The following is a 244,250-nucleotide window of genomic DNA, read 5'->3' as shown; positions in this document are numbered from 1 at the left end:
TTTTTTTTTTTTTTTCATTAAATAGTTCTAAAAGGAAATGAGGCTCGCCGGCTCGAGTGCTAGCACCTTTTTCTCCTCCCCAAAGCCAGAGTCTGGAGTTCGGCCTAAATCCTTTAAGTATTTCACCAAGGTTCGGTCTTTTCTTTTTCCCCCTTGACTTGCGAGAAAACCTACCCCCAATCGCACAACAAGGGTAGCTGGCGGAACGACTGGAACCAGCCCCCTTTCCAAAGTGTCTCAAAGGTGCCTTGCCTTACTTTCGTACTACCGTAATTCTTTGGTAAAGAGGCATAGTCCGTCTTACTCGAACTGACTCTTTCGGCTCTCTATTGCTTCTTAGCCCGGGGGGGGAACTGGCAGGGTCGTATAAGTGGTTCGTAAGGCCGACTAGCCTCACTTGCTTTTAAAATTGTTCTAGAAACTAGAACTGATTGAGCCCTAGTAACCAAGTTGGGTGAGACTATGGTCGAGTTACAAAACAAAAGTGATCGGGAATTGAATTTTGGGCACAAAAAAATAATAATAAAAGTGATGGCGAGTGCCGACGTGGGAACGGATAGGAGACAATGTGACAAAATACCGTACTGTGGAACCCACACCCACGTACTCTCTCCTTCGTCCCGGCAACGTGGCCTGGTAAAATATTAAATATTTCGTTTGTGCTCGGCACAAGAGAGTGACCATACCCAAGTCCAAGGGAACCATGGCACGGTTTACAGAGTAATATCATTGTCAGGGATGTTTACTATTATATGGCTATTATATTTGGTATTATCAACCTTGGCAACCTTTGGCGATGGGTCGTCTCCAGTTCCAGCTTCCTTCTGAGGCGATTTTATTTCCCTCTCGGTTTTGCTATTTTATTTGTGAGGCAATTCTTTTTTGGGTAAAGTCTTTTAACTGTCAAGTCCCACCAGTCCTGAGCAATTATTAAGGGGGAGAATGATTGTGATGAAGAAGAATGACTTTCGTTTATTTTACGGTGAACCAGGCTTTTTTGTCTTTTTGTATCCTGCTTTTATGCTTGCTTCCGAAATGATGGGCTGTTTCACCTTGAGCATCTCCCGGCAGACCGGCCAAGGCCCTGAAAGTGTGCCAAATCCGTTCCCCGCACCGTCTTTCCCGGAGAATAGGTACGGTACAGAAAGTACTGCAAGGTGAGAGAAAGGGCGTGTAGTACCTACCGGTGAATTCATACAGCCCGAACAGCAAACAAAAAAAAAGGGACTCTGGCGGCTTGGTGGAGCAGGAAAGGGCCATGTTAGGTTGTGTCAAGTATATGATTGATCGCCTCAGAGATGCAATTTCGTTTATTCGACCCAATGTTACAAGGCTAGTGGCGTACCCAAATGGTACTACGGTACAGTATACAATGTCTGCTGCATACATACCTACCTACTTTACCTACCTTAGGTAAGGTCCATCCATATTTGCATACTACAAAGCATCTACCGTTTTCATGTTATAGTGTACCACATATAGAGCTGAACCAACCCATCAGCAAACCTAATCAAATGAATCGCTAGATAACGAAGTAAGCCACGTGCACTTACTGATTGATACTCGATTGCTGTGTACGTACTACGTCGCAACGTCACACTTGATTGAAGAAAAAGAAAAAAAAAGAAAAGAAAAAAAGAACGCAAGGTTGGAACATGGGATGAGATTCATTAACCCTTGCTTCATATCCAAGGGACAAGGGTTTTACTACCCAGGGTAGTTAATGATTATACTACCTAACATACTACCTAACAGCAACTTGCTTTTTAAATATCACGTCTCATTCGTCTTCGCTTCTTTTTGCGGCACTTGCCACTGAGCGGTTTGGTCCGGAAATGATTGCCACCTCGGAACGGATTTTGCTACCGTGGCATGTAGTAGTGAGTTGAGAGGGTGTTTCAATGACGCAAAAAAGGAGCGTAATGCTATAGTGACATTGATCCAAGATTTTTTTTCTAAAAACGAACATCGATTTTTTGAGCTTTGGATGTTGGATTTGCAATTGATGACGAATCGCACAATAACAGTCGCTGCTGTAGTCCAATGGCGCTAGCTTTCGGGCCATTAAATATGTATGATATAGGTCGACTATAGTGACGGGAACGATATTGACTGGCCACCACTTCGTTTTCTTGTATGAAGAGTCGGAGAATATATAGTAATTACCCAGCTTCCCCCGTTAATTGGGTTGGTATTAGTAAAGCGGGCACTACGTTATGAAATGTCATACTCATTCACCTGCCTTGATCATCTTTATTCTAAGGCAAAATGAAAGGGGAATTTATTTTAACCCAGACTCAAATTGCCATTACCACTCCGTTCAAAATGGTGCGCCAATGGTTACCTAGTCGTTCCAAGCTGCAAATCAATAGATTCGTCCTCCGCCTCTCGCCTTTCGGGCCTTCCGCAAGGCACCATTGCGATCTTACTGATGACCATTGTAATTGATCAACTCGCGGGTCGCTTACTGCTGTGTGTCAACGTGCCACAGCATGACCACTAAAACAGACACAACAACCAACCAACCAACCCAACTTGACGAAATCATGGCTGTTACAAGAGGGGAAAATAAATAAATAAAGCATTAATTGGGTAACGTCTCTATCGCGTCCTCGCGGACAATTATCTATGCGTCTAACAACAATGAAAAAAAAAAAAAAAAATCATGTACCCTCTATGCCATGCGGCCCAGCTCTAGTTGGTGTTCCCGTAGACCCCCCAGCATTGATTGCTTCAACAGCCCACCTCGGTCAGGCCGGCCTGAACGGCTCCCCCCCCCTTTTTCCCGTACCCTTTTTCCCCCTCCCGCAGTTGCCGAAGGAGGGGGAGGAAGGAAGGATTGGTGCCGTATCGAGCTGGAGCTGAGGGCAAATGATCACCAGAAGGACAACGGCCGCCTGCAGCGAGTATCAGATGATGTGTACTTGGCCGCGGTTTTTTTTCCCCATGAGCACAGCGCATAACGCTTCTATGCCGGCACCCGCCCTCAGCCAGTCGTTTTCGTTGGCTTTTTGCCCGAAGCTGACGAATGGGGACGCCGAGAGAAGACGACAAAAAGAGGCAATCGTTGGGGTCTGGCTTATTCAAGCGGGCATTTTGTTGCGCCTTTTTTTTTTTTTTTTTTGCTTCCGACGTTGTGGAAGGTTTGGACCGCAAATATACCCCTGGTTACACCCCCTTTCCTTTCTCGAGGCTCAAAAAGCTGGTGCTGCCTCTTTCTTGATGTGTAGAGGCCACAGAGAGTATGGAGGTTAGACAGACCACCGAGTCCAGCTCGAATGGGATCGATCATTCTCGGTTCTTGAATCACGGCGTCGGCGTCCGGCCTCCCAAGCTCCGAAACGGGTGAAACGAGTCCTTCCTCTCGTCGGGCCTGCCCCTCTGGCTGCAGGATGTGCATCGCGTGTCGACGCTTCGTGCGCCTTGGGCGTCGCGGTATGGGCAGCTATTTTTTTTTTTTAAAAAAAGGTTACTCAACGGTTAGCATATTCTCTTCCTGGCGCTTGGAGGGGAAGGGTTGTTCTAGACCTTTTTTCCCTTTGGGCTTTGTACTCCCAGAAGAGTGACGTTGCCTTTCAGGGTCCCGAGTAAAAAAAAAAAAAACTTACTGGATCCAGCCACCGTACGACGCCGCTCGTTGGCATTCGTATCGCACCTCTTGGGAGTACGCCCCGCAGCACCGGTGCTGAAGGTTCTCGAGGCCGCACATATCTCTCTCTAGTTCCCTCGGCCTGTGCTCTTGTGTGTCGTGTACCACTAAGGGGGTGTGGGATGTGCGGATTCGGGTATGATAGGCCTCGGAATGGCCAGACAAGCAGACTGGCTACGGCTAATCCGGCAACAGCAAGGCTGTAAATCCGCCTCGCTCTCAGAGCAAGGAAGGGAAAAAAGTGAAGGTATGTATGGCGGTTGAGGAGACAAGCTAGATGACGTTGAATGTAGCTTGTGTCTGGGGACGTCGAAGTGAAGGGTTTGTCTAATCGTTTATTAAGAATATGTGTATTCCTCACAGGCCGGCCGTGAACTGAAGATGGAGTAAGAACATTCTCCCAGGTTCCCGCCATCCGAGGCAGCAGGATGCTTCTTTGCCTTTATATCGAGGAGTACAGTTTGAGGTTTCCTGGTCTTTTTTTTTGTCTTTGGTGACCACTTTCAACAACGGCATTGGCGAAATCACATCTCTGAAAAAAAGAACAAAAAGAAGAGAGAGAAAAAAAAAACAAAGAGTATAAGGAGGTTAATTTCGGTGACAGCGCGCGCAGTAGAAACATGAACAAGCCCCTAGGCAACACCACGCCAACAATTTTTCAAGGGCCCAGTGTAAGCCTACCCAGAGACCCGGAAATCCAGGGTTGTTGTGCCACCCCCAAGAGATTCCCTCAGGGCGGTCTTGGCCGCGTGGTTGTTCATTGTTCATCTTCTTTGTCTCTGATGGATTTTTGCCCGAGAAAGCAACAAGCTATTGTTTGACAAGGGGGTTAACATACATCACATCTCAGTTGTCACAAGCTTTGGTATTTAACTTCTATTTTAGATTTACCACTGTCTCTCTCACGAACTTGCACAGAACGTGGCATTTCTTTTTTACCCTTATCTTCCTTTGTTGCACCCGGTATTACTCTCCACTCCTCATCTCGAAGGGAAATAGAAAAAAAAAGGCTCAAGACAGACAAAACAACTGATATGAACAACATCTTTGTTTGGTTCGCGCAACAAGTAACAAGGTTCTTTTTGGATGTTACCTCGTCGGTGAGGGCGACTGGTCAAACAAGGAAACACCCCAAGTTCTCATTGTCTCACATGTACATTATCAATCAGAGAGTACAGCCTTGTCCGCGTGGTTCTCGACGCTACTCGTGGCTTGGTGGGACAAGAAAGAATCACACCTTGTGCTCTGGAAGGGTCCTGGTCAAAGTCAAATCGACAAGAACAGAGAGTATGAGACAAAGGAGTGACCCTCAGTTACCATTGGGATCCCCAGTGGCTTGGTTATGTTTCGACCAGAGACAGTTTACTAAATATGCAGTAACAAAGGGCCCCGGGCCAGCCTTAGCTCCAGCCTAGTACATTGTTCGAGTTGGGCTAAGCAGAGTTATGCCCAACTCTATTCAAACAGCGACAAAACAGGGGGTAAGCTTTGAATTTTTAGCACAGTGAAGCAGATACTCCCAAGCCCCTTCTAGAACACGAGTGGTAGATTCTACAGAGAAAAAAAAAGCATGGGGGCAAAAGATGGCCAGAAGCCTGCTGAAGATCAGTCTTACCCCTATCATCACGGCAAAAGCCACACGGCCAAAATGGTTAAGCATCAGAGTTTATAATTACTATCAAACTCTAAGAATTAGTAGACCCGGTCCCCATATGTGCTTTTGTTTGTTGACTAGCGTCCCGGCCCCAAGAGAGAGTATCGTCTTTAAATCCCCGAGAGAAGAGGAAGATAAAACCATCAACAAGGAAAGAAAAAGAAAAAAAAAAAAAAAACTACCAAAAAACCAAGACTCCCTGCTAAACCATGAATGCACCAAAGCCCCCCTTTATCGAAAGGGATGATATAAGGGGGAAAGGAATGAGTGGCTAGAGTAAATAGTAAAGAGCGTAAAGCCATAAATATACGGCACAAGTGAGCGGAACGCCATGTGAGTGAGGGTTGATCAGACCCAGAGAAGGCTTTTGGATATTGTTAAGGAGAGGAAGGGGGATTTTAAGTGGACCCTGAAAGTTTTTCTCCCATCGTGCAGATGGTTGATCCTTTTAGGGGAGACTTTTCTTTAGCTGGTGTAGAAAAAAAGTCTCAAGGGTTATTAAGTAGTTATTGACACCTGTTGAAAGGAATGTCGGGTGTCTGGATTTGGTTGATGCATTGCAGATGGGTAGGTATGGACGTTGAGACTTTTTTTTTTCTTCTCTTTAACCCCCTGTTCCTTGGATCCGGTTCCGAGTCCGAAACAAGTATTTTGTCGATGACAACTTTTAGGATATCGATGTGGAAAGGAAAAGAAACTAAGAAAAAAAGGTTGGAGTTGACTCCAAGCAGAGTCCTGGTACTAATCAATCCTCCCATTCCACACTACCCTCCATACCCAGCGCAAGAAGTAACAAGGGTATTGTGGATGAAGGTGCTAGATCGGCCTGCTGCCACTTGGTCGAGTGGCACCTTTAGCTACAAAGAAGACAAAATATGAAAAGTCAGCATCTAGCTTTTATACACCCCCCGCATTAAGCGACATAGCAATACCATGGACCATGGACCCCCCCGACTCACTTCTGCTTTCCATAGTCATCATCATCATAGTCATGACCATCGTAGTCGTGATCATCGTAGTCATCATCGTGGTGATGATGGTGGTGACCACCGTGGTGGTGACCCCAATGGGCGGTGACGGTGACGGTGGGGATGGGGGTCTCCGACACGGTCTGGGTGGAGGTGACGGTGACGGTGGTGGTCTCCGGGGTGGCGGTGGCAAAGACCGTGGTGGAGACGGCGATGACCTGGTTGGCGGCAGTGGCCGTGGTCGAGATGGTCGCGATGGCAGTGGCAGTCACGGGCGTGGCCTGCGCGTTGTTCTGTCTGGCCGTGATGATGGGCTTGGAGACCTTGTGCTGGGGCGAGGCCGCTACGAGGCTCGCGGCGGCCAGGGCGAGGATGGCTGTAGTCTTCATTGTGAAGGTGATTTGGAGGGGAGAAGTTGTAAAGAGTGGGGGAAAGCTCCAAAAAGAAACGACCGTCTTGACTGTTAATGCTGCAATGAAGATTGCCTTATGGTAAGGGATCACAGAAGACCATTCCTTTAGGATCCAAGGAGATCTTGCCCTGCTCTTATAGCCGTCCATACCGGCAGGCTAGCCATCAAGAAGCTGCTGTCGACACATGCCCTCACATTGTTTCCAGTGCCACCATGATCAGTTCTTTAAACTAACTGCAGGATATAACGCTAGTTTCTGCAGCCTCAAAGTAGATTAAGTAGACGACACTTCTCTAGCACTTCCCTAGGTTAATTGCAAATATTGTTGGTAACCCCTGAAGGGTGCGGCATATTGCTATAATCAAGGCCGGGCTCAACAATAGCTCTCAAGCTGCCAGCCTTATAACCTTTAAGGTGTAATTAAAGCTCCAATGGCACGCTTGTGGCGGCAGCCGTCTATATAGACAGGTGAAAATTCTTCACCTAGAGTATTCTCTCGTCATTCTATGAGGAAAAAACAAGATGGATTGAGTGCGTTGAATGACCTAGAACAGAGCAGGCACTGCTCAAGCTCAAAGCCAAACGCGCAAAGTGCTTGATAAACTCAACTAAATCAGGCTATTCCACCATTGCTACTGATCAGACGGGGTCCGACCGCAGCCATGCGCTGTGAGAACCTCGACTTTCTGTGAGCTCACTTGGGCGTGAGTGGGCGTTTATGGTTCGAAGTCATAGAATTAGCAGCACCAAATCCCTCCATCCTCAACAAAATGCCCGCCCCGACACAAAAATTGGTGATCGGCGATCCAGTTGTCATCCTCCATCATTGATCCTCCGGCGGCCCAGAAAACAAGCCAACCCTCATGCGGTGGCTCTGTATACGAAATTTCAAGTTAGCCAATGCCAAGAAACTCCCCGTGGCGCAAATACAACCACAGATGAGGCATCCGCTTCGACCGGACAGAAATACGGATAGGGAATCACTGATATCATGCTTACAAAAGGCAGCTTTGGAATGACGACACCCAACACGGCCAGGAAGTTGATGGTGAAGTACGTCAAATCGTAATGGGTGTAATGTGTGCTCAGCAGGAAAAGCACAATAGGTACACTGAGTAGGAACTTTTTGGCAGGAGTGTACTGTGCGCCATCGTCTATCTGCTCCCACATGTTGAGGTTGTCGTATGCGCCGGCGTTGAATTCAAAAGGGACGCCCCTGACGTAATGAAACATGATATAGGAGCCTAACATATACGAAATGTTGACCAGAGTCCATGAAGTCTCTTGTGACACGCCGGGAATCACATCGTAGAGAATCTTGAGGGCAATGATGAGGACAATGTGGATGCCCCAAGCGCCTAGAGGGAGCACAGAAAACACGTTAGCTTCGGTTTAGAATTTATCACGCCATACCAAGCTCCAGCCAGCCAAGCCATCAACTCCAAGGTTCAGCCCACGCGACGCTTCACAAACCTCATCGCAAACGAAGAAGGGCTTCGGTGAGGTGAAATTAGGCGAGTTGCCTATGCAGAAACGAAGCGGAACCAAATAGAAAAGCTCACCCTTGGCGTTCACCCAGTTCGCATTCAGGTTGGGCAGCGCGGACTGGTCGCTAAGCTGATCGATGGGCTCTTGCGGCTCATGATAGACTTGGAGGATGCTGCTAGACCTCCTCCGGCGGCCAGTCTTGTTATCGGTAACCATCGGATTCGTACTGTACGCACCACCTCGGCGGGGGACGTTGGTGCCCGCGTCGTACGAGACGATCCGAGGGATGAGGATCGGGGAAGACAGCTTGACGGTGTGGCGGCGGGAAGCCGTCTAACAAGGTGGAGTGAGCAGGTGGATGATCTCGAACTTGTCGAGATCCTGGGGTTTGGCTTTGTGTTTCCTCGTGCCGTCAAGGTGAGTGCTATGCGTGTGTGTATGTGTTTCGCCCCTTATTGTCGCAGCTGAGAAGCTTGTGACAAAGGCAGAATATGACTTTTTGCGCTGCAGCCAGGCAAAGCCAGAAAAAGTCAAAATCCAGACGAGGCTGGAGGCAAAAACAAGCAGCGTATGTGTTTTTGGCGATATCAAATCGACTTTGTATATTAAGGAAGGACCTCGACGGCTAGCGCTTTCGTGTGGGTGCGCAAAAGGTGGTTGAGCAAAAGGTTGCGAAAGGAGGCAGACAAACAAAGCCGAGATGGGAAGCGTTGGACGGGAAAGAACGTGGCGCGGGGGGATCGCGGGCGAGTGGTAGAGACTGTAGGGTGGTTGAAGTTTGAAAGTTAGTTTACTTGTGCTTTTTGTTGATTTTCTAGGTTGTCCTTGGGACAGATACAGATGACGTTTGGCAGCAGCAGCTAGAAACTCAGCCAATGTGACCTCTTTTTGAGGGTTCAACGATGCATGGGAAACATGGGATGTATGGGATGTGAAGGAACAAGCACCTAAGATGGTCCACCGCCTAATACTAAATCAATAGGTTGGTAGGTACCTTGTGTGTAGCTTACTTACTTATTATTTCTACTGTAGTTGTGTAGATTGCACTGATCAAATAAATGATTGCAAGACACTTCGGTGCGTGCTTGTCGTAAATAGAGTGTTGAGCGTCCGTTGTTGTTGTTATTGTTGTTGTTGTAGCTTGTTTGGTCCGGGGCCAACTGACTGTGTCTCTCCTCGATTCAAAACCCACTACACATGTAACCTTTTGTCGTGCACATTCAAAGGGTCGTCCCCTTCCAGCTCCTTTCCAAAGCCTACCTCCTTAGGTTAGGTACTGTTGGGGCCTGCAACCGAACCAGTGGATACCCCTCCTTGGCTTGGGTGCTCTAAATGATGAAATTCTCCACAACCCCAGCTGTCGATCCAATCAAATTCCGAATGATGATGGGGCGATATTGAAATTGGATTGTCGATGCAGCGAATTCCCACGCAATCGACACGTCGCGCAATGCCGGAAGAGACAGAAGAAAAAAAGAAGAAGAAAAAATCCACTGGCCAACTAAATCCCCTTAACAGTGGTTCTCAAAAAAATCCCTGGCTTGCTGATACAAAAAAAAAAAAAAACCCAGTGGTACCTTGCCATTTCGCGAGACCTATAATACGAGCCTGACCAGGAAGTCTCCCCCATTTTTGTTTGCTCCTGTGGGCAAACGGGACAGTGTGCTCCGGTTTTGTGTCAGCTGTTTTTGTTTTGTTCAAGGGAGCAACACAAAAAAAAAAAAACAGTGCATCGTCATCTACTTTATTTTCTTTTTTTTCGAATACGTTATACGCTCTTGTTTCTATTTTTTACTTTGGCTTGGCTTGGCGCGGCGCGTGCACGCAAAACCTTTAGCTCCAAATCGCATGCCAAAGCGCGTCTTGACCATAACCGCAATTCCCCTTTGGTGATATCGGGAATATTTTCGGCACAACCTTGGCTGCGTTGCGTTGCCTGCAGTGATGGCCGAACACGCCCAGGACTCGACCATGCCCACGAGCATCCAACCAGAGCCTCCAATCCAAGACCAGGTACAACCTGAGGTTACTCCTGCATCAGCTGGACAGAAGCGCTCCCTTGATGAGGCTTCTGAAGATGAACCTATGATGGATCAACAAAATGCACCCGCGTCTTCAAGTCATGCATCACCAGCTCAAAAGAAAATAAGGCTGAGCGACCCGGGAATTGGCGATTCTGGGGATGAGAATGAGGATGCCATACCTGCATCGCCCGGCTCACCTGACCCTGAGCCAACCGAAACATCCAATAAGGATATCGGCGGTGATAATGATGATGATGATGATGATGATGACGAGGACGAGGACGATGATGAGGATGCTAATGATGAGGATGATAAAGAGGGCAAGGTCGAAGAACCTACACAGGACGACGATGAAGCAGAAATCACTGCTGGCCCCCGCGATTGGAACAGCGCCTCTCACAAAGTTGTCAGGACCTCGTTTGGGGCCGCATTGCCAATCCTCAAAACACGCGGTGTCTTGAACCGTAAACCCGCAGGCTCAGCGGATACAAAGAGCCCAAAAGACGCCGAGACCAAGACCGATGCTGCTTCAAATGACAAGGCGGGCGTCGAGTCTACCGCTATCAGTGGTGATCCTGGGACTACCGGCAAATCCAGGTCTAGGTCAAAGTCCAAGTCTAGGTCTAGGTCTGGCAGTGAGGCGCCGGACCGATCCACAATGCGCCGCAAAAGCATTGATTGGAAGCTGCCGGAACTTCAGTTGGACGTCAAGGGCGGCCGAAAGAAGCAGTTCCTTGCCTGGTGCGAAGAGTTCTGCTCAGATAATGCCCCGAACGTGGCAAAGGTGGATGCTAGGCTGCTGCGCCGCGGTTACCTGATCCGTCTGGAAGCTACTTCGATACCTGAGCAGGTTCGTAAGGAAAGCAAGAAGGCCGCCAGGAATACGGATTCCTCGCAGATGGACAAGATAATCTCTCGCTTTGTTGGTAATGGCAAGGAATCCTCTGATCTGTCCGAGGGAGAGATAATGTCTGAATCGGAACCAGAAGATAAGCCAGAGAACAAGCCGTCCAACCTCGTAGAAAAACAGCTCCAACAACTACCAGGATCTGGCGGGAGTGGCAAAATACAACTATCTCGGGAGGAAGAGCTTGAGCAGCTCCGCCTCTACTTCCCCCGTGCATCTCAGACGAATTTCTGCGTCATCTGCGCCAAAAACGGTCACCGTGCAAACGACTGCCCGCCCCCGACGTGCAGACACTGTCAGGACCAAGGCGGCCACACCTCGGCCCAGTGCCCGACGAGGGTACGCTGTACCAAGTGTCAACGCCTAGGCCATATCAAAAAGTCCTGCCTCGAGAAGCTCGCCTCGGCCCCCGGCGAGGCAGAGCTGGAGTGTGCCGTCTGCTGCGCCACCGACCACCTCGAGGACGACTGCGAATCCCTGTGGTGTACTTACTACCCGGACCCGGAGAACATCATCAAGGTCCAGTCCATCCCGGCCTTTTGCTACTCGTGCGGCGCAGACAACCACTTTGGCGGCGACTGCGGGCTATACAACAACATCTCGACCCACTCCAAGGACGACACCTGGACCGTCGCGCACCGTGATCTGTACGTCGACCCGGACACCGATGTCCTGGCCGTGTCCTGGGTCCCTCCACCACCTCCCGACCCCGAAAGGCCCGACTTTGGCGGCAGGAGCATCGTGCCGCAGCGGAACCACGTCTACTTTGAGAGCGACGACGAGGAGGAGGGCGAGTTCATCCAACCCCCCGTCCGGAACCGTGCACCGCCTCCCGGCCGCCAGCAGATCAGGATCAACGGCCAGGCCGGCACGTCAGCTGCCAACGGGACGGGTAGCGGCGCCAGACAACGTGACTCTAGGAACCAGAGGAGGAACGAAAGTGGTGGCGGCGGAGGACGAAGCGGTCGGAACCCGCCCCTCCCTCCCGGACCGCCACCGTCTTCTTTACCAGCCAGGCCGCCCGGAGGGTCGTCGGGTGGGAGTAGCTCCCGAGGCGGCGGCGCCGGGGGCGGACGGAGGGGCAGGGGAGGGTTCAGCCGGGTGAGGGGTGGTCATAGATAGGTTAGAGAAAACAAAAATGAAGGGCTCGATCTTTTATGGACGATCATGTTGTTACAATGCGGCGTCATAGTGACATATGCATTCAAATAAGAGTCGACGTAACTTGGAAACAATGAGTACCTAGTTAATTAAGAGCTCTGCTGCAAAGTTCTACTACGCATTACTAACCTGGCATTTTAATCTCCAAATCGTCCAACTGATGAAGGAAAGCGATAACGAGGGGGGAAATACATATCGGGAAGATGTGCCAACAAGTAGACCATGTGCCGGAGAAATCCATTGTTACAACTCGTTGATCACCTCATCTCACATCCTTCCAATCCTGGCTTTGACAGCCTGGAAATTGTAGAAGACTGGTACATACTATCAGGAGAAAACATGGCCAGGTATCAGCCGTCAATCGAAATCTAGAATATAAAATATCTATGGAAGGGTTCCTGTGAGTCCAGTCTTGGCTGAAACGGGTATAAATTGACAAACCTCCGGTTTTCTATGCCTAGATAGTTGAAAGAAGAATAAAAAGAAAAAGAAAAAAAAAAAGACAGCTTGTGGTACAAGAACGATCGATGTCTTTCATGTCGTCATTCTGCTTGGCCCACCGAGATGATCCGGGGGAAAATCCAACTACAAGAAGGGTATATAAATTAAAGTGACAAAGGAAATATAAAAAATCTTTGTATGTGGTCATGGTGTCCTCGAAAGAAACACGCACGCCTCATCCATCCTTCCGAGCTGGTATGATTATAGTGCAGATGACAAAGAACCACCTGAAAGAAAGAACAGAAGAAAAAAAAGCAACGATATACCATCCTAAAGTCATAAGCCTCATTAGTCTAAGAGTAGGGGTTTTTTTATCTTGCCACATAAGCAAAAAAAAAGGGAATATAATATCACGAGGCCCTCAACGACCACCACCATGAGAAAAGTCGTCGCCCTCATCCTCCCTGTTCGGGTCTCGAACGTGACGGGGTAACGGGCTTGCCGCCCCGCTGGCGCTGGCGCTTGAAGCAACGTAGCTCTGGTCAATTCTAAAGATCCAGTCCAGCTTGTCGCGCTCGCTGCGAGCTGCAAAAAGCCATGTGTTGTCCGTTCCGTAGATGGCAAACACGCCGGCTTGGAGCCGTTCGCTGAGTCCAGCGAGGCCTCCACCGTTGCCATTTGTCCGCGATCCCCCGCTGAAGCCCGTCCAGATCGACGAGATCAAGCGGCCCGATGATGTCCGCCGATGTGCGGACGTCTGACGAGGCCTGGGGGCCGGAGAAGGAATCTCGTCGTGCGCCTGTTCCGGCGACTGCGGCTGTCCATCGTCACTGGGATCGTAACCGTGCCCGCCCGCTTCCATGAGCCCCAGGATACCAGGCGAGCTGTCGACCCTCGAGTTCCGAAGACTGACAATGCCAACCTCTTCACCATCCGTCACGCTGTGTATATGTAGATAAGGCCGGCGAAGCTCAACAAAACGTTTGATCCAACGTGTTGAGTCACTGCTTGGCACAAGCAGATAACCCCCTTTCATGAGCTTTGGGTTACGGGTCGCCTTGACGATCGTCGTAATCAAGCGCGGCGCCTCCTCTGGGGCTTCCGTCACCCCGTTTGCTGGAGGCGAGGTATTGAGCGGGCTGAGGATAGCTTGCAGTGGATCCGGGTGCGGCTTCAGCAATTCAAAGCACTTTGTTAAAAGGGCTGATTCGCGCTCGTCATACTCGGGTTTCGCGGTGGCCAAATCGGATATGGTAAGCGTAGCGTCTTCGGGCTCGGGCTCGGCCTCTGTCCCGGCATCCCCTGCTTCCTCTTCGCTACCGGCATCTGTTGGCGTCTTGGGCTCAGCCTCGCCATTGGTGTCGGCGGGGGGTGAGAGAACCTGAGAAACATCCGGCGTGTCCTGAAGCAGCTCATTGATAGATTCGATATCATCAGGGAGCTTTGGTGGTGGAATGTCTTCGTCGAGAGCATCGTCGTCCGCAAGTGGCTGTACCCTGGGCAGGGGGTATCCAATCTTCCTGACGAAGTTCTGCACAGCCCCGACCTCTGCAATCCGTCTGCGCTTCTTCTTGGAAGCTATGAAATCACTGATGAGCGAAACGCCGCGCGGGGTCCAGCTTGTCAGGGTCTCCTCGCCCTTGACGTAATCATGCTGGCTGTTGAGCCGCCAAATATCCCCCACACGCTTGATAGGCGCAGGCCGCATGGACATGGTGAAGATTCCCGTCGTCGACTTGACGATTCGAACACTCTGCCACAATGATGACAGTAGCGACGACTGACGCACAAAGTTGCGCGACATTATCTGGCAAAAGACGTTCATAGAGAACTTCATTGGCTCGGCCAACTTTTCCGATGCGACCTCCCACGAGATGCTCATCTGAACCTTGTACTTGTCTGCAGTGACGCGGTCGAGCAGCAGCGAGCCGTGCAGCGATGAGTCCCATTGGCCAATCATGGTCACACTGCGGGTGCCATTTGCGTTGTGGCGGAAGACGGGCTTAGACGCAAGCTTCATTGGGATGTCTGGTGTGATGTTGCCCATGTCAGGCGTCTTGCCAGTATGATCGACGAGCTGGATCTTGCCAACTCTAACAGACGTAACATCGTCCCAGGGAAGGGCATCCCCAGAGCTGTGGCTCAGGTTGATCGCAATGCGCCTTTGCAGACCCTGGTGAAGCTGGAACGTCCCCGCATCGAGTTCGCTCGTCTGAGTGACCTCGACGGGAACGTACTCGCCGTTCTCATCCATTTCCATAATCTGAACTCTCGCAAGCAGATCGTGCTTTTCTTCTGTGTAAAAGTGGCTCTCGGATATCCTAGCCGCTTTTTGTTTCCCCCTGGACACTGGAACCGCATCCCTCATGTCGTCCCAGCTAAGAAGCTTGTCGAGATGCATGGTCGAAACCTTGGCGAAGATGGCTATCCGGAGGCTGATGCCCTGTGATCCAAACAAAGGCACGCTCATGCTATGAACACTCTCAAATCTGATGGGGCCCTCGTCAAAGTCGCTGATCATCTGCGTCGTCGTGACGCCATCTTCTTCCGACACGCCCGGAATGAAGAGCTGGGCATGCACTTCTGTGCCCTCGCGCTCGGCGAAACCGACCATCTCGCTCATGACCACGTTGAACTTGAGGGTGTTGGACGGCGCCCTAGCGCTCGAAGGCTCCAATGAGAGCTTGATGATACCGATGACGTGAGATGTGTGCGGCGACAGGACATCCAGGGTGAAGTCTTGAACGCGGCTCTCAAACACGGCGCGCAGAGGCACATCTGTCTCACCGACCAGGGTATACTGGGGCATGCAATTCTCAACAAAGGGGTTATCAAAGCTGAGGTGCTGTGAGTACTCGGGCTCGTCGAGGTATTGATACATCTGCCGCATCTGTCGCACGCGATCATGAAGCTTTTCCAAGCTCCAAAGCCGAACAGAGCTATCTCTGTAATCGATGACTCGAACACCAATGCACGGCTTGGGCGCCTCTTCAAGCGCAACATCGTCACCCTCACCCGGCAGGCCATTGAGAACCATGTCGTACGACGAGCACAGAACATGGCCGACATCCACAACTGTGAATTGGAAGGAAACGTGTTCTTCCAGTTCCTGGCTCATCACCTGCGCTTCCTTCAAGATGGATGCGTTTTGCAGCAGAGTCTCGGCCATGTGAACATATCGCCGGTTCTTCCAGTGCTTCACCACGTCCTTTGCACACTTTATCTCGGCTTCGGATAGCTTGGGATTCGCCTTTGGTCGCTTCAGCGGGTCTAGCCTTTCAATCTTGTCCTCAAAAGTCTTGCGCTGAACCTCGAGCTGTTTCTGCATTTCTGCCTTGAGCGACACAAGCTCATCCTCCATCCGTGCCTTCTCCTTCCTGATCTCCTCGACCTCAACATTTGCCGCCTCGGCGGTTTTGAGCTGGCCCTGGAATTCCTCTTTTCGCTTCTCTAGCTGCGACTGCATCTCCTCCCGAGTTTCGCGCAGCTTGTCGTCCCCATCACCTTGCCTGGGGGTCGAGGGAATCGTCAGGGCCGTGTCAAGTGAGAAGTTGTCGATAGTGCCAGTCGAAAGATACTTTTCGCGCACGGGGTACGAAGACATGGACTCTGTCTCATCTTCTCCATCACGACCATTTACTCGTTCTTCTCGTTCCTTGAGGAGCTTTTCAAACAACCCATTCAGCTCCTCGTCGGTCAGATTTGTAATGTTTTGGTCGGAGCCAAGAATAGCCGGCGCTGCCTCTCGCCGCGCAAAAGACCAATCCGTCTCCCGCCCATCCCGCTGAAACGGCCCCGGCGAGTCGGGCCGGCTGTCAGCCCCAAATTCAGACCCTGCCTTGCTAACGCTCCTGGCATGTCCATATTTGGCTGACATGGGTGATGTGACCTTGTCAAGATTTTGCAGCTGGCTGGCAGTGAGTGACTGCCGTAGGAGACTCTGTTCCGTTCGCTCCGCTCTTGCCTCCATGGGGTGGTTGAATCTAAAGATGTGAAAGTCACCAAGAATCACTCGGTATCCGGAATGCAGCTGCTTGGGCTCGGCGATGCGTTTGCCATTAACCATGACGGCTGCTCCGGGTTGCGGTATCAGAGTAACGGTTCCATCCTGCGCATTGTCGAAAATGCAGTGTTCATGCAAAATGCCAGAGCCATTCAGGCGGATGTTTGCCTGGTGTTCTCCATTCGACTCGACGTTTCCGACAATTGTTGTTCCGGGTTTGAGGTTGTAAACAAGACATTCAGCCAATAGCGGGTCGTCCGACAGGTTGACCAAATGCGGAATCTTCTTGGGTGTGCTCAATCCAATGAAACCCTTTTCGATGCTGATTCCCAATTCTTCCAACGCAGCCTCACGTTCTTTGTGAATCTCCTCAGTTTTCTGCAATTTTTCTTCCCAAGTCTGGTTGAGGTCCGTCAACAGCTTCTCGCTTTGACTCAACTGTTCGGCAATTTCAGCTTTGGAAACCTTTTTGACCGTTCCGTCCGCTGCTGTGATGCTGACGATCTGCTGTTCCAAAGGTGTACCCTCGGCGTATATCTCGTCCGGAGGTACGGCCGAGCCGTTTCCACCACCACCGCCGCCACCCCCTCCTCCGAGCTTGGTCTTGAGCATGGCCAACTCCTCCTTTAGTTCTCTGATCATGCGTGCATTGGCGTCTTCGTTGACAACCGCGTGGTTCTTGATACGTTTAGCCGAGTCGGCGTACCGAAGTGTACTGAGCGTCTCGTCAAAGTTGATGTCTGCTGGACTGATGGCTGCTATCATGGCGGTCATACTGTTTCCTCCTAGCGAGTCCTTCAGTAGCCATGTGAGCACTGAATCACGATATGGCACCTGGCCAGTGGCACCACCCTTCTTCTTCTTGCCGGTCGACAGGTCGGCTAACGCTGCAATAACACGTCCCAGTGTAGAGAGTGATCGGTTGATTTCAGCACCTTCCTTGAGACGTGCGCCGGTAGCCCCCGTGGATGTTGCCCTCTCGGAACCTGCCAAATCCACCAGGCTAATCTTTGCAACTTTTTCCATTGCCATTTTGGTCTCGACATCAAACTTCTTCTGGGTCAGCATCAGGGTGAACACTGCGTGACTTCGACTTGATGTTTCGTTCATGTTGGTGGCAGCGACCGTTCTTGCTTTATTTCCTTCGTCCATAAGATGCTCAATCTCCTGGAAACTGCTGACGGCCAGCTTGGCCAAGTCTTCGACGTAGGGTCCTGTCGACGGGTGCTCTCGGACCTTGAGGTTGCCCTTGGTGCTCGGGTTGAGCAGATCGCGAACGCGCTCGTTGTAGATTTCGAGATATGAGACCTCGACAGTGCACTTGAGGTTTGAGTCTGCCTGCATCTTGTTGATCCGTTCAAACATGTCCTGGCAAATCATGGGAATGATACCATGCTCTTTTCCATACCCCATCATGGAGTAGGACTTTCCAGAACCTGTTTGACCGTATGCGAAAATACAGTTGTTGTATCCCTGGAATGCATTATCCAGTAGCGGTATTCCCAAGTCTGTATGTAGATTTGACTGGCCGGCATAGTTCGGTGCTTCCTTGTCGAAAGACCAATATGATCTGTCAAAGGCGAAGACCTTTTGTCCCTGGTCCTTTTTGTTTGCGCCTTCTGGTGCCGTAAGAACGGTCTGGTTGTCTCGCATTTCGACGATACATTTTGCTCCGCGATCCTTTTCTACAAGAGTCCATAGCTGTGAGCTTTTCTCGCGCTTTCATAATCGGGCACGCAGGCACACGTCCTCCATGGCAACAACAAATAACCTACCTCGGGAGTTGAACGGCCGACACCGAACAACCACCTTGATATTTCCACCCGCCATCTTGTCGGTTTATGAGGGGGCTCCGCCAGCGGCGAGGTCGGCGTGCCCCTTTTTCGAACGTCGTCGCGAGCGGTCTGCGAACTTGGAGCTAGATCGTTTTTTCAAGGGGGGGTTATTGGCGTGGTTGGTCGAGAATAGTCAAAATAGAAGCGCGCGTGTCTTCCCAGCACTGCACTTGTTCGTAATCGCAAAGGAGCATCCTCCGCGTGGGGTAAATTGTCTTAACGGTCGGACGCGGAGTTGTCGAGCGAGGGAGTGGTTGAGAGACGGTTTAGCGACAGACTACTCTGACCAACGTGGTGGTGGACTTTTCGAGTTTAGTTGAGTGGAGACATTCGAGTCTGGGGCCTGTTCAACTCTTTGAGACAAATACCTAATCAACCGAACTGAATAAATCTTTGTCGTCGGGCCGATGAGGGACATGGGAACATCGTCTGTTCCAAAATGCACTGAGCAAGAATTCAAAAATCGAACGAAAAAGAAAAAAAATCAATCAAACGCCTGCAGTCAATTTCCTGAATGAATCTGCAAGTCATGCCTGACCGCAGTAAGTTGCATGTCTATATTGACTAAGTAAATCCGTGTCAACAAACCTACTTCCCAGTCCGACGCGGACGCGAAGCTCCTTCTCATTGGCTGGCAGTTTGTTCGTCATAGGGAGGAAATTAAGGTTCATTCACGTGTCAGCCCGTACAGGTTGAGACCCTGGCGCCACAGCAATGCCAGATCTATCATCTGCACCAGGTTTGCATGTCTAAGGTATGCCAAAGACTACTTTTTACGTTAAAACAATGTTTTGAAATACATCCTATCCGGCCTCAACTTCGGACGGGCTTTAGAATTCTGTACGGAAAGGTTCGGGGAAAAGGCTCGGGACGACGGCAAAAGTTGACCGTAGATATGATGATATTGGCAAAGCGCATTTCGCCGCTTTGCATTCACATAATTAAATCTGGGGCATTTGGAATATGCTGCGGGTATCTTGCATAGGGGCGTAATTTGCGCTAATTTGGCTTAGCGTGTCTGTCAAGACCGCCCTTGGATTGCGACGTGAACCCTGGTTTGCCCCGCGAAATTCTGCCACCCTGTCCCCGCCTAAATTTCTTGACTGAGACTTGACCCCTCCAACTTTTTTTTATGTGTGCAGCGCGCGATACTGTTGATTGTGCGATCGGTTGGTATTAGCGCAGCATCTTTCGGCCTAACACCGACATTCTTATTTTTTTTTATCAAACTTACTGAAGGGACGTCATATAATAAGACCCCCGTCATGACCTCCTCAGTAGCACTCCCCGAGGTACAGGCCGATGCGTCTGCAGAGAACCCACCCAAGGCGGAGGCCCCTCCATCTACCCTCGACACAGTTGCTGCTACATCCACGACAACGCCGCCAACAAAACCTATCCACACCCTTGTACTTGACACAGGGCCACTGATCAAAGGCGATCCGGCTGTCAGCACCTTGATCGCCCGCGCGGAAGAATTATACACCATCCCAGCCGTTCTCGAGGAGATACGAGACGAAGCGACCCGGACACGCATCAACAACACCCTCTTACCATTTTTGAAGTTGAGGAGTCCGAAGCCTGAGAGCATCAAGTTTGTATCAGACTTTGCGCGTCGCACAGGAGATCTCGAGGTGCTCAGCAGGCCGGATATTGCGTTAATAGCCCTGACGTACGAGTTGGAGATCGAGAGGAACAACGGTGACTGGAGGTTAAGGAATACCCCTAACCAACAAAGGGTCAACGGAAGCCCACCAAAGAAAGAAGATGCTCAGGTTAATCAGGAGACCGCGAAGGAGCCGTCAACAGAGTCAACAGAGACAACAGGGCAGACTTCAGATGTAGCGACCGATGTCCCTGCAGCAACAGAGCAAGCCGGCACCACTGAGGATGTACCCCCCGTTGCCAGCACAGAAGAGTCTTCGAGGGAACCTGCCGCACCAGTCGAAGAGCTCAAGAACTTAAACTTGGATGCTTCAACCGCTGAGCCAGATAGCGTTACCGAAGTAGTCGATGAAGAAGACTCGGCCAGCGATGACGGCGACGGCGAATGGATCACTCCGTCAAACATTAAGAAGCACAAGGCAAAGGACAACCCCACGCGCGCGCCAGAGCAACCAATCCAGCGCGTCCTCCAGGCTGCCCTTCTCACCTCTGATTTTGCCATGCAAAACGTATCCCTGCGCATCAACCTCAACGTGGTCTCGCCTACCCTCGCGCGCATCACGCACCTCAAATCTTGGGTTCTGCGCTGCCACGGCTGTTTCGCCGTGACGCGGCAGATGGAGAAGCAGTTCTGTCCCAAGTGCGGCCAGCCGACGCTGACGCGGACAAGCTGCTCCACTGACACCAACGGCAACTTCAAGGTGCACCTGAAGCGCAACTTTCAATGGAACAACAGGGGCAATGTTTTTAGCATCCCCAAGCCGGTCCATGGTACCGCGAGCGGGAAAAAGACTGTGAGTGGTGGTGGTAAGAACGGATGGGGCAAGGACTTGCTGCTTGCCGAAGATCAAAAGGAGTATCAGCGCAAGGTGGATGACGAGCGCCGCGCGAGAGTTAGAGATCTCATGGACGAGGACTATCTGCCTGGCATCCTGACTGGTGAGAGGGCAGGCGGAAACGGTCGGATCAAGGTCGGCGCAGGGCGTAACGTGAATGGGAAGAAACGGAGGTGATTGCTTGTTGTGTGATGCCATTTCCTTGCAAAAAGAATACCAGCTTAAAGATACACCGATACACGGATTGATAGACAAAAGCATCATGACCAAAATATAGACCTGATACGAGTGATGACCACCACATGCAGGACTTTTCTCTCCGTAATCCCAAGGCATACCACAGATGAAGCAGTCTCAGCAAGAGATAGCCCTTGCTTACTTATTTCTGTTGGACTCGTCACAACAAACATGCAGGATTCCAACACCTTTTTGGTCGCCACCCCTTCCATCATTAAGCCAGATGTTGCGCCAAGAACGCCTCTCCCTTGACCAGGTAGAAATTTATCATTTGGATAAGAAATATGAATAACCCGAATTATACCGCTCAGAACAAACAAGAAGAACACAAGAAACAGCTCATGACGACTGGAGCGCCTTGAGGTCCTCTGCAGCAAAAAACACACAATATCTCTGATCAGCAAATAGAATCTTTCAAAAGCAGCCCACAGTGGTCACAACAAAAAGAAGAACTCACTCTTCTCTGTCTGCAGCAGCCCAAACCTCTTCTTGAGGGTTATGCGGTGGCGCGACCACTTGTCGTCGGGCGAGAAGCGCGCCGGGTGCGCAGACTTGGTAACCTTGCCCTCGAGCACCTTCTTGAGGGTGTAGGCACGCTTGCCCGAGGCGTCGACGTTGCACATGAGATGCATTTTTGGCTTTTTTGGGTTTTTTTTTTTTTGTTATTTGATCTTGGTTTCGGGGAGATGAATGGAGGGGTTCGCTTTGTCGTCGTCGGCGTCGTCTGTTTGGTGGCGTTTGTGCTTGCTCTTCTTTTGGGTCGGATGCGCTTCACGGTTTGAGGCTGAGAAATTTTTGGGCGGGTTGCCGGCAGAATCGCTCACCGCTGGGGTGGTAGCTTCGGGATTGTGGTGGAGCGGCTAGTGTTCAATTATCCAATCATAGCAGCGGGAGCATCGGGTGGGGCCGTCGACAAGAATCGAGTCTTCCATTGTTAGCCTCGCAATAGGTATAGTATGAACTTGGAGGCTTGGCCAAAGAAGTTTTCAATTGATTGGAACAAGCCGCCGCTGCCTATATTGGCTCTGAGCACAGCGGCATACGTGCAAATAATGTGGATCAATTTATTCGAAGATGTATTATTCATTAACTATCCTCCGTGTATCCAGGAACAAAAGCTATTCTGTACTCGTCCTTGAGTATTTCTTCGCCAGCTTCGTGAGGATGAACAGCCAGGAACTCAAATCGTTTTTTTATGCTCTTCGCTGTGGCGACGTTTCAGTGTTGTCGAAGTCAAATAAAGAGGCTCTTGGCCCGGTTGACCCAACGGCGGCGGTAGGTGCCATAATTGGCAGGGCTCGATGGGGTTTTGGTGTACGTGCCATAGCGTCCGCTTCTGCCGCCCTGCCACCTGCTACCCTGCCACCTGCCGCCTCTGATTCCGGCTCCAGCATTGGCCCCGGCGTCGGCCCCGGTGGTCGTTCCAGTGGTCGTTCCGGTAGTCGATCCAGTGATTGCTCCGGCAGTCGATCCAGTGATTGCTCCGGCAGTCGATCCAGTCATTGCTCCGGCAGTCGATCCAGTCATTGCTCCGGCAGTCGATCCAGTCATTGCTCCGGCAGTCGCTCCGGCGGCGTTGTAGTCGCCATAGTTAATGTCGGTGTTGGTATCTGTGATAGTAGCAGTACCCAATGTGTCGGTGTCTATGGGGGCTGCAACTGTCCCCGTGATGGCGAGTGCGCCGATGATCAAAACAGGAGAGAACTTCATATTGGATGTGAAGGGTTGAAGGAGAACAAGGCTATGTTGGTATGGCAGAATGGCTATGCTTTCGAGGCCTTTGGTTCGATTGTGTCTGTTTTACCGACATCCGGATGTTCGAGCTCAACGCAAAGACTGGAGGGGTTTTTATGGTCTTTTTAGGATCATCAGACTGAGGCTTTCTGTTTGTGTCGTGTAACCTTGCACTAACAGAAGCTCCTATACGTTAAGAATTCAGAAATCCCCACAAGGCTGGCTCTATGACGACTGACCTGGCCAGCCGAGTCTGGGCAACTATCCCGCGAGGCAGCTGGAGTCTAATACAGTCAGCATAATCTGTGGATGGTAGTCTTCTGGGCCGATGCAACCACAGCAGATGGCTCCCCGGGCGTACCGGTATGCACAGCTTGACAGCTTCCAAGATCGGCAACACGCACGACGACGTGGTTACCGTGCGGCTCAAACCAGAGCTCCGATTGCTGGTAGACTCGGTGGCTGCTCTGCCACCCGGAGCTTTAGTCGACGCCATAATCCGATGAATCTGCTAGTTTCCATGTTTTTCTTATCTCCTGGAATAACTCCTGATTCAGAATTTAGGGGAAATATGGCTATTATACTTTGCGACTTGACGATCAAGGACCCTAATATTGAGCTAGTGGCGCACGCATCTTGGCTGCACTTAGTATATAGCAGCCATGGTCGTCATATTATTATGACGTGAGTATACATGAAGCTTACATTCAACACTTGGTGATACCGAAGATAGGGGGCGACCTCTGTGCTGAAATTGTGCTACCTGCTAATGACGCTGGCCAGTCTTATGCCTTTGTCCTCTCTTTTTGTTGCTGGACAATTCTCTGTCAGCACTTTGGCTGTCCCCTGATGTCTTACGTGGTGGTCTTAGACATCTTCAGATGAAAGACATGAAAGTGTCAACTGGCCTCAGCCGTAGGTGTCTTGGCTAAAGTCTTCTTGCAGCCCTACGCGTAAGCAATTATACGTACCACGAAGCTGAGACTCTGCTTCCCCTAGAAGTTATCAGCAGTATTTTTAAGCAAGGCGGGATATTTCAATCAAATCACAGAGAGATATCTTCTGCCACGTTGGGAACGTAAGGATGTGAAGGAATGCACTTGAGCCTAAGCGGCCAATGCAAGGCTGGAAAGAGTGATAATTCAGGCAGCACACGAGGGCCGCTAGCCGGTAATCTCCGTACAAGCGACGTTGGGGAGTATCACTTGAGAGCGCAGCCCGGGGGTATTTTTTTCAGGCTTGAAAGGCTTTGTGAGGCTACAATCACGGTCGGGTTCAAATACTGGACATACCTACTCTAGGAGTCTTGCTTCCCTTGGGATAGTAGCCGGTAATTACATGCTGCAGCTGTTGTTTCCTAAAATGGAACCTAAGGCTAAATGCCAGTTGTGGTAGGTACCTATGTAGGCAACTACCTAGGTAGTGTGGGTACCTAGTACCTACCCTATGTATCTGTATCTTGTTTGTGCCTAAAGCCCTTTGGTATATCGCAATAGGCAGGGCCAAACAGCCACCTGCTGCCTCATTGCAGTACTAGAGGGGGCGCGGTCTATAGTTTTGCTTTCAAGGACCGTCACAACATGAGATCTACACTCACTCCTACAACAAATTTCGCCAAGTGTCACATCATTGGAGGCGTAACAACTTTTCTAACTCTTGACAGCAGTCTTCAGCTGCAGCAAGCGCACGCTTCTAATCGACACAAAAATGGAGATCCCCAAAAGTCCCAGAAAAGAAGTCTATCATCCTTTGACTGGGCACTCCGATGATCGGCGGTCCAGCGTCGAAAATGAACTCTTTGACTACCAGGATCACACAGACTCGCAATCACAGCGTAGATATCATCATCGTCGGAATTACATTCTTTGGGCACTCTATATGACATCCAATGTCATATCTTTTGTTGTTGGTGGCTATTTCGGCACCAAGATACACGACAACAGCCTCGACCGGGAGTGTTCAATGCACACATCGGCATATTGTGAGTATATCGGGCAAACGCTAAATTTCTCATGAAAGTATCTTGCTAAAAAGAATTACCATAGCGCCGCTAATCCAAGATGTTGGTATTAAATATGCATATACCAAATTCAATGGATCATTCCTCCAAGAAACGATCTACAGGAAGGATGCGTCCCCTGATGTCGATGCAGCCTGGGAGGCATTGGGCGCAGAATGTGAGCCTGAACCATAATGCGCGTCTCCCAGAATGACTGAAGGCTAATCAGTCAATCTCTAGACCGTCCTGGTGTTGTTTCGCTCAAGCAAGGATCTGCGAGTGGCCTTGAAGAGCGACATGTACAGCGCTCGGAGAAGTATGGCGCAGGATACTTTGTGAACGTTGAGGGAATGCACCACTTGCACTGCCTGGTAAGGCTGTCCATACACTGGCTCCTCTTGGTTGTGGAGAAGAAAATTTGACTACAGTTGTGCTCTATGTTCTGCCATGGTACTAACAGTCTGATAGAATCTTGTCAGAAAGTCATTGTACTTCAACTATGCCTACTACAAAGGCCTGGGCATGCACGCCTTCAAGAATGATGATCGCATTTTGAAGCTCCATATCAGTATGTCACTCTCATTTCCAGTTTACCATTATTGATAAGCTGTAGATCTGCTGACGGGTGACTTTCTGCTCTGCAGCTCACTGCCTCGACACTGTCCGTCAGGTGCTCATGTGCAACGTTGACACGGGTCTTCTCGGTAGGCTCATACCAAAGGCTTCTCGTCAAGCTCATACACAATGCGATTTTGAAGATGCTGATACCTAGATACAGGTCAAGTCTGGTATGATGCTCAGAAGCCGGCGGCTTTCCCCGACTTCAATACGCGGCACAAGTGCAAGAACTTTGATGCAGTCAGGCAGTGGGCAGAAACTTTGCAGGTCAGTCTGCTGTTCCGACCCTGGTTACTCGTCCGTTGGTGACTAACACTCACAACAGGCCCCTCCGGCGGATCAAATACCTATGGATTACATGAAGCCAGCGGATCCTCGATATGTTCTGCCAAGCACTCCCTAATGCTCCAGATAAATCAAGAGATGGGGATGCAGTAGTGTAGACAAACTTGGACTCGGCAATTGCACCACAGGAAGACCATGAATTACACGTCATGCAGCTCTCACAGAAGTTGCAACATCATAGTCTTGCCATAGCACATCGTGGCCACTTTTCTTGTCCCCGCCAGTAGATATGGAAAGCCTATCAAATTACTTACATAGTACACCCAAATCATATTAATTCAAGGATTAGATAGATTGGGTTTGATGGATTTATCAGTGCATCTACCATGTAACCTGTGCTGGTAGTTTCATGCAATAATTAGCATGCGCAAGTTCCATTGCTAAGCTATTGTATAAGGAATAAATATTCACAGGAGCTTAGCCACTGAGGCCCTGGAATTAACAGATGTAGCATTACAACAAACATGTAGTATCGGGAGAGGACCGTAAGGATATTCATGCAAAAAAGAAAATCAAGTTATGAGTCAAAGAAGGACAATTTGCAATTTAGCAACGGTCTTTGTGACGGTGATATTGGCCTGGCTGATAAGTATAGATCCAGGGACTAGAACTAGCATTAGAGTAGAACAGAAGGTAAGAACCCAGCTTACTCCTTTAGGCCCCATTACTTTGAACTAACACAAACAAAAGCCGAAATGAGTGGTGAATACTATACGAATCAATGTTACATACATGATAGTTCTACCTGGTAGGTTTAATGTTACAGTTGGTTACTAGGAAGTATTAGAACTAGGTTTCTAGGTGACATGGAGACGGATGTCACCATTACAACCTGACAAGACCCCAGCAACGGTAAAGAGATGCAGGATGTTTGAAAGGAGATGATGGATAGGCTTCACAGAGTTGTAATATTCGAGCTGCTAACATACCAAAACCAGAAGTCAAAGCCGGTCGATCAATACCAGCAAAGACGCGGAGGCCTCTTCTCGACGCCGTCGATATCGATTGAGCCCCCCCTGCCCAGACTCTCGTGTTGGATGCAAAACCGAATGATGCCAACCCCTTCCCAACTCTCGTTCCACCCCTTTGACCAAGGTATTCAACTTGGCATAAAAAAAAGGTGACGTCCGTAAAACCCCCTTCAACGGGCCCCGCTCAAGCGATTCGGGGAGCCGGACCAATGGTTTTTTGTTTGCACAGCCTTCCAGTACAAACCCCCCCCCCCCCCCCCCCCCCCCCNCCCCCCCCCGGCGTGGCGTCAACGGTTTGATGCGGATTGACGGGGAGGCGGCGCGGCGCAGGCTATTGTTCGGCTTTTCCACCCAGATCGATGGGGGTGGAGTTGGTTGGGCGGGTTAGTTTTTTTGTTTTTCCCACCCAAGCCACCTTGGAAAATGAAGTTAAAGGAGAGAAAGAGAGGAGGCAAAAAAAGGGGGGGTTTCCTAAGCTTTTCTGACTCAGCTCTTAGTCTTTTCTACCAACAAAAAAAAAAAAAAAAAAGACCGCAATTCAAACTCCACACGAAAACAAAAGCTGCCCTGGCCGTGGCGGGATTTTTCTTCCCTGGCAAGTCCGGATTGTGGGATTCTCGGAGGGTTCCAAGCTTTTGCTCGTTCGTTCGGTACAAAGACTCCAGACCTAGGAACAAAACCGCCCTTGCCGATACCCATCTTTTTTGGATTATATTGCGTTAGGGTTATGATGTTCATGCACTCGATAGTTTTCGCTTCCGATTGGGAGGGTTCCGTGCGTACCTTGCATGGACCGGTAAGAGGGCGCGGGCGGACCAAGGCAGGGAGGGGGCAAGATCCGCAGTGAGCTTCCGGATTGTGAGAATTGTGCCAACTTTTTCTCCTTGCTGGTATTTCCTTTGTTCAACATGCTATTTGATCCAATCGCGATGGCAAAATAATAGATACACGACCGAACAATTAAATCGCTCACCGACTGGAGAATACAGATTCGCCTGCTCGGTGAATTATCATTGCAGGAAGAAGCAACTGCTCATGAGAGGAGAGGGAAAAAAAGACCTCATTCAAAAAAAATATACCCACGTCTCCGCTTTGCCAATCTAGACAATACTCCGTACCGCGGTTGACGTCGTCTAACCAATTCACTCCAACCACGTCAGAAGAACAAAGGAGAGCAGAAACACCCTGGCGGCGGACGTGGCGGCTTGTGGGCCCATTCTAGAGCTTCTACTCGATCCAATTTTTTCTTGGCTGGTAACGGGGTCAAAGAGTGATTTTTTGTGTCTGGTCCTTTTTTCCCCCTTTGGCTTACGTGGTAACCTTTTCTTTTCTCCTCTTGCCAAGCTTTTTTTGACGCTCATCCGCTTGCCTTGGCCGGATCGTCAGGGCGATTTTTTATTTTTTATTTATTTTGACAGGTCTGGATCCTCTTGGATCAGCAAACTTGTTGATCGACAACATGTGATGTAATGGAATTGGCTTTTCTTTTGACTGGCAATTGTCTCTCGTTGTTTGTCTTGCATCTTTCGTCGCCCTGTTGATGTCAGGGAAACATACCGCTCGGTACTAATTACTTCACTGCTGCAGATGGCCGATCTGTCTATTCGCGTAAGAATTGGTTGACTCTGGCTGGCTGCGGGCTTGGTGGACCTTGTGGCAAAGGGTAGTAAGTACCTAGTCTTACTCACAATCTGACAAGGGCATCATCGCACACTTTTTTTTGACTGTCTGTTGTATGTCCAATATGTCCAACATGCCGTTCAAAATTGTGCCTCTCCATTGTGTAGCACGTGCGCTGTCAAAACAACCTTGATGTAACAGAGTACCAAGGACCAGGGCAAACCCAGAAAATATGAAATTCTCGCGGCTACCTGCTGGGTAGGACAGCAGATGCCAATGCTGTGAGTGGTCACACAAGCTGAACTTTTAAACTACTGAGACATGCATAATCATCACCAGAGTACAAACACAAGCACGAGCAACGTTAAAGATCAAGAGGATTTCCAGAAATAGATTTTGAACTCAAAAACATTAGACTGCTAAACCTGAACTGAAATAGATGATGGCCAAAGATATTTTGTCCAGACCACAAAGCTCAATGGGAAAAGAAATAGTCTAGACGATGGCTCTCGCCAGACGTTTAACGAAAGTATAGAAGACAAAGTAAAAAAAAAGATCGCCTATCAGACATCTCGACACAGTCAAGGCGGGATAGTCATCGGGGTTGTAGAATATTGCCAAAGTTGGCAAACACCATACAGGAAACAAGACTCAGATTTAACCGCTGAAGGCAACCTGGACTTCCAACTGGACCTTGCCAGGGGGAATGTTCAAGCCGATGCCGTCAGCATCCTCCAGGCCGCCAGTGTAAGCGTTGTCGGCCTTGCCACCGGGGTAGATGGTCGAGCATTTGCCGTTGAAGCAAACCTTGGCGCCGTCAACCTGCATCTTGTTGTTATCGGCGACAATTGACGAGATGTCAGCGCCCGACCAGCCATTGTTGACCGAGGAACCGAAGTCGCTCTCGATCCAGGTGCCGGCAAACTGGCCGTTCGAGGTCTTGCGCAGGCTGTTACCTGCGTTGCAAACACAGCCTCCCTGCGAGTTGCTGTCGAATGCGACGTACTGGGTGGCACGTCCTTGCATGGTCCAAGTAATGCCCTCGTGGAAGAAGCCGTCGATCTTTCCATCGGGGCCAATCTTGTTGAAGCACGTGCAGATCTGCTTGTCGTTTGAGTCGTTGGTAATCTTCATGGTGTAGTTGTACTGGTCGGCCGTCTGGGCGTCGGCAACGAGCATCATGTTGCATCCCCAATTTGAAGAGGTGCCCGTGTTACCAACGTAGGCAATGTTTGCGACGGTGGCACGCTTGGACTTGGAAGACTGCCCGTTGCAGAACGAGGTGTAAGAGGTAATACCAGAGCCGGATCCAGAGCTAGAGCCAGAGCTGCTTGACGAGCTGCTGGCCGGAGTCGCGGTGGGGGCCGAAGACGACGTAGCGGCAGCCGTTGGGGGGCTGGAGGTTGTTGTCGGGGAGGCAGACGGCTCCGCAGCGGCGCTCTGAGCGCCTGCTGGCTGGTCGTGCTTGATGAAAGGTGAGCCGTCATAGGTGTTGGTCCAGGTGACAACCTTGCCCATCATGGTGGCAGTAACAATATCTCCAACAGCGGGATCAGGCTTGGGCTCAGGGTTACGCCTATCGTGAGCGCGACGGTGGAGGTGGGCATGGCCCGAAGGGTGAGCGGACGCGCCAACGGCGGCCAAAACAAGGAGTGGTGCGAAATGCATTGTGAAAGTCTATTTCAAGTCTCTCTATTCAGAGTCGTTCGTTACGATGTCGTCAAGTCGTAATCTCAAGGGTGAGTTTGGATTGGATTTCCTGTGTCGCGAAACGCCAATACCCAGGATTGATTCAGAGCCAGGTCTGAATACTCAGGAGTGGATTTGGGAGGGAAGAGACGAGGTTTGATGGTTATTTTTTTTTTTGTTTCTTCTTCGGCGTGGAATGTAAAAGAATGTGGTGACCCGATCGTCAAAAGGAGTGACTGGTGCTTCGTGAGAAACAACTAAAAATGAACGGATATCGACAAGTAGGACGCTGTCCAAGCGAGGTGGTGGTAGAAAAGGGAAGAGAAAGAAAGTTCCGAGCGTCAATGTCGAGAGATTAAACAGATTAAAGAACAAAGGAATGGGAGCAAGGGTAGGCGCTGTTGCTGCTGTCGAGGTGGGCCCTTGTCCAATCAAAGTTAGTCTACCGAGGGCAGAAAGCAACCCTCTCAGACGGATGCGAGGGGAGTGGGCGAGAAGTAACTTTTGAACAGGGGTATTTCTGGGCGAATTTCCCAGATTTGCCAAGTATCACCTTATTCGAAGGGGAAGCCACTCGCGGCGGCACTTCCCTGCACCATCCACACTGCTGGTGAAGTTGGCCCCATTGTGGAGGACAACAAGAGTACATAGTAGGGGGACGCGGCGCTTGGGGCTACTGCTCCGTAACCACACTTGCCACGCCCCCAATCACTGGTTCAGGGTCAGGTTCTGGTTCAGGTTCGGCGGCAGGTTACCACAGGTCCACTCGTTGCCCAAGCCAGGCTAATTGGCCAAATAAAAGGCGCCCTGGGAGGGACCTTGGCAGGGACATCTGGTCCTAGCGTCATTTCTCTCTCCCTTATCTCCAGTTGACATTCCAGGATTCCTTACAGAGCACCATTCTTGGCGCCTCGGGTGACATGGGGAAAGATTCCAGCCCATCTCTGGGTATTGATTAATCAAAGCAGTTGAGGGTATCCCAGGGTAACTCGTTGTACTAATATCGACACTGAATGGGTTTGATTGATGCATTCATCTCGACTTTCGTAACATGACTCAATTAAACAATTCCCATCCAAGGAAATCAAAGAACGCCAGGACTGTGATGAAGGCTGAGCGGTTACTAGCCAGCATCAAATGTAATTAAATGGTAAGGTAAGGTACCTAGGTAGGTAGTGGTTGGTACATTAGGGTTCCAATTGAGCGGGAACTGCAGGAGGTCTTGTTGTTGGGGGTCTAGGCCCGAGTCTGTGCCTCTGTACCTGAAGATCCTTCCTTTCTTGTTTGTTGCTATGCGGTACTTACTTTTTGTACATTATTTTGCTCCACATCAACTCCGTTGTACTACGTACCTACCTCTGGACCTCGTTCGCTTCGCCACTCAGAGTGTGCAGCGTTGATGGGGTTGGAATGGATGGATGGATGGATTTCTTTTGGAAATCAGGAAATAACTCGGTTGGTAATTGTTTGGAAACATCACACTACCACTGCAGACGCAATTGGATAGGTACCTATGTTTAGGCCGATACGAGTCAATTTCTTGTCACTTTATGCAGGTACAACTCATTGCAGGCAACGGCCGGGCACGTGGATCTCCCGACTGAAGAGTGTTTTGAAACGGAACGACCAAAGTTCATGGATGTGTTGTCAAAGACACTCGGAGAACCGTATTTACATTTATTTGATCATAGTGATTGGAAAAAAGTGCTTACGGAAATATTTCTTACGTCCTCGATGCATGTAATACTTTAATTTAGAATCAAAGTCAGACGGCAATTAAAATCTGCTTACTGCTTACTTATCCCCATGATTTGTTGCTGAATGGGGGTTGTGAGGTTGGTTGGTACGGTACATATTTGCCTTTTATACAACAAATAAATCGATTGAAACGCTTGAATTAGATGGAATGACCCTGCACCAATCCAATGGCTGAGTATTAAGATTCATAGCAGGAAGGCGTTTCTAAAACCAAATTTTGAAGAATGCAGATTGTTGTTGCACTGTGCGACGACCTCCACGACCAAATTGGCGCCTCTAGTTCTAATCTGTGTTTGTGGTTTTTAGTGATTTTATTGATGACAGCAGAAAAATCAGAAAATTCGAACAATTTCAATCTTAATCTTTGCCGCGCGCCTCGGCTCATCTCCAACACCAACCAGGCAGGCCGCCGCACATGCCGAAAAATTACACCGCCATGAGAAACCGTTCGTCCGACGAGCTAATGGACCCACGGGGCGAAAGGCAACGACATTCATGATGACAGCAAATGCGGGGGTTATTTATGAAGTCTCTGGGAAGATATAGGTTGTTCATGATCATCATTGAATGTCCACAAAGAGTTTGTGCACTCGATCAACTCTAGATACCTGCATTTAGCTGGTATTACGTGGATAATTTCGGTACGTGGGAGACGCTCAAACACAAGGACAACCCCGCTGTGCCCTAGCGTAACGTACTTTGTACTACTGTAGGGTGCTCGCTCGACAGATCATCAACCCAAAACAAAGCAAACAGGGCTTTTCCCACATGGAAATTAATTTGACAAGCACATCCTCCTCTTTCATCGCAGGATCGTCAAAAATCGAAATCTATTTCGGAAACTATAATTAGTGTATTTGGGGGTTTTTTTTTCTCCAGATCGATTTTCAACAGAAGCAGCAGAGTTATAGTTGGTCTGCCAGCATGTTCCACAGAAGCCTTAGCTGCCGCCTGTTGCTGCGGTCTCAAATTCGGTTGCCCTACGCAAGGAGCCGTGTGGCTGTCGTCCCGCCCGCCCCCGCATCCCGGTTTATTGCGCAACCTAGCGCCACTGGTAATTACGGCTGGAGCAGGTCTTATTCGCAGCCTGCTGCACAGCCGCGCTCGGCAGCTACTGCTACCCCTGAGCACCACAACGATATCGCATCTGGGCCTCTGGCTGCAGCGTGGGACAGCGGCTCGCGCACGCTGGCCGTTCGCTTCAACGACGGGTTGGAAACGCCCTTGTCCAAGTTGTGGCTGCGCGACTCGTGCCGCTGCAGCGCCTGCGTTGATTCGTCGTCTGGCCAGAAGAACTTTGAGACGTGCGACGTGCCTTCGTCGCTGAGGGTCCGCAAGGTCGGCGTCGCGGCGGATGGGGAGAGCGTCCAGGTGGTCTGGGCAGACGACTTCTTGACGGGAGGGCAGCAGAGCCACACGTCGGTATACCCGGCTTCTTTCATCCAGTCGGCCCTCGACAGGCCAAAGCCAAAGGATGACGTGGTGCAGCATACCACGTGGGACAAGGCGTCTTTTGAGAAACAGGTGCGCTTCATCCCCTACTCCGAATGGATCAAGGGAGACGGCGAGGTCTTTTGGCGTGGGTTCCTCGACCTGGCAAGGCTAGGTCTTGTGTTTATCAAGGACGTCCCCGAGTCCGAAACCGCGGTTGAGGAGATGGCTTGCGCTGTCGGTCATGCCCAAACTACATTTTACGGAAAGACGTGGGATGTGGTATCCAAGCCGCAAGCTGAAAACGTTGCCTACACGAATGTATTTTTGTGCCTGCACCAGGATCTGTTGTATATGCAAGACCCTCCACGACTGCAGTTGCTTCATTGTTTAGCCAACAGCTGCGAGGGTGGAGAGTCACTTTTCAGTGATGGAATTAGAGCGGCCGAGCAGGTCCGCAATCAAAACCCCAAACAATTTGAGCTGCTGAAGAACAAGCCTGTGTATTACCACTACGATAAGCACGGTCACTGGTATGAATATAACCGACCAGTCGTGACGCTCAGCAAGGACGGCAGCGGAGCCATCGACTCGATCGGCTGGTCGCCTCCATTCCAGAACAACTTCCCAGCGCCTCAGGGCCTGTCAGCCTCCATCAACAGCCAGGACGCACTCGAGGAGTGGCGCGCGGCAGCCCGGAGCTTCCGGGACTCGTCGACAGCGCCAGAGAATATGTTTGAATACAAGATGAAGCCGGGCGAGTGCGCCATCTTTGACAACATGAGGATCCTGCACGGGAGGCGGCAGTTTCACCTGACGTCGGGCAAGCGGTGGCTCAAGGGAACGTATGTAGGTGAGCAGGTCCTGCGGAGCAAACTGGCGCAAACGCCGGCGCACCTGCGGCCTGTGTGATTTCACATTGCTTGTTGTTGTTTTTTATCTTTTTTTCTGTAGTGGGTTAAACGCGGCAAGGGTCCGTTTGAATCGCGGGTAATTTATTTGCAACGACCTTTCTCTAGCGCTGGCTTTGATGTAATGGGTGGCTGTTTGTGTTTTTGCACTTGGGTTTCTAACCCCAAGATTTATTCAGCGTTCATTTTTTGCAGACCATGAACCGCAAGCGTAGCAAGCCATATATGCTGGTAGGTAGTTGGATGCAGTTGTTTTTCTGTTTCACTTTTAGCATTGCTTTTTGCATATACTCGCCCTTTTTTTTGCATGAACAGCATGCCCCCCCTATTCTTGGGCCCAAGATGTACAGGATGGATAAATGGGATTAGCAGGTTGTTGACTTTGACACTTGTTTTCATACCGCAATCCAGAACAAGAGGCTCGAGTCCCTCTAGACAAGGAAACACATCGCCAGCCGCGACTGTCACTGTCTCTCTCCCTCTGCCGAATCTAACAACTACGTAGCTCCGATCTGTCTAGGCGTTTGCAGATTTAATTGACAGCGAAATCGCGATGCTATAGATTCTCCGAATCCTCCGCTCAAAACCCCCTGGTCGGGTAAAGAAAGTTAGTAACGCCGCTAGTCCAGCTGTGGCGTGGCGGGAATGGTCCCTGGCTTGCCTGGGTGTAGGCAAAACATCTCCCCCTGACGCCACAGTCCAATATTTTGTCGTCGTGATTACTTTGTATTATGAAGTAATTTACGGTTGACAGAACTTTTTTCAGCCGCCTTTCCTTCCATGGCAACTATATGTCGCGGGTTGTTTTTTCAAGCATGCAAAAATTACGCTGCTATATCATTGACGATGGGTTGTGATTAGGTGGGCAATGTAGATGTGCGCTGTATGGCTGGCCGGTTCTCGCGAGTGTCTATTAAATCTGCCGTTGAAGTCTGTAACGGAAGGTTTTTTTTTTTTTTTTGTTATTCAACAAGACTTTGATCTTCTGCTTGACAAGGCTTTTTTGGGCCAGAACAACAAAAAGGGAAAACTAGAATGATGACTTATCGGCCAAGACCTGATTGCCCGGCTCTGGGTTACTTCGCGCAACCATTCGGAACCAATGGGTGGTGCGTTGGAAGTAGGACGCTGATTAAGGTCTCTTGCTCATCTCATCAGTTCATCAAAATGTTCATGTTTGCTCATTTCCTATCAGCGCCCTCCGAATGCGGAGAAGATGAGAGGGGCTTTGCTGACATATTTCGGATTTTACCCCATCTTGGTAATTTTGTATCTTTGCTGGCTTCAACTGTTGAGATAATCGCAGGATTTTATCCCTGCTTTTGTATGATTCAGGATTGCCTCTGCTTGTGTTGGAATATTAATGTGGTCAAGTTGGGCTTCAGCAAACCTTTAGTTAACAGCAAAACAGGTAGGTACCTACCTACTTAGCCGAGGAAAAGAAGAAATTCGTTTGGCCTCTTAGTGGTCTTATCGAATTCCAACACTGCCCGCTATGGCGACCAAAAAAGTTGCCCCTTATGGCAAGTGGGAGAGTGCCATCAGTATTGAAGATGCCACGGCGGGAGCCAAGATATTGTCGTCACCAAGGGCTTGTGTAAGTCAATCAACCCACCATTGGATGTTCTTGTCTGCAACCCAGGCCTAGACTGACAGTCACAGCCTCTTTCGGGAAGAACGTTCTTCCTAGAAAGCCTACCCGATGGTCCCAACACCATCATGGAGGCAACCCGAGCCAGTGACGGTTCTGTGCAGGTCAAATCCGTCCTACCAGAGCCGCACACATGCAGCACCGACGTCTACGAGTACGGCGGCCTGCCATACGCTCTCATGTCCAACAAGGGCAGCCCCCTGAGCATCATATTCTCCGACGCAAAGCACAACGCCCTCAAACTGCTGACCATCGACTCGGGCAAGGTCGAAACCATTCTGCACTCGTCCGTCCTGCGCTTCGCCGACTTTGACCCGCACCCACAGCAGCCCTCGCCGTGGATCCTCTGCGTCGAGGAGGACCACACTAACCCGGCCCCGGACTATGTGCGCAACTACGTCTCGGCCATCAACCTGGATTCCAAGACGGTCACCCGCATCGCGGACACTGCGGATTTCTACTCGTACCCACGCTTCAGCCCCGATGGAGCCTGGGTCGCCTGGCGCGAGTGGAACCACCCGGGCTTGCCGTTCAAGGACGTCAAGCTGTGCTGGGCGCGCTGGATGGGGGATCAGGGGAGGCTGCTTGGTGACGTTGAGGTCGTTGCGGGTGAGGATGGGCAGCTCGTGGGGGAGATGCACTGGGCGCCTGATGGGACGCTGTTTTTCACACACGAGCAGACGGGCATGGAGTTTCGACAGCTTTTCACCGTCAAGCCTGAAGAGGGAAAAGGAAGTGCGAGGCATTTCAAGCTGCAGGGTCTGGAAGGGGTTGAGTTTGGGGACGTCAGCTGGTTTCCCGGCTTGTAAGTCTGGACCATTTCCCCATTTTCTACTAACCAGAACGACTTGTGCTCGACTTGTTGAACCTTGACGAGACAAGACAAAGCTAATGGAAACACCCCGATAGCCAAACATTCACGTTCCTCTCTGCCACAAAAATGCTGGCGGTCTACACCAAGTTTGCAACCAGCCATCTGATCCACGTCGACATCACTTCTCAGGAATGGACTCCCCTTGACGTTTCACTTCACGACATGCGACTCGATCCCCTCTGCACCATAACAGAATCTTCCTTCCTGGTCCTGGGAAGCGGCCACACCACCCCTCCGGCCGTCTACAGCGTGACCCTGACACCCGAGGCCAAGATCAAGGACAAGACCCTCCTGCACCGATCAACCACCACCACCTTCCCCGAGTCGATATTCTCTACGCCGCAGCACATCCAACTCGAGTCCAAAACCTCCAAGCCAACCCGGCCCATCCACGGCTTCCTCTGGCCGCCGACCAACCCAAACTTCACCGGGCCGGAGGGAACCCCGCCGCCCCTCATCGTCGGCACCCACGGCGGACCGACGGGCCACTGCACGCCGGGGCTGGACATGCACAAGCAGTTCTGGACGTCGCGGGGCTACGCCGTCTTCTACATCAACTACACGGGGTCGACAGCGCACGGCCGCCCGTACCGCGAGCGCCTGTTTGGGAACTGGGGCATCCTGGACCGCGACGACGTGCCCGAGGCCGTGGACCACCTGGCGTCGCGCGGGCTGGTGGACCGGGACCGCGTGGGAATCGAGGGGGGCAGCGCAGGCGGCTACCACGTGCTGCAGTCGCTGGTCTGGCATCCTGACGTCTTTGCCGGCGGCATCTGCTACTGCGGCGTCTCGGACGTCTCGGCGCTGGACGAGGAGACTCACAAGCTTGAGTCGAGGTACATGGAGCTGCTCGTGCTGCAGCCGGGCATGACGGAGGAAGACAAGAAGGCGAGGTTCAGGGAGCGCAGTCCGCTTTTTCATGCCGAGCGCATCACGGCGCCACTGCTGCTGGTTCACGGTGACAAGGATACCATCGTGCCCATCAGTCAGTCGGTCGAAATTAGAGACCGGGTCAGGGATAAAGGGGGTGATGTCAAGCTTGTGGTTCTACCGGGGGATGGGCACGACTTTAAAAAGGTGAATAATTTGAAGCTTTGGATTGAGGAGGAGGTAAAGTGGTGGGAGAAGACGCTGGTGAGGTGAGGAAAGGTTGAAAAGACTAGGTAGGGATAGGTGGTAGTGATGTTGAGATGCTGTAAGGGGTAACCAAGAGAAACGTTGAACATGTTGAGCTTTTTGTTCTCTTTTTTGCCCATTCAGCAATTCTTTTTTTTTTTTTTTTTGCAACGATAGATATCTATGTAAATCTCGGAGGAGCCGATGCACGAGACACCCGTCTAACCTACGAAACGCTTGGTTGAAGAAGTTCATGAAGATCCCAATGGCCACGCCAAGGGACGATTGCGTAGAGCATTCATTATCTTTAGTATTCGGTCCTTCTTTTTGCAACAAGAAAATGCCCTTAGGAGCAAAAGCGCTTTGATTTATCAGATACCCTGGATCCATAGTCTCTGTGTCATTGATCCTGCATTTGTTGACGTTTTAGACTTGTTTAACTGTTTGACAGACAGACATGTGTCCGGGTTGTCAATTTGTCTTTGGTTGTTGCTCTCTAGAATAGTTCTAGTATGGAGATCTACGGTAAATAATAATCCCATGTCAAAAAACACAAACACAAACCTCCCTATGCGCAGGACTCCTTTCTCTAAACGCCGCTTCGTCATTATTCCATCCGTCTAAAATAACATAAAACTCAATCAAGTACAGTTTCTGCATGCTGCATTTTGTGTGTAGTAGTGGAAGTTGCCGGAGCTTCCATTTTGTTGCTGATCATCATCAGAATCCCCTGACGCCGTTCCCCGGTGGAAACCTTCCAATCGTCCTCAGTCTGTCTGAAGGTTAAGCTAGTCCAGCCATCGTCATGTCTTGAAATTGACACCAAGAACCACGCCGTCTTATCCACTGCTAGCCATCTGCAGTGGCTTCCCGGGCGCTAGTTTAGTTTTACTTTCCTAGTTCACTTCCACGTTGTTTTGGTTTCTTTTTGGGTACTCCCCCAATCATTTTCATCCTGTATACCCGTCTCCCAGATAGAATTGTTATCAAGATAACATGCTGTACATAGGGGGGAAACAAAGTTGAAGCTTAGTATCTACCCTGAAGACTGAGAAGGGGAGACTGAGATCTGCACGCTAAACAAGCTCCCCCGGTGAGCTCCGTCCGAGCCGCTAGAGCGTCCGAGCCAGGGAGAACCACCGCCAGTGGGGAATTGTGATCCGTCTGCCGGCCTTCACGGAAAAGGGACCTTGGGCCTTCGAGATCTGCATCACCGTTTGTTGTTGGACGTTCCATCATCGACATGGGCTGGAGTCCTCCGTGTTGTGTTGCGTATTCCATGACAGACTCACCGGACCTGTAACTATCTTTTTCTTATCATCATCACGGCTATAAAGCTCAAACAACTTCCCACCCAGAAGACCATTTTTGTTTTCTGATCATCATCAGCATCTACAACCACATTCTCTGACTACCACTCTCACTCCAACAACAAAACAATTCACTCATTCGCTCTTACAGCAAACAACCAAAGCACTTCTCTTTACCTTCAACTTCCTTTTTTTTCAAACCAAAAAAACCTCAAACCCCAACTCAAACCAAAAATGTTCCGCACCATCGTCCTCCTGACCCTCACCGGCTTCGCCGCCGCCGCCATCTCGGTCGACGGTTCCTGCGGCGGAGCCAACAACGCCACCTGCCTCGGCAGCGAGTTTGGCAACTGCTGCTCCATGTACGGATACTGCGGCTCGACCGTCCCCTACTGCGGCCAGGGCTGCAACACCAAGTTCGGCACCTGCGGCGGCAACGTCACCGGCACCGCCCTCCCCAGCGCCGAGGCCCCCGCCAAGGCCAACAGCCAGGCCAGGCGCAGCAACAGGCCCGTCGTGGTCCGCCGCTCCCTGTAAATGGGACGAGGAGTTTAAAACCAACAAAAACGGCAAACCCGGTCCTTTCTTTTGTTAGGCCAGACACCGTGATATACAAGGCCGGGGCTTCTCCATCATCGAAAGGGCGTGGCATCTTCGGAAATCGGTGTCCTCGCTCGGTTCTGAGTCTGTCATGATCCTCGATGGGGTTTGATCCGACCTGCTTTGACAATTCAAAGTTCTGCAACATTGCTGTTTATTGCATGGGTGGGAGAAAAAAAAAACAGCCATACTCGCTGCTTAAGCTCGAGTTTGGCTCTCATTGTCTTGGTCCGGTGGTTTCTTGGTCTCCTTTTTTTTCCTTTTCTTCCTACTGCCAATTTCTTACCTGCCATACGCATACCAGAATAGCTTTGCGCACCTGCTCACCGCGGGTGATTCAGTAAAGCTGTAACAGGAAGAAGAGCTTGTCGAGAATGCTCAGGGTTATAGAGGCTGCAGCTCGGTGTACCTTATATACAATGTCCCTTTAGAGTATGAGAAGCTGCAATACAAGACTTGGCTTGAAAACTTTTGGAAGATCCAGCTGTGAAGTGACCCGTAATATAGATTTCGAACCTTCTACATCAGATTTAGCTCAGTCAAGGCGAATAACACAGTATCCAGCACAGGTTCAAGCAAAATCAGGATTAATAGTCTTGTCAGCCAATGGGACGAGATATCCCGTATTCAGCAGTGACGCTGAGGATAAGATCAATAATAAGATATCAGATAAGCTCCTACACCCACTCATGACCATTTGGCATGGTATTCTGTCTCGTTCCATCGGGCCCTTGTCTTTGATCCTCCGAGGGCTCCCGTTGCTCGACCGTAGTTGATGGCTCTTGGGCTTCCTTTGACATCTTCTTGTCTTTGCGCGACTTCTTCTCGCGGGGCGGCAACTCGGCAACCTTGTGCAGTCGCCAGCCTCCCGATTGGGATTCTTGCAAATCCCGTGCGAGCTTGAACTTGAGCAAAGACGCCCTCTCTTCCATATCTGCAACCCTGAGGCTCTTGGCTGCTCCCATATCTCTATCGTTCAATGGCGCATTGAAGAGGAGTGGCAGCGATGACGACTTCCAGTCCCCGCCCCATTCGGACCTGCGACCTCGCTCGATGGTCGCCAGTAGTAACATAATTTCGAGTAGCATCAACGACGCCGGGAAACTGATCCACTGCCACCGCACACCAATGCACGTGTCATTCTCCCATGCCACGCCTGTAGCCGGTGGGGTGAAAAACCCGGCAGATACATTCTCGGAACGCATCTGGGCCGACATGGCTAGTGTCAGGCCGGTAAACATTGTGTCAAATGTCACAACACTGCCATTGCCATTGTCGAATGCCCTGCGGAACCAAGGCTCGGCGTCTGAGAGAAGGAGTCCGATCTTGGGCTCTGCTATCTTTTCGGACAGGAAGGAGTGAAAACCGACATGAGTTTTCTCTGACACACCCCATATGCACTCTGGCTCGTACCACTGTTGAGGCTGTGGTAGTGCACTCGAGTTATATCGAGAATCTGCTATGGCCTGTGAATCCGCCAACACTAGTGTATGAGTCGACGTTCTAGTGTCAGATGGTTTGCACTTTTTTCGGGTACCATCTTGCAATGGATCAATGACAGTTGCAAATTTGATAATGGGGGGTTTATCGTCGTGATAAACCTCTTTTCCAGGCTGTAGTATCTCTGTTGACAAGACCGTCTCCTTGTATTGAGAGTTCCGAAAGCTGACTGAATACGTCTTCACGCATGGATTCAGCGTACAGCCAATGGCGAATGGAGTAAAGTTTCCCAGCGCATATTCGTTCCTCATAATGCATTCGAGATTGAAAAGTGGCTTGCTCGGTCCAAAATCGAGTTCAGTCGCGCAAGAAAGCAGCACATCAGCGGTTGTAACGGCTCCGGATGGCAAACTGTGTTGCGAACTGTTGTCTGCAATAATACTATACGATATATCTCGGCATGAATGACAAATCGATAAAGTTTTGAAAACAGCTCCGGTGTCGTCAGCTTTGAAGGTGCAGTTTCCAGTCGAGCAGAATGTCTCTACCGCCACAGAACTGTTCTCTGGAGGCTTCACAAGGCCCATGTACATCGATGCTTGCATGGAATCTCGTAGGTTTCCTTCGGTGGAAACCATTTCCGGGATAAACATTTCGTTAGTATTATCCGTGCGCATTGCGCCCGTGTAAGAGTTGATGCGCGGTATGAATGCTGTGGCTGATGAGACTGGCTGCTCGCATCTGTACAGTGAAATCAACGACTGCGAAAATGGATCCAGGGCGACCGCCGCGATCGTTATTATCGCACCAAGAGTAGCGAAGTATCTGTCAGAAAGTCGTGTTAAAATAAACCCTGGGCAAGGACTGTCGACAATTCTAGTATCGGAGGCATCAATGCTTACGATCGGGTAGGCCGGAACAGCTGCCCAACAAGGAGTGTGAGACAACCCCAAGGCCCGCGAGTTGCCAAGTCAAAATGAACCAGCTCATTCAACGATCGGACGTCGCTAGAGAACCGTAGCCATTTTATTTGTCCGATGGCTATATATGTAAAAGTTAGTTCGATGACCTCTAGGGGGCGAGTAAAAAAAAAAAAAAAAAACCCCAGAGGAGAGTACGGACATTCAGCCACTGGAAATACCAAACATGCTTTCATGATGGATGTGAATATAGCTACCATTGAGTTGATTGTGATTGGCAAAGCCCATTTTGTAGCTGAAAGGTTCTCGAATCTCTTGAGCACAATTATAATGGCGCCAAGGCAAATCATGGATATTATAGAGCTGGCAATTTCCTGCCACCAATTGCGCAGCCATGTTCTCTCTCGGGATACTCGTGGCTTTTGTAAATAGTCGCCGTCTGCCTCGACCTGGATCGTTTCTTCACTGGCAGTGTTGTGTAAGGCCTTCTTGGCTTTGGTAGAGGCAGTCGCATCTCGCATGGATGTGTACTGCCGTAGAGGGTGCACAAATGTTGTTGCTCGACTCAATGCCGACGTGGTGGGAGAGATTCCTTGTAACGTGTCATGGCGTAAAGGTTGTGCGAATGTAGTTGTTCGACTCAATGATGGCGTGGCCGGTGACATTTCCTGTACTGGGCACTGGGGCGAAGAGGTCTCTGTGTTGACTGTTCTCGAAGGAGGCATAGTTGTTGCCGGTGTGTCTGCCAGTCCCGTATGCGGAAGTGCGGGTTGAAATTCGTGCATGACGGGGCTTGACGATGTCAGCGGGGATACAGACATCTCTTCGTGTACTGTATCAAGCAGTACAGGATACACATATGGCCGTGCGTCGGTCGTGAAGTTCGAAGCAGCATGCGAACCATGATCCTGAGTAGGAGCCTCAGCCCAGGGAGGTGATGTGCCTCTAATCCCCGCGGCTGACTCTGCGGCTGTCGCTCCGTTCATGGTTCAAGTAAGGTTCGGCTCAAGATCCTGCCCGCTTGTTGATGGGACCCCAATAAAGTCAAGCAGATTTACCTAAAGTTTGAGTCCGGAAGTTGAGGCATCTTTATACAAGAGTAACAGCCTGAGCACCATGCCCTTTTGGGGGTCCATTACCAGGTACGTAAGTATACTGGGCGGCCTTGATAAAGCACCCACCGCGGGTCTGCGCGCTTAAGGCCTGCTGGGTCTGTTGAAGATATTCCCGGATTTTACAATGGCCCAATCGCCTCGTGAGGAACTATGGACCTCCCCAGAGCCTTGGCGATAGCCTTGCAAATAGGCACAGATTCTCCAATCATATTTCGCTGTTGGTCTTCAATAAGCGCCGTCGCGCTCTTGGCTGCAGACTTGATCGTAAGAATTCCAGCTCAGTGCTCCACATTACCCATGCTTCCATACCCCAAATTAGACTCGTCTGGCCTCTAGAGCGGCCAACATACCGGATGCTTCCTTTCCGCTCCAGGGCCATTGTTAGTCTCTAAATGATCTTGAGTAGAATATTCTGTCCAGAAGTTTAAGAGGCGGCTGTTATATACATGTGTATAGTTCACATGGGTGAATTTCAGTCGATGCTGCAAATGATCATTCGCATTGATCGCTGCCTCTAGCGGCTAGGCTCATTGATAGCAGAACCTAGCTAGCTTCATCAGGTATATTATGGAGTGAAGTTAGGTATGTTAGGGTCTGAACGACCAGAAGGCTTTGACAGAGACGGAGAGATGGAGATATAGAGAGGCGGGCACCTCGGTAGGCTTGGTATTAGGCTATGTGAACCGTTCCCAAAACACTTTGGCGGAAATGACTGATGGACAATGGGGTTGGGGTTGGGGATCGCGACTCGTGGTGGCTTGGGATTGTGGCTGGGCACAACCGAATTGGGGCTTCGGGAATCGTGATTTCTCCTAACCCTGATAAAAAAAAACCCCCCCTTGCAACCGTGCGGTACAGGACCCTCAAACTTCTCAAACTTACAGGCTCCACTAAATCCAGCCCAGAAACAAAATCGTCCTGCCAAGCCAGCGACTTGTGGCGTTCGTGTTTTGATTCTGCAGCTCACCTGCCAAGTCTGTCGACATACCCAAGGTCACTCTCCATTCAATCCCACCGCAAAGACTTTCTACTTATACAGGTAGAGGAGAGACGATCTGTACTTTATTTGTACTTCACTCTATTTTACTGTAGCCACGAATGGAAGTTGAACAGAGCCAATTTGCCACGTCCGGGCACCTACCTGCTTATATTAATTTCATTCCATGTTCTGCCAAGTTGCGCACGTGGGAATCGGGTGCAAAGGCGTTCGGAAAATTGATAGAGACATACCATGTGGCGTGTAGGTACCTGTATTCCATGCCCCTGTTTCTGGGCACATTTCGTGCGTGTGACGAACGGAAATCCCCCGCAGGTACAAACAAACACACGGAACCCTTGCAGCAGCATAGAAGAATCTTGGAACCACCGAACCTCCCTGTTCGACTTTTCTGCATTATGCCACAAGCTTGAAGCAAGGTGATCAACGGATTGCCAATTTGCATCAAGAGCGAAACATATCAGCGCTCAGCCGTCTGCCCGAGCTTCACTCGATATGGTGTAATCTCAAAACTGCATGCCCATTATATATATATGTTCAGGTTCTTTCAAGGGTAGTCCAGGCTATCTTCCGGTGCCATACAAATTGTAGTTAATTGCATTCATCACCCATGAATGCTTTTGTTGGATTATGGTACATCAGTAAAGAGCCCAGAAAATCCCGATTTGAATCATGCCATAATGATAACATGTTGATCTGACCATAGTCGCGTTACTATGATTGAGTATGTGACAGTATCCTGAGAGATAACCCCTTGCCCCACAATAACGGGTAAGCCAAGCTCCAAGCTACTGCCGGTAGAACCACTTGGAAACTTGACATTTTGCACGCACACTGGAGCAAGTGGACAACTACGAACATACATACATGACCCTGAGTCTGTACGTGATGCCCAGTCTCGACAGTAGGAGTCACATAGAGCAATGAACAATTTTAGGAGTTGGTTGAATGATCTCTAATATGTAGTACGAGGCGACATGTGCGCGGGAAATATATGTACATGTAAAATGAGATCGCTTCTAGAAACTGCGATGGGCGCTCCAAGACCGGCAGATGCCCCTGCCAGGTAGACAGTCCCATTAAAGACAGATTATAGCCTCGACTCCGCAATGCAAGCAAATGAAGACGGGTATGAAGAACAAAACAAAAAAAAAAACTGTTACCCTGTGTCTGTCTCTGATTTGAAGATGCGCTCATTTATGTTCTACCTCACCAATCAAGGTGATGGTTCTTCTATTGTTGCCTCTGCCTTTGCTGGCTTTTGGATGATGCAACCCTTTGGGATGATGCAAGCCTCTGGGTCTTTTTCTTCTGGCGGGAGGTAGAGTTGCCATTGCCAGCAGCGTTGTCAACAGCGTTGGCAGTGCCGTTACCGGCACCGCTGGTCTTGCCATTGTTGGCGATCAGAGTTGTGGTCGAGGCACCAGGGTTGCTAACCTTAGCACCCATAGCTGTAGCCAGCTGCTTGATGCGAGCGTCGACCTTGGTCGCAGCAGTCTCAACGCCATCACCTGCAGTGAGAGTAGGGTCAAGAGCCATCAGGTAGGCGGCGAGACCAGCGACGTGAGGCGAGGCCATCGAGGTACCCGAAAGCATCTTAGATCCCGTGTCACTCTTAGCGTCAACAGACAGTACGTTGACACCAGGTGCGAAGACGTCGACAACCGCACCGAAGTTGGAGAAGGAAGCCCTTTTGTCGGTCTTCTGGTCGATAGCACCGACAGTAATGGCACCAGTAGCGGAAGCCGGGCTAGAGTTGGCTGCGTCAACGTTCTCATTGCCAGCGGCAACAACGGGCACAACGCCGGCCTTGATCATAGAGTTGATGGCCTCGTTGACCGCGGTAGACTTGCTGCCACCAAGAGACATGTTCATGACGGCCTTGCGAGAAAGGTTCTTCTTGGTGACATCTTCAGCAACGAACGACATGCCCTGAATGACTCCACGGTTAGAACCACCGCCGTCGGCACCGAGAACCTTGACACCAACGAGGGTAGCCTTCTTTGCAACACCGAAAGTCTTGCCACCAATGGTTCCGGCACAGTGCGATCCGTGGCCGTTTTGGTCGGTGTCCTGATCGTCGAAATAATGGTTAGGTGTCTGAAAGTTTAACCAGACGTCAAAGATGAGCAAACTTACCACTTTGTCGATGAAGTTGGCAGCAAAGGAGGCACGGTTTTCGAACTCGGTGTGAGTGGTGCGGATACCGGTGTCGACAATGTAGACGGTGATGCCCTCGCCAGCGGAGTCGTCAAACCTGTACGTGCCCGAAGTACCAGGGTTGGGCTCTGACTGACTGAGACGTGCAAGACCATTGGGAGCTCCGGTCTCCGTCGCCTCTGCGCGCCTGGCAAGCGCTTTCATCCTCGTGAGTGCGGCTGGGGGAGGCTGCTCGGCAGCCCTCTCAACGACAGTGATTTGCATCGCTGCGTCGGCCTCGACATAGCGGACTGCCGGGTCCGCCATGATCTCCTGGATAGTGTCATCATCGGCATCAAGCATCAAGCCCCTCCAGGTTCCGATTTGGCACTTCGTTGCTGTTGTTGACAGGTCACGGCCGTCAAGTGACCTCTTGCCCAAGTTGCGCTTGGCAACCTTGGCCATGGCCGTGGCTTGGCTGTCATCGATGATCTTAGAGTCGAAGCTGCTGTTGTAAACAACGATATAGCTCTGCGGGATGATGTTCGCGGCGTTGATGTTTGAAACCTGAAAGCCGGTAGACTTGCCAGAGTCAGAGAAGCCCGTGCTGGGCAGAGCGGCGACCAACCCAGCGAGGGCGGCGAAGGGGGCGAGTATCGAGGAGATAGGAGCCATCTTGTCGGTTTAAAGGGTTGCTGCTGAGTGAACCTTTTTCGGAAGAGCGGGCGGCAAAGCTTAGATTGATATAACAAAATAGACTGTCACAGATTAAAAAAAGGCCTGTCTAGCTCTACTAGGAGAGGCCTGAAAAGTTGTTGTACAGTAAAGTCGAATATAAATACTCCCAGAGCACAGTAATGAAGGCGAACAGATGCTACACACGCGGCGCGTCGGCGGGCTGTCGTGTAGTAGGCGTAAGCTCTAATGCAAGAACAAGAACGCTATGGGTGCGGGAGTGTCCGGTATAAGCAGGACAAAGAAGCTGATCTCCCAAGCGGAAGTGAAGAACGTAAGATGAGAAAGGGAACAAAGGGGGGTAAGGGAAAAGAAAGACTGTCTAAACTTGCTGCGCCTGCTGCATGCTCCAACGAGAGAAACAAAAGAAGTTGAGGCTCCGAGCTGAGGGGAGGCGGAAGCTCAAGTAATAAAGGAGCTGTGGCAACTTGATTAAGATCAATGCCGATATATGGCAACCCCCTTGACCTGTGGAGTGACACCCCCCGAGTGACTAGACAGGGCTTCTGCCCAGGTCCCCAGGAAGGCGTCCACGGTATGGGAGGCCCGTCGTCTGAGGATGCGGGCATGATTGTGAGGATGGGGCGGATATTGGGACAGAGAGGGTCCCTGAATCATCAACATGCCGTACGTGGTTATCTGCAAGGGTGTATCAGAGGATTGGCAAGTGGAAGAGAACAGGGGCGTGTGCTTGTAAACTGGGTACGTGGTTTACGGTCATGATGGTTTTTGCTTTTGCGTGGCAGTCGTTGCAGAAGCGTTGTGTTTTGGCAGACTGGACTAATTAGGTAAGTACAGTGTACATAATCGGGTTTTCCCCTTCTGTCCTTTTTTGGCCGTGTCGTCAGAAAAAAAAAAAAAAAAAAAGACGTCTTGGTGCTTTGCTAACCCCTGCACTAAAACTAGGAACACCCCCTGCGCTGCAGCGGACCATCTTTGGAGCTAGGGGTAGGTGCGTGGTACAACATTAATGCGGGGCTACTTTGTACAAGAATCCCACCCAAGACAAGAGGCTCTGGAGCAGGCTGGGCTTGTGGCGTCGCTCTTGCAGGGGAAGTATTTCCGGTCAGACTCCAGCGTGGTGCGGGTACAATGACGGGTGAAACACCAAGCGACGGGGCACAACTGTCGGTCTAGGCTGAAATAGGGATTGGATCCCTGTGCCCCTTCCTCGGCCGAGACCCCAGCAAAAGATGGGGCTCCACCGATACAACGGTATTTTTATCCTCGTCAAACCTCTAATAACCTACTACCACAGGAAGCAAAAGCCCCTTTATATTAGGCAAGGTGGAAAACACGCTTCGGAGCACCCCGTTTGGTCAAAGGCCGTATTAGAAGGATAACGGGGGAGGGGGGGAGACCGAAACCGTGACCGAGCCGTGGCAGCTGGGCGTCTGCGGTCCATTGGAAAAGGCGAGATTGCAAACAAATAGGCATTGTTTCGAGCTGACCAGATTCGAGACTCAGTTGAGTTGGCATAGCATGGATGGGATCGGTATAGGAAATGGCTGGTCTGTTCCGTCTGATGGCCTTTTTGCCAGCACGGGACTGACACGACACTCGCAAATTTTAAGACAAGAGCCATTTAGCCAGTGATTAACTGAAAACTGAAAAGAAAACCACAGGGGCTTTCCACGGTAAGTCAACGTTCGCATGACAGATCGGGTTTCGTCAACCACCTAGTTTGGCGTGCGGACACCAGCACAACTACTCCGTACTGTACAAAGACAAGCCGAAATTAATCGGGGAAGCAACCTAACCGCCACCAGCGGGCCGCGGTGTGCCACGTCGGTGTCGTAGAGAATAAAAAACGCCTCAATATTAATATCAATGCACAACAACCGACAGTCCCAATTGAGATCGGTTTGCCCGACTGATGGAAAAACAGAACAATAGACAAGCAGTCAAACTACAGCCAAGAATCCCACATCCCTTGACACGCCAAGACATTTCGATGATGCAGTCTCCTTGCTGTAAATAGTACAGACTACCGCAGAATTTTGACTTTCAGCCAAGGTCGTTCGCGGCGGCTCGTGCTGAAGAGGCCAGCATGAATGGAGCTCCGAGGTTAACCTGTCACAAGACTCACAGCCTCCCTGAGGAACGTTTCTTAAGATCCTCTTCCTTAATGGGATTTTCGTGCCACAATTCCCAGTTCGAAAAGGGCCAGTCTCATTGGTTATGCATTTCATGTCCGTATGGCTTTCCATCTTTTTTAATTATTTTATCTTCGCAGCACCGTTTGATCAGACACCCGGTGTCATAATGTAAGATGTCAAGTAAGCCTCCTGCCTGTCGCAGGAACGTGCCAAGACTTCAGCTTACCTCTAGAACTAGTCTCTAGACCTAGAGTAAAGTGAAAGCTGCAGCGGCAAATGTCAGTCATTACCTACAGTAGCCAGAGTCAGGCAGGTACCGTACCTTAGTTAATCGCCGTATGCAAAGTACCCCGCCAATGCATAGCACCCGGAACGGCATAGCTACCTAAACAAGCAGCGTCCTCATACTCCGCGTGGCCTGCTTTGTCTGAACATACTTGCCAAGCTTGACTGAACTCATCCTCAAGATCTGACGAACAACTGCTACAATCACCCGAGAGATTAAAGTTCGGCCCATCGGTGGTTGGGTAAGTTGCTGCTGTCTATGTACTCTTTTTTTCTTATCTTTTTATTTATCTATTAATTTGAGACAGACACGTCGGTTTTCGGTACTTTGGGATTGGCTGTAATTTTCTTATTCGTTCCACAGGGCTGATCAATTACCCACGAAAGGTAGGCCAAAAACGGCGGCCGCATTTACTAAACCCGACCAACGGACAACGCACCCACCCAAAATAAATCCCAAGTCCATGGTGCTTGGAATGGACAGGGTGCATTGCGGTCTCTGAAAAGCGCCAACGACCAAAGTTTAAAAAGTCTATTCCAACCAGCGCCTGTTGCAACACCGATGCATGCCTCCAGCCTGCAAAAGATCGCCATTTCGTTCGCCAGCCTTCCTCGGGGTGGCTTGGTTGGTAAAATAGAAAGTGCACCCGATGCTGTTGGTAGACGTTTTACATATTTAAAAACGCCACTGACCTTTTTTTGGCAAGCGGTTCTTTTTTTGTGAGACAACACTTTCGCCGTTCGTCAGCGTTCGTCAGCGTTCGTCAGCGACACGTAAAGACGTATGTCTACCTAGTGATCCAAAAAGGGACTGGTGAGACTTGTAATGCATACTTGATTGGAGGCAATTCAACTTTTTTTTTTTTTTTTTTTTTTTTTTTTTTTTTGTCACGGCAAACTGGGCCTTAGCTCCCAAGGTTTCCTAGCAGCCGCTTGCAAGGGCTTGCCTTTGCTAGACCGGTCCATATTGGTTTGGCATTAACTGGTTGCTGTGGTTCGACCTCTATGCACATTTCGCGGGGCCATTGTGACGCTATCGCCCTGAATTGCATCCACTGGGGTTCCTTTGACATTTAATTTGACAGGATAGTGCCTGCTAAACACGGCTACCGTTTGCCGTACTAAAACTGTAGCTGTGGCTTTCTTTCTTGCATGCGGGCTGTTTACATAGTACTCCATCACGTGTGTATGCACGTCTTTTGTTTTAAGAGCAATTGCTTTTCTTGCCATTGACAAATGTTGCACAGCATCCTGCAATCTTTCCCCAAGTATTCTGTAGATTGCCCAGTGCGACCACCCCTAACCAATAATTCCTTCAGCGGTGCCACCTGCATGGGGGTAAACGAAATTTCAATCCGCTAGTTGACGACAGGCGAGGATTTGAGAGGAGCTATGCGATGGGTAGCGTGTTGCATCAATGCAGGGCTGGAATATTTTGATGTTTCCCAATTGGGTAGTTTTGCACAAAATCGCTTCGAGGGAAAGTGCACCAGCCAAATTGCGTTCGTTAAGTAGAGGTTCCAGCAAACCTCAGGGGTCAGTTTCAGTGGTGCAAAGAAGGGCCCAGAGGTACTACTATATTGTGGGGTACCTATCTTTCGCCGCCAAGATCTCGTCCCTGGACAAGACAAGGTCCAGCCCATGCAACCACCATGGCTTGCATGGGTAGGCATGCGACGTGGCGATTGGTTTTTGGACGCACTCCATTCCATTCTTTCCTTTTTTCCCTTCAGGGGCTGACTGCCAAGACTGCTTACTACTTCGTATTTATTTCCATGGTTCCAGATGCCATTTGATAAGCTCCAAACAATGGTATGTGATATCGCCGCTGCGGAATGTGGGAGAGGTTCGGGATGAAAGCAAAAGGACGATACACATCGCGAGGAGGGTGAGATGATCATGGACAATAGACATGGACAAGTGTTACGGAGAGATTAAGATAAGTGGAGTTTACTTACCTAGTATTGGTTCACTGAAAGGTATCGAGATATTATCCATACCAGTAGAGTTATTTGCGGCAGTGAACCGATTTGCGACCTTTTTGTTTCGTACAAGGGCCTACCTACTCTAAAGTTAGGTACCTACCGCACTGTCCTGGCAAGCCTGGGCTACTAATTACATACTTCTACCCCTCAATTCGAAGCTCATAGTGGAGGTGGGATGACAGGCTCAGATGACAAGAGCGCAAAATAAGTGAGCATTAGTGAGAAAGCTAACCAGCTTGGAATCCAATGGTAATTGGTGGCCTCAGGCCTCAGGCTTACTACACCTTTGCCATCCATGGTGATCCTGAAACACTTGAACCCATGGTATGGTATGTTCGGCCAATTTTACGATGACATTGTTTAATGTCCACCGATGTTCTTCTGCTTTGGGGATCTGCCAAGACCTTCGAGACGCGAATGGGAATTGGCCCACAATGTCGTCGATCATATCTCGGTTCTTACTGCTAATTATGGGGTTTTCTTTTGCAACTCTTTGTTTTTCCCTCCACTAGAAATATGCATTTTTGCCAAGCCAAACCTGTCTGTTACAGCTGCAAGGCGGGAGAACAAAACAACAAAACATTCTCAAGCCAGCCTGGGGAAGGGGGCGAAAAGAAAGAAAAAAAGGGATGGCAGCTCGCCAATCCGCATCTGCCTGCCCTCAAACGAGAGCCTGCCTGTATTGGATCGGAAAAGAGGCGCCAAGAGCAGATTGCCGCCCACATGTTTAATGTATGTTCAGCCGACCAGGAATAACGGCCTGTCACTCTCTCTCAATTTGTATATGACAGGCTTTGTTATTTTTCGATGACGACGACTCTCGAGGAGGGGCTTGTTTGTTGTTTTTCTGTCTCGACTAAATAAGTTATTTAATTCGATGGTAGGTTCCACGAAGCGCCGGCATCACAATCAAATCAACACACACAACACACAGACAACGCTCTCCGACGTATGACATGTTGATCCTGTTCCTGATAAGCCTACACCCTCATTCAGATAGAAGGATCTGAGATCTGCCAATCCCTTTTTCAAAGTCGTTCGCTCCTACATGGTAACCTGGCGCGGGCATGGTCCGTAAGCATTCATCGGCATGTAAGCATGCTGCTCTACGTTAAAGTCAAGGCAAACCCGCAATGGATTATTCAATGTTCAGACCACCATTCAAGGTATGGTAGCAAGGTAGATGCCCTTCGCTTAGAAGGATGAGAGTGGATGAAGCTGGTCTGTGTTCTATAGACTTCTCCATCCGCGCCGTCCAGCCGGTTCGGTCATCCTTTCGTTTTCGTTACCCTGTCTTGCCTGTTCATGCCGCTTCTGCCCCTCCTGTTGCCTGCCTTGAGCTGCAACTTCGTCTGATATGCCTCAGCGCGTCAAAATCCTTATTTAGTCATTGCCTCTGGTATCTCGGTACGATGGGTTGTATGCACGGACAGGTGCCCATGGAGCCCTGTTGTTATGCCGGTATGTGTAGATACCTTTTAAAAAGAATATGCCTCTAAATAACTTTCCAAATTTGTACAAACCCAGAAACTTTCTGATGGGGGCATTATGTCTGACACAAGCTTCTGACAGTGAGTTTCTACAGCGGGTCTTTTCCCATCTCCATACTGTTACACGTGCATACTCTGAAGCTTAGGGCTAAGTTGGGATTCCAGCTATCGGCTTCCGCCGCTATAACTCATTTGGGGTAATGGTAGTAAACTACACAAATTGAGATAAAGAATAAATAGAAACGTCATGGAATTTTAACTTGCCAATTAGAACTATACTAGGTCTAGATAGTACGTATTCGCTCTCTGTAGTACGCATTAGGGCTTGGGTGCAGTTGCAGCATAGTGTATCGGGCGTCCTTCCGTCATGTCCGGCTATCCGCCTGTCTGGCAGCAATGGAACCGTTTGAGCCGTTGTAGATCTTTTATGTCTAAAGGCGTATTCGGTGTTTCTGCCATGTAATGTGCGGTAAGCTGCCTGCATAGCTGCCAGGTTTTGTTTTTTTTACAATATTGTCTCCGGATCTGACACTCGGACACTGTTGCTCTTCGTGTGCAAAAAGGCCGACCGTCCAATAACAACTGGAAGATGTGCACCGTCTGGTCATCCACGATATGTTTTCAACTTGATCACCGTTGAAAGTCACCGCAAATCACCAAAGAATGGGCCGCGGCTTTTCCCACTTACCACGGGACAAAAACCTGATTTATTACCTGCTTGCCTTGGGTGTGTCAACGGATGACTACGGACACGTCTCACAAACCTCAAACAAGACGATGCTCTGCCACATTCAACACGCTTCGCATATATTTCCACCAAGCCACGAAATGGTTGTACGTGAGACCCCTCTACTAGCCCATCACTTCAACATGTTGACATCAACTTGATATCCCAATGTCCCTATTTATCAAGTCCTTGGAGATGTTACTCTAAACACTCGACTCACTTCACGTATCAGCACTTTCGATTATTACACGTACTACCCAAATGGGAGTCATTTGTTTTTCCCACACTTGTCATTTCAATAGGGAAACATATCAAAGCCTGACTTGGGAGACCACTTACTGACTGACTCGACACAACCATCCGGACTCGTGGATAATGATAAATAGCACACGAGCACACACAGACTTACCGTCAGGTCATGAAGCCTGACACACCGACACTCTTCTGTGCAAAGTCAGTCGTGCGCTCTGCTCAACGTCGACGAGTTGGGTTTGTGCAGCGTCGTGCGCATTCTTGCATTAGGTCGGCAGGCAACACTGTACAGGTAGGACCGATCGATTCGGGTCCAATGCTAGCTGACAGAAGAAGAAACAGAGAAACAGAGAAACCAAACAAGGAGGGAAAGGGAAAAAAAAAGAAAAAAAGAAACATTTTCCTTTGCATTCATGACTTGCAAGTCAAGAAAGCCCTCAAACATGCGCACGGCTGAGCCGATCTGGTCAGGTCTAGGTTGCCAACAACCTTGAAGAATTTTTTTTGGGGGAAAATTAAAGGTAAAATAGGTTATCTTTGTTTGACCATGTCCGATTTCCCCGTGCCGAAGGAAGATATTACGGAGTAAGGTGCTGATGATGAAATGGAAAGGGAAAAGGCTCGCCATACATTGTTGCCCGATCACGGATCCAACTGCCGGACCCCGACAGACAGGGGCGGGAGTATATTCCGATCGTCTTGTCCAATCACCCGATGAGAACCCGCAAGTTTTGCTAGATCCAACCAATCGTTGTGCCACAACACAGCGTCGCATCGGGTGCACCTCCACTCGCCCACCTGCGATGGCCCCGGTTTGTCTAGTGGACTGTGTGTGGCTCATGGGCCATGCAATCAATCTACGCGGTTTCGCGTTTGTCCTATTTGTAGATGCATGTGTACGAAATTGGTGTTAAATAAGGAACTAGACAGAATGGAGCACATGCTCGCCAATCTCTCAATACAAAATATTCAAAATTTCTCAGCGATTCCATCGGCAACTGAACCAGTGGAATGACTGTCTTGGTGTGCATTGTCGGTGAAATTCCCCTCAGCTCCGACGAATGAAAAAATTTGAGACTTAAGCCAGCCGAGAGGGGCGGAGAGTGAGGGATGGATCAGGCTTGAATTGGGAGTCAATGCGTCTCGACTTGTGGCCAGCCTGCAATCAAACTATTCGACGTTAGGTTAGAAAGAAAACATGCGAGTTTCTGCCTACACCAAAGCTTCTCTTTTGCACCTCGTGACCAGAAGAGAGTCAGGGAAGAAAATTTCAACTCATTCGTAGACCACTGAAGCAAGCCGTACAACTGACCTTACCAACCTATCTATCCTATCCCTTCACTCGAAGCAACAAGCACATTTCAACCAACTTCCATCACGCAACAACTGCAACACCTAATCCCAGCGCTTGGTGATTCAGAACGAGTGCACTGCTGCGCCCCCACACAGTCAGTTTTGGGCACAAGCCGGCCAATCTCTGTCGACCTTGGTCTCACGCGACCGTCTAGGCCTATCCTATCTTCACTCTAATTTGTCTGCTGCATTGTACCAGCAATCGGCCCCAGCGAAACCGAACCGGACCCGAGGAAGAGCCTGGAACAAGAAAAAAAAAAAAAAACAATCCATTGCTGCCATCAGAAATAAACTGGACGTCATTCAATCAGCGTACCTACTGACAGTAAACAACCAAATCGCCTAACAGCTGTCACGTAGCGTCTTGGTGCCTGTCGTCGTTGGGGCCGACGAACACTACTACCAAACCCCACCGAGCAGAGCGAGCGAAACAACAACATCAGCGTATCCGTCGTCGTATCTCGGGATTTCGCTACGACGAGAGAACCACCCCACTCTCATACCGCGTACTGACCAACAATATCGCACCATACCGTACTTTACCATCCATCTGTCGATTCTTTTGCATCCATCCCATCGTCCATCTATCTCTTCTTGACCTTGGACACGCTGCCGACAAGATTGATTCCTCCCGGCATTACTGCTCCCCTTGTCGGGGAATCATCTTCCTGGTCCTTACGCGTGCCCTGCAGGCCATGACGCCCAGAGGGCCTGGCTGAAACCCCCCGTTCCTATCTGTTCAGATCAAAGATGGAAACCACGACTCTGTCTCGCCGGCAGTCACTCGTGTCCCCCACAGAAGAAGCCCACCTCCCAACCTCGACGGTGGACGACATCCGCATCGAACCCCGATCGGCAAGAACCTCGAGCGACCGTCCGCCGTCACTGCACGCGGCCGCAGATGACGGCAGCAAGGTTGCAGCCACCGCCGAGCTGGCCTCGATTATGACCATCGTGTCCAACCCCGTTTCCCCCGGTCCCTCCAGTCCTCCACTCAACGAAGGTGTGCGGCCCCAAGACTTTATCCCGCCCGCCCGGCCAAGCAGCACACCTTTCCCTCAACCAGAGCCCCGAAACGCAGAGATAAAATGCACGAGCTGTCCGGCCGGCGCCGCACCGCACGATGCACACATGCAGGACATGGACGCCTGGGACGATCCGTCTCTGCTGTTGCAGCAGCAGCCGGCGGTCCGGGCAGGCCTTCATTTCCATGACCTACCGCCCGAGATACACGAGTGCATTCTTGATCACCTGTTTGGGTATCGCGTTTCGGCGACTTCAAAAAGTTCGGTGGGCATGCACTCTGTCACCAAGAGCTGGAGCACTGCGCTTCGGCATTCGAGGAGAAGGGAACTTTCAGAACTGGCCCTCGTTAGCAGTGTTTGGCGTGCCCTGATTCAAGAGCGTCTGTATCGGCATATCAAGATAAAGGCTACCGTGGGGTCAGTAAATGGCGCCCTTGTTTGGTTCGCCCAAAGACCGCATCTGCGACCATACGTGAGGCATGTCGAAGTCTGGTTTCCCGTGTTCCAACCCAAGCCTGGTTCACCAGCAACCATGGTGCTACAGGCCACTTCTACTCTGCCTACCGTTACTGTTGATGGCCTATCGGCTTCTTCCTATGTTCTACCTGTCGATAACTGCTCTCTAGACGAGACCTTTTATTTTGTCGGCACAACGTTCCCAGAAGTTACAGTGTTGACGTTGGAGGGTGGGGAGCGGAAGAAAGCGCCTAAGGTCACCCACTTTGTGTATGGCGACTCCACACGGCGGGCACAGGAAGCGTCATCGCAATACTCTCCGTTCTGGGAATCGACCGTTTCCGAAAATGTGGAAAGGATCATGCCGAAGGTCCCATCCGTGAGGACTTTGGTATGCAAGGGCCAGTGGAACCTGATACGAAGCGAGGAGGACTTCCAGCACATCATGTCTGCCCTGCCAAATCTACAAGAGTGGCATGGGACGTACAATAAGCCCAAGTCAAAGAGCTATCTGACCATGGCCGAGATTCTGCCGCGCCTGCCGCCACAGCTAAAGCAGCTGCACCTGTATCTGGAGGCCGACTACCGGCGCGAGCTTTCTTTCCCGGCTTACTTCGTCAAGGTCACAAACCGACTGCATTTCTGTCAGCGGCTGGGTCTTGCAGCACTTGGGAAGCCTGGAAGCCCTAGTATTGAGCACCTGTCGTACACTGGGCGCGTGTGCCGGACCTTTTTCGACGTGTTGGCGCAGTCGGCTGACCCCCGATCAACGAGACTTAAGAGCATCGACTTGACCGTGAAGAACTGCTGCCGACAGGTGCAGATTTGGAATGAGACAGGGTCGGGGATCATGGATGTCAAATTCATCGCCGCGTTCGAGGCGTTGGTTTTGGCTGGAATCAAGGCACTCAAGAGGCTCAGGGCACTTGAGTACTTGCGGATCAGATATGTTGATCTCGGTATGATTTTTTCCACTTCTCCTCGCAGTTTTACCTCTAATATACTGACATCAGCCATGTGGTTTCTCAGACTCTCCGATCCCCGCCTTGAACCCTTATTTCATCCTCCGTCGTGATGGCTGGTGCGAGGGTGTCTGGAGTGACAAGATAGTTCGGGCACTGCAGGCTTCAAGGCCCGAGGCCCGCTTCCGTGACCTTTCAGACATTCCAAGCTTCATAGGTTTCGGCAAGGACGGCCGGGTCGTCATCAGTGCCGAAAGCATGGGCAAGGTTACATCTTTCAAGCTCGACAACTACCGCTACCTCAGCGCCGGTGGCGGGTTTGTTGTGGCGGCTTGAGCTCTACAAAATCAAGGGGTGAAGCCCACGAAGCAATCTCTACATTTTTTTTCTCCTTTGTTGCAGCAAGAGCAGCTCCCCTCGAAACTGGGGAGGCCATCGTCCCCATCCCCTCTCCGTGTGGTCTACGGATCTGGATTAATCATGTCGTCTTTTTTTTTCTTTACCTCTCCCCCTTTGTTGACTGGGTCACACATTGCATATCGGATCTCTATCTCTCTCTTTTTTTTTTCTGTTTCTCTTTTTGCTGCTTTGAAATGGCATTTTGCTCGAGGAAATCATGGTGTTAAATAATAGGAGCAATTCGAAACAAGGAGCCATGGTGGGATGTGTGTTATTTTGTCGAAAAGGATCACTGCACTACTGGTTGCTCTTTACTTTCTTTTTTCTTGGACAGTGGCGGATAGTACTGGGATGGGTGAAACTCATAGATGGCGATAAATAGCTGACAATTTTCCATTATCTTGATTTTTGCTGTGACTCTGGTGAGAACCTGGAAGTTGCAAGTTAGAGGATGACATCCGTGGATGTGAAAGTAGGGTTACAACGACACCCTTGGATTGCTTCTGCTGAGTGTTAAAAGCCAGCATCCATATGTTTGTGCGTGGATGCTGCAAACGTGAAATATTTGATTGGGAAATAGAGGGACTGCACTCCCAATGAAACGAACCAAAACCCGGCTACACTGACCCCTACACAGGTAAATATATATATATATTTTTCGCTCTATATCTAAGCTAGTTCTTGACCGAACCAAGTTGTACAGGAACATAAACTACGTCGGACACGATGACGCCCAGTATCCAACAGTTGACGAGGAAGAAACCCAACGACGCGACCCAGAGCCCCGGCAAAAAGGTGCTCTGGCCCAAGAACTCGAGCAGGTAGCCCTGCTGCAGCCAGGCGGCCTGGCCGACCACCCAGAGCAGTAGCGCGACTAGGCCGAGGCGGCCGCTGCGCAAGAAGGACGAGTGTGGGAGGTACAGCGGGAGCAAGACCATGTACCACAGGAAGTACTTTTTTTTGGGGGGTGGTCAGTTTAAGTTAGGGTTTTGGAAGATGGTTCAGGGGCAAAGCGTGGGGGCTGTATAGAAACTCACTTGGCTGGTGCAGACCTTGTTAAAGGTGACAAAAGCAAACGTCTGCGCCAACATGCTGGTAGGCAGATGGCGCTTGGCGAGGACCAGGGGGATGAGGACGGTCGACAGCAGCAGCTGGGGCAGGAACGCGACGGATTCGATCCTGAAGGGGGACGACGCCGAGGCGGGAGAGGCCGAGTTGAGGTACAGCAGGGTGTTGTAGGGGCTAAAGTTGTGGCGGTGGTCGATGCGGCTGACGTGGTGGAGGTACGTGTGCACGACGAACTCGGTGCCGTACAGGGCGTACATGGCGTAGTTCAACCCCATGAAGGTCGCCAGGCTGACCGCGGCCAGGGCGACCCTCTCCCTGGTGACGAAGCGCATGATGGCTTCTGCGGCAGAGGTAGGTGATGACGAAGAGGAGGCAGTGGCGGCGGCGCCAGGCGGCTGCATCCGCTCCCGGTCCATCCACCACACAATGGCCGGGGCGTAGATGAAGGGATAGATCTTGAAGTGGACGCCCAGGCCGAGGATGACGCCGGCGAGGACCACGCGACGCTCCAGCACGGCCCACAGCAGGGCGGTGACCAGCACGCCCAACAGACCCTCGCTGCTGCCGCGGGTGCTGATGGCGGCGACCATGGGGTTCAGCAGCCAGACGGCGGCGTAGCGCCTGGCGGTGCCGCCGTCCACGCCCCCGCGGCGGACCAGGACGGAGACGATCAGGTGCCCGGCGGCGAGGTCGGCGGCGGCGAACAGCACCTTGCCGAACTCGAACCAGGCGGTCGTGGGCACGAGCATCCAGGCCAGCAGAGGCGTGTAGCGGTACGTCTCGCGGTCGTAGGGCGAGCCGCCGTCGGCGACGAAGCGGGCCGCGTCCGTGAAGACGAGGTAGTCGATGTCGGTGTACTTCACGGGCGAGACGGCGTCCTGCCACAGGCCGTAGAGGAGCATGCCAAGCCGCAGGAGGGTCGCTGCCGTGTAGACTGCTGACGGGGAGTTGAAGAAGGCGTCGATGGTCCGGGCCGGCCCGGATCGGGAGGTCCCTGGGGGTTTTTGGGACGACATTGTCGACTTTTCTTTTGATGAGGGAGGGGAGAGGGGTTGGTGGTGTTTGTATAAGTGAGTGTATGTGGATGGACTTGAGGTCTCTGGGGTGTAAATGTACACCTTGAGGGGGACACGTGCCGAGTATCCACATGGAGTGGACCTTGTCAGGTGATATGAGAAATGTAGAGCATCCTGATGGTTCAGCGGCCGAGTATATACGCCTGGATGAGGTAATGAGAATAAGAAAAAAAAGTGTATCTTAGAGCAGTGGGGTATGGTGTTTTTTTTTTTTTTTTTTTTTTTGCATGACTACATGCTTATGCTCAGCGGATCATAGAAGACATGCAACAGAGGGAATAGACCCGATTTGTATGGACTGCGACTGATGTCAAGGCGAGGGTTAGGGTATCTACTGGCAATTCACATTTGAGCATGCGCAGATGTCCATTTCTCAAATCGGGTTATGCTTTGCTTTGAGAATATTATTTTGATTTTTACTTTGAATAAGAGACAATACAAGCAGTATTGACACTGAATTATGGTAGTTGTCCAGATTCACTTGGCCTGGATGGCAGCTTGGGCAGCTACAGTAGCACCAGATCAAGTCTACTCCGTAGATCTAGTCTAGTCTCCACTTGTAGCCCTGTGGCACAGTGCAGATATTCGCCAAAAGATTCAGTTCTCAGTGGAGGCCAATCACCATTCATTCATCGCGGGGTCTAGTCAAACTCAACGGAACAGATTTCTCTGAATATAATACTGCAATATTTTGTTTTGCGGCCGGCAGCGTTGATCACAATAAAAGCTTGCCCCAAATTGAGCGCGTGTCTTCTACAAACAACAACTTCGTACAACAGCCAACGACTCCCCCTTCACAGACCGCCAAAAATGCCCCCTAAGCGGGATCGTCAAGGCGACTTCAAGGGAGGCCCGCGGGGTGGATCGAGGCAGCAACAGCCAAAAGAAGTTGTGCGCAATGCCTACACGCCCATGTTTGAGCAGTTCCGTGACGAGCTGGATAGGCATCATGATCGTCGGGAGCGCATCGTCAAGGCGTCGAGGGATATTACCGCGCTGAGCAAGAAGATGTGCGTGCTTTAATGTTTGATTGTTTTTCGTCAGCAGGCACCACATATTGCCCGCTCATATGAGTGAATAAATAAAACACATATAAAATACGAAATATCAAGCTGACAGGAAGAATTCCTTTCACAGCATATTTTCCTTGCAAAGGTGAGCCATGGACTTTTGTGATTTTCTAGACTCGAGAATACCGATGGTGGTGAAGTGATACTGAACAATCGCAGAGTTCGCAAGATCCACGCCGACCTGCCGCCAGACGTCGACAGGGAGGTACAGAGCCGCCTGGCAGAGATTGCGCGCCTGTTCGACTCCATCGTCGGCGACGTGCAGGGCATGAACAGATACCGATACTCGCGGCAGATGGCGTGCGTCGAGGAGCTGGTCGAGGCCCTCACCTTTGCTTACTACCTGCGCAACCAGCGATTGATGAGCCACAACGAGGTACTCGAGTCCGTCGGGGGCCTGTGCAGATCCGCCGTCGAGGAGAAGAAGCGCATCGCCGAGGAAGGTGGCGACACGGCCATGACGGACGCTTCTGCCTCTGCTGGTGCTGGCGACGAGCAGAAAATTGCAGGAGAGCCATTGGTGGTGGACGTGACGCAGGACGACTTTATCGGCGGCGTCTTTGATCTCTCGGGCGAGATGATGCGGTTCGCAACCACGACGGCAGCCATCAACGGAGAGCTGGCCGCCGCAGCTGTGCCGCCTCCCGATGATGGAGGCGACGCGCCAAGATACCCGCGTACAATCCTGACGGATATGCAGGAGCTCGGGACCATGTTTGAGTTGCTACCTCAGCAGCACGGAAAGTCATACCAAATGAAGCTCGAGACGATCAGGCAGAGCGTGCTCAAGGTGGAAAAGCTCGGATATGGACTCAGGGTGCGTGGGAGTGAGAGGCCGAAGGGCTGGATGCCAGACATGGCGGATGATGCTGGAGCAGGCGAGGAAGATTGAAGGGTCTAGGTTAGGAGTGTGTTTGAGAGGTAATCTACGACTGTAGGTTCTGGGAGGTATCATTGGAGGGTGCCGGGACTGTGTCGAGTCTTGTTCTAGTGACAAGATGTTTTGGGAGCAGGTATCAAGTGTGTACTAACATTGACTTGAAAAAAGCCCAATGCGCAGAGTTCTTTCTTGACATATTGGCATGACCGAGGTGAAATTACACAAACGCAAAAGCGCTGTTTTAATGGAATATCTGCAAAGGCTCGACTGACTATCTGACAGATACTAACCTTCTAACACCAACAGTTTTCGCTACACTCTTTCCTGTTACAGCGTTTAACAGTCAATACATCTTCTCACGTTTATTCCGGGGAAGCAACTTGCAGAGATAAGACTACAACCCGGTATAGTGTATTGACGGATTCCTTCCAACCAAGTTCATCTGTAGCGAGTCACAATAAACGTCAGTGCCTAGGCGACAAGCTTCTGCTTGGTCCACAGGTTATGATAATAACCCTCTTTGGCCAACAGCTCGGCCTGCGTCCCGCTCTCGACAATCTTTCCATCCTTGATGGCCAGGATCAGATCAGCCTGGGCCACGGTGGCCAAGCGGTGCGCGACAATGACGACGGTGCGACCGCGACACCACTCGCGCAGGTGCGTCTGGATCTTCCACTCGGTCTCGCTGTCCAGACTGCTCATAGCCTCGTCAAAGACGACGATCTTGGCGTCGCGCACCAGCGCCCTCGCGATGGCCAGCCGCTGCGCCTCGCCGCCCGACAGCTGTGTCGAGCCCCTGGCGCCGACTTTTTCGCCGTAGCCGTCGGAGAAGGCCGACGTGATCTTGTGGTGCAGGTGCGCCGCCTTGCACGCCTCCTCGACCTGCTCCTCGGTCGCCGACGGGCACCCGTACCGCACGTTGTCGAGCACCGTGGCCCCCAGAACGCCCGCCAGCTGCGGCACGACGGCGATGCGGCTCAGCAGCGACGCCCGCCGCACCTCGCGCACGTCCTGCCCGTCGATCAGCACGCTGCCCGAGGTGGTGTCGTGCGTCCGGCACAGCAGCTTGAGCAGCGTGGATTTCCCGCCGCCCGTCTCGCCCACGATGGCGACCGTCTGCCCGCCCTCGACGGAAAAGGACACGCCGTCCAGCGCGGGCCGCTTGGCGTCCGGGTAGGAGAAGACGACGTCGCGGAACTCGACGCGGCCGGTGCGAAACTCAAACTCGGGCGCGTCGGCGCCGTCTCTCACGGCCGGCTTGCGCTCCAGCACGTCGACGACCTGCATCAGGCGGTCGAGCTCGCGGCCGGCGGTGCGTAAGCTCCAGAAGATCTGGTTGAGGGGCGCAATCAGGTCGCGGTAGTACTGGGTCAGCATGATGAAGTCGCCGACGCTGCGCGTGCCCCGGTCGATCTGCCAGCCCGACATGAGGCTGAGGATGAGCAGGCCGGCCATCTCGACGACCCGGTCGAAACCCCAACGCGACCCGAACCCGAGCTCCCTGTCCTCGAGCCGGTGCTCGATCTCGCTCAGGTGCCGGTAGCGGTCGACCTCGTGATCGCTCGTACCAAACAGCTCCACCGTCTGCCAGTGGATCAGGCGGTCCGACACGCTGCTCATGACGTCGTAGCGGGCCTCGCTCAGCTCCGTCCTGCGGCTGGCGTCCCGGCCAATGATCTCGGCCACCGACGTGGCGACGAAGAGCACCAGCAGCGTCGCCATGGTCGCGGCCATGGCGCCGCCGCCGACGGTCCAAAAGGCGCCGAGCCCGACGAAGAGATCGACGAGGCCCGGGGCCGACGAGAAGACCCACTGAGAGGCCCAGATCGCGCCGTAGGGGGCGGAGAACAAGACGATGTGCGAGGGGACCTCGGTGGAGGGCCCGTCGCTGTTGCCGCTCTTCTTGTCCTCCTTTTCCTTCTTCTTCTTGGCCCGCAGCTCGTTCTCGTGGTAGTCGGCGCCAAACGAAAGGAGTTGGCGGTAGGCGGCGACGGAGATGCGGTTGGCCGCCTCGCGCCGGACCAGCTTGGTGCAACGGTACTCGTGGTGGTTGACGAAGCGGGGCAAGACGTGCCGGACGATGATGTAGGCGACCATTTGCGGCCAGGGGAAGGTTGGAACCGGGAGTGCGGAGGCGGCCGCGCCGTCGATGTTGCCACCGCTGCCGCCTGGCGATTGTGCCGCTGCAGCATTCAGGTCACGGCGCTGCTGCTGGCCCCTGGCGAGGTTGTCGACAATGTTGCGCAGCAGCAGCGGGCACACAAGGTGGATGACCCTACCGACGCCGATGCAGACGCCGACGCCGGCGAGGTTGGCAAACAGGGTCCTGGCTGCGGCGCGGTCGGGCGGGAGGAAGAAGGGGTGCAGGACGTGGTAGATGCGGACGACCTTGTGCCATTGTTTGGCTAACTCCTTGAGGTGGACTTCCTTGCAGAAGTGGAGTACCACGGGGACGGAGAAGAGGACGGGTAGGAGGATGAGGATGGAGGTGGAGATGAAGGTGTGAGAGAGGGCCGAGGTGGAGGATTCGACCCAGTCCGGAAGTGCTGGTGGTGAGGGGATGAGCTGGACGACGGAGAATTCCATTTGTGTTTTGTTCTTCTTCTTTTTTCTTTATGGTATGTATTTGATGAAGCAAAGGGGGTAAACAATATACGCCAAAGCAACAGACACGATGCTTGTTTTCTTTTCTTTTTTTCTTTCCTCTTTTCTCTTTTACAGTCACAGATCCGGAAATAGTATATTTATACCTAACCCAGGCTACTCACTACGCTTCCTACAATACCACACCAATCTCGTAAGCTCACGCGTGTCAAACGTCGTACCCCTCCAGGAAACAATCCAGCCTTCCCGTGCCCCTGATAACGAAGAATCAGCAATCCAAGCGGTTAGACCGCCTCATCGGACGGGGGATAGGCCAGCAATGATTCGTAGCCTCAACGGATTATTATTCTTGTTATTCTTGGATCAAAGAATGACTCAACTTTTTTTGGGGGTGCGGGTTGCACAAAAAAAGGATAGAAAAAAAAAAACAGTTTGCATCCCCGCTACCATTCCGATTTGGTAAAGAAAAGGTAGGCATCCAGGTCAGCAACGCGGGCAAATCACAAGTAGAATAATGGAACATCACTGGAATCACTACTTAACTACACACCAACTGTGCATGCAGGTGAATTGTTTGTGAGGGGTTGATTGTCGGGTGGTTTGTCTATGTAGAGAGACGGGTATCTGTGGGTCGTGGCAAGGCTGGCTACCTACATACCTTACCTATGTTATGTTGTGCTTACATCGTAGTGGTCACATGGCAATGCAGGGAGACAATACCTTGGGTATATGGGGCGGAACATACCTAAGGTAGTTAAACTTGGTTGGGTGGTATGTGTAAAACAGAATATGCAATGCACCGTGTGGTTATCGGTATTAGGCCCATGTTGATTCGCCCAAATGCATTTATATCCTAAACATAGCAGCAACCTTTCCTTTTCTGTATCCAGCCTAATAACTCACTGAAGCGAGATTTCTCCGAAAACAAGTCTAAATAAATAAGCACTTTTATCTCTCTCCAAAACCCCCAAAAAAATATCGAAGTCATCCCTTATTGCTCCGTCTTGCCTTGCTTCCACCATCGACGTTGATCTCTTCCACTGACAATGGGCCTGCAATGGGCAAAGGCTTGTCGAAGTTCCAGGGCATGGCTTTGTGGCCATACAAATCCAATGGTATTGTTTGGTGTTGATGATGTTGATGTTGCTATTCAACTAAACCCACCAAAAAAAGAAACCAGTGACTATTAGTATTATGTCCAGAAAGAAAAAGAAAAAAAAAAGCCACAAGAGACTGGTCTCGTAAGCACAAAGTCAACAACATACCTAGTGTCCAACATGAACAAGTCTTTTTCCTCAATATTGTCTTCAGGCGCAATGCCCCAGTCGGTGTTGACGACGCCCACCATCAAAAAGGCAAGCATAGTGCTGAAGACGACGTTGGCAATAAAGAGGACGAAAAAGAAGACGAAAACACACTCCATTATGGCTTTTGGTGGTGCTGGTCTCTTTTTTTAATGCTGGTTTTGATGAAGAGTGTTTGGGTCTTGGGCCTCGAAACTGGCTTGTCTTGGTTTTTGCCCTTGGCTCTTGTATGGTAAGATGATGATTGGTATTGGTTGGTTTTTCTCGTGTGGTTCGAAGCTTGAGGATGAGAATGAGTTGGGCAGTAAGATGGCCAGGGAGATTATGGGAGGGAATGGACCTATTTATAATGTTGAAGGAAAGAGAGAGAGAGAGAGAGAGAGAGAGAGAGAGAGAGAGAGAGAGAGAGAGAGAGAGAGAGAGAGAGAGAGAGAGAGAGAGAGAGGGAGAAATGTAAACTTTGATAGTGTAGATGTGCTTGCATGTGCTATAGACCAGAAATCACGACCGGGGGCTGGTTTCTAAGCAAGTACCGCATTAAGCACATGAAATTTTGCAGTTACGTCTTACAATCACCAACAAGGTTTCGTATCCCTCAAGCCCCTTCTCCTTGATGGCTCTCGCAGTAATCCTTGACTGTTTCTTCTGCTGCTGCTTCCTCACCCTTTCCCCCATCCACACGAGCCTGGTCTTGAGACTCTGCCCCTTTCCGGCTCATGTCAGGAATACTCGGGAAGTGTTGCAGCTTCATGTCAACAATAGTAACACCCTCCCCCAGTAACTTCCCCATATGCTTGGAGTTTATTGATGCGTCAGGGGCGACAATGAAGATGCCGCATCACGTCTGACCCGGAATCATCCAAGCAGCTATCCTGAGTCTATGCTCGCCAACAAGTACGCTGTTGAGAACGATGCCTTCCTAAGTCTCTGCGTGAACTAAGACCATCCAGGTTGCCGATATTTTGACAACCCTCATGCTACAGATATATAGGTAGGTTTCTTGAAAAGCAGACTATTATGTATCTTGCAGTGACGGTCCCGTCAAAAAACAGCCCCAAGGGTGACAGACATCTTGGCGAATATCTTGTGGCATGTGTCAAAACATATTGCACAGAGATAGCCCAACTTTTCAGGTGGAAGAGGTGACATTTCAACAAGTGTACATGTGAAATATCTCGACATCACAAGAAAATATCTGATATCATGCACTAACCACCCACGAACCTACCATCCCTTTACTCCCAACTCCAAAGCTACATGACGAACAGAATTTGACCCAAGCCACAAAATCTCCAGGCGCAAGACACACAGACACACAAGTCATCCCAAGTGACAATCCAGACATACAAGCCGTTCCAAGTAGCATAATGGGCAGCCATAAGCTCCAGAAACGAACCCCTCCCCCGTCCTCCGCCCAGTCGACTCCCTGTAGACAGACGACGCCACCTCTGCTGTAGACCCCCGTCGAAACCTCCCCGCCGTCAGACAAGTCTACATCACCCTCGGTCCCGCCCTACTGTGCCGCTGGGACCTGTAGCTGCGTCTGCGCTGGCGACTACGAGAACCCATCCATTTTGCGCAGGCCGGTGGTGGGCAAGACGCCTGTCATGAAGGTCTTACTGATGGTTGAGGGCGCCCGAGCCAGGGAGTGATGGGTGCTTTTGTGGGAAGATGCGGAGAGGCAGCCGCAGGCGCAGCATGCGGAGAGGCGGAAACAGCAGACCTTCCCGTCCACTTCTGCCTCGGGTCCACGAGCTGAAGGCGGCTAGGCCGCTGACCAGGAAGAATGTCGGGAGGTGAACAAGGAAGATGCATTTGGGCTCTAATTTGTTAAAGTCAAAAGGCGTGCGCCAGTTTGTAGTCGGCGTTCCAGGGGTCGCCATCATCTATCGGCGGAACACGCGCTGTCAGTGTCATCTCTGTGATGTGCCGTGCTGTTCATGTCTGTATCTTGCGCTTGGGGAGACGATGTGGTTTGCAGTGCTGGTCCATATGCCAGGTCCTTGTGAGTCGCCATTCCCTTCGCACAGCCAAGCTTACCGGAGATATTTCAAGCACTTGCTTAGTCTCACGGCCAGTCATTCTAAAGTTTCCGGGCAAAGACAGATTTAGGGAACTTTCCAGAAAACTTACTATAGAAGCTTCTTCTTGCTCCCTTCACCTAGGTTGGAACACGCTATTTGATCGGTATGCGAGTCCTCTCGACCAACAAGCCGACTAGCTCCTTGGTGATGCCGCTCAATCTTTCTGGTTCTGGTGCTCTGGTTCTGCTGGGGTACCTGCAACACTGCGAGGCCTCCGGAGTCATGCCAAGGTGGTGCCATGGGAATTTAGTGCCTATGGAGGTTGCGTTGCAGAACAATGTCTAGGGATCAATAGAAAAGTAAATGCTGCTGAGGTGAAGAAGATGAAGACCGTTTCGAGCAGAGAGGACAGCTCAAAAGCACTGAATTTATAGTTTTAAACGAGGACTGCTGTTTGATGAAGCACATATACTTGATCACCTTTCTTGCCATACGGGTAGGTAGCCATTGCCGGCAATAAAACATGGTTGTGATCAAGAGCAACGCATCTATCTGGGGAAATTATCTAGGCGGGTAAGAGAGTATCATGTGCATCGGAGGATACCTACTTCCGTGTGAACAGCACCTGGTATTGAATTTTCCATATCACGGGGTAATAGTTTCCCGTTGACTGCAAAAAAGAGACACTTTCCTCCCCAGAATCACGTGTAATGAGAAAAAAAGTCAAGAGGATATAACAATAAACGCCCCATTGCAGCTATGAGAGACAGCTCCTTACCTAGGAAAAGTAAATCTCACATGCAGTGGGGCTATAGAATGCAAGGCAATGCCACTGTCTTCTTCGAAAGTATAGTCATAGCTTAGTGGAAGGCACGAGGAAGAATATCCAACTAAGGGGCCTCGTCTTGAGTAAGAATACTGCGATGTCCGGTTCTTTTCCTTTCAAAAAAGACTGACAACATGAGGCCAGCAAGCTTGAGGGTTTGACATAACCATGTCACAGGCCGTCCGCTTTATCGCAAGAGTTCAGACATACAGTTCTCGTATCACATTGATTCACGTAGCCAAAGAATGTGGTGGCGATCAAATCCGCTTCCACCGGCCAAAAGCCTATCCATACTGCTTTTAATCTGCGCGTGAAAATGCATGTGCAGAGCTTGAATGAGTGTTTCTTTTTTGGCTCCCTCCAATGTCCATCAAGTGCAAAAAAGTTGGCTCCTTAAAGAGATTTAATTCCCTAGGGATTCTATCCAATGTACTGATACACTTCGGATATCACGAGAAATAACCAAAAAAAAACTACGTACAGAGCCGTTGGCGTCCCCACAAATCAACCTCAGGTAACCTTGGGGAATCGATCAATGTCGACTCTTTCAAAATAGCTAATGTGCCCAAAGTCAACCCAGTACTGTGCCAGCCGGTTGTGTGAAATAATTATGAGCTGAGACTCGATGTATTTGTCTGTAGTTCACATGCAGTATTATTAGTCTCGTTCTCCCTCCAAGCACACACATGGCCAACCCAAAGCAGCGGGGAAGGAATAAACTTACCCAGATTAAATCCCGACTGTGCCACGTGCCCCTTACTCCGGACGACTCTACAGCCAGTAAACGGCTTTTCTTCAATCACCGTCACGAAGCCTCCAGGGCCCAGGTCCTCCGCAACGAACGTAGGCTCCCCGCGGGGCACGTTTGCATCGCCCGTGAGCTTGATGGCTTCGAGCCTGCCCCTGTACTTCCTGGCTTCTTCCTTCTTGACCTCGAACTCCTCGTCCGTAAGCCCTTCCTCTCGGTCTAAATCGTGTTCCTCGGTGCCTGTGATGATCTGGTTCAGGAGTAGGAACTCGCACCCGTGCCCGCTGTAGTCACCGACCCAGATACCCCGCCATGGCGCCTCAGGTGTCGGCGTATACAGCGCCGGGTCGAGCGTGGAGTATGTTGTCAACTGCTCATCAATGTGCGGACCAAACGGCAAGCTGAGTATGTCGGCATTCGTCGCCCTTGAATCTGCCGCCTCTCCGTCATTACTCTCGTTGTCGCTGCCGTTATCACCACCATCTGTGCTTGGGCTCGGCCCAGCTGGAGGGAACAACAATGCCAACTGATCGGGAACCATACTCGTAGCGCCACCGTTCGTCACCCCGCTCAATCCCAGCACAGCGGCCAGCGCAGGCCTCATCTCGCGCCAACTCCTGATGCGGAAGCTCTGATCAGACAGCTCCGCGCGCCTGCGGGGTCGCTGGCCCACCACGCTGCCCGAGAAGCGGCGGTTCGTGGCGCGGAAGAAGTTGTTCGCCGCCACGCGGTGCCGCGCTGGCACGGCCGGCGGGGGCCACAGGTCGCCATAGGGAAACGACGTCTTGGCAGCCTGGGCGGCCTGCGCCTCGGGCAGCGGGCGGGCGTGCATGAAGTTGCTAAAGATGCCGTCTGCGTTTCCGCCGTACTCTGGCGTTATCATCGGCACTTCGGATGCGAAGCGGTTCGGCTTGGGCGGCGGGGAGGACGAGTTTGGGCGTATCACGCTGATGTTTCCAAAATCACGCCTCCAGGCGTTCTTGTCACTCCCCGCATCGTCGTGCCACTGCCAGTCCCGGCTGGTGTTGCCTTCGCACCGCAGTTGCAAGGCGGGCTTGTCCAGGTGCAGCTTCACCTCGGGCTCGAAGTTGTGTATTATGATCTCCCTGTCGTCGTTCCAGTGTTGGTATTCAGTCCTCGTCCGCATGGCCAGCAGCTGGTAGCCCTCAATGCAGCCCCTGCGCTGGTCGTACCGAACGAGGATTAACTTCCCCATAAAGTCCTGTCCCGAGAACCATATCTTGTATTTTGGGAGGAACCAGCGGGGATCGTGGGCAATCCATAGGTCGCGGAATGTGCTGCATGGGTACGGAGACGTAATGGTTTCGCCGGGAACGTGGTCCTGGACGATGGCTTGCCAGAGGTAGTTGGAGTTGGCACGCGTGTGGAGAGCATGGCAGGTCCCGCTGACTGCGGCGAGATCCAACGGGCAGAGGTAGGAAAGTATGTTGTCTAGAAGCTCTGCTGGTAGCTGCAGGAGGTGGCAGTCATTGGGGGATCGGTAGTCTATCGAGAGATTCCAAGAATCAATCAGAGAAAAGCCAATCGACCAAGCATCGGGGGCAGTCTCAAAATGAACGCACTCATTGATGATGACGAGTAGACTTGGCTAGGATAATAGTCTTGAACGCCCTGCACAGGTCGGTTGGCTCGAATATCGACGTTTGGCACAGAGGGTAGACTGTGCAGTGTGTTCTCATCCTCGGCGTCCATGCCTCCCCAGAGCTTAACTCGTGGAGGTTGTTCCGTTGCGGCGGAGGCATCTGGTTCCGAGTCTAGTGACGGTTGTGCTGAAGGCGACTCGTCTGCATTTTCTCGTTGTTTCCCTTTGTCTATGGTTGGTTCCATCGTCGCAATATGGTGTTTGATGTTTTCTGGATGGATCAGTTGGTTTTGATTGACGTGCTTGCCGTTGAACAGTTTGAGAGCTTGTGGCAATTACATCACAATATCTATCCATGGCAAGGGTACGGTATGATGGGGCACAACTGCCAACCAAAAAAAAAAAAAAAAAAAAAAAAAAAAAAAAAAAAAAAAAACAAAGACTAAAAAATTCGAGCGAGGACGATGGGTGTTTATGTCATGATCCGAATCATCAAGGTTTCGGGCATGTTACAAATGCTGAATTCTGACTCCAATGAGCTCCCTTGCATTGCCGCATACATCATGACCTTAGCTTAGCTCCAGTTATCAGGTAGCTACCTACCTAGCTAGTTTGTTCATGAATACCAGACGACGCATGTTAAGGAGGTAGGCAGAATTGCTTCCTGCAGTGTCTCCCTTCACGGCTCCGATTTGCGGGCAGATCTTACAGGGATTCCCTGTACACCGGGGGTGGTGCAGGCCAAGCCCCTCAGCATAGCAGTCGCAGTTACCGAGTAAGAACAGAAAGAAGACCAGGGTTAGGTATCGGTGCAGTTGCCTTATGCTCCAATGGTAGGAGCCGTAATTAATGTTACCTACTACCACTACTGAAAGCTACTAGGTAGGTATGTACAATAATACTACGCTGTCTGTCAAGAATCGATGTCAGCAACATTAGCTGAGGCCCAGAACTGTCCGCCAATCAATAAGCATGATCAAGGTCAAAGGGGTGTCGTGATGCTATACAAAGTAGCTTGATAAAAACCTCCAAGCAATCGAAGAAGACTTGTGCCTGACTGTTGATTTATCCTAAATTAATTGTGCTGAGGGGGCTCTGCATGTTGAGACCTTTCTATCAACGTTATGTCAATTTTCATTTCTGCTCATTACCAATTGTCGCATTGTACCCCCTTTTTTGTCTTTCTCTCCTTCCAAAAGAAACATCCGTCCATCAGACGACCATATTGTTTAATCAAGCCCACCTTATAATAACAACACGAACCAAGACCAAGGAATCGGGGAGAAAAAGCCAAAACAAAACCAGCTTCCCTTTTCGGACCAAGTGATCCTCTTTTCGGCTTGGCCGTGCCCTCCATCCGGGTGTTGTGCCCAGCTGCCGAATTCGGCGTAACGTTCGCGGAGGCGAGGTTGGCGATCCTGGCGAACCGCCTGCCCGGAGTAGTAAAGGGTAAAACAAACGGCTGGGAACTTTTGGTCCATCTTTTTTTTTTCTTTCGGAGCTTTTTGTCATGGGTGCAATGCCACGTGGAAATTGCGATATCGTCTGCTTCTACCAGTAATATTCGATTTCTCGTGTTGTCTTTAATTACCAAGCAGTAGGTATCTATCAACTATCAAACAAAGGCAAGTGTCGTTTCGATTGTTTCAATATTCTCCACAAACTTCGGACATGTAAAAACTGCGCCTCCTCAAAAAAAAAAAAAAAAAAAAAAAAAAAAAAAAATCCAAGGTTGGAGCACTTAAGCAAATGCCGCAACCAGCTTGAGATTCCCTACCATAGAATAATCATTGTACGGGCGGTTGGGGTTATTTGGGATGATGACGCTTTGTTTGATGGGAATTGCTGCCCACATACCGCAACCTCACTCTCCAAAAATCTCGGGGATCCCTCCAACTCGGTACAGATAAGAAATCTTGTTTTATTTTAGTAACCCGTCGGCAGCGGCAGTCATCTCCTGGGAATACAACAATACCCCGGATACACGCCCCTTAGCCGTCGCTCTCTCCGTAATCCGGACGCCAGCCACCATCCACCTGCCTACATGGGTATAGGTCTGCATTTGACGAATCCGGGGGGGTTTCTTGGCCCTGGGGATTCAATCACAAGGACTTTACATAGTCAAGGTAAACTAGGTAACTAACCAACTAACTGTAGGTACGGTAGGAGAAGCCGCTAATTATTTTTTTATTCTTCTTCTTTTTTCTTCTTTTTTTTTCAGACATTTTCCTCCTGGTCAATATTGTCCCCTTCTGGTATTTATGTGAGGGTGGTGACCCGAAAGGTCTTGATGACTGCAGACCAAAGATGCAAGGTCCCTAGAGGTCTTCACGAGCTGGATACACGGACAACAGTTCAAACCCGTTTTACCGTCTTTCAGCCCGGGCTCTTTGATTCTAGAACTTAGTCACGCCACACACACCCCCCTTCTTAATGATAAAGCAACCCGATCTACGGTAAGCACCAACGACGTCCCATATGTGGGAAAGGACCGGACGGAGCCGAGGTTCAGCAGGCTGCAGGACAACAAGGTCCCGAACGGCGGGCGGGGGTTTATTGCTGAGTCTTTCCTTATCAAAGGGAATAATTATCCATACGAGAATCTGGCTGCTCGTGAGATGCCGCTGCTGCTGTTGCGAGCTGACTGACATGTACCCGGGGGGCGAATGAAGGCTGCAAATCCTCGCAGGCAAAACAAGAGCTCTGGAGTACCCACGACCCCTCGCGTGATCAGAAAGAGACTTGATGTGACCGTGACGTTATTACCCGACCTCGGCACGCTTTTATGGGTGCTCAATGTATACTTGGTTTGGTGTTATTTCCCCACTGATAAAGAAAAACGATCAAGGCAGCAGCCCAAAGAGGTGCTTGCTTTGCTTCGCCAAAAGAGCTTTTGCCGACGGACATAATCCCGACAAAACCCCTCGGATTGGCCACATGTCATCGATAAACGATATTGTTGTGTGATTTGTGATTCGATTTTTTTTTCTTGTGAACAAAAAAAAAAAAAAGAGTGGGATTTAGCCAATCTCTGAAGAAAAGACTTGCGTTAATGTCTTGTTGTTATTAGGATATGGTTGAAATATGATCAAACCCCCGTCCATCATAGCCCTGAGTCGCGTTGCCTGCCCACACCCCAAAAAGTGTCCCCTTAATCCGTGCCTATTAGTGTGTTTATATACTCCCGCATCAAGAAGTCGACGAAACATGGACGTCGCTTCGTGTACCACATGAAAAAACCAAGACGCAATCAACTCTGGAAAGAGAAGTTAACACCGGGCTTTGATGGGCTCATTGGACAAGGTAACTTTTGAAAAAAAAAAAAAAAAAAATCACAAAGTGTCAAAAGTATCCATCCTGATCAGAGCTCCTGGTGACCTGACGGTAGTGGCGACGGCTTGACGGCGGCGTCGATACTGCTGAAGAAGTGGTTGAACTTGGCACCCATGAGCCACGCGAGACCAATCTACACTAACGTTAGCTTGGAGAATCATAGGACGGAGCGGCCCATCTTTTCGACTTACCATCAACCCTCCCAAAAACAAAAACATGGCGAGCACAGCTAGGATAAGTACCACAGCCTCCGAGGTGTCCATGCCTGGCTTTTCCGACACTTTGACGTCCTTCTGTGCCAGCTCGAGGACCTTGGGATCTTGCGACGGGAATATCGTCTCGATGAATTGCTCAATCTGTTCAGGTTCACGTCGCATTGTCAGCCGTGCCCTCTTCCATTACGCAAGACGCTGCCACCACAGGAATGGTATCTTACCTTTCCACATTGCGCGCTGATAGCTGCGTAGTTTGGATCACGGGGGTCGTTCTTCTGATGTATCTTTCGGGTATACTCCTTGAAGAGGTCCGTGACCAACCTGAGGTTCTGCGTTGACCTCAGCATAATCCGGCAGGCATCGCCCTTTGTGATCTTGACGTTACGCTCGAAAATCTTGGGGTTCTGGAACACAAGCTCCAACGTCGCAATGGCCATGGTCTGCGGGATGGCCACGAAGTTGAACACGGACTGCTCGCGCATGCCGGCCATGTAATATAAACAGTCCTCAACGTTCTTGAGGGCGTTCAAGACCAGCTCGGAACAGCAGTAGACCGCTTGCTGTCGGTTCTCGGGCTTGAAGAGATCGTCGTACTCCTTGGCGTACTTGCTCCATACCGAGCGTGGCCACCAGCTGCGCTTGTCGACATAGTCTTCGTGAACGTCTCGGATGATGTTTGTCTTTTGCAGGAACTGCCCCATGGACTCGGCAAGGTCCATTCGCTCGAGCAGCTTGGGGTTGGCCAGGTCGGCAACAACGAACAGGCGAGTGAGCCCCTCACCGACCAGGCCGGCAACATAGTGGCAGTACATTTCGTACTCCTCGACTGTGTTGATGCAGTTGGTCGTGTTCTCCGTCTTGAGGACGTAGTCGGCCATGCCGTTACCCATCTTGACCGTGATGTCGCGGATGATTTCGTAGTACGGCTTCTTGACAAGCTTCAGCTCTGTGATGACTTCGTCAAAGTGAACGAGAAGCTCACGATCCCTCTCGTTGGGGCCATTCTCGTTGAAGGTCCAGCCATCCTGGTCCATGAAATCGGCAAAGTTGCGAAGCAGCGGAATCTTCTTGTCGTTCGGGATGCTCATATCGTCTTCAATGGTGTCAAGGCCGCGCAGGGCGAGGTAAAAGATGCAAACTGGCATCAAGAGCTCCGGGTTCAGCTCCTTGATGACGGCCGCGAAGCTGCGGGACGTCAAATCGAGGTACTTGAAGCATGCCGTTTCTGTCGGGCGCTCTTTGCTGGGATCGCGGGTGTGAACAGGCTCGTGCCATACCTTCCTGGAGAGGTGGATGAGGATTAGCCTTGTGGTCCGTCCATGACCCAGATCCACGTTTGGTGGCGGTCAGTCGTGTATAGAGGTTGGTAGATCTTGTGCTACGCACCACTGGATAATTGCCCGGAGCTCAACCGGGTGGAATGCATAGTATGCAATGTTCTTGAGGGCACCCATTGTGAAAATGCTACTGGTTGTCTTGGGTCCTAAGCGAAAGGCGGAAGTTGTCTAGATCTCGCGCTGTTTAAACTAAAGGCCAAAATGCACGCACGGGCGCGGATTGAGACAACAGTGACGACAGCGAACTAGCAATACACAAATGTGCTGTGCCGTCCGAGTGAGCTTGTGCTCTTTTTATCCGTTGCAGTGTGAACTTGCGACACGCGGGACCAGGCCGTTCGTTTTGCCGTCTTTATCGTTTGACGTGCGCCGATTTGCTGTGTCGTCTCGTTGGGTGAAGCCTAATTCGCATGGGACTAGACGGGTATGCGTGCGTCTGGGGGTTGCACATTTACCTGTTTGTTACTAACAGACAAACAAGGCTTTCCCACACGTCAGTAGCAGAAAGCCCGAAAAGGTGAGTTGAGAGTGGAACTACTGGGAAAAGAAATGGCGCTGTGGTGCTTTCTTTGCTCCCATTGCCCAGCAATTGGATTTGATTCAATTTCCTTTTTTTTTTTCCCCGACCCCATGTCGCCTCTGGCAGCGGGTAATTGCATGGTTGGGGTGGAGTTGATTGAAGGCCACCTCACCCAGGCTGTGGAATTCGTACTGCGTACCGTACAGTAGGAGAAAGTATTGCATTGCATTGTGTGGTGGGTGTGCCTCCTTTCCCTATAGGGTCTCAACCCAACTCAATTCAACTCAATGCAATCCACCCCATATTGGATGCCGTCCGTCGGCGTCCTTTAGTTCAGACTATCCCAATTCTCCGGACCGAAAGCCGATAACAACAGGACATTTCTCGCGCATCCCTACTAGGCATCAATGACCGCGGAACCAGTCCGACTGTGGTTTTCGTGTAGAAACAAAGCGGAAGCTGGTATTAGTTTCTAATCCGTCTGCGTTGGAAGCGTGTTTGTTTCCGAGGTTTGCCAGGATCAACAAGTCAGCTGCTGGGGAAAGGTCGGCTTTGCTTGCTAGCCCATGTGTCTGTCGTCTATTCTCCGATTGCTTTTGCACTCATGCTATTGCTTCTGAGGTTGACGTGGATGGCCCTGGTCAGACCTGCCCCATAACAAGTGTTGGGTATGAATGCCCCCAATCGACCTTTTATTACCGCCTTCTCCCACAACAACCTATCGCTGATGGTCTAGTGCCACGGAGTAGTGCAGCCTCTGTTTCGAATGCAGTTTGTTGGAGGTACCACTAGACTAGAAAATGCTGCATGGTTGTCACTGTACCACATTGGTTCCCTGTCACCGCTTGTCACCTTTTTTTTTTTCATTTTTACTCTTGGTTGCGACCCCGATTAGCGCACCAATAACCACAGCGTCGGGTCACGCAGTATGTTTACATACTCCGTACACGCCGCAACATAAAGGGTAGTTAGGTAGTTAGGTAGGTAGGTAGGTAGGTAGGTAGGTAGGTAGGTATCTTATAGCTTGGTACTTTGTGGTCGGTCAGGGAAATCATTGTGCAAAACACCACTCTGCCCGCTGTTGGACACCGAGGAAGTTCCGGGATTGGATGGATTTTTTTGAATGAACACCAACACCAACCATGGTTGTCCTCATTGACCAGACCCAAATAGGTAACGACCGATGTACCTCGGTTTAATTGTGTAACTACAGTATACACCCAGCTTCTCAGCCGCCATCGTCGACGACAAAGAAAGAAAAAGAATTAGGTAGTAACCCAAGCTAGGCCTAGGTACTCGGTAGCCCAGATCGCCATCGAAGCTCCGGTTTATGGGCCCCGTTGCGCTAAGTCGTGAGTCGGAATTCGGACGCGGATGTTAGCCCGGTTTAGTGGCAATCACTTTACCACCCCGGCATCCCCCAAGCCCCAACATGCTGCGAACTATGAAACCCCTACCTGCCAAGCGCATCCGACCTGAGCCTTTGTAAGCCGTGGAGCCTGTAACCCCTCTACCGTAAGAGGCTATCAAGACTACAGGTGTTAGCGCTCGACTTCAGACCAGCCCATCACCACACCAAGGGCACAAAGTTTGAAACCGTTCGAACCCATCGAGGAAAATCTTACAGCAATTCTCAGCTGCCTAACTTTACATAGACACGGCGCAGCCCCGCGTACCCAAAAACCCACTACAGGCCTTGATGTTACTCCAAGATGGAAGCTGCCCCGCTTGTTTCTGCGATACGACCAGATGAACCCTTGGACAAATCGCACAAGCTTCCGGGTGTTAAGCTAGATGGACTTAGGGGCAACTGACTAGCAAGAAACATGGGGCTTATGATAACGTCAAATGGACTTTCAGGGGATCCTTTTTATCCCCCTTGATCGCCAACGATGCCTCCTTAAATTTGACCCTCTGCCCATCATATCCTCACAACTGCCCTGGTTCTAGATCAGTTCATGATACTACAAGTGCAACCATGTCCGACAATCGTTTTCTGATCTGGGGAGGTGAGGGCTGGGTTGCCGGTCATCTCGCCTCCATTCTCAAGTCCCAGGGCAAGGATGTGCACACGACCACGGTTCGCATGGAGAACCGCGAGGGGGTGATGGCCGAGCTGGAAAAGGTTAAGCCGACCCACGTCCTCAACTGTGCCGGGTGCACCGGAAGGCCCAACGTCGACTGGTGCGAGGACAATAAGGAGGCAACAATGCGCTCAAATGTCATTGGCACGCTGAATCTCACCGATGCATGCTTCCTGAAGGGTATTCACTGCACAGTCTTTGCAACTGGGTGCATCTACCAATACGATGAATCGCACCCATGGGACGGGCCGGGGTTCCTCGAGACGGACAAGGCCAACTTTGCTGGGAGCTTCTATTCAGAGACCAAGGCCCATGTGGAGGAGGTGAGCAGGACCCGAACTAATGGCCTATTTTGAATGCGCATTGGTTTGAGTTGCGAGTGGGCTGACAGTTTATCGGGTATCACTTACGTAGGTCATGAAATACTACAACAACTGCTTGATCCTCCGTCTCCGAATGCCTGTTAGCGACGATTTGCACCCGCGAAACTTCGTCACAAAGATTGCCAAGTACGACCGCGTCGTCGACATACCAAACAGCAACACGATCCTGCACGACCTGCTTCCTCTTTCTCTCGCCATGGCTGAGCACAAAGACACCGGGGTCTACAACTTTACCAACCCAGGCGCCATCTCGCACAACGAGGTCCTCACCTTGTTTAGGGACATTGTGAGGCCCAGCTTCAAGTGGCAAAACTTTAGCCTTGAGGAACAGGCCAAGGTGATTAAGGCGGGCAGGAGCAATTGCAAACTGGACACGACCAAATTGACCAAGAAGGCCAAGGAGTATGGTATTGAGGTTCCAGAGATCCACGAGGCGTATAGGCAGTGCTTTGAGAGGATGAAGAAGGCGGGAGTACAGTAGTAGACCACGTTTAATAGCGAACAAGACAGGAGATTGTATGACTGTTGTTCGCGACCCTCACGTTTCTTCGATAGATAAAACATGGAATCTTGATGAGAGCTAGTTTGGAACAAAAAGCGAATGTGTTGTTGTGTTGTGAGCATGATATTTATTGGCTTGGCGCACGTCACTCCCGACGATTGATTGATCCAACAGACCTGTACTACTTACCCTGCACTTCCATATCCCGGAGGTCCCATCCATGATAAGCACGTGATTTGGCTCCTCCAACGCGTTCATTGCGGCGCGCGTGCTGCCTGCTCAAGCATCATTGATCTCCACCTCTCGAAGTTTCGCTGATGCATCATCTATTTAATCCCCAAAGCCACCACTTCCTTTTCACAAAGGAATTGGGTCCAGGCGTTTTTCGCATCAAATGAATCGAGTATTGCGATGAACGACAGCCAAGATGTGGCTTCTTGAGAATGAAGGCGATGTCTTCCAGGGTGAGCAACCATACGTTACGATTTTTGAGTGTAAGTTTGAGTCAAGCGCTAATACCAAATCGCAGGCCGTCAGATATGGCTGCGGCCAGGAAAGAAGTACCTTCTGGGTCGTGGTAAAGGAGATAGTAACAATGAAGGTGTGTGCAAGTGCAAATCCACTTTTTAATGCGACTTGGCTGCATGCAATTGTCCGACTGACACGCCAACTACATAGCTGGCGATACAATAATTGTTGCGGACAAGACTATCTCAAGAAAACATGCCACTATCCAAATTGATGCAGTTCCTGAAGGCCATGGTGTATGTTCTTGATTTCCCTCTGTGCCGATGCACCCTTCAATGATTCTGACAGCCCCCGCTCCATGTAGGAACTTCGGGCCAGTAGGTCCAAGGTTACCATTGAGGATCTCAAGACCAAAATCGGGACCGTGGTCAATGGTAAGCAGATCAAGGGACAAACCTTTGCTCTGTCGGAAGCCTCCAACTCTTTCAAGCTGGGCCACTTTGCCAAGATGTTCCGGTAAGGTTATCTCTAATAAGCCATCAGGGGACGATGGATCAGGTCTTGCTAATAAAACTCCTTTCTCTAGGCTGAATTGGAAACCAGTGGTCCTGACCTTCAACTTCAGTAGTCGTGAGGAGCGGGCGGACCCCTGGTCCAAGCTAAGGGAAAGCCTGGAACAGTTAGACATCAAATTCATATCCGAATTTGATGTGCAGTACACGACCCATGTCGTTCACAAAAAGCGCAATACCCCACGCGGTCTACAGGCTCTGATCAATGGTCGTTACATCGTCACGGAATCTTTCATTGAGCAAATCCAGGTGGCTACTGCGCCGGGGGATGATGGCGCTCCTAGCCTGCTGGAGCAGGATTTCAGCGCCAACTGGCCCAATCCCCTAGAGCACCTTCCTCCTCGTGGTGACGAGCCAAGCATGCGACCAGTGGAAACCTACGAGCCTGATCCAAGAAGACGGGAAATTTTTGAAGGTTACACGTTCATCTTCTATGACCAGATCCAGTACGAAAACCTAATGCCCATGATCACGAATGGAAAGGGCAAAGCCATGATACGCGAGGTTACTCCATTCGAAACGCAGCCAGATGATTTCATTCGCTATGTCAAAGAAGTGGCCGGAGAGAAGGGTCTGGGCGAGTTTGAGGACGGCAGCGAGGGGAGAGGTGTGGTTGTCGTCCGCTTCGCACCGAAAAAGGAGGGCGATTTGCGTACGTGGTTTTGGAACTTTGGCACCGAGGTGATGAAGCGACTAGACCACCGCATGATCGAGGCGAGTGAGTTCCTGGACGCCATATTGGCGGTCCAGCCGGGGATGCTGAGACGGCCGCTTGAGTTCGAACCAACACCTGTCGAGACACCTATCGAGGCTGCGCCGCCAGCGCGGGCAACACGGACGACAAGGGCCCGAACTGCCCAGACTGCTGCTGCCGAGGCTAACATGGCGAGCAGGCAGATTCAGCAGCCGACTGCAGATGGTGAAGGTGTGCAAGTTGCTGCTGAGACTAGACGGAGTCCAACTCCCCCTCTGCAGATGACACCACCGAGAGCCACAAGAAGGAAGGGCAGGTTCCGGGGATTTGACACTAGCGATGATGAAGAGAAGCCACCACCCCCTGAACCTGAACCATCAGCGCCGCAGTCAGTCCCGCAAGAGGAATATTCTCAGCCGATGTTCGTCTCACAAGTCTACGAGTCTCAAGAGCCAAACTCGGCTGACACCACACGTGGTACCCGCTCAACAAGATTGGGCCGGAAGCGTGCGCATTCACCGGTCCCCGTTGACGAAGACGAAGAAATGATAGACTCTGCGCCGCCTACGACGACAACGAATAAACGCCGGCGGTTAGAGCCGACGCAGAGTTCAACATCGAGACTGAGACAAGCAGTAATGCCCGAAAGCGATGACGATGACGAAGAAGCAGCTCCTATACCCGAATCGCCCGTTGCAGCTTCAGTACCCGCGCCTGAGCCGGCGGCAGAAAAGCCAACGGTCAAGACTCGCAGGGGCGCCATCGACACAGAAGTGCTCGACGCTGCAAGGCAGCGCCTGGCCGAGACGGAAGCCAAGGTCAAGAAGGAAGAAGAGCGTTACAAGGTGCCTGATGACGGCTACACGCTTGAACAGCTGGCCGAAATTCGTAAGCTCACCTTGGTTGACGAGATGCCGGTCCTGAACCCGGGATCAGGCGGTCGCACGCGTGAGCAGGACATTGCCGATGGCCGCTGGGACCCGCGCTGGAACGGGAGGCAAAACTTCAAACGATTCCGCAAAGCTGTACCCGGGGGTGATAGGACAGGGTCTCGGGCGCCGGCGCAGAGGATTATCGTCGGCTACGTCGAGGAGAAGAACAAGGTCTACGGCATCGGGGATGAATATTGGCTCGAAGACCCTGCCACTTTGGCGCGGAAGAAGTCGCAGAGCCAAGGACATGGGAGTGCCAGCAGTGCGACTGTGGGCGGGGCAACGACGAGTCCCGTCTCTGCTCAGACGAGTAGTAGACGTGCAGTCAAGGGCCTTGATAGTAGTGATGACGAGGACGAGGACGATTTAATGGAGATGGGCAGTAGGCAGGTCGAGCCCGAGGAAGAAGAGGAAGAGGAGCCGGTTCTGCCACGCACGAGGAAGGGCAAGGCGGCTGAGAAGGCCGCCTCTCAGCGTTCGCAAAGGCAGACCAGGCAGACTCAGACGCAAGCCGCGCCTTCGACAGGAATATCAACTACGACGCAGTCGCAACGGACTACGAGAGCAGCTTCAGGGAAGCGAGCGGCTACAACATCGATATCAAATCCACGGCCGGCGAAGAAGGTAGCCCGTGCACAACAAATTGAGGCTAGTGATAGCGATGACGACGATGATGATGGCGGCGGGAGATTTCGGTTTGGCCGGAGGTAGTGAGAAGTGGGTAGAGATATGGAGAATATTGCAAATGCCCTGGGTTCGTGACGGTAGGCATGTCATATCCGGCAGACATGCAGAAAAGGGTATCATTAAATCTATACTTGGCACCGACTGCTGTCTTGCTGTAGCTGCCTTGGCATATATACATGCAAATAATTGCTCGTGGCCGTGAAATCGTCTATACAAATCACCACCCCAAGAACGGAAATCTATAGAACAACTTGGGTGTGGATCTTTGCGTAGCCTAGAATCTACACTCAGTCCATCTCCTCCATCGCGCTCACACGCTCCTCACCAGAAGGCTTGACATCCTCAGACCCATCTCCCTCGCCGACCGCGACGCCAACCAGGCAGGCCGCCAGCATGGTCTCGTAGTTGACCCACGGGTGCACCTCGCCAAAGATCTTGGTGGCGTCCTTGCCGGCGCCCCTCAACAGCTCGCCCTCGCCGCCCGGATGGAACTTGAGGTACGGCGTGACGTTGTAGACGCGGCCGCTGTAGACGCTCCAGGCGTCGGCGCCCTTGCGGCCGTTGCGCCGCTTCAGCATGGACGGCGACACGCGCAGGTACGGCGTGTTAGGCGGCAGGTTTCGCAGGTCCGCGTTGGGCCCGGATATCCGCGCCCAGTCGAGCGGCGAGTGGCCCGGCGCCAGGGCGACGAGCCGAGACCGCGAGGGTGCGGGCGCGTTGGTGTGCGTCGGCGGAGGCGCCAGCGACGACGCTCCCGGCGGGCCGCGGCTGGGGATCGGCAGCGTCGATCGCGACAGCGAAGATGCGGACGGCGACGGTTGCGTCAGTGGTGGAAGCCGCGGCGGCTGCGGTGCGCCGAGCGAGGACCGTGCTGCCGGAGGCGCCATTGCGCCCGGCCGTGGAGGGGGTGCCATTGTTCCCGGGCGCGGGGGCGGCGCCATCAGCCCCGGCTGCGAGGGTTTGTTGGGCGCGGATAGCGACGGTGCAGCGGGAGGAGTCTCGCGGGGTGGTGTAGGTGCAGTTGGTGCGATGGTATCTTCGTCAGAGCTGGAAAGGGAGAAGCTCGGGACGGGCGCCGCAGGGGTTGCCGGCGCTGCCGAGGCTTTGGGCGTGGTTGCTACATCGTCTTCGTCTGTATCTTCGCTTGCCGTTATCGATGGGGTAAGGTTTGACACGTTCTCGGCCTTTTCATCTGGTGCGCCGCCCAAATGCGGTGGTTTTGTTGTCACTGCCTCCTTTACGAGCGGAACTGTGCTCTCATCATCGGCCTTGCGCTCCGCATTTGGAGACGGCGGCAACTGTGGGGTGGCCAGCCATAACGACCGGAGATAGTCGACAAACGACCTTGGCGGGCGGGCGATGAAGTAGACGACGGCGCCGATAATGAGAGATACGCCGACGTATCCCATTATAGAATGGGGTGAGGGGGATTTTGTCGATGGCGTATAAAACGAGGTCTGCACGGTTCACGGCAGCATCGGATGGGATGGTGGTAGTCGATCGCGTATGTTTCGAGTGGCGCGGCGCGTGGTTTGTGGGAAGATTCAAGCCAAGGTTGGAGGGGTCTGTGGTCTGATTTGCTCAACTTTGGACGCATGTTGGAAATTCTTTACAGGGGTATGTTGTCTTTCTTCGGCACTACATAGTAACGTAGTAAATACCACTTTGTAATTACCACGTAAACTCAGCGCGGTAAAAGCGACCAGATCTTGAATCTACTCACTCTTGGCCGTACAACTTTTACCTCTTTCGTCAATACAAACGCCTGGAATTTTATTCTATGTCTCTATTTTGAGACACATATTTTTGCGTCAAGGCAGATAAACAATTTGCCGATCTTTGGCGCAGAAAATCTTTGCTTTCTTGCTTTACTCCACGTCTCGAAATGCCTACCGAGCACGATTTGCAGCCACAGTACTGAGTCCAGTATGCATTGCAAATGATGGTCAGTTGATTGAGCAAGCAGGATGTCTTGAAATTTTTGGTCCTGTGAACCCCAATTCTCAACAGGAGACATACCGGCAACCATGGTAAGCAAGGGAGGGGATGAACCCCGCTGAACTAGGTCAAGACTACCTAAATAGTAGTAATTAATATCCGTGACCTGGGCGACATAACAAGGACAGGACCGGGGTTGTTGTCCCCTCATGACGCGAACCAGGCTGGGCCTGTCAGAGTGGGGGTATTCAACCATGTGCAATGCATAAAGGATAAACAAGCGGAATGAAATTGGAGTTGGGGTAAGTGAGCAGAAGAAAAAAAAAAGACTCAATCAAAATAAATAAAACCATGCGGTTGTTTACTTGGCTTCCCGCGTGCTAAATGTGGGCTAGTAAAGCATGCAAGATGTCGAATTGACGGCACAGGGGGCTTCTCATTAATCGAATGGTGATTAATTCGCTTGATATGGTCCTGGCCTTAGACGGACGGCCTGACAATGCATGGCTTGCTGCTTGTCTGTTATTTTCGTAACTTGGATGCTTGTTTGAATTGACTTGGACCTCGACAAGCTTCACCAACTTTTTCGCAAGCATTTCCTCTACTCTCTCTCTTTTTTTTTTTGTTTTGACCACCAGCGCTGTTGCATTCGTATCGATCGGCACCTAATCCAGCCAAGTTACAGCGGTCAAGTTCGTTTCCAAAAAAGCCCCGAGATTAACCAGATTAAAATAAAGGTAGCCAACTGAATCACACCCAAACTTGACCTGACTGCGTTGCGAAACCGACCACCAAAACAACCGCCGCTGGTTGGGGCAAACAACCGGGCCATGTCACCTGCAGCCAGTCAAAACTTTGCATCCGACAGCTGCAAAACAACATGCATCAACCTCTCAACACTCATTCCACAACCAAATCTGGAACGCGCCCTTCTTCGAGATTATCCAGTGTGAGGAAACCAGGAATCAAGCCTGCCGACGAGAACGTCAATCCTGTCAAGCGAAAGCCGTCGCTACTTGAATTAACTGCCAAGGCCAGTGATCCGACAGCCACACCGCCTGGGCCAATCGCCAACAATAGGAGACTCGACAACAACAACAACAAAAAGAGCACCACAACAACATCCACCATCAATACGAGACCCCGATTAGCCACGAGTCGAACCTCCACCAACACAACAACGAAAGCAACTCCCTCAAGGCCTGTTATTCGCTCCAGCAACTCGCTGCCAGCAAAGCCATCTCGTAACCCTCTGCAGCCCAGAGATCGAAATGTTGCGCCGCCGCCTGTAGCTGTCGCTGCTTCGCGTACTCCTGCACTGGCGGCAGCAGCCCAGCAACCACGACTTTCCCCCAGGCTCGCCACTTCGGCCAAGATGCCGCCGGCTAATAATCCGCGGCAACCACAAATGCCCACGCTGGCAAAGCCTGCACCACGGGCTCCTTTGACCCCCAAAATCGCAGGCCCCAAACCACCGACCAGCACTCCTCAACCCCAACAGCAACGTCCCATGGCTGCAGCATATTCTACTCCTTTGCCGAGACGAAGTACGGCGAGCAGACCAGAGTCGTCGCTGGGCATCTCGGAGCTCCCCAGGGATGATACCACATCACCTGCTTCGGGAATGATCGGCTACATGAACGTCACGCCTAGATCCGGCCCGAGGCAATCTCGAGTCGACAGCACAAACTCGACTCCCACCGGAACTCCGCAATCAGAACAGCAAGAGCCATCTTGGGATCCAAGATCGAGCATCACGGCTCCGATAGATAGCAATGGTCCTAGGAGGCCTGTCGTGTCGTTCAGTCCTGCGCCGTCAGATTCCGGACGACCGACTATTGCCCGACCAAGCGCGTCTGACTCCAAATTTTTTTACGCCAGCAGCGTCAAGGCTCCAGTCGGGAGCCAAATACAACCGCCACCATCAGCACCACCACTTGCAAGGGCGCCTCAACCATTGCAGAAGGCATCGACCTTTTGCTATGCCAATGGCGACACACTACCTCCCAAGCCCTCACCTGGACCACCACTGGTATCCCCACAGTCTGCCACCTTTGGCCCTAGTTTAGGGCCGACTTCTGATGCCGGAATCTCGAGCAAATTCATGTATGCCAACGGTGTACCGGATGTTGCACCAACGGCACCTAAGCCGGGATTTGTTTCTGTGTCGCGGCCGGGGTCTTCAATGTCATCTACTTCGAGAATCCCTGGACGGCCTGCGAGTGTCATAGCAGCCGCACCCTCTGCCATTGGATACGGTGCGCAGCGACCTGTATCACCTCTGAAGCAACCTTTCTATTCTGCTCCCAAGGCTCCAGTCATCTCTCAAGCACCTACTAGTCACCCGACCCCACCTATGAGCGGCTATTCCATGTCACCAAGTTTAGCAGCGATGCGGCCCAGTCATGAGACCTCGCCTGTCATTCCAAGCAACAGTGGCTTTTTCGTCCCAGGACATGCTCGCAACCGTTCGTTGACAGCCATGTCGGATGCGGCTAGCCGTGGTCTTGCTCCTCGTTCACCCTCAGAGACCTCGTCAGGTTCACTCACCGGGCTTGGTGTGGCTGGCCCGACTATGGGCTTTGCAAGCCTTTTACAGGCCGCAGATGATTTTATCGAGGAGACAGAAACCGAGAGCGAGGATGATATTGATCCAGACGAATCGCTCGATAGTATAAACAGCACTCAGGCGAAGGAGAAGGATCCTGTTGATGAACTTGTTAGCAACGCTCGCCGCGAGCGCAAGGTGCAAGATCTCGAAATTACAAACGCCAGCCTCGAGGCCATCAACCGCACACTTGAGCGTCAATTACGGAAACAGACTGCTGAATTACGGCGGTATCGGAGGCTATCTCGTTCAGGACGCCTCTCACTTGTCTCTGTTGGCAAGAGGATAGCTTCCGATTCTACAGTAGAAGGCCCGTTGCTCGACCCTTCCAGTCTTGGCTTGGAGGATCTGAGCGAAGAGGGTGAAGGAGATGACTATCAAGACGATCCAGACGCCAACGAATCTCCCGAGGACTTTTCTGACTCCGAATATGGGTCGGGATCAGGCTCTAGCCAGATGAGCCCTAGCACTATGGAAACACGTGACGCAAGACATCGCAGACGAGACGAGAAGCGACTACAATTAGACCTGACCAAGCACCAACAGCTCCTAATTGATAGCCAGAAGATCAACCAGAGCCTTAAGCGTTGTCTAGGCTGGACAGAAGAGCTCATCAAGGAGGGTCGCCGTGCACTCGAGTACCAGGTACGCGTTAGCGAGGTTGAGATCGGTGGGCGAGTACTGGTGCGCAACGACGAAGAGGATGAGGATGGTGATGGAATGCACTCAGCTGTCGTTGTCGACTTTGGGCACGAGGACGACACCATCACAAATCTCTCATTTAATGGCAAGGGCCCACAGGACCGCGATAGTGGCATAGACCTGCCCCCTGATGGCGGATAATCGCACTATTTCACATCAGCAGTCGCACTCATTTTTTTTTGGCTCGGCCCGAAGCGAGTCTTGTAACAACAACTGGAAGAAAACAACAGCAAAAATTGAACCAAGCAATGATAATCACCACGACGCTCGACGTCACAACACATCACCACTCTGCGGTAACTTTCCTTCACTGTACAAATTCACGGCTGGTTTTGGTCAGCTGGAGGCAAAAAATACTCCCCTGGCGAATACCTCGTCTTGCTTTTCCGACCAGAGTCGACTGCGGTCGACATATCTTGCATACGGGACAGGCGTTTATTTGATTTTCTTTGTTATTTAATTCAACTCATAGCGGGCGGTTTTATGCATTGTCAGGACTGGGAAGACGCGACATGATAGCGCGTTCAGTCAGTTCTCTCTGCGGGTTTCTTATCGCCTCGCAAACTCAGGGATCAACTTCTCTCTCTTCGCATTCATACTCGTCTCACCAGAGCCGAATGCTGAGATCCCTTGTCTATACCAACAATATTCTCCTTTGTTATCTATCGGCCCTGCCACCATTACAGACATCGAGGAAAGCGAACATGTCATGTCATGATGCTGTTTCGACTTTCTCATTTTATTTGTACTTTTAGATACCCAAGAAGATATTTAACATGGTGAATAGAAGTGGAGGTGAACAACATGAGGCAGGAATGTCATCAAAGAATTTAATTCATTTGTGACTGGTTGAGAAATTCTAGTATGAGCTGTGGCCGGGGACTGAGAATGTGGTTGTGGAATGATGGATAACTGCATAACGAAATGTTTTCTCTCGACTGTACCAAGTTCGTTATGCAGCCGTCTTTGACAAGTGCAGTGAAATCAAAGTCCAGATGACGCAGTAGCATCGACTGCAGAAGGTCGCAGAAGCTGGGGGCCCGCACAAGATGTACCGTTGCCCCCACCATGTCATAAAAAAGATGGATGCCTGTCATTGCCAGGTCAAGGTGAAGTGGTGCATAGCAATGTACTTTATTCGATAAGGCAACGACGTAATGATCCAGGAATGATGTGCTAAGGTAGTACTATTTATTCTACTCTGTATGCAGTAAGCGGGGGTAAAAAAAGTCATGGGTGTGGTGGCTGTCTTGATCGGGACTACAGAGACTCAGAAGCAATGCAAAACAAGATAGGTATGTGCTGAAGAGTTGGTTGGCTTGCTTGCTTTCCTAATCGCAAGAATAGTAGCCTCACTTCTGCCTAATATTAACGCTGCACCTATTTTTGGTTTGCTTTATACTCTTGATCTTTTTTTTATTTTATTTTTTACATCTTGCAACTATAATTGAAGATTTCCTAAGCTCCTAGTCTAGACCAAAAGACTTCCTTTTGAATTTGTCGGTCAAACTTCGCTACCGCGTCCACGTCACCCCCCCAAGACTACTACCCCGCCAAAATTTAAGGCCGATTATTTACGAGGCAGGGGTTGTTACTTTTTTTTCTCGGTCTACGAAATCGACTGGGGACGACAAGGACGACTAAAAAAAAACGTACAATCGTTCAACTACCTTTACCTTATCTACGACCCCCTGAATATTTACCTAACTACCTACCTGAACTCATTACTTCACGAACGGACATACATACATACAGCATCCTGTCTATCTGCATTTAACGTCCCATCAGATTACAACCGGCATAAACTTTATTTACCCAGGTTTTGCATTTGAATCCTTCGCGACAAGACTCAAAAAAAAAACTAAAAAAAAAATAAAAAACACACAAAGGACCGCCCGTCATGGTCGTCGACACCGCGTACTACGACACGCTCGGCGTGCAGCCGACGGCGACGGAGCTCGAGATCAAAAAGGCGTACCGCAAGCTCGCCATCGTGCACCACCCGGACAAGAACCCCAACGACCCCAAGGCGCACGAGAAGTTCCAGGAGATTGGCGAGGCGTACCAGGTGCTGTCGGACCAGGACCTGCGCAAGGCATATGACAAGTATGGCAAGGACCACGCCAAGCCGACCGAGGGCTTCGCCGACCCGGCCGAGTTCTTCACCAGCATCTTTGGCGGCGACGCCTTTGTCGACTGGATCGGTGAGATCAGCCTCATGAAGGACCTGACCGCCACCATGGACATCACCCTCAGCGCCGAGGAGCAGGAGGCCGAGGAAGCTGCTGCCGCCGCCGCCGCTGCGGGTGGTGCTGGTGCTGCTGGTACTACGGATGCAGAGTTCCCCGGTACGGAGGAGGCGATGAAGGAGAGCATGAAGACGGGCGGGACGACTGGTGCTGCCCCCGCTGCAGACCACACCACCGGTGCGCCGGCACCGCCACCGCCGACGGTAGTAGTCGAGGAGGAAAAGACGAGTGCAGCAGCACCTGCAGCGGCCGGGGCCCCACCTAGCCCGTCGCCGACACCATCTCGCACATCAACACCTGGGCCGTCGGGCCGGTCGACACCCGGAAAGCACGCGATTCCTCTGCGGCCGGCGCTGATGGATCGGCCGTCAGACTCGTCTGACGGGGCGCTGGGGGCGACGGAGGAGGAGAAGAACCTGCGGGCCAAGGGCAAGAAGGCGAGCCTGAGCAAGGAACAGCGGGAGCAGCTTGCGGCATACGAGCGGGAGCGGGCGCGGATCCGACAGGAGAGGGTGGACACGCTGGCGCAGAAGCTCATCGACCGCATCAGCATCTGGACCGAAACTGACAAAGGGCCGGACGTGACGGCGGCGTTCAAGGAGAAGACGCGGCTCGAGGTGGAGAACCTCAAGATGGAGTCGTTTGGCCTCGACATCCTGCACGCCATCGGGCAGACGTATGTGGCCAAGGCCACGAGCCTGCTGCGGAGCCAGAAGCTGTTTGGCATCAGCGGCTTCTTCAGCCGGATCAAGGACAAGGGCACCATCGTAAAGGAGACGTGGAACACCATCAGCTCGGCCATCGACGCGCAGCAGAGCATGGAGGAGATGGCGCGCGCCGAGGAGAAGGGCGGCGAGGACTGGACCGACGAGAAGAAGATGGAGTACGAGAGGCGGGTCACGGGCAAGATCCTGACGGCCGCCTGGAGGGGGAGCAAGTTTGAGATCCAGAGCGTGCTCCGCGAGGTGTGCGACGCCGTCCTCAACGACAAGAAGGTGCCACTGTCTAAGAGGCTGGAGAGGGCTCAGGCGTTGGTGATTGTCGGCGAGATTTGCGCAAAGGTATGTACACGGGGCTTATCGTTTTTTTTCTCTCTCTCTTTTTGTTTGCTGCGTCTTCATCACGAAAAAACACTAACATGACCCACCTCTTTCCTCGAAAACCACAGGCTGCACGAACCCCCGAAGAAGAGGGCGACTACATGGCCTTTGAGCAGCTCGTCGCCGAGGCGGCCATGAAGAAGGACAAGAAAGAAAAGGAAAAGGACAAGAAGGACGACAAAGCCCCGGGCAAGAAGGATGACAAGTCGGCGGCCGCAGAGACCGCGGCGAACGCTCCCAATGTTCCCGAGGCCGGCAAGTCGTAAAAAAAAAAATCACAAACTTTTGCGAGGCAGCAGGGCTGTCATTTGGGGGTACAGTAGACTTTGGGGAAGGGAGGAGGTCAAATAACCTGTAATACGAGGCGTGTATCTTGCGAGGCTTTGGTTTTTTTCGGCCTTTTTTTTTTTCTTCTTTTTCTTCTTCTTTTGCAATGGGGCTTTTTTTTCGTTCATATTGCGCCCTAGATTAGTATTCTTCTTTTTTATTATGGCTGTTTTCTCGGCACATTCATCATCCCCTTCAATACCACTGCATAGATGTTATAGATTCGGAAAGGCTTGCAGGTATCCCAGTTGCATCCAACCGGGAAATAACCAGCTCGTGATTATTAGCTCTTCCTATGTCGACCTGAAAGTGATAGCAACGTGAGATGAGCGTTACCTTGATTTGATGGTTTCGCCCAACTGGTTGACCGTTTTCCTGATGGAGCAGGTTTGCTACAGGGTTTGGACCAGATTACAAGCACTTTCCATTATCTGCCATCCTCTACATTTGCTTGTTTGTCTCCCACTGCTTTCTTACCTGCCTACATACCTTTGCATCCCATACCTGCAATAGTTTTTTGGTTCCCATTCATCAGCACCGTCTCATTAGAATCCAACGCTGCTGGACCCACGCGATTTCATAGAGCGCTCCAAAACACATAGATACAAGAAGCCTTCAATATACGTTGACTGCCAATTTTCAAAGAATCCTATCGTCTTCTGGGCCAGTCATTCTCATATCTTCCGCTCTCCATGAATCCAGTTTTTTTTCTTTTTCACATTTTGATCAATCCTTTCGTACTTCGCAGCACTTTCAATCATTTCCCCGTCTACAAACGCGAATCCACTTCACCACACTCTTACGCAACAAAGGTGCCACCAAAGCTTGCATGCACGCCACCAAGGTACAACCGTTAGCGTCATTCAAGTCCCTGCCAGCCATGAGACCAGATGACATGGACTATTTTGCGATGGTGGACGGGAACAACGAAAACAGTCCAGATGGACCCGCCCCAAGCCGACCAAACCCACATGACTTAGCAGCAAAAACCCGCCTGCCTACCTGTTTAGCTCGCAGACATTTCTCGGTGAGGAATCTTGCTGACGTTTTGGCAGCACCTTAGTTCGTCTTGTCGGATCTGTCACCATCCAAGAGCATACAATCCGGTATGGTGTAGGGGTTAGCATACCGCGTTTTCACCGCGGCGACTCGGGTTCGATTCCCGATATCGGAGTTTCATAATTCTTTTGTTTTTTTGTGCTTACGTTCGATACCTAAGCTCTCCCAGACTCGTTTTTTTTTTTTTTTTCGCAAGTGTTTGTCTTTTCATTTTCTTGGTTCACTTTCCATGCAGATAAAGAAACACACTGGCTATACATGTACACTGGGACAATCAAAGCCATTTGCCGGCCTCGAGAAATCTTCGTTCCACACTTGCCTACCCTATCTATACCCGTATTTTTCCATTGTCAGTAAATACTCGATCTAAAACTTTAAAGCCTGCAGCCATATATACGAATAGATGCATCCAATCTACTCGAATTCCTTATTAGGTTCGTTCGCACAAAAAAATAATGGCGCAAGTTCTGACGACCAAGGCGTGCTACATTGATCGTTGCACAAATGGAGAATCTGCGTTTATCTCTATTGGCTCGCTGATGCTAGAGTGGGTGGAATAACACTTGGAGACTTGGCGAGGGGTTGATTTTACTCCACGAGGAAATCGAGGGCCTCTTGGTTCCAAGTTCAAGTTTTTTTTTTCTTTTTTTTTAAAAAATATTAAGTAGATTTGGTGACTGTGACCTTTCCTTTTCTGCTAGTCAACATCAGACCCAGTAGACAGACAGACGCCTTGGCCGCGAGACTCGACTCAGTCATACATACATTCAACTTTTTTTTTTACATCATATACATCGCCCAAAATGGCAACTCCGAACCAACAGAACCTGGTAGAGAAGAACGAGGAGTATGTCAAAAACTTTACTCATGGCCATCTCGAGCTTCCACCCGCAAAAAAATATCTGGTTTGTAAGTTGGCATATGCCATTCTGCTGAACAAGCTGTATTTATACTACAGTTGAGGAATAAAAAAAAAGGAGCTATTGTCGTCTCCCCAAAGATACAAATAGTATCCCGTCTCAATCCACCCGATAACAGAGTGCCCTGCTAACCACAACAAAACATCACAATAATAATAAAAAAGTAACCTGCATGGATGCCCGCATAGACCCAGCGGCGGCCTTTGGCATCGGCCTGGGCGACGCCCACGTGATCCGCAACGCCGGCGCCAGCGCGCGCGACGGCCTGCGGTCCGTCGTCATCTCGCAGCTGCTGCTGGGCACGCGCGAGGTCCTGCTGGTCAAGCACACGGGCTGCGGCATGCTGACCTTTACGGGCGAGCAGGCGCACGCCCTGGTCCGAGATAACTACGGCGTCGAGGCCGCCACCGAGCTGGCCGGGCTTGACTTTCTCGAGTTTCCTGACCTCGAGCAGGCCGTCAGGGACGATGTTGCTTTCCTCAAGGCGTCAAAGGCCGTGCCGGATCATGTTGTCGTCAGCGGGTGGGTGTACGAGGTCGAGACGGGTAAGGCGAGGAGGGTTGAGTGAGCTGGGGTTGGTGGTGACGGTTGTTGTAGACCCTTATTTTTGGTACTTGAACAAAAAAAAAAGGTTCAAACATGCGTTTTTTTTTTTTTTTTTTTTTTTTCGTCTTGCAGCTTTTGCACTTTATGGACCAAGGCCGAGCCTGAACTGCTCAAACATACCCCGCATGTCCCTGGCAGATATGTCACTCCTGGTTCCCTGGCCATCCAGCCTGTGGGCCTCGAAGCACGTCGTCTGCCAGTTGATCCAATCGACCTCGCCGCGCACGACGCCGCCGCCCACAAACTCTAGCCGCGCATCCATGGCCCCGTCCGCATTTCCGCCGACGCCGCCGCCCGTAAAGACCTCGCGGTAGTGCGCGCTGAAGCCGAACCAGCCAAACGTCCGCCGGCGCGACGTCTCGTACGGCCGCCTGTCGGTCCGGCCCACGCCGTCGAGGAAGCCGAGGTCGAACCGCATCCACAGCGCATCGCCGTCTAGCGTCAGCGTCATGATTTGCGCATGTGGAGAAGTGGGCTTGTAGCCAGGGGGTGTGTCAGAGTGTACAATTCCGTAGCGGCCGTTGAGGAGGCCTAGAGGCGCGGAGGCGCGGTTGCTGCTCGCCGGAGTGGACACCCAGTCCATAGGCTGGGGCTCCGGTCTGGGAGAGCCGGGGTATGGGGGCGGCGGGTCGTCGTCATCGTCATCGTGGCCCTCATTTTCGAGCTGGTCATCGTAGCTGTCGTAGTCTTCGCTCTGGCTATCTTCACCGTAGTCGTTCGAATAATCTTCATGGCCATCGTAGTAGACTCGATTGTAGTTTTCGTCCTCTCCGGAGTCGTAGTCGTCACCTGACGACGACGACGGACGATAACCAGATTTCCGGGCTGTCTGTTTTGTCCTAGGGCCCAGCTGCATGCGGCTGCTTGCAGGGGGCTTCGGGACGATATATGGTGCTCCGGTGACCGAAGCTGACGATCCTGCCCGTGAAAAATTGGCTTCTCGAACCGGCATAGCGCTGGAACCAGAGACAACTTTGCGAGCTGTCTGCTTCGTCCTTCCGGCCAGTTGTTTGCGGCTGCTTGAAGTCCTCGGCGGGATGAGGAGAAGGCGCAGCAGCTGGCTTCTTTGGGGAGGCTTTCTTCTTTGCGGCTGTGGTGTATGCTTTGGACTCGGTCTTTATCTTCTTTGCAGCTGGAGCACTAGTTATTTTGGGCTCTGCTTTGACCTTTTTTTGTAGCTGAATTAGCAGTCGCCTTAGGTTCTGTTTTGATCTTGTTTGCAGCCGGAGTTGTAGCTGTTTTAGGCTCTGTCTTTATTTTCTTTGCGGCCGGGACAGCAGCAGGTTTAGGCTCCGCCTTGCCCTTCTTGGCTGCTGCCGGTTTCTTTGCAGGAGCTGACGACGTCGAGGCGCTGCTAACAGTGACACTAACAGCCCTACCACCAACACCAGTAACCGTGACATGAAAGCTTGCAGCGCCGCCATCATCATCATCATTATCACCATCATCATCCGCAGCCGCCGCCGCCGCCGCCTTTCTCTTCTTCTTCTGCCCGGCCGACGACGACGACTTCACCGCACCCGCACCCGCACCCGCCTTGCTAGCCCTGGTCCACTCCCTACGCATGTCCTTCTCGAGCTTTGCAAACTCTCCGGGCACGACCAGGTCGCCGCGGCGGACGGCCTCGAGCAGCCTCAGCTTGGAGGTGCTCTTTGACCTTTGACGGCGGGAGCTGGTAGTGACGCAGCTGGGCCTCGTACCAGTGCGCTGGCCGGTCCTCACCGGCGTCAAAGTGGTCGCGCAGCTCCAAGGGGCTGTGGCGGCGGTGCACGTTGCCGCCAGACGACGTGATCGAGAAGCAGTCGGTCGTAAAGGTGAATGTGTTGCCCAGCAGCTCGCGCGTGATGGGTGCCGCCGCCATTTTCTTTTTTTCTTTCTTTTTCTTTTTTTTTTCTTATTTCTTAAAATTGTTGCTAGTTTCTTCAACGAGGTGTGGTGAATTCTTTTTCTTTCGTCTTGAATTGCCCACCGATGTGGTCCAGTCTCAACCTTCAGTCGCCTTTGCAGCTTGGTCCCTGCCCTTTGGCTCACTGTTCATGCCAAGGACAGACCCAGGTTGGACAAACAGAGTAGCCTCTCCAAGTAACCGACGATGGGACAGGCTATATTCTGGACCCGGAAAGTTGTAATTGCGGTGGTTCAATTGTACAACAAGGGGGAACCTGATTTACCAGGATGTGGAGATCATGTGAAGGTGAACTGAAAAGCAACAGTAGAAATTGAAAAAGAAAAAAAAAGTAAACAAATAGTTTGCATAACCACTGATGTAACTTCCCCGGCGTACAAATGTAAATAAAGTAGGTAGGGACGAGCCATGCTTGATTAAAATTCCCACATTTGAGACGCAAGCGAAGTCCAAGCGGCAGATGTGGTGAAATGTCAAAATATGGATTGCTGTAAGCTGATATTATTCTCCGTACCCATTGTATATCTATATCCACTTGAAGTATAGAATCAAGAGAAGAATGTGGTGCGGCCAGACAAAAATATCCCCAGGTTGTGAGATGCAGTACAAAAGGGATAATAATAAACCCAGTTATTTATCGTTGCCAGTCATCGCCCGTCGCTTTCTTCGAGGCATCCAGTGACCAATACCCGGTCATATCGCCCTTCAAGCGGCCTCTGTCCGTTGCGAGGCCGAGCCGGAGGGGTCCAAAGAAGGGAGAGAAAAAAATATGGTAGTCGGCGATGTGTGATAATGGTTCTGCGTTTATTGGGTTTTACACGTAGAATCTTTGACTTTCTCAAAGTTAAGACCGCCTGTGTGTATAACGCAATTTCCGGAATTATCACAGGCTCCCTGCCCATCGTGGCATGGGATTGATTTGCTTGCTTTTTGGCGTCTTTCCAGGCTGACGGCAGGGGCAGCGTTGGGAGTGCCAGCGTCTGGCAAGGCAACTCCCACAACCACGGCGGCCAAAAAGCCTATGCAGAGGGAAAAGGTGACCTTCATTTCTTTTTTTGCGTAATTTGGTAAATAGAAAATTGTTAAAAGGGAATGATGAGGAGCTGGATAAAGTTTTACAACTATACCGGCTGGTGTGAAGTATAAAGAATTGTAATGAGACGAAGTGATGTTGATTTGTTATTGTATTTGTCGTTTTCCAGCATCCAACCTTTATATTTTTAATATGTGTTTTTACGCGACAAGCGCATTTGCGATTAATTCGTCGGTTTTGTTTGGACAACGTATGGTTTCCGTTTAGGATTTGTCGCACGTATTTTTACTGATTATAAAAATAAAGAATTAGCTTTGAATACACCCCATGATTATGCAGGGGTTAATACACAAATAGACTGTTTGGTGGCGAATTTGTATCAAGTTTACATATGAATAGCTTTGCAAGAAAACCTCGGGAAAATATAATTTTGCAACAAGAATTATACCCAAATGTGCTCGATAACATGTTTGATGTACTGTTGCTTATATACGATATAACGTGCGTTCTATACCTACAAAGCTGAGATAGCTCTTACATCACCTACCTATGTGCAACCTAAAGACTTTGTAACCTATTCCAACTTAACACAATAGAATAGGGGCCATCGAGTCAATTCAACAAAGTATAGCATACTAGTAGCTACAGAAAGTTCACCGCTAGTACTCCGTCACCACCGCCTTTGTTCCCCTTTATGTTTTCCTTCCAAGGCCTTGCCGGACAAATTACCGCCCATCAAAATCGGATAGGCTGTGCGTAACGAGGTCGAAAAAAGGGTCGGGTTGTTTGTTGCTTTTGTGGTCGGTTCCATGGTTTTGCGTTTATGCGACTTTACACTCAGAATCTTGAAATCTTTTAGTTGTCAAACCGCCTGTTGATACAACGCAGTTTCCGGCATCGTCGCAAGCTCCCTCCCCATTCTGGCATGAAACTGCTGGAATTACTGAAAGTGAGCGTTTTTCTAAGTTGGAAGCGGCAGCGTTGGGGCTACCGGCGTCGGGCAAAGCGATTGCCGTAACGAGGGCGGCTAAAAAGGTTATGGAAATGGAAAAGGTGAATTGCATTGTTGGTTGGTTGTTGAATGAAGTTGAATAACGAGCTATGCCAGATAGTTTCTAATAATGAGAATTGTAATGTTAGAGATAGTTTTTAATAACGAGATTTGTGATGAAGGAGAAGTAGAGTTTAAAATTGTTAACTTTCAAATTCCCAACCTTTATATATATATTTTTTTTTCTGTTTTTTTCGGTAGCATTTATATTGAGTCAGGTCGAAAACAAAGGGCCAGATGGTTTAATATCTTGTGGTTTCATAGTTTTGAGTTTGTGGTATTTTTACACGCAGCGTCGTCATATATTTTATGGGTGCTAAGGCCCGTGGGTACCACGCAGCTTCCCCTGTCGCAGAATCCCTCATTATTGTGACAATAAACCGTTGTAGGAAGTTCTGAAAGGCGTTTTTCCAAGCTGGCAGCGGCAGCGTCGGGGGCACCGACGTTGGGCACAGCAATTCCCGTGACGAGGGCGGCTAAAAAGGTGACGGAGATGGAGGTAATGAATTTCATTTTGTTGTTTGTTTAAATGGATTTGAATAGAATAGAGACTATGCCAGATAGATAGGTGTTGATAACGAGAATTGCGGTCAAAAAAGGAGTGATGTCGAGATTTTTTATTTCCGAATTCCCAACTCTTATGTGTTTTTTTTTTTTTTTTTTTTTTTTTTTTTTTTTTATGTTTTTTTTTTGTAGCGTTTATATTGAATCAGGTCGAAAACAAAATACCAGGTAGTTTATTGTTTGCTGGTTTCATGTTTTTTATTTTTATTTTTTGATACCTTTGCACGCAGCATCGGCAACATATTTATAGGTGGTCAAACTTGTGCTTATTAGGCATTGTCCTTGGTCGCAAACTCCCTGATCATTCTGGCATAAAACTGTTGGAGATTTTGTAATTTGGCGTTTTTCCAGGGTGGTAGTGGCAGCGTTGGGGGTACCGGCGTTGGGCACAGCGATTCCCGTAACGAGGGCGGCTAAGAAGGTGACGGAGATGGAGGTAGTGAATTTCATTTTGTTGTTTGTTTAAATGGATTTGAGTAGAATAGAGACTATGCCAGATAGTTTTTAATGACGAGATTTTTAACAATAAAGGAGAAAAGATTGAAATTCTTTCATTTTCCCATTTCCAACCTTTATATACATTCTTTTTTTGTTCGGTAACGTTGATATTAAATCAAATTCGAAACAAAAAACCAGGTAATTTGTTGTTTTGGTTTTATAATTTTGTGCTTGTGTTATTTTTACACACAACATCGTCGACCAATTTCCAGGTGGTCAAACTTGTGGGTATGTGACATTTTCCATTGTCGCACCATCCCTCCCCATTTTGGCATGAAACAGCTGGTGGAAGTGTTGAAAGTGAGCGTTTTTCCAAATTGGCAGCGGCAGCGTTGGAGGCAGCGTTGGGGGCACCGACGTCGGGCACAGCGATTCCCGTAACGAGGGCGGCTAAAAAGGTGACCGAAATGGAGGTAATAAATTTCATTGTTGGTTGGTTGGTTGGTTGGTTGTGAAATAAAATTGGATAACGAGCTAAGTTGGATAACGAGCTATGCCAGATAATTTTTAATAACGAGATTTGTAATGATAAAAAACTAGGAATTGGATTTTTTTATTTTCCAATTCCCAAACCTTTATATACAATTTTTTTTTATTCGGTAACGTTTATGTAAAGTCAGGTCCAAAATAAAAGGCTTAATAATTTGTTGTTTTGTGTTTTATAATTGCGTGGTTTTATAGTTTTGTGTTTGTGGTATTTTTACACGCAGCATCGTCAACCAATTTATGGGTGGTCAAACTTATGGGTATGTAGCATTTCCCCTTGTCGCACCATCCCTCCCCATTGTGGCAATAAATTGTTGGATCCTCAATGTCTCCAAATGTGCGTTTTTCCAAATTGGCAGCGGCAATGTTGGGAGTACCGGCGTCGGGCAAAGCGATGCCCGTAACGAGGGTGGCTAAGACGGTTATGGAGATGGAGGAAATGAATTTCATTTTGTTGCTTGTTTGAATGGATTTGAGTTGAACAAAGGCTATACCAGATAGATAGGTGTTGACAATGAGAATTGTGGTCAAAAAAGGAGTGATGTCGGAAATTATGGTTGACAATTCTCATGCTCAAACTTCCAGCCTTTTATAACTACTTGTTCTTTTAATGGAGCGTATGGGCTATGTTTTAATTTTGGCCATGTATGGTTTGTGTTTGACCGTGTAGTTTCACTAAATTTAGGTTACCTTTGTTGTATTTACCCCCTGACGGAAGAGGAAAAACTCCTACAAAAGTTATACCACGTAAAGCAGTTGAAATGTGTTTTTAGTAAATGAATTCTCCCGTACCCGTGTCTATGTGTACCCCGAAAGAGAAATGAATCAAGAGAAAACACAGTCGTGCCACATATAGAGTCATCAAAGTTTGTATTTACAGTAAAAGAATAATGATAAAATCCAGGCTGTCGCCGCCAGTACGCCGTCGCCCGAATTCGAAAAACCCCCCATCGATGCCAGTCTAAAACAATGCAGGAATAATGCTCTAGGTGATAGAAACAACAAGAGAGAGAAAAAAAAAAGACAAACAAAAAACCAAGACTTTGAGACTGGCCAACATCGACCTGCTTTCGTCTGCCCCGGTTTCCAAACCACGATGCAATGCTATACCGGAATACAAAACAAGTGACAGTATATAATAAAAGCAACAACAGGAATATGCGTTCTAAAGAGGAACCAAAAGGAAACAGTAACATGAAACAACTAATGGGTATCGAGCAAAAATAAAATAAAAAAAGAACACACAATCGAAAAGGGGTGAAAAAAAAAGTAAATGTCACAAGGGGTGACCAAACAGAATGCGCGCGCAAACAAATAATTCCCATCCTCTATGGGATCTCCACCTCCCTCGCGACGAGCCCAAAGATCCAGTTGGCCTCGACCGCGCTGGCACACTGGAAGCACCACTTCTTGACGCGTCCGGCCAGTGCGCCCTCGGCTGGCGCGCTGCCGACCCGGTTTTGGTCGTCGCGCAGGTCCTCCCACACGTTGAGGATGATTCCCCTCGTGCCCAACATGCTGAAGCATCGGCTGCCCAGGACGACGTCGAGGATGACCTTGGGTGGCGCCGAGGCCTCGTCCGATCTCGGCAGGAGTATCGACTGCTTCTTGGGCACCTGCGTAACTAGGATTCGTTTCTCCATGCCGTGGTATACGCGCAGCTCCTGCCGCACGCCTGGTGGTGGCCGTGATATTGAAAGCAGGCAGTTGCCGTTGTCCTCCCACTTGTTTGCCGATACGAGGAGGTGGCACCTGATCCGGAGGTCCGTCGTCCCGCCACAGGCCTGAATACCGCGGTTCGGTGACGACGCCATGCTGACACTGGGGGATCTTGGCGGAGTGTTCCCGTCCCTGCCGGATGAAGAAGATGTGTACATTGAAGTCGGACCGGCCGCGCTGCTGGGCCTGCTGTCGCGCTGATGCTGCTGCTGCAGCGACGACTTGTCAATGTTGAAGGCGAGGCCGGATCCACCCGTCAGTCGCTTCAGGAAGCTCGATGCAGATATTGAAATGCCAGAGGAGCCGCTACCACTTTGCTGGCTCTGACTCGGCGCCCGCGTCGACGCGCGGTAGCTATTTTTGCGCCCGAACCAGGACCTCTTGCCGCTCCCGCTAGCGCTAGTAGCCTGTTGGCCGTTGCCTTGACCTTGGCCAAACGACCTGAACCGCGCCTCCTCTTCGAGGGCCCGGAACTTGGCATTGTTCATACGAGAATGGTGCACCGCTGCGTAAAGGTGCTCTAGGTGCATAGGGGACAATGCACGGAAGCGGAAGATGATGCCGTCGATGCCGCTCAGCTTTGAGTAAGATCGCACCGGCGAACGGATCTCGAGGTCGATCGCAGTGCTCTTTCGGATCATGACCAGCGGTGTCAGATCGAGCGCAATAAGAGGTACATCAGCCCCGGCATCCGCTCTTCCCATCATTTCGGAGCCCACAGGACGGTCGACAGTCATTGGGTGCACCTCGAGCAATCCTGGGGTGATGCTGACATTGCAGGCATCCGAGCGGACCTCCTTCCACCGGCCGCGCTTGTTAGACCAGTATGATATAGTAGCAACGGCCTTGACTGATTCATCTGCTCCATCAGGACCCCGAAGGTCCACTTGGGATGCCGAGGCAGATGGTGTGATGCTATCATCGGAAAGAACCGATGCGTTGGGGTTGAAGCTAAACTCTGGCTTTCTAATACTGATGCCAGGCTCTGTTTCAGGGACATCTTCATCCTCAAGTTCGTCACCTGAGGAGAGGGAGTCCGAGTAAGACGATTCCGTATCAGAGTCATCCTCCTCTTCTGATGACTCTGATGACACGTCCGATGGCCGATATTCGTGCTTGAGAGGAGATGAGCCATGGCGCTTGACGCGAGCGGGTGGCGGGAGCTCGACGACCATAGGCTTCTTGGACGTGAATGTTCTATGGATAGGAGGTGGCGGGGCGCCATCCTCCCGGACTGGGGTGGAGTTTGCCGACTTGCTGCGGCTTTCGCGGTCAGACTCGGGCGATGGGGCGTAGGTGGACTGCGTTGGTGTCCGATCCGAGTCTGGCGAATAGCTAGCGCTTGGTGAACGAGTCTTGGGCGTGGCATCTCCAGTGAGTGTGGGAGTTGTCGGGACACTGCGGTTACGAACGTGATGATAGCGGCTTGGGGTCTGTGGTGAACCTTCCCTAGGAACTGATGGAAGCGTTCGGCTAAACTTCTGAGCCCCAACAGGCACATCAACCTCGCCAGACCTCGAGGTTCTGATGTCCTGAACGTGGAGTAGATCTGTACTTGATGCTGCGGGCGGTGCAGGCGGCCGAGGAACAGTGCCGAGGAGTTCAAGCCACTCGGGAATCGCATCGTCGTAATCGGTTTGCAGGTTCAGAAGCTCATACCAGTCATCGTGCCCATATGTGCCGCGGATCATGAGCACGAGCTTCCCTTCTCCGTCGCCACGCCGAGCCGACACGTTTTCCCAGAAAATAGGGGCAAAGAGAAGGTATTGAACACCAGTGGGACCGCTTTCTCTGATCAAAAGGTCACCCCGGTCATGAGAATCTGTAAGCTTGTCTCTGTAAATAAGCTCCACCTGGCATTCGAGTCGCTGGCCATTCGAGTGGGCCAGGTCGAGTGAGAAGACGTCTTTGGAGTTGACCTCGCGTGTCTGGTCAATGAAGATGCCGTCAAGGGGACGAAGTGTCCTCAGGTCTCGTGCGCGGCTCGTATCTGTGTTGGAGGCATCGTCGTTCGTCTTTCTAGCCTGCTCTTCACGGTGCCGACGCTGCGCCTTGGCTTGCAAGTCTGCAAACTTGTCTACTAGGTTGTCCGGCACAACGTCATTGCCAAGCACATGGCGCAGTCCCTTGCTCAGCTTGAGGAGCCACTTGGCGCGGATAAGGGGCCTCTTTAGCAGGTGGGCTACATCCACCCTGTCGCCGTTGTCATTAATAACGTCTCCCTCTGCATTGCGCGGCAGCGCATTCACAAGCGAGTCTTCCTCATCAGTCTTGCCAGCAGCTGGAGCGAGGTTGACAATCAAGTCCTGGAATCCGAGGCGCCATACATCATAGTAGGCGCTGTAAATAGGCACGATCCTCTCCAACCATACAGCCACCAGGTTGGGGTCAGTGTAAGGAATCGCCTTGTGATGATTGTTGATTCTCTCCAGAGCCACCCCCATCGATACCACCGCCTTCTCTGCGGCATCAGGAGCAGCTCTACCGTGGCCTTCATTTCCAAAGGCCGAACCGAAGAGATCTTGGATGATTCTGGTATCACTGCAGACAACTTCCTTGAGCAGCACGGGAATGACGCCATCGATGATCGTCCTCAGTTCACGTTGGTAAAAGTTCTCATCCTCAATGAACTCGTGTAGCAGGTCATCCAACGTGGCGTTTTCCAGTTTACTGGTCTTTCTGCGCAAGCTCCGGGCCACTCTTATACTGGGCGCTCTAGTTGGCACACCCGCGGCTTCTGGTAATGACAGCACTGAGACCAAGTCTGAATGCTTCGTAAGCCTTTTCTTGACTGTGGATCTTCGTCGAACTGCTGAGGATGCGCCCGTGAATTTCGTAAAGTCCGAAGTCTGTGTAACTGTTGTTTCTGATAATACCGAGTCGACTTCGGACTGTCCTCCCCTAGAGTCCTCCATAGAAACAATTGTAGATAATTCATGAAGTCCATTTGTTGGGGGCTTCAACCTTCTAGGCAAAGCAGCTGCTGGCGGCGGCGGAGGTAACGTCGACTGGCTGTCGTATGTGAGAGAAGAACTAGGTGATTGTGACCTACGAGATCCTGATGATCTCCTGCGATGGTCTCGAGACTCGCGCGAAACATGATAACCCCTTTCTGATTCCTCGTAGGGCTCCGGTTCTGGTTCCGTTACCTTTTCTTTCTCAAAGCTAGCATATCTCTTGGGTGAAATCTTGTGTCCGACAGACTCTCCGCGGAATGCTTCTTTAAGGGCCTCTCGGAAAGGCTTCTTGGGTGCTGGTTTAGGGGCTGTCTTCACGGGCGAAGACATACCTCTTGTGGCTCCGCTCCGCTTCAGCCCCGTGGATGGTGGAGTGACGGTTGTCTCCCTTTGTGGTGTTCTCTCCTCGGCAACAGCTGGTTTCGGGTCTTTGTTTTCCTGGTTTTCCTCCTGTACAGTCGGTGCCGTCTCAGATGAGATATCGCTTCTATCTGGTGCCTTGGGACGCCTTCTGCCAGCATCTGACCGTCTCTTTGCAGCATTTTTCCATTCCTGCTCCACATCCTCCTTTTCCACTTCTGGTGACTCTACAAATGGATCAACAGTGCTGCTCAACCAGTTTTCGATGTTGGGAGGCTGGTTCATCGCCGGCTTCGGAGGTTCCGGAGGCTGTACTGTATGAGTTATTATTTTCCTGCCCTCGCTGTATACCTTTTTGAACACAGCGGTGGCGTTAAAACTTGGCGATCTTTGTGCCTTTGGTCTCTGCATCTTTCCTCCATCACCTCGGATGGGGAGATCAAGCTCGCTAAATGCCGAGTATCCGAATGGAATATCGGCCAGGGATTTTGCTGGTAAGGTGGACGGAAGGTCCGAGTTGTCATAATCGCTTGAAGACCTATCGTCTGAAAGATCTTCGGTACGCGTGGTTCCGGTCATGTCTGTGGTACCCGTAGTTCCTGTGAGGTAGGACGTGCCGGTCGCCTCCGTCACACCAGTCGCCTCAGTGGCATCTGTAGTTTGGGTTGTCTGCGTGATCTCTGTGATCTCTGTTGGTGGAGGTTTGCTCTTCTTATTCCTCGGCGGACTTTTTCGACCGGATTTCCTAGTAGGAGTATCCGGAATAGACAGTGTATCAACCTCGGATTGCAATATGGTAGAAGGTGATGGATCCCGCCGTGCGCTCGCGACTCTCCGCGGTCGCTCTCTGGACGGTTTTCTAGATCTTGAACGGGTACGATCCTCTCTGCTTTCTTTTGTACGCAATGGCCTCACTCTGATGCCATCGTCTGGTAACGTCGACGTAGATGTGACTCTGATACCATCATCACCATCATCCTTTGGTTTTCTGGACTGTGAACGGATCGGTCGTACACGGATACCATCATCTTCCAGAGTCCTTGCGCTGCTTCTTCCTGTTGTCCTCGCGCTAGAACCTTCAGATCTCCTGGAGGTGGCTGATCGCACTCGGCTGCCTTCCCCTTCAGTAAATCTCGAGCTGCTGACTGCGCTGCTGAGATCATCCTCCTCCACCTCGATTGCGTCCCCGGATTTTGAATAGTATTTTGTGGTCTTGGTTGGAATTTCCATAGGCTCAACCTTGGCAGCCCAGGCGGCGATCTTGTTATTCACCGGTGGATTTGGAGCTGGTCTTTGAAGAAAGTTTTTTGGTAACGGTGACGGGCCGCCTCCTGCTTTCATCCTTATGGCCCTGGAGCCTGGCGGACTCCTCCTCCTACGCTTCATCCAGTGTTCGTCACTAACGATCCTTTTCTTTGGTGGGGATGCTGGCTCCGCGGGAGGTTCTGCGTCTTCAACGGCTTCTTCATCGCCCTCACCCTTGCTTGAGGGTTCAACCTTAACGGGCTTGGCCGAGCTTTTCCTCCTGTGCTTGGGCTGCTGTCTAAACTTTATGCGCTGTCGGTCCTCCTCCGTAACGCTATCCTCGTCAACGTTGAAGGCGACGTCGGTCGGCTCGCTCGCTGCGTCCTCGGGGTCCCCGGCCAGCATCGCGGCTGCGTTGTTCTTTTGCCATTTCTGCACACGGTCGCGGACACCGCCCGGCTGCGCCAGCCTGTTGACGGCGGCCTCGCGCATCTCCTTTTTGATTTCGGCACGCACGGCCATCGAGTCCAGCCTCTGCTGACGCATGGCGGCCACGCGGGCGGGCGACTGCCGGCCGAGCAGGAAGTCGGTCAGCAGTGTGGGTTGAGGCTTGAGCGTCGAGGAGCGTGGCCGATTGCCGCCGGAGGGCAGGGTGGTCACGATGATTGGGGGAGCGGTCTGCGGTGTCCCGCCCGTCGATACGCCGCGTCGGTGTTTGGGGGTCTTCGCCGTGCCATTGTCCTTCGAGGTGCCACTAGTCTTGGCGGCGGCATTCTCATTCGAGGTGCTACTGTCCTTAGCAGCGTCGTTGTCCTTGGCGGCGGTACTTTCAGTGCTCTGCTTGTCGGACTCTGTGCTTGGGGCCGCAGCTTCTGGCGAGGCCTGATCTTCCGGTGGTGGATTCGGTGTCGTCATGGTCTGGGCGGTGCTGGAGTTAGCTATTTAGTCGAATGCCTCCATACCGGACGAGACGATGCCTTCGACTGCGCAATGCTATTATCTGAGATCAACTAGATCTAGGATATGTATAGAAAGATCGTGAAAGGTAGTGTTCGCCTTGCTAGGCTGAAAAAGATAATTATTGATGTGAAGGGGAAAAGCCAAGGCTACCCCAAAATGGCAAATGAGTGAGAAGATCAAACCAAAGAAAAACAACAGATCGGATGCGACGAAGTCTTGTGTCAGATGTGTGTATTCAGATGTCTGTATATGTTGGTGTGAGTGGAGGTGTGGTTGGAGAGTTACGCTTGGCTGACGGGCGGATCGTTGTGCAGGGCAACCAAGACCGTGGGTCAATAGACAACCAGTGGTGCCAGCCAATTTGAGACGAGGAACAACCAAGTAATCGAAATCACTACACACCTAGGTGAGCACACCCCAAACAACTACCGCAACAACTCAAGTTGCGGAAAGGTTGACGTTCTGAAATTAGTTGAAGTATCATTTGCCTGTTTATTTTTGAAAATTGTGAACGCTTGTATGCAGTATGTAGAAACGGCGAAGGCAAAAATGGACGGATGGCGAACAGTGAAGAATGACGGATCAAAAATCGAAAAAAAAAAAAAAAAAAAAAAAAAAAATCGAACAAAGCGAACAAAAAAAAAAAAAATTGCCCGGACGGCAGCGTCCTGCACAAGCAATGACGACTTGAAATTGTCGCGCAACCACCCCCAACGCGACCGACCCGGAAACCAAGCTGCGGGAGTAGTGTAACCCTGCCGCGCGGATGCTACGTGGTGATCAATGCTTTGGGAAGTAATCGTCTATCCGTAGCTTTGAAGTGTCTTATTTTGCAGCCAGTAACAACAAAACGTACGGTAGTCAAAGATGGCCAAAAGTACAAGAGCGTTTTTGGGGGTACCTCCCTAAGTTCTTCTGAGAATGCTAGTGACTTTTGCCGAGTTGATCTGACAGATGCAGGTCGGTGCCGTAGTGACGTGCCAATGACAACAAAACAAGATGGGCCGCAAGTTGTTAGAGCAAGCAGCCAATGGCTAGCTTCCAGCAGGGAGCTCTTGATAGGTGCAGCAGCGCAAAAGTAAACAAAGTTTCTACTGAAGTGTCAGATTAATGACAGGGATATAGGTGTCACAAGTACAAGGATTCTTCAATGATCCGAGTCAAGGACTGCTTCCCATGCCCAGTTGTGGACAAGCAACAGCGGGGTCGTGTCGGGAAAGTCGATCTACCCAAATTGGCAAATTAGACCTACAGACAAATGACCCCAACCTCCGATGGGCTTCAAGAACTAATACATGATAAAGTGTATCGAGTTTCTTCAGCCATAGGTCATGCATTTCCGAAACCCTCAGCTCTCTAGAGCCATTCTTTGACATTCTACGCCAGCATACGCTGCGATTGTTGCAGAATGACTTGGGAAGAAAAAATAAATAAATAAATAAAACTCTACCAGCGTTGACAGCAATCCCAAACTCCGGTTGTGGCGGGTCTCGTCAAGACCATGTCCTTGATTTTGCTTCCCTGTTGAGATCGTGAGATTCACTAGCAATCGACAAAAGTTTTCGCCAATTTACGGCGCGAAGACCTTCCATCGGGAATGGAGTTCCAGGCATTATTTTCTTTATCATACAACTTGTCTAATATAGTCGTCCCCAACGATACCCATTGTCAATATCCCTAATCTTGCTATAAGACAGGGTATACCCCTCTTTCCACCATAACTTTAAGGTTGGTAGGCATTAAATTAGGACCCGACCTCCATCCAGCTTGTTAGGTGGCGTAACCAAAGACAAGAAAATGATCTTTTGCATCCTGCAGATTCGTCGCACATCAAATCAAGCCACGCCAATGCAGTTCCATACCCAGTTGCAACCATCAGTTATCATATTCCTTTTTCAGGGAAAAAAAAAAGTACCTATATGATAAAAAACAAGGCCAAACCCTCGACCACCCTCTCTCTGCCTTTCAACGGCTGGATCTGATATTTATTGACAATAGCAACCTATAGCCATGACCGGTATCAAATAGTCTTGTCTCAGCGCCCCCGCCGGAGGAAAAGGCCCGTGGTTGCCAACCCTACCAGGCATAACCTTACCAGCGCGGTACGGAGAGTATACGTGTACATGGAGCAAAATCGTATTTGGCACCAGTGCGCATCCCATATTCCCTTTGTTGCGCGTCTTGTCCCGACGTTGTGGATGGCCGAGAAGCCGGTTTTCTCATAGCCCAGCCGACTTTAGCGTTGTTATGCATTCCCCCTCTCCAAACAAGTTCGGCGATAAGCGTGTGCTGTAAGGCCTGCTTCACCCGAGATACCACACCCTCTTTTGTGCATCTTCCGGTGCTAGCGCTCACCCCCCGTCCAATCCCATAGCCATAGGCTTCAGCCCTTTAAGCAATGCAACGGCCACTCTCGGTCTATCGGCCGTTTACAGGACAACCCGGGGGACCCGTTTCTTATTGTATTACTATTTTTATGGCTTCTATTTCCCGCCATTGCAATCAATCCTCACGTGAGATAACTGCACCCAAAAACCGGTGGGAAAATATCTAATCATCCCGAACTCCCGAGAAAACGTTGCATAAATCAAAACAAAAAGCCTGTTGCCCTGCCCATAGAGCCCATCTCCAGAAATGTCTCAGCCGCTTACATGATGCCCATGCATACTACTCACACACACACACACACACACACACACACACCACCACCACCATCCCGGTTAAGCCAACATCACAATCGCAAGCGTGTGACCCAGTAAGAACTAAAATATGAAAAAGAAACAAACAGCTGCTCCCTCCCTTGGGGTCCTGCCCAATGGGGCAAGTCGGACTTGAAAGGCGGAATCACAACGAGATGTGACTGTGACTTTGTTGCCACTCAATATCTCCCGCGAGAACCCCGTGTGCATTACTACTATTGTTTGCTTACGAGAGACCTTGATTCACGTGCATGAAAGAAATATTATGTGAGTGACTGCGCGCTAAATTTTTACGCGTGGTATTGTTTGTCATTCTGTGTCTGTGTAGGAGTAATAAAAAAAAGATAACCCCTGCCCAATAGCCATGTGTGTACAATAAGGCTCGGTAGATAAGAAAACCCCGAGAAATTAAGAAAGATGATTGAGGTAGGATGTAGGGGGATGGGTGCGAAGGAGAAACCCCGGTAGGAAAGGATGTGCTCAGAAAAAAATATACGGCACTGCGGGTGAGAACCCAAAGGACTGGAACAACAATCAACCAAACACACACATATTATTCCGCCCGCCCAGAAATGTCCAGCAGCAGATAGGAGCTGTGAGACTGCAGAACAAGAACAGAAAAGTGATAACAGAAACAAGAGGATATAACCAACGCCAAACCCAATGCAACCGTGCCGTCCGTCTAGTAATGCACAGTCCGGCCTCGAGGACTGGTTTAATATAACCCAGTTTCCAAGAGCATGTAAATAGAGAATGAAAGAGAACCAAACTAAAGAAAATAGATGGAGAAAAACGCCTCCCAGGCGAGATGAAATTCAAGAAAAGCTAAAAATCCCAATAATCAATGAAAAGACTCCTCCGCTGGCAGCACAAACCTCACCCTCTTCTTGGGCTTGCCCTCAGCCTTCTTCTTCTTATCCTCTGCCGCCTTGAGGGTGCCAGAGTCTTCGGGCTCCTCCTCGATGCTCCAGACGTCAGGGCTGGGCTCCCTCCACGACCTGGGCGACAGTCTCCTCCTGCTCGAGTTGGCAGTATAGGTGGCCCTGCGGCCGCGCTGCGAGCGGCCGGGGAACGAGGCCGTCCTCAGCAGTGCCTGCTCCTTGGAAAAGTCGCTGAGCGACAGCGGGAGCAGGGCTTGGCTCCTCGACCCGAGGCGGATGTAGTCGTCCTCGTCGTCGTCCATCTCCTCGTCCGTAGACTCGCCCAGCGCCGGCGGTGAGCGTGGTGGTGTTAATGGCCGGGCGAACGGGATGCTGCTGCTGGCGCTGTTGCTGCTGCTCTTCTTGCCGCCGTCGAGCTGCGAGGGGCTGACGGAGCGGATCATATCGGTTGAGGATCCGTCGATCCCGGCGTCGAAGTCCATCATCGGATCGTCCTCTTCCTTGGTCGGGGTGAGGAAGTATGTGAGTGGATCGTCGTCGATAAAGTCAAGGTTACGCTCCAAAATTGGGATATCATTGTCGTAGTCCGGTGTCATTATTTCCCGCAGATGAAGTTGAGTTGGAGGCCAGGAGCTACCCATGGCGCTGCTGTTTTGGATGCTGAGGTATGGTGATGGTCTGTGTTGGGTGACCTTCTTTGAAGTGTTGGCGCTGTGGATGCTGCCGGGCAAGTGGGTGGTGTTGATGAAGGTAGAAGACATGATGAAAAAGTTCAGGACTCTAACCAGTACGTGCAAGATGTTGATATATCTTTTTTTTTTTCAAAGAAAAGTCAAGTGAACTGATAATCTGACAAAAAATGATGGGAGAACTCGCTTATAAGCTGGGTTGAGCTGAACCCAGTAAAGCGCGCCGGCCTGGCCGGCTCAAAACGAATCTGATATCTCGTGCGAGGAATTGTGACGAATGGTAACGACAGGATCACTAGTTCCTCCTATCAGAGAAAGTTGACGTTCAAACAGGAGTGCGCGGGATGCAGTGCGACACGAATGAGAGGGGAAAGCCGAGTGGACAGAACGGTAATAGCAAAAAGCGACCCTAGTTATTTTATAATGAGGAATTGGGGGGGTGGTAAGCAAGCAAAAAGAAAAAAAGCAGGCAGATGCGCAGACTAGTCAGGCGTCCACACCACCACGTCTACACTGCCCGGCGGTCTTGCGCCGGGGCAAGAACATGCCAGAAACAAAAGCACCATAGTCCCGGGCTAGCATGTAAGTCATCGGCGGGGAACTTGTCGCTGTCTCGTGCTGGTGGAGAATGGTCATTCTCAGCTTGGGTGTCACATACTCTATGGGCAAGACGAGACGACAGGCACATTCATTTGTGTGAGTGCATAAACCGGAACCTTTTGCCAGCCAAGTAGATAGCAGAAACCGGATAAGTAGACCTTGGGGGTTGGATGTGATTCACACGACGGCTGAAGGCTGTGTGGGGTTCGGAGGGCCTCCCTGGCAAAATAAAACCAAGAGAGCTCTGCCGGAGCTAAACTGTATATGGCGCAGGGCCAAGGATTCAAGACGCGCCATCTGTTGGATTTAGTCGCGGCGTGCTAAGTGGTAGTATGCCTGCATACACATGTGAATCATCGTGCGGGGCTTGGCTGGGTACAGATTGCGACGGCGCATCTTCAGTCGCGTTCTCTGGCTTAAGCAAAAGCTGGATTTTTGGCATCTAAAACCGGGCCGTTAGCATGGAGAAATTCGGGTGATATTGTCGTCCTCGTGACGGGGCTAAGACAGTGATGGAGTGTAGCTAGCCGGGCACGAATAGTTCTTGCCTTGATTGATCAGCCAGGATATATGAAGGCCGTTGACAGGTGACTGTGCACACCACACCAAGGCCTATTGTTTAGTGTATATAATCTCTAGCGAGTATTTTTGTTAACCCCGACGGTACCGGTTCAAATGGTGGGAGGGAGGCTGATAATAGACTACGAGTCCCGAGATGTTCTCGTATCACGCACTTGTGAAAAAGTACGTGAGAAGGAGGGAAGGCCCGGGCTAATCAACGCCCACCAACATCGCCAGGCTGCAGCGGCAGGCAGATGCACCAAGATGTATACATGTTCCCTGTCGATCTTGAAGCCGCGTACCTTGCATTATGCGGCCGCCAGGCCGCACCAGAGCTATTGGTGATTTTGGGTAGTTCTTTTGTCGATGCTGTTGGTTTTTGCTGTTTCTTGTAGTTTTTAGCGTTCAGCAAAACAAATACCAGCTGAATGGTATTAACTGAATATGGTCTTAGAGCATCGTGTTTGAACAAGAGTCACCGATATCGGCCAGACATGGCCAATATCTGAATGGCTCGCGTTACCGACAGGGCAATTTTTGGAACCATTGTTATTCCTATCGCTCTATCGACAGGAACGAACAGTTTGGGTCGACTTTAGTGCAAGCCATCGCCGGATGACCTGACAAGTTGCAAGTAGATACCAGAGACGCGACGCGTAGCAACATCCATCCTCATCTTTATTGCCCCCTTGCATTCATAAAAAATCAACGGCTCATAGACTCATCGAGACAAGGATTATTCTGCCAAGTTGGTCGTTCGAGATGACCAAGGTTGAAGTTTGATATACGACCTACGAGGAATTTTGTGATTCTCTCGTACGCAGCTGACCCCCAAAAGGTGGGGGGCGATTTTGTTTGGAGGCGGGCGGGGGTGTTTCAAGGCGTCCGTCTGGGCGTCCATATGACATTGACGTGTGATTGATGCGGCCAAGGTGCGGAGACGACGAAGTTGATGCGAACAGAAACAATGTCTTGCATTTAAAATGCGCGATCGAGATCTCAAAAGTAAAGAGTAGCAAGCAAGCATCTGTCCGAATCCCGCGTCTGCGATGAAGAAAGATGTTGGTAGGGCCAAAGTACCTTACCATAGCACTCTTTCCTCAAGCGAAAAAAAAAGTTCAATACAGCAGGCACTACCTATCACGTGGCCCGTATTATTGGCAGTTGGTTCGCTTTGAATTTAGACCTTTATCTTCCTGCCTAGTACCTGGGCAGGCTGTTTGTTAGCTTGACAAAAGCCTTATCATTTATTTCGGCGGCACAGTTTCTGATCCGAAATTCGAAAGCCAACGCGTCCTTTTGTCTCACACGCGTGGCGCAGTATGCTTTCGAATCCAATCTTGCACTACTTGCGCCACCTCCAGGTTGTTCTTCTCCATGTGCGAAAAGTGCCCATTCCCCTGAACCCCCACATCGGCAAGCTTGATGTAGTCTGCAGTACCACCAATCTGTCTGATGAACATGGCTGAGCAGTGGTCCCAGAGTATGTGGATGCTCGCCTCGCCGGCAATAACCACATACGGCACACTCGCAACCTTGGGCAGTTTCGGGGCGGGCTCGACCAACATTCGACAACGGCCTTGAACTGCGGTGGCATTACCCACAAACTCAGTCTTTAACTCGGACGCATCCTTTACGGGCGGCTCGTAGTCGACGGCGGTATTTGACATGCCCCAGGGGAAGGCTTCTTGGCCAGTCCCGTCTAGGTTGAACTGGTAGAATGGTCCTGCTGACGGCTCCAAGTTGATGTTTCCTGCCACGAGCTGCGGGCAATCATTGGTGAGCAGGAACGGCGTCACCGCCCCAAACGAGTGCGAGATTATAAAGGATGGTGTTCCGAGCAGGGAAAGCAGTTCACACCCTGCCGCGCGCATGCCAGTCTCGTGCCAGGCCATGTTGAAGCTCAGCGGCAGCGCCGATCGGCGAAACTGTTCAAACACCGGGTCACCTTCCCTCCCAGTCCCAGGCCATTGGGTGTGAAGCTGCGACTGCGGGTACTGGTTAACGTCTTGAGGCGCCGTGAAAGTATCTCGCAGCGTCTCGACTGGGCTACCGGCCCCGACGGGGGCATATCCCGCCGCTTCAATTTGTGTCGACCGGCCGACGGCGATCGAGTCGACAATGTAGACGGCGTAACCCTGCTCGATGAAGTGCGACGCCCAGCCTTTACGGTTGTCAGGCGTGTTCAGCCATGTGATGCCGGAGAAGCCACCTCCATGGAACAAGACCAGTGGGTTGGGTTGTGTCACGCCGCCTGTTGGTGTGAGCTTTTCGACATAGAGTTGGTCGGCCGTGCTGGTTCCCCGGTCGGTAGTGACGTCGCGACCTCCGACGTAAAAGGCGTCTCGGTGGAACGCGGCCTCATTGGATTTGCAGAGCGGACTGATTGCTTTAACACCCGTGCAATCGACCTCGCGCTTCCCGGCTGTGCTGATGTACGCTGCCGATGCTGCAGGTGTATATGCAGCTGCAGCACAGAGGCCGAGAGCCAGGTTGAAACGAACCATTTCGGCGGCAATGCTCCTTTCCGTGGAACCGTTTGAGCAGCAGGTTCTTGTCGGAGTCCCGAGGCGCTCCTGGACAATCACAGGTGGAAGCAAGCAAAAGCGAACGGGCTCCTCCTGTTATGTATCCTGAACAACAATTCCGGTTCTGAGCAGAGCTCCGCCTTGCCTCCACCTATCGTACTTGGCAAGTTCTTCATGGTCCATATTTGGCAAGCAAGTCGCCTGGACCCTGATTGCACCCCTGGGAAGGCAAATGATTTTGCATTAGAGTACCACAAAACACATTTGGTAGGTAGGTATCGACAATGGTTTGGGAACTACTTGGTAGTAGCTCCTCAACAAAAGTCACGATAAAATTTAACTTGAACGATATCAAGAAATCCTGACTCTTGGAAAATGTCATACTTTACTCCCCTGAGTCAAGTGGATAGAAATTCTGCGCTGATCCTTGATTGTGGCACTGACGTGGGGCTTGATTCTAACAATAAAACAAAATAAAAAGAACCATATTCGCTCTTGTCGCATGCAAAATGTACTACGGTATATTGAATTTTCCATTCACCGCTCGCAAGGCTGCATACGGCGTAAACATCATTGCCGTGAGCAGCTATTTGGTTGCGGTGTAGTGGATATACTGTGTCATGAATGAAGCGTCAAGCGCAAACCAGGGGGTTACGACATCTAATAAATACTTATCCGGCTTCATTGACTACTCTGCAATTAGGTGCATATACTATGAGTAGCAATAGCCTGCATTTTCAAGGCACGGCCCTATGCAACACAACTAAAAAAGCGCATCCCAACACAGGGTCTGCCTGCGCAAACCTTTTTGGTAGACTCTTCGTCTTCAGCCAGAACCATGTAGACACTCGGCACTCTACTTCCCAGAATTATAAGATAAGGAAAACTGTGTATTGGTGAGGGCTAGTGTTGCTACCAGACTCAATATGATATTCTGAGTTCTTTTACCCCAGCTAACATGCAACTCACAGCTGATTTACAGCAACATAATCAGCCAGTCTGTACTCCTGCAGCCAGGATGATATTACTCCATAAGTCAATGACATCACAGTCATTCAGTCACATGGCTATGGCTTGCTTCGTGTCCAGCTCATGCACAGCAGAATTGCGGCTCAGTTCCGTGAACTAATGCGTCTAGTTGGACGCTAGAGGAGAGTATAACGCACGTGGCTAACATGCTGTGGCATATACGGAGTACCTCCTAGACCTCCAGTAAGTCTAGGATTGCTTCTTACTCTTACGAGCAGCAGGGCTGGAACTAGTCTCGCTTACAACAGAACTAACATTAACAGAGATGTCTTAATCTTCTCCAATACAGACGCCATCCTGGCCCTCCCGGCGTCCTGCGTTGGGGCCTATCATATGGACTTTTTCAGCTAACCAAGACAGTGCTAACAAATAGATATGTTCACTAAGAGGTTCCAGGTAACGAGGAAGGTAATATACCAGATATATCATCATAAGAATATCAAACTGTGCCGGGAGAGACACCCTCCCCCCAAAACCTTATTCTTGGTGTAAGAGAATAAACGGATGGTTGACTTGGATGTCACCCTGGGCCAAGTCATGGTCACGTGTATCCCCCTCACGCCATGCCATGACGTTTTTGGTTTGCTGCAATCTCAATTCTTTCGTGCCAGCGATTAATGTTATGAAGATATCGTCTAGGTCAGCCCTCATCCTAATCTAGGTTTCAGTTCATGACGACATAGCTCATCAAGCCTTCAATCTCCAAAATCCCCAAACCAAAGCACACATACACCCCTCCACCATGGTCCTCGTAACCACACAACCCCCTCCCCGACTCCCGGTCCGCCTCATAACCCACAACATCCGCTATGCCACGACCTCCCCATCCCCAAACGAGCTGCCCTGGGCCGAGCGTCGCAGCCACCTCTTCTCCCAGCTCAGCTTCTCGACCGCAGGGCGCGAGACGGCCCTCGTGTGTCTGCAAGAAGTGCTCCACGCGCAGCTGCTCGACGTCGCGGCGGCGCTGGGCCCGTCGTGGGCGCACGTCGGCGTGGGGCGTGACGACGGCGCCGAAAAGGGCGAGCACTCGCCCGTCTTCTACCGGCGGGACGTCTGGCGCGCCGAGCGGGCCCAGACGTACTGGCTGAGCGAGACCCCGTCGGAGCCGAGCACGGGCTGGGACGCCGCGCTGCCGAGGGTCGTGACGGCGGTCCGGCTCCGGCATAAAGCCGCGGGAGCGGCGGTCGTCGTCATGAGCACCCACCTGGACCACCAGGGCGAGGTCGCGCGGAGGGAGAGCGCCGGGGTCCTCCTCGCGGTGGCGGAGGAGTGGAGCACGGACGACGACGGGCGGAGGCTGCCCGTGTTTCTGGGTGGTGATTTTAATAGCGCCCCGGGAGAGGGTGCCTACGATGGCATCACCAAGCCCGGCGAGGGGGATGGGATGCGGGACATCTCGACGGTGATCCCGGAGGAGGAGAGGTATGGGTATAAAGATGTCACGTACACGTCCTTTGGGGAGCCGAACGAGACGCCCAAGAAGATCGATTTTCTTTTTGTCAAGGATGACGCCGCCGAGGTCAAGTTTGTCACGTTTGGCGTTTTGCCAAACAGGTTTGACGACAATGTGTTCATGTCAGATCATAGGGCGGTGGTGGCTGATGTAGAGATTCCAGTTTGAGACTTGAGACACGCAAAGGAATATATCAGGTCTGTGAAAATAAAAATGACACCGCAAGAAAATTCCACTCCTAGACTTAGCTGGCAAGCCTCAATTCTCAATTCTGTTCTGCGCTGCATATTACGGTACTTACCCTGCACCCTTCTATATAGTCTGAATTTCCTAAACAGGCACGCTCTGTTGACCAGCACTAGGAGCCTCTTGCTTCTTCTCGTATCCAAACTCTTCTGAGGTTTGTCCATACGGAGGAACTCCCGCAATAGATAAAAGACGCTAGTCTGCCCAAGTACTCGGAACTGTTAGGGGACCTTTTGGGCTTCTGGTGTACGGATACTGTTCACATTGAGGATCATATCAAGCCGCCTATATCCTCCATCATCACCTCCTTTTCTTTGTGCAAAACGCCATGCAGATGAGAACTAGCATCCGATGGTACCCAACAGTGGCAAAGTAAGCAAATCCCGAGGCGGACGAGTATCCGCTGGGGGCTCTTTTTTTTTTTTTTTTTTTTTTTTACCAAAGTAAAATACTCGTCTACAAAAGTTCAGGTATTTGTTTACATTGTACACGTCTTGTTCCCCATCATACCTTGCAGCACGCAGCAACGGAGGCAACATAATAAAAAATAAAAGACAGGCGAGATGACCATCATCATGCATATAATTCATCTCTATTCCCCGACGCGGAGAACCAATCAATCATAGCAAAGCCCTGGCAAACCTTGGTGTTGGCAATCCAGATCGGGCATTGAGGCTTCAGCGGTCTCATTGCTTCTGCTCCCCCTACAGCGGCAGTGATGCCCTTCCAGCAGGCATGTTCCCTGGGGTCTTTTACATCTCCGCCTCTGACCGAAGGCTTGTAGTCATGCAAAGCAACTAAGAACCGGTGTGCTTTTCTTTCCCTCCACAAACATAATCATACCGAGTACAGTAGATGAAAAGCCTCGGCGTAGTGTTGAGCAAGCTAGGCTTTTCTGTCGCCCCCACGCGCTCGGAAACACTCGCGTCGCCTGCAACCAGGCTTGCCGAGGACATAGACAGAGAGAGAGAGAGAGAAAAAAAAATTAAGGTGGCGTCGTCCTTCTCCTCACTGCGGCATGGTCGAGGGACTGGGATGTCAACCTGGACCGAAAAGGCGGTGTGGGAGAGGCATCTTCAACGCGGTGATACATTCAACTTTTTGCACCCTTCGTTAGAAATAGCATTATACTGTTGTCTTAGGTATTTGGATTCACGCATGCACACGGGAGATAGATACACAGGACTAGAAGATGAGTGATGTCTTGAAACAAAGAGATTTTCTGTGTTAAAAAGTTTTCCTTCTTGTGTTGGGTGGACTTGGTGCCGATCCTTTGCTTAATTGCGCAAAGGGAAGTATGCAGCTTGCCATCTTTGGCTGCGCAAGACTAGGAAGATCCCATTGCGCAAATGAGCAGTGGCTTGGCAGATGCGCACTTAAAGTATACCTGAGACGACAAGCAAATGACAGAAAGGCACAAGACCACTACTGCGGAGTAGAGACCAACCTACGACGTAAATACTAAATCGGTAAATACGTGCTTAGGTGGCGTAGCTCGTAACATGCGTCAGCGAGTAAGAATTGGAATTACAAATATCAATTGACCTTTGCCTTGTACGGAGTATGCTTAGGTTTGTATACGGAGTACGTAGGTGCTTTATTCATTCTCGGAAACCACTTTGACCTTGCACACACCGAAATCCAATTTCCGCCCTGTCCTGGAAGGCATCACGGGACCAACTAGACGAGACCAGGGCGCTGAACATTCCCTAGTCCTCGATACAGGCAGGGCCTGCTTCACACTTCGAGCCTCGTCTTGCCTTCCCCATCAACTAACTCATTTTACATAGTAACTACCTACTGTAGAGTAAAACAGAAAACAAAAAGTGGATTCGACGATCTTCACCCCCTCCTTGCTCGCTACGCCCAAATATCCCTGCACTCGCGTCAATGCTTTACATGCAGATAGTGGTTCCACCTCCACTCCAAGGGATTTTGACCATTGAGGACGAGCATCTTGAGAGAATGAAGGCGCTCATTTGCTCGTCCTTGCTGGTCGCAATTCGCTTCCTGACTCACCCAGAAACCCCCATTGGTCTTGCATCTGTCTGTCAATGGTAATAATGTTCAAATGTTCGTCCTCTCCGGGTCGTCATGTTGTCGTCGTCGGCGGCGTCGACGTTTAGTTACACAGATACGTGGTTTGCTTGTGGTTTTGTTGAACCTGAAATGTGGCACAAGCATGAGAAAACTGTGCCTAGTCTTTCGCGCAGTTGCGAAGAAAGACCATACCAAGGAGCACAGGTTGACTGGACACTGGCAATGTCTGCCATAATAATTTTTTTTTTTTTTTTTTTTTTTTTTTTTTTTTTTTTTTTTTGCCTCCCTCGTGCGCTTTTGCAGTTGCACCTCAGCTCCTTCGTCCATTCCGTTGCTGATGATTGGCTATCTCAGCCCGGCAGGGTGTGGTATAAGTCCGTGAGACATTAAATCTTGTTCAGCACCAAGATCAGACACGTTAACAAGCCGTCCCTCCATCCGATGGCCAATGAGAAGGAGACAAAAATTCTTCAAGTCTGAGACTAAAAGGGCAGATTCTACCTACCACATGTGATGATTGAGGGAAAATGGTTGACTGTCTGGTCCTGTACGGACTATTGAATAGTGACTGCGTAAGAGAGCAAGTAAATCACCAGACCTACCTATGCAAGTTCCCGGCGTAGAGGACTTCTGTTACCAATCAAAGAGGCCACTACCAAGCGGATACCTCTATCGCCTTCCACAACTGTCTTGATTCGGAAGTATGGCCTGTGAGCTAGTTTACTGACAAAATGTCAATCGAGGCTGTCATGTCCACTGCCCAAGGGCAATGCCAAAGGTATTGCCAAAGTCCAGAACCCACGAAAGCGGTTTGTCGGTACCTATACGATACAGACAGACACTGCTGATGCAACTTGGTAGCACGGACATTTGCAGTTGGTATCACTCTCACCCCGTGACCCGAGAGCCCGCTCATGGCTCGTCATGAACGGGGAAGGAGGAGCACACGGCAGCCCTGGGTCCATACCCACTCTCCCGGCAAGTTCACGTCACGTCACCTTGCCGCTGCCAGCCCGCCCCAAGTACTGTAGTATTTTCTCCTGCTCCTCTCAATGATGCATGCACCAGCCTCCCATTTCCCACCAGGAATAGAAAGGGCTACTTAGTGTGGGGGATGAAGCCATGATCCCCTCTTTTTTGAGGCTCTTTTGGGGCTGGCAAAGAGTTGGCGGTCAGCGACCGACAGCCAGTCGAGGTGAAAAGTGGAACTTTTGGGCAGCGAGAAGGTAGCGAACTGCCCTGAATCGAGCCCCGAATTGGCCCGGCTAAAAGGGTCCGGGCAAGGACATTCCCGGTTGATTTTCGTCATTGGATAGATGATATTACTTACCTATAGAAAGATCTTGGAGTGAGTATTTTATTTCTACCATATCAGGCTTAGTCGCGTACGTTACAGGTTAGAGTGGTTGCTGGTCTCTTTACGCGTGCCCTGGAAATGTCTTTCGGCCAAGTTTGTGCAGTAGAGCCAGTACATATGAAGGAACCAAATATCCCGTGTAAAAGTAACTTGTTTGGGGGTTCCTCAAAATGGGGGGGGGGGGCCCGTTCATGTCCTGGGCCGGACCCCGCCATGCAGCTGCAGAAGCCACGATGATTGTGAATCAAGGACATACGAAGTACATAGTAGCTAGCTAAGGTAAGGTAGGGAAGTAGGTAGGTAGGTAAGGTACCTATAATAAGTACCTGTGGATTCAATGATGCCCGATAAGATACTAGCTGTGGACCTCTATCGAGTAGAGCCACATGTTGCCTGCGTTAGCAGCTGTCAGTAGCTTATGAAACGGTGAGCAATCTAATTCTGGCCAGTTCGTAAGCTACTGGGATACCTAATGTAGGTAAAATAATGAACCCTGGGGACCAAAAGAAAGTTGGGCAACAAATTGCGCCGAAACGGGGTCACGGCGTTGTGGTGCCTTGCAGTTGCATCTGCAACGAGTCGTTTGGGCACATGGAAATGTTTGGACGGTCGATTTTGACACGCGGGTGGAAAATAGAAGGGTCCCTCCCTAACTTAAGATGGAGAGCAAAATACCTCCTTTGGTACGCCGTAGCAGGCACTGGTCGCCATGGGCAAGTTGTCTTAGTAGATTCTGGTCGACAGCTGCAGACCCGCCAAATGTCGACCAGGTAAGCAATTAGCTCACTCATCCATAAAATAAGGCATTCATAATTGACAAGACTTGGTTTGGCTTTACAGCTGGTTCTTGGTGCGCTTCTGGAAACTCGCTTCAGCGGGCCCGGTCAGTCCCTGACAGAACCAGCTCCAAAGCCGCCAACACTTGGCAGATCAGATCACCGTCCAAGCTCCAAGGATCCCCAAAGATCCGCAAATCTTGACTCTACACCATTCGAACGACAGTTCATAAATGCTACGTAATGACAGGACGGATTGCCCGACGTCGGACGAATTTGATAGTTTGAATAGGGTACAGGAGGTACCCGTATGTAGGTAGCATGGGAATTGAGTTGGGGCTAGGTTGAACGGGCAACGAAAAAAAAAAAAAAAAGTAAAACAAACACATGTTCGGTTGAAATGGCAAGGAGAGAAATGAACCAAGTAAACAACAATCTGGGCCACAGGCTAGCATCCTAGCCTCAAAAGGAGACTTTCTGTCGGTCAATCGCACTGTCAATTGTTGTCCAGTAATTTTAGAATGTTCGAAGTAAGGTAAGGTACCAAAGAACTAAAGTACCGCCCACCTCAGCCAAGTAAGCTTGGATCCAAATTTCCTCCAGCTCTTGAACCTAACCCCAGAGTTACGATCCCGCCCTACCGAATGCTCGTTATCGATAGGTAGGTACCTAGTTTGCTAGGTAGGTAAGGTACCTAGCAATTTAATTGTACCGGTAGGGAGAATGAAAGAGGATGGGGAAGTAATCGTGGCACCTTCCCTCCCCACCACTGCCACTCAAAGAGCTAGGTTGCTTGCTGCCAACGGTGGAACCTCTGGGCATTCTGTCGTCAATCAACGGTCCCATGAAATCCCCACGACACACCCCTCCTCCACCAAGTCAAGGGACTCTAGGTCCTTGTTCCGACCGTCTCCCCTTCTCTTCTCACTGTGTTCCTCTACCTTCTACAACAAACATCCCTCCCCACTGAACTGTACAAAGTCGATCCGGATAATCACTTTTGGGAAAGGAGGATAGCCAGCCATCCAGTTGCAGCCACTCACATCTCATATTCAACGGACCCATCCATCCATTTCTGACCTTTGCGCTGGTCTTTTTGATTTTTCCTTCTGCCCACACCCAACCCACCCACTCCATTACCACCATCTCATCCCCTCCCACCCAAACTAGCAGAGAAAAAAAGAAGAAAAAAAAAAAGTCCCAGCCGCCGCTTTTGTCGTTGCGCCTTCTTTACTTGCACAATCCAAGAACTCTAACCCCAGAGTTCAAACCGGCGAAACGACCAAGAACAATATCATCGTCGTTGTTAACCCCTCCTTTGGTGCACTCGCACCTCAGACGTCGCGATTTAGCGCCGCTGTCTGTCAAGTCAGGATCTCGACAAGCAGCTTCGCCGTTACTCCCAGACCGTCGGGTCATCCCCACTCTCAGTTTACCACAACAGAACTACAAGCACGTTGCATGAAACGATTCAAACAACTGTTGCGAATCAAGGCTGGCCATTTCAAGTACACTGCACCACATCCTTTGGGAAATATACTAGACAGCGAACCTCCCTTTGGCATTGATCACCACGACAGCAACTGCCCACAACCGGAACGTACATCGCATAGCCTAGAAGGGTGACTGGCCCTTGGCCAACCACTTTCATCGCCTGCTATATAGGAGGCCCTCGACAGATACGACGTGTGCGGTTTCGCCATGTCTAGCAGCGATAGCGCTCATGGCTATGGGCGACAGCCTGCATACTGCGAAGATGCCGACCAAAACGATAACAGCATCGAAGGTACCAAAGTCGCTGCCTCGGTCGCGCCCGGGAGCCCTGGCAGGGAGATCTCCAACACCAGGAAGGCACGGAGTAACAGGTCCCATCCAGAGCCGCCATCGCCTCTTGCTTCGTCTGACGACAGTTCAGTCGCATCCAGTAGTGGGAGCGGGAGCGGGAGTTCTGCTGCCGACCAACGGGCCCATCGAAAGGCCGACGTCAGCAGACGCAAGTCGACCAGGGATAATCCCAAATCACCAACGTCGAAGCGGGTGACTTATGACGAGGGATCGTCCAGATATTACAGCGCCGCTCCGGAAGGACACGGCTCAAGGTCTCGGAGATCAATACATCAGGAAGACGCCGCTTGGTATGGCCGAAGCCCAGTTGATGCCAACCCCTTGATGATGCCAGGTGTCTCACGTCCACGTGCTGGTACTGGGGATATCCCATATCGTCATTCAAGCTATCACGTAAACACTACCTCGCGACCACCACTGGCCAACGCGAGGTATTCCACGCACCATCCCATTCCTTCAAACCAGATGCCAATGGGACCTCCAATGGCAGGATCTTTCCCACCCCCTCCATATGGACCACCGGGTCCCCAACAACCATGGGGAATGCCACATCTTGTACAGCACATGCATCCGCCGCCGCCGCCGCCATCGATGGGAGAATACTTTCCGCCGCCGGGGCCGACTCGGTCTCTAGAGAGCCGTTTTGAATCAATGTCAATGGGACCCGGTCGGTCTGCTTCCGCGATGGGTCACCGCCAGGTTCGCTATGATGATGGCCGTTACGACCAGGAGAATCGTGCTCCTACCGTTTCCATTCAGCGTCGATCATCTGCGAAGACGAAAAAGCGGGAAGAACAGGCCCGACTGGAGGACAGGTTGCGCATGCCACCACCTCCCCCCAGACCACACTCAACCGCGCCGAGACACATATCCACCGGCCCTTTTCGCCCACCTTCGCGAGGGCCGAGCGAGAATCCATTTACTCCTCGCACGCCGACATCTGCCGAGCTGGAGCCCTTCAATTATGCCCAAGAGCGCGCCAGGATGCGACGTCCCAGCGTCAGCAGTCGACCCATGAGTTACGATCATGGGGCTTACCAAACCGAGGTAGCTACCACGAGGCCTGATCGGAATCGACGGAACTCTTACTATGGCGGAGTGCCGCTCGAGAGCAAGATGGCAGACAAAATCGCTGCTGCTCAATCCTACCAAGATGCCGTCGAAGGCGGTCCCGCGCCCGCGCTGACAGCCGAGGCATTGCGAAAGGCAGAGCGGCGATCACGCCCTGCTCCTAGCAGCCGCTCGACACGCAGCTCTGCCAGTCGTGAGGAGAGCGACTTTGTACAGAAGTCAGCCACTACTCGGACTACGCGATACAGCGACGAAGGCGACGAAGTCATCGTCAAAGTTCATGGAACCGCTACGCTCAAGATGGGCGGCGCCGAGTTGCAGTGCAATGACGGTGCCGAGCTCAACTTTTCGAGGGGCAATTCCGGCGCCATCGGCGAAGGCAGCGATAGGTCCAGCCATATCGATCCTGCCGACGATCGCAGGCTTAGCAGGTCTGGCAGGCCGGCGACGTCCTACAGACCCCGTACATCTTCTCAGGCCGGTTCTTACAGCAGAACTGGTGGTTATGATACCTACCTGGATTATGAAAGGCAGCCGGCAATGTACCAACCCCGCATGCCGCCACTGCCTCCTCCATCCGACAATTCTGGAAACCCCTACGCACACTACAATGCCTATGAGCACAATTATATCTGACAGCAACGAGTTTCCGCGTGGGTCCGTATTTTGGTTAGCTGTGCAAGCTTGACTTGAATGGTCCATCAAAACACCCATATCGATTCGATCAGACGCTTTCAGAGCTCAGGCCTATGGAAACAACTCTCACCTCTTCTCTTCTTTGCCCTCTCGCTGGACACTTTCTAATGGCATTTGTAACGACGTATGATGACGACACTTGAGCGATTTATTTTGCTTTTATTCTCTTCTACACCTGGCGTGGCCAACACTGTTGCGCATAAAACGGACACATCCTTGGAATCTTTCCCCTTTTCTTTTCTTAATTGCCTTGCTAGCGGCTTAGTCTCAGACATAGCATGCGCAGTCTGCTGCCAGCGACCAATCCATGCGGCGTCTGGACTTCCGCAAGTAATGTGTGGTTACATCTTTGATTTGTTTGCTCCTGACGCCTATGTATCTCCTATAATTTCCTACCTCGCCCCGTTGCGACCTGGATGGACAAGGGTTTATATATGATGAGACGACGACAAAGGTTCTGAAAAATACCGGCCGCAGTGTTTTGAAACTAATAGCGAACCGTGCTGGAACGATTCCACCTGGCTCTATACCCATCGTTGGTTCTTTTTTCCATGGCTCTCTACTTGGACGGAATTTTGTGCGATATATTTGTGTAATCTTTCAGATTGTATACAGAACTAGCAAACACGCACGCCTATATGGCACCGAAAATCTGATTAGCTTTTTTGTGTACATTCACTCGCAGATTCTGGGCACATGTTTCGATTAGGCGCCGGTTGGGCAAAAATTGGAAGGATTTCACTTCGCATTGATGGTTCTAGACAGCAGTAGCACAATCTTTGTTGGTCTTAACACTTGCTAGATATACCCCAGGACTCAATTAAAACAATCTCATCCTTTTTCTCGAACCTTGTTCTTTCTTACTGTGTGGGTAATACGCCTTTGGTAAGGTCTATGAAGATGATACTGTTTTGGGTAATACGCGATTTCATCAAGCTCGCTTCTAGACGCATTTCTGGTCATTTTTAGAGCACAGAAGAAAAAAAACGGAAAATCAGATTTGTCCGGAATTCATCACTTTGGGATCAGTTGAGTATCGGATATAGTTCTCGAAACCAAGCATTAACAAAGAAGCGCCCTCCCAAACCAAACACATGAAACGGCTTACAGTCAAGGAACAGATTTTCCCCCAATTGGGTATTAATAGAAGAAAAGGGTTCACTGAAACTGTTTGTCAGAATGCTGTCCTCCTTTCCAAAGTGCTTCCAGAATCGCAACCCCCCCTTTTTACCTCCACCGTGTCGTTTGGAGTAGCATTTACACCCCCCCATAGGCGACTGGTTGTTGAGTTGCGCGGCTTGAAACCCAAAATGCAGCCCGACGACCAGTGGCTGGGCTGGCTTTTATCCGTAGATCTCGGCGCCTCCACGAGGCTGCTACACGTAGCTTCCTATTGACGTAGATGAGAAGAACAAAAAAAAGGGGGGGCAAATAAAATGTGTTGGGCTCTTGCAACAAACGAATTATCGGATCTGTCCGCTTTTTTTTTTCTTAACAAAGACATGTACCTATTCATCAATCACACTGTTTGCTGTTGGGTACCTACCTAGTTAATGGGTAAAAGGGGGCGTGCAGTTGGCAGTCGTTCAACTATGGGTTGTCTGAATACCTGACCAATTTTTAATTGGGCTGTGGCGGGGCAACGCGTCTGACAGCTGGCCCACCTCATCGTTGCCAGGTCAACACCGGCCACATTGTTTTCTTCAACTTGCTCCTCTCAACGCGACGTCATTTGTTCTCTGACCATGAACTGCAGCCCTTAGGTTTCTGTGGAAACACGGCAAAGCTTACGATACGAGGCCAAGATTACCAGCTCGGCTCTTCCATTTCTCTTTCAGGTGATCGAGTCAGATCATTATCGTCGTCAACTTGCAGTATCTGTCGAATTGGAAGCAAATTGACGACAGCAGCATACACCGCCTAATCCTTTTTGCATTTTCAGAGGAATTGATAGTGATTGGAGAGGCATTCCAATCTTTGGGCAGCCAGTTTTCTCCTCACCGAATCAGAAATTCACAATCAACTCAGTTTTGGAGTAGTAAGATCTGTGTATCAAGCTGCCTGCCATACTGAACATTCCTCAACATTAAATCATCGAATTTGACCTCATTCCATCAAAGCAGCTCTTGGCCTTCTGAGATAGCATCAAACGCCAACCAAGATGGCACCGGCCATCATCGGTAGCCTCTTCGGCCGAGCCGTCCCGGCCGAAGTAGTCGACCCGACGTCACTCGGTCCGCTCGCTGCTCGTGCAGTGCTCACCGCCCACAACCTAGTACGCCGAGAGGATGACCAACGTCCAGACCCATCCAAGGGAGTCGTCGACCCTCACAACATCAACAATACGGCCATGTTCGTCTTGTTTGGCTTCATTGGAGCCTCTTTTGTGGTCCTCGGCATCTGGTTCTTCTTCTGGGCCAAGAATGGTGGCTTCTACTTCAAGGAGAACGACTGGGATGACTACAAGTCCACGGTGCTGCGCCGGCGCGGCCCCAACGGCACTATCCTCTCCAATGCAACTCCTTCTACCGACCTCGGCGGCGGCAGCATCTACAAGGATGTCGATGACCGCACCACAGTGTCCGCTTCGACCAGGTACCGGGATGGGGACGATGGCCGCACCGACATCACCGACTCGACCTACATGACTGGCATCACGGCCGGTGTCTCCAACATCGGAGCCCGTGAGGCCCGCCGCAAGAAGAAGGAAGCAAGGGACCGTGAGCGCGAGCGCCGCCGCGAGGAGAAGGCACTCGCAAAGGAAGAGAAGAAGGCGGCCAAGCGTGGCGAGGGTAACAACACTCGCAAGGTTGGCGCCGATGGCGCGCTGATCGATGAGGAGGCTGAGGAGCAGGCCAAGGAGCACCTACGCAGCTACCGCCACGAGCGGCCGGCCAGGGTCGGCGGTATCAACGCAGAGAGCGACGCAAGCACCTGGGACGGTTCGACGAACCCGAGCGCTAGCAGCGCCGGCACCAGGTCCGAGCGCACCGAGGCCAGCGAGCTGCTCGGCGACCGCCAGAAGACACCGACCTCGACCCCCAAGAAGTCCGGTGGCATCAGGAAGGTCTATTCGACAGCCGACAAGGTCGCCGACCGCGAGCAGGAACGCATCCGCGCCGAGGCCCGCAGGCTACAGGAGAAGGGCCGCTCGCACATGTCATCGGTCGCCGGCTCCAGCTCATCGACACCCCGTCGCGACTTTAGCTTCGCACGCGGCCAGACGGACGACCGGGAGCGGTTCGCCATGCGCCGCATCGAAGAGAACGAGTCCTCGGTCGTCAGCGGGAGCACGGGCCACGACGACGACCGCGAGCGTGAGCGTGACCGCCGCCGCAGCCATCGCCACCACGTCCCCGGTTCCTACGTCGGCTCCGATGACGCGGGCAGCGAGGTCGGCACCAAGTCTTACCACCACCCAATCCCCGAGCTGACCTCCAGCAGCGTCAGTGGCAGCGGCATCGAGGCCAACGATTTTGCGTACCAGGACGACAAGAGGAGGCAGAGGAGGGGAGGTGGCTACCGCAGAGCCTAATCGTGCGTCAAGGGGCAGGTCACAAAAGTCTTGAGTGAACTGGGCTGCTTAGTTTGTCTCTTGTTGAGTAACATCAAGCTTATGTAAAGCCCGATTCTTCAGACGCGGAGGAACGGAACATGTGAATTCAGGGGCGTTTAGGGTCAAAGTTTTATGAACTCTAGAATGAAACAGTACTGGACTTGGAGATGCTTCAGAGCCAGCCTTTAGGACTGTCTTTGCGATGTTTTTTTTTTATCCTGGAATGGTAGGCTTGCCTTCCAAAGCAAGGTCTGCTTTTGGGAGAAGAATGGTTTGCAGAGATGTCGAGTTTGGGATTGTCTTTTTGTTCTTACGACCACTGTAATTGGGAACTCCAGCTGTGTACCCGAGTATGTAGAAATGTGCTTCACGATATTTCAATATAGCGATTTCCAGGCTTGCGATTTGGTCTTTTGTCTTTTTGTCATGGAAAGTGAAATAACTTTGTAATTCTTTGTGTTCATGAAGAGCGAATAAGTATGTATGCTCGACTCGTCCCAACTGTCCATCTAAATGTCCGGTTTTCAAATAACAATGTTCTAGTTCCCAACAACACCATCCCAGTTCTCGATCACAAAATTCGAACACTTGATACGGATATAGTATTTTCTAATAATACTATAACTCATCTCTCAAAATCCAGCCCATCCACAAAAGTCCACCGCTGCGAAGAAGCTCTTAGGTTTGGTCGTAGAAAGCCAAACGCTGAATGGTGTTTCTTAGGTAGTCTTGTCGAAACGACCTTGAGATTTCTGGCATAAAAGAAGAGATGCTGTGCAAAAGATGCTGGAAATCTTAACGCTTCTGGGGGTTTCTAGGTGTCGCGGTCGAAGCCAACGCTGTGACAGATGTTGATGTTGTTGTCATAAAAGATGCCAGAACTCGAGTTAGCTGTGAGGAGTTCGTAGGGAGGACCAGTTGTTATATATGACCATGCCAAATGGTGTAGCCAAACGCTGCGAGGTTTGTAGGGCACTCAGCCCCAAAGTTGTTTTTCATAAGATGGCGTTAAAAAAAGAAAAAAAAAAAGAAAGAAAAAAATGCTTCGTAGAGTATTTCTCAGGGTGTGAGGGAAAGTAAACGCTGAACGAAGCTTGTAGGACGAGACGGGTGATAAGAAACGTCTCGGTAAGAGAAGCTGGTAGTTGGCTCGCTGAAACTGTCTTGCAGGAAGACTGAGGGGCAAAACGCAGTGTCAAAGTGTTGAAGCAAAGCAGTATGTAAGGAAGGTTCCTAGCTGGGTTGGAGGAAGCAAAGCGCTGAAAGAAGTTTTAAGATGGTCTGATAATAAGAGATTATTAGAAAAAAGTAGAATTACTGAGGGTTTTTACGCTGAGAATGTGTCGTAGGACTCTCGGGAAGCAAATATAATAGTATGAGGGTGCGAAAACAACGCTGACAGTGTGTTTCTTAGGTGAGTTGGAAGAAGCCAACGCTTAAAGAAGTTGTAAGACAGTTGGGTAATAGAAAAAAAAAACGATATAGTAGAAAGTAGCAATAATCAACAGGCAATGAGTAGTACAAAAGTCGAGTAAAAGTATAGCAGTAGAATGTTGCAGAAACAACGCTGAGTATATGGTTTCTAGGCAAGTCGGAGGAAGCCAATGCTGAAAGAAGCCTTCCTTTTCTAGCATGGCTCGGTGGTAAAGATGTTGTAAGTCAACACGCTATGGAGCTTTTTCTCAAGTCTGTGGTAAAAGGCCAGCGCTCGGTGAGAGTTTTCTTGGTGGGCGAATGCGGTTTTTTTTTCAAGTCTTTGGCATCTTCGCAAAGAAAAACCAAGGTGTGTAAAATATTGAAAGCAATCGCTGCCATTTGTAGGGCTGGCCAGCTTCGGGCCTGGCCCTGGGGAAAAGTTGGAAGGGGAGAAAATCCCAGAGGAACTCAGAAAGGCAGGAGAGCCCTCCTTTATATAAGGTAGGTAATGTAAGTAGCCTTATCTATGTCGAGGCAGAGTATCTGCCTCACGGACTGGCCAACAGCACGTGGACAAAACGTCACAAGCCAGAAGGTTGACTAGCCTCATCAATTTTACAGCAAAGACATGAAGACTGGAACCTCATATGCGTTTGGAAAAGGGCGTGGTGAGGTCATATGGAGAGGCACAGGCCATTAATGGATTTCCTTGACCGCCAAAGACCCATGAAAAAAGGTACCAAAGAAGCCCAATACTTAGTTGATGGGAGACGAGTACACGAATGTTTACAACATATACAAACTTCCATGAAAACATTCGATGATCTCCGTCCGGTTACAATTTGTCTCTACAAGTCTTTCCTTGAGCTGACATAGTTGGCTGCCTGTTCACCCGCAATACGGCCATAGACCACACACTCGAGTAGCGAGGACCCGCCCAGTCTATTATCACCATGTAAGCCACCCGTGATTTCTCCTGCAGCCCAAAGACCTTTAATGGGCTTTCCAGCTGCTGTATATGATAGAACTTGGGCCTTGTCGTTGATGGCCGCCCCTCCCATGGTGAAGTGGGTGATAGGAGTAACCTGCCCAACACAAACCTCCTTGTCGCCGTCCGCATCCTCACCCTTCAAGCTCCAGTGGCCAAAAGCTTTGCGGCCGAAGGGGTCTGGCTTTTCGCCAGCCGCAACAGCGCTATAGTCCCTCAGTGTCTGGCGTGTGGTCTCATCTAGATCACTGATCTTCTTCTTGGCCATGAGGCCCTTGAACATGTAGAACCCTAGATGACCTGACGTAGCTTCGCATGTCCCAGAATCTAAAAGTAAAGTAACTTCCCACTGCTTCGGCACAGTTGTCCCATCAGATGGAGGCTGGGACATGATGGCAGAGCTGACATGTTCTCGCGTTTCCATCTCGTTGACGAAGCGTTTTCCATGACGCAGCAGAATACCTCCTTCACCGCGCAGCATCTCGGCAGCCAAAATCTTTACAGGGGCATTCGGGGTAACCGGATCGACGAACCCAGTCGGATGTACCTGAACACTGTCCATGTCCACAAGGACGGCCTTGGCGTCGGCCTCCAGTATATCCAGTGCCGTGGCTGCACGAGCATCGTTTGTGGACGGCAGAGGGCCGAGGTCGGGTCTGTGTTTGATGAGGAGGCCTGTAGCGTCACCAGCGAAGCCACCGGCGGCGAATATCACAGGACCCAAGGCTGAGGCCGTAGTTCGGTCCGAGTCCTGGGCTTGGGCGCCGCTGGTGTATTCCACGCCCACCACTGCAAGCTGCTCGTTCTCATCCGGCGTTGTCAAGAGCTTTGTGACGTCGCAGTCTGTCCGAAGCTCAAAGCGACCATCCTTGCCCACCTCGTCCTTTAACTTTGCCAAAAGTGCGCTGACGATAGCAAAGCCGGGTGGAATCTTTCCTGCGCCGCGATGTGTTCGCGGGACGCTGTGCCCACCGAGCTGAGCGACCACGGAGAGATCGATGCCGACCTCGTCGTGAAGAAAATGAACAGCGGCTGCGGACCTTTCCGTCAGGGTGCTGATCAAGCTTTCTCTCCCATGTCGATTCAAAAGCCCGGCAGAGTTCAAACGTGCACCGGCCGACTTGAGTGTGTCATCACGAAACAGGGCGGCCGAGTCTGAAGATTGCGTCTGGAATCGCGTTGGAGCTCCGTTGATGCCACTTGATGCCTTGATGCTGTTGCCGCCCGGTTTCGTCGCCCGCTCAAGAAGCAGAACCGAAGTGGAAGGACTGGCTGTCAGTGCAGCATGGGCAGCCGAGAGGCCTGCCAAGCCGGCACCGACGACGATTATCTGCTGGGCAGGTTGTGTTTTGACTGCAGTCATCATTTCTTGGTGTGTCTCACGGTACGCGTAGTGCACTGCTGCCAGGGGAATGAAGATGGCTAAGAAGGTGGCAAGTGCTTTGGCAGCGAGGCACCGGGTTGGCATTACTTTGCTTTTATTTTAGGATTTTCGTATTGAAGTGAGTGACTTTAGGAAATGCTAGCAAGGAGGTAATACTCAACGGAAGACAAGATCAAGTATTTTATGTGACATTCTCGGGCGATATCTTTCTCCGACGGGTTGGGCCAGAAATGCAGCAGTCAGACCACCTTGGCTCAACCTCACCTGACCAATCCGTCATGGCCGACGATACGACGAATAAATACACTGAATTCATCGTCTGATTATTCAAAGCTTCCATCGTGCCAGAACAAGGCAGTACTAAGAGGTCATGGAATCAATTTGTTATGTTGGAGTAAATTAAAATCGATTCAAGACGGACATACTCCTGGTAGAGATTAGACTCTAGTATGATGTGTTTGGAGAACATAAGCTTGGATTCAACTAGAGTGAGTGGTTTGCGCACTGGTTCTAGCGCCTTCCAGCCCTACGAGCGGGAAACTTCTAGCGCTGGATTTGGACGAGGGTTGCCCAGTCCAGTCATCTGTCAACGACTCGCCCCACCTCCCCCATGACTGAGGGGCCCAACCCCTGAATGGATGCGCAGACGAGGATTTCCTTTGTTTATTTGAACGGCCTGAAAATCCGGAATCTGGCAATAACTGAAAAAAAAAGACTTTACATTGTCCGTTCCTCCCTCTTGTTTAGGACTGGTTCTCACTGCTGTGTATCATAGGAGCTATATGTGTATGGTATCACTTGGCAAGTAGGTCGTTCCATCGACTCTTTCACAATGATTCCAGATATCTTCAGCAAGGGAAAAAAAAAAAAAAAAAAAGAGGAAACCATATTTGATGATAAAATGTAGACTACAATTGACTTCAACAGATGTCTCGCTCCATATCAAATCATAAAGTAAGACAATTCAAACCAAAAGCCCACATAGAAATTCAGTGCCATCACCACATCTATCCCTTACACCATCTCCCTCTCGGTCTTCTGCCGGTTCCTGATTCCCCTGGCCTTTTCAGACCATGGAAAATGGAAGACCGGAATAGTGCAGAAGAAGTTGCTAAAAAACAAGGATAAACACCACCGTAGTCAGTACATCCAGCCACACATTTTCGTTGAAATCAATGGGGAGAAAGATGGCAAAAAGACAAAATACGAACATTTCGTCCACCAAGCCAGCAAACGCATTATACCAGGCCAAAAACGCCGTGGCCAGTCCAAAAGCACCTCCCGCACGGGTCATCGCCGTCGCCGTTTCGTAGCTGCCATCGCTCCTCTCAAACTCTGCGACTGCGAGCATCAAAAACGTCATGTCGAGGGCGAAGAACATGGAAAAGAGCGCCAGGTTGGACCGGAGGGTGAGCAGGGTCAGGACGACGGAGAAGACGAACCAACCGGCCAAGAAGATGCCGAGGGCCGAGTTCTCGATGGCGGCGTCGTCGTAGGCGCCTCCCGGGCCGAGCACGCCGAAACTGGGCGTCAGGAGGATGCCGTAGGCGAGCCAGAAGCCGCCGTAGGACGACAGCGCAGTGGCGCCGAGCGTGTTGCCGACGGCCATCTCCCACATGCCCGCCAGGAGCTGCACGAGCCCGCCGTAGCCGAGGGCGAGGGGCACGGCGATGTGGGGTACGTAGACGCCGCGCGCGTTGACGTTGATGCACGAGAGCACAAAGGTGGTTAGTGCAAAGGCGCAGAGGCCCAGTGGGCTAGGGTTGGCGAGCTTGTGGCCTTCTTGGTGCGGTCCCTGGGTGTTGGTGGTTGTGTTCATAGTGGTGGTGGCGTTCCCTGGCGCGGTGATGGGGTTTTCTTGTTTGAGCGTGGTAGTCGTGTTCATCACGCCGTCGCTTCTCGCTGATGATGTTGGCCTTGTGCTGTTTTGGCCGCCGGCCGTGGCGCCGCTTGACGATGCGCAACCTGACGAAGCGGGGGTGTTGTCAAGGGTGGAGGTGATCTCAATAGCGTCCATCTTTGCGTGTCTGGCGGCTTCACTGAGAAGGGCTTCGTCGTGCGCGGTGATGTAAAAGGGTCTGGCGAGGTCGAGAGTGTCTGCACTGGAGGCTCCGTGACCGCCTGCAGTGGTCATACTTATTTTCTGGATACTGTCTGGAGGTTCGTAGTGAAAGTGGAACAACCGAAGAAGTCTGTAAAAAGATAGATATAAACAATGGCTTGTTGGCTCGGGCTGCCTAGTCAAGCATGCAAAAGTAGGCATCTCGGGCACAAGCCGGGGGACATGTAAATGCCATAAAAGGAAAACAATCTCCCTCTTTATAGGATAGATTTTGTGGACTTTTAGCAAAATCACTAGAAAACTCAGTTGTGCATAATCTCTCACATGCTTGAGGTGACATTTTCTTCATGTATGGTTTGATCTGAAAAAAGCTTGATGCTGACCTGTGCAGTTGCAGCTGATGGCATATCATGTTTGCACTTCAAGTACCTTGCATGTAGGCTGTCAGGCTACTTGGTATACGGATTTCATCATGTCGCTGCACGTATTCTCGTAACCTTGAAATTCTGATCTGTGTTCTCGCAAGGGCTTCTCTGGGCCTAGCATTCATTCATGGATCTCAGAGACAGATTTGCACAGAAATTTGCTCCATCATTGGCGACAAACTAGCATGATATTATCAGAATTTGATTTACAATCAGAGGAATACTCCAAATATCATCCGGCTTACAGTGTTTTCGCAGATGGCGCATGCAGGTTCATCCCATATTTCAGGGAAAATGCCATCCAATCACCAACCGATAAGGAAGAAAAAAAAACTACCCCTGAAAATCCTTCAACCAGGTACAGCTAGACTTGTGCATGAATGAGGTGCTCGGTATTTTCCCAGTGCTTATTTGTATGATTATAAGCGTCGGAATGGGCCTTTTGTCAAGCGCGTCATCTGTAAGGGCACGTGTCTGCATGCAATTCGGAAGCCTTGATGCAGCTGCACACCTTGCATATTCGGTCCGAGGCTGAATTCGTGCTGGTCTTGGCTTCTTTTGAACTGCCTGCGGCCTTTTGGCTAGTGTCTCCTTTGGTGCTGTTTTTTCCTGTGCTAGATTTGCTGCTGTCCTTGCGGCCGCTCTCCTTTTCTTTGGTCATCCTTGCGAATGATTATTCTTTTGATGTAAAAGTCCGGGATAGTAATAGAAAGGTGGTTGGTTGATGCGGTACTGTAGAGCCCTAACGAAGGGTTTAAGAACCCTCTCGAGTCTAAATTGCGATGTACCTTGAAGGTCGAGCGGCTCGGCCAAACTTAAACTTTAATGTAACGGAATAATAGCAAAAAAAAAAAAAAGATAATATGATATCAACCTGCGAATAACAAAGCCAAGGTGTCGAAGTGTTTGTAGTTTGAAGATCAGAAGAAAGTGTAGTTGACTGGTCTCATTTGTATTTCTCCTTTTTCTCCCTCTTTGCATAGACGGATCAGCTTGGTTGAATGGTCCACTGATTGCGATTCGCGGCACGGATCATTGAGGCCCAATTGGGCTTCAACGACTCCCTTTTTTGGACGTTCGAGAATCAAGGAGGGGGCAACACCTCAGCAAACATACCATAGCAGATTATGACCTCAATCAGAGGAGGTTTTGAGTAAAGTTGTCCGACAACAGATTCAGGTGCAGTAATATGCTTCAGGTTGTACAGGCCAAGTGGCTGTGGCGTGTAGGGTGCTCTTTCTTCTTTCGTTTCGTACTTTCCTCCTCTTAACATTGTGTCCAACCACACGTTTCGAATCTTGCTGGATCCTGCCCATATTGGAACCCTCTCATTGTTTGCAAACCTGGAGGAGAGCGTCATCTCTGCTTTCAGCCGTCACTTGGATTGGTTGTCTAATACTTTCGCGTTTGTCGGTGTGTTTTCTTGTCACATGCGACTATCCCATAAATGGTTCCATGCTAATCAGCCTGCTTGTATGATAACTCAGCGGAGGCAAAGAGCCAGTATCAGACGGCAGTTTATCCCGCCCGCAATACTTCCAAGACCATCCCGCTGTTACGGCGTTCCACACCGGCGAAATTCGCAGCCTAAATGAAGAGAATCTCGGTCAAAAATATTCTAGAATCATCCGCAAGACTCATTGGCGCCTCGTTGTGGACCATCACTCGGGCGTCTTTGCACTCGGCAACGTCCCACGGCAGCTTCTTGCGCTCCCGTGATTCGGTCGTGACGTTCCACAACTTGTCAAACACGGCCTGGCTTGGCGCTCCCCTGAGGTCCAGGCCGCCTTTTTCAGACCTTACGACCGCGCAGAGGGGCCTCGGAGCGATGGTCTGCTGGCCCGTGGGGAGCAGGCGTTCGACGGCGAGGAACACCGCCACTCGTCGACTGGGCTTGGATGCACACGCAAACACTAGGATACCACCGGCCACGCTGCTCTTCCACGGCTTTAGCACGGCGGTATTTCCCAATGCTACTGTCTCGATGCCTGAATCGACTTGGTTGACTTCGCTACCGTCGCCAAAAAAAATCCCATAGTCGTTGAACACTCCCCCTTGACTGACAAATCCACTCACCATCTGCCAGCCTCTGTACCCCCTAGGGAAGAACGACCAAAAGCCCCGAGGCAGTTTAGTGCAGCCAAGAGAGCGATAGTAAAATGGGACCTGCTGGTAGTCACGACAAACCTGGATAGTCTTGACCTCGGGCTCAGTAAACCGGTTTTCCTGTACATTTTTGCCGCCATCGGGTGTATTGGTACGACGGCGAGTAATTGTGATGGCACGCCCGGGGAACCAGGTCCTTGTGTACCGGTAGGTCTTTTCGCTGTGCCTGACTAGCGGTATGCACTTGAGTTGTTGCCATCCACGTTGCCAGCCGAGTTTCATATTCTCGTCGGCGTGCAGAACGGCAAACACAAGATTGTCATCTCCTTGATCCAACAAAGGTAATGTGATTGAGAGTCCGGCATTGTTGATGGCAAAGGGCGCAACCTCTGTTGTGGGCGAGAATACAGGTATCCTCCTAGATGCGTAGAAACAGATCGGATCCGGAGCGAGGAGCATAGGCCGCAAGGGGTTGCGCCACAGTTTCTCCCGCCGCAGATGCTCAAGACGCAAATGGGGAAATCTGCGAGATAAAGTGGAGTTTTCTGGTTCCTTTTGTGCGGCTAGAACCATGGAGGATGCGAGTGAGGGTATTTCTGCACGAGGCGTTGCTGGTGTCCTGCCAGAGCTGGGGCTCAACGTGGCACTGCTCTTCATTGCTCGATCTGTAAGCTCGACAACCCACTTCCAAGCAAACAAGCTATGGTCGTCCGACTTTTTTATAATCTCTTCTTGTAGCCGCACAAAGGCGTTTGATCCCTCGCCGTAGAGCAGGGGCATATTGACGTCGAAGATCCCCAGCATGCAATACGCAATGTCTTCCTCGCGCGAGGTGACCCGGTTGGCGAACCACGACATTCTCTGTGCCAGCCCAGCACCCGAGATGCCCTCCTCTCGCAGCAGGTACTTTTCAGGGACCCCCGTGATCTCCTGCAGCAGCGGCGCCAGCGTCGTCTTGGTCCCTAAGCAGGTCCAGTCGTTGGCGTAAAACTTCATCTCGTACAGCGGTCCCACGAGCTCCTGGACCGTCCAGCCGCGGGTAAACCATCGACTGCATCGAAATGTCGAGTCGGCATCCCAGATGTGGGCACTCTCGCTCGGCACATCTGCGGCTGGAGGAGGGACGTCCTCCAGGTAGGCGTAGCATACTCTTGAGCGTTTGTACCACGAGTACATGGAGTTGATCGCTTCGGACAACTCGGCGCTGCTGGACTTGTCGATGCAGTTGGTGTCGCACCACAGGTACATCAGGCCATCTAGGCGCGCCTGACGGCAAGCGTGGAGTATTTTCCAGAACCCAGAACCCTGAGGATGTTCCTGATCCAAAGTCTTGAAGCTTTGTTTGGTATGAATTGCAAAATCACCGTTGCGGTCGAGACTTTTAGCACGCTGCCAGCCGAGCCATTCCTGAAATGTGACCTCACTCCGGCTCCATGTGTGCGACAATATGGCGAACGGTGGCGCTGCACCTACAAACTCCTTCAGCTCTAGGCTTTCCGCATTGATCAAGCGCATGTCTATTGATTCATCAATCGAGTTGTGAAGTTCACATTTGTCTAGTCTGGAACCACCAGACTGGAAGACTAGGCTTGGGCTTTCTTCAAGAAGTTGAGTACAAGGAAGAGAGGACTTGCTATTGCTTGATGCCTACGAAATGCATAAATGGCTAGGGCCCCTGTCGTTACAAGGGCTGAGCCGCTAGCGCCAAGGCCACTATAAGTAGATCCTCAAGTCAAAGCATTGAGTACTGTAGTAAGCCGTGAGTCGATTAAATTTCTCACCGGGTGAGACTTCTGGTAGTTATTACTGCTAGTAAATACTAGGCGCCCAACCATGGAAATTTAATTGGCATTACAGCATTCGTGGGGTGAGACTGCTGCTCTATGTCGAGATGATTGAACGCCGACAACCATTCATTCCTCGCTATGGAACAATTGAAAGAATATGCTGTTAATAATCAACTGAGCTGATATTTGTGTCATTTATAAACCAAGCGGCCTTTTAAAGTCCATTTAGCAGTGCCTAAATACCTCTCATTTCATCCAGCCCCCGAACTGACCTCACTGCGGCATTCTTCTGCCCATTTTGGCCAGACGGCACAGGAAATGGACCATTGGATGCGACAGGAAACACGGGCGCTCCCGTCTTTTCATCCCAGGTAAACTTTTGGATACGTGCCGTGCGGTACAAGTCGGCCTTGGGCTTGGGCGTCGTCTGGGCGTGATAGACGACATAGTTCTCGCTGCCGTCGGGCGACGTCACAAAGCTGGCGTGGCCGGTTCCGTAGATGTTCTCGGCGCTGTTTAGATGAAAAACGCAACCGTCCGTGTGCTTCTTCCAGGATGTGTGCATCATCGGGTCGTTTCCCACAAGCTCGAGCATTCCCAGGCAGTAAAAGGGCGTGTTGACGCGTGCGGCGGAGTACATGAGGAACTGCTGGCCGGTCTTGGGATTGGTGAGCTGCTGAGGCCCCTCGTTGGTGGCGAGGCGGATGTTGGTGCTCCCGTAGGGGGTCTTCTCCCAGGGCTGATCGGGTACGGAGATGATGCGTCTGTCTGCCAGGCTCGAGTCAACGGTCCAAGGATTCGACATGTGGGTGATGCAGAGATTGGCAGGCCAAGCCGAGTATGCATTTTCCCAACAAGAGTATATGTGATAGGTTTGGTTGCTGTGGTGCCAGTACGTCCCGTCAATTGCAAATTGGTCGTATGTATTGACTTCAGGTTTCAGGGTGAAGTTGGAAGTCCATGGATCCGATCCGCTGCTCTCCAGAACAAACATGCGGTGGTTTACAGCTGGACAATTATAGGGACACAAGGCATCCTGCATAGGTGGTGGATTATCCCCGTCTGGAGTTGCCGTAAACATGACATACCATCTGTTCGAGATGTTATGAATTTCAGGCGCCCAGATATCGGTAGACCACGGCTCGCCGCTTTTGGGGTCCGGGTTGAAGATGACACGGCTCTCTGCGTTGTCCCAGTTGTCGGTGAGAGCCCTAGAACGCTTGAGGGTGATGTTGTCGTTGGTGGTGTAGGTGAAGAGATACCAGTTTTCACCATTTTCAGTATAGCTTGTCATCCACGGGTCTCCAATGTTCGCGGTCATGACTGGATTCCTATAGGTCGCATTGGTCGTCTTGTCCGTACCGACCTTGGCCGGATCCCAAGTCTCAGGAGTGGCTTTATTGGGATCAAAGGTCTGGCTTTGGACGAAGCCAAAAAGGCCTAGCAGACCGTAGGAAATTAAGAGAGACAGTGACCTTGACATATTGGTAAAGGATGCCGTGATAATGGACAGCAGAGGCGCTGGAGACAGGAGGACCATCCAACATGAAAGTCGACTCGCGGATGAAGCACTTTCTTATACTCCCTCACACCGCAGGGCGGATGACTAGGTGGTCGTTCATCCTACCTCGGGCCGGGCCTTTGGGGTTCATCATGAAGCGGTGGAGGACATGGCTGCACGCAGGTTACTCCGCACCAAGGAAATAGAGGTACAAGGATGCCAGTACGTGAACAGGTGAGGGACATCGGCTTCCGCATCACGATCATCATCCTGTTTGTACATTGATGACTCGATTAATGATAGGAGCGGTTACTACCAGCCCCGCATCAGGAGAGACTTCCAGGAAGTAAAGAGGAGTCGAGTCTTAAGACCCCGCGCAACCAGTATGAGCACGATGTAGGATGGGCGGCATTGTGCCGAGTAGACCGATGGCCTGGCAGAGTAACAAAGATGAGATGGTCACCGGGAACTCATAGACCAAGGGACAAATAGCAAGACGAGTTATTGAAAAAGTCCATAGGGGTAATTAAGTTTTGACTCGGATCCTACCAGATACCTTACCTACGAAGTAGTAAGCTTGGTAGGTTCACCTTGGTTCCTTACTCGTTGGAGATTGACCTTGTTGAATCGAGAGTTCGTTTCCGACGTCAAAACCAATTCTCCACTCATTTAGACGGAGCCTGGGTCCGATAGGATCACGTGAGCCAACTACCAAGTGGAGTGGACCGTTGGGTGGAATACTGTATTTTGCCTGACAATCAAGGCATAAAACAGCTTTAGGGTTCGAAAATTTGAGCGGGGCCTAGCCCACAAGCAAAAGTGACCGGGGCAAATTCGGTGCGCACCCCACCCAAAAGTGCAGCAAGGAAATTATACGTGCTTGCCCGATTTCGACCTCTGCCACTTGAAATCGCCCATTCGACGCCGACCCGAGTAGACGACCGACCAGGAAACCTCCAAAACACCAAAGGCACCGGGCCCCCGAAGGAGAATAAAAAACACATCAGACACAATGGCCGACGCAGCACCCCGTGGCGGCGGTTTCGCATCGCGTGGAGGAGACCGTGGCGGCGACCGCGGCCGTGGTGACCGTGGCCGTGGACGTGGACGTGGCCGTGGCCGTCGTGGCGGCAAGTCCGACGAGAAGGAGTGGCAGCCCGTGACCAAGCTCGGCCGTCTCGTGAAGGCCGGCAAGATCAAGAGCATGGAGGAGATCTACCTGCACTCGCTCCCCATCAAGGAGTACCAGATCGTCGACTTTTTCCTGCCCAAGCTCAAGGATGAGGTCATGAAGGTGCGTTCGATACGGCGGTACAGCTGGATTTTTTTCAGCATAGTCTCTGGGAGAGCGCCAGAGAAGTTTCTATGCGACAACAGACTGATCGAAATCTTTTCCCCCTACTACAGATCAAGCCCGTCCAGAAGCAGACCCGTGCCGGTCAGCGTACCCGTTTCAAGGCCATTGTCATCATTGGTGACTCTGAGGGCCACGTTGGTCTGGGTATCAAGACCTCTAAGGAGGTTGCCACCGCTATCCGCGCCGCCATCATTATTGCCAAGCTTAGCGTCATCCCCGTCCGTCGTGGTTACTGGGGTACCAACCTTGGTACTCCTCACTCGCTCCCCGTTAAGGAGAGCGGCAAGTGCGGTTCCGTCACTGTCCGCGTAAGTTGCAACAAATACACACCGTTGAGAAAGAATTTTATTAGGACGTTGCGAAGAGCCCAATCTGACATGACAATACTCAACAGCTTATCCCTGCTCCCCGTGGTACCGCCCTGGTTGCCTCGCCCGCTGTCAAGCGTCTCCTCCAGCTTGCTGGTATCGAGGATGCCTACACATCGTCGTCCGGCTCGACCAAGACCCTCGAGAACACCCTGAAGGCCACTTTCTCGGCCGTTTCCAACACATACGGTTTCCTTACCCCCAACCTGTGGAAGGAGACCAAGCTCATCAGGAGCCCGCTGGAGGAGTTTGCCGACACCCTCAGGGACGGCAAGCGTTACTAGATGTTTGGGACGATGGTTTAAATTTTCTGACGGTCGTCGGGGCGTCTTTGATCTGGCTTTCTTCATTTGCATGGGTTTACGGACGGGGCATCAACTTTCGGGGTCATTCAAAAAGCAATTTGTTATGACCTGATTTGAACGAAATGAGACTTCAACCAACGATGGATTGCCATGCGGCTCGCGAGTGAAAATGACTTGTGTTGAAGTGATTATGCAAAAAAGGGGTTATTGTCCCAGGCACTGCGCTGGCAAGTGCCATGACGCGCGAATAAGACATAGATGATTTGGGTCATTCTGAGGTATCCACAGACCAGTCTTTGATAATATCAAAGGACTAGAGGAAGACGGGCACATCTTTCTGTTTGGAAACGGTTATGGAAAACATCTCATCTCGTAGCAGTTGGGCGCTGCTCTTGTTCATATGGTTATTCGGCGGAGTGGCATACAAAGTGTTTGCTCCGTCAATAACTACCTACCTATCTACTTAGCTCAGGTATTAAAAATACCTAATGCTCTTTGATTAATGAAGCCGACTAAGTACACTCGCACCTCCCCTCAATGGTCTGGAACTATCTATCCACCACTCATTTCTACATAAGTTGTAGCCCTATAGCAAACGGGACTGTAGTGCTTCTCCTTTGCACTCAAAGCTCTCAGCATTATTTTGCATTACCTAGGTACCTAGGTACCTAGGTATAACATAAGCGTCTGACCGAAGTCTGTATTGGTCTGTGACAATCCTCTACAACGGAAGCCACCAACTTCTGCTTTTACTGTCTTGCTCGTGTGCCGATCCCCTGGCTACCTACCTACCTACCTAGGACCTAGGTACGTACCTTGTCAATCAGAATACGGTCACCTCTGCCCCTGAACGAGCGAGGCCACTTGCCTGTCTAAAGGTTCTTTCTTAAACGGGTTCAAAGAGCAACCCTTTCAAGTGCGGTGACTGCCAGGCAGGTAGCTACCTAACTTAGGCCGAGCACCAAGACTTCCTTTAAGGAACAATGGCTGTTGTTAAATCTTCGCAAGTGCAACCCATAGACGAGTAAGAGCAAAGTCTGCTAGTACTTGTCCTCCCCAGCCTTAACTTCAGTGGTCTTGTCTTTCTTCATTCTCCCACTTCCATCACCAAATCCACTCATCATCAACCTCATTTTGCCGGCATTTTGCTGGCATTTCTTTCCCTTCTAGACTCTTTTTTGGCTTTGATCTTTTTTGGACCTCTCTTCAGATCAGACACCCACAGATTAAAGTTGATTTTCTTTGGCTCCTATAACAGAAATCTTTCCCACTTCCGCAAGCTGCTGTCAAAAGCCGAACAGGCCCACCTAGGATAGCCCACGATGCGTGTCCTAGGCACAATCACAGCTATGACCATGGTACGGTGGATTTCCCTGGTTGGGATATGCGTGTTAGCACTTCTCTCTGCTGTAGCTCTACAGACCCTCAGCCTCGGCAGCAATACCATTGAGCAGGATCCCAACTCCCACAGTCTCTCACAGACGCCCTTCCTTGAGCTACTATCAGAGCCTGAGCTCAAGCTGAACGCCAAGAGAGATGACAATCAACTTCCTGGACTGCTCGGCGGTGTTCTAAACCCTCTACTCGGTGGTACCGCCCCGTCGATCCCGGCAGTTCCTGCAGTACCCGTTCCCGCAGTGCCTGTTCCACCATCTGCTCTACCTCCAGCGTTGCCGGTACCTGTGAACACCGAACTCACCGTCCCACAAACCCCAGCTACACCGCTTCCTATCCAGCAAGCTCCGTTGCCACCGGCACCTGCTTTGCCAGCACAACAAGGGGGTGGCGGCATCCTAGGTGGTATCCTCGGAGGGCTACTCGGTGGCGGGAACGCTCCAGCTCCTCTACCAGAAGCCCCGCTGGCTGGTCCGGCCCTTGCCCCTGCACCTGCACCCGCACTCCCGGCGCCCGCGGCCCCAGCCGTGCCTGGAGCTGATACCCTCAATATCTTGGGTGGCCTCGGTGGGCTTGTGTCTGATGTAATCGGCAAAACAGGTGTGCTACAGGGTGTTGTCAATGGTGCAGGACCGGCAGCCCCCGGACTTGGGCCTATCGCTCTCCCGGATGCAGGCGACATCATGAAAGCAGCTGAAAGTGCTGTAGCCGACAACGTGCCTATCGGCGATGTCGTTGCCGCAGTTGCCGGGAAAGTCATGGATACCGTCAATGAAGTCGCCAACACACTGGTACCGGTACTCAACGAGACCACAAGCGCAATTGTTCCCCTGGCCGATGGTGTCAGCGCAGTTTTGCAACATCCACCGATTGGTGATGTCCTTGGAAAAGTCGTTGATACTCTTGCAGACTTCACGGCCCAGGTAGTCAACGTCACAACCCCAGTATTGGACGCTGTCGACAACTTGGTCCCCCTACCAATTGACCTGTCAAATATCGTACAAGGGGCCGCTGGCGCTGTCAACGAAGTTGCCAAGGGTGTCAATGAGCTGTTATGTGATGTTCAGGGTGTCGACGCTGTCTCTGTGATTCTGAGGAAACCCTGCACCGAGTTGGCTGCTAGCTTTGCGACTGTCCTGCCGGATCAGAGCTCGCTGTCTATCGTGGTCACAACACAGACAGGAACCGGGAACATTTTAGCAACTGTCACAAACTCCGCAGGTTCTACCATTCTTCCCATTATGCCAAGCGTCAACTCGGTACAGGTATCAGCTCCGCTTTCCCCGGCTCAACCTCTAGCGACCGTTGCTGCATTACCTGCACTACCTGCACCGCCTGCCTCGCAGCCTTTGCCAATCTCATTATCAGCTTCGAGTCGGCCGCCAAGTGTCACCACCATCGGGCCTCAGCCATCCTCTCAGTCGCCCACGGCACTACTTTTTAGTGCCCTGCAGAGTGCTCTTAATAGTGCAAAACAGTCCTTGTCAGCCTCTCTTGCCAGCTCGCCTCTGCCAACCGTTCCGGCAGCTCAGCCAAGCCCAATCTCGGCTTCTTTGCTGCCTTTTGTTCAGCCAGCACCCTCTGTTCAACCAGCACCCTCTGTTCAACCAGCACCCTCTGTTCAACCAGCACCCTCTGTTCAACCAGCACCCTCTGTTCAACCGGCACCCTCTGTTCAACCAGCACCCTCTGTTCAACCAGCACCCTCTGTTCAACCAGCACCCTCTGTTCAACCAGCGGTATCAACGTGGATACTACCCTCATCAAGCTCACTGCCCTCCATCTTGGTGCCCGTTGCAGTGCCATCGTCTTCTCCCCGACCCAACCCGTCGGACCTTTTGCCTGGACCTTGCCCTGGCAGAGGCTATACTTGCGACAGATGCTCCAGCGGCTGGTTCTGCCCCAACGGCGTACAACCGCGAAGAGATACGCCATGTGGGTATGGCTGGGCATGCGAGGACTGTATCACAGGGTTCTTCTGCGTCCCGGATCCTGCTACCCTATCCAGTGTACTTCAAGCTGCTGTCTGTCCGGCTCCGGCTCCAGCTCCAGCTCCAACTCTTCTTCTGCCTCTAACACCATTGCTTCCACGGCCTGTTGTGGCTCTACCCCAGGGAAGGTATGCGGGCTGCTATTCGGATAGCACTGAGCGTGCCCTGGGAGATTTGAAATTTCTAGGGGAGGTGGACGGAACCCCGATGGACAATGGTCAATGCCTCGACATGTGTCAAAAGTCCGGATACAAGCTCGCAGGCACGGAGGATGGAACCGAATGTTACTGTGGTAACTATGTTTACAATTCTTACCTCATTGACGATTCAAGGTGCAGCTCCCCGTGCTCGGGTGACAGTACCGCCAGCTGTGGAGGCCCCTGGGCCCTCGCCATCTACAGCTCTGATGGCAGAGTTGAGGTGAAACAGCCTGCGTTCACATTGACCGAACCGGCCCCTGGAACACCTGAGACAACTCTTCATATTGGTGGCGTTCGCCAGACAGTGGTTCCTGTGACCATGCCCGTCTTCATGTGGCCCCCTCCTGCTGACAACGTGCTGTCTCCCATGATGAGCAGCAGTTGTACTACCGCTACCCCGACAACATCATGCACAAAATCCGTAGTGCCATCCATTGATGCGGCAGGCTTGCTGTCTTCTGTGGGTGCGATTGTATCGGACGCCATGCTCAGGGCCAGCTCGGTGGAGTCTGACGTGCTATCTCGCGCATCAACAGCCATGGATGGTGCCAAACATATGGTCAGCAGCGGCATCTCAAGCGTGGTTGGTGAGATGAGTTCTTTTATCTCCGTCGTGGCACACCAGACACCGAACCCTCTAATTGACGTTATGCCTGGCCCTGCCATGCCTTCTTGCGTCGGATCGGGTCTTGGATGTGTTCCTGTGGCGCCAGGGCCTATGCCAACTGGAGAGCCGGCCCCTTGGACGGGGAATCCCTCTATGGGAAGCACACCGGGCTCAGGTATATCGGGCTCTGGAGATACGCCATCAGATGGAACTACTCCGGGGGTTCCCGTAATAGTCACATACGGACAAAGCAAATTGTCCAACTCGGACAATGTGGACGAGGAAGATGTCCCAAACAGTCGACAGAGGAGGCGTATTCGTGGACGCATCGGGGCCTAACTTTGATGAGGAATCTAGCAAAGAGTCTTATTGACATTTCCAGAACTTACGTTTCACTTTGAGTATTACTGACCCAAACACTACTGTGGAACTCTTGTGTTGAGTTTCCTTTGTCACAGCCATCACAATACTGTCACTACATTCAAGCACGCTAAGGGCTTCTTTGTTTGTCATCAACTCTCGATGTTGCTCGAGGGTGCCGTCAGTCTATCCGCTCATTCGTCTCAAATAACTACAGCATTTCTGGCTCCTGAAGAAGCATGAGATATATACGGCACCAAAAAGACTTCATCCAACGGGGAAATGAGTGGTTTAAGATCTTATTAGGAGGAAAATACTTTGACCTTTTTTTGGAACCCCCTTATATCTCTGCCCATCACTATAGTTTGTTGAGCCTCAAATGCGATATGGTAGTTTTCTTTGCTATGAACAATAATTGACCGGTTCAGGCTAATGCGTTGCTCGGGTCTTGTGAAATTTAGTGAAGTCGTGAAATGTCTAGCTTATGCAGCCTTTTGCGTGCCGATCTCTGGCGCAGACTAAAGAATAGAATGGCGGCTTTGAGAGTAGTTTATGCAGTCATACTGACTTGAACTGGATCAACAATCCAGCCAGACAACTTATGGCCAGACCGTACCGAGCATTCCATTACATGGGCATGAATATTTGTGTTGGCTAGGTTACAAAGATGACAAGAGGAAAAGGCAGTCTGGATATCAGAGTTATATCTTGATTTGCTGGGGCGAATTCGCTACCTTTGGTATCTGATGAGCCAAGGCTACAGTTCTATAATCCTCCCTCTGACAATAGTCAAGCCGATCAAGTATTGGCTTTGGAGTCAGATGCCGGAGTCGGTCAAGTCTAGAGGGAGTAGGTAGCAGTGGTGAGTTTTTTTTTTTTTTTGGGTTGGATTCATCAGCGAGCCACTCACTGGTTATGGCCGCCAAACGGAAAATGATCAGGGTTGACAAGCTGCTGCCGACAAACAGTTTTCCCAGAAATAGCCCTTCTCATCAGGTCCAGGTCACATTATAAAAACAGCCTAAAACCACTGGGTTCCTTTTTCGGTTTTGCAACAACATATCGGCACTCAGAAAAAGAGCTTGCTATCACCAACCCAATATTATTTTTACCACATGTAAAAAAAGAAAGAAAGAAGAAAAAAATCCCATCAGTGGCCATCAAGAAAATGCCCAAGAAGGCAAACTCAACCGTCATGGATTCGCAGCAATCGAGCAAAGACGGGGACCTCCACCTTGGAGCCAAGAACGAGAACCCAAAGAGCAAGGAAGATATCAAGACGGACATCATGGAGGGCTACGATATGCTGGAGGACGAGTTTGTGCAGGACATGCTGCAGGGACACGACCACACCATCACTGACGACTATGTTGACTCGCCGTCGTCGCCGCCACCAGAGGTGGTGGAGGCAAACAAGTGCAACAACAACAAGAAGAACAATAACAAGAAGAAGAGAAAGGGCTTCTGGAAGCTCAAGCGGAACAAGGACAAGAAGGAGGATGACAAAGAGGATGAGGAGAAAGATGTGATGGGCAAGGTGGACGATGGATATGTGGATATTGCCAAGGATTTCGTCTTTAAACTGCTCGATATCAGTGGCATCTCGGGCAAGTTGACTGGACCTACGGCGCGGTGAGGGAGGAGTGGGTTCTGTCCATGGGTGGGAAGCACTTTTATTGGTATGGCTCTTGTCATTTCCTTTTGTCAAGAGAGGACGCCCAGGATGGAAGAGATGTGGTTCTCTGAGGTGTAAGCAAAGGAGGCATTAACACTGAGGACTGGAGGCTGGCCTCTGATTTTATCCTTTTCCTCTTTGTCTTTCGGGAGGCGTCAATGTATTCGGACTTCACCGATAAATATTCGAGCAGGTTCGGACATAGCCACAGGGTCAGATCCCACCATAAGATATTCATACCGCTTTTTTACGAACCAACATGCTCTGTGCACCCGCCCTGTTCCAGGACTTTGATATCGTCGTGCTACTGAGCCCAGGCAATCTATGATATTTGAAGCCATATGAGTGGATAATGTAGTGTGTAAGCTGAGCAGTTTCCAGGTCTGCCATTGCCTTTTTATAATTCCAAGATATATATCATCTGTTTGAATTTTTTGGCAGTCCACGAACAACATCTTTATACGTACACATCTCCAAAGTCATGTCGTCGCCAAAGTTGGTGCCAAGCAGAGACCGGCCGGATATGATCCATCCATAGTTTGGCGGTGCGAACAAAAACTGGTTGGTTGCCACTACAAGCCAAGTGTGCGTGGGTCCTTTCTATGTGGGGCAGACAGGGAAGGAGCTTCATAGAATGCCCCACTTGCATCTTCGACATCCACAAGCCAGGGATTGGCCGTTTGATTGGCTCACAAGGTCGCGCGGGCGCGTGCAAATGTCGCATCCGTCAATCCCCCATCCCTTTTCTCTGTTTGCGGTGCGGCCAGGTTCTGGTTTGCTTTTTTTCCACCTCGTTTTTTTTTTTTTTTTCAAAATCAAATACAAAAAAAAAAAAAAAAAAAAAAAAAAAAAAAAACGCGTGGCCCCTGGCAACATAACACCCCATTGAGCCTGTTCTAACATTCTAGGCAGACTGGAATCCGAAAATAAGGATCAACCACGGGCGCCAATCGTTTATTTCTATCAACCAACCGCCCAAAACAAAACAACTACGTAACACGTCGATTCGTTAGTCGCGTCGAAAATCAGCATTAACCACTTTTTTTTGGACATTGAAGCGCATCGAACCCGACAATAGAAAATCGCAAACCGCGCGCGCGCAAAAAGCCACCGGCCAAATATCCGCCCAACATGGCTGAGTATTCATCAATGAAGGTTCCCGAGCTCAAGAAAGTGCTCGGCGAACGCGGCCTTCCGCAGTCTGGCAACAAACCAGACCTGATTGCGCGCCTCAAGGAGGACGACGAGAAGAAGCAGCCTGCCGGCGCAACCACGACAGACAGCAAACCCGCCGCCGAGAGTGAGCCTCCCTTCGTCTTCTAAGACACCATCATCCATTGCAATCATTTCTTTTCCCCCCGACTTTTTATCATGCGTGACTCGATCCGCCGTCCTCCATATTCAGGGAGCTGACTCTTGCCTTTTCCCCCTTTAACCAGCCGAGGACGTCATCAACTGGGACGACGAGGACGACACGGCCGCAGCCAAGCCGCAACCCGCTGCTGCACCAGCGGCGGCTGAGCCGACCAAGACTGCCGAGCCCGCCTCAAAACCTTCAGAGCCTGCGCCTGCTGCGGAGAAGCCAGCAGCTGCGCCTGCGTCATCCACAAAGGAGGAAGCTGCACCCGCTGCCGCTGCTACCAGTACTGGTGAAGGAGACGAGGCCAAGGCGTCCGCAGAACCCACAGAGCCCGCCAAGCCGACCCTCAGCCAAAACCTCCCGTCTACATCGGTCGACGCCGAGGCTGCTAAGCGGGCGGCGCGCGCAAAGAGGTTCGGCATTGAGGCGCCGACGGAGGATGAAGAGGCGCGCAGGAAGGCGGAGCGCGCAAAGAAGTTTGGCATCGAGGATGCCACAAAGGCGCTCGACGCCAGCCGGTTGGACTCGGCGCTGCCGGACCGGCCGCTGAAGCGTGGGCGTGACAAGGGCGACCAGCAGCAAGAGGGTGGCGAGGGCAAGGGGAACGGCGCCAAGCGCCAGCAGCAGCAACAGGGTGGGGGCGACGGACGGAGGAACAACAACAGAGACGGCGGCCGACGCGACAAGAGGAGGGGACGTCCCAACGGCGGCGGTGGCGGCGCCAGGAACGGAGGCGGCGGCGGTGGCGGTTCCGGCATCCTCAACGACCCGGAGCAGAAGCGTAAGGCTGAGGCGAGGGCCGCAAGGTTCGCTACATGATTTACCTGGGTCATATCTGGATTGTTGGGCGGCCTACCTTTTGACTCAGCTTCCTGGGCTTTTCTGTCACCCTGGCTCAATGGTCGTCATTTAATATAGGTGATGGCTCATGGAGCATTCCATCACTTTTTTTTTCGGTTCCTTTTTTTTCCCCACGACTGTACAACAATAAGATGATTTTTTTTGTTACCTCTAGCGAATGGTGATGGGAGCTTGTTATAGAAAAGAATGGATAGTCGGCGCAAAAATATGAGTGGTTTTGCTTTGCTAATCTTGATTGCTTAGGTCCGGTTAAATGTTAAAAATAAACAAAAGTCTAGACTAGACTAGTCTAGACACCTATAAGCTGTCCAACCTAAGACGCAATACGGTTCTAGTCCAAGGAGTCTGTCTATTAGGTACTTGGTTGTAGAATGTAACTGTTGCAAGTACCAGTTGCAAATGCTGCATGGGCTATGCCCACTGACCATCAAGCGCATGCCGAATTGCGAACGTAGCACAAAACAGTAAAAAGTTAATGTTGCATCGGTACAGTAAGCTGGGGAAAGCTTCAGCCAAAAAAAAAGGGTGTGGAGGCGAACCTCGGCTTCTCCGCATTTTGCACAGAGCCCCGGCAAAGCATTGGAGAAGGGGGCAGCAGTATAACTCCGTACTGGGGGAAAACAGAAAGTATTTTTCAAACGTTTCTTGCATCTGTAAATCTCGTCATCAAATCTCAATCACAGACTGGAGAAAAAAAAAAAGGAAAGACACAAAAAGGGAGTTTTTTTTTTTTTTTTTTTTTTTTCTCTCTCTTTTAATAAAAGACCATCCATCATCGCCGTGTTCGCATTCGCATAACGCTGTATTACCGCCTGCTTGACCGACCTGACTTGATCTCGTCTCACTCAAACCTGGGGAAGCATTTCAAACTCTTCGTTACAGCAAACATAATTCAGCACACAAATAAGAAAACCCCCCCAGCAAAAATGACCGAAGCAGCCAACCTCGACTCCTTCCCAACCCTCTTCTCCCTCAAGGGAAAGGTGGCGGTGGTGACGGGAGGGTCGCGCGGGCTGGGTCTGTCGGCCGCCTCGGCGCTGCTGCAGGCGGGCTGCTCCAAGGTGTTCATCACGTCGCGCAAGGCGTCGGCGTGCGAGTCGGCGTGCGCCACGCTCAACGCGCTGCCCGGCATCTCGGGCCGCGCCATCTCGGTCCCGTCCGACTCGGCCAGCGAGGCCGGCGTCAAGAAGCTGCTGGACCTCGTCGGCGCCCACACCGACCACGTCGACATCCTCATGGCCAACGCGGGTGCGAGCTGGGGGGCGCCCTTTGACTCGCATTCCGACGACGCCTTTGCCAAGGTCATGAACCTCAACGTCAGGGCCGTCTTCAACACTGTTAGGTTGTTCGCGCCGCTGCTGCAGAAGCGCGCGACGGTCGAGGACCCGAGCAGGGTTATCATCACGGCTAGCGTTGCTGGGTTGGGTATCGGGACGCTTGGCAAGAATGGAACTGTGAGTTTTTTTTTTTTTTTTTCTCCCCTCTCTCTTGTCTTTGTTATTCCGATGTCATATGTTAACAAAACAAATTCACTGGGGATAAAGTACGGCTACAGCGCTTCCAAGGCTGCCGTGCTGCACCTGGGCAACAACCTGGCCGTGGAGCTGGGCCCACGCCACATCACGGTCAACAGCATCGCTCCGGGCTTCTTCCCGTCAAAGATGGCCAACGGCCTGCTCGAGATGAGCGGCGGCGCCGAAAAGATCGCCCAGGCCAACCCCATGCGCCGCCTTGGCCGCCCCGAGGACATTGCCGGCGTCGTCGTCTACCTGGCCAGCCGCGCCGGGTCCCACGTCAACGGGGCGTGCATCGCCATCGATGGAGGTGCCGTTTGGCAGCGCGGGGAGTTGATGCTCGACTCGAAGCTGTGATTTTGTGAGGGGTGGAATAGGGGTAATTCTTTTTTTTTTTTTTTCTGGGCTGGTTTTGATGGAATTGGTTTGGTGCTGGCCGTTTATTTTTGTACGTTTTCAACTGTAAGAGGTTATCTGGGTAGGCGTATGCTATTAACGATATCATCGAATCTATTCTGGACGGATCAAAGATTGATAGAAGACACGAAGAAGAAGAAAAAAAAGTCACTTTTTCATACTTTATCAAGTTGCCTCTGTATTCCATGCCTCAACTGAAGAAAGAATGCAAAAAGTAAACCCATAGGTTTCATACATCATTCACCCATCCAATCTTCTTCCTGGCAACCCACGAACTTGCCCTGTACACGGTCCTCAACATGCTCTCCCGGTCCTGGATGTAGGGCGCCTCGACGAGCATGGGATCTTTCCTGACCATCTCGAACCCGAGCCTCTCGACGAGCGCAACGACCTCATCATCTGTCAGCTCGAAGCTCCCCGGGTCCGCGATGCCGCTGGAAGCAGTCGGGTCGTGCTCGCCGTCGCCGTCGTCGTCCCTGCCGTGGTTTCCCGGCGCGTTGTCCTCAAAGTGCCAGAGCAGAGGCCCGACGTTGATGAGCACGCCGCCGGGCCGCAGGCAGTTGCGGATGGCCTCGATGTAGCGGATCACGTTCGGGGCCGTGTCGAGGAAGAAGACGCTCGCGACGGCGTCGAACCTCTCCCGCTGCGCCTCCTGCTCGTACAGGCACAAAAAGTCGGCGGCCGACATGGACATGCTCCCGCCGGCCTTTGTGGGGTTCGCGAGCTGCGTGGCCGGGTGCACATCCGGGACGGCGTAGGACCGGAACTGGTTGGCACGGCTGGCGTGGTTGCTAAAGGACTGCACCCAGGGGTAGATGGTGTGCTGGCGGGCGCCGGGGGCGCGGTTGAGTATGTACGAGGACGCGAGCAGCTGGTGGTAGGATATCTCGTTGCCCTCGACCTCGTACCCCAGATCGCACAGGTCAAACACCAACCTGCCCAGTCCGGCGCCGGGGACGAGGACCTTGAGCGGGGGCAGGGTGGGAAGCGGGCTGGGCGGCGACGGGCCAAACCACTCCTGGATCCGGATCCTCTCCATATGCAGCAGGTACTGCTTGACTGGACCGTAGCTGGCCTCCCTCTCCGGGCGGCCCTCGGCGGACCAGTCGCGGTAGAACTGCCTCAGCGTGCTCCTGGCCTTGTCGATGTCGTTGGCCTTGGCGATGCCGTCAAACGACGTCCTCGACTCCTGCATGTGGAAGGACGCGATGCCGGCCTCGGCGATGGCGCGGGCCAGCTCGGCATTGGTGTCGATGGCAGCGTCGACCCTCTCGAGCGTGTCAAGGTAGTTGAAGGGAGGCGAGGCCAGTAGCTTCCAGTGGGTCTGGGGCAGGGCGTAAAAGGACTGCCTCCGGAGGTGGGTGCAGTTGAAATGTGCAACTTTTGCGTACCGGCTTTATTTTTTTATTTTATTTTTTGTACCCAAGTTGAAAAAAAGTTGAGATTTTTGGTTCTTGGATTAGCAAAAACCCTCGTGAATCAACCTCCAAATGTTTTGGGCGAGAGAACTCACAAAAAGGAGTCCAGAGCCTGGTAGATGACTCGAAGCTCTTCGGGGTCTGAAATGTCGTTTTCGACACCTTGCCAGTCATCTTCGGCCGCCATGGTGGCAGTGCTTTTTTTGTTTTTTGTTTTTTGTTTTGTTTTTTTAGACTGGTTTTTTGAAAGGGAAGGTAGGTACCTATGTAGTCGAAGTTGGATTTCCAGTGCTGGGCTAGCTAACTGTACAAATTTGATAATGTGAGGCAGGAGAGAGAGGAGGGGTTAACAAAGTCAAGTCGTCTTTAGTCAGGTACCTCAGTTGTAAACGTGACGGTTTGAAAACGTCAGCTCAAAATTGGAGGTATAGCGCATACATCAGACAGACATCAAGGGCAAAATTTTTATTTTGAAATCCAAAAACCTTGGATTGTTTGAATATCTGGACAAACCAGGCAAACATCAGTTATGACTCTCTACGAATGAGTACCTGAATATCATTTTTATCCAGTTGTATGCAATTGAGTGGGGCAAATTCAGACACTGGTCAAGTCTGATCGCACCAGAATCGCAGTACTCTACGCTGTGGAACCCTTCAAGTATTACCGCAGTAGGGCTATAATTGGTGGGCATCGCAGCTGTCAATCAGTGGCTACCCGTCTCCGTGGGCGTTGATAGGTCGCATATAGTGTCCTCACCTTGAAACTTGTTGAATATTTCGAACAACTTCTTCCAAGCTGGTCACCAAAACAAACAGCTTATTTATTAATATAATCGAACATTTGCGCAAACAAGATAAAGGAGGGAAAACGAAAAAAACAGTACACAGCATAAGGACCCCCGCGACTTAGGGCTCATTCTTGTTCGTTCCTGAGTTGCAACCCCCCACTGCCACCAAGGAGGACACAGCAAGAAATAAGACCATCATCTCAAGACGGGAAACATCTTCAGCATGAGTTCTGCCGCCGTCGCCAACCCAGGCGACGATGCCACCAAAACACACCAGATCTCCATCCCGCTCCCCCGCTCCTTGGATACTAGGCTCTACATCCACCTGACCGTCCGCCCAAAGTCCATCCTCCTCATGGTGACGACCGCCTCAGCCGACGAAGCCACGACCCCAACGCCGCTGGGCTCGTTTGTCTATGCCATACCAGACGTATGTTTCTGTTTCCACCCTCGTGTATTATTTAATCTCAGACCCGAGCCTTTTTTTTTGTCTTGGTTTCTTTTGCTGTCATTCTCCAAAGACCCAAGTGAAACGGAAACCCCCCCTCACCCCCAATTAAAATACAAACAAGACAAAGTCTTCTCACTAACACCCAAAAAAAAGCGCTTCAATCCCTCTCAACCCCTCTGCACCCCCCTCATGACCGTGGAGCCGACGCTCGAGTTCGCCACTCGCCTGGCCCGCCTCGTCGCCAAGCGGTCCGGCCTCCCGACCTACGTCGGCAACTCGGTGAGCCTGATGAGCGCCGGCATGGGCGGGACCGCCGACGAGGAGATGGAGGCGTTCCGGGCCGTCGTCGACGCCGTCGTCGCGAGCCTGGCCCTGACGAGCGCCAATGGGGCTGTTTGATGAGGGGAGGAGAGAAGAAAAAAGCCTAGTGGATGGTTCTGTGTTGCTACGCGGTGGTGATTTAATCAAAACTGGGGTTGCTTGGTATGAAGAGTGACTCGCAGTTGTTGGGTAGCTAATGAGGAAATGGGGTGGTTCTCGTGCCTACCCGTCTACCTGTCTTTCTCATCTGGTCATGTCGGGTCTTACCTACTATTATGGTCGAGATCAAGACGCAAATCCAGCCATAATTCCTACAGCTCTGGCACACATATCACTCAAGGTATACATCAGAAATAAAAGAAAAGGATAGCGAAGTACTTATATATTACGTCTACTTCTCTCAACAAGCCTGAAAGCTCCGTTCCTGGCATGCTATGTACTAATGCTTGATTTCAAATTTGTTGCCTTGTTACATATCATCATTGCCATCGTTGACTGGGGTATCTAGTTTTTGAGCAAAAAACAACAACTCAAGACACAAACTTTGCTTCGCTCGCTTTGAAATGAAAAAAAAAGGAAGAAAAAAAAAGAGAAGGAAATCAAGGTCTCTGCTAGTCTTACCCCTCATTATTGCCATCCTGCAGCTGAAAATGAAATAGGAAAAAAAAAATGAGAACAGGCGATGAATATAAAGAAAGGGGCAAGTATATATGGGCGCAGCCCTATTCTAGGACTGATCCATAGAATGGTGTATTCGTGTTGATGACAGGGGGTAGCCGTCGCCGGCGTTCTTATTGTCTTTTGATGCTGACATTTGTTGAGACAGAGGGCTGGAATCTTGATACGATGGTCGGCTTTCGTTTGTTGTCGTACCCCTCAAATGAGGTCATTAAAGAAGAGTTGCCGTTGTGTTGTTGTTGGATGGAAAAGGAAAGAAAAAAGAATTATCAAAGCAGCCTTTACTTTGCACCATCGGGCTTGCGCCCTCTGTAACCGTCTTTCCGTCCGTGAGGGGAAAATGCAGCATTGACAGATGAGAGAGAAACTGTCTCCAAGGGAAAAAAAACCATCATCCAAAGAAATGATGAGAAATGTTTGAGATGCCCTTCAAATACTCGCAACTCTTGCCCTTGCGTCTGGGACTCGAGCATGACAAACCATCAGCTTGAGACTCGTCCCCCACTCCTCGCACTCGCCCAACAGGCACCGGTCGTTCCACATGCTGTTGGCGCCGAGCACCCCGTTCTCGTAGCAGCGGCTGAACCACCATCGGCCCACCTTGGCCACCATCTTGGTGATGCTTTCGTCCGCCACGGGGCCGTCATCCGATATCATCTCGGCGAGGGAGCGCTCGTCCCTCCGCCTGGCCTTTGCCTTGGATGTCGTCGGTGGGCCCCCGGGAGTCGCCGACGCAACGGGCACTCCGACCCGGCACGACTTGACGTCGACGAAGCCCTTGCGCCCGACCAACTTGAGCAGCAGATCCGCCGTGCTGCTGAGGCAAGTCTCTGGGGCGACGGCGTGGATGCGCTCCTTGAGGCGACGTACCATCCGCCGAGACCGGTTGCCCATGTTGTTGAGGTCGAGGTCCAGAATCGACAGCTCGATGAACCCACCTGGCTTGAGCACTCGATGTGCCTCGGCCACAATGTTCCTGAAGTGCGCCTCGGGTGCTGCAGCTGGGAATCGGAAGACAACTGCAATGAAACTCTCAGCGCCGAATGGAAACTTGTCCATGTGTGACTTGTACTGAATTTGATGGTGATTCGGCGGGCTCAGAGGGAAACTGCCTTCGGCGTTCTTCTGCGACGGCTTGGGCAACGGAGCCCGTGGCGAGAGGTTGAAAAAGGTCGCCTCGGGATGTGTTTCGGCTGCGTAAAACGACCAATCGTCGTTACCAAGGCCATCTATGACCAGGATCGAATGTCTCTTGAGGGACCCATCAACAGGAACAAGTTCATCACGCACGGGGCTGAACAGTACGTGGCCAAACGTGAGCCATTTGCTCACAGTCATCGAGCCAACGCGCAGGTTGACCTGTGACAGGGGCGAGTTGTCGTCACTCAGGCCACTTGAGCCACTCGAAACCGATACGCGCTTGTTGTTCTTGCGGCGGGGACTGTCGTTGACTGAAGAGGACGCGGCGCTACGTTGGGCGGCAATACGAGCCGATGCGCTTGATGCCGCAGCCGTGTCAACAGCAATAGCCTGTGGCGTGGGTGGCAGAGCTTGCTTCTGCTTATCGACCTCTTTGTAATCATTGGATAAATCTTGAGTAACAAAAGGTGACGAAATCGGAATGATTCCCATCTCCAAAGCCTCGTTCAGAATGTTGGTCTCGTCGGTACTGTAGATGCTCGACGGAATTTGCTGCTTCTCACGGTCATCCTCCACAACATCAATCCTCTCTACTTGTGGAGCCGGATGGGGACAGAAAGTAGGAGACTCCAACTGCTCTCCAGTCGGTTTCGTCAAACTCGCGGCGTATTCTTCCAAATGGAAAGGCGTGCCATGAGACGAGCTTGGAGAGGGCGGGATTCTGAGGCCTTCCTCACCGATCAAGTCGTCATATTCCAACCAAACCTCGTCCTCAGCAAGGGGTGCATTAGGAGCCGGTACCACAGCGGTAGCATCTGCATAGCAATACATGCCGTTGGAGCTCGAGGAAGTAGTCGTGCATGATGTCGAGTGCGAGTTTTTGCGCGGTGAGAACGAGAGAAAGTCGTTGATGAACTTGCCAATGTCAGGTGTCATCTCTCGTGAAAGACGCTGGGGAGAGTTTGTAACGGTGTGAGTGTTGTGCGCATCCGTTGTCTCCATTTCATCATCCGAGAAGCACTCAGCGGGCTCTAGCTCAGGGCTTGCGGGCTTGGGCGGACTTGGTCCCTTTGCTATCGAGGTCATGTCACGAGTTTCGTCGCGGGAGGGTGGCAGGAGACTGATCCGGTGGAAAGGGCGCGAAAAGCTCTTTGGCGATGTGGGCTCAGGCCGAGCGCTTACTACCTTGGGAATTCGACCAACCTGGGGCAGGCGGCTGGGTCGCCCAGTTCTCCCGGTTGCCGGCTGCTGCTCCGGAATAGATGGTCTGGTTGAGGGTGCTGAAGACTCTTGAGTCGGAGCCGTGTTTTTCTCGACCTTTGGTGGCTGCTGCGTCTTCTGCACTTGGAATACGGGCTCAACAAGACCGCCGCGCTTAGAATCTTGATCAGCTGAAGCGGTTCTACTGACAGAAGGCCGTCTATATGTCGGTACCGTTGCTGGTGGAGATCGCAGTTGCGGCGAGACGACGCCACGGCGGGGAACACTCTCGGAAGGCTTTGACTTGGTGAGCGAAGCACGCTTACTCGCACCCATTGGGAGCTTGGAAGCCCCTGCCTGGGCTTGTATTTCATCAAGGCCGCCACGTCTTGACTCTGTCGGGCTCGTGATCGATCTGCGTACAGATTGGCGCCTACCCATCGGTGGTATATGCGGCTGTGTTGCTGGCTGAGGCTGCACCGGCTGTTGAGGGGGTGACTCGAGTAGCTGCGCCTCCAATACTGCTTTCTGCACCGCAGCTTCGGGGTCACCGTTGTCTTCATGCTCCGACATGTCCATAGTATAGAAAGCCTTGGCTTTAGGAGCCGGCTTGACCTGCACTTGGGCTGTTACCTTGCGGGATTCCACTGGAGTTGGTTCTCTGCTTGTCGTGGACGGCACCTGGCTGCTTGAACGTCCAAAGATGTTCCACCTACGTGGCGACTTGGCTCTCTTGGTTAGTTTCTTGGGGCCGACGGCGACTGGCGGCGTTGCTCTTGGTCCCTGCAACACACGGCCAGTAGTCATTTCGATTATACTATCGTCCGATAGGATGCTCGTGTCGTGGCTGGTCATGGTCGGCGAAGTGATCTCTCGTGGCGACCGGGTGTTGATGGGCTTCGGGAGTCGCAAGGCTGACTGGTCTCCTCCGTCCTTGAGCTTTTGGATGGACCTTCTATAAGCCAGAGTAGACCTCATTTCCAAGGCCGGTCCCTCGGAGTCGCTGACATCTGATGGACGGCGGCTACCAGCTGTGGAGGTTTTGGGAAAGGGTGATGGCCACAAGGTATTACGGTCGCCTTGAGATGACAGCGAGATATCCGACATGTTCCTTGGTGCACCCGCCAACAGATTCTGGTCACTTTTCGCGGGTCCAATGTTGTTGTTCTGAACAACCTCACCGCCAGCGATCACGACGGGCTTAGTACGCTCTAGCAGAAACGGATCGTCGGACAACCTACTCTCCAGGCTTTCCTGGGAGGACATTGTGCCGGCGATTCCGCGGCTGAGGCTGCTGCGGCGCCTGTGAGGCATGCCGACACGCCCATAACCTTCGTGTCCCGTACCGGCAGCAGGCCCTTTTCGAACAGGCTTTTCTTTCTTTTCAGTGGGCTTTTCTGGAGCCTTTGAAGGTTCATCGCCAGCAGTCTTACGTCGCCCGAAGAGAAATCGCGTCCTGAAGTTCGTGACGCCGGGGCTGGGACTCCGGCTGGTCGCTGATCCATGGCTGGGTCTGCGAGTCTCAACGGTCCGCGGTGCAGGAGTGGGCTCGCGTCCAAGAGGAAGTTTGGATTGCGGTGGCTGCTGGGAAGGTGTCACAGAACGGGCACTCTGATAGTTTGGGCTGGCAACAGCGCTGGTTCCAGGGCTCATGGGAAGGCTCTGGCGTCTCTCACCGATGGAAGTTGACGAAAGATTGCTGTGGATAATGGGCACCGGCATCCCATACTGCGAGAGCAAATCCGGAGTTCCATCTCGACTCGGCCTGATCGGAGGTGTTGCCCTTGGGGGCATAACAGAGAGGCTGGGAGGTTGTATCCTACTAATAGGAGGTTTTTGCACGCGTCCTTCTGTCGTCTGCGTGGTCATCATTGGTGGTGCGGGCTGACGAGCTTGCTTTGAAGGAGACGCCTCTAGGCCTCTGTCCTTGTTTCTCTCGGATGATGTTCTGGGAGGAGGGCTAGGAGGCACGGTACCGAGTCTTCTCCTGGTCCTCTTTTCCCCTTCAGGCTCTCGTTCAAGGTCGGGTTTCCTGTCGCCATCGCGGACTGTCGAGCCTGATGAGGAGGAGTATAGTGCCTCCCTGACGGCTGCAAGGCCATGAGGATCGGCGCTCGCCGCACCGCCGGTTTCATTTGGTATGCTTCCGGCTCTCCTCCTTGTGACTGGCGGCCTGGAACTCTGAGCGCCAGCTGGACTGTTCTGTTTCAGTTTAGCGGTAGCAAATCGTCCAGGCGCAACCAGTGCCGGCGAATGCGACGGAATTGATGTTGTGGGAGTGGTGTCTCTGCTGTATGGACAAATACCGGGAGAACCAGAGAATCCAGTAGAAGGACTGCCGCTGTAGCCGCTGATTTGGCTGCTGGTTCCGGAGAAGAGAGGCGTGGGCGGCGGAAGATCGTGGGTTGAAAGGGGGTAGGGGACTTCTATCGAAGAACCGCTACCTGCATGGTATGGTCTTCCGCCTCCATAACGATCCAACTCTGGATAGATCCGTACTGTTTGAGCGTTTGTTGTTGGGAGCTCGACCCGCATCGCAACTTGGATCTCGGCGGGCGACTCGGTGATGCTTCGATCGTATTGTGAGCTGGTGAAAGATTCTGGTGACATTACAGAGCGAGGTACAGAGGACGCAGAGTCGTTCCTTTGCGGGACCATCCTGATTTCTTTACGATGTTCAACGGCCTCTTGGATCATGTTCGAAGACCTTCTTCGCAGAACATTTCGGACTGGTCGTTTCCGATCCTCCACGGGCGTAGTAGATCGGTCCGGGACCGATCCAGAGGCTGACCTGGCAGGGCCAGATATAATAGTTTGCGTAGAGCCAGATCCCCAGGACTTGTCCTGATGTGTTAATGGTGGCCGTGAGCCCCCTTGCCTAGGCTGTGGTCTCCTGGCTGGTCCCTGAGGTATCCTGCTGGAGCTTGGCACACCTGGTGTCTGAAGTCTTGAGGTTTCCATGTCTGGTCGGGCACTCTTGACAGCAGGACCGGTCCAATTGTCGACAGAACCTTGTCTAGTTGCATTTGTTAACTTTGAGGGGGCTGTTTTCGCTGCCACGCCCTTTTCCTCAGACCGACCGATCTTTGGGATCGACCCAAACCTGAGAGACGACATGTTGAGCGTGCGTGCTTGCTAAGTATTAATGGCGGCGGGAGCCGTGTCGTAATCCAAAGGTATATCACCAATCCATCCTTGCTTTCAAACGCACAAATATTCGCAAAGACGGCTATATTCTGTGGGGTGGTCAGCGATCGCCATAAGAAAATGCTGACGATGTTGCACCAAATAAGTTGTGGGTAGCGGTAATCAGAAGCCTGAAAACCCAAGAAACTAGGCAGACAGTATCCAGGGTAGTGTAAACGAAAGGCGCAGTAGATAAGTTGTGCAGGATGACAAGGAAATAGCATCAACTGAGCTCAGCATCTCGGAACCCCCGGCTAAGTGTGCCTAGATCTCTTGGATATGAAAGGGGAAACAAAGCAGAGAAGCATGGAGGAGTCTCAGAACCTTAAAAAAAGATCGAAATTTTCAAATGCAGTTGATGGTGTGAATAGTATTTTGGACAGGGGGGGACGTCTTTGAGCACAATGTAACAGTGAACGGAAAGGACACTAACCTAACAGGTTGTTCGCGTATAAGTCTTTTAGCCTTGGCAAATAGTTGCGACGTTGTGTGGGTGGGATAGGGTGAGATCGGAGGTGATGGTGTGGAACAGGTAGGTAGGCAGCGCCTAAGCCTGTGGTTTCCGCCGGGCAACGAACTGCTTAGCACACCACCACCACTGTAAGTCGGGTAAAGCTGGTGGACAAAACGGGTGTACTGCCGATGGCATCCGGGTGATGGCGGATTTTGAAAGATAGTGATGGATGTGAGGTGAGACACTGCGTCGAGCAGCCAACTCGGTCTAATAAACAAGCAGTCTGAAGAATTGATAATGCAACAGGTGAACAGATGTATAAAACGAAAATATGACCTCGTTCAAGACACAACGGTCAAGACAGAGGAAAGAAAGGGAGAGACAAGTGCAGTAGCGCAGAGAGCACTGAGATTGCGGACAGTCGGATTGAAAAGGAAGATAGGCCTGTCGAGAGAAGTACTCTGAATGGTTGGGCGTATGCATCTCCCACCCACTTCGATCTGGGCGGTACATGGCGAGAAGCTGAGAAGGGGGGGGTGTGGCCAAGATGACGATACCCCTCGCCCACCTATGTGGGGTGAGGAACGGGGATCAGCACGGAGTGGACAAGACAATAACCATGTCGATTTTACCAGGCTTCTGGTCTATCACTCCGATTGCCCGTCCCCAATCCCGGTCCCGGTCAAGAAAAGGGCGAAGTGCAGATAAAGTCATCCAACGAGCGTTGCCTAAACGGCTTTCAGAAAAACGCCTCCTAATGGAGAGACACGGCTCGGCTTGCGGTCAAAAGAAACGTGTCCGAGGTGAAGATGCTTCCTCACTCCCGCATGCAAGCCAGACAAGCCTCAAAACCTTGAGCAGAAAGAAGAATGAATCAAGGATGCAACCTCGGTTTCTTCACTTGAAGATTTAACCAGTTGAGAGTTCGCGCGACCAACGATCTGAGTCACTATATGCACGAGAGCGGGTTGGTGGGAATAAGTCAATTCAAAATGGATGGCCAAGGGGAGATGGTGAAAAGAGGAACAAAAGTTCAGTGAGTGGATAGACGTCTAGGAGAATTAATCCCAAAGTAGCATTCAGTACGGCAGGCGAGCCGTTAAGGCGGGACGAGATTGGACGGCAGAAGCAAGAGCACAGACCTGGGTTATTGCTGCGCCTCTAGAAATAACTGGTAGAGAACGGGTGCGAACGGGGACCCTTGATTGTGCATGTCGGCGTGCCCTTTGGGAGCACAGCATCTGCTCTGGAAGCTGTCATTGGCAACTTTCAACCCCAGAAGCCCAGAGTTTGGTACTGGTGCCACCATCGACACCGCGAAGTAGCCCATCATTTCATAGATTTTTTTCTTGCGCACAGATTGCTGTGTTCGGCAGTCCAGGGTAGTGTTTGGCTACCTGATGCTTTTTTACGAGGTACAGTAGATGCGTACTAATAGCCTTGGACAGCAAACAGATCATATTTATTGTCAGCTCTTACTCGAACGCAGACAAGGGTTTGGAGCCATATACAACCTCTGATCCAATGTCACCCATCTGGTAAGGGAAAAAAAAACGATATTCATTCCTCTGGTCCAAAAATGACGTTTTCTTGACCGCAATTGCACGTTTCGTTTCCGCAAATGATCACGCAGCCCAAGAAAGGATTCTGAACAGACGGTGAGGCTTGAACACGTGCACGAAAGAGTACATGCCGGGCGGCAAGAGGCGCGAATTCACGGCCGCTAAGTTGCCAGTTCAAGCCTCACCTTTACGTTGCCCTGTTGCCCAGGAATGGGCAGGGGGGGTGTCAATTTGGAGTTGGGGAGGGGCAAAATGCAAAAGGAAGTCGTCTGCGTTGTGGGTATTCAAGGGTTCCACAAACTCCACAAAGAAATTCGACTCCAGCTGCCCGCCTTATCACAGCCCTTCTATAACCTCCATCACAAACCCCCTCCGCGGCTCAGTGCAATGGCTTGAACGGGAAAGAAATTATAGCACCGTTGCAGGCATGTGAGACATTTGACATCGGATCGGTTCTTTGGATTCGGGTCCGGTCCAACGACAGTCGCAGGAGGCCTTTTCGCAGGCTGCAGTGTGTTGCGAAAGGTTTGGTTTCCCTTGCTGCATGTCTTAGATTTTCCCAGCGCACGCGCTCTGGGAAGCACGGCGTCGTTTCCCCGGCGGTCACCAAATCATGACCATTCCCATATAAGTAACTTTAGATATCTGCTGCTAGGTCTGGCGGGTAGCCGGTAGTTGACTGTCCTAAATTTTTTCAGATTGGTCATCTAGCTCGTCAGCTTAAAGGCGCTAGTAAGCCTACCGTAGGAATATTGGGGCCAGCGCAGATGCGCTCCTAAATGGCTCGACTTATTATGCGGCCATGTTGGCCGGCTAAAAGCCTGGTCGCATGCCAAAATCAACGTCGCATTACCAGGTGGTTGAACCTCTTAAGCGCGCACCTTGGTCGGGGTGCTTGTAGTTCCGGCCCCGTGCAAGCCGTGAAAGCTGGGCAGAACCCAACGACATTCCCATCTCGGGCCTTTACTTACAGTACGACAAGGTCCTGTGGGGAAGCTTGACGCACCATTGCCGATCCAAAAGAGTCACCTGTCGATACTTCGAATTGCAGATGCTTTACGGTGAGAAGATATGCTTCGTCATACCTTTCGCTTATTCGCTTAGTTTGGACGCTTGTTGGCCCCCAAAACGTCGCAAAAAGGACGCAATCTGAAGGAGGACTAAACAAATGAATGGCGGCGGGTGGGCTAACAATCAATACCAAATTCGCGGGAGCCAATGTTTGTCTTCAAGAAGCACCCCAAATGCAGACCCTGGTTTCGCATGTATAGTCTGCATCATCGCCGACTCGTAAACGCGACACCCTTCTCTGGCAGGTTGCAACTACAACAAGTGTAAGGTAATTAGGAGAAAATAAAAGGAGAGGACCAACTAGTGGTTTGACTCGAAGCAGGCCTGAAGCGACATTGTTTGGAGGAAGCAGAGATGTGTAGCAAGCCAACAGAATTATTTGATTGGCCAGCATTTGTCAATTTAGAGCCAATCAAAGTCTACAGTTGTGCGTCTATCGTCTCTATACCTTGTCTGTCGTTCCAATATTTCTTAATGAGGGAGGGATGACCCCACCACACTACCATTGCTCTCAGCCAACCAAAGAAGCTCTGTCTTGATTGACACTGCCGGTTTTCTTACAATAATTGCAGCATGAAAAGTATTACTGGACTACTGTATCAGGTAATTACAAAAATGATTTCTGAGAAGATGAATCTGAGATGAACTTAGTATTAACTCGAGCCATGGTTACGAGATGCAATCATCTCTTAACAACTTATCAAACTTTATTCTAGTCTGCATCAACTGTCACTTATCCATTTGCTAGTGATAAAAGTAGAGAAGGGAATAATAATGCACCTTTTATTATTTCCCCCTATACCGGCAAAGTAACCAACCCCTCAACGCCCAACTCCCAAGTTCCACACAGGTAGGGTCTGGAACAAGTTCGAAATGGCGTAAAGAGGGGTTCACAAAAAGCCGCACAACAGTACAAAAAGTGATAATCGACAGGTCAGCATTTCCGCGCGCATACACAAGACTGACTACTGGCTCCCTTGCAAACAAGAAGGGGACCCTCGGGTTTTGCACAAAGGTACTATCCCCATGCATACCTGGTACATGTCGTTTATGCAGGAGCGAGCGAAACCTGTTTGTGCAGTTGCTCGGCTGTTCCATTGGCGACGAGGAGATAATCTCGGCCGTTCAAACGATCCTAACCATTCAAATCTCATCTTTAAACGATTCGTATACATGCATCGCAATTCCATTGTTTCTCTATCTATCTGATTATACCAGATCCAATTGGTGTTCCTGATGGGATATCGAAGATCACGGGGGGCAACGTCAGCTGATTAGAAGGAGGGGCGTAAAGGATACACCATTTACTATTGGTATGCAACCAAGCGACCAAAAAGAAGGCACTGTACTGCACTCACAGGCTGTTTGTCCACTTTTTGGTTCCTCGGTTCTCCCCATGCCGGCATCAACTGCAGCCAAGTATTCTAAGAAAAGAATTACGGTAGACGAGAGCGGTGGGCCACATAGGCGGCCAAATCATCGACCTCCATCTTCTCTTCGTGTATGTAGGATAATGACAAGTACAAGAAAAAAAAGTTCCCTGCACCTGCAGAATGCAAGCAATAACCAGTAAATCAGTGTTATAACATGCCTGCTGCACACTGCATCATGCGTTTTTTCTGGGAATTCCGATCCTAGGCGAGCTGATGCCTAGAGAATTTTGTTTCCCTTGGGCCAAGCGCCACGTCCCAAAGTGGCAAGGCCGAAAGTTGATAGCCGCCTACAGTAGTTTTTTTTTTTTTTTTTTTTTTTTTTTTTTGTACCTTGCTGTGGTTGGCGCTGCACTTCGCCACCGAGGCTCGTGACGTGGCCCAACAACGGGCGATTAACAAGGCAAAGCGAAAAATTCAACACCTTCAAAAGTCGGAAATGTGGCTGAGGCCTCAACCCCCAGGCCTTGCTCTATCTAGGTACTTAACCATGAACTTCCCTGTACTATGACATGTCTATCGCCCAACATGCAGCCGGCGGCCTCTTTTGCTTACGTACGGTAGTACGGAGTATGCATTTTCTCCCTGCATCATCCCATGTTATTTTTAATTGTTTTTTTCGCCTGCCAGTTGTCAATTTGGCCACCTTGTGGACAAGGCACTGGGCTGCAACGGAAGCGAGCGAAGAGGGGAAACCAACGACAAGGCCATTTTTATCTTTTTTTTACAATCCAAGCTAACAACACCCCAATGAGTCTCCAATGACAATCAGCAAAAAAAAAAAAAAAATTAAGATCGAGGTTTCCATTCTTTTTAACCCATTGTTAACCCGATCAGAAAAAAAAATCCTCACAACCCAATCGCAGGCGCCGAACATGGGTTCATCTGTAAGCATGGGTTGTTTGCCACTATGATTGGACCGACGGTGAGACCACACAGCGGCAGGGGATCTGGGGACTGGCGTCCGTCGCAATCAACGTGACTCGAAGATGGTGTGTAGCTATCGTAAAAATTCCTTTTTTTTGTTCTTCTGCGTCGATGGCTTCTCGGAGGATCGCCAAAAAGCCTTTCAAGGAGAAACGGACCAAGGAGTCGATCTCTTGCATGTAAAGGGGTGGTTCATTGTGTGACTCTCGATGGTAGGATATCGAGAGGATCCATGATAAGGAAAGATGACTATTCCATATCCGACCTCCTGAAGTCCAAGAGTTTGCTACTATCATCCACTTTGCTGTAGGCTGAGTGAGCTGAGGTCTTTTTTAAACGCAGGGAATGTCCTTGCCAGAAATCCCCGGATCCCAACGCCCGGCGGATGCAGCCGTTTGTTTTTTCCTGCCTTTCAGCTGGGGAATGGACCACTCTCTAAAATCCCCCAGTTTTTTTTTAAGCTATCAGTCCTGCTGTGAAGATAGAGAGCTGGAAGTAATAGGCATATCCGTCTTGGTTCTTATGCACAAACGCATGCAGGCATCATGGCTCGAGGCTACTGCACCGGATGTCTGTTTCCTAGCAGGTTGCAGGTATAACATCACCATCACTGGCCCCTGGCGACGCCATCACTTTTTTTTGTTTACGGAGAATATCTGTCGCAAAAATACCGTTTTTGTCATATTTCTCGCTTTCTTCTTTTGTAGGCGTCACATCGGGGGCAACGGTCTAGACTTCCGTTGTCTGCCAACCATCACACTATGTATAACCCCCCTTTTTTTCCCCCAGCCTTATAGCTGAGCCCACGGACCATTGCTTATCTTACCTGGAACCATCATCATCATCCGTGGCCACACCCAGAAAATTTGTTCACAGGGTACAACCGAGATGCGCCAGGCTTTTGCTTGTCTTACTGGGGGGCTCGAGCTAGGACTAGTTTCTAGACCTTTCCCTTGTGTTTCCATCATAAAAACCCTTTTCTCCATCCTCAAGCCCCCTTGTTCCTCACAGAGAGATGAGATCACGTCATCTATTTCCCCTTTGCCACGGGCATAGCGTTTCCCCCGCGTTGTGAATGTGTACTGCTCTCTTTTTGTAGGCAATAGACTTTTCTCTCATGGCTGACCAGCTCTCATCGTCACCGTGGGGGCCGATCCTTCATGCTCCTTCGATCTACCGTATCAGTGATACGATACGCGTTTTTTCTTTGACTGATTTGCACTGCCCTTTTGCTCCCATAAGCTGGCACCGATGGCTTGTTACCTTGCCTGGCTCAGGCCAAGCCTAGGTTCTCCACGTCCAGCATGAGCATTCGCCTTTTTGTAGCAAGGTTCAAACGTCATCCATTAGTGCTCTCTTTGGCCTTTGCCAGTTGATATATCCGGATTTTACAGGTTTTCGGAATCTTAGTTCCACTTGATCTCCTTGTAATTGCTTACTATGCTTGAAAGCATCTTAATAAAAGTAGCTAGAAGCTGCGCCATTGCCGGCTACTGACCAAGGTGTGGATATTTTGCCGGTTGAGCCTTGACTGCGAGGTAGACGTAGCTATGACGGAACCAATTCAGACGCCCCTAGAGGAACTTGTTTGGTATGAATGACAAACATCTGCAATTGCTTCATTGAAAACTCGCTCAATGCTCAAGGCAATAAACTGCCGAACAAATACTAGTAAATCTCTAACAAGAAAGACATTGACGCTATAAAAATTCAATGCTGAGTACTCCGTCTATGCTCTGAAGCCTCTTAACTGGCTAGTCTCCTTAGTCCTAGTTGCCGTCCGCTTCGCCTTCTGGATAGTTCAACCAATCGGAAAAGATCAAATCAGTCTCAATGTCATCGTTGTCCAAGTCTTCAGTCAGTTTAACTGGTAGTCCAGTTTCTGAAGGGCGAATTGCAGAGTCTCCTGCCAAGGGAGGTCTGACCGGATGGTTATCCGCCTCCGAAGTCGTGACCGAATCCTCAGCGTCTGAAGAGTCTACACCAGACGAGCCGATGTCTGTCGAAACACCAACAGATCGGTACAACATGTTGACGGGTGTTGACCACTGCTGAATGTTATCGAGGATTGCTTGAACTTGTCCCATAGGGCGGGCTAGCTCTCGCCTCTCAAACTCTGGATTGCTGGTTACGTCACGAGAGGTCCGACAACCAGCACCCAACGTCCATCTGGCCTCGCTGATGCTGTACACCCTTGTGAAGGACTGCTTTACCTTTTGTCTTTTTCGTCTTTTTGTCAACCTTGAATCTTTCGACTCGTCATCGCTGAGGCTGCCGCACTCAGTTGTCGGCCTCCCCTGAAGCCTGTAATGGTTGTCTGGATCGGGATAAAAGCAACTCCCCATCGATATGTTGCTGTCACTAGCACGGCAGGGCAAGGTGGGTGTAGATTCTACAAGTGGTCTTCTTGTATACGGATGGAACCGTCTCGGCGCGGGACATTTTGTCCTAGTTGCACCACCTCCATTATGTGCAGCATATGAGTATCTGGTACTGAAACCCTCGCCAGTAGCTATGCATCCCTGCAATGTAACACCAGTCAAAATTGGGCGTCCACTGTACACAAGATTTTGATACTCAGTAGGATAGTCTGCCTAGGCCTCCACCAGATTTAAGATCATTCCTGCATGGGGGATCGCAATCATAGTTTGATGCGTAAGCTAAGCGCATTGCGTCTGTTGTGCAGCGACTTCGCCTTGAATGTCGGCGTTGGGCAGTTCCTGCCTTCCACCCTGCTCTTCAACTTCATCTCCAGTAGCTGTAGCAGATATCCCATTCGTGGGTGCCAAGGGCTTATCTGACGCTTGGTCTCCCCCTTCCGTACTGCTTGCGTTTTCCGCAGCAGCAGCGGCAGCAGCAGCGGCAGCGGCGGCGGCCTCTGCCTCAGCAGCTTCACGCCTTTGCCGTTCGGCCCTGGCTTCCGCTTCAATGTGCGCAATATGACGCTCCGCGACGCCAGGGGCGATACTGGCAAGAAATAGAAGACCAGCGCGCTCGACCCGCCGAACCTGGTTAAGGAGCCAGTTGGCGTTTGCCTCCCTTCGAGCGGCCACCATTCTCTCAGCAGCCTCCCGGGGATCTGGTTGAGCACGTGCGTTCTGTCGATCCCCAATAGGAGCCGTTTGATCTTGGCGATTGTTTAAATCACCGGGTGCTGCAGCTGGTGGAACCGCACCTCCTGCCGCGTTTGCCTGTGCTTGGTCAGCTAGTGGGAGAAGGCGTTCCAAATGCTGCCGAACCGGCTGCCACACATTCTCTAGTCGACCGTTGAGCAAGCCAGAGTTGATGACAATGATAGCCAGAAGAACCGCGACGACAGCACACCAGCGCGTCCATGACCAACCCAAGCCGCTTGTAAACCATAACATCAGCAGCACTAAACGTATTACCAGCCATAGATGGGGCCATACGGCCTGGAAAATAGCCCCTGCTCCTTGAGGGTTAGGATGGCGTGCCCAAGGAAGCACTCGACGAGCATCCTGCATGTGCCGCAAGGCCAGTTGCTCCTGTACTCGCTCATGCTGCTGTCTGAGCTGCACGTATCGTTGCCTAAGCTCAAATTGCCGTCGTTGACCGTCTTGCCGCCACCGTTCCACAAAATCGGTGTCTTCCGTTGCTCTGATGTCGTTCGTTGCGACTGGCTGACTGTTGGCAGGCTGGATACCACCGACCGGGAAGTGGGTCGTGAATGGGTTTGGAAGGGATTCCGCCGGCATCTCAACCGAGCTTGTCCCTGTGTTAGAGCCCAAAGGCTGTCCCGCTGATAACGAGGTGTAAACGCCACCGTTATTGAGAAGAACAGCATATGGGCCCTCCGGAGAGTTCAAAATATACACTTCAGGTGAAGATGCTTGAATAGCGCCACTCTGCTGGCTGGAGGCTTGCTGTGACACTTGATTGTGTGTAATTGGGACCGCCGGGTTCTGCGAGCTAAGCTGGCTGATCATCCGGGCTGCTTGCAGCTGTTCAGCGTTGCTGTGGAGCTGCGAGCTGAGCTGGTTGATCAGTTCCTGCCGGGCTCGGGTTGCTTGCAGCTGTTCTAGGAACCTAGTTGCTTGTTCCCTAGCCCGGATCTCCGCCATGTTTTGGGCAGTTTCGGCCCACAACGCATCACTGGAGATGCCGGATGCTTGCCCGGTTGAAAAAGGGACGCTGGCAATGTTGGATGTTGTATACTGTGTGGCGCTACCCGCACTCGTCATCGAGGCTGGTTCTGCTGGTTGTGAGACCGTAGGTATCTGAGCGGGCTGATCTTGCATACCGAGGCTATTGCGGGCTGCTCGCTCTCGCTGGTTCTGTGCAATAATTTCGCGGGCGGTGGTGGCCAAGGGCTGAGTGGTAGATGTCGTTGTCGGTGACGGTTCCGTTCCTGCAGGTACCATCAGGACGACGTGTAAGACGCGGCGGTTATCAGTGTGAAACTATATACATTCCGAGGGAAGTCAGTAACTAGACACCAAGATTTCTTTTTCTTGCAGGCTCGTTTGACCAGGAACTGGACGTACAGCATCTGCTCCAAAAGCATCTGACAATTTCATGTCGGGCTGGGCCAGCATCCGGCCATGATAGATCAACCTCATGGCAACAGCATCGCGGTTTGGTAGCGTTAAGTTCATGCGGATCTTGTCCTGTAGCTGGGCAATGGTTGTATGCGCCGGTAGGTCCGGAAAAGTGAGCGGAGTGGGCACACCGACGGACGGCGACACGATGTCGAGCGTCACGGTGGCGGCATCTGAGTTGCTGGCCATGATTTTCTGAAGGCGCACACGCGCCGGTAGGTGCAGCCCAAGAGAACTGCTGTTGCTGCAGTCGAAATATGAATTAATGGGATCGTAGCGTCGACCAGGGTCGGTCAGCTTGGCGAACAATATGATATGGGACCAACAAAGGTCGGAGGAATTGGTGACCCTGTTGAGAGGACCAGGCGGCGGATGACGTCGATTTGGGCGGTAACAATCTAGAACTGTAGGCAAGATGGAAAAGACTGGAAAGAGGTAGACGAGAGGAGGTATCAGTAATAGTTACGACGGAAACACAAACGATTAAGAGAACAAAGAAAGAAAGAAAAAAAAAGGTCGATGTGGCTTGGATTGATTATTTTTAGACGTTGAATACAGATTGAACGGTTTCTTACGTGGTTTGACTTTCATCCAGAAATGTGTCCAGATGGAGCTAGATTAATTGGAGCGTCCCATCCTTCCCGCTGGGTGACTGCTTGCGTCTTCCAAACCTGATACTGACAGCCTGACAGGCGGGGGTTCGGATTCCTCGGCCCTGGTTGGTTGCATCGTTATCATCTTTCCAAGAACGTGAAGCAACAAACAAGCACTTTCTGTGCCTTTCCATTCATTCGTCTCTCTCGTTATCTAGATACCTAACGTTCAAGAGCTAATTAATTACGGAGGCATGTCTAAAATTTCTTGAATTCAAATTATTGACAACAAGCCTCTGTCTCTGTGGTATTTGCTGTACAATTCATCATGAAACCGCATAGTCAGAGGGGCTGTTGACATCCATGCTAATGCTTGCTAGCTGCATAACAGAAGTTCACATAGTACTGCACCATAGCTTTGAGTGCGGTACCTGAGATTGGCCCACTTTTACCGTCGGCAACTAGACTAAAGCAAGCTTCTTGAATTGTCATCTCAGCACCTCGACTGAGATAAAACAAAACGCATGCGAAAGACGTTCTAAAATTGTGAGGTGAATTCTATCCGGTGTCTAAGCAGTACCATAAACATCATCAAACTTCGAAGCCAAATACTCAACCGCAGCTTCAAAGCGGAGCACATGTAGGAGCGTATCGGCAAATCAAGCAATTAATGAATCAATCAATCAACAGGCACGGTACCACCTAGAACAACCTAGACGTCATTCAGGATTTTCCGGGGATGGCCCAAGCGACAACGTTAGCATAAACGACCAGGGTGTTCCCCTTTACCACGCGATTGTGCCAATTTCCGCACGCAAACACCACGGATAGCGGGCGGAGGAGAGAGAGAAAAAAAAATTAATATACTGAACAACAAATAATCCGTTCCTTTCCCCCCACCCTCCCGGACAATCATGGCTTCCACTATAGCCACCCGTACACGCCTAGTGGCCAGGTCGCGTCCGATGCACACATACAGCTCGACATATCTCTACTCTCGTGCGCCACCTCCGAGCCGAGCATGCTTTCCGTCTGGAGGTGCCGGCAGCGGTGCTGGTGGCTCGCGGTGCTACTCGACACATGAGACCCCCAAGAGGCCCAAGTTCACCTCGAGACTTCGCTCTGCATGGAAAAATTCAAAAATCACCTGGTACAACATCCCAGTCGGAGTCGGTATCGGGTTTCTAGGACTGGTGCAGTTTTATAGGGTACAGAGCAGGGAAAAGGAGAGGTTAAAAGAGGAGGCAGAAGCCGATGCGGACAACCTACCAAGGCCCAAAAAGAGGCAAAGAATCAGGCCAGAAGGACCATGGTATGCATTGCATCACCAGTGACAGTCTGGATAGACTGGATGATTTTTTTGCTTGGGTGCGATACTGACTGGCAATCTGGATTTATAGGCAGGTTCAGATCATGTCTACACTACCCCTGAAAGCACTATCGAGGTTATGGGGCAGATTCAACGAGCTCACACTGCCTTATTACCTGAGGGTTCCTGGTTTTAAGCTTTACTCTTTCATCTTTGGCGTCAAGTACGTGCCTCTTGTAACAGCTCGTCGCATTGCTATCTGAGCCTCTACTGACAGCCGGTCATCTAAACAGCCTAGATGAGATCGAAGAACAAGACCTCCACAACTTCCCCAACCTAGCATCATTCTTTTACCGGACGCTCAAGCCAGGCGCCCGTGTCCTCGACCCCAACCCTCATGCACTTCTCTCGCCATCAGATGGTCGTGTGCTGCAATATGGCCAGATCGAAGGCGGCGACATTGAACAGGTGAAGGGCATGACGTACAGCATAGATGCGCTCCTCGGCGAGACGACACCTTCCAGGCCCGGCAGCCTAGCATCCTCTGGCACCAGCACCCCGAACCCGGCTCAGGATGACGAGATCGTCAAGCAGGACGAGGAGTTTGCTCGTGTCAACGGCATTTCGTACACCTTGCCCAACCTACTGTCCGGCCCATCCTCAAAATCCAACAAGAAGGACAAGGATCTTGAGGACCAATCCGTGACGGCGTCGCCGACCTCGGTCTCCCAGGTCCGTGCCGATTTAGAGCTAGGCGAGAAGCCCTGGTGGTCACTCCTGGCCGAGCAGCGTCGCACCAAGCTCTACTATGCCGTCATATACCTCGCGCCGGGCGACTACCACCGCTTCCACTCGCCCACAAACTGGGTAGTCGAACGACGCCGCCACTTTGCCGGCGAGCTGTACTCTGTTTCGCCGTATCTGCAGCGCACGCTGCCGGGGCTCTTCACGCTCAACGAGCGAGTGGTGCTTCTCGGACGCTGGCGCTACGGTTTCTTCAGCTACGTGCCCGTCGGCGCCACCAACGTCGGCAGCATCAAGATCAACTTTGACCGCGAGCTGCGCACGAACTCGCTCACCACCGACACGGCCGCCGACCGCGCCGCCGAGGAGGCCGCCCGACGCGGCGAGCCCTACAGCGGCTACGCAGAGGCCACATACGAGAACGCCAGCCCCGTCCTGCACGGCCACGCCCTCAGGAGGGGCGAGGAGATGGGTGGCTTTCAGCTAGGCAGCACCGTCGTGCTGGTGTTTGAGGCGCCCGCCCCGAGGATGGATGGCGGGAAGGTCCAGGATGGCTTTGTGTGGGCTGTCGAGAAGGGGCAGACGGTCAAGATGGGACAGGCGTTGGGCAGGGTTGTCGATGACTTGTAACAAGTGCTGTTCTCGTCATTATTTTGCTGTGTTATAAAAAAATATTACAAGTCTAATGTTTTCCTTCTCGATTTTTGAGTTGTCTCTTTTTTTTTTTAATCTCCTTTTGGAAGTACTGTTGCCACTTGCTTGGATTTGCTTTCCAAATTGCTGCTGCGTACCCTAGCCATGGCGGAACCAATACCTACGCAAAATACTTGCAATTGGTGGCTGTTGCGATTTTCAACCGCAAGCCCGGCTCCAGCTATTTTTGTCATGGAACCACTTTGTTGCTGGGATGCTTAACCGCTTGGCAGTGTACCGGCATTTTTTCCTCCAGGTACTATGGCCGATCTTTTTAAGGAAAGGACCCTTCCTCCACGAATGAAAAGGTGTCAACCCCATGAGCATGGGATGGGGTCAATGATGACGTGAGGTGCACATCAGATTAAAAAAAAAAAAAAAAGGTTAGAAAATTCACGTGGATGTGCTTGGCCTTGCAAACGACAATACATTCCTGTTTGCTGACAACAAGCCCAGGTCCAATCATTTTGTAAATCTTTTTTTTTCTTCTTTATATTTGTATATCTGGCGCTCTATGCATTCCAACTCCGCGCTTGGCACGGAAGAAAGACGCTATACATGCAAAGAAAAACGATCTAAAAGCATTCCCCCTCCACGTCTCAATAAATTACCACCCTTATATACACAGAGCCCGCCATCTTTAATCATTTTTTCTCAAGCACCAAAGACCTTGACCTTGGACTCGAGGGGAGCAAACTCCTTCTCGCCGGGGGTGCCGAGCTTGTTGCCAAAGACGAGCTGGGCGTTGAGCTTCCACTCCTTGGGGATGCCCCAGGTCGAAGCGACCTTGTCGTCGACGATGGGGTTGTAGTGCTGGAGGTTGCAGCCGACGTTCTCCGAGTCGAGGGCGACCCAGAGGGCGTACTGGAGCATGGCGTCCGACTGAGTGGCCCACAGGGGGAACTTGTCGGCGTAGAGGGCGAACTGGCCCTGCATCTTCTCGACGACGGTCTGGTCCTCGAAGAAAAGGATCTAGAAGAGTGGGCGGAAGGAGTGTGATTATCAGCAAAGTGCTGCAAGGAAAAGAGAGAGGGGACTCGTTGGCGGGGGAGGACACTCGGTGATGGATGTGACAAAAGAGAGAGCAAGAGAAAAAAAACTTACAGTACCAGCGCCAGCCTTGAAGCCGTTGTTCCTGGCCTCAGTGGCGGCCCAGTTTTCAGCAGGCACGATGGCCTTGAGGGTCTCGGAGACAAGGTTCCAGAACTTCTCGTGCTCGTCACCGAAGAGGACGGCGACGCGGTTGGACTGGCTGTTGAAGGACGAAGGGACGTGCTGGATGGCCTCGTTGACGATCTCCTGGATCCTGTCCTTACCGACGGGCAGGTCCTTGCCGAGGGCGTAGTGGGTGCGGCGCTCCTTGATGAGCTTGATGAGGCTGTTGGAGGACATTTTGGCGGTTTGTTGTTGCTGTGAAAGGGAGGGTTGGATGTGTTGTTGTCTCTGGAAGAATGCAGCTGGAGAGGCAAGGAATCGTTTGGATGCAGTGGTTCGTACGGAAGAGAGAAGCGTACGGGCGACTGAGGAATTCATATAGAAGACTGCGGAAAGACAGACTACAAGAGCGAATAGTAGATAGCGATGGATGAGGGGTCGATGTGGAGCACGAGGCGACCGTGGAGCTTCTGCTTTATAGTGGTGGGCAGGGTGTTGCATGTTGTCGTGTTGTCTAATGGGCAGGGTATCCTCTCTTTTTTTTTTTGGATTTGTAAATATTACTGTACATCTATCTGCCAACTGCGTGGGAATTCGGCTCCCGGCGCTCTAGTTGGGTCCGGGAACGATGGATAACGGCCCCACGTCAATGGTCAAGGATTGCAACTCTCAGGCCCAAGGGTACCAGTCGTTGTTGAAAGTTATTGCTTTGCAGGAGGATCTTTGAAAAGAAACAGGAGAAGCCTGAGATAGTCGACGAAAAAGAAGAAAATTATCCTAGTCACTTTGTCCAAGCCTTTATGTTTCTGTTGGTTTGTTATTATCTATTTTGTTCTTCACTATCCTTGGATGCCGGTGATATTTTGTCGTGTACGTTGTCTGATTCTCCACCGTAGCCAGCTCTGTCAGTTACAATTTTCCCAATTCAGTCAAAACCGCGCAGTCCTACCCCTCCCCCACAGGCTAGCTGACAAGGATTTGAAAAGGCTTGTGTCTTGTGTGTACTGTTCGTTAGTAGAGTGCCTTGAAAAATATTTATTGTTGTGACAGTATTGCCAAGTTTTTTTTTTGTTTTGGTTTGTTTTGTTTCTACGGGTTAGTCCTGTTGCATATCGTTGTACTACTACACAAAGTGGTAGGCCCTGGCGTTCTGGACTTCTGCTTATGGATTGATTGCTGATGTGCTACCGTGGAGACTTGGCGTCATGTTCCATTCCCCTTTCAGCCAACATTGCTGCTGACCAATCGCACAACATGGAGACGAGACAAGAGTTTAAGACACTGCCCGAGCCAATGAGAAGCAATACCCATGGAAGCTCACGTTTTGTCTCAGTCAGCAGTTTAGCATGTCTAACAGGTAAATGACGGGGAGGCCGGCGGGCGATCCTCGTACTTGCTTTCCTAAGCATCGCTAATCAAAAAGGCCCACACCGCTTTGAGTGCATTAGCTATGTAGCTGGCTTTCTGCTTGCTGGTTTGAGTGCTGTGAATCAAGACTTTCTATAATACAAAATATAATGGTTTTTTGCTATTTATGCGTACTGTTGGATGTGTTGAAGACGATACAGAGAAAGACAAATACAAAACACAAGTAATAAAAATAAACTGCTGACAAATGGCGCAATTCCCCTTCAGTAGGGATGAACTTCGTAATACCTCCCAGGGTATCTAATAAACTCGACCGCAAGAATAGCCGAATACCACCTCAACTGTGTCAACTGAACACAAATTAGTCTCCCATATATAACTGTAATATATATATTCTAGCTACCAACAAAATGGCCTTGCGCCGTGAGGCATGGCAAGCAACTGCTCTAGAGTCCATACAAGTAAATAGTCCCATGTTTTGTTGCGCCTAACAAACTCCAATGATTCTAAAATGTCACGCTCCCTACCGGTCCCATCGTCCCATGCTGTGATACAAGTTAGTATCGTAGGTGAAAAAGAGTTGCCAAGAAAACTTTGTCCAAATGCTGTTCGGTGAAAAGTAACAACAACATCAATCCCAATAGAGACTACCACGTCTCGGCAATATACTGCCCCACCTCCTTCTTCAGATCCCAAAACTTGTGCGCCTCATTGCGCCCCAGGTTGCCCTTCTCCATCGCAACCTCTACAAGGGCCTCCTCCACGCCCTCTCCCATGCCTCTGCTCGAGCCACAGACGAAGACGCGCCCGTCGACCGAGTTGATGATGTACCACACCAGGTCGGCCTGCGCCCGCACCTCCTCCTGCACGTATCGGCCCTCTCCACGTCGGCTCTCGACCACGCGCTTGACCTCATCCTCGTGAACACCCCACTCGCCGCTGTAGATCTCGTCCACCAGCGAGTCGCGCACTCCCTGCAGCACCCACACCTTGTTGGCACAGTTGGCCGTCTTGAGCCGCCGTTGCACAAAGCCTCGGAACGGCGCGATACCCACTCCAGCTCCGATCAGCAACATGGGCCCGTCTGACATAAACTGCTTGGCCAGCGGGTTGGCCATGAGACCCTTGAACATGGGGATGTACACCTCCGGGTCAGCAACGCCGGCCTCCTTGGCTGCAATCCACTTGAGCGCCTGCCGCTGGAAGAACCCAGAGCCGATGCCAGTCCTTGTGCCGGTGCGCCAGTCGCTGTCGACGTGTACTGTGACGGCAATTTCAATGATGCGGTGGCGCTTCCCGTCCTTCTCCTCAAACGACATATGAGGGTCATTGGACAGGGAGTAGAACCGCGGCATCAGCGGCTGAAGCACTGACAGAAGCTGGTCCAGAGGCGGCTTGGAATTGGGGAATGCGTTAAGGAGTTGCACAAGAGAAACGTGAGGTCCTGTCCTGAAGTCGCAGAACACTCCTTGGCCCTCGGCGGCGCACAGGAACATGAGAACGTTCTTCTCAACCTCATCCGTGGTATGCTCTGCTAATATTCTCAACAGGTGCTTGGTGGGAGGGTACGACTGCAAGTCCGAGCACCATGTCAAAAGGGCACGCCTGGTAGTAACCAGCTCCCTGGGCTTGTCATCTCCCCATACCGTTGGCCAGCGACCGTTCGAAGTACGTAGGAGAACCGGCTTGTCGCGGAGGAAACGCGGGATCAGGAGAAGATCGAGTATCTCATCAACCACGGCAGCATCGTTGGGCGCAGAGACACCAATTGCACCACCAACCTTGAAGTCGACACCTTCGCTGTCTGGATAATCGGTAATATCGAGGTCAAAGTGGAAAGTCCGCTTCTCGGCGCCTGGGCGCGTCAGCTCACGGGCGCTGTGGATCTTGGCAGGGTAGACATTGTGTGGCGGGTGTGGCTGAACGAATTTTGGTGGTTGGATCTGTGTGTCGGTATCATCTAGTTCCAGGCTTTGTAATTTCTTGGCGGCCTTTTCCACTGTCGCCTGTTCTGTTTGAGTCCCGGGCTGTGTCTCGGTCTGGCCGTTGTCGCCGAGTGAGACACCCGAGTCTGCAGGTGACGGTGCGCTTTTAATATCCTTCTTTTGCTTCTTGATCGGCTCAAGAAAAGCTGTTTGCTCGGGCATGTCGGCGACATTTGTCAATTTGCTGGGGATCGCATCAATCTTAAGGAGGAGCGATTGGAAAGCATCATTTTCTGGTAACCGAGGCTTCTCGAACTGGAGGCCTTCCTTCTTGGCGGCATTCTTGAAGCAGCATCCACCGCCACAGCACCGACTGACGACCTCGGCAGTAGACTCGCCAGTGATGCGTTGGATGTCGGCGGCGTTCTGAGCAATTAAACGTGTTGAGGCACGACGGCGTCGCGTCTGTGCGAGAGGTTCCTCGAGCTCGTGGTCATCTGTCGAGTCGGAAAATGTGAGGGATGGCGCTACCGACGGGGTCCGAGGCTCCTCCGGGATGCACCCCGATGTAGACTCGGACAGTATGGTGTCGAGCCTCGACTGCATTGTAAATGTAAAAATTGAACGATGGATTGAACTTGGAGGTGGGGATAATGTGGTACCAAGTTTGGGTATAGGGGACGACAATGAATGCGGTTGGGTGGCGGAAAGAAAAAGTCGTCGACGGGTGATATTTCCTAGTCAATGACCGGCGTGCATTGGGTGTGTGTGGGAGGGGTGGTTGAAGAATGAATTGATGGCTTTGAGTGGTTGGGAGTTGGTTATCAGATCTCAATAGGGGAATCAGATAAACGTGAAAAGAAAAAATCCACCGGCCGGCAAGTCTCACAGGTCGGGGTGTGCAGGTACCAAAGTGGCGGTAGCGAGAAATTTCTCACAACTTTAAAGCAGAGAGTAGTTTAGAAGTAGGGTAGGATATGGCAATCGTGACGGGATTGCTAAGCAGTTATTAAAAGAAATTAGACTAGGTATAATTGTCAGGTATTTGAGGTTCCAATCTGACTGAACATGACGGATCAATGTTATCAGATTTAGAGAGTAGCGGAATGCCATGTTTATTACTGATGCGTCCATCGGGCTGATGAAATACCGCACAATGCTGATCAAAGAGAAAAAAAAAGAAAATAAGTGGGGGTTGTACCCAAGCCCCTCCACCAAGCCGAGAGAGAGCGGAGTTGCAGCCGAGATCAGGAACCGACCGAGTTCGATTCACACAGCCCTCAAGCCATCAAGCCATCAAGCGCCAAAAAGGTTCGATGCAATTCCAACTGACCAGGGCAGGATCCCAGACCTTGCAAAACCTCCTTTTTACTTTGATCAAACTCGTCATGCCAACAGGCCATACCACTTTCATTAGAAGCTGTCAAATTTTTGAAAGCAACACCAATGATTTGATTTCCAATTAGCTTAGGATACCTTCAAGGTCACGTTGGCGGTCACCCGATGCCGGGTGGAAATGTTGCCACTTTCTTTGCACTACGTAGCAATTACATCCGTTCGCCGCCTTTTCTTCCCGTCTTGTCGCCCCGTCCAGGCTTTCCTCATGCATTGCATTGCCCCAAGGTTCTTTCTTGTCTACCCAACATTGACTCGCCCGGACCACCCGACGAACGGGGAGATAATTCGAACCGAACGTCGAGCCGAGGAGGGCAATCCGACACGGCATTTAAGTTTTATTTATTTATTTCATTCCATTGTTTCAAACGCACACGTTTCTACCTAGTTCCAGTAGGAAATATATCAAGCTTACAACCACCGGTCAATCTACTCGTACATACATTTAAGAGTATGATGTCAGCTTTCTACCTAGACTAGATTGTCCTAACGTCTGTAGTGCCAGGCCAAAGAGGAAATTTCTAAACCCTGGCCAGTCCGACGGATCGGATCACAAATCCACAACCACACGATGATCTAGATATGAAAGCCCCATCATTTGCAGACTCCGACCTCGGCGGTCGGTCACGAGTCGGGCCAAGTATATCACGACATGCTTTATTTTCTGTTTTGCATCATCGAGAGTGGCTCCCCCAGGACTTGCCTCTAATCTCATCTCCAGTATCTAATCAATCAACTGCATTACCTGGCCCACCGTCATGCCGACGCAACGTGTCAGAGGATCTGATAAAATAAGCCCCATTTATTCTTTTTAGAGTTTTACGGATACAAGAGCCCAGCGACGGGAGAATTAGTTCCTTATTTCTTTCATTGGTACGCAAATCCAAAATAGAAGCTGCAGTGCTATTTTGAGTAAGAATTAGTACTCCATAGGTACCGGTAGGTTGTTTTGTTGAGTTTCCGGGCTAGTCATTTTTAAAAAGTCACACAAGCAAGCAGCTTGGCGTTTCTGTACCCAAACTCGGTGAACCGCCAGCTCCTGCATGCAGTGGTCATGGTATCACCGGGAGCAAAACGTCCGGCAATATTTATCTACAGGGAGCCGGCTGGGATTGCCAAGTCAGAGGAGATTCTTCGGCAGAGTACCTACTATGAGTAATTGACAGACTGTTTTCATTGAAAAGCTCAACCGCTGGGTTTGCTAAAAGCTTTGTTGGGTCCACCCGTAGACGAGAAACGTAGACGAGAAACGACGAGGTTGGGATACTGGAGAAGTAATTTCCACCCCCGGCACGCCACGCCCAACTATTGTATCTGATGATCAGATAAGATCAAATCTTTTATCTCCCCTGACTCTACTCATTTCGCGTTTCTCCAGTTTCCGGGGGCCACCGGAGTCAGTTTCCGGTCTTTATCTATGCATGGAGCACCTCCGGGAACCTGACTATTATTGCATGCTTCCAAGTTCCAACAAATGTTCGACCCCCGGCTAACCGGAAACTCTCCATGGCTTGTCGGTTTCTTCTATTTTCCCCCCGTTACTTTCTTTAGATCCGACCCCTTCTCTTTGATCTAGAGCCATTGGTGCTCCGTTAAATTAACGCCCATCCCTATTTGACATTTGCTACTCATCACTTTTCGAACCCCATTCATCAGAGTTTCGGCAAAGACAGGTTGGTCAAGTTGCAACCCGATGAAATTATGCGTCTTACATTGTGTTTCCTACTCCTTCAGCGTGGATCGGTGAACCCACTGGGTGGAACCAAGTTGTTGCCTGAAGAAAAACACATTTATATCGCCATTCTTTCCGATCCCGGCCTTGCTCCCCTTTCCCCCCTTGTATCTCAACCCTCTGGACCCCTCTCTCTTAATAAAAAGAATGTAGGTCCGCATCGGCGAGCTAAACTACTCCGCGGCTGGCCGATTTTTGGTCAGAAAAGCCCACTCGGCCATGCTTCCGACTGTCATTTGGCATTCCAAGGCAGTTGGAAAGTCCAGACATAGAGACCCGTTGGTTGCGCTTACACCATGCGTGTGCAGTCAAGCCAAGCGGCTAGGCATCCTTTGCCGCGGCAAATTCGCATGTAAGGTCAGTACGAAACAAGACCAGACCTGTGTCACAAAGGAGCTGGGAATATCAACAAGTTGGGTAGCTGATCTGGGAATGTCAGCTTACGCTCTTGACCCAGCAAGCAAATCTTCTTTTGTTCAACCCCTAACGCGAATCAAGCCCAACGTGAGTAACCTGACACGCTCTGTTCTGTGTATCACTGGCTGCCATCGACCTTCGGCTAGACATCTTCCAGAGGGAGAAAAGGTAAAGCTTGGCTGACACGTCTGGCACCTGTACTTTTTTTCTTTCTCATTCATTCATTCATTCATTCAAAAAAGAAACAACTCTAGTCAGAGTCTGGTAGTCTTGAGCGGAGTGCGGCACTGGCCTAAAGACCAACGACAGAGCACGGTAGTCGTTGGTCGGGATGAGGTCCTGCGTACAGGCTCACTGATCACCGGCGCAGCTACGACGGTCTGCTAAATTCCGGCACGGAAGCACAGCAAAGTCCTATAATATTTCGTGACATACTCCATGCGGGTCAGTCATATGTGCACCATTGTGAGAAACTCGCCTCTAGCCATGCGTGGCGCGATCTGGTATCAGCAATTACTAAAAAAGTAAGATAAAAGAAAGGGTCCGTCGGTCTGGCGTAACAGTTTCGGCGCTGACATGGAACCCGCCTTGCCGTGTAATACACAATCCATGGAACACACCAAAGTTCATTTTCACCTTCCGCAAAGAGCTCAAATGTGTCGATAAATTGTTATCAAAATACCAACTGCTCCCAAAATAGAAAAAAAAAAAGAAGAGGCTCGCCCTAAACCACACATGCTCAAGGAAAATGAGCAACCCTAATTAGTCTTACTATCTGTGGGAAACTCAAATATATTCGCTAAAAAAAAAAGGCAGTCACGGGCTTGTGCCCTCGCGATTGATAGATACGTAGGTAAAGTTCTAGACTAGGTCAATTAGGCCAAAAGAAAACGGAAAGAAAAGAGAAGAGGGGATAGAGACGAGAGAGGGGAAAGCCACCTACAGAAAAAAAAAAAAGGAGAAAGAAAAAAAAGCCTCGACAACAAATACAAAAACGCCTGGTGCCATGGATACGCCACTGGATTGCCATCCAGTTGCCTGTGCTTGCTCGTTTCGTGCTTAAAACCACAGTATCTTCAAAATAGCAATTACGAAGCAACCCCCCACCTCATCAAGGAGACGAAAGAAAGAAGAAAAAAACAATAGCAGCCATTCAAAGATAAGATGATGTGCTGATAAACAAGTGACAAGTCGTGCGGGTATACTCTCAGAACTCAGCCTTTCTTGATCGGCCGTTCGATGCCGTCCCCTACGCAATGCAAGACTCCCCAAGACATAGAAAACATGTTCGCCCCCTAGACTCCTTTCCAATTCTCGTGTGGGTAGCATCACTTCACAGATTCCCCCTAAACATTTGAGTTCTGACACGGGCCTGGGATGGCTCTTTAGACTCCTAACCAGAGTTTCACGTAGCACGTGCTCAGGGAACACCACCCCCACCGAGAAATGCGCCTATCTTCCTGACATGGCGCTATCACTCCTGTCACGCCCAGCGCCTTCACGGACGGCATCGTTATAGCTAGGAATAGGCGGGCTGTGTGGTGGCCTAGAACCCGTACCGCTCCTCACCGTCGCAGAAGACGCGCCCCGACTCCTGTTGGTAATGGATATCAATGGCGCATTTTCGCTGTCAAAGCTATTTCGGCGACTTCCGCTGGTCTCCGAAGTTGTTGGGCTTGAGTATTCAGGTGGCGGCGCGTGGTGGCTAGAATCCAAGCCAAGGCCGAGCGGCGGCAGGTTCGACCTCGTCAGCGATTGATCTGCAGCTCCTGCAGAAGAGGAAGAGGTTCCAGTGCTGTATGTGGTGGGGTTCCGGCTCGGCTCGCCTGCTTCGTCGGTCGGAATCAGATGGGCCAGAGATATATCAGTCGGACTCCTGACAGGCCCTGGACTTGTAGGCGGTAAGGACCTGAAGTTCCCAGAACGCGAGCGGCTGTGTCTTGTGTCGACAGGATGCTGCTGTCTCGAGTATGATAAAACAGATACGCTTTGTGAGTGGCCTCTGGCCGGCGCATACCCATCTTTCCTGCCCGACTCTAGCAAAATGCTCCCTTGTTCCGAGCCATACGGAGGTGGTGGCGCCAGAGATCCGTTCATCGGTGCCAGACCCCACTTCTTGACGTTGGCCTCGATAAATACGAAGCCAGCCTGTCCAAAGTTGACGTGAACAACGCAGGGACCATTGGCACCAATAGAAGGGAAGAAGTTCTGGGTTTTGAGTCCTTGCGCAACATCCTCAAGCCTTTTGCCGTTGCGAGTAAAGAATATGGCACCCGTCCGCGGTCTGTATCCAACACCGATAACGTCTCCTTGGACAAATTTCGGGCCGTAGTTAGTGCCCTTGAATGGCTGGTTGTATCGACGGGTTCCGTTGGAAAGGTAAGCGATGGAGTGCTTGTGGTAGCCTGCATACCGACTGGGTTAGGAAACGAATACATGGAGGGCCGGCTGTGCATGCAGGGCGGAAGTACCTGGTAGTCTGAACAGCGGATATGGCTTTGTTGACATTCCGATGCTCATTAATGTAGTATCTGGCTTTTCGTAGATCTTGGCTTCCCAGTAGTAAACCTCGTTTTGCTTGGGAACTGGGAGGTTACTCAAGACGCAGCACTCCGAGTCAAAGAACTCGATCTCTGTTCGAGCCTCGACGAAGCAGTTGGCGATCTCCAGCTCGGGTTCAAACTCCCAGGCCGAAACGCCCTTTTCTTGAATGGCCAGGTATTGTGATAGTGATATTTGCGTGTCCATGGATTCGGGAGGGTTCGCCTCGATGAATGCTGTGATGGTGAAAGTAGGTAGTTAGCCACCGAGCCAAGTGAAACACGACCGACAGTTCCCCTCGGAAAGGAACACGATGCTTTTGAGCCGCCATACCTTTAGCTCTTAGGTATTCCGTTCTTTGCATATCATCCATCGTCTCTAGCGCCTCCTCCTCCTCCCTGGCAAATGCTTGCTCGTCGTCATACTCTCCAGGTCCTCGAATACCATCTAGGAAGATACGACCCTTTGACGTGAATTTCACACAGTAAAATAGGACGATAAGAATGGCCAGAAAGACCGCGATGCCGAAGGCGGACATGAGGCCGATGACGACGCCTCTTATTGAATTTGTCGGCGCCATGGCTGCGGAGCTCTCTGACGAGATTGTGTGATTTGAGTTTTTGTTTAAAATCGAGCGATAAGGCTCTTAGGATTAAAATAAAGAAAGAGACCCGGCTAGACCGTGGGTCACTTGGTAATTGTTTGTTGTCGCCGTCGGTTAAGACGTGACGGTAGGTGGGTGGCGTCACCGCCAGTAAGTCAACATTCGCAGATCTCGAGTCGGGGGGGCCTCTCGTAGTCGAATGTCGGTCGGTTGGGAAACGCCTTATCGGATGTGACAGCGTGCGTCTGTTCGGGATTTGGCGGTCGTTAATTCAGTCGACCGGCGATGCAAAAAAAAAATAAGATAAAATAAACGTTAGGGAGTAGCGGAGTTGGATAGCGATAAATAAAAGAAAAAGAGAAAAAAAAAAGAAAAAAAGAAAACAAAAAAAAAACAACAAGATTCGTGGTTGCAAGAGAAGGCAGACTGGAGAAACCGGACCTGTGTCGGATCGTCTGGAATAGCAACAACGGGCTTTTGGCTGGGAATTTGGTGGAGATGGATTGGATGGACAGGCTAGCCCACCCCGGGGATGTTCTCACTCAAATCGGGGTGTCTGTACTGGTGGCGTCAGGCTTGTGGCGGGCTCCACTTCAAGTTGGCACTTCTGCAACCAACATGAACGTACCTGCTTCTGCCCTGCCCGGCCAGGCTATGTGGGTTATGGGATTGTCTTGGAATGTTTGCTCAGAAAGGGTCCGTTTTTTTTCAATAACTCGAAATGCTCACCCGAGAGCAGCATTAGGCTAAAAGCATCAGCTTACAGGTGCTTGGTGCTAGTAGTAGACATGGTTCACTACGGGAATACGAATTAAAACAGCCAGACAACTTGAATTCTGTGGTTGGAAAAAGAATTAAAATAAAAAAATAAACCAAAATGATAAAAACACCCAATCGCGAAAACCGTGACACAGGACCTGGTGCCGATAGTCCGTACAAAGTAAAGCGAGGCGGGCATGCAAACCCACGTGCAGATGCGCCCTGACTATTGGACACAAGCGCAGCGCATGGCTTAAATGGGCCATAAAGGGAATGTCCAAACAGAAACTTCGAGATAAGGGAATTTGGAAGAAATACCATACGAGCATCCAAAATGGCGTTTAATATGTACCTATCTTACCTAGAGTTTTAATGATGACGCTGTAATGAAGCAATCTAATCAACGGTTTACAGCAATTATCTTGCTACCAATTTGACATTTTTGGTTCTTGCCTTGAACTTGTCGAGCAAGGACTCAACTTCGAACCAAGGACCACCCCTCTTTGAAGTGGAGTATCCAAAAGGGAGGGGAACAAAGTCTGAGCGGGCGCCTTGTTAGTGCCTGCAGCATAAGGGCACGCACCACCCCTATTGCGGCGCGGGGGAGAACCATGTACCTTTCTTCTTTTTCTCTCCCTCTTCACGGTGTGGGGCTGGGTTCGAGGCAGATGTTATGACGCCAGCCGGGCGTGAATCGAATCTTAACAATCAGACTGCGCCGTGCTGACAGAAACTCTTCTTTTTTTTTATTTTTTTTTTAAACCGTTCCACTTCCAAGCCTTGCAAGTCTAAACAACAGCATTCTTGAGACTGCGCCCATAGGGCCGAACCCCCCACCAGATTTAATGGGAGTGATTTATGGAGAACCATCTTCTTGTACCTTTTTTTGTTCATATTTGAAAACGTACCCTTGTGTCGATAAAGAGTGACACTCGGATAATTGGTCAAGTCAGCACGTTGCAAAAGAGAAAGATAAGTTAGTTCTAGGCTGGAAGCAAAAGATAAAGAAGCAAAAAGAAGAAGTAAAAAAAAGCCAATGCCATCATCCTTGGGTCGAATTTCCAAGATCGAAGCCAAAATCTGGGCTGTGATGGGGCTCTGCTCAGGTAACAACAAGGATCCTTGTCTGGGACGTTGCGGTTTCAACCTTGCTCATCATCGTTTCAACGATCTGCTCAGGTCTAGCTACAGACTAGACTTGCACGACACATGGTCAATTCAGGTAAGTAGGTACTGGGCTGGGCTAATAGTTACAGCACGTAGTAGTAGGAATCAATTTATAGTATGTCCAATGTCATGTAGGGTATGCAGGTACTCGTAACATTCAAATTACTCGCATAAAAAAAAACGTCATGCCATTCCCATTTTATGCAACCAATATGAAAAGAGAGGGGGTGATCGCAGGCAGCCGCGGCGCATACATTTATTAGCCAGTCTCTTATATACTTTGTGACCATATGGGTTCAGGCGACTGGAGGACTTGGAATACCCAGCCAAGGTCATTCAAGTTTGTTACCTGGTACACGGAAAGGGGTATGTATGATCCAGCAATGCCACCCAAAGAAGCAGACTACGGTACAAACAATAATGACAATAATCAAGGGGATTTGACACAAGTGGATCTGTAAGTACTTCATTTCTGTTACCTTAAAATAAGTACATTATCCGCTCCAACACTGAATGAAACTCTAGGGCACACCGCAACGGTTGCCAAACATGGTGTTTCTAGTATGTACATAACTTCCTTTTCTTTTTCCAAAATTTTAAAAACCAACCAAGTTTAATGACATCAAGAAATAAAGAACCAAAAGAGTCCAACGCCAAGCAATGCATTCTTTGCGCATATAACTTAGTCAAGCCATGTCACGACATCCATGACATGCCTGACATAACTCAATTGCCATTATCATCTTCTGGCGGCGGCGGCACAAAGTGGGCCTTGCCCGCATCGACAGCGAGTTGCTCGTCGATGCGTTGCGTCAGCAATGACTTATCTTCCGCATTCTCCAACCGCTTCCATGTCGTGATGCGGCCTTCATTCATATCAAACTCGTACATGCGAATCCGCCTGTCGTATCCGCCATACCCTGCATAACCCCCGAAACCTACGCCGCCGGCGTAGCACATCCACATTTTGGGTTCTTGCTCATTCATCGAGAGGGCGCAATAGTCATTGACGTGGTCACTACGGAAAATTAATGTCAGTGCATCATTAATGTAGGAGATAGGGGAGAGGAATCAGGGTTTCAACTCACTGTCCGCACCCAACCAACGTAACACCCTCGTTGACTAGTGCATCTCTAAAGCCAGAGTTGAATACGGGCGCTGTCACCGGCTCCACGTACTTGCCGACCATGTACTGGTCTGGCTCGCGATACTCGGGCAATGGAATATGGATGAAAGAGACGTCTAGATGGATGTGTGTGTACGCCTTGTGCTTTTGTTTTAATCCCTGCGCCGTTTGTTGGAACCAGTCGATCTGCGACTTCTTCAGCCAGTCATAGCCGGGATATTTCCGCTCGTTTGGCGAGTATGAGTGCGTGTCAAGCATGTAAATGGTGATGGCGGCGTGCGATGACATCCCGCGTCCTAGTACCTCAATGTAATAGTTTCCAACGCCGTCGACATCTTCAGGCCCGGCAGTGGAAAGTGAATAGGGGAGAGCCTCTATGATGGCCATTTGAGAGGCGCGGGACATGACACCCTTTTCGTCGTCATGATTTCCGAATATTGAGACGTAAGGAATCTTACGCTGTATCAAAAGGGCTGCGTATTTGAAAATTGCCTGTCAAAGCTGTCAGTAAATCTGTGCATTGAAAGACGACCATCGCGGTTCCTACTTACCGACTGCACATCGGGGGCGGTACCGCCGTTAACCTGGTCCCCGCTAAGGACTACCAGATCAGGCTTCTCGTCGTCGAGCATCTTGGACACGAACTCGAGTGTACGCGGATCGGCCTCGCACTTGCCACCGTGATACGAGTCTGGGACCGCGTCCCTACAGTGTCCGACACCCGTACTCAGATGCAGGTCAGCAACCTGCATGACCTTGAAGTTGCCATTTTCCCGTACCCGCAGCTTCGGTTTTGGTATTTCGGCTGGCTGGCTACCCCGGCGGACGGTAAGGTGTGCACTGGGAATGCTAGAGCTTGCATCGAGGATCAATGGCGTGCCAACAATATCCCAGCCAGGTCGTACCTCCACGGCATCGTCCCCGAAAAGCAGGTCAACGGTCGTGACAGCCCTGTTGCTGTCACCAGCGTGAAGCTTCCCTGAACGCTTGAGCCACAAGCCACCAGGTCTTGACTCCCACGCCTCGCCAGACCGACCCTTTTTGCCGTTCTCCGAAGGATCAAGACGACCCACAGTAACATCGATGACAACCTTATCGTCGCCTTTGAGCTCCGATTCTTTCTGCCTCCGAATGTGCAACCATGCGCTGGATGCAAAGGCCTTACCCAGGTACAAGTCCTTCTCAACACGGTGCCAAATCTCCGGATCTAGTTTGCACGACGAGAATGGGTTCAGACCGGAGCATTTTTGTATTGTGATATCGGTGACGAGCAGGCCTGGGTGGTGCTGTGGCATATACTCGTGGATTGAGTTGGGAAGGACTCGAAAGTTGCGGTCGAGGAAGAAAACTATAAGGAAGCAAGCCAAAGCCGCTGTCGTCACCTGGATGGCGGTGCGCACCTAGAGATGGAGGATGGCGACAGAGGTTAGCATTGTGAAGGGCAGGGATAAAATGATGAAGCGGCCGAAACTCCAATTGGAAGAGCAACTTACTATCCTACGCGCCATGATGGGCAGACGGGATCGAGCGAGACGGCACCGGGCGTACTCCTCGATATTGTCAATACGAGCTCGCTGTCTTAGCTATGAGGTGCAAGACGGATGGAATGTGTTGGTGCACGTAGCAGCGGATGCCTGCGTTGCCGTCCAGAGGCCAACGAGCATCGTATACCGCGTCGTGGCTGGTCCACTCCGATGTTCCTTTGCAATCAAGGGTCCGACGAGTGTGGAGCTGTCAAATATGTCCCCGTCGGATATGATACGAGTCTCCTGGAAACAATTGTGTCGCGTGCAGCCTTTTGCGACAGAGCCTTTTCCCGTTGCAGAAATAGAAGTAGAGTGTCGTCGGCACTTGGTAGCTTGATGGCGTCCGTGGCGGCAGCCTGTTGATGAAAATTGAGCAATTCAAAATCCGAGGTTGGCGGAAAGAGCAAGGGTATGGAATGAAAATCAATCAATCAAACAGTTCGGGAATGGCCGAATTGATCAAAATCCGGGGTAGCGTAGCAGTCGGTGGCACTGGAGGACCGGCGTGGATTAAATACAATGATCGCACTGGAATCAAACTTTGCACAATGACTTTTGATCAAAATAGCTGCGAGTAAGGGACCTTGAAACTATTACTTGCCTTACAGACCACAGATATACATTTGAAAGAAGGATGATCGCAATGCATTGTTGACACATAAGTAGATGTCCCTCGGCGCTCCGTACCTACTTATGGGCTGAGCTCTGTGGAGTATCTACCTGGCTACCTAGGCAGGTAGGTATGCAGCCAATGCACAAAGCCATGACGCCACCAGCGTTTACCGAGTGAAACTAAGTACATGTGCTGCTGCTCTTACGGTATGATCTGGTGTGAGCTTGCCGACTACCTACGAATCTCCAAAAAAACAAAATTTGTGCCTTCGAGAGCTAACATAGGTGGCATGCCTCACGACCAGCAAACCTAGGTGTTTATTCTTTTATTATCCTGGTAAGTTGGTATAAATTACTAGTCTAGGGGCAATTCCGTGTCACGGGAGAAGAACATGGGTAATGACGTGACGTGGAATCAATTGTTCGCGTTGCAAGGGGCAGAGGAACACTTGTACGGACCGAATGTACGCATGCAATTTATGACAGACTTTTACTTCCAATATGCTGCATATACGTAGCGGGTTGCCGCAGCAAGAGATGCATCGGTGCGCGACATTTGCATCGTCATTTGTTTACTTGGACGCGTCTACCTACATTCATCAACCGCATGCACAATCTCATAGGGAGTAAGTGAGTGGTCGTCCGATCCCGAGAACCAGCCTCTCCAAAGGTCACGGTTACATACAAGCGTACAGGCAATGAAAAAAGTTTGGCTTGGGTGACTTTGGATTCTACCCTTTTTGCGAATTTGTGCAATGCACACGGAAACAGACCCAATCCGTAAATTTTGTTGAGAAACCATATTCACATGAGTGATGAGTAAACGAATTTCTGGCTACACGGGTAAGTTCAGGGTTAGACAATATCACTGGGCGATGATAGCACGGCAATAAGACAAAAATCAGTATTGGGGGATCAACTAGTAGGGCGAAGCCTGCATGTGAGTGAGTAAACTTGACCAACAACTAACTACCTTACCTTACCTTAGGGTACCTGCCAGGTAGTCTAGACTAAAAAGACCAACAATGTGTTGTGTTGTACATCACATCAGAGCTTTATTTTGCGTTGAGTGTCAGAACATCCATCACACCATGTTTCGATCTGCATGTACAAGTGACAGTCAGCGGTATCTACCTGGTAACCTCGCTTGGATACCCGCCCGGGGATGGGATGTGTCTAATTTTACCAACATCACCAAGTGAGTTATAGGTACCTAGGTATCTATTTGCTTTATGCATGGGAATGGATAAACGATAAACCCAAGGTCAAGCCGCAACTGACCTCCTTTCGACCTTGACATCCAACACTAGCTACCTATTCACTTGCATACCTACCTACTTTGCTTGAATACCGACCTACCTACCTACTTACCTACCTACCTAGCTTGTACGTCGCAACCGTGCCATTAATTTTGACAACACGACACGGTCGTCCGTCGCTACTCGTGTAAATTGCCCCTGCCCCGCCTTTTACTTTCGAGTCGCAAAGCCTTTTGCTCCGCAAAATCAGCCAGCCTGCAAGCCCACCCACTTCCTTCTTGGCCCGCTCCCCAGCAAAAAGCTGGCCATCCTTCGCAACCCCACCATGCGGGCAGGCCGCCCTCCCACCACCACCACTACCACCACCACCACCACCAAAAAAGCACTTTACCTGCGAAGTCTGCCTGCCCTCTTCGTGCCCCCCAAAAGCCCCCGTAGAGTTTATGACTGCAGCTCTCTGTCAGTACTAAACAATTAACAACAATCATTGTTTCAACCAAAAAAAAAACCAAACAAAAGCAGCGCTACCGAAACGGTATTCAAAGCGCATGAGTGTGCCAAACGAGACCACCATCTGCCAGTGAGATCTCGCTTGCCCCATGGGCTTGTCGTCACATCAACAAATTTCCACCAGAGGACCGACCACATAGCTTCGCGACAGTGCAGGCGACCGCAAATATGGCGTGGCAACCAAGTACAGAGTCGCTTCAGACTCTGGCAGTATGCCTCAAGGACTCGTTGAGCGCCTTCAACAAGGATCTCCAGAAGCAGGCCGAACAAGTGAGGCTACCTCCGCGCTAGCCAGACATCTCTTTCTGTTTCGCAAAACCACAAGACAGACACTAACGACCCGATTTCCGCAATCCACATAGATGCTCAGCCAGGCCAAGGCATCCCCCGACTTTAACAACTACCTCGCATTGATCTTTTCTTCTTCGGAGTCTCTACCAGGAGTGCAAATCGGCCAGCAGGATCTTCACGTTATACGGGCCGCCGCCGCGATAATGCTGAAGAACAATATCAAAAACGACTTTAAGCAAATTCCCGAGACGAGCTTGGAGATGATCAAGCAAGCTATCCCTATTGGAATCCAGGACAAGAATTCGCAGATCCGCAGCTATGCCGGCAACATCGCCACGGAGCTGATCCGCAGAGGTGGTATTTTCAGCTGGCCGAGCTTTCTACCTGAGCTTCTGTCCATGTTCAGCAACGAGTCAGGTCAGGTTTCTCCCGAGGCGCAAGAGGGTGCCATCTCAGCCATGGCCAAGATATGCGAGGATAACACCAAAACTCTGGAGCGTGAACACAATGGCCAGAGACCCCTGAACTATCTACTACCCAAACTGATCGAGGCCACCAAGAACCCCCAGCCCAAGGTCCGGGTGCATGCTTTGACAGCAATCAATGTTTTCACCTCGCGCAAGTCGCAGGCCATGCTGAACAATATTGACAGTCTGCTACAGCATCTGTTCTACCTGTCCCAGGACGCCAGTGTTGATGTTCGGAAGGAGGTCTGCCGGGCCTTCGTACGGCTTGTCGAGACGAGGCCAGACAAGCTGCAACCTCATATTGCTGATTTGGTTGACTACATCATCGTTCAGCAGCAGAGCGAAGACGAAGAACTTGCCGTCGAGGCTGCAGAGTTCTGGCTGTCTGTTGGCGAGCACACAGATCTGTGGAAGCTTCTCGCCCCTCATATCCAAAAGATCATTCCCGTCCTACTGGAGTGCATGCGATACAGTGGGGAGGATATTGCTGCGCTCGAAGGTGCTTCCGATGACGAAGATGAGGACGACCGTGCAGAAGACATCAAACCGCAATTTGCAACCAAAAAGCTCACAAGGGCAGCAAATGGGGAGGTTTTGGATGGTGCCAAGGATGGTAGCTCGGGGTTCCAAAGGTTGGACGACATGAATGATGATTTGGAAGAGGGCGAACTCGAGGACGACGAGGAGGGTGACGAGAACCCCGACGAGAAGTGGACAGTTCGCAAATGCTCGGCAGCCGCTCTTGACGTCTTTGCCCGAGACTTCCGCAACCCTGTGTTCGAATGTATCCTACCCTACCTCAGCCAAAATCTCAAACACGAAGACTGGCCTCACCGGGAAGCAGCGGTGCTCGCACTTGGTGCCATTGCCGACGGATGCATGCAGGTTGTCACGCCTCACCTCCCGGAACTCGTCCCCTACCTTATTTCGCTTCTCAACGACACGGAACCCGTGGTGCGACAAATCACCTGCTGGACGCTTGCACGCTACTCCTCGTGGGCTGCTGCTCTGACCGAGCCGCAAGATAAGCAGCAGTACTTTGTGCCCATGATGGAAGGTATCTTGACCAAAATGTTGGACAAGAACAAAAAGGTTCAGGAGGCCGGTGCGTCAGCCATGGCCAACCTCGAGGAGAAGGCCGGTAAAGTGCTGGAGCCCTACAGCGGACCCATCATCCAACAATTCGTCCGCTGCTTCGCCAAGTACAAGGACAAGAACATATACATTTTGTATGATTGCGTGCAGACGCTGGCCGAGAGCATCGGGCCTGTCTTGGCCACACCAGAGCTCTCCAACTCGCTAATGCCCGTACTGATCGATCGCTGGCAGAAGGTGCCAGACCAGTCGCGCGAGCTCTTCCCGCTGCTCGAGTGTCTATCGTACGTGGCCATGGCACTCGGTGACTCTTTTGCACCATACGCCCAACCTATATTCAGGAGATGTCTAGAGATTATTCACCAAAACCTGGAGCAGTCACATGCTGCAAAGAGTGATGTGGCATTTGACCAGCCTGACAGGGATTTCCTCGTCACCAGCCTGGACATGCTGAGTGCTGTAGTTCAATGTTTGGAGCCGGCAAAGTCCTCGGAGCTTGTTGGCCAGTCAAATCAGCAACTTTTTGAGCTCCTGGGTTTGTGTATGGATGACCTCGCGGATGAAGTCAAGCAATCCGCATACGCCCTTCTTGGTGACTGCGCGCGCTACGTGTTCGGGCAGCTCCAGCCTAACCTAGCAACGCTGCTCCCAATCCTACTGAAGCAGCTGGATCTGGATAACCTCTTGGATGAGGAGATGGACGATGACTTTGGAGTCGTGAACAATGCTTGTTGGAGCGCCGGCGAGATCGCGATGCAGCACCGCACGGGTATGGCACCCTACGTTCAGGAGCTGCTGCAGCGATGCGTCGAGATCCTATCCAACCCTCGAGTCCCCAAGAGCGTTAGGGAGAACGCTGCCATTGCACTTGGAAGGTTAGGAATCGATAATGCCGAGCTTTTGGCCCCGCACCTGAACATGTTCACCGAGGACTTCCTCAACGCCATGGACGAGGTTGATGCGTCCGAGGAAAAGGCGACGGCATTCAAGGGCTTTGCGCTCACCGTGTGCAGAAACCCTCAGGCAATTGAGAAGGATATCCCACACTTCTTCTTGGCTATCGCGAAGTACCGGGACCTGGTAAATCTGAGAAGTCCCATCAAGCAGGAGCTGCATGACGCATTTAAGAATGTGAGTGACCGTGTACTTCCATGTCATGGATAGTGGTAGTCTTTGCTAATATTGTCTGTCTACCAGGTCATCAATGTCTATCAGCAAATCATCCCACAATTCGATGAATTCCTATCATCAATGCCGCAGGATGCCCAGGCTAGCTTGAAGCAGCTCTACGGGATCTGAACCGAGACTAATTTGCCGTGATACTGTGGCCAATCCACTCTCGGGGTTGTCACAGAAAGGCATGAATTGGCATGCATATATACAGAGACCAATGCCAAAAGCCAGCACTACAGCGGGGCCTACTGCCAGCTTGCTTCCATGCCTATATCCTGCAATTGCAAAATCCTACGTCATTTCATTAAATCTTTTACATCTTCAAGACGGCGGACTCTTTGGGAGTGATCTGGTTTTTTGTAACTGGCTATGGCGTTTTTCTTCTCTTTTTCTCGGGCGGTAATGCGAGCAACGAAGTCACGATTCGGGAATATTGCTTTCGTAGGTGTCTGGAACAATCCTCCTACATATGGCAAAGGTTTTTTGCTAGACGAGAGGCAAAACCTAACCGAGCCTATGATGGATCAAGTACGGTAAAGATATTTAGAGAGCGGGTTATTGACTTGGCCTTGCAAGACAAAGGTCCCCTGGGACAAAACGGCTAGTAATTACGGTCAAGTTCTGAAAAAAAAACACGAGAGTTGAGAGCTTCAACAAACACAACGACGTGCTAGAGAAAAACAAAGAGTATCCTTGGTCATTCAACGGCAAGAGGGATACAGAGTCATCAGCCGTCATTGGGGCCCAGAAGCATTCACATCAGCCCGGTATGGGGAGGCGGATTCGAGCAAGCCATAGAGGCCTGCGTTCTACGTCACGACCCGCTAGCTCCGGTTTTGCTCACATGGAGGGAGCATCCTCGTCGTCCTTTTCTTTTGGGGGGAAAGGGGATTACAGTGGTGTTTGCAAAACAAGTTGGTATCTTGAAAGATCATTCAAAACGTGTCGAAATGCGTTTGAAAGAGGAGGAAAAACATTGGCCCTTGAGGAAGGGATGGAATGAGGAAATAAATAAAAACAAACCTTGGGATGGCCTCTGTTTTTATTTTTCTTCTTTTAAATTTGTTTTTTATTCGGCATTTGCATAGTAGGTAGATATCCCCATGCGCTCAAATCCAGTAGATAGGTAGATAGATGACAAACTGCAAAAAAAAAAAAAAAAAAAAAAAAAAAAAAGTAGATAGGTTCTCATGTAAATAATACTCGGGTCCCTGGTTTTGCTTCAAAACGGCCAACGTGGTGTTGGGATCTGTTGTTTGGAGTGGTGTGGCGTCCTCCGTCACTCTAGAAATAGTTCGGCTGACTTGTTCGCTATTCACCTTGTATCAAGAGTCACATGTTCGAGGTGTTTGAGGGATGGATTGAAGCAGTCGGCCAATGGATCCACCAATCAGTGAGCCCTAAGCCTGCTCAGTTTACTTAGATTATGAGGGAACTACGCAACAAAGCATGTGTCCATTCGGAGAACACGTCAACACTGACAGAACGATGGCAAATTCAAGTTTCGAAACAAGTCTTGATCATATTAAGGAAGCATCTTTCTTATTAGCTGCCAACACAACGGAATAGACAAAACTTCAGAGTTGAGATAAAATATATCCAGAGCTTATTTAAACGCCGCCCAATGCAGTTTTGTAGATCCAATCAGAATGATGGAAACATGACAAAAACAAAAAAAACAACAAAAAAATTAGACCAAAAAGGTAGTCCTCCCTGTGAAATGGGACTAAAAGGGTTCAACAGTCGCTATGCAGGTTGGGTATCGTGATCGTCGTAAAAAGTGTTGTGAAGCAGTAAAGATCTCGGGTGCAGAGCTAGTCGATGCAATCCCGTCTTTCCGTAAGGAGTGTAAACGCTGATTAAAATGGATGACTCCAGCATGCCTGGGATGTTGAGAATGTCGTCAAGGTCGTCAAAGGAGTGTGTCGAGTCATTTCTATGCTCTAAGTTGGGTTGTGTGTCCCCCATCCATCGAAAAAGGAATGTCTATAGTGGGCATCTCTTGGATGATGTTGACAAAGGAGCGTGGTTTGGTTATTACGCAAACACGTTGAGCGACTGCGCGCTGGAGGTGTTGCTTTCTTGCCTTCGTGAAGGAGCGTGGTTCAAGTTGGATGGGTCGGTTGCGTCGAGCAATCAGAAGTTGGTTTTGGGTAGCGATCGTGGTGGTGAAGGAGTGTTGTAATACATTTGCGTCTGTTGTCGAAGGTGTGGTGATTAAAAGGGACTGGCTGTCCGTAGTGGAGGCCAAGTAGTAGTGGAGTGTGAAAATGCTTGGACCGGTCGTCGCGGTAGCGATCGAACAAGCGCCCTAAGCAGTTCCTTTGCGAGCGAAAGTTGTGGAAAAAAACGTCGGCAAAAAAAGAAAAAAAAATCAAAATAATAAAAAACGGATCAGACTTCGTGGCTCTCCTGTTTGATTGCCACAGGGGAAAAGTCGACTGAGTAATCTGAGAGCGAGGGAGGTGCAGAGGCGAAGGATGCAATCGAAGTGACCGAGAGATTATGGCGATGGTTCGGGACGGAAAGACCAGGTATGGGCGACTCCGGCGGAGGTAGCATTCCAAACTGTTCCGGCTTCAAGAATGGCGACGGGGCGAGGCCTGGGAACCTCCCAAGAGGGTCTTCCGGGGGCGGAAAAGTCGGCGTTGTGCTCATGCAAGTTGGAGTCCTGGGGAAGGGGCCAAAGTCAGACAAATTTTGTTCGATGCTGGTCCCGGATCGGCTGAGGCGTCGGACGCTCGACCGACCAAGGCGTGGTTTCGGGGATAGGACGGTGGCTCGAGATCTTTTTGGTCTCTAGGTCCACAGGGGCTGGGCTGGAGTAACGAACCCGGCTCCAAAGTTGTTCGAACCTCCCATCATCGGGGTGCCGAAACCCATATCATTATATGCAAAATCCTCATGGTCACTGTAGCCAATAGACGAGTTGTCACCAAACTCGGCAGAAAAGTCGTTAAAGTCGCCACCGAATGTGCTGGATGCAGGACTGTACCCGCCATACGAAGGGCTCGGGATGTTGAGGTACTGATGGTTGGTAAACGGTGACGACAACTGCAGCGGGCTGATCGCGCTGGCGGGTCCCGTTACCGGGGTGTTGAGATGATCTGCTGTAATGACGGACAGGTCCTCAGTGCTATAGCTGAAAGCCGGTGTGGTCCCGTAAGGCCCGTATTCGGCAGTCGTGACTGGCATCTGCTGCATCGGCGCGCTGTGCGGAACGTAGAAGTTGGGTGGGTCGAACTGAGGGAAGGACGGCGTGCGAACCGGGTGAGCAAATCCCATGCGAGACCGGAACTCCTTGACCGTGTCAATAGGGAACTCCATCAGTGGAAGGGGCGAGGAGATATCGTTCATGTTGCCCGAGACGTTGACCGATAGTAGACGCCGTGCAATCTCCTCGACGGGGGCAATCGACATGCTGCCAAAGTAGGCCGCGCCGATCTCTGGAAAGAGGCGCTCCATAATGAGGGCGACGGTGTAATAGTGTGCAATTATCAGGAGAGAGCTGGCGGTTGGAACTCGCTGACGCTGAAGGAAGTCGACGGGCAGCCAGAAGAGCCAGGTCCTCAGGTCACGGAGACGCTCGAACTGTTGGGCAACGTTGAACGCAGGGCTCACTTTGCGCGCACCCTTCAAGAAGGTGATCAGTTGTGTGACCGCCTTGGGATCCTCCCGAATCTGCTTCATGTGGCTTTCAAGCTTCTGCAGTTGCTGGAGTGTGCGCTGGAAAGCGTCAATGTCCTCTTGGTGTGGCTGGCTAGGTTTGTGGTCAGGAGTGGGCGACGGCGGCGCAGTGGGGAATGTGCTGCTCTCGGCGATGAAGTCGCCAAATTGGGACTCATGCTTCCAAGGCTCCATTGCCTCCATCACCTATTTCCAGTCATACATAGGTCAGTAGCGTTCACTTGGGAGAAAGCGGATGGTTTAGATGGTTGACCTCTGGCTCGCATTGAGCTCAAGATCAGAATTAGTCATTGAGTACTCACCACACGAGTGCCCTGCATGAGATGGGTCCAGCTGCGCCTGTAATAGTAAATCTTCGTTAGCGTCTGTAACGGATTTGTCGGTTGTGCGCCGCTGTTATCTGCAGGCGTCCGCGACATGCAGGGGATAAAGTAAACAACCTACCAATCAGTAGCTTGCCAAGAAAGCACCAGAGAAGCCGCAAGGATCGCGTCTGAAGTTTCCCTCGAGAATGTGCCGATGGCTTCCTGCAGACCCTTCAACGCAATGCCGCGATGCTCGTACGCCATGTTGCCTACAAGAGGGCAGTCTGTGAGGAAAGCGATGTGCATGGCCGAAAAGGCTAGCAATGCGTGCATGACGTAGGGGGTTGTAGCGCCAATCTTGATAAGTCTGTAGGAGTTACATAGTTTAGTATCTGTCTTTATTCTGGCGAAGACTCGAAAGGCTGCTTACGTGGGAATCTGGCGAGTCCATAGAGTAAACCCATCGGCATCCATGCTCAGCATCTGATCGCTGATGGAAGCGACGTGATGTATCAACCTCAAGTCTTCAGTCGAAAGGTACTGTGGGTTGGGAGCCGGGAAGATGTTCATTCCCGGGAAGGGAAAGACACCCGTGTTCTGCCATTGCTCGATGACAGCCCTGGACTCCGGGGTCCACATAAGATCGGGTTGATCAGGCGAGCCGGAGCGCTCGTCAGACATAGGAATGTCGTTGTAAGGACATCTGATCTTGTGCTTGGTACAGTTGCGACTAAAGTCGGTGTTAGTAGATTCGCGCGACCAAGGTTCACCATGATGAATGTGACATACCATTGGGGGAACGTCTCATCACATCGGATGTGTCGACGTTTGCTATATAGTTGGTTAGTGAGGATCAGAACAATCGGGGAGTCGGCCCTGGTTGATAAGCATGGGTATAAGCATACCAGGTCTCACAGCCCTTTCGGGACTTGGTGTGGCTATATGAAGGCAAATGTCAGTGAGATACGTAGCAAGGAATCTAAGATCATAACAGTCAACTTACCTGCGACGAGGAGGGCCACCGCCAGGACCAGCCATTGTGTAAAAGCTTTATTAAAAAGTAGAGCTCAAAGAGGAACGAGAGAACTAAGGACTGATGTTAGCCAAATGCAATACTCAAGAGGACTATGGCTAGTGAGGTTGTGAACTTGCGAGGAGGAACGAGGTAGAGATGAAGTGTAGTACAGTCTAATATATGACAGGATAGGGACCTATGTAGGTAAGTCTTACATGAAGAGGCCGCTAGTGACGCCGATGAGGTGTCAGAGGCAGCAAGGAAGGGTAGCGAGCGTCGGTCTTGTTCAGGTAGGTGAGGAGCGAATGATGAGGCTATCACAGGGCTGTCGCTAACTGCAGGGACCTTTGATGTGATATATCAGTCACGCCAAGTAGTAGCAGAAGGGCCGAAGGTGAGATGCGGATCCGGGGCACAGTGTATGTGAGAGGGCGGAGTAGTAAAAGAGGCGGTTGAACCAGAGCCGAACGAATGAGGCTACTGATGCAACGTTCTCTTTTCCTTTTTCTGCGTCGTCACTTTTCGCTTTGTGCGGATTTGAGTCCCTACTTTAGTGGGATGTCGTGGGGTTCGTGCGAAGATGGAAGCTTGCGGCTGATAACGAGGCCAGAGTGACGGTACCGTCGGCTAGGGCCGAAGTGGGCTGTTTTGACGATGCGGAGACTGTGGCAAGCTAAGGCGGCAAAATAACGCAGATTTGTCTGCAGGTTGCGGATTTCCGAGTGCTGAAGCCCAATATTGCTTGCTAATAGCTGATTTATTCTTTTGTCTTCCGCCACGATTTAATTCGAGCGCCAACCACTTTGCTATTCCAATCCTTGCTTTTCGATGGATTGCGAGGTAGTCCGGGGCTTTTGGCTGGTATTGGCTGGATGTTTTTTTTTGGGGGGGGAGGGGGATTGTTCGCTACGCCTTCAATTTCTCGACAAGTACTTCTTCAAAGAGACCTTTGATGGCGGAAATGTCGAAAAACTAATAAGATGAGAATAAAGGAAAAAGCGACAGTAAGGAAACAAGCGAATGACAGGAGTCAACGAGGACTTCCTAAGGGGGGTTCTTAGCGAACGTGGGTTGTTGAGTATTGCAGCGAAAGGCGCTGGATTGTAATCTTGATTGATGCTGGGACTGGGTTCAGAAGGAGAGGTCGGAGGCGTTTGGCGGAGGGGGAGGGATGCCACTTTGTTAAATACCAGGCTAGCGGGTTGCTCGCCCTTGGTTGTGAGAGAGGGACAGGCAGGCATGGAGGCAGGGCAAGGTACCTGGGTACTGTCACAGTGGCCGCCAACCGGGCATACACTGAAAGCACGGTCGCAGGCCTGCAGGCGGGACTTTTGGATTGGTGTGCGAAACCGCGAGCACACGGTGCACACACCCCCAAACCCCAGTTCACTCGCCCACCCTACTACCCTTGGCCTAGCTGGGATTTTTTTTTTTCTTTGGCTCCATATCCCGGTCATACCCCTCCCAGCACCATCCCGTTCAGCACAAGACGTCGCACGCAGAGGGAGATGCCCCACCAAGTTGACGACTCGACAGTCCGCCAGTCCGCACACCTTACCTGTCCTGGTTGGCATCCTTGGAGAAGCGACTCCAAAGATTTGACCCAGGATAGGAAGAAACAAAGGGACCGTCGAAGCACTGACCACGTCGTCACTGTCGTCCGTCCGTGTCTGCCTAAGGTAGCTAGGTACTGTAACTGTGCATGCATGCCTGACCTGTCTGTCTCTCAGTCTGTCTGTCTGTCTGCCCCGCTACTTTGGACATTGATTCCACAAAGCCAAATAAACGGGAGCTGTTTTTCCGGACCTTTTTGGCTTTGGGGCGTTAATGGCTACCTAGGTAGTTGGGTTTTTTTTTTTTTTTTTTTTTTTTTTTGTTATTGTTGTTTTTTATTGGTTCGAGCCGCAAACCGCAACTCTGGCAAGTCCCCATTTCTACCCGAGCCGCCATGGAAATGCTGAGGCGACGCTGCAGGTTTGGATCCCAACCCACTTTGTGCTTGACTTTTTGACTATCCGCCTTGGCATTTCAAAATGTTGCTCGTCCCATCAGTTCTATCACACGGGGCTGCATATGGCAGTCATCGGTGAGATTTGACAGCAAGGAACATCGCAGATACATTGCATTGATTGATTTATAGTATTGTATCATCTATCGGGGATTGATTGAGTCGAGCTTCCTCCTCTTTTTGATCTTCACAAGGGGGGCAAGGCAAGGGAGAAAAAAAAAAAGAAAAAAAAGAAAAAAAAAAAAAAAAGCCCAGCAACGAATTGGTGGCCTCCCTGACATTGCACGGCCTTTCGACTATTGGAGCTGCCTCCTACGTCAAAAGTTCAGATAACTTTTTGCTCGCTGATGTTGGACTTATCCCAAACTCAAAGAAGTCATACCATGCTATGTCACCAAAAAAGCACGATTGCGCAGTCTAGACCAATCGAGCACAAACGTTTTGCCAAGAATAACTCGAAACTTTTGGTGTTGATTTATTTCTTTTTTTAATGTTTCTTATGTCCATCATCGACCCCGTGCATCCGCCACGTGAAAATCGACCCAGCCACACTGTCCGTAGTTGGGAACAAAGGGGCAAAAAGAATACCTGCTGCTTCATAAACGCCCATTCTTGGTGAAGTCTAGCCTGCGACCTGCGGCTAACTGGTAAGAAGCCTGAAGCAACCGAACAAAGAAACAGTGAACTCTTGGCTGACCGGCGTGCTTTTTCGGTTGGGCGGCCAATGACGGTGGTTAAGAAAAGCCCGAAGTCCTTCTCCCGCCGCCTTCCGTTCAGAGTGGCTGTATTTTTTTTTGTGTGATCTACTTGTTTGCACTTCCATCCTCACCATTGTAGTTTCTTTCCACGTTCCAAGCAAGTATTTCTAAGATTAGGTAGATTGGTAAAGCAACTAACAAAGCTGACTTCCGGGCGCCTTCCAGATACACTCTAGCCATCACAAGTAAGTCACCTAACCTGTGATGAATAGGTTGGCTTAACTTGAGCAGACCTTAAAAAAGAAACTCGAATTTCCGGGAGGGAATAATAGAACCAAACTAGAATGGCGTAAGCGAGCTAAACAAACTTCAGTCTGTGGTCGAAAGACAAGAAAAAAAAATAGACCAACAACAACAAACAGGTACAACAAAATAACAAAAAGTAAAATAAAAATAAGAGAATAAAAATAAAAACAATAGGAACAAAGAAAACTAGGGGTCGGTGCCGAATCCCTGGGTCACCTGGTCACCAAGACTGCCATCCATCTTTGTTATCCCACCCTAGGCGATTGGCTCAACCCGATACAGGTGTGCTAGCTGAGCCCTGATATTTGCGTGTGCAGTAGAGGCGAACTAGTCTACCCGTAAGCACGTTATGACTGGCCACCGTTCAAGTTCCATTTACCCCCCAGCCCTAAGCATGTCGTATCGGGGCGCCGGTCCACTCTCTCCTGGCCGAGTGAAAGGGCAACCTCAACGGCAGCAACGTGCCACAGCCCGAGTTGGAGGTAGCACCGTCAGATTGGAAGCATAGTGAGTCCGCGACTCGTCATTCGTCGATTTTAAAAAACCATTTCCCTGGGCAGCGACGCATTCCGCGAAAACAGCCCAAGAGTTGTTCTGCGCTGATTGCTGGCTGGTAACACAGCCTCGTTCATTCCCATTTAGTAAGAACCAATCTCTTCTACTATGCCCACCTTCCAACAAAAAAAAAAAAAAAAAAAAAAAGGGATTAAACCTCAAGGAGCTATCACTCCGACTGTATAGCCAAGCGATCAATCAAAGTACCTTTAGCCCGTTGTCAAAGCAACCCCGCAAGTCGGCCGGCAATTCGGGGCCACAGGCTATTGCTGTACTCAAACTTGTTAAAATCCAAGGCCGCATTCAACTCAGGCGGGAACATTTTGGCCGCTTGGGGTCCGCCCGTGGACTGCAGAGCAGCACCGACTTTAACTTGACTGTTGGAAAGTACTAGACTTGGTAAGTAGGTATGATTGATAGCAGCAGGCTCTTGGCATAGTGCAACCATAACCGGCATGTCGCAGTGGAGTAGATTTCTTCCATCGAATTCTTATTACTTTTTCTCTTTTTCTTTTCTCCAACCCACAGCCTTTGTCTCCCCCTTCCCTCAACTTGTCGGGCTGTTTTTGGTTCAGCTGCTACGGTTGGACCAGTTAAAATCGTGCTAAATATCGTGGCCAAAACGGTGGCTCCATCATAAAGATCAATTCCTTGTAAATAATATTCCATGAATAGCAACGCTTTATCCCCTTTGGGTTAAGTTCACCTGAGGCTAGGGTCCGCGCCGTTAGCTCAACCAAACAAGTCCGCCGATGGGACTAGTAATACACCAGTCAACACCCGGATTTCGTTAATGATTTTTTTTTTTTTTTTTCACTTAAATCGCAGTATGGAGCAACATCATGCGCTCTTCCTGGATTTTACGGCCCGGGATTACTACTACTTCGTACAAACCCCGAAGGATGCTGATGCTTATAAAGTTGGAACAACCAACAACACTCGTACGAGTGCTTGCCCCCTTGATCTTAGCACCAAAAACCATGACACGACCGAGGCGGAGCCGGCCTATAACGGTGGTGGCTCCGAGGCTTTTTTTTTTTTCTCCAACGAACGACCCTTGTTCTTTTTTCATTGTATCTTGTCATCCTCGCCTCATCCGTCCGTCCCTCTGGGACGTCACCATCAACTTGGTCACACCCCTAACTGCTTGAACAACTGTGGAGGAAGTAGTCTATTCGTAGTACTACTACTATTTACTACTACTACTACAACAGTACAACGCTCCGAAATACTCCACTCTCCATATCATGCAAAAAATAGCCAAGGTTTATCGTGAGTAATATGACAATAAACCCTAATTGACAGTCAGCAGTCCGCAAGTACAGCTTGGGTACAAGCCAGTACAAGAAGTTTGACATGGGTCGAACCACTTGGTTATCATGCTTCTCCGGAGAAAGAGAGACAAGGCAAGAACTGTGGAGAGCAACTGACTGAGAATACAGTGTGCATTTACTTCTTTGTATTTTACCTCTTTCCCCCGACGTCGATTGTTGTTCACCGGTAATTAGGCACCTTGGAGCATTGGTAATTCCGTGATCACCACACAGCCTCTACAACCGCCGCAGCAGTTTTATTTTCTTCGTGGCGTAATAGTATAGCATTACGCATAGCGTGTGGTGTCCACCCTCGCTCATCGACAACTTGATCCAGTAAAATTAGACAGACCTGTCGCTGAAAATGCTTGGAGGGGGAGGAAGAGGAGGGGCCCTCGGGAATCTACAGATTGTCCGAATTGCCGATCTTTGAAGCGAATCATGTTCGGCCGGTCGGTCACTGCAAAATTAATGCAGGGCTGGTTGGAGACCTTTGAGACGCCAGTTGCTTGTCACCGCCCTAACCTTAGGTACTGTATTCATTTCTCATCCCACGGCTTTTTTTATTTTTTATTTTATTTTATTTTATTTTTATTTCTTTTATTTGTACATTAGCGGTCTGTGAGAGTTGGGGTGAATAAATTACCCGCGGGTCTTTTAAAAAGGAGCCATGCTTCATGAGCCGAAGCTAATTAATTGCTCAGTAAAAAGACGGGTTTCCCATGACATTGCGCGGTAGGAAATATAGTATCAGTAAACCAAAGCAGATGCGCGCCCCATTTTTGACGCCAGGCCAACACTGCTTTATCCGCGGACAAAACTGCCCCAATTTTGCGGAAACTCGTTGAACATCGAGGCTGGCTGGCTGACTGCTGGCGATGTTTTACCGAGCCAATTCCCCACAAACTGTGTGATGACAACCCGATCCAATTGATTCCACGTCATACGGTACCTGTTCAAGTGGTGCGGCGCAATCTCCCGGCTGTCATGCATCGGCAGTCTGATTGTTCGTTGCGTTATGTACGAATTAGATATTCCTGTTTTGTAAGGCTGTCAGGTTCCGGTTGTGTACATTTACCCTGACTCGACGCAAAGAATTCGTTGTCTTGCTAATCTATCTGTTCTTGCACGGGCAGGACGAGTCCTGCTTGTAGTGCCAACCATGGGCCCTTGACTGGTTCCTAAAAGGTCGACGGGGGAATTGGATTGCGGACGTCTCAGGTCAAAACTGTGCACACACGAAAGTAAAGTCCCCACATTCCCAAAGTTCGATGCCTTTTGGAAAATCGAGCACGCTAAAGAGGTGAAAAAGGGGGGCAAATTTGGGGTACGGTACTGGCTCCTGTCACCACTAAAGTTAGCGCCAGGGTAGGTGTACCGGTAGCCATATACCATGCAGGCTTGCGAGGCTTGCGAGGCTAGTCAGTGAAGAGCCAGGTCAGGGACAAGGCACGAGCTTGCTACGCAAACACAAATTCCTGCCTGCCCCCCCAAACTCGGGAGTCGGAATACTGCCTGTGGCTAGGTGCAGGTAGGTTGCATTTTGCAGGCGACCTGCGCTTGATGCTTGATCATGGGCTGGCGGCTCCGGACAGCTTTCCGAAAAGCAAAGCTCAGACGCGTCTTGTCTGTACTGTACACAAGCAAAGCGTCAGCTACAACAAAAACCGCAGACCTGAGAAAAGCTTGGGCGCTTCAGGTGAGTCGAAATATAGGGGGAATTCGGGTCCGTTTGTCAGTGAAACGAAACCAAGGTTGAGAGCCCGGCATCAAACCCATTCACACGACACAACCAACAAAAAAAGAAGAGCTGCAAAGGTCGGCAGGAGATCCGTTGACAAACCCCCCCTGTAAAACAAGCTTGTCATGTTCATCATCCCGTCAACTCGAATCCCCGCTCCTGGTGGTTTTCTTCCCTTTCCCACTTTGGCCTCATTCTCAACAGGATGTGACGTGGGTTTTGGCCATCTGGTACAAAGCAGACAGCGGCCGGCGGCCCTAGTGCGGGTCTTTAGCGCCATTCAACCAATCACGGTTGCCATGTGCCATCTTGCGTGGGTGGGAACTCCACTTCTATGGGTCCTCCACTTTGTCTTCCTGGTCGTTTGATCTTTGTGCATGAGGTGCTTGCGTGCGTGGGATCAACAAGCAGCTCAGGGACGAAATCTCGTATCCTATTTTGGCAATCACTTTTTTTTTTTTTGTGTGCTCCCCGATAATGACGGGCATGGAGACTGACAGGTGCTGTAGCCAAATTCTCCCCCATGTCTCCCTTCCCAACCTATCACCTGCTCCCCGCGTCCTGCCAATATCGGTTCGTCGCGAATGGCATCCACTACCAGTGGCAGATGAGGATTGGACGAACGAAGCAAATACCTGGATGTGAGCTGTTGACAGAGTACTACGCAACTTGGCAGGTACTGTATGGACAGTGCTATAGAGGGTCACGGTATGGTAAGGTACGTACCTTAGGTAGTCGGCCCACAGCTCACATGGCCTGCCTGCTGAGCAGCCTGATTTGTCTGGCTCGAGACGGATGACTCGGGTGCTAGTGACCCCTAAAAAAAAAAAAAAAAAAAAAAAAAAGAGATTTTTGGAGAGTGAGGACGCGTCCCTTCTTTTCCAAATTGGGGCCTGGTTTTACATTCACGGTGCACACTGTACAAATGGTGTTCCACAACAGCAAAACCCCCAGTTGGGAACAGCCTTGAAGCACATCTTACACGACATGATCTTCACTCAGCGCTTCCGTCGATCACTCCCCCAAAACTTTAGTATGTGACCCCATCTTGCCCGTCTATCTGTGTGGTGGCCCACGTTTTTGTTTGCAGATCCCAAAAGCACAATCTTTTTTCTTTTCTTCCTCGCAGCACATACACAGTAAAACAGCACACGCACACCCAAAACAAGCCACTTGCAGACCCTGAGGTAGTGCCGGCAACCCGCTCATGGAGAAGGTTAACATAAACCCGCCAATCGGGGGATGTTTATAACAAAAAAACAAAACAAAAAAAAGACTTTGCTGCTCTTTTTCTTCTTTGGTCACTTTACACTATATGAATACAAAGGCATCCAAAGTATCTGCTGTATGTATATGTTCCCAACTCAGACCCTTTCATCGGTCATTGGTATGGGTAGGGCGGGCACCTACGCCCAAGTGTCGCACTCCAATTTCAGGTCTGCTTAAAAATCCAAAAGAGATGGATGCTGTCAAATGGCAGGTCGAAGCGGAGTTCGCTGAAGTCCTTTCACAGTGCGGGCTTTTTTATTGCTTTTTTATGTCGTCTGTGTGTTCTTACTACCGCGTACTGTACTGTTAAGTTCCTAGCCCAGATTCTGGTGGACGCCATCCCCGTTCGGGACTTAGTCAGTTTCTATTCTTAAAGTTAAACTTCTGTTGCAGCCAGCTCTTGGCCGCACTGTAGTGCATTGTAGCTTGGTAGCGACGTCGCATCATACCATGGTAATCACACAAAATCGCCTACACCTACAGTACTGTACAGACAGTTAGGTATACATAAGCGCAATGCATGGCAGCCAGCACAACCCCCAGGTGAAAGTACTGCTGTACTGTATCAAATGTAGGCAGGCAGGCAAAAACTCGTTTGCCTGCTAGTTGTACAGTATACAGTGTTCAGCATTGTCGATAGGCTGAACCAACTGAGCTTGCCCATGCGGGCCATACATACATCATCAATCGTCAACAGCTTCGGGAGGAGCCCAAAGCAACGTTCCATCTACTGCGGATTTGAGCCAAGGTTCTTTTCTACCTTCTTTGCTTCCGTACTATAATTTGTCAACCCGTGGTTTGACGCTAGTTACCCGCTGGCGATATCTTTTTTTATTTTCTTTATCTCATTGCTTTCTTTTTTTTTTTTTTTTCCTTCTAACTAGCCCTCCACAAATACCCGGTGCAGTTTGCCACGCCTAAAACACTTACCGCGCAGCATCTAATACCTGATAGGGGCTGCTATACTTGCATACAGGTACCTCGTTTTATTTGATTTTTTCCCCGAGTCGACCGTCTTACAAGCACAGCGGCGGCGCAGTAGGCAATCCCGACTTTTCGGTCCTTTTACTTGCGCCCCCGATATCACGTTGTGGCTGTTCTCATCGTCAAAGAACAAATCATCGATCGAATCCGTCGTTCTTCAGGGGTCGATCTACGTTTTCAGCTCAATTGGTGGTGCCCGAATTTCGCCGCTTTTGAAACGTCCATAGGCTTCTGCAAGTGATCTGAGGCTTTCCATCTGCCTGCCACCAGGCCCCACTGGCGTCTTCGGCATGATTTGTACAAACAAAACATCATCTGGTTTATTTTGAGCTTTTGCCGTACAGGAACCAACAGAATGGTTCGCAGATGAGATCTTACATCGGAATTGACCTAGATTAACTACACCACTCTCGGAGTAGTGACAATACTTTACTAGAAGAGGCTACAACAACCGAGACAGCCCCCAGATGACGACTACGGCTTGACTAACTTGTCAAGACGTCATGCCGCCGCCGCATATTTACTGCTTGTCCATTAATTTTGGAGCGCTTTTGGTTGGACCCTTTTTTCTCTCTGCCCGTCTCACCATATGTCCCGTCGGGGAATTTCGCATGATTTGCTCAACATGATCAATCATACCTGAGCAATCATACTGTCACCATTTTGCTTGATCATATGAAAAGTGACTAATCGCACTTGGGATACCTATCGCCGAGCTATGAGGCTTTTTGTCATTCAAATAGCCCCTGGGATCGGGGCATTTCTCATTTAGGTAAGCGGTTCAAGCATATGCCTAGATTCAGACATGTCTCTTCCAATCATGAAGGATAGGGTACGGGTAGTTTACGATGCTGGCAGCTCGTCTCCCGAAAAAGGTCAATCAGGCTGCCGTGCGCCGTGGAACAATTCGATAGTTCCATTTGATGTGCTTACCACGCACAACCTGCATGAATTTTTGCATTTTGCAACAAAACATGGCGCGGGGCAAACGTTCCTCTCTATGCATGGAACCTTGCCATAATTTTTTCCCTTCTTGTTTTTCTTTCTTTTGTATGAAGACAAGCGGTGAGCGAGCGAGTTTTTTTTGTTTTTTTTTGTGGGCGAGAAGCATGCCTGAATGTTGCTAGCCATCCTTGACAAAGGCTAAAACAATGAATGGAAAGAGAAAGCCTCCGGACCGGGAGCCGCCGGTCCGCCGCTGGCCCGCCGACGGCGGAGGACGAAGCATGGGCAAGTCATTCGATGGGCCTTTTGGGTTGGGTAAAAGCTATCAAAGTTACTGGACAAACCAAACTAAAAAAGAAGGCTACTGACTCGATGACAAGCTTAAAAGAGTTACGTAGCACATTTATACTTTACGTAAAAAGGGGAGATTTGGAGAAAAAACAAATTGTTCACTCCTGGGCAAGCTTCAGTTTCTCGGCATCGTTGGAGCTAATCCAACTACTGGACGGTACCTAAGTCAAAATAAAATAAAATAAAAAAGCACCTACCACGTGGGTGAAGAAAATGAACGGCCGCCGGAGAAGGCGAGCGAAAGAAGAAAAAATGACTAAAGCGAAAACGGGTTTAACGTGCCATGCACAGCCTTTGATGCATTTTGACTGTCGGACTGGCGCGGGGACCGGACGAGGCGACTATTGACATTTGCGACGTTGCGCGGCTAAAGCAGGGTTACCTACCTAGATGAGCTACCCAAGCTACCTTACCCATGGTTTTTTTTTTTTTTTTTTTTTTTTCGTCCCCTTGAGGTGGTGTTCGCCGATGTTAATGGCAGGTCTGCTTTCCAATGGATAGATGATGCAAGGGTTCTTTTTTTTTTCGGGGCGAAGCGGTAGAAATTCTGGAAAAATGGTGCAGAAGGACATTTTTTTTGGTTGGGCGAATTCGGGTACGGAGATGTGGAGAAAGCCAGAACGACAGCAACCAAAGTCCCCCCCCCCACGGTCCAATGTTTTCTTCCATTTTGTTCGGTGAGGCGCTTACTGACGTGGTACGAAAAATCAAGCGACTTTCTATTTCGTGGTGAAGGTTTATTGGACAACGAATGAGGTTTTCTACCCCTATACTATATATTATTCCTTGTTTAATACTGACAGAACAGAACAGAACAGAACAGAATGGCTGGCTGGATCATTGTTTGTTTCCGTTTTGTTTACCATAAAAAAAAAGTGCTCAAGTCCGACGATCAGCATGGCAACCAGAAAAGGTATTTTTTTGCGCAATACGTAATACACTTGCTTTTTTTTTGTGTGTGCTCTTTCGACGATGAAGAAACAGCATACAGTAATAACAACCGCATCCAGTTTGTTCCGTGGGGTTTTGTTTTGCGCTCGTCCTCTGACCGATCATTGACCCTTGACCCATGTCTTCGGCTCGGTGGTGGGGATACACAGAAAAAGATAGAGCACAGCAAGCCAAGATCCCAAAATAGCAGTTGTACGCTTGGGTGACAAAAAAGAATTAGGTATTTACTGGTGAGCTACACTACACTTGCCAAGAACTACGTAAGAAAAGAAAGAGAGTGCGAGAAAGAGAGAAAAAAAAAAGACAAATGGACTGGCGCTACGCACTGATCGGATCATCCGTCGTTCTTTTTTGTTTTTCAGCTGCTGAGCGCACATGTTGCCTAGCGCAAGCCACCTTGTTTCTTATTCATTTTTTTCCACGATGAGGGATGTGGGAAACAAGCAAGAAGGAGAAAAACATAACATCATCCAATTGTACCTAGGTAGTTTGAGCCCAATGCAGCCTTACTCCAGTAAGCCGTCCCTTTTGGGTCCTGATCTACTGCAGCACTTTGTAGAAACTATTTGCCGCACGTTTGACATCAGTGCGTGAGAGAGTCATTAACCTAGCGACAAACAGAGCAATTAACAAAAAACATGTTGGGATTTCGCTGCAAACTTGCATTGTAGTTCTCTCCACAAGGTGATCGTCCAAAGGAGTTTGTTTGTACATCCTTTTTTTTTTTTTTTTTTTTTTTTTTTTTTTTTTTTTTTTTTTTTTTCTGTCCCTGCTCCCTTCAGTGGGGTCCCTTGACAACAAAGACGCGTCAGACTCTTGGCGGTGTCGGAATGCAGCCCGAGAGGAGGAGCCGATGAGATCATTCATTCCCAGGTACCTATTTTGGCAGTGATCAATATACAAGCAAGCACTGTATTTGGGTGACAACAGTCACCATGGAAGCGCATCGTTGTTAAAACTTCCTCCCTAGCCACATTGCATGATCGGAGTGGCGGTTTGCTTGGACATAACCAACCTACACAAACAAATGACAATTATAATTAAAAATTTAAAAAAAAAGACCAACCTCATTGGCCACCCGGGACTCTCGGCCTCCTCTCCAACACAATATTTCCGGTAATGCTATTTTTTGAGTTGTCAAGAATAAGATACAAAAGATAACAAACCAGACACGCCAAATACAGATCAAACTTTTTGTAAGCATTCCTGCTCGTTCTAGACCTGCACCCGCGTTAGGGGTATATCCATCCAAACACATCGTCACATGTCATGTATTTCTGGAAATAAAGGGCAACAACAACAATGACAGAGCGAGACGGAGGGTCTGGCGTTTGATGTCGTCAGCTAGCTACTCAGTTTGGCTGATGAGGTGGGGTGTTGGAAACGTCTGAACATTTAAAAACCAGGATCGTCCCAGAAACGGCATGTAATTATTTTCTCTCGCAAAGGAAATAACCAAAAAAAACAAACACTTTCAATAACAAACACACACAAATACCACGTAAAGGACAGAAAATAGAAAGGGATAGAAGTCTAATGGACGCTCGGCTAATGACATGAGACGAAATCTCTCATTCCACCATCACCTTTTCCTCCCCCCCAACACACGACTCGCGCCCAAACCCGCCCCTCCCCAAAAACAGATCTCGAGGGTCTGCGCGCCCGATTAAGTTCGAAACCTTTCCCCAAAGTCCTTTGCTTACAACACGTAATTATGCCCGAAAAACCTTGATCTGCTTATGATCCATCCTCGCGCGGGCTGATTGGGTCCGGCCTGTCTATTCTACCTTTTTTTTTGGTCCTCACAGGGCTCTTATTTATTGATTTCTTCGCCGGGGATGCTGTAAGTCTCATGCTTCTCCTTGGTGTGCCTGATGGAGGGGTGTGTGTGAGGTGAGCATCAGATGTCAAGGGATCCATACTCTCCAGGGAGCCACCTTCCGAGAATAAGTCAGTGGTGAGGCGAAAGGCATATCTGAGAAAAAGGGGTCTAGAACAAGGAGTTCTATATAGTAGTGTGGAGTCTTCTAAACGATATTCAGGAGAGAGAGAGGAAGATCATATCCCTTTTTCTTGCCAATCCTTGTACTCGCCGACCACTTCCCCAACTTCCTTGATTTCTCACCATTTTCTATTTGTATAAATTACAGACTTTATATCACATGCTATTTTACATCTGCCGACTCTGCTTACGAGCCTGGCCTAGACCAGCATGGCCTTTTATCCATGATATCTCTAGGGTGTGGCATGTTTGTATTGCCTCACATTGACAGGGCTCTCCTTTGAAGCCTTGAGTGGCCTCGAAGAGGCATGAAGCGCACCTTTGATAATCGCAAATCATGCCTGATCAAAATTCCGCCTGGTTCTTGTGAAAAAAAAAGTCATAAACATTAGGAAAGTCGAAACGAAGGAGACCTGTAGGTCTGATATGCCTTACTTGACACTGTGCTTCGGAGATTTCAGCAATCTTTCACCGTTGATGCGTGTATCATGTTAACAGAGACTTGACACCATCCTGGTCTATAATAAGAAACCCAAAAGAGGAGCGCACTAGATGTCAAAATAACTGTTAATCAAACGAAAAAAAAATGCGAAAAAATTAAGGGAGTTTCACATCTCAACATTTATGGCAATAATGATAAATCATGGCATTCATCTGTAATTACTGCACAATGCTTCCAATAATACAAACAGTCATTTTGCCCAGTGGCTGAAGGTATTCATTTCCCTGCGAACCCAATTTGGTCACTTATAAGCATGTGTTGGCTGGATATTTATCAGACTCGGCATTAAGTCGTTCACGGTATTTGCAAGGGTCCAAATTAGGGGTGTTTATTCCTATTACAAATGTTATGCAAACACTCGGGGCCTCTCTGACCTGAGAGGGCATCCCGATACAAGAGTATACACAGGAACAAAAACATGCAACGGTCCTATATTCGGCCCGAAGTAATGGGAGCTCTGCTTGTTGATGATATTAGCCAAGCCAAATGTTCCAAGCCATCATTAGCAGGAGCGCATAGGTTGTTTGTTTAAAAAGAAGGACCCAACCACAAGATATGACCGCGTACCGTCTGAACGCGGACGCTGTGAGAACAGCCAAATAGTGCCTTGTACTCTCAGCTCCTAGTGACGCGGTAGGTTGCGCAGGAGTGGATAATGAACAATTGGCCACCATGACAAGAACCAGACACTTAAAAAGTAGGACTTGACGCAGCAAAAGAAGTTTAGGCGGCAGAAATCAAATCCTGCAAATTGTGCAGTGACGAGGGTTCCAAGGGTCTCCTTCAGTTTTTGAGCGGCATATCATCCGTCATTATCGACAATTGCTACCCAGAGATGAATGAAATATTCAAGAAGTGGCAGTAAACTGTTCACCGGCGCATCTCGTCAATCAATGCTGGGCGCTGAGATGCGTGCCGCAAAGCGCCAGTCCTAGAACATCCACGTCGAACTGTTTCCTATTTAGTGATCCACTGCCGTGTTCGTTAACCTCAAATTGAGCACTCCCAAGTTGATGGTGTTGTAGTCTTGTCAGAGGCTGGTGTCTTGCTGTCTCCAGCCTCATTCAGGGTTAGGTTACCATCCATACCATAGTCCCGGCAGCGCATGGTCGCAACATAGGCAGCATCGGCAGCCCCTGCCATAGAATGTGTCTTAGCTGGCCCAGGGCAATTATCAATGACGATAAACATGGCCTCATCCATCTGCGCCCATCGGACCGCTGCCGTGACAGGCTGCATGCTCCAGCAGACGGGCTCCGACTTACCCAGCACGAAGTCGGCCAAGTTCACAACGAGCCTTCGCTCCTTGACAAGTATAGCAAGCCTGTTGCCCCAGTACCACGGAAACATGGAACCAAATTTATCATTATACTTCATCGTTGTTTCCTCGGGTTCCTCATCCAACCCCAAGAAGTCAACATCGTCGTAAAGATTGATATACTGCTTGATGAACTCGTAAAACCCAGTTGAGTCCCTGGCAACACTATCGTAAACAGTTGCAGGCTCCAGTATGATATCAAAATCGTGTGGGCGGGACCAAGGGTGGCCATGTTGACTCCGGTGCTGGCTCAAGTTGGGCTGCACATCTGGGAGTGGTGTCACCGTTGTGAGCCTTGAGGTCGATGGAGATTTCAACTCTTCCAAGTGTATCTCAAGCCTCTTTAACGCGCGATTGGTCGGCAAGTGAGAATCCTGCAGACGCTCTGCAACTCGATGGGCGTAAAGGCGCGAATAATTCTTCTTGCCCTTTCCGAAAGAGACACATGGGCAGCTGCGTGCGAGCAGCCACTAGCGCTCGTGAGTAGAGATGCTCATCGGCGGCATTCGAAGCGCGAGAGAACGCGCTTCACCTTTTTCCCAGCCGCCCGAGAAGCGGCCATGGCCTTGCTCCAGAAACCCGTCCTCGTGCGCTGCGTGCTCCACCTCGGGCTCATACACACCGTTCCAGCCAAATGTCATGTCGAAGGCGTGTCTCAATATGTTTTGCTCACCCTCGCTGAAGTCGTCCATAATCTTGCCGAGCAACGTAGCAGTGGACTTGAGCATGTATCCGTCGAGGCAGCGCAACTTCTCAACCATCGAAGGTAACATAGCGACGTTCCGCGGCCCTGAGGGTATTAGAGCGTGGTTGTTTATGTGATCTGCGTCAACAAGGATGTAGCCACAAGACTTGAAGTCGATTGTATGGAGACCGCGTTTGCTTGTGCGTTCTGGAACATGCGTTAGTGATGAATAACAATCATATCCATCACTCAACTGATAAGTATCCGGCTGTGACACAAACAACTTACCCAGATTCTTTCCAAGCCTCTTCAGACGATCCTGAAGTTCTTGGAAGGACTTTTCGCTCTGATCAAATGGGTCACTAGCAAGGTCGTGATACTTTTCACGCAAAGTTTGGCCCGGCGTGATCTCGTTGAGAATATGTGCCCATGACAGGAATTCCGGGACAGGGATCCAATGATCCCGCAAAGGGCCTTGCCAAGCTTGGCTACCTGGTGGGGGTGCGTCTGCTGTGGCCTGAGCAGCATTGGGGGGCGGTGCCACGTTTGCCCATTGAGCCGGCTGCTGCACGGCGTTTGGGTTTGGTACCTGAGCGACGTTTTCCTGAAAGGTGTAAGGCCGTCCAGGAGCAGCGCCCATACACAAGGGCCATGGCCATGCATTCGGAATTCTGTCAGCACCGCCATTGTGAGGTAGATAGCTGACGCTGACTGTGCGCTGAACGGGGCCAGTGATTGAGACCGTGTCCAGCTTCAGGGTGGTCAACGAGGACACCGACATGGATTGAACAGTATGAAGGAATACATGAGGGCTGAACCAGCAGTTCTTCAGAGACATGTCGGTGATATGAGGTAACTGGAGGACCCTATGCGATGTGGCGTCGTTCAACAACACGTCCCACTTGACCATCTGCCTCGGGTCAGGAACAAAGGGCGCTGGCAGGACATAACGATTTCGCTGGCCAGCCCCGATGCCTAGCTCGCCGCCGCAGATCCACTCAAAGTGAAGCTTCTTGATATTCTTCCGCGATGCGATTGCCTGCAATAGATGGTACGTCGGGCCGGTGGCGTCCAGAGGTGAAAGAGGCAGGTCTTCAATAACACCGTTGCGCTTGTGAACCTCGCGCCAGTCGGGGATTACACCAAGGGAGAACTCCCAAACATTGGGCAGGCTATCCCAAAAGGTGGGACGAGCGAGCGTGCCAACAAGGTGGGCAGGAATGCGGGCAATGTTGAAGCTCATGACGTTCCTGAACGCGTCGTAGTTGTCAGTGACCGATATGACAAACGACTGTACCAGAGCATCGTGGGCCCAAGACATCTCCAACAGCATTTCTCTCTGCGCGGCCGTCAGGTCTTGCGGCTCTAAAGGATTGCTCTTTATTTGCTTGGTTGCCTTGGTCGCCCAGCGATTTATGTCGAACCATGGTGGGACAGGGTTCTGTACAGGGGCTTCGTCGATGTCGACGTCAGGTAGCGGCTCGTCATCTGTGCCATCATCCAACAACAGAGCCTCAGGCCTGGGTGGCACATCAGAAGGGGCAACATTGGCGTTTTCGAATCCAGCCTCAGAAGAGTCGACTATCGGTATCATACCCTCGTCCTCTGCATACTTTCGGGGTGACGCTCGACCTTCGCAGGTTTTCAGATAGTCAATGGCCCCTGGAATCTCTTCGGCAGAGTACCCAGCATTAACCATCATCCGTTGAAGTTGGTCATATCGACGTGCTCTACCGTTCTCCACGGTGCCATCCATTGAATGGCTGGTCAGAGCTTCGGGCTTGTACCGGGCGCTTTTGAAGACGCGGGGCAGAGTCCGCGGCGCATATTTGTTGAGGTCAGGACCCTGGAGAAAACCAAGCCCAGCATCGCAAGACAGACCGAGCTCACTGAGCTGGCCGAGCTTTCTGAATGAACTGGTGAGCAGCGCCGTCTCATCGGCCTGGTCCTCTATAGCCTCCAGGTCACTGTATCGTTGGTAATCCCTGAGCGGCCACCGGTATAGACCCCAGGGCGTCTTGATGACCTGCTGCGTGAGCTTCTCTGGTGGAAAAGCTAAATCGACCTCGTTGAGCTCGAGCGCCAGGGCAAAGGCCCTTATGTGTTCGCCAAATACGTGAAAGACGGTACGAAGCTCCTCCCCGCCAGCACTACCCACAGCCAGGGCACCGCTGTGATTATCGGGGGATCCGTAGAGGGCCGCCCGGAAGGGTGCCACGACGTTCCGAAAGTAGTGGGCCGAGACCATGCGGTCGAACTCGCGGCATACCAGGCGCATGCATTGCACCGAGGCGCGGGGGAGGAAGTCGCATATGAGTTGGAAGATCTCGACTGGCACTTGGTCGACGGGCCACTTCCTATGAGACTCAGGAACCATTGTTTCTAAATCCTCGGGCTGCATGGATCGACGTACTTTCTTGGGTGGGGATGCTGGTGATTTCGACGCTGACCGTTTGGACATTATGGCTAAGCTACTGCGACATGGTCAGTTGCGCGGTTCTTGAGTAGGCTCTGAGATATCTGTCACTTTTTTAGGATTCTGCATTGCATGCTGCAGGTAGCTGCCTCAAGCCTGCAGACAAATAAAAAGACACTTGCAGTCAGATATAGCAGATGGAGCAAATGGCAATGCGGTCCCCACTCAACAACGGACGAGTCCACCCGTCCAAGGAACGCGACAGCCGGAGAGGTTCTCGCCGGTGTAGTACAGCGCGTAGTTGGTCCGTCGCAAGTGAAATAGGGTGGCCAAATGGCCTGACCAGCTAGGACGATTGTGCTGCAAGGCAATCGGGCGAAAGGTCAGCCACAGCTAACCGAAAGGGTGTTAAAGAAACCCATGAGTTGGTCGGGCGAACTGGGGTGAGGCGAGTAAATTTTGAATAGAGGTAGGCAATTCTGTCATGCAGATGGAGTAAGGCATTGAAGCACCGAAAGAGAAGACTGTAGGATAAACGTAGCCCTTCGCATGTGTTAAAAGCCAAAGTCAAGATGCCAAGTCCTAGAGAGAAAAAAAAAAAAAAAAAAAAAAAAAAAAAAAAAAGGGTCGAGCTGGTGGGATGAAAGTAAAAAAGCAAGCAAGCAGTTGAGAAATTCATATTGCCCGCCGGCAGTCGTAAAAGGCGGGCCTGGAAGCAACAGAAAATAATCTAATGCTAAGGTACCAGAAACCACTAACCCCTGCCCCGCAGCGTCATTCGAGATCGAATCCCTGTGGGGAGGGACCAACTGACGGGCATGCCCGGTCCATTGCATGAGTTACCTTTCACAGGACCAGCCAAACCCCACCGGGCTCTGAAGCCATCCACTCACACAGAACAAAAGAACCTGCAGCGAGTTCCGAATACTTTACAATACGATGCCCGAAATTGCTATGTACAATCCCGTCGCCTCGTCGGTCTAAGTAAAGCAAAAAAGAAAAAGAAAAGTTCCGATTAACCAGTTTTCACGCGTTTCAATTGACCGATGCCGTTAAAAGTGAACTACGAACCAAACAACCATGTTTGTTTGCCATTACGAAACAGGTACATGTAGGCCCCAAAGGCCGATATCGGGACGTCACTGACAAAGCTCATAGTCGAGTTTCAATCAATGCACCGCTATCACCAACACTTTCACATGCTTCAATCTGCTTTCTGTTTGATCGATATTGATTGCTTGAAAGAAAATACAGAAATCAAAGGTCATCATCACTAATCATCCTCATCTTCAACTTCCACAGCTCGAGCTTTGCCCTTGTCATCCGCTTGACGACTTTGCTGCTGCTGCCTATTTCCTCCAGCCCCGCTATCTCCAAAGAGCTGGGCTGAACCTCCCCATGAAGGCATTGCGTCCTTGGCGTTTGTCGGTCCACCATCGTGACTCTGCTCGCTTTCTTCAGAGGATGAAGTGTCACTATCGTCCTCATCTCTCTGATCCTGGGTCGCTGTTGTGGTCCCCACAGCTCCCGTCACTGGAGTGGACTCATTTGGTGCCGGCTTAGATCCTTGAACAGACTGAGATTGGCTTTGAGTGGCTACCTCTGATACCGCCACAGTAGCCCGGCTCGTTTCTCCTGTTCTCTGAATTTCAGGCGCTGCAGGTGGCATTCCATCCGCCCTCTTCAGCGGCAATAATGACCATCCCGGAGGAAGTACAAGGCCTTCTGGTAAATCAGAGCTACCAGCTGGGATCGGTGCGGTATTTGGTGCTACGGTATGATGGCTGAGCCCAAATGAGCCAGCCCCAGCAGATGAATTGAGTGTCTGTAATGCTGGAGGCAGGTTGTGCACAGAAGGACCTCCTTGCTGTAAGCCTCCCAGAGACGCCTGGGATGTTGTTGTGGCAGCACCTGCGTTAGAGCTCGAATCGGTAGCTGTAGGAGGTTGGTTGTGATTACTTGTTTGCGAATCAGGAATTATAGACGGGTGTTGTGTCTGCTGAGGCTGAACGCCACTGCCTGACGCGGATGGCTGTTGTCCGCCTGTTTCCTGTGCCGCGGCAAGATTCCTTGCTTGCGCGTGACGTATCATTTCAAGCTGCTGCAGTAACAGCCTAAGCACCTGAGCCTCCTGTTGGGCAAACCGGATTGTAAATGCCTCCGTCTGAATGCGCTCCTCAATTGCACGCAGCTGGGCCTGGATGGCTTCAACGTTAGACGGCGCTACCATGCCTGGCTGTAGCGGTAGTACTGGGTGCTGCAAAGCAGGATGGTTGTTCTCAGGGATAGGTGGTGCCGGCACGCCCATCATCTGCGCCATTTCCTGGAGATCCTGTGCCCCGCCTCGAGCGAATCCAAGTCTGATGGGTCCGAGGTCGAACATCCTGACATTCGGGCGATTTTGCTGCTGTGGCTGTTGCTGAATATTTGGGGCATTGCCTGCAGGGGGCTGAGCCGCCAAGTTCGCGGGATTCCCGGGTACAACGCCTGCTGCTCGAAACGGGGCAGGATTGGCGTCTCTCCTTCCCGGTTCAGGCGCACCAATGACCACGGAACGGCGACAGGTTGGGCACACCTGCTGGCGCTCAAGCCAGCTCTTTAAGCAACCAAAGTGAAGAATGTGCCCACATGGAAGCTTCTTGGGCCGAGTCCGTTCAATGCGAGCTGCATCATTTGCGTTCCAGGGATGCATCTCCTCTCGACAGATGATGCATGTGTTTTCCCGGTTGAGGTCCTCCTCAGTGGCGTCGGGATACCTGTTAAGATCCTTAATCGCTTGTCTATAGCGCAACAAGGCTCCGAGGCGCTTGACAAAGGATCGGGTCGTCATGAAGAGGTCGCGCATGATGTGGATAGGAAGTCCGTAGAAAATAAGGATGAGAGCAAAGAACGCGCCGTAAATGCCGAGCTTGAGAAAGTCTATATTGATGTGCTGTCAGTAAACAGTGAGGAAGCTCATTGACATGCAACGGAACTGGTCCCCTACCTGCGCAAAGATCCAGGACAAGGATCCAGTGCCCCTTGGCCTCCCACCCGGGCACCTCGATGTCCATTTCTTCCACATCATTCTCGTCCGGCAGCGGTTCGTTCATCTCTTCCTCTGTGGCCTCGCCAGACTCTCTGCGCCGCAGTATGTCGGCCCTCTGCTCCCGGATTTGCCTTCGTCGTGTCTCCAGCCCTTGGCGAGTCTGAGTTTTGAGAATACTCTGCTCGGTGAGGGAGACTATGTATCGGAGTCCAGTCTGCACTGAGCAAACCAAGAGAATCGCAAACTCGAACAGAAACATGACCGTCATGTTAGGTCGGGCCTGCTGGATAACGGTTCGGGTTGCGTATTGCAGTAGCCATATGTCGTAAATGACGCTGACGACGAGCGATATGCTGAGGCGGGCGTGGAAAAGCCGCGGGTTCGTGGGTGGTTGCTGCTCCAGGACTTCGACCCGACCGTCGCCAATCCAGCCCCAGACCTTGCCCGTCAAGAGGGCCGTGAACATGACGATGAAAAAAGCTCCTATTTCCTCCCTGAATATGGTCATGGCCAGGCAGGTTTCTGTAACGGCGAACCAGGCCTTCTCGTAAAGCTGCTCAATTTCGACCGGCCGAAGTTGTCCGTAGCATAGTCTTTGGAGACCGTAAATGAAAGAGATGTAAACAAACATAACAATGTTGAGTAGGATCTATGAGTGCCATGCGAGGGGTAAGCTTGGGCATCCACATGATGGTGATGATATACTTAAGCTCGATTTAATTGAGCGTGCAAGCGTACCATTATGGAGAGGTTGCTCTGAGACAGATGGACCATGGCCGAGTAGAAATTGGCCCGCTGGTTGAACGCGGAAAACACCACGCCGCCGGCGAGGGCCGTCGAGGCCTGCATGGTGGACAACAATCGCGATAGGTTAGCTTTTTTTTTTTTTTTTTTTTCCTTGATAGGCTGCAAAGGCAGCGGCGCCATTCGAGCTCTCGTGGAGGTGAGGGTCAAGCTTACCCCGGCATACCAGGCCAACCGCATATTGACGGCAGTCGGTTGGAAGCTCTCTGGAAGGAAAAGGGGAAAAAAAAAAATCTAAGACCGCTCTGACAATCGCATCTTCCCGTGGGTTGGGCGGGAGGTTGATAGCAGAATTAATTGTTTCGATTAAAGATCAGGTGTTGTAGGTGGGCCGTTTGTGCACGCGTTGAAGCCACGTTAAACTTTGGAAGTCCTGATGACGCAGGTGCCTCATATCCCTGTCATTGCTTGTGGTATCGTGTCAAAAATCCCGTCTGGGACAAATTGACAAGCTTCCGCCAGAGCACGTGATGGTTTCTCCGCCAAAAAGTTCGGGGTCCGAATGGGTCTTTGCCTTAATTGTGGCCGATCTATCCTACAATCACCATTGGACGAAACAGTCTATTACATAATCATGACGGCCGAATTGAGTGATACCAGATGAACCATTGCTCAACGTGCAGTGCGGAGGTGAGTTCCCTCTCATCGGCATTACAGCGCGCGACAAGCGGGTCTTGCGCGAATGGGCCCGAAACTTGCGGGGGAGACTACAGCGAGCTCGGGATGTCCGACGGTATTTGCAACTTTCCTTTTACTCCAGTGTGATTATTTGTGAGATGAGGACGACGAGGGCAAATTAATCTTAGCTTTTTTTTCTTTTTTTTTTTTCTGGGTAATGAAGCAGACTGACCGCTGGCTCTTGTCTCTAAAACTTTGAACCCAGAAGAATACACAGCCCTGTAAAACCATCAATATAAGCCAGTAACCTCCATCATGGCGACTCAACTACCTGCCGTCATCACGCCGGCCTTGTTGGCTTCCATCAGGAAACAACCTCACTTGCCGCGCAACACATGGTACTTTGTGGCGGCCACAACTTTGGCGGTGCTGAACCGTCCAGATGAGATCCCGACGGTATACAAGCACGTTCTGACACATGGGGTTGATCACGGCACAGAGGGCGCACCCTCGGCAGAGGAGCAACTCAGCATCTCTCGTCGCATGAGGGAAGCCCTTGTAAAAACCGCCGCAATAGGAGGTTTGCCCAAGGTGAGTTGTCCGCTGGACAAACAAGGAGGTGCCTGCTTGGCTTCCCTCATGTCACCTACCCTGCACCCACCAAACTCCCCGTCAGTCGCCCAACCCATATGCCCAAGTGTGCTGACCAAAATAACCACCAAAAGACCATCAACGCCCTTCTTGAGCTCAAGAAACACACTCCAGAGCAGTTGGTTGATGAGCCATTGGCGTTCTCACCAACCTCACGGCCGCTCGAGATGTATGACGTGCCATCGTCTCAGATCTTGCATCGAGGCCAGCGCTTCTTTGACATGATTTATGGCAAGGTCTCGAAGCGGGTAATGGGCCAGATGGATCGGTCTGGCACCGAGGATTTAGGACTGACGGCAAGGCTCGTGTACGGCTACCTGTTGAGCAACACGGCTGTCTTGACGCCGGCCGAGACCTCGTTTGTCTTGATTGCTGGGCTCATCCCACAGGATGTACGTACTCTTCAACTATAAATCTTTTGACGTTGCAGTCTTGTCTGCATTCTGTTTGTTCAGCATTCTGTGTGATGCTGTCACTGAGCATCTCACAAGACTGTCAACCATTGCGGTCTACTCACCTACCCTACATCTTTCAGGTGCCCAACAAATGTCCTGGATACCGTACCAATAGACATAAGGCTAATAATAGAACACGGGCAGGTCAACCCGCAGCTCAAGGGTCACCTAAAGGGAGCCCTGAACGGCGGTGCAACAGTGGATGAGGTCAAGGCTGTGCGGAACATCTCTATGGCGATCTGTGAATCAGCCGGCATGCGCATGCTGGACAAGTGCGCTACGGGCGGCTGGGGCTGGCGCACCGAGCCGGCAAACCTATAACCCTTGGTGCACCAAAGTTGCCTGAAGTGCGGTCAGATCACCTGCGGCCCATCCAGGGACGGCTCAGCCGAGGCACAGTTAGGAGGGGGGAGTGGACAACTGGAAATGCAATATCGCCTGTGTTTCCCTGAATAGGACAAGCACGCACACATTCCCCCGCCTCTGCCCCCCTCGTTGCAAGAAGACATGTGAGGGCGATCAGTGAAACCTACAGACGAAACTGGCTACGCTGTCACTTGGCGCTCCCTGATCAAATCTGCGAGTATATGCAGGTATTGATTCATGTCTTGGCTGGACCTAAGGTTCATGACTTTCCACCCTGGTAGATAATGGATCACAGCTGGGATGACAAGGTATATATCATGATCTTCATATAATATAGATGATCAAGGGGTTTGATAGAGTATCCCAAATATGCCCGACCAATCCCGCATCCGCTTGCGTGATTGTTATTTACAGGCAGTTATCATTGGGGGAAGGGAGAGGCAAGCAAATCGCCATCACACAGACACCTGCATATTCCTTACTGAAATCTAACCACCCCTCTCCCGATCGGTCATGACAGCCACAGGAGAAACTATCATACATACTACCAAGCAAGTGACGGTGGATAGGGGATACAGCCACTTGAGAGAAGAAAACAACTCCACAACCAGCCTTCGTTAACCGACCTGTCGGGTTGAGCCGGGGGAATTTGCTTGACAAGGGGGAGGCTGCCAAAAAGAAGAAGACCCCACGCATGGGATATTACTGCCTATGCGAGACCACAGTGCCCCGAAGCCTCGATTGATCCTATCACCAATATACCAGCTCATTGCAAGCACTCAAGGCTGGCGTAAAACACGACTACCAGTTCATTGCCGGAGGAGTTGCCGGAGGAGCTGACTTGTCATTTACCGAATCTACAAACATATTTGCCACAGGACTAGCCGGTAACTGCTTAAAACCGAAGAGAAAAAATCTTCTTTTGATGTGGGGGGGACAACAAAGACGTGTGGATTTACTTCTCCAGTATACTAGGCAGCAGCAGCGGAATTCAGATTCCGCTGTGCCGAGGCGAAAAAAAAAAGAAGAAAAAAAGACACAAGATGGGTCAGTTATTTCCGCAGATAAAATAGTCAAGGGGAAAAAACTACAGTTCGAGTCGAGAGAATCTGGGGTAGGTGGATTAGGACTAGTCATTCCCCTTGGCGGTACTTTTGTCCCAGGATAGCACACGCTGATCGGGACCCGCCGTGGGTAGGGTGGCCGAGCGAGGGCATAACCTACACAGCAAGTCGTCGGCGAAGTCACTGCCGTATTGGATCTTCCATGTAACACTGAGGCTTTACTTTGATTGGGGAGGCGGGAAAAGGGCGAAAATAGGGGTGGGGGGAGGGGGTGGTTATATATGAGAGTACGGGAATACGGAATATTGAAGATATGGGAACCTCTGTAGGACGGTTTATGGGTGATTGTGATACCAAGATCTGTCATCGGGAGGGGAGAAGAATGGTGTGTGGCAGGCAGGGAATCTATCTTTGGAGCACAAGGGATGGGCAGTATTAGGTTGGGGAAACCTGGATAAAGTCCCTGTGATTGGATATTTACCCATGTGATTTGACAAATAGGCGAGTGGGGTGGTTGGCATTTGAGAGCCGAACCAATACAGAAAATGTAGGCTATCTCGCAAAGGTGGCCGTAACAGGTAGTTTTAAACAGAGCCTCACCACGAGGCCGGGAACATCGTACCATATTGCCTTTAGTGAGGTGGACAAGGCGCAGGAATCGCCTCTATACAGCGGGGACATCCATACCGAGTGGAGCAAAAGTCAGAGGGTGACGATATCTTTATCGGAAAGCTACCACGAAGTTCACTAAACATAAAATTATTCGGGAGTCCTTTTGACCGTGGGCTTTGGGTAAATTTTGAACGGCAAGGGATGATGTACCTAAGTAGTGGAGAAAAGAAAAAAAAATGAACCAAGGAGTCGCGGGAAAAAACAAACGATGAGGGGAGAACAGGGTAAATGGTTGTAGAGAGGGCCCTCATTGACACTAGACACTACCATAGTAGAATGTGGGTAATACTCTCCTCTACCGATACGTCAACCTCCAGAGTAGCCGTACACCCCCTTTGGTTTTGCCGCGGTTGCCACGTGGTAATGACGGTGCGGTCGGCAGGGGACGCCAGCAAGCTTGCAAATTTCGGCTCCTGGCCGCCTGCCGTGATGAGCTACTCTGCTTGGGGAAGGCTAAGCCTACGTAGTAAACAGCCAAGCAAGAGGGTAGATTAGATTGTAGTTAGAAGAGACGAACCGAAGGGGCTAGGCCAAGAGGGGCTGGAGCGATGACCTGATTTTAACTGCCCTGCTTGTGAGAATATGGTCCTTTACTTTATAAGTCCTAAATTGTGTACTTTTACTAAGTCGGTGCGCGTCAATGAGACTGAGCCCCGAGACGCGCCTCAAACCCTTAGGAATTATTGGCGCGGACCCGAGCAGGGCGAAACTCCTCGAATGTGCATCTTGTCGAGTCTAGACTCTTGAGAGAGTTTTGGTGGCGGAAATTCAGGTATAGTTGGTTGGGTTGTGACTATTTTTTTATTGTATGATTGTTATTATAATTCGCGGCAACTTTTTTTTTTTTTTTTTTTCGTATCCAGTCTATTTTTTTTCAGAGGCTGAAAGGATTCCAAGAAAGTGGGAGGGAAGGAAAAAGCCGTAATCGCATAGGTACCCCAGCTGACCTTTGCCTTGTCTTGCTTTCTTAGAAAGCCTACCTGGCCTAGGTGGTAGGTAGGTACCTTACCTTACTTACCGGCGACCACAGCCTGACAAGGCGACCACCTCTCAATGATACGATACTAGACCAACCAGAGTCCAATCAGAGATCTAATCACACCTCACTCTCGACAACCCAAACACCCCTGACGCCTACATGTTATCCCCCCTAACCCTTTACATGGTAATCTCCAAGCCTCTGACTGTGGTGGTGGGCGGGCGGGTTAGTGGGTTTTGCAGGCGTGTTGTCTATGGCGGTCCAGATCTTGGCATCAACAGGGTATATGCTTGCTGATTTCCTTGTCCAAGACGTCAGAAGCTATGCCTAATACGGAGATGTTAAGCGGATGGTCGTCTTTTGGCAGGGCTTTGACATTTGATCTTTTGTGAGGGAACCGTCCTGCCGGGACCGAGACTTTGACTTTCTTTTCGTGGGTGGGGGGCTCCATAATAAATCCCACTATTCACCCCATAACCACACACTTCAGGGTTGTACTCATCTGTGTGTTGTCGATGTTTCCACCCAAAGCCCACCTAAAAATCATTACGAAGAAATTACCGAACCGTGGGTGGGTACTGTCCAGTCTATTGCGCGATTGACCTGAGAATAACATGAAGCCCCACTATGATAAAGTCTTTGATTATTCAGGACATTTCTGTGCTTACCTACTCTACTGTACAGTACAAGTACCAAGTGCCATTTGTGAGCGATGAAACAATACGCAAAGCCAAGCTACAAATCCCCGTCAATGACTACCACGTATACAGTATGATTCTATGATTATGCCTAGAAATTAGTTTCACGATCCCCTGAACAAGAAAACCTCCTATAACATTTCCAGCTGCTAAGTGTTGGGTAGGATCACTAACGTTTCGGAGCAAAATTGCTCTTACCCAGCATCCGGCATGCCATTTAGACACCCCCCATAATCCTCCAAACTACGTAGCTGAGGCGCGACCCAATCCCGGACTCTAGACCCCGGTAGGCGGGCTTTCCAGATGCCCAAAGGACTATACTGTAGGTAAACCAAGCCTCAGTCTGTGTGTGTGTACCTCCCTGTCCGATTCAAAGGGAGGAGCCGCTTTTTTCTTTCTGGCGCCATTTTGTCACCTAAACACCAGCTCGACCTCGAAGCCCACAGACACCGGCTTTGAACCGTTCTGCCCCGGGTTCAAATCTAGGCCCCTGGAAAGCAAAACAAAGCCAGAAAAAAAACCAGAGCCCTAATACATCGCGGGTGGCAGTGCAAGCGAGGGCGACGGGCTCAACCGTTCTTCCACGTTATTTTTTGACGGGCTATATTTGCTTGATTCTCCTAGCGCCGCAGCCACTCCCGATTTTGATCTCAACAAAAATAAAATAAAATAAAAAAACCGACAGGCCAACTCTTACCGCCAGCTTGGGTCGAGACCCTGAGATGTGATCGGATATGGGTGCGCGTGCACCCAGATGGCGCCAGACGACGGCATACCGCGCCAGGGCTCCGCGTGCGCTGTATGCTATGTGCTATGTGCTATGTGCATGTGCTTGGTGTTGCTATGTATTGTGTGCCGTGGCATATTGCTTGCAGACAAACAAAAAAAAAAAAGGCGGTTGCACATGAGCCCATCTTGTTGGGCAACATCTTCACACCCCCCTCCATCCTCGCCCACACCTGTCTTCCTTCAAGGTTCAAGGCGCCTTGGCCACATATTCACTCGCGCCTCCCAGTTCATCGTGACCTCTATGAAAGATGGGTATAGTTGACCCCGAATGCGTTACTTGTGACGGGGGCAGGGCGGCGACGGCGGTCTCGCCTCGTCGTGGCTGGGACCTGGCCCGGTCCCCGTTACCCAAAGCTTGGGCCATACAGATATCATCTACATGGTGAGACTATTGAAAACAGACAGGGACAAGGAGAAATTTTGACTCGCCACCAAAATAGAAACCTCGCATCTCAGCGTATCAGACATCGTCGTCGACATTTTATTTTTTTTTCGGTCCGTCCCTACCTCAAGTCATGTAACGTCTTATCAAGCACCTGGCGGGGATGGGGAAATGTGACCTGCACACACAGGTGTCTGCGCCAAGCCTTCGGGGGACAATTGGTAAGATGAAGCTCACACCAGGGACAAGACGATGATAATAAACTCAAGTGTGGTATCTATAAGGCTCATGGGGCGGAACCACGCTGAATTGGCACTTTCGGGAGCTAATTGAACCATATTACGCTTGACAATCAACAAACTTTTGGCCTCAGAAGGTTTTTGGCCACTCGGGACCGAGATGGGGCATATGTAACAGAGAACTATTGAATCTTCCTTTCGAGTGAGGATATTAGGTAGGACTGGTTCAAATTGACAGTCTCTCGCCATTGGCTCTAAGCGGATCTTCTCCTCCGCATAGGAACCCAATCAACCAACCCCGGAAATTGATGAACAAATCCAAATTCATTTTGATCCTTGACCGTCCTTCATGCGCCAGGGGAAAAGGCGGGGCGGGGGGGAGACAAGCAAAATTCTTATCATACCCAGGCTCTGGCCTTTTTTTTTTTTCTTTTACACCCTGGCACAAAGAGGGCCAGCCGACTTTTGGCAGCGACAGGTGTGAAAATTGCGACGACAGGATGGATCTGGGCTGCTGCAGAAACGATTCATAATTATCGAACCGCATCCCAAAATGCAGTATTATTGCATGGTTTTCCAGCTTGCTTTCGCTATCCCCATTCGGACAACATGCATACAAAGTGGGTCACAGCCCTCTCTGCCCATTCTCCCAATGGGAACAAGCTTTGCGTAAGGAATAGGATGGCATGGTCCATGGCGGTCTAGACCTTTAGGCCGGGGTTGTTAGAGATGAACGGGGGTCCACAGGGGTCACCAGATCCTCGGAACGAAACACAGTCGGTCCCCATAGGACCTTACTCGTTTGTGCATTTTCCTGACTAAGTCAACCGGGATAGTATCATTTCTCTAGAGCAACTACTATCTACTGATTTGATCAATTGTTTTTTTTTCTTCTTTTTTCTTTTTCCCTCTCTCGCCTACTAAAACCTCTTCTTATTGCTTATCAAGAAAAATCTGCAAATTAACGGAGACTAAATAAGGCCAACCCATGTGCAGGGTTTTGATTGCAACCAAGACTTTTTGATGCCATCGAGCACAGGTTGTTCATGGGGATCGGAGCTAGTCCCTCCACCCCAAACATTGGCAAAGCGCGGGATGGATCAACGCCATGCTGTAGCAAGGGGTCTATTTGTTCTTCTTCACTCTTTTTCTGGGTTAAGAAGAAACTTCTTTTTTTGTAAGACTTCACCAAGGTCTTACCGACGATGTTATCATAATCCTGTTTTCTTTTTATTCAAAATAATCCTCCGTCCGCACTTTGGGAGGCACAAGCAAGCCAAGAAACCAGAACCCCGGCAACAAGCTTAATTTTAGAAACTAAACCAGCATCGATCTGTCATGGTCACCACAAGGAATTGAGCCACGTCGTAGGTGGGTGAGGGGTGTCCATTGCTTGGTTTTCCCCCCTCTCTGCCACAAGCTCGTATTTGTGGGATTTGCAAGTGTTGGTGAGACGTACATGATAATCCAATCGATGACGAAGTGGAAAATTTGCCCTCTAACTATTTATTTGTTTTCATACTTTTTGTTCACTAGGCAGCAATGATAGACTGAGTGTTTGTCATCTGGTCTGGTTCTCCCAACCAGACGGTCGGCCGTAGGAGGACCACCGACGACGGGCCGAACCTCAACCTGTCACTGTAACTGTAAAATAAACATGGTATGGTGGACCAAGCACCCAGTCGTTCGTCGTCTTGACTTGTGCAGCACATTAGGTAGCATTTTGCCTCAGCATCTTGGCGGAGTGGTGGGTTACATACAATACAAGATACGCACTTTTTTGTTCTCACACACACACAAGCGCACCGCTGTCAAGGACATGTAAGAAGCTTAGAATTAGAGACCTTTCTTTGATTCGTGTGGCGCTCCACCCCCTCTATTCATTGCCCAATCGCATTCCTCTATTAAAGAAAGAAGAAGAAAAAAGTATTTTGCCCGCAAAAGAAGAAGAAGAACAACAACAACAACAAGACTCAGGGATGTCTGCTACCGCCTTGGCAGCAGCACACAAGGTGGACGGATCGCGGGACCTCCGGAAGAGGGAGAGCCAGGGTTACAACCAATGATAATGCTGCATGCGTAGATACGGTCTTGATTCAAATACCTAGAAAGAAAATAATAACAGACATGGACAAAAGAAAAATAAAAGAAAATGTGCCAAGGATCCGGCAGTTCGGCTACGGAACATTGTGTTTTGTTATGATTAGCATTAGCTACTAAGAGGGGTGAGTAGTCATTTGTTTTGACATGTTCGTTTAGTTTTGACCGATCAAAATGAAGAACAAAAAAAAAAAGTGGTTTCTGCTGATCAATCCTGCCGGTCGTCTTGTCATACAAAAGTTCCGAGGTTTTTGCGGAGTGAACTAACTTTTCAGAAAATAAGTTCATCCCATGGAAAGAGCGTGTGCCTTGGCGGACCCGAGTCTCCATTTTGCCTTTCCCTCCGCCTCCGTTCCGCGGGAGCCATCCCGTGGTCCTTCCCCACTGGTCGGTCCCCTCGCAAGGGTCTGGCAGTGGACGGAAGGGCGGCCGAGAAGCGTGTGTTGGGAGGGAAGTGATGGATTGATCGGCGAAAAAAAAAAAAAAATAAAAGACTTTGTTGTGGAGGGTGGTTAGAAAATGCTTTGAACAAGGGGGTAAGGGTTGTAACACCCCCCCCCCCCCAAAACAACCGTAACGCGGGCCCTTCTTTTTTGACAGCATTCCATCGCACTGATTACCCAAACAGGGAAAGGGTGGTTCTTTGAAAATCCCCTGGGTGTTCCCGCCCAAGGTTTGGGAGTGGAGGGCGACATGGGTTTGTCGGGGACCAGCACGGCAGGACGGACGGCGATCTGTGAATTGCGAAGCACAGAGGTACTTTTGTACCATGTATTGTCATTTTTGAGGTGCAGTAGGGCGTGGGGAGGATGATCTCTCCAAAGTTCCAAAGTTCCAAACCACCACCTTGTTTTGAGACTTGGTTTGCCAAGGGAAGTGAAGTGGAACTTTCCTTGGACATAACTCTCGCAATATCGCAAGTTTCTCGAAATGCCACAATATTACATACAATACCTTAAAATATCACCTTCAAGAGGAGCCGATGTCGGCAAAGAGATTAATCTTTTGCTAAGTAGCCTCAGCCCTAACCATTAGTCCAGTCTCTTGGGCTGTATTCTCCGTATGTTCCTTGGTTGCTATCCTTGAGGCTACGTACCTTGGTTATGTTGCTGCCTTGCCCGAGTGGGTAAACTTGTGGGCATTTTGGATGCCTTCAGGGTCCCTCTACTCGAGTCTTGTTTCAACATTTCGATTGATCCTCTGCTCGGCGGAAATAAAAACACCCGAGGGTCTATCAATACATATTTGCAATTCGACCATATTTACTTGGTATGCAATTATGAATCACTACCAGCATGTCTGCATAAGTAAATGTTTGAGTATCTGAAGTAACTAATGGAGTAATAAGTGTATTATCGGGGTAAATGAGGGATAAGGATGACTCGAGCATAAAACTTGCCAACCACGCCAACGAATAAAACTTGGGAATTTTAGGTTTCCTGTGGTATTTGGTACAAGAAAAACATATTACCTAAGGATGCTTTCTTTAATTGCGGATAAATAACTTAATAAGAGATACTCTTATGTAGATTCATTTTAAAAAAGTAACTTTGTAGGTGAAGGTTCAGGAGCTAATCCAGACGCCGAGGACTTATCTAAGACTTGCTTAGAAGTTGTCATGCATGAATGTATAAAGTGATAATTTGCGGAGATTTTGAAGTATCGCTTGATGTGACAGATTAATCACAACCGCAACCATAAACTTGAAAACCTTGACACCTAGCAATAATGGTATCCTTCTCCAGGCCAGTCGAAATGGCCGCACGATTTGGAGGAGGTAAGGTATTGACTCTCGTCAACAAACTTGGATGCCGATATAGCCGTCGATCCATATTTACTACGTGTACCTCAATACAAGAGCGGCCCTTTGTGGGTCGGTAGAAAAAAAGATCGTCATGAGTCCTTTTGTATTGGACCAGTTTTGTAGGACATTCAGTCGGTGATGAAATCAGTTCACCGGATCTCAAGCCCACCGATGCAATCAAGTTACTCAATTGAGTTCTTGGCTCTTCCCCAATATTGTATTGTTTTTCTTTTCCACCACTTCTCTTCTGGTCTCTTTTTAGTGACTCTGTTTTTTTTTTCTTCTTTTTCTCTCTCTCTCTCTCTCTCTCCCTCCCCCTCTGCAGAATAGGTACGCCCCCGCCCCTATTCTTGGTTTTCGCCAGACCGGTATGGCCCGCCCACATCCCTTTCTTGGGCGAACACACTGTATGGCGACAATGAGGCCCCTAATCCATGTCTCATAATGCCAAGACATTTTATTTCACTTGTGAATTGTCCCGGCTGGCAATTCATCAAAGCTAAGAGGAACGCCCCAGTTGGGGTGGGAGGGGAGGGGAAAAGAATTCAGAAGCAGAAAAAAAAAAGAAAATTAAAAAGACTACAATATGAAAGAAGGGGGAGGGACTGTTCCCCTCAGTAGATTACATCGCTAAAACAGCCAATCATCTCGATGATAACAATAGGTATAATATAGTATAGCAATTGTAAGTCGACAAACGAAAGCTGTTGCTGCTTCAAGATCCAGCCAGTCGCAGAGCTCTGCAGTCCCTGACCGCCTCCCGAGACCCCTTTAATCCCCTCCTCGGTGCGTTTGGAATGTCTGAGACGGGGGTGTGTGTACGTGTGGATATTGAGTGGCAGAAAAACAAATTGTCTCGGCAGTCAATGTGTTAATCCCTTTACCCAACAGGAGGAACGGAGGCGGGTGAAAGAGATAACCGGGCAATCATATCTCCCATGACCGAATTACCGACTCGAACTTGAAAAAAAAAAAAAAAAAAAAAAAAAAAAAAAATATTGACAAGGGGGGAGGCCTTTTTTTTTTTTGTCACGTCTGGATTTGTACAGCTTTGCGAAATAGGTAACCAAGAGGGCACCGCCGCCTTTGGTCTTACCAAAGCTGCAGTCGGCTGTAGGCGGCGGTGTAAAGGCACAAGTGTGCGTGGTATTCTTTGTGGATAAAGTTATGCATACCCAAGATATGTTATCTTACATAACCCGCTGCTAGTGGCCGCGACAAGAGAGAAAAAAAAAAGTCTCTCAAATGTCACTCGTCGTAGGGCTGAGTACCTTCACTTGTTCCGCTGAAGCTTGCATGCGCCGTCAGCGCAACCAAATTTGTCTCATCAGACCTACCTTTGTTTTTCATCTCGACCCGATGTAAGTTTTTCCCCCTTGGTCTGTCAAGAGATTGCAAAGTAAATCAACACCACTCTTTGCATTACCAGAAGGGCATGTCATTGTCTGACATAGATTAAACAAAAGAAAAAAATTGAAACATCAGGGTAATTGATTGGACACGGACTTTCCTCCAAGTGTTATGATTGCCCAAAACCGGAAAGCAGAGATCTTGGGTCTGTTATCCCGGCGATTTGCAAATGATTGTGCCGCGGAAAATGCTTGCCGCATCGGCTTCCGTATTGAGATGGCTCCATAATTATTCATTTATCTTTATGTTTCTTTTCTTGGACGCAGTACCTTGAATGACATTAAAGAGGAATACAAGTACCGATTGCGCCGCGCGCTATATATGGAGTAAATAAGACGAATGCAGAGCTTGATCCAAACAGAAAGAACGCGATGCTACAAGGCGACTAGCGGGCTTTGGTATTTACCGGATACCAATTCCGAGCCTGGCAAGACTTTAGTTATTTGTACCTCAGAGCTTGAGTACACATTCGGATAGGCTAGCAGTAAGATCATCTCCCTTGCCTCCTGTCAAATCCAGGGGCGCGAATGGCATGACGTGGGTTAAGATGATGTGTGGGCGCCGATGCTACGTTGGGCAACGCAGGCAGCCGTGTGTCATGTGTAAGTACCCCTATGAAAGAAGTCGATATTGAAAGCGTGTTATTGTTGTTGATTGTTGTTTTGCGGTTGTTGGCTGGTTCGCATCCACAAAGTAAGACGAGAGGTTGCTGAACCAAAGAGATGACTGCAGCCTCAATAGGCGAAGCCCAGTTGACCATGGGACGTCTCCGAACCAACCATCGATGGGCAAATGTATTCACACAAACAGACATCACGAACGCAAGGGGAGGGGGGGAACCATGGCCGACCCAGTTTTCGTGTCTGTCGCCGCCTGTCATGCATGTCCCGGCGGGAGTTTTATCAAAAGTAACGTGTGAGGCTTGAGATTTTCTTTGACTTGGGAAGTAGGGAGGCAGCCAAGGGCAGGCCGACTTGACATTGTTTTTCCCCCTTCCCCTCCACCAATTGCCAAAGTACCCCCTTACAGTTGAGTGCGATGATTTTCACTTGATGTTGTTTTCATTTCTGGCGACTTGAAGAATTATAATGAGAGCTAACGAGGCGTAAAGAACCGACGGGTGGAAGTATTAAAAAACCGTCAACAAGCTTTTGTGGTATTACGTTTCATGGTCATGGAACGGATAACATTAGGCTGTGCATCATTGTATACCTAATCAACTTGTAAATCAGCCAGGTACTTTGCGGGAAGAAGCGGACCCGGAATATCGGAGTCGGAAGAGGGAGGGGTTGGTGCACAGGGGGGGAAGGAGAATCAAAGATGTTGATGAAAACAAAAGGCATCGTATTTTGCATACAGTACGGTAAAACTAGAGTACTCTAGAGAGAAAAAAAAAAGGGCAAAAACAAATTAGGCACACCCTGGTTCGACTTTGACATACCGACCGCATCCATGTCTTTTTTTAGTTCACGGATCATATCACCCCCACCAAACTAAAGACGATCCCGTATCTCGACCAATCAACGCTCGCATTGTGCGACAGGCTGGTGCAGATTGGCCAGGATGGAACGAACACCCTGTTCGAGGCAAGCCACCATCCCTCATTGCTATTGGCTAGACTCGCGTACCTGCCTGCACTTTGTCCCCATGTCCATCATGGATTTTCGATAATGATGAGCTGGCGATCATACCTCCGGGGAAGGTTTAGTTACGGTACCAAAGAAGGAGAAAGGAGGTATGCAGAACAAAAACAGAAAATGCATGTTTACTTTAACTTTACTTTGGTTACTCCAAATGACAAGTTATGAGGCTCGTGTTCGCGCAGCAAGCTCGATTGAGTAGTCTGGCTTGTCCGTCGTCATATTTGGTCCTCCCATAATATTCTGCAAATCCTAGCCTAGATCAAATGTGCAACTCCGTTGGATTTCATCACCACTAAGGCAACCAAGCCCCTAATCGGCAGTAGTCTACCGCCTTCTTTTGATCTTCGCCAGTCCACCTCGTGGCCTACCCAAAGTAGCGAGAAATAAGGCAACAAGAACCAAACAAGCCACAAATTTGGGAGGCTCCCCCCCCATTCTCAGATCAGATCATCAAGTCAGTTTTAGTCAATTGCTTTATCGGTACTTTTGTCTGGTCTCGCGAAATCTCGCCATTGCTCGGTGTGCGAGTCGAACCGAGTACCGTATGTTGGTTTTATCGGTTCGGTGACCCATTTCCGTCGTCGATGACATCGGGAAAGGATAGCCGTTATGGTGTCGTCACGGTGCAAGATCGACGCCGGCGTAATAAAAAAAAGTCAAAACAAAAGTTTATCAGTGATGATGGGGTTGCCAAGAGCGTGCCAATACTTTCTTCTAAGTGGCTACGTCAGGTGAACCTGTAATCTGATTCGTGATAATTGTGATCGATCATAGTGACTGCAGCAACTGTGGCCCGTATATTCATGTTTTAGTTTGCAGGTGGATTTTATTAGGTACATGTAATTATTGTTATTTTACTTGGGTTGCTTTCTTTTGATTCCTATTTGTCCTCCTTTCTTCTCGTCACCACCTATTTTGGGGTGCAGTTGGGAATCGCGCATGGCTGGCTGTGTATGGGTAGGCTGTGCTGTGCCTCCTCCACAGAAAAAAAAAAAAAAAAAAAAAAAAAAAAAAAAAAAAAAAAAAAAAAAAAAAAAAAAAACAAGGATAAAACATGTCAACTAAGTGACCGACGATGCCCAGTATAAAAAAAAAATATATTCAATAGTCGGCGTTTTCGGGTCTCTGCATATCAACTCCGACGGAGAATAAACTACTGGACAAGATACGTCTGGACCTTGAAGCAAGAAAAGCCAAAATGAGTTGGAGGTTATTTAGGCGACCCGCGGACTTGAGCGAAATTGATTTGCATTCGAAATTGACTGGTGTGTGTTAGCTGGGGAATTTCCAGTTTCGGACAAGCCACGATGCTGCCCAAACCGCTTCTGCAGCCCCAATGAGACACTCGTCGCGGACACGCCCACCATGCATACTGAGTACGATGGGTGGTAAGCACCCAAGGCACTGCCCCGATGGGATACAGATTTTTAGAAGAAGTAAAATAAATAAATAAACAGAAAACACCGCAAAAGAGAAGAAATATACATTCGGCTTTTGTACAACGGTACGCAGGCCCCATACATTTTTTTTTTTTTTTTCGTACTGCTTACTATACTGTCTAAGACCACCAACGCCACGAGCATCCTGGGCGAAACCAGAAGAAGAAGAAGAAGAGACAAGCGGGCCCGGAAAAGCGAAGCCGTCTAAACTCGGGGGAGGAACCCGGCAGGCTAAACAGGTTATTGTTGTTGTTTTCCTTCGCTCTCGCTTACAACTTTTCTTCTTTATTTTATTTTATTTTATTTTATTTTTATCGTGGTTGAGTTCAAGGGATGAACATAATCCAGTGATGATAGTAAGGTCACCTTTTCGTGGTTCGTAGTCTGTAAAGTGCTTATCAGTACTCCTTGTCTAGCTTACTTCGCAATAAGTACCAAATTCTCTTCCATCCGCTATTGGCTGAGGCGGTATGGAACGGGTCAAGCATGGGCAGCCCTCCTTTCACCAATTAGACCAACGGGCAGCACAAAACTAATCCAGCAGAGCCTCGTCATCGAAAACGGGTGCGCCCTATTTTGGCGGAGGCCTTGGTTTATTGCTGTTTCCCCTTTGGAGGGTAGCTTACTACTACCGCAAGTCTGCATTTTAGTAGATTCTTGGTCATCTCGCTACATTTTGTACCTATTCCATTTGAACCAGTCAGTTGCCTGCGGACTCGGTAGCATGGTGCCACAGCGTGGCCGCTAGAGTCCTGAAGTCCATACCTGCCCTATCTTCCCCTTCTGCGACCCGGTGGCTGTACGCCTCAACGATTGAAACCTTAACCACCTTGACTACCTAAACAGTGGAGGTTAGGCGGTTGGGTCTAGTTTAGTGTATTGGACGCAGCAGGCAGGAGGCACACCGGCAGGCAGTTGAAAAAAAGTAGGCGCTGCGATTTGTTGCATCTTTCCGCCAGTGCTGCTAGCTCTGGCGCTGCGTGCCGAGGCCGTTTACTGTTTAACTGTTGGACCGGGCTATTTTTTATTTTCTGTTCGTTGTTACGGATATTTTTTTCCCCCTTGGCCAAAACTCTCTTTGAGGCTTTGTGGCAAAGGGGTCCTTTTGTCAAATTGAGCCCCGCAAGAGCCCGTGTGAGGCCATAGCACCTGGGATAGCCTGGTGGCCGGTGCTCCAGTGGGCTAGCCGCCTCGTGCTTTTAATGTTTCCCTCCCCATTATGGTAATTTTTAATGGCGTGGAGGAGGCGGCGAGAGTCCAGAACATGCAGGGCCGTGAACGCCATCGCCTGAGGAAGAGTCAGGCGTCATTCAGTTCAGGCAGTGGCCGATGCCAGGCAGGGGTCCAAACGGCATTGGGGTTTTCATTAAGGGGAAAATGGGCGCATGCGCAAGCAAAATTCTACTTGATTGTTGCGGAGTTGATTTGGATGGTGGAGTGGGGGAGGAGAAGCGATTGAATAGCAGAGTCTTGGACGAGAGAGAGGGAAAGAAAGCAAGAAGAAAATATTCACACCAAATACTCACATTATATTACTGGGAGTAAATGGGTTACCTCTGTCGCATGAGTCCAATTCGTTCCTGCTCGACTTCTGAAGATTGATGGGCAAATTAAACAGATAATCCATCTACCATTCTACCTAGCACCCACCACTCAAGAAAGAGCACAGGTCCCAAAAGGATGAGTGTGGTACCACCAAACATGTGGCATAACAAGGGTCTCCCCGCCCAGTGAACCCCCGGGACCGAGATCGCATGAAAAAGGTTTCCTACGGCACCCTCGTACCTTCCTTAGAAAGTACCTACTTTACCTAAACATGTGGGTCCTTAGGCGAGACAGCATCCAGAAACAGAAAGCAATATTGGGTTACAAGGCTCTTTACTGGAAAGAACGAAGCGAGGTGCTAAGTAAGGTAGGTCTCGCCAGATCCAATTGAAGAATGGAGCAAAAAGACAAGTTAGAGTGAAAACAAAGTTTCCTAGAATAGGTAATTAAGGTGAGGCCAGGGTCGGTGCCTCGACGTTCAATCAAAGAAAAAAAAAAGTATCCATGCGCAGGCACCACAGCGGCCAGTCTTGCCAGTCAATCAATGAATCACCCAGTTCAATCGCGGGAGTCTAGGCCATGCAATTCAATTCCACTTTTCTCATATTGTGAGCACGAAACCAATCTCGAGTCCACTTAACCATGCATGTTTTACATGCAACTTTTTTTTTTCTCGGTCTCCCAATTAATTGAATGAGAAAAAAACCCTCCCAAAAAAAAAAAAAAAAACCACCGAAAAACTGGCAAGGCGGTCAACAGAGTAAGCTGCAGTCAGTTTTTGATGACAGCTCAAAAACAGTCCGAAATGGACCCAAAGAGGACAGACAGACAAATAAACGGCTTACAGTACCTACAACCAGAGACTGAATGTCACCGTATCGCAATGTAATGGGACCAATCCACATCTAGTAAGGTATCCATCGTTCATCACTGGCACACGGAACACACCCACTTTCCCATTACCATTTGCATCCCCCATCTTTCATCATCCCTTGCTTGGTCTCATCATCATATCTGTACACCCCATATGTGCAAGAAGCGTGGTAGAAAGGGAGAGAGAGAAAAAAAGAGCAGCGAAAAAAAAGAAAGAAAATCACGCCCTGCCACTGCCACTGCCACTGCCACCTACAAGACACTATTCCAAGTCTGGATTGGCTTCGTCTCCGATTCACCAGACTGGACGCCATCGGGCGGGACCCCTCCCCTCCCAAATTCGCGTGAGCTGCCGCTAGGGAAATTTGCACTTGCTTCGTCGTCTGGTCGCGCGGCCGCCCGCACTGGCTCGTATCTTTGGCAGATGTGTGGATTTTTGGCGTAAGGTACCTACTCAGACAAGGGCAGGGCATGATGTGCGAACAAGCGAAAGCGGGTGGATAGGCTGGACAAGCGAGCTGGCAAGGGGAGAAAGAAGAAGAGGAGGGGGGGGGGGGGGGGGGGGGGGGGGGGTGGATTATGGTGAGTTCTTGGCCTTTCTTTTCCCACACAACAGGGTACCTTTGGCACTCCGGAGTCGGTACCCTTTGGTGGAGAGGTGAGTAACAAACAGATACCCTACCATTTCTACCACCCATACCATGCCATGCCATGCCTTGCCCCATACCCTTGCCTTGCCCTGCCCTGCCCGCGCCCCCCTGCCGGTGTCCCATGGTGCTGTCTCCTCTTGTCTTGGGGGATAATAGTCAGTGTACAGTAGTGGGAGTAATAGTGGACACAGACATACACACACACCTATACCCACGCCCCCCTGTCAGGCCTGGCGAGCAAATGTACCTACCTACCTCCCGATGGATGTATGTGCTGCTTGTTGCCCACTACGCCTCCTCTACTCTGTTTGGTCTGCCCTACAGCAATCGTGTACCCTTGACTTGAGGCCTGGTCTAGTTTCTTTTCTACCTTATTTCGTGAGCGACCACGCCTGCGCAAGACATGCCACCATCGCGTCTAATCCATCTATATAGCTTCCTGGGGGCCGCCCTCGTTTCTCGTCCCGCTCCCTTTCTGACCTCACTTACACCACCACCAAGAACAACAATAACAACACCACCATCGTGACAACAGTCTCCTGAGTTGAACAAAAACGCCTTCATTTTAGTTATAAGTTCAGTCAACAAACAGGATAATAGTTGTTCTCGACCTTCGTTTATACTTTGATCTCATTGCTCGCCTCACTGGCTATTCGGCGTCATCATACACATCCAAGCTTGGGATCTTAGTCTAAAACGAATTACAACACAAAACAACAACGAACAACACTAAAAGGGACAACCAACCAACTTTTTCGGCCTGAGTTCGTCGCTCCGGACTTGGTTGCCTACCCTTCTAATCCTACATTCAACATCGGCTATGCCATCATATAGACAACACATCGACCACGAAGACTTCGCCATGATGTACCCAGATCCACCCCATGGCGCTTTTTCTGCCGCGTCTAACAGCATGGACCATCTCAACCTGTCACCAGAGTCCTACTACCCAAGGCAACAACAGCAGGACTTCCATCCTACCATGAACTTCGACGCTCATGCCCTTTACGCCGACGTTGCCGGTGTTCAGTCCTATGGTAACAACCCTGGCCTCTCTCCCAGCATTTATGCCGATGATGCTTGTGCCCCGGGTCTCCATAATATGCACTCAGCTCCTCCGTCGGTCGACTCTGCACCCTCTTCTGCAGTTGGATCGCCCCGATCTGCTCATGGACAACCGCAAAACGTACCAGAATGGCCTTCCCACGGCAACCTCATGCCTGGAATCGTGGGCCACGGCGACTTCTACTCAACTCCAGAGTACACGTACTCGACAGGCGCTACGCAGGCGATGGATGACTTTTCCGCTTTCGAGTACGCCCAACAACCACATACCAAGCCTGGATTTGTGGGTGAGTCTACACGGATTTCTAGAATATCTAAACACTCTTCTCCGCGCTCTTCTGCTCTTGTTGCTTGCTCGCCTCCTGTATCTTCCGTTCCCTCGCGACGAAGTTCCACACATAGTTTGCATAACTGGTTGGACTTGACCGTCAACACAAAAACGGCCTCATCTGTTTCTCCTTGTTCTTCGCGAAAGTCTAGCAACGCTTTCTTCTCTCCCATTTCTTCAGCGTCTTCCTCTACCCAACCCTCTCAGGCTTGGGGCAGCAGCAATAGTGCAGGAAGCGAGGGCTCTCGACTTGTATCTCCTTTCTTTTCCCAGAGTAGCGGGCAGTTTGTTGCCCCTCTTGTGTCTTCTTGTCGGTTTACCTTGCTTCTCCCCCCCCCC

The 244,250-nt window shown here is 50.6% G+C and overlaps 70 protein-coding genes across 70 annotated transcripts in view; 34 read left to right on the top strand and 36 right to left on the bottom strand.

Moving 5' to 3' along the window:
* Window positions 1-3,306: 3,306 nt before the first annotated feature.
* On the bottom strand, window positions 3,307-3,709 carry PgNI_06218 (uncharacterized protein; the record flags this gene model as incomplete). The annotated part of the gene is made up of 2 exons (XM_031126244.1): window positions 3,307-3,445; window positions 3,609-3,709. The coding sequence occupies 2 exons, from the start codon at window positions 3,707-3,709 to the stop codon at window positions 3,307-3,309; spliced, it is 240 nt and encodes a 79-aa protein (XP_030982464.1).
* A 2,339-nt stretch (window positions 3,710-6,048) lies between these two features.
* PgNI_06217 (uncharacterized protein) lies at window positions 6,049-6,660 on the bottom strand (the record flags this gene model as incomplete). The annotated part of the gene is made up of 2 exons (XM_031126243.1): window positions 6,049-6,154; window positions 6,263-6,660. 2 exons carry the CDS (start codon window positions 6,658-6,660, stop codon window positions 6,049-6,051), a joined length of 504 nt encoding a protein of 167 aa, XP_030982456.1.
* Window positions 6,661-7,132: 472 nt separating this feature from the next.
* On the bottom strand, window positions 7,133-9,302 carry PgNI_06216 (uncharacterized protein). The gene is made up of 4 exons (XM_031126242.1): window positions 9,186-9,302; window positions 8,246-8,931; window positions 7,683-8,041; window positions 7,133-7,557 (listed from the first exon to the last, which is right to left on the bottom strand). The coding sequence occupies exons 2-4, from the start codon at window positions 8,385-8,387 to the stop codon at window positions 7,507-7,509; spliced, it is 552 nt and encodes a 183-aa protein (XP_030982455.1). The 5' UTR covers window positions 8,388-8,931; window positions 9,186-9,302; the 3' UTR covers window positions 7,133-7,506.
* Window positions 9,303-10,115: 813 nt separating this feature from the next.
* PgNI_06215 (uncharacterized protein) lies at window positions 10,116-12,224 on the top strand (the record flags this gene model as incomplete). The annotated part of the gene is made up of 1 exon (XM_031126241.1): window positions 10,116-12,224. One exon carries the CDS (start codon window positions 10,116-10,118, stop codon window positions 12,222-12,224), a length of 2,109 nt encoding a protein of 702 aa, XP_030982454.1.
* A 901-nt stretch (window positions 12,225-13,125) lies between these two features.
* PgNI_06214 (uncharacterized protein) lies at window positions 13,126-18,574 on the bottom strand (the record flags this gene model as incomplete). The annotated part of the gene is made up of 2 exons (XM_031126240.1): window positions 18,483-18,574; window positions 13,126-18,392 (listed from the first exon to the last, which is right to left on the bottom strand). Exons 1-2 carry the CDS (start codon window positions 18,535-18,537, stop codon window positions 13,126-13,128), a joined length of 5,322 nt encoding a protein of 1,773 aa, XP_030982453.1. The 5' UTR covers window positions 18,538-18,574.
* A 1,121-nt stretch (window positions 18,575-19,695) lies between these two features.
* Window positions 19,696-22,051, bottom strand: PgNI_06212 (uncharacterized protein). Its single transcript, XM_031126238.1, has 2 exons — window positions 21,738-22,051; window positions 19,696-21,648 (listed from the first exon to the last, which is right to left on the bottom strand). The coding sequence occupies exons 1-2, from the start codon at window positions 21,910-21,912 to the stop codon at window positions 21,620-21,622; spliced, it is 204 nt and encodes a 67-aa protein (XP_030982459.1). The 5' UTR covers window positions 21,913-22,051; the 3' UTR covers window positions 19,696-21,619.
* On the top strand, window positions 19,808-21,220 carry PgNI_06213 (uncharacterized protein; the record flags this gene model as incomplete). The annotated part of the gene is made up of 1 exon (XM_031126239.1): window positions 19,808-21,220. One exon carries the CDS (start codon window positions 19,808-19,810, stop codon window positions 21,218-21,220), a length of 1,413 nt encoding a protein of 470 aa, XP_030982460.1.
* Window positions 22,052-22,513: 462 nt separating the features above from the next.
* Window positions 22,514-22,990, bottom strand: PgNI_06211 (uncharacterized protein; the record flags this gene model as incomplete). Its single annotated transcript, XM_031126237.1, has 1 exon — window positions 22,514-22,990. The coding sequence occupies one exon, from the start codon at window positions 22,988-22,990 to the stop codon at window positions 22,514-22,516; it is 477 nt and encodes a 158-aa protein (XP_030982458.1).
* A 1,731-nt stretch (window positions 22,991-24,721) lies between these two features.
* PgNI_06210 (uncharacterized protein) lies at window positions 24,722-26,034 on the top strand (the record flags this gene model as incomplete). The annotated part of the gene is made up of 7 exons (XM_031126236.1): window positions 24,722-24,995; window positions 25,060-25,191; window positions 25,254-25,384; window positions 25,482-25,581; window positions 25,658-25,717; window positions 25,792-25,898; window positions 25,957-26,034. 7 exons carry the CDS (start codon window positions 24,722-24,724, stop codon window positions 26,032-26,034), a joined length of 882 nt encoding a protein of 293 aa, XP_030982457.1.
* A 1,423-nt stretch (window positions 26,035-27,457) lies between these two features.
* On the bottom strand, window positions 27,458-27,993 carry PgNI_06209 (uncharacterized protein; the record flags this gene model as incomplete). Its single annotated transcript, XM_031126235.1, has 2 exons — window positions 27,731-27,993; window positions 27,458-27,646 (listed from the first exon to the last, which is right to left on the bottom strand). A coding segment is annotated over exon 2 (189 nt), but the record flags the coding sequence as incomplete, so codon positions are not given.
* A 1,231-nt stretch (window positions 27,994-29,224) lies between these two features.
* On the bottom strand, window positions 29,225-30,235 carry PgNI_06208 (uncharacterized protein; the record flags this gene model as incomplete). Its single annotated transcript, XM_031126234.1, has 1 exon — window positions 29,225-30,235. One exon carries the CDS (start codon window positions 30,233-30,235, stop codon window positions 29,225-29,227), a length of 1,011 nt encoding a protein of 336 aa, XP_030982649.1.
* A 400-nt stretch (window positions 30,236-30,635) lies between these two features.
* On the top strand, window positions 30,636-30,764 carry PgNI_06207 (uncharacterized protein; the record flags this gene model as incomplete). The annotated part of the gene is made up of 1 exon (XM_031126233.1): window positions 30,636-30,764. One exon carries the CDS (start codon window positions 30,636-30,638, stop codon window positions 30,762-30,764), a length of 129 nt encoding a protein of 42 aa, XP_030982654.1.
* A 2,174-nt stretch (window positions 30,765-32,938) lies between these two features.
* On the top strand, window positions 32,939-34,357 carry PgNI_06206 (uncharacterized protein; the record flags this gene model as incomplete). Its single annotated transcript, XM_031126232.1, has 1 exon — window positions 32,939-34,357. The coding sequence occupies one exon, from the start codon at window positions 32,939-32,941 to the stop codon at window positions 34,355-34,357; it is 1,419 nt and encodes a 472-aa protein (XP_030982655.1).
* Window positions 34,358-35,641: 1,284 nt separating this feature from the next.
* On the top strand, window positions 35,642-38,215 carry PgNI_06205 (uncharacterized protein). Its single transcript, XM_031126231.1, has 3 exons — window positions 35,642-35,953; window positions 36,019-36,812; window positions 36,917-38,215. The coding sequence occupies exons 1-3, from the start codon at window positions 35,852-35,854 to the stop codon at window positions 38,022-38,024; spliced, it is 2,004 nt and encodes a 667-aa protein (XP_030982656.1). The 5' UTR covers window positions 35,642-35,851; the 3' UTR covers window positions 38,025-38,215.
* A 1,025-nt stretch (window positions 38,216-39,240) lies between these two features.
* On the top strand, window positions 39,241-39,844 carry PgNI_06204 (uncharacterized protein; the record flags this gene model as incomplete). Its single annotated transcript, XM_031126230.1, has 2 exons — window positions 39,241-39,262; window positions 39,459-39,844. The coding sequence occupies 2 exons, from the start codon at window positions 39,241-39,243 to the stop codon at window positions 39,842-39,844; spliced, it is 408 nt and encodes a 135-aa protein (XP_030982657.1).
* Window positions 39,845-40,584: 740 nt separating this feature from the next.
* On the bottom strand, window positions 40,585-41,658 carry PgNI_06203 (uncharacterized protein; the record flags this gene model as incomplete). Its single annotated transcript, XM_031126229.1, has 2 exons — window positions 40,585-41,390; window positions 41,610-41,658. The coding sequence occupies 2 exons, from the start codon at window positions 41,656-41,658 to the stop codon at window positions 40,585-40,587; spliced, it is 855 nt and encodes a 284-aa protein (XP_030982650.1).
* A 715-nt stretch (window positions 41,659-42,373) lies between these two features.
* PgNI_06201 (uncharacterized protein) lies at window positions 42,374-43,253 on the bottom strand (the record flags this gene model as incomplete). The annotated part of the gene is made up of 2 exons (XM_031126227.1): window positions 42,374-42,388; window positions 42,525-43,253. The coding sequence occupies 2 exons, from the start codon at window positions 43,251-43,253 to the stop codon at window positions 42,374-42,376; spliced, it is 744 nt and encodes a 247-aa protein (XP_030982652.1).
* Window positions 42,787-43,205, top strand: PgNI_06202 (uncharacterized protein; the record flags this gene model as incomplete). Its single annotated transcript, XM_031126228.1, has 2 exons — window positions 42,787-43,020; window positions 43,113-43,205. 2 exons carry the CDS (start codon window positions 42,787-42,789, stop codon window positions 43,203-43,205), a joined length of 327 nt encoding a protein of 108 aa, XP_030982651.1.
* A 2,359-nt stretch (window positions 43,254-45,612) lies between the features above and the next one.
* On the bottom strand, window positions 45,613-47,193 carry PgNI_06200 (uncharacterized protein; the record flags this gene model as incomplete). The annotated part of the gene is made up of 2 exons (XM_031126226.1): window positions 45,613-46,452; window positions 46,519-47,193. The coding sequence occupies 2 exons, from the start codon at window positions 47,191-47,193 to the stop codon at window positions 45,613-45,615; spliced, it is 1,515 nt and encodes a 504-aa protein (XP_030982653.1).
* Window positions 47,194-51,990: 4,797 nt separating this feature from the next.
* Window positions 51,991-53,313, top strand: PgNI_06199 (uncharacterized protein). Its single transcript, XM_031126225.1, has 3 exons — window positions 51,991-52,354; window positions 52,507-53,083; window positions 53,195-53,313. Exons 1-2 carry the CDS (start codon window positions 51,996-51,998, stop codon window positions 52,583-52,585), a joined length of 438 nt encoding a protein of 145 aa, XP_030983128.1. The 5' UTR covers window positions 51,991-51,995; the 3' UTR covers window positions 52,586-53,083; window positions 53,195-53,313.
* A 2,003-nt stretch (window positions 53,314-55,316) lies between these two features.
* Window positions 55,317-58,691, top strand: PgNI_06198 (uncharacterized protein). The gene is made up of 2 exons (XM_031126224.1): window positions 55,317-57,884; window positions 57,955-58,691. The coding sequence occupies exons 1-2, from the start codon at window positions 56,195-56,197 to the stop codon at window positions 58,221-58,223; spliced, it is 1,959 nt and encodes a 652-aa protein (XP_030983129.1). The 5' UTR covers window positions 55,317-56,194; the 3' UTR covers window positions 58,224-58,691.
* Window positions 58,692-58,945: 254 nt separating this feature from the next.
* PgNI_06197 (uncharacterized protein) lies at window positions 58,946-60,370 on the bottom strand (the record flags this gene model as incomplete). Its single annotated transcript, XM_031126223.1, has 2 exons — window positions 58,946-59,239; window positions 59,324-60,370. 2 exons carry the CDS (start codon window positions 60,368-60,370, stop codon window positions 58,961-58,963), a joined length of 1,326 nt encoding a protein of 441 aa, XP_030983130.1. The 3' UTR covers window positions 58,946-58,960.
* A 704-nt stretch (window positions 60,371-61,074) lies between these two features.
* PgNI_06196 (uncharacterized protein) lies at window positions 61,075-62,558 on the top strand. Its single transcript, XM_031126222.1, has 3 exons — window positions 61,075-61,440; window positions 61,568-61,585; window positions 61,660-62,558. Exons 1-3 carry the CDS (start codon window positions 61,241-61,243, stop codon window positions 62,390-62,392), a joined length of 951 nt encoding a protein of 316 aa, XP_030983131.1. The 5' UTR covers window positions 61,075-61,240; the 3' UTR covers window positions 62,393-62,558.
* A 293-nt stretch (window positions 62,559-62,851) lies between these two features.
* Window positions 62,852-64,966, bottom strand: PgNI_06195 (uncharacterized protein; the record flags this gene model as incomplete). The annotated part of the gene is made up of 1 exon (XM_031126221.1): window positions 62,852-64,966. One exon carries the CDS (start codon window positions 64,964-64,966, stop codon window positions 62,852-62,854), a length of 2,115 nt encoding a protein of 704 aa, XP_030983132.1.
* A 1,009-nt stretch (window positions 64,967-65,975) lies between these two features.
* PgNI_06194 (uncharacterized protein) lies at window positions 65,976-66,407 on the bottom strand (the record flags this gene model as incomplete). The annotated part of the gene is made up of 2 exons (XM_031126220.1): window positions 65,976-66,036; window positions 66,250-66,407. The coding sequence occupies 2 exons, from the start codon at window positions 66,405-66,407 to the stop codon at window positions 65,976-65,978; spliced, it is 219 nt and encodes a 72-aa protein (XP_030983133.1).
* Window positions 66,408-67,784: 1,377 nt separating this feature from the next.
* PgNI_06193 (uncharacterized protein) lies at window positions 67,785-68,171 on the bottom strand (the record flags this gene model as incomplete). The annotated part of the gene is given in 2 exon segments (XM_031126219.1): window positions 67,785-67,890; window positions 67,909-68,171. 2 exon segments carry the CDS (start codon window positions 68,169-68,171, stop codon window positions 67,785-67,787), a joined length of 369 nt encoding a protein of 122 aa, XP_030983134.1.
* Window positions 68,172-69,549: 1,378 nt separating this feature from the next.
* Window positions 69,550-71,868, bottom strand: PgNI_06192 (uncharacterized protein). Its single transcript, XM_031126218.1, has 3 exons — window positions 71,470-71,868; window positions 69,863-71,392; window positions 69,550-69,773 (listed from the first exon to the last, which is right to left on the bottom strand). Exons 1-3 carry the CDS (start codon window positions 71,732-71,734, stop codon window positions 69,649-69,651), a joined length of 1,920 nt encoding a protein of 639 aa, XP_030983135.1. The 5' UTR covers window positions 71,735-71,868; the 3' UTR covers window positions 69,550-69,648.
* Window positions 71,869-74,486: 2,618 nt separating this feature from the next.
* On the bottom strand, window positions 74,487-77,013 carry PgNI_06191 (uncharacterized protein). Its single transcript, XM_031126217.1, has 4 exons — window positions 76,424-77,013; window positions 75,259-76,318; window positions 75,014-75,178; window positions 74,487-74,955 (listed from the first exon to the last, which is right to left on the bottom strand). Exons 1-4 carry the CDS (start codon window positions 76,489-76,491, stop codon window positions 74,851-74,853), a joined length of 1,398 nt encoding a protein of 465 aa, XP_030983136.1. The 5' UTR covers window positions 76,492-77,013; the 3' UTR covers window positions 74,487-74,850.
* Window positions 77,014-78,872: 1,859 nt separating this feature from the next.
* PgNI_06190 (uncharacterized protein) lies at window positions 78,873-79,865 on the top strand (the record flags this gene model as incomplete). Its single annotated transcript, XM_031126216.1, has 2 exons — window positions 78,873-79,301; window positions 79,393-79,865. The coding sequence occupies 2 exons, from the start codon at window positions 78,873-78,875 to the stop codon at window positions 79,840-79,842; spliced, it is 879 nt and encodes a 292-aa protein (XP_030983137.1). The 3' UTR covers window positions 79,843-79,865.
* A 425-nt stretch (window positions 79,866-80,290) lies between these two features.
* Window positions 80,291-83,240, top strand: PgNI_06189 (uncharacterized protein; the record flags this gene model as incomplete). Its single annotated transcript, XM_031126215.1, has 5 exons — window positions 80,291-80,327; window positions 80,393-80,464; window positions 80,542-80,627; window positions 80,696-80,847; window positions 80,918-83,240. 5 exons carry the CDS (start codon window positions 80,291-80,293, stop codon window positions 83,238-83,240), a joined length of 2,670 nt encoding a protein of 889 aa, XP_030982346.1.
* A 263-nt stretch (window positions 83,241-83,503) lies between these two features.
* Window positions 83,504-84,625, bottom strand: PgNI_06188 (uncharacterized protein; the record flags this gene model as incomplete). Its single annotated transcript, XM_031126214.1, has 1 exon — window positions 83,504-84,625. The coding sequence occupies one exon, from the start codon at window positions 84,623-84,625 to the stop codon at window positions 83,504-83,506; it is 1,122 nt and encodes a 373-aa protein (XP_030982345.1).
* A 401-nt stretch (window positions 84,626-85,026) lies between these two features.
* On the bottom strand, window positions 85,027-85,338 carry PgNI_06187 (uncharacterized protein; the record flags this gene model as incomplete). The annotated part of the gene is made up of 2 exons (XM_031126213.1): window positions 85,027-85,133; window positions 85,236-85,338. Coding segments are annotated over 2 exons (210 nt in total), but the record flags the coding sequence as incomplete, so codon positions are not given.
* Window positions 85,339-86,034: 696 nt separating this feature from the next.
* On the top strand, window positions 86,035-88,605 carry PgNI_06186 (uncharacterized protein; the record flags this gene model as incomplete). The annotated part of the gene is made up of 1 exon (XM_031126212.1): window positions 86,035-88,605. One exon carries the CDS (start codon window positions 86,035-86,037, stop codon window positions 88,603-88,605), a length of 2,571 nt encoding a protein of 856 aa, XP_030982352.1.
* Window positions 88,606-89,826: 1,221 nt separating this feature from the next.
* Window positions 89,827-92,419, top strand: PgNI_06185 (uncharacterized protein). Its single transcript, XM_031126211.1, has 2 exons — window positions 89,827-91,774; window positions 91,882-92,419. The coding sequence occupies exons 1-2, from the start codon at window positions 90,365-90,367 to the stop codon at window positions 92,077-92,079; spliced, it is 1,608 nt and encodes a 535-aa protein (XP_030982351.1). The 5' UTR covers window positions 89,827-90,364; the 3' UTR covers window positions 92,080-92,419.
* A 1,459-nt stretch (window positions 92,420-93,878) lies between these two features.
* On the top strand, window positions 93,879-94,687 carry PgNI_06184 (uncharacterized protein; the record flags this gene model as incomplete). Its single annotated transcript, XM_031126210.1, has 2 exons — window positions 93,879-94,108; window positions 94,284-94,687. Exons 1-2 carry the CDS (start codon window positions 94,003-94,005, stop codon window positions 94,685-94,687), a joined length of 510 nt encoding a protein of 169 aa, XP_030982350.1. The 5' UTR covers window positions 93,879-94,002.
* A 6,904-nt stretch (window positions 94,688-101,591) lies between these two features.
* Window positions 101,592-107,459, bottom strand: PgNI_06182 (uncharacterized protein; the record flags this gene model as incomplete). Its single annotated transcript, XM_031126209.1, has 1 exon — window positions 101,592-107,459. One exon carries the CDS (start codon window positions 107,457-107,459, stop codon window positions 101,592-101,594), a length of 5,868 nt encoding a protein of 1,955 aa, XP_030982349.1.
* Window positions 107,460-111,044: 3,585 nt separating this feature from the next.
* PgNI_06181 (uncharacterized protein) lies at window positions 111,045-111,845 on the bottom strand (the record flags this gene model as incomplete). Its single annotated transcript, XM_031126208.1, has 1 exon — window positions 111,045-111,845. The coding sequence occupies one exon, from the start codon at window positions 111,843-111,845 to the stop codon at window positions 111,045-111,047; it is 801 nt and encodes a 266-aa protein (XP_030982348.1).
* A 2,393-nt stretch (window positions 111,846-114,238) lies between these two features.
* Window positions 114,239-115,441, bottom strand: PgNI_06180 (uncharacterized protein; the record flags this gene model as incomplete). The annotated part of the gene is made up of 1 exon (XM_031126207.1): window positions 114,239-115,441. The coding sequence occupies one exon, from the start codon at window positions 115,439-115,441 to the stop codon at window positions 114,239-114,241; it is 1,203 nt and encodes a 400-aa protein (XP_030982347.1).
* A 1,792-nt stretch (window positions 115,442-117,233) lies between these two features.
* Window positions 117,234-118,112, top strand: PgNI_06179 (uncharacterized protein; the record flags this gene model as incomplete). The annotated part of the gene is made up of 1 exon (XM_031126206.1): window positions 117,234-118,112. One exon carries the CDS (start codon window positions 117,234-117,236, stop codon window positions 118,110-118,112), a length of 879 nt encoding a protein of 292 aa, XP_030983149.1.
* Window positions 118,113-124,064: 5,952 nt separating this feature from the next.
* Window positions 124,065-125,915, top strand: PgNI_06178 (uncharacterized protein; the record flags this gene model as incomplete). Its single annotated transcript, XM_031126205.1, has 1 exon — window positions 124,065-125,915. The coding sequence occupies one exon, from the start codon at window positions 124,065-124,067 to the stop codon at window positions 125,913-125,915; it is 1,851 nt and encodes a 616-aa protein (XP_030983150.1).
* A 2,221-nt stretch (window positions 125,916-128,136) lies between these two features.
* Window positions 128,137-129,510, top strand: PgNI_06177 (uncharacterized protein; the record flags this gene model as incomplete). The annotated part of the gene is made up of 1 exon (XM_031126204.1): window positions 128,137-129,510. The coding sequence occupies one exon, from the start codon at window positions 128,137-128,139 to the stop codon at window positions 129,508-129,510; it is 1,374 nt and encodes a 457-aa protein (XP_030982412.1).
* Window positions 129,511-131,795: 2,285 nt separating this feature from the next.
* On the bottom strand, window positions 131,796-133,403 carry PgNI_06176 (uncharacterized protein; the record flags this gene model as incomplete). Its single annotated transcript, XM_031126203.1, has 1 exon — window positions 131,796-133,403. One exon carries the CDS (start codon window positions 133,401-133,403, stop codon window positions 131,796-131,798), a length of 1,608 nt encoding a protein of 535 aa, XP_030982413.1.
* A 910-nt stretch (window positions 133,404-134,313) lies between these two features.
* On the bottom strand, window positions 134,314-135,582 carry PgNI_06175 (uncharacterized protein; the record flags this gene model as incomplete). Its single annotated transcript, XM_031126202.1, has 2 exons — window positions 134,314-134,430; window positions 134,531-135,582. The coding sequence occupies 2 exons, from the start codon at window positions 135,580-135,582 to the stop codon at window positions 134,334-134,336; spliced, it is 1,149 nt and encodes a 382-aa protein (XP_030982410.1). The 3' UTR covers window positions 134,314-134,333.
* A 678-nt stretch (window positions 135,583-136,260) lies between these two features.
* On the bottom strand, window positions 136,261-137,166 carry PgNI_06174 (uncharacterized protein; the record flags this gene model as incomplete). The annotated part of the gene is made up of 2 exons (XM_031126201.1): window positions 136,261-136,457; window positions 136,923-137,166. The coding sequence occupies 2 exons, from the start codon at window positions 137,164-137,166 to the stop codon at window positions 136,261-136,263; spliced, it is 441 nt and encodes a 146-aa protein (XP_030982411.1).
* Window positions 137,167-137,393: 227 nt separating this feature from the next.
* Window positions 137,394-141,182, bottom strand: PgNI_06173 (uncharacterized protein; the record flags this gene model as incomplete). The annotated part of the gene is made up of 2 exons (XM_031126200.1): window positions 137,394-139,429; window positions 139,943-141,182. The coding sequence occupies 2 exons, from the start codon at window positions 141,180-141,182 to the stop codon at window positions 137,394-137,396; spliced, it is 3,276 nt and encodes a 1,091-aa protein (XP_030982158.1).
* Window positions 141,183-142,008: 826 nt separating this feature from the next.
* On the top strand, window positions 142,009-143,741 carry PgNI_06172 (uncharacterized protein). The gene is made up of 3 exons (XM_031126199.1): window positions 142,009-142,494; window positions 142,608-142,865; window positions 142,952-143,741. Exons 1-3 carry the CDS (start codon window positions 142,213-142,215, stop codon window positions 143,207-143,209), a joined length of 798 nt encoding a protein of 265 aa, XP_030982409.1. The 5' UTR covers window positions 142,009-142,212; the 3' UTR covers window positions 143,210-143,741.
* Window positions 143,742-144,552: 811 nt separating this feature from the next.
* On the top strand, window positions 144,553-147,762 carry PgNI_06171 (uncharacterized protein; the record flags this gene model as incomplete). The annotated part of the gene is made up of 1 exon (XM_031126198.1): window positions 144,553-147,762. One exon carries the CDS (start codon window positions 144,553-144,555, stop codon window positions 147,760-147,762), a length of 3,210 nt encoding a protein of 1,069 aa, XP_030982157.1.
* Window positions 147,763-148,951: 1,189 nt separating this feature from the next.
* On the top strand, window positions 148,952-149,419 carry PgNI_06170 (uncharacterized protein; the record flags this gene model as incomplete). Its single annotated transcript, XM_031126197.1, has 1 exon — window positions 148,952-149,419. One exon carries the CDS (start codon window positions 148,952-148,954, stop codon window positions 149,417-149,419), a length of 468 nt encoding a protein of 155 aa, XP_030982408.1.
* Window positions 149,420-150,286: 867 nt separating this feature from the next.
* On the top strand, window positions 150,287-152,005 carry PgNI_06169 (uncharacterized protein). Its single transcript, XM_031126196.1, has 2 exons — window positions 150,287-150,758; window positions 150,898-152,005. Exons 1-2 carry the CDS (start codon window positions 150,590-150,592, stop codon window positions 151,635-151,637), a joined length of 909 nt encoding a protein of 302 aa, XP_030982286.1. The 5' UTR covers window positions 150,287-150,589; the 3' UTR covers window positions 151,638-152,005.
* Window positions 152,006-152,344: 339 nt separating this feature from the next.
* PgNI_06168 (uncharacterized protein) lies at window positions 152,345-153,767 on the top strand. Its single transcript, XM_031126195.1, has 2 exons — window positions 152,345-153,133; window positions 153,224-153,767. The coding sequence occupies exons 1-2, from the start codon at window positions 152,606-152,608 to the stop codon at window positions 153,548-153,550; spliced, it is 855 nt and encodes a 284-aa protein (XP_030982285.1). The 5' UTR covers window positions 152,345-152,605; the 3' UTR covers window positions 153,551-153,767.
* PgNI_06167 (uncharacterized protein) lies at window positions 153,687-155,541 on the bottom strand. The gene is made up of 2 exons (XM_031126194.1): window positions 155,124-155,541; window positions 153,687-155,004 (listed from the first exon to the last, which is right to left on the bottom strand). The coding sequence occupies exons 1-2, from the start codon at window positions 155,213-155,215 to the stop codon at window positions 153,840-153,842; spliced, it is 1,257 nt and encodes a 418-aa protein (XP_030982284.1). The 5' UTR covers window positions 155,216-155,541; the 3' UTR covers window positions 153,687-153,839.
* Window positions 155,542-155,818: 277 nt separating this feature from the next.
* On the top strand, window positions 155,819-163,611 carry PgNI_06165 (uncharacterized protein). The gene is made up of 3 exons (XM_031126192.1): window positions 155,819-156,248; window positions 156,423-162,851; window positions 163,235-163,611. Exons 1-2 carry the CDS (start codon window positions 156,042-156,044, stop codon window positions 156,666-156,668), a joined length of 453 nt encoding a protein of 150 aa, XP_030982387.1. The 5' UTR covers window positions 155,819-156,041; the 3' UTR covers window positions 156,669-162,851; window positions 163,235-163,611.
* PgNI_06166 (uncharacterized protein) lies at window positions 157,698-162,725 on the bottom strand (the record flags this gene model as incomplete). Its single annotated transcript, XM_031126193.1, has 1 exon — window positions 157,698-162,725. The coding sequence occupies one exon, from the start codon at window positions 162,723-162,725 to the stop codon at window positions 157,698-157,700; it is 5,028 nt and encodes a 1,675-aa protein (XP_030982283.1).
* A 6,207-nt stretch (window positions 163,612-169,818) lies between the features above and the next one.
* PgNI_06164 (uncharacterized protein) lies at window positions 169,819-173,369 on the bottom strand. The gene is made up of 2 exons (XM_031126191.1): window positions 172,744-173,369; window positions 169,819-172,659 (listed from the first exon to the last, which is right to left on the bottom strand). The coding sequence occupies exons 1-2, from the start codon at window positions 172,984-172,986 to the stop codon at window positions 170,899-170,901; spliced, it is 2,004 nt and encodes a 667-aa protein (XP_030982386.1). The 5' UTR covers window positions 172,987-173,369; the 3' UTR covers window positions 169,819-170,898.
* A 549-nt stretch (window positions 173,370-173,918) lies between these two features.
* PgNI_06163 (uncharacterized protein) lies at window positions 173,919-176,073 on the top strand (the record flags this gene model as incomplete). The annotated part of the gene is made up of 3 exons (XM_031126190.1): window positions 173,919-174,702; window positions 174,791-174,922; window positions 174,993-176,073. The coding sequence occupies exons 1-3, from the start codon at window positions 174,305-174,307 to the stop codon at window positions 176,071-176,073; spliced, it is 1,611 nt and encodes a 536-aa protein (XP_030982383.1). The 5' UTR covers window positions 173,919-174,304.
* A 514-nt stretch (window positions 176,074-176,587) lies between these two features.
* PgNI_06162 (uncharacterized protein) lies at window positions 176,588-177,962 on the bottom strand. The gene is made up of 2 exons (XM_031126189.1): window positions 177,241-177,962; window positions 176,588-177,108 (listed from the first exon to the last, which is right to left on the bottom strand). The coding sequence occupies exons 1-2, from the start codon at window positions 177,790-177,792 to the stop codon at window positions 176,791-176,793; spliced, it is 870 nt and encodes a 289-aa protein (XP_030982382.1). The 5' UTR covers window positions 177,793-177,962; the 3' UTR covers window positions 176,588-176,790.
* Window positions 177,963-179,306: 1,344 nt separating this feature from the next.
* Window positions 179,307-181,190, bottom strand: PgNI_06161 (uncharacterized protein; the record flags this gene model as incomplete). The annotated part of the gene is made up of 1 exon (XM_031126188.1): window positions 179,307-181,190. One exon carries the CDS (start codon window positions 181,188-181,190, stop codon window positions 179,307-179,309), a length of 1,884 nt encoding a protein of 627 aa, XP_030982385.1.
* A 3,675-nt stretch (window positions 181,191-184,865) lies between these two features.
* PgNI_06160 (uncharacterized protein) lies at window positions 184,866-187,660 on the bottom strand. The gene is made up of 3 exons (XM_031126187.1): window positions 187,003-187,660; window positions 186,600-186,905; window positions 184,866-186,533 (listed from the first exon to the last, which is right to left on the bottom strand). Exons 1-3 carry the CDS (start codon window positions 187,247-187,249, stop codon window positions 185,581-185,583), a joined length of 1,506 nt encoding a protein of 501 aa, XP_030982384.1. The 5' UTR covers window positions 187,250-187,660; the 3' UTR covers window positions 184,866-185,580.
* A 2,036-nt stretch (window positions 187,661-189,696) lies between these two features.
* On the bottom strand, window positions 189,697-192,430 carry PgNI_06159 (uncharacterized protein). The gene is made up of 4 exons (XM_031126186.1): window positions 191,819-192,430; window positions 190,877-191,725; window positions 190,288-190,817; window positions 189,697-190,217 (listed from the first exon to the last, which is right to left on the bottom strand). The coding sequence occupies exons 1-4, from the start codon at window positions 191,831-191,833 to the stop codon at window positions 189,926-189,928; spliced, it is 1,686 nt and encodes a 561-aa protein (XP_030983180.1). The 5' UTR covers window positions 191,834-192,430; the 3' UTR covers window positions 189,697-189,925.
* A 1,970-nt stretch (window positions 192,431-194,400) lies between these two features.
* PgNI_06158 (uncharacterized protein) lies at window positions 194,401-197,634 on the top strand (the record flags this gene model as incomplete). The annotated part of the gene is made up of 3 exons (XM_031126185.1): window positions 194,401-194,502; window positions 194,595-197,216; window positions 197,283-197,634. 3 exons carry the CDS (start codon window positions 194,401-194,403, stop codon window positions 197,382-197,384), a joined length of 2,826 nt encoding a protein of 941 aa, XP_030983181.1. The 3' UTR covers window positions 197,385-197,634.
* A 2,018-nt stretch (window positions 197,635-199,652) lies between these two features.
* Window positions 199,653-203,384, bottom strand: PgNI_06157 (uncharacterized protein; the record flags this gene model as incomplete). Its single annotated transcript, XM_031126184.1, has 9 exons — window positions 202,481-203,384; window positions 202,254-202,336; window positions 202,156-202,188; window positions 202,040-202,081; window positions 201,681-201,980; window positions 201,390-201,617; window positions 201,248-201,284; window positions 200,092-201,131; window positions 199,653-199,929 (listed from the first exon to the last, which is right to left on the bottom strand). The coding sequence occupies exons 2-9, from the start codon at window positions 202,286-202,288 to the stop codon at window positions 199,653-199,655; spliced, it is 1,992 nt and encodes a 663-aa protein (XP_030983186.1). The 5' UTR covers window positions 202,289-202,336; window positions 202,481-203,384.
* A 12,824-nt stretch (window positions 203,385-216,208) lies between these two features.
* PgNI_06156 (uncharacterized protein) lies at window positions 216,209-220,354 on the bottom strand (the record flags this gene model as incomplete). Its single annotated transcript, XM_031126183.1, has 2 exons — window positions 216,209-218,100; window positions 218,182-220,354. 2 exons carry the CDS (start codon window positions 220,352-220,354, stop codon window positions 217,679-217,681), a joined length of 2,595 nt encoding a protein of 864 aa, XP_030983187.1. The 3' UTR covers window positions 216,209-217,678.
* Window positions 220,355-221,227: 873 nt separating this feature from the next.
* Window positions 221,228-224,498, bottom strand: PgNI_06155 (uncharacterized protein). Its single transcript, XM_031126182.1, has 5 exons — window positions 224,298-224,498; window positions 224,076-224,180; window positions 223,296-223,986; window positions 221,468-223,228; window positions 221,228-221,414 (listed from the first exon to the last, which is right to left on the bottom strand). The coding sequence occupies exons 1-4, from the start codon at window positions 224,319-224,321 to the stop codon at window positions 221,583-221,585; spliced, it is 2,466 nt and encodes an 821-aa protein (XP_030983188.1). The 5' UTR covers window positions 224,322-224,498; the 3' UTR covers window positions 221,228-221,414; window positions 221,468-221,582.
* A 337-nt stretch (window positions 224,499-224,835) lies between these two features.
* On the top strand, window positions 224,836-226,724 carry PgNI_06154 (uncharacterized protein). The gene is made up of 3 exons (XM_031126181.1): window positions 224,836-225,350; window positions 225,485-225,802; window positions 226,010-226,724. Exons 1-3 carry the CDS (start codon window positions 225,075-225,077, stop codon window positions 226,184-226,186), a joined length of 771 nt encoding a protein of 256 aa, XP_030983189.1. The 5' UTR covers window positions 224,836-225,074; the 3' UTR covers window positions 226,187-226,724.
* Window positions 226,725-227,608: 884 nt separating this feature from the next.
* Window positions 227,609-228,046, top strand: PgNI_06153 (uncharacterized protein; the record flags this gene model as incomplete). The annotated part of the gene is made up of 2 exons (XM_031126180.1): window positions 227,609-227,680; window positions 227,861-228,046. 2 exons carry the CDS (start codon window positions 227,609-227,611, stop codon window positions 228,044-228,046), a joined length of 258 nt encoding a protein of 85 aa, XP_030983182.1.
* A 149-nt stretch (window positions 228,047-228,195) lies between these two features.
* Window positions 228,196-228,462, top strand: PgNI_06152 (uncharacterized protein; the record flags this gene model as incomplete). The annotated part of the gene is made up of 2 exons (XM_031126179.1): window positions 228,196-228,245; window positions 228,285-228,462. 2 exons carry the CDS (start codon window positions 228,196-228,198, stop codon window positions 228,460-228,462), a joined length of 228 nt encoding a protein of 75 aa, XP_030983183.1.
* Window positions 228,463-230,681: 2,219 nt separating this feature from the next.
* On the top strand, window positions 230,682-233,612 carry PgNI_06151 (uncharacterized protein; the record flags this gene model as incomplete). The annotated part of the gene is made up of 2 exons (XM_031126178.1): window positions 230,682-230,815; window positions 233,438-233,612. 2 exons carry the CDS (start codon window positions 230,682-230,684, stop codon window positions 233,610-233,612), a joined length of 309 nt encoding a protein of 102 aa, XP_030983184.1.
* Window positions 233,613-234,122: 510 nt separating this feature from the next.
* PgNI_06150 (uncharacterized protein) lies at window positions 234,123-234,525 on the top strand. The gene is made up of 2 exons (XM_031126177.1): window positions 234,123-234,423; window positions 234,503-234,525. Exons 1-2 carry the CDS (start codon window positions 234,302-234,304, stop codon window positions 234,516-234,518), a joined length of 138 nt encoding a protein of 45 aa, XP_030983185.1. The 5' UTR covers window positions 234,123-234,301; the 3' UTR covers window positions 234,519-234,525.
* A 6,741-nt stretch (window positions 234,526-241,266) lies between these two features.
* On the top strand, window positions 241,267-241,386 carry PgNI_06149 (uncharacterized protein; the record flags this gene model as incomplete). Its single annotated transcript, XM_031126176.1, has 1 exon — window positions 241,267-241,386. The coding sequence occupies one exon, from the start codon at window positions 241,267-241,269 to the stop codon at window positions 241,384-241,386; it is 120 nt and encodes a 39-aa protein (XP_030982424.1).
* Window positions 241,387-242,965: 1,579 nt separating this feature from the next.
* The window catches only part of PgNI_06148 (uncharacterized protein), a 2,768-nt gene continuing 1,483 nt past the window's right edge, over window positions 242,966-244,250 (top strand). Inside the window, exon 1 of the mRNA XM_031126175.1 lies at window positions 242,966-243,870. Coding sequence (XP_030982423.1) covers window positions 243,339-243,870 — 532 coding nt within the window. The 5' untranslated portion in view covers window positions 242,966-243,338. The remainder of the gene's footprint in view (window positions 243,871-244,250) is intronic.

The sequence above is a fragment of the Pyricularia grisea genome, chromosome I (genome assembly GCF_004355905.1).
Source record: "Pyricularia grisea strain NI907 chromosome I, whole genome shotgun sequence".
NCBI lineage: Eukaryota > Fungi > Ascomycota > Sordariomycetes > Magnaporthales > Pyriculariaceae > Pyricularia > Pyricularia grisea.
This window is presented reverse-complemented; position numbering and strand designations above follow the sequence as displayed.

Coding starts and splice junctions, on each gene's coding strand:
- PgNI_06216 (XM_031126242.1), bottom strand. CDS start 8,387: ATGGTTACCGATAACAAGACTGGCCGCCGGAGGAGGTCTAGCAGCATC. Junction 8,042..8,245: donor GAACTGGGTGAACGCCAAGG/GTGAGCTTTTCT, acceptor TGCTCCCTCTAG/GCGCTTGGGGCATCCACATT. Junction 7,558..7,682: donor TCATTCCAAAGCTGCCTTTT/GTAAGCATGATA, acceptor TTTCGTATACAG/AGCCACCGCATGAGGGTTGG.
- PgNI_06212 (XM_031126238.1), bottom strand. CDS start 21,912: ATGCATCTCATGTGCAACGTCGACGCCTCGGGCAAGCGTGCCTACACC. Junction 21,649..21,737: donor GCTGCTGCAGACAGAGAAGA/GTGAGTTCTTCT, acceptor TTTTTGCTGCAG/AGGACCTCAAGGCGCTCCAG.
- PgNI_06205 (XM_031126231.1), top strand. CDS start 35,852: ATGGCGACCAAAAAAGTTGCCCCTTATGGCAAGTGGGAGAGTGCCATC. Junction 35,954..36,018: donor TGTCGTCACCAAGGGCTTGT/GTAAGTCAATCA, acceptor TGACAGTCACAG/CCTCTTTCGGGAAGAACGTT. Junction 36,813..36,916: donor GTCAGCTGGTTTCCCGGCTT/GTAAGTCTGGAC, acceptor ACACCCCGATAG/CCAAACATTCACGTTCCTCT.
- PgNI_06199 (XM_031126225.1), top strand. CDS start 51,996: ATGTTCTTCTGCTTTGGGGATCTGCCAAGACCTTCGAGACGCGAATGG. Junction 52,355..52,506: donor TTGCCGCCCACATGTTTAAT/GTATGTTCAGCC, acceptor ATTCGATGGTAG/GTTCCACGAAGCGCCGGCAT.
- PgNI_06198 (XM_031126224.1), top strand. CDS start 56,195: ATGGAAACCACGACTCTGTCTCGCCGGCAGTCACTCGTGTCCCCCACA. Junction 57,885..57,954: donor GATCAGATATGTTGATCTCG/GTATGATTTTTT, acceptor GTGGTTTCTCAG/ACTCTCCGATCCCCGCCTTG.
- PgNI_06196 (XM_031126222.1), top strand. CDS start 61,241: ATGCCCCCTAAGCGGGATCGTCAAGGCGACTTCAAGGGAGGCCCGCGG.
- PgNI_06192 (XM_031126218.1), bottom strand. CDS start 71,734: ATGGAACCAACCATAGACAAAGGGAAACAACGAGAAAATGCAGACGAG. Junction 71,393..71,469: donor CTACTCGTCATCATCAATGA/GTGCGTTCATTT, acceptor ATCTCTCGATAG/ACTACCGATCCCCCAATGAC. Junction 69,774..69,862: donor ACAGTCGGGATTTAATCTGG/GTAAGTTTATTC, acceptor TGTGAACTACAG/ACAAATACATCGAGTCTCAG.
- PgNI_06191 (XM_031126217.1), bottom strand. CDS start 76,491: ATGGGTGCCCTCAAGAACATTGCATACTATGCATTCCACCCGGTTGAG. Junction 76,319..76,423: donor CTCCGGGCAATTATCCAGTG/GTGCGTAGCACA, acceptor CCACCTCTCCAG/GAAGGTATGGCACGAGCCTG. Junction 75,179..75,258: donor TCAGCGCGCAATGTGGAAAG/GTAAGATACCAT, acceptor GAACCTGAACAG/ATTGAGCAATTCATCGAGAC.
- PgNI_06185 (XM_031126211.1), top strand. CDS start 90,365: ATGGTCGTCGACACCGCGTACTACGACACGCTCGGCGTGCAGCCGACG. Junction 91,775..91,881: donor TCGGCGAGATTTGCGCAAAG/GTATGTACACGG, acceptor CGAAAACCACAG/GCTGCACGAACCCCCGAAGA.
- PgNI_06172 (XM_031126199.1), top strand. CDS start 142,213: ATGGCCGACGCAGCACCCCGTGGCGGCGGTTTCGCATCGCGTGGAGGA. Junction 142,495..142,607: donor TCAAGGATGAGGTCATGAAG/GTGCGTTCGATA, acceptor CCCCTACTACAG/ATCAAGCCCGTCCAGAAGCA. Junction 142,866..142,951: donor GCGGTTCCGTCACTGTCCGC/GTAAGTTGCAAC, acceptor AATACTCAACAG/CTTATCCCTGCTCCCCGTGG.
- PgNI_06169 (XM_031126196.1), top strand. CDS start 150,590: ATGGCTGAGTATTCATCAATGAAGGTTCCCGAGCTCAAGAAAGTGCTC. Junction 150,759..150,897: donor CAGCAAACCCGCCGCCGAGA/GTGAGCCTCCCT, acceptor CCCTTTAACCAG/CCGAGGACGTCATCAACTGG.
- PgNI_06168 (XM_031126195.1), top strand. CDS start 152,606: ATGACCGAAGCAGCCAACCTCGACTCCTTCCCAACCCTCTTCTCCCTC. Junction 153,134..153,223: donor CGCTTGGCAAGAATGGAACT/GTGAGTTTTTTT, acceptor CTGGGGATAAAG/TACGGCTACAGCGCTTCCAA.
- PgNI_06167 (XM_031126194.1), bottom strand. CDS start 155,215: ATGGCGGCCGAAGATGACTGGCAAGGTGTCGAAAACGACATTTCAGAC. Junction 155,005..155,123: donor CAGGCTCTGGACTCCTTTTT/GTGAGTTCTCTC, acceptor AAAAAAATAAAG/CCGGTACGCAAAAGTTGCAC.
- PgNI_06165 (XM_031126192.1), top strand. CDS start 156,042: ATGAGTTCTGCCGCCGTCGCCAACCCAGGCGACGATGCCACCAAAACA. Junction 156,249..156,422: donor TTGTCTATGCCATACCAGAC/GTATGTTTCTGT, acceptor CCCAAAAAAAAG/CGCTTCAATCCCTCTCAACC.
- PgNI_06164 (XM_031126191.1), bottom strand. CDS start 172,986: ATGGCCAGCAACTCAGATGCCGCCACCGTGACGCTCGACATCGTGTCG. Junction 172,660..172,743: donor ATGCTTTTGGAGCAGATGCT/GTACGTCCAGTT, acceptor GAATGTATATAG/TTTCACACTGATAACCGCCG.
- PgNI_06162 (XM_031126189.1), bottom strand. CDS start 177,792: ATGCAACACCCTGCCCACCACTATAAAGCAGAAGCTCCACGGTCGCCT. Junction 177,109..177,240: donor TCAAGGCTGGCGCTGGTACT/GTAAGTTTTTTT, acceptor CCACTCTTCTAG/ATCCTTTTCTTCGAGGACCA.
- PgNI_06160 (XM_031126187.1), bottom strand. CDS start 187,249: ATGGCGCCGACAAATTCAATAAGAGGCGTCGTCATCGGCCTCATGTCC. Junction 186,906..187,002: donor GGAATACCTAAGAGCTAAAG/GTATGGCGGCTC, acceptor TCACCATCACAG/CATTCATCGAGGCGAACCCT. Junction 186,534..186,599: donor TCCGCTGTTCAGACTACCAG/GTACTTCCGCCC, acceptor GTCGGTATGCAG/GCTACCACAAGCACTCCATC.
- PgNI_06159 (XM_031126186.1), bottom strand. Junction 190,818..190,876: donor CCGCCCCCGATGTGCAGTCG/GTAAGTAGGAAC, acceptor CAGCTTTGACAG/GCAATTTTCAAATACGCAGC. Junction 190,218..190,287: donor ACGTTGGTTGGGTGCGGACA/GTGAGTTGAAAC, acceptor AATTTTCCGTAG/TGACCACGTCAATGACTATT.
- PgNI_06155 (XM_031126182.1), bottom strand. CDS start 224,321: ATGCGGTTGGCCTGGTATGCCGGG. Junction 223,987..224,075: donor AGAGCAACCTCTCCATAATG/GTACGCTTGCAC, acceptor TGGCACTCATAG/ATCCTACTCAACATTGTTAT. Junction 223,229..223,295: donor TGTCCTGGATCTTTGCGCAG/GTAGGGGACCAG, acceptor ACATCAATATAG/ACTTTCTCAAGCTCGGCATT.
- PgNI_06154 (XM_031126181.1), top strand. CDS start 225,075: ATGGCGACTCAACTACCTGCCGTCATCACGCCGGCCTTGTTGGCTTCC. Junction 225,351..225,484: donor CAATAGGAGGTTTGCCCAAG/GTGAGTTGTCCG, acceptor AACCACCAAAAG/ACCATCAACGCCCTTCTTGA. Junction 225,803..226,009: donor CTGGGCTCATCCCACAGGAT/GTACGTACTCTT, acceptor GAACACGGGCAG/GTCAACCCGCAGCTCAAGGG.
- PgNI_06150 (XM_031126177.1), top strand. CDS start 234,302: ATGCCTTCAGGGTCCCTCTACTCGAGTCTTGTTTCAACATTTCGATTG.